Genomic DNA, 288,358 nt, shown 5'->3' on the forward strand with positions numbered 1-288,358 from the left:
ATTCCAAGGGCCTAAAATTTGAGTACAGGCTCACTTTCAACTGGACTCCTATCAACTCCTGTACTTTAGGATCTAGTCTAGGGCTGTGCTGTTTGATGCTACTGAACGCCTGAAATGTGGCTAGTGTGACTGAGGACTGATTTTTTAAAAAAAATTGTATTTAGTTTTAATTAGTTTAAGTTTAAATTTAAAAATTAAACTGGATACAATTTTCTATATTGATTACATATTGAAATAATATTTCTATATATTGAGTTAAATAACCTACTTTATTAAAATTCATTTCACCTGTTTCTTTTTAATGTAGTAACTAAAAATTTTGTAATGATATATGTAGCTTGCATTATATTTCTATGGGACAGTGCTGTTCCAGGGACAATGAAAACCTTGCTTTTCTTGATATTGATACTTCTACTTCAAATAAAACATGTCTTGTCCTGCATAATTTTCTTCCTGATGTAAAAGACTTTTGTAGTTGTGAGTGACAGGATTTTTTGGCTCAGCAAATGAAAAGAACAGAGATAAGAGTTTAGGTGTAGTTGGAGTCAGGGACTAGGTTGATGTCATCAGAACTTGGTCTTACAGTTAGCCAATCCCAGCAAAACCAGAATTTAAAATTTCCAGAAATGAGTCTCACTGGATGGCTTGAATCACCTACCCATCTTTGAACCATCACTGTGGCAAAGAAAAAAAATTAAATTTTTTTGCCAGACATTGGTCAGTTGGTCATACCAATTTAGAATGTGAGGAAAATCAGTGCCTCCCGTCACATGGGCTGATATTGAGGATGGGTTTGTGTCTCAGAGAAAAATCACAAAACTTATTACCAAAAGAAAGAGAATCAATAAAGAATAAGAAAAGATACATATACCCCAAAGCCCTGATTGCCTATGCTACAAGGTTTTGTGTGTGTGTGTGTGTGTGTGTGTGTTTCGTTGTTTTGGTTTTCTGTTTTTGTTTTTTGCTTCTTCAAGAGTCCTATTTCCTGACTCATTCCTCACCACACCCTTCACCATCTTCTGATGCCCTTTCTGGCTTTTTCTAAGTGCGCCTTCACCGCCCCCCTTTTTAGCACCACCCCCACCCACCCAGCTTATGCTTTCCGATTAGCATGGTACAGGCAATTCCATGAATAGGATGCTCTCACTCTCTCTGAATTCTATTCCTTTTCCAGTTCCCTCCTTCTTCCTACCTCTGCCCAGCAGACCCAGCCCTGCTAAATACCCACGAAAGTCCTCCTTATTCTTATCCTTCAAGTCTCAGTTCAACTGTCACTTTCCCTGAACTGCAATCGTGGATTCCCGAAGCCTAGTACATCTTCTATAAGTTTCCACCTTTGTGTTTCCTCTGAAACCATATACCTCCCAGTATATCACTTTCAAAGTAGCATGTATAATTTGATTGCATGACAAGACCAATGTAAAATAAGTTCTGCCTGAAAAAGTGCATCTAATGAGAGGATTATTAAGAGGTATCGAAATGATTCAGTCAGCCAGGTAGGGTAAAGCACCTGTAGGTTAGCAGTGGTAGGAAGCAGATGTCACTTCTAAGCATGAAAGGCAAGGAAGAACCATGTTGCTAGAACTTGACCAGAGGTATAGCCGAGGAAGAGAAGGAACCAGAAAGGGGCCATAGATGTGGGGAGAGTGTTATAGCCACTTCCCAAACTGTGGCCTGACAGGATGAAGGAGATACAAAAACATACTCCAAATCCTTTTCTTTCTATCTCATGCTTATGCATCCATTGGCTAAAGGTAACCAGAAGGAAGAGGGCAAAGGAGCCTCGTAAATGGTGTGTAGAGACCAGCCTCTAGGGCAGCAAAGGGCAAGACCAACAGAATAATCTGCACAGTCCAATGGTTCTTTGTGTAGGCCCAGTCCCTAGTATAACTTCTTACATATAACAGATAATAATTATTGAATGGATGGATGAGTGAATGACTCTCCACAAATCTCCTATAGTCCTGGTTCCTTTCGTTTATTTCTCTTAACGCACAATAAATATAAATGTAAAACGAGATGTGCTTTAATTTGTAAACCTTTTGTAGTGTTTTTAAATAAATCCAAAAACTAGAAGAAACTTTTTGTTCAGTTGTGTTTTTCAAATTAGATTTGGAATTATCAGCATCATACTTATCAGGAACTTAATGTGCTTGGCCGTTTACCTATAATAGCCAATTAATCCTCACAACACCCCAGTGAAGTAGATATTCTTATTCTCTTTTACAGATAAGGAACCTGAGGGTCAAAGGTACTTAAGAATGATCAGAGAGTGCTTCCCTCTTCAATTCTCTAGCTGTACAAAACAAAACAATTATATGCACACTTACATATTAAAGTCATTTCTTTAATAAATTAAAAATAAAATCAGTGAATCAGAAGTACTTCTCCCACCATTGAGCTCTGCAGATAGCAATAGAAACGTGCTACTTCAGTAGTTTTAAAGTGGCCATGAAATAAGTCTTAGGAAAAAAAATGGTGGCTAAAACCATGAATATATATTTTTTTAATTGAAACATTTTTTCAAGGACAAATGCGAAGATTTTTGCTTACTTTTAAGTGGTAAGTGCGTAAGAGCAAAAAAAAGGAAAGAGAAAACAGATTGAGAATCATAATGATAAAAGCAAATGAGGGGCAGCTTGGGTGGCTCAGCAGTTTAGTGCTGCCTTCAGTCCAGGGTGTGATCCTGGAGACCCGGGATCAAGTCCCATGTCAGGCTCCCTGCATGGCCTGCTTCCCCCTCTGCCTGTGTCTCTGCCTCTCTCTCTCTCTCTGTCTGTCTCTCATGAATAAATAAAATCTTTTTTAAAAAAGCAAATGAGAAAAATGAAAAATATGGAAGCTGTGTAATATTTTTCCATTCTACATGACTTTTGAAATTTCTTTGGAAGGGTATTTGGAAAGGTCCAAATGCAAGATATGACAATTACTATGTTATTGCCTTTCTTTATCAAAATATCCTTGCAGAGGAAAACAGTGCCCAATTTTTACTCAAGAGAAAATATTTTCTCATATGAGGTATGTTATTCTTAAATTACTTTAATGCAAAATATGATGTAATGTTAATGCATGCTACAAACTCCTAGCACATGTTTAAATATATATTCCAAATACATACTGCTTTGCATATAGAAATAACTAACATTATATTGACTAACTGCTAATGCTTACAAAAACCCAGTTTATTCCTAATGCTAATGATAACCCTGTAGCACCACTAATGTCTAAATTCAGTCTCAGAAAGCCCTGTCTTACTGAAAGGAAACAAAGCCCTTTAGAGAAAGAGCTAAGTTTAGGTCTGGAATAGGAAATTTACAAAATGAGCCTGAGACATCTTGTGCCAAAACGCAAGGATATTATCAAACAATATTGAGATCATCTCAAAAAGCTACACTATTCAATGACTGTAGCATTAAAAAAAGAACAGTGATTACAATACATTAAAACCTAAGGTAAATTGAACCCTACAGATCGATAAAAAGTTGACCATTATCCAATGAACAAATGTCTGGAGTGAATGAACAGGCAATTTACAAAACAGGAAATACAAAAGGCACAAACATTAAAATATATTCAATTTCCATAGTAATCAGGGAAATACAAATTAAAAAAATTAAGACACCATTCTTTTGCCCATCAGATTGGCAAATCTTTAAACGTTTGATTATGTCAAGTAGTGGCAATAGAGTGGAAAAACAGGAAATGGTGGAAGTTCAAACTGGTAAAGGTTTTTTGACTCGGCAATTTGGTAGTAACAATTAACATTTTAAATGTGTATACCTAAAAAATAAAAATAAAAAATAAATGTGTATACCTTTTGGCCCAGCAATTCTACATCCCTATACTTAAAGACTTCCCCATACTTTTAGGGAGGCATCTATAACACTGTTGATTGACTACACTGCTTTTAATTGTGAAGAAATTACATAAAATTTTTTGATGGGGGTATTAGATGTGTATGAGTCAGTTCCAAAGAATACCTTGGGGATAGCTTCAAGTAAAAAAAGATCACAGTGAAAAAAAAAAGATAAAAAAAGTTCACAGTGAAAAATACACTGTGATGTTATATATATTTAAATGCCCACAAAATTATTTCATTCCATATATCATATGGATATATGAATCTATCTATCTATCCACATATATTCTCCATATTTATATACACACACACACACATATATATATATATACACATATATAGAGAGAGATAGAGAGAGAATCATGCTATAGGGAAATAGTATAAATTTTTACTTTACCTGTATTTTTTATACTACAAACACAACAAAGTATTCTTTATTCTATAATTTTTAAATGTCAAGAAAATGATCTTTCAATAGTCCTCCAAAGTGGTTGTTTGTGGCTCCAGATAAGGATACAGGGCTCAGAAATAATAGCTGACTTGTCCAAGGTTAAACAATGAAAGTTAAAAATTTGGTTGATCTTAGGCCCTCTATGCAGATGCTTTTCTCTAGAGCACAGGTCAAAACGATCTCGTATTTTGTACTGATCAAAATTTTTCAAGAGAGGTATCTAGGTTGGAAACAGAGATGAAAACACAATTAAGTCTCTGTCCATTGATACCATGGAAGTATGCTGAGGACATTGTGAGTAAGAAGAGGAGCAGGCTCAGAATAGAATCCTGAGAAGCAGCAACATTTAATGGATGAACATGGTTAAGGAACCCCGTAAGAAAGTCAAAGAAGAGACTGCTACCCAATCAGAAGGAGAGAGTGAAGAACTCAAGCACAGAGAGCATTTCTACAAGAAGGAAATGGTCACAGTGGCATATACTGCAAAGGAGTCAAGCAAGAGGGCTTTGAAGTATCATTTACATTTGGTAACATAGTCATCGGGTGACTTTGGCAAGAGAATCTTAGTGACTAGAAGCCGCAGAAACCAGAATGCAGAGAGATGAAGCATGAAGAAGACAGGGGAATTTAATGGTATGGGAGGTCCTCAAAAATTGAAACATAGAATCATGATATGCTCCAGGAATAGAGAATATTTCAATCTAGCAATTTCTATTTATCGAGTATATACCCAAAAGAATATAGAAGAAAGCAGAGACTCGAACAGATATTTGTAAACCCATGATCTTAGCAGGATTATTCACAATAGCCGAAAGGTGGAAGCAAACATAAATGTCCATCAAAGAATACAATAGATAAATAAGATGTGGCACATGCACATAATGGAATATTATTCAGCCTTAAAAAGGGAAGAGGATTCTCACAAATGCTGCAACCTGGAAGCACCTGAGTGAAATAAGCCAGCCACAAGGACAAATGCTCTATGATTCTACTTGTAGGAGGTACCTGGAGAAGTCAACTCATGAAGATAGACAGTAGGATGGTGGCTGCCAAGGACTGGGTAGGGAATGGAAGAGAAATGGGAAGCTATTGTTTAATGAGTATAGAGTTTCAGTTTGGGAGGATGAAAATATCTAGAGGTGGGGGTTGGTGAAGGTTGTACCATAACTTGCATATACCTAACATCTCTAGACTATATGTATAAAATGATAAGCTCATTGATTTTATGTATATGCTATCACACACACATATGCTCATGCGCACATGCACGTATGCACATACACATACCAGCTAGGAGGACTTGCAGGACGTTGGTGATGACAACTTTTTCAAATTGGAAAGTGATAGGACAGGTCAGTCAGAGGAGAACTGTCTAAGAGGGAAGACTCTTGAGCATATTCTCCAGTCTGGAAAGGGTCATTACAGAAACAGAGACACACATCCACCCACCAGGTGAAAGGGACACAAATACTGAGCAGGCGCATTAAACCATCCACCGATACCCAGCACTCTGCTTCTGCTGCTGAGCCTGGGTCTTTGGCAGTCAGGTGGACTTAGTGTTTTTATAATAAAAGTCAAATATGATCATACTTAAAATTTCTCAAAACACACAGAATCTAAGCACTGTTGACCACATTCAATAACTCCCTTCAGGGATTTTCGTAGAAGTATCTCGGGCAAGAATTCCACTCTAGTTTTACATTGATGACACTCTGGTGTTTGGCCATTGTTGTGGTAGCTTTCTTAGTATTGTTTGTGCATTTGTTTTTACTTCCTGCAAATTCCCATCGAGTTGGAGTGTAGATGAAATGGAAAAACGTTTCCATTTTTCATTACCCCCTAATTGCTCTTTATTGCCCTTTTGAAAATATGGTTAAGTAAAAAAGCAGAGTGTGATACCCTGGGAACATGATAGTTTCCAAAGTCCAGAAAGGGGTTCTTGCAGCGCGTGGAGGTTTGCATAATTACTGTTATTCTTGCAAAGCACCCTCCCCCTTCCCTTCCCCAACAGCAAGGCAGGGTGGGAGGGCCTGCCACATGCAAATTGCAGCTGTTCATGTGCTTCTACTATTCAGTAACCTGGGAGAAGTATATATATGAGTGTTTCCTTCTGTTTGGGGTTGGAGGTAGTGTTGGCTTTGATCAACTGCTTTTCTGTCCCTTTTCTACCATCGTCCCTACTGTCCCACAACTATTTTCCATCAGGGCTCCGACCTGTTAGAAACTTAACCATTTGTGTTCAGCAGTGCAGGACCTGCACCTGTTTTGCATTCTTGTGGCTGAAGTTGAGAGAGCAGAGCTTATGGATAAGCAACAGTTTCAGTTTTGCAATGCTTTATCTATGTGTAACAGGCAGCTATTCATGAGAAAGGAAGTTTAAGGCTTGTAGGTAAAAAACCACTACTCAGATTCCAGGAAAATGCCCGTTTACTGAAGTTTTTTTTTTTTTTTCTTTTTACAATATGTCTGTAGTCAGATTAGCATTTAGGTCATACTTCAAAGAGTTTAAATTAATTAACCTTATAAAAGCAAGTTTAGTCCTCACGTATGAGCTTGACGGGTTTTGTCTGCAAAGAGCGGTATTTTATTTTCCTATGATTATCTTTTGGCCACAGAGGAGATGTTTCCTTATGTAAATGAGCATTACATAATAATGTATAGATTTCAAGAACTTTCTGAAAACTCGCTTACACATATAAATTTGTGTATATGTTAATTAATTGTATACGCACACAAATTATAGCCTGTCACCATGGTTCCAAACGTAAGGTTTGTGAAGAATTTTTCATCCTGCATAGAATTTATAAAGCAAAATGACTCTGGTGTTTCACAACTTCCTCTTTTGGTAGACCGTCCTTTTGCAGAGAAAAAAAAAAACTGACTAAAGAAAGCTGAGCAGAGTCAGAGCCCTTTGAGATGCTGGTTAACTCAACTATTTAAGCAGCTTAACAAGCAACTGAAAATAAGACACTGAGGTAAGAAGAAAGTTTTGCTATTTTTCATTTTATTATTTGGATCACTGTTCATGCAACAACGATTTCAGTGTGGGCTGAATTACAAAATGGATTAAAGAAATTTCATAATTTTAAAGCGAGTACTCAATATTTTAAATGACAACGTTTAGTACGTTTAGTTTCAACTTCACGCACAACCTTCTAAAAAGCTGGAAAATTTTAAAGTTCTTATTGATCTCCAAATTATTTTAACTGAAGAGTAAAAAAAAATCACTTTTTTTTTTCAAATTTTGTACACAATTTAATGCTGACAGAACTTTTGTATTAATTTAAATTTTGAGACTTTTTTCTTCCCCTAGCTCCAGTAAATTCCTAACATTTGTAAGTTATCCTACCTATATTTGTTTGTTAGTTTTGCATATTACTGGACATTTTCCAGGAAAAAAGATATTCTTGAATTTGTTTCTACCCACTGTGAAAATATATAGTATTAAACTGTGTCATTTCAGTATTATTTTTCATATCATATGATGATGAAATTTAAATACTTTAGAAAAAGCTATTTGTAGTGTAGATAGTCTTTTAAAATGTAAATAAGGTAAGTAACTCAAGTTTTAGAAATTTATGTTTAAGATTGATTTGCAGTTATGATGCCCCAAAATGGGACAAGAACTAAAAGACCATTTGGATTCATAATTGGGAACCAAATCAAGCTGAAACTAATTTCATTAGGCAATTCTAAAGTAATCTAAATCCAGCAGATTTTTTTTTTATTTTTGCCAAGCTAGAATAATGTATATAAATATTAACTATTTAATATAATTGTAATTCTCATATAGTATTTTTGAATCTTTTTTAAAGCAAATAATATATTTGAATGCTTACTTAATTTGGTTTGCTTTAATTAGAATAATCACATGGCTTCCGAAAAAGAAAGCCTGCACTGGTCCATAAATTAATGGATTTAATTGTAATCAATTTGGGTAAACAACGCTATCACATTGGTTCTATTACATTACCTAGAGAATAGGATGTTTTTAAAAAATTATTTTCATGAAATGCACTGTGACAGAAGTTGCTGTCTTTTGATTACAGAGACAATAAAAATAGATTGTCAGTGTTACAAATTTAGGAAATGAACTGTTGACTCAAGTTTAATATTCTTAACTAGATCAAAAATTTTAAATTAAGTAAAATTAAGTTGATAGTTGTGAGAAATCCATTAAAATTGTATGTTCATCTTTATGTATCACACTGATTAAACACAGCTACTTCACCAGAACTCGATTATGGTTCTTTTCAACACCGCTTATAATGCTTCGCTCTTAAAAAAAAAAAAAGTACTTTAAAATTTCCAGAATTTTAAGTATGAGATATTTTGATATCATAAGCTATCAGGTGTTGTGTGTTTGTCATACAGTTTGGTATTACACTGAATAACTGGTAACAACTGAGAAAAAAACATAGCCCAAGGAACTTACAATCTAAATTTGATCAACACTGTAATTCCGAGTGGCAAATGAAGGCCGTAGAAGTAGAGAAAACCCTATCTTGCTGGTAAGGTGGTTGTGTTGCTGTTGTTGTGGTTGTCGTTCTTGTGAACCATTAAAATCTGAATGAACAGCCTAGTTCTAGATTGTGGAAAATAAGTTTAGAATTCGTTCTATGACAAAATCACATTTGCAGAAAAAGAATTAGAGCTACCCGGCTGACCTTCCATGAGACATATGGGATGTTAATGGGGACGATCTTACCATCATTGGGACAATAGCAAGATGCATTGCTTGTGGTTTTATGTCGCATAGTGTAATAAGAAAAAGCGTTTCAGAATCTGCCCCAAATCCCAATTTTTGAAGTGAAATTAGACACAATATTGTAAATAATTTATTTCTGGCATACATAAATTTTTACTTCTGAACTAGAGACGTATATATATATTTTTTACTGTTTCATTAAGACTAACATTCATGGGACACACGAAGACATAAATTTTCACTGAATCTAATAGAAGTTGAAATGGATGACTGCTGTATAGCATCGTAAAATTTTATATCTGTCTTAATAAGACATGGTGGCCTGTGTGATGTGTGCGTGGTCTTGCTGGGTAGCCATCGGACTGTTGAATTCCAGGGTTGATCCAACAAATCTCACAGTTTAGCGGGTGTCTTCCCCCTCCTGCAGTGTGAACTCTCTACAGCTGCCCACCTGTGCAGGAGAAAGACCTGCTGCTTGAGGGCTCTAGTCCACCTTGGCAAATGCTTTACCTCTCAAGTAATAAATTCACCACGAAACCATGATGCTGTTTGCTCTTAGCATAAATACCTGGACTTCCCAAAGAACTTTTGGAACATTGAAACACTTGTTTGTTTGGTTTTTCCCTTCTTTCGGCCATTGTCTCATTGGCAAGAGTAGATCAGAGTTTGTGGCTCGAAAGAAAGATTATGATTTGGTGTAGACTAAGAGGGATGGTGTGTTTTGAATTCAGAAACAAAAATCCTCTCAATCTGGATAATGTGCCTCTTCCAATTTTGCAAACGCAAATTTGTGTCCACTTACAACCATTGATTTTCCGTTCATTTTTAGTGGACGTGACTTTCAAATAAGTGCCATATGTAACATATTCATATTTATTCTATTAATCAAAATATGTGTTACATGGGAAAATTATTGTGTACACAAAAATATGTGCTTTGGAAGCCTAGGTGCTCCGTAAGAGAGAATATGTGTCTCATTCACATACAAGGAATGATTTCTGCAAATATAAAGAATAAAGGCAAGTTCGTTTACATTTATGAATATTTCCATTTAAAAAGATACATTTTGGGGATCCCTGGGTGGCTCAGCGGTTGGCCTAGGGCATGATCCTGGAGTCCCGGGATCGAGCCCCACATTGGGCTCCTGTATGGAGCCTGCTTCTTCCCCTGTGTCTCTGCCCCCACCCCCCCTCTCTCTGTGTCTCTCATGAATAAATAAATTTTTTTAAAAAAGATACATTTTATGCACTGCGATGTACACAACTGCACTCTAGAGAATAAAAACTTTAATTTTTACATCTTTAAAATGTAAATTATTTGGTGTTTGAAAATTAACTTTAATTTTCAAAAACTTTAAAATGTAAATTATTTGGTGTTTGATCGTTTCCAATATTGCTTCCCTAACATCACTGATTTTTTTAATTTTATATGAACTAAAACTAGGCACTTAGATTTGATGTTTTCTAAATACTTTCCAGCTTTGCCTGTTCACCATTTTATACGTGTACAAAAATGGGTCTTAACTTTTCAGTATTACTAAGGAAAATAGCAAATTTGTAGTTTTATGTCCAAATTGAAAGAAAAAGGGCCTGAAAGCCATTAATTTGTATTGGAACTATGGAAGACAAATCAGAAATGAAGTGAGCCTACTGGTTTTACTCCATGAACTAATCAAAAATGTCACAGCTTATTATTATTCTACTTTACAGATATTTCATTGTAACTTCCCAGTTTTTTCAATAGTTAGTGGTTATCACAGTCTCAAAAATCTTTTCACTTTGGAAACAAACACAAATATGATGGTGAAAAAAATCACCACAGTTCTGATTCTGAAAAAAGTAAAATTAGCCGCATTTTTTTTTCCAAAGCATGCCTCAGTTTGATTTATTTTCACTTTGCATAAGAAAAAAATCGAAGCTGAATGCTTTTATGCTTTTCTTGTATTGGTGAACAGATCTGAATTAGAGGAGAGGCAGGGACATTCTCTAGGCAATTAGGCTGCCTTTTGAGTAAAAATCATATCTAATGCCATTGGAGTTTCTTAGATGCTCGCTGGAAATGCTTATTATACTTCAGCTACTTAAAATTTTTTATTAAGAAATAATTTCCAGCTCAAAAGAGTTGTAAAAATAAAAATAGCACAGTGAATACCTATATACCCTTACCCAGATTTGCCTAATCTTAATATTTTACTCCATTTGCTTTATAATTTGCTCTTATTCTTTCTCTCTCTCTCTCTCTCTCTTTCTGTCTCCATTTTCTCTTCTGAACTCTTGAGGGTAAGTTATAAAAAACATGACCCTTGACTTCAGCTGGTAGTTGCTAAAAATAGAGGTAGTCTCTTATGTAATGATTACAATGACCTACTTCACAAATTTGCATCAATGCAATATGTTTATCTAATGTTTAGCCATATTCCAATTTTGCTATTTATCGAATAATACCCTTTATAATACTTTCCCCTCCAGATAAGGATCCAGTTCAGAGTCGTGTGTTACATTTAGTTGCCATGTCTCTTTAGCCTCCCTTAATCTGGAACATTTTCACATCATTTCTTTGTTATAAAATGGAAAACCTTAAAGTCTATCCACCAACTCTTCTTCTTCTCTTTTTTTTTTTTTATTGAGTGTTCCTCATTTTTATATTTGTCTGACATTTCCTCATGATTAGATTGTGGTTGTGCATGTTTTGCTAGAATACTGCATAGGCTGGGTCTCCTCCCATGCTGTCATACCGAGAGCCACAGGACGCTCATCTATGCCCCAGGAGCAATGTTACTTTTGGTCGCCACGCCAAAGTGTCGCCTCATTTCTCCATTTTATAATGACAATTCCTCAGGAAAATTTCCCTTTGGGTTTCATACAAATCGATGTTCTCGTCTGATGTAGTCTTCATTGTAAGGCATTAGAGTTACACACTCGTGGTTCTCCACCACCAGTACCCCCTGCACAGTTCAGGGAGTCTCTTGCATCCTCATGTAAGCAAAAGAACTCCCTTCTCTCCTGCTTCAATTACTAATATGTATCTCTGTTACGGATATTAAGTCGTGAATTTCTGTCTTTCCACTGGTTTAGAATTCCTTTCTGCCTTAATTATTATGGTGCTCAGATTGTCCACATTTGACGAAGGAAGCCCCTTTATTCTGGCTTCTATGTCCATATGGCATGCCTCCCTCGTGTTCGGGAACACTCTATGGCATAGAAGATGCTCAAGGCTAAGCTGGTACCTATCCCATCCCAACCCCAGAATCAGTCCATTCTTCTTTCTTCTTTCTTTTTTTCTTTTCTTCTTTCTTTCTTTCTTTCTTTCTTTCTTTCTTTCTTTCTTTCTTTCCTTCTTTCTTCTTCTTCTTCCTTCCTTCCTTCCTTCCTTCCTCTTTCTCTCTTTCTTTCTTTGTTTTTGTTTCTTTTTAATTTTTTTTTTAGATTTATTTAGTTATTTGAGAGAGACAGAGAACAAGGGGAGGGGCAGAGAGAGACGTAGAGAATCTCAAGCAGATTCCCTGCTAAGCACAGAGCCAGATACAGGGATTGATCCCACCACCCCTAAGATCATGACCTGAGTTACAATTAAGAGTCCGCACTTAGCCAACTTAGCCACCCAGGTGCCCCCTTCTTGTTTCTTGTAATGGGGAATGGCAGGAGAGGCCAAGATCCGGGTGAGGTATACTCACAGCTCCTGGAGTGTTTGGGTTTGTTGACCCTTTTGGCAAGAATATAGTAATGCAAAATACACGTATGCAGACACAAACATACAAGTATGCATACCCCAAAGGCATACACATGCATTCATAGAAATGCTGATATCCATACAGGTATATTTTGGACATTATAAGTTCATCTGATATCTCCAGTTCTAACCCATTCCCCAGAAGGGTCTTCCTTGCCTTCACCTGTGCAATGTTTGTGTGCTCCTTCTTCCACAGTGGCGGGCTTGGATCTTAACATCAACATGTTTACTCATTTCTATAAAACACCTAAAATGATTTCTGAATTACTTCACCTGAACACTGCAGTAAACAAACCTACTGACAAAGAATTCGGGTCTGTGTGCACTTCTTCCCCCACACAGCCATAGCCCACCAAATACTGCGTTTGTGGGTTACTAGGATGATTCCTCTCTTCCTTCCTTCCCCCTTCCCTCCATCCCTCCTTCTTCTTTCTTTCCAGGTGGGGTTATCATAGTATTCATTTGAAATACAATTAGGTTCATTTGTTTCTATTTGTTTCCAGGTTGGGAATTTTTTTCCCCCTTTGCATTCTTATCGGTTTAATTTAATGTTTTTAATTGACTGGCTTTTCATTGTTTTCCAAGCTATGGAGATTAAGTGGTTTTTAAAAGTTAAATGTGCATGTTATCACCACATTTATAGAAAAATAGGTAAAGAAAGAAGCAATCATGAATTTGTATAGTCCGTAAGCATTGGGCCAATTCTCACCCTTTTCTATAAGTGATTCTAGAAGGTTCCTGCCCCCAGCACTCCTCCATATTCTACTCCAGTACTCATAATGATGAATGCATCCTGGTATTTGTGGTAGGAAGAGAAAGTGGGTCAGCGTCAAGATTCATTTTCAGTTTCCATTCTGTCACTTACTGACTGTGAATCTTGGATGGTTGCTCCTCTTCCTTCTCCAGATATCTAGCCCTATAACTGTAAGTTTAAAAAAAAAAAAATTGTACCTCCTTAACTCTTTGCCAACTTTTGGACTCCTATCTCAAAGTGATTACTCAATCTCAGATGTTAACCGGCCTCTTGAAGTTAACATGTCCAGAAGAAAGGCCCCCACTGCCCACCCTTCTCTCTGCTCCATGCCCAGTCTTCTTTGATTCTTAAATAATCACTTTACACCCAGTGATCTAGGTCAAAAGCATCACTAATTTCTTTCTTTCCCTCACCTATACCCTACTACGTATCAGCAAGTCTGTCCATTCTGTTTCCAAAATATATCCCAACATTGCCCAAGTTCACCCCTCACACCATCTTGAGCTCAGTGTAAGACTCCATCATCTCTGTTCTGGACATCTCTGTTCCCTATTAAGAAATCTCTCCTTCTCTACTCTTGCATCCCTGCAAGCAGGACCTTTTAAAATAGAAATCAAATCATGTGACTCCCTGCCCACAATTCTTCAATGGCTTCCTATGTTAATTATGAAAAAATCATGGGGGATCCCTGGGTGGCTCAGCGGTTTAGCGCCTGCCTTCAGCCCAGGGCATGGTCTTGGAGTCCTAGATCAAGTCCCACATCGGGCTCCTTGCATAGAGCCTGCTTCTCACTCTGTTTGTGTCTCTGCCTCTCTCTCTCTCTCTCTCTCTCTCTCTCTCTCTGTGTGTGTGTCTCTCACGTATAAATAATTAAAATCTTTTAAAAAAATTATGAAAAAATCCAAATTCCCCTTCTACTGCTTATATGTCTTCTCCTCTACCTAGGTCTCTGCCCTCACATATCCTTCCTCTCATCCCTTCATTCACTATGCTCTGGCTCCACTCCTTATTTTGCCCCTGGGGCATCCTAACTCATTCCTGACTCCAGGACTTTGCAAATGCTCTTCCCTCTCTTTTCCTGGCATGTTCTTCCCACACATTACTGTGGCACAACCCTCCTTTCTTTAGATGTTTGAACGTTCCTCCCAAAGGATGTCTTCCATGACCAACTACACATTATTATTAGTTTCCCCAACCCAGTCCCTCTCCATCCTTTTATCTCATTTTCATTTTCTTGATAACCACTTAATGCTACATAAAATGTTTATCTTTCTTTAATTATTTATTGTTTGTTCCTCCCACTAACATGTAAGCTCCGTGAAGACAGGATCTGGTCTGTTTTGTTCGTGTTACATCCTCAGTATCTAGAAAAATGCAAAGAACATACTAGGTACTCAAATGATGAGTAAGCACAAGGCCTCAACAGTTCTGAGCCTCCTGTACAAATAACACAAACATGACAAAAATAACAGCTATCTCCAAGGTCTTGTGGAGGAGGCCATGGTTATGGTAATGGCCTAAGCTGCTACACAATTGTCAGGTGGGATACTTGTGTTAACACTGAGTGAAAGGAACTGAAACAAAAGAAGTGGTCCCTGGAGACAACAAATAGACCGAGAAGTTCTCTTTTTTGTGTGTATTGGCTCTCTTCCACCACTGAGCTAAAAAGGGATGGGTTCACAGTGGGTGCCCCTAATCTCTTAGAATCCTGGGGGCAGTTGCTCTGCATTGCTGCCCCACTGCCTTTGCACTTGTCCTGCCTTTGCCCTCACCACCAAGAAAAAGCATGTGCCCACCCTTCCTTGCCAGTTAGGGTTCATTGCTTCCCTCAAGCCAGATGGAAGAGCAATCTCCTTCCAGAATTCTTTCCTGATTAACCATCTGCCTGTGCTGGCCTCATGGCTATGCATATAGTTCACATATTGCTTTGTAATTATTTCCTGGTTCTATTTTTCATCTTGAAATAGATCTTAAAGCTATTCCAGGAAAACTGTTTGGAGTTGTTTCATGTGTGTATCCAACATACCAAGTTTAAAGCTATAAATATAGGACTTGGTTCTTGAGATTATTAGGTCTTAAAGGATGGTGATGATGGTGATGATGATGGTGATCGTGATAATAATAATAGATTTACTGTTACATTTTTTAAATTATTATTTATTTATTTGGGAGAGACAGTGAGCGAGCGAGCAAGCGAGCGAGAGAACACGAGTGAGGGGGGAGGCAGAGGGAGAAGCTGACTTCTCCTCTGAGCAGGGAGCTCAACCTGGGGCTTGATCCTGGGACTCCAAAACTATGAATTGAGCCAAAGGCAGATGCGCAATTGAGCCACCCAGGCACCCCTACTATCACATTTTTTTAGTACTGGTTTTTAGCACCATTGCATATCATTTTTAGTACCAGGTTTTAGTGCCAGTTTTAAAATACCATTGTATATATTAGGCGCTTCACATAATTAATGAATTAAACACCTTCACTAACTTTGTGAAATAAGTACCATTATTACGATTTTACAGACTTAAGAAAGAAAAAAAAAGAAAGGTTCAGAGAGAGTTAGTTTGATAATGGTCAAAAAACCAATCCTGGTGTGTCTGTCTCTACAATGGATCTTTATCATTAATATACTTGCCTCTAGTACTTACAATGAGAAGCAAGGTAGGCAAAACTTTGGTGTAGATACTGTTAGACACTTATAGATTATATGGCATGGCCCCTTGGAAATCTCACACTCTAGAAGGGAAAAATCTCAAAAGACGTGGATTTTCAGCCACTATGAAAAATGTAAGGTATCACCTGAGACGTTGAAATACTTGAGAGTTATATTTCTTTTTTTAGAAAATTTTATTTAAATTCGATTTGTAAATGGATTTTATATTAGCTGATATTGGAGAACTGTCACATTTGTTAAGTGTGATAATATTATCTTAAACATGTAAAAATAGTCTTTTTAAAGTAGTGACTATAAATCACTTTTATAAATAGTCCATCTCTTTAAAGAGACTATTTTTTGTTTGTTTGTTTTGGAGTTTTGGGAGGTAGAATTTAATATTTGCAGTAAGTATCTTTTAAAGACTTTCACATCAGAGTAGTAATCAAAGCAAGTTAGGAGAGAAAAGAGGTTTATGAACATAAGTGTCGATCATTAAAATATAGATAATCATAACATAATTCAGTTTTGTAACAATATATGGATCTATAAGCCTGAATTTGTTAAATATTTTATTTAATTTCAATCTGCCAACATATAGTATAACATCTCATCATGTGCCCTCCTTAATGCTGGTCACCCAGTCACCCCATCCCCCCGCCCACCTCCCCTTCTGCAACCCTTTGTTATTTTCCAGAGTTAGGAGTCTCTCATGGTTTGTCTTTCTCTCTAATTTTTCCCCATTCAGTTTCCCCCACTCATATGTGGAATATAAGAAACAGTGAAAGGGACCATAAGAGAAGGAGGATTATGCTTCTTGATGCAGTGATGGCACAAGGCTCCCTGGGGGAGGCGGCATTAGGGTTGAATTATCAAAGTTTTCATCAAGTGGAAACACATTGGGATAATACATTTTCAAAAGATTTCAGAACATTTTCAAAGACCTGGAAAAGCCTTTTAATATTACATGAATTTAACATTGAGTCACTTTTTTTTCCCCCTATCCTACGGATCCTATGGTCCTGCCAGTATTTGGTGACTCTGCCTTTGTGACTCTTCGCAGAAAGTGGGTTATGTGAAGAGAGAGGATTTTAATTCTTGTGAGAAGCTTCTTTCCAGGTTGAAGTACATCTACTCGTATATTCATATATCAAGCAGTGTGCATTAAGCATTCATCTAGGTGCTGGGAAAACAGTGACGAAGACCAAGTTTCTACCCTGAAGGAGCTGCACTTTAGTCTAGTGGGGAAAGGCAGTGAGCAAGCCAATAAACAAGTCAATTTTTAAAAAGAGAATTTCAGATGATGCCAGCAGCAGGAAGACAATTCAGCAAAGAAGAAGGATAGAGAAACAGAGAAGGGCAGCTTCTTTACCTACCTGGCCTCCCGAGGTGGCCTCTCTGAAAGGGAAAGTGTGTGTGTATGTGAATATGTGTGTGTGTTTAAGTATTTATTTATTTATTTATTTATTTAGGATTTTATTTTATTTATTCATGAGAGATACAGAGAAAGAGAGAGAGAAGCAGAGACACAGGCAGAGGGAGAAGCAGGCTCCATGCAGGGAGCCCAATGCGGGACTCGATCCCAGGACCCCGGGATCACGACCTGAGCCAAAGGCAGACGGCCAACCACTGAGCCACCCAGGTGTCCCTGAATGGGAAAAAAAAAATTGAAGCTGAGACATGAACGATGATGACAAGTTTGAGTGTTCCATGCAGAGGGCCCTGGGAAGAGTGGCACAGGGGGAGTGATTTGCAAGTGCAGCAGAGGCAGGAATGAATTTGGCATATCTGAGAAGCAGAAAGGAAAAGTGCAGGTGTCAGAGGGTAGTGGGAGCTGAAGCTAAGGGGCTGAGGTTGACAAAGGGCCAAGACAAGGAGTTGTACACTGTGAACAAATATTTGCAAGGACAGGCACATGTATGTACTGTGGGAACGGGTGCAATGAACGACCCGTGCATTGTGTGTGTCACACAGCCTGGGGAAAAAACTGTTGTTTGAAGGGAAGCAGAAATTACTACATAAGTCAAAAGTTTCCTTAGGTGAAAAATTATTATAGTTAGATAAATTTCAAGTAAACCGAGTTTATCTTCAGAGGTTAACCTAATTTTCTTATCTTTTCATTTTTATTGAAGCTGTGGGCTTGATAAAAATGAAAAGGGCTTAAATATTATTTGATTTAGTCAACTGAAGATTTTTCAACAAAATTGCTGTGGAATAACTGACTTTATCACAACCATTGAAAATCTGTACCCTGATGTCTGGTAATGGGGTCATCAAGCACATTAGTTTCTGTATGGATATGAAGCAGATAAGACTAGAGAAAAGGCTGTTTCCCAGTCTCTGGAGACAACAGATGCTCTCTTGTATATTCTTCTCAAATCCTAGCGCCGGTGATATTAGGGACCCTTACAGCATCAACCTGTTCCTATTATAAGTAACAGTTACTTACACTCCATTTTCAGAATAATTATAAATTTCCTCTGATTTATTTGGATTATCCCAAGAGATCTAAACTATCCAATTATTACCTTTTAAATCCCAGAATTAAATAGATACAACTTTGTTTGGGGCTGGGGGAGTTGGGAGATTGAGTGTGATTTGGGAAGGGAATATAGAGTATCTTATTTTAGGACTTCTTTCTTCTTCTTTCTTCTCCTCCTCCTTCTCCTCCTCCTCCTCCTCCTTCTCCTCCTCCTCCTCCTCCTCCTCCTCCTTCTTCTTATTATTATTATTACTACTACTATTATCATTACTATTTAAACAAACCTAATAGCTATTAAGGACAAGAACAAATTACATCCCATATATTTGAGAAGTTAATGACAACTATTTCTATTTCTGATTTGAGTTGAGAGCTGACCATGGAAAATAAATAAATAAACTCTACCAGTTGCTTTGGACTGGGCGTAGCTAGAAGGATGACCATGGGATCCCTGGGTGGCGCAGTGGTTTGGCGCCTGCCTTTGGCCCAGGGCGCGATCCTGGAGACCCAGGATCGAGTCCCACATCGGGCTCCCGGTGCATGGAGCCTGCTTCTCCCTCTGCCTGTGTCTCTGCCTCTCTCTCTCTCTTTCTCTCTGTCTCTCATGAATAAATAATAAAATAAAATCTTAAAAAAAAAAACAAAAGAAGAAGGATGACCATGAGTGGGTGGGGAGGAACACAATCGTAATTTCTCCAAGGCTAGCAGACACAGTACTGTTGTAGGAGCCACAAGATGACTTTTGAGTGTTCCTTACAACGCCCAAATAGACCATCATTATGTTACTGGTATTTGGGAAGTGTGGAAGGGTAGAGATGACTTATGTGCTATTTAAGTGATAGAGTCCATTGTATCACACAGGTATGTGGGTATGATGACTCACTGTATCACTGGATTAGTGCAAAGTGTAAGCTGGTGTGTGGTTTCCAAGCGCACGCGTGTGTAAATGCATGGGAGTCTGCGATGTGTGAATTTTTAGAGAACGCTCGGGAAACAGGAAGCCACTTCCTGACCTGCTGCTTACTACAGGTGGACAGACTAGCCAAGAAGCAAATATATTAAAGTAGGAGAGCAGCAGGTTTTCTACAGTAAGAATTGCACACATCTGTTGAAGGAACTAGAGTCAGGAGGGGAGCATAGAAAGACCATGTGGGCCTGGGGCATGACTCCAGAATCGGACGTTAACGATGCCTCGTCCAGGGCCCTGCGTCCTCTGCTCCTGCCTTATTTGGCTTTGTTCCCCTGGTTGGTGACCCATCACGTTGGAAAAGAATCTCTTTCAAAAGTGTAAATGTTCCTCTTTCTGCGGGTGATGTCACCATTCCTGTGGCCCAAGCCTCTGTTACTAAATAGTACTTAGCAACACATAATCATTATTTTCTCCACTTAGAGCTCTGAGGGTGTTTGTTCTGATGAAATTGAGAGATACATTTTTCAGGGAGGTAGGAGTAAGAGCTGAAAAAAAGGGAAGCTGTGCCTGGAACAATTTCTTGACTTGTGTTACTTAAAAGAAGCAACTAGACAACTAAATTTTTATCCTGTGGCAACAGCTCTGACTGCAATAAAAAAAAAAATCACATATGGCTCCAAAGGATGTGGTTTCTATGCAACTGTGCATTATACATTCATTTTTAAAGTGATAGATGCCTTTTACTGGGCTTGGTTTGTCCTTCCCATGTTTTTTCTTACAAAATGTCGGTGGGGGGGGATGGGGAATTGGACGAAAGAAAGCCATGCTCTGGTCAATTAAGACTCATGTTTCTAAAGTGCCTGTTGATCATTCCAGGGAATATCTTGGATTCCCTTTGGATTACATCCTACCTGTCCATTCAAAAAACTAAAAAAAAAAAAAAAGAAAAAAAAAAAGAAAAAGAAAAAAAAAGAAAAAAAACTGTAGAAGGATCTTTTATCTTATAAAAAGCTGTAACTTTCTTAAAGTTGCAATTTGATTTTAATTCTCATGTTTTGAAGAGACCTGGAGTTTAACGTGAGCTTGTTTTTTTTTTTTTAATATTCTAATTTTTAAACTCACAATTACCATCTACTTAAAATCATTATAATAGCTGTAATTTGTCAAAGGTCTCACCTAGGTCAGGTTAATTCCTGTGGAATCATTCATGAGCACAATTCTATGAGGCAGATATTTTGCGTTAGCAGGAAACGGAGAGTTGGAGAGATTGTCTAGAAATTTGTGCCTGATTAGGTAACAGACTGCAGACTGTCTTTGTTTGATAGGAGCTGAGGCAGAGGCAGAGCAGCAACCCCCTTATTTGAAGTAACACCCCCTTATTTTGCAACCTGATTCTTCTAAGAGGTCTGGTGCAGACACAAGCCATCGCACCAGTTTGGAGGGGGACAGGTGGCCATGCTGTCTCCAAGAGGCGCCAACGTCATAGGCAGAAGGACAAGGTTGTAGCAGCTCTGACTCTTGCCAGTGGAAGCTGGGCCATGTGTCGCATTTGGCGCGTGTATACCTATTGCCAGTGACCCCCAAAGAGATGGTGTTTTTCCCTTGAGTCACCTGGGAATTTGGTCACAAATAAAATAGGTGTGCTTTCAGCAGGCTTCCTGCATCCCAGGAAGGAGAGTACCCAGAGCTGTACCAGGTATCATCCACACGCTCCTTTTTCTTCGTAGTTAGTTCTGGTTGTCCCACATACATTGGCTATTTGGTGCCAAATATGCCTGTTTCCCCAAGTTCAAGTCTAGCCTAAGAAAGGTAACACCCCCCCCCCAAGGCCCCACATAGAGTTCTGGGTATTTAGGGACCCTGACAAACTATTTACAGTTTCTTCCAAGGCAGACGTTACCAGAAATGTCGTAAGAATAGACAGGCCTCAAAGCCCTCACGAGAGGAAAAACTGTTCTGGTGAAGTCTATAATTTAGTCGATCTTCAGAGAAGAATGACTTCATGAAAAGACAGACCCGGAGTGGCCAGCCCCTTTTAAACAGTTAACTTTTTCTTTATTTAATCGTGAAGACTAAATGACAGGTAGGGAAGTGCTTTTGTGGGAACGTGGGAGTCTCGAAGCTATAGAAGGAAGTTACCCTGCACAGGGGAGTGAGCATGTGGGTAGGAGTTACAGACGACTGCTCTATTGCTCGTCTAGAATAACCTGCATAAACATCTTTACAATGGCACCTGAACAGAATTAATGGACTCCTATTATTAAAGGCACTTGATAGATTATTTTTTAAAAGTACATATCACTTATTATATTCAGGGACAGAAAAAAATAAGAATTTTACATCCAGGAACAAGAAAAGAGCCACTAACTTTGGCAAAACAAAAGATGATCGGATCGGAGTTCCACATGTTGATGTACAAGGGAGTGTTACCCTCTCTGAAAGTACGAGAGAGAAGGTGGCTTCGTCCGGTAGGTGTCATAACCTTAAAACACTAAACCCAGGAAATGAATGAAAGCAAACACCAGCAAGGGGAGTGCGTAGTAGTGATCAGATACAGATTTCCCCAAACCTTGCCCTCGGGGCTGTGTGGTGGACAATCTATCTGCATCTTGACAGAAATAAAGTCGCTGTTTCATGCGACCAGTAACAGAACTCTTGTCTTAAGACTTGAAAGGAATTCCAGCACCGAAGACGTGGAAGCCCTGTGCTGGCTCTCACATGGCTGCAAGTTGGGACATTTGAAAAAAAAAAAAAAGGTCACAAAGATAATGATAACTGTCTATCTTTGGAGTTTGGGTCCCCTGTTCACACTCTTGTTCTCTGTCACTACACATTGCACATTCATACTGTTGACTTCATTGATCGTGATCATTTACTATTTCATGTCTATAGCCGGCCGGACTGTATGTGTCAAGAGCCTCGAGGTCTAGTTTTGCTCATTCTATAGTCTCAGGTTCTAGGAAAGGCTGGCTTTATGCCCGGTGCTCAGTGACTATTTGTGGGACTGGGTGGGAAAGTCGACGGCAAAAAGACAGTGAGAATGCGGCAGTTACTGGTGAGCTGGTGACCTGCAGCCGGGAAAGTTTGAGAAGGGAAAAGAATGTTCAACATTGTCTAAAAATACATTCCGTACTGGGAAGGCTCAATGGGATCAGGTCCTGTCGGCAGTTACTCATTGCTAAGCCTGTGGCAGAAATATGGGGGCTCAGAGCCACCCAGGTGCAGCCACTGGGACCGATGGTGCACTCACGAGGACTGTAAATCAGGACTTCTAACATTACCTGCAAATGAGATTCGAGTAAGAAATGTCCTGTTAATTTATTTGTATTTATGATTTAACCATGCCTCTTTGTTGGATGAATTCATAAAGTGCACAAGAATTTGCAAAAAAAAAAAAAAAAAGAATTTTGCAAGACTTCGTTTCTAAGAAAGTTATGGATACGTACACGCGTGCATACACGTGTGTATACTGGCGCACTTGGATGCAACACGCACACACATCTATTCCATAGTTTGATACGAATAAATCCAAAAGGAAGTGGCCTAGAACACTTTTGATCTCTCAGAGACCCTAATGCCCTCAGGGGGCACTCAGAGTCTCGATTTCTTAGAAAGAGGCAGGAGGATGTGGAATTAGAAGCACACCGCAGCCTGAGAACCTTACAGAATATGTAGGATTAACCTCTGTGTGCACTTGACTGTGTCTAGTTTGTTTTCAAGCCCACAGACCACTGACGCTTACCTGGTATAAAGCCGAACATATTTAGGTTGCCTACGAAGCGCCATGTCCCACCAGGTGCATGACAAAGGTGCCCTACCACCTTAGCTCCAGACTGGTCCTGATGCCCACATTTCCAGGTGTGTATGTGACCAGTTTACCCAAACCGAACTCTATTTGAGACAGCATTTGCAGCATAGAATGATGCTTCTTTTGAGGTGAACAGACCTTACTTGCCAATGGGAGGACGTGGACCAGGTCAGTGGATTGCCGCTGATTCTGGGGAATTTGATTTCCTCAACTCTAGCTCAGTAGGACACCTTGGTGGCACGTTGGAGCCATCTGAGGAACTTTAAAAAAAAAAAAAAAAGAAAAGAAACACCGATGCTTGTGTTGCCATTCCCAGAAATCCTGATTTGATCGGTCTGGATGGCACCCAAAGGGAAGCCAGAGTCAGGAACAACTGCCCTACTCGGGGTCTCCCCATTCCTGGGCTGGGCTCATAAATACCACCTCATCTGCCCCTTGAGAGAGTGCAAAGAGACAGTCCAGGGTTCACCAGGTTCCCTTCTTCCTTTATCTCTTGGGGAGGAAATAGAAAGGGAAAGACATGATGGTGGGCTGGGCGGAGAAGGAGGAGGGGCCCTTCCCGGGGCCCTCCAAGCTCTGCCAGTTAGCGGTTCATTAGGGTTAACCAGCTATCTTTTGTCAAAGTAATCACTTTGGAAGGATTAAGCCTCAGTCTCACCTTAGTGTGAATGACTTTAAGCAGATAATCTCCTATCACCTAGTGGAGGATTTGTCGTTGAAGGCCTGGGGGACTCAAGGGAGGGTTGCAAGGCCAGCCAGGGCTTCACTGAGGGCTTGGCTGGGGGCGAGGTGAGGAAGCCTGCCGTCTGGGAGCTAGGGCACTTGGTAGGCTAATAGCAGCATAAAATACAAGAAAAGCAAACTTTCTCCTCGCATCGCTAGGCCCAGTGATTTGTTAGAAGTGCTCATGTGATCAAGTTGCTCGTCTGCCCCATGGCCCTTTATGACGTTTCTGTCTTTCTTTGTGCCATGAAGCCCTTAACATGTGCCAGGTGATTTTGCCATTTGCCAGCTGCCTGGGAGTCTGTGAGGAGCAAAGCCTGGCGCAGCCCTAGCCTCCCAGCCATCTGCCTGGCACATGGTGAGCGCTCGGGGTTTGTTGAATTGAATTGTTTCATTTGCTACACTTTTTTTTTTCCCCAATAGTGTGAGGTTTTGTTCCACATCTGCCCCCCCAAGCCCTCACCCCACCAGCTAAACTAGACTCTGAGTACCTTGAAGAAATCTTAAAAACCTTAAAAATACCTCCAGTGCCAAGCAGAACTCTAATCAGTGCCCAAGAAATATTTGTTGAATGAATTAAGAAGCAATAGGCAGCATACTGATGCCCACGATATCAGGGTTAATTCATGACTGTGTTCTCAGTTTCCACGCTCCCGGACAAGGCAAAGAGGGGAGAGAGGGGACAAGACGTGTGTATGACTCCCCCACCATTTATTAATGTGACAAAAGTTGTTTTTTTCTCAAAAGTCCCATAGGACACCTGTTGAGAAGGGGCCTGAAGGTAATTTCAGGAAACAAAGGGGGTGCCAGGGAATAAGAGGGGCCGGCAAGGTCCAGAGAGAATCCAGCAGGGGGATGAGAGAAGAGAGGGCCATCGATCATCACTGCTGCGATACTTTCTTCCAAAGAAAGAACCCCAAAACTGAAATGCGTGGATAGATGAAATAGACATTCAGGAAAGTTGAAACATCAACCTTGCTATTGGCAGTTTTCAGAAATCCGTTTGCATTGAGGAACAGAGAAGGCAATGGCCATATTTCCAGATGCCTGGACGGACGGAGTTAATAGGTAGCAATGTTTGCATTATGGCACATAAGATAGTTACGCTATAGCATTTATGCCATCAACCTATTAGATACTATTTTTAAAAGATTACAGGGGATTCTGGGCTAAGCCACAACACGCAATTTTACGAGATGGGAGAAAGCATTTCACAATATTACATGTAATTATATACTATAACCGTAATATGTCCACTTTGGCTTCCTGGCTATCTGTATTTATTTTTGTAACTGTTTTTAGTTATTAAAAGGCCATCCTTGTATATTTTCTTTTCCTTAGTGACAGTTCTTAGGAAAAGACATGCACACACGCCAGGTCGAATTAGTTTAGAAATATGTTGCACATGAGACGCATTAATTCGGGATCTGGGATACAGGTTGTGAAACACTACACTGTGGGGCAGGAGTCTTGACCCCTCATTAGCTGTGAGGTTTTGGTCAAAGGGTCAATTCTCCGGGTCCCATCACCCCGCGTGATACATGACGGTGAAGATGAATGACATGAGAGATGTCATTGGGTTTATAAAAAACTTGCACGTGTAGTACGGTATCAGCTAAGTCAAAGATGTGTTGAGAAAGGCCTGGAAGGACACAAACTGTAGGATCACCAGCGACTATCTCTGGGAACTGCAAATCACTGCTGAGTTGTATAAAAATAGTCCATTTTCGGGAATTTTGAATTCCCTATTCTGTGTTGACTTTAAGAAAGAAGGGAAGCACACACACTCACGCACCATACATCTCACTTCCCGCAAGGCTTGGAGGTGGCACCGTATGGATCCTCCTTCAGCTGTCAGATGTAAGATTCTAAGGTTTGCTGTCTCTCACTGCTTAGGGTTTTTTGCGGGCCTACAGCCATTTGCTGCCCCCTGACCTCCAGAGGGGGGGCACCTCCTGCATTCTCTTCTGGGGTTAGACCACTGGCCTCCCCACTAGCAGTCAAGAGAGTGTTCTCCTGATATCTGTGAAAACCGACTCTGGATCACATGCCATCCTCCCCTCCCCGACCCCAGCCCTAATACAACCAAACCCTTGCATGGTGTCCCACTGACCACAAGTCTCATGACCGCAGGTCTACATTTAGAGTGTGATTCATGTGATTAGGATTCATTGTTCTCCTCACTTGACTGTGAGCTCCTTGAAGTTAGGTGATCTGGTTCTTTTTTGTTCACCATTGGACTTCTAGCCTTCTAGCCTAGGGAAATTGGGAGGCGAGACCATAGACCTACAGTTCCCACTGCTTGGGATGGTCTTTCCACAAGTGTTTTGCCCATCCTTGAGGACTCTGCTGCTCCGGGACCACCTCAGTCCCTGACAGTGCTGCTAAATACACACCCTCCCCCCGCCCTCGTCCCATTAACCTGCTTTCTCTTATGCCACAGCGCTTCCCTCCATCTGAAATCACTTCCTAGGTTCACCTGTTTCTTTATATTTATTCTTTCCTTGTGTAGTGCCTGGATCCCCCTAGCAGCCTGTAGATTCCTTGAGGGAAGTGACTGGGCTGTGCTCATTCCTCAAACCAGAGCACCCAGAGCAACACTTGGCCCAGTGGGTGCTCAACAAACATTCGTGAGATACAGGATAGAGGGATTACGTGAAAAGGATTTTCTGATAGAAGGAAGGAAGAATGGAAAAAGTGGTAGAAAGAAAAGAAGAAATAAAAAAAAAAAGCCAGAAAGAACAAATAGAGGAATAAAGAACAATACCGAAAATCTAGTGTGGCCTTCTTTACATTAAACTTGGGGAACTTTTATTGTCTATATTAGAGCTTCTTGTTACCCCCAGGGTTTTTCAGAAAAACAATGGACATAAATGGCCTGAGAGAGTCAGAAGACACTGATGCCAGTTCTCCTCTGTCACGATGCCAATTTACTTATACAATGTTCTCTGGTCTAACAAAGGAACAGGGCCAGATGGTCTCTAACGCTCCATTCCCAGCTAAAATTCTGTGGTTCTAAACTTTTAATTCTGAAATGTACGTTTTATATTGCCCTATTGCCAGGTGCCAAAAAAGTTATATTGAAGATTCAGATTCCACTGTTAGGTAAAATAACTTAATTGAGATATGTTCAAATCAAATTAATATTTGTAACTCAGTTTTAGTCTCTATAAATATTTTTAGACAAATCTGTTGACTTTTATATATATTTTCACACTTATGTGATTTGTGCATTAAATGGCATATATGTATATGATAAATACGTGTTGTATTACAGAGCATACTATACATTTACATAATATATAATAGAATATAAGTTATTTATATTTAAGTACTGACTATGATTTTAAAAACTTACAAGGTGTGTGAAATATGTAAGGTCCTTGAAGGTAAACTAAAATCATGTGACTCTATCAGGATATTTATTCAGATATCTATAACAAGTTTGAATCCAGGCTCCCTCCTCCCCTCTGAAATGTAATAGGGACCCATTTAATGTATCTGCTTAAAGTGGATTTTCCATACAAAAACATTTCCCACTCTTCCCTGCCTTCCAGAAGCTTCTTCTCGCAACCATATGTATTTAAATGTGGACTAGAAAGCGAAAGAACTGCATCTGGGTCTCAGTTTTGGCAGTATCTTGCAATGGATTATTTTTGTGCCAGTATAATAAAAACAGCATTGCTGTTTTCAAAGTCATATTTCGACTTTCAAAAAGCATACCTTCTTGAGATATTTGCATTGAAGTTTTTGTTTGTTTGTCTTGCCAGGAAAGCCAGCTTACATTTGGGAAGCAGTGACATCTTACTGAGCTATGAATGTGGCTTGTAGGCCAAGGAAGCTACAATTGATACACACACATACACACACACAGGTGCCTTAAAGACTCCCAGCTGAGTGAAAAAGATGAATGCTACCATTTCCTTTATCTGTATTATTGGTAAACCAGGCAATTGATATTATCTCTAAAAACCATCTTCCTTAACTGCACTTCTAGTGGGATTCATTGGTATAATTAAGGCTTGAGTGGTCTGAAATATTTCAGGAACCTGCAGTGAACATTCTTTCCTTTATCTGAAAATGTAGTTTTATTTCATCCAAAATTGTTTTCTATAATTTCCCTCTCCACCCACAAATGACCTTCTTTTTATACTTATGGATCTACTCACTCAGGAGCCAGTGAACTATACGTACACTTCACAGAAGCAAAAGAAACCGTATTGCTCATGCTGTCCCCGGCTCCGAGGGGATATTGGTGGTGTTCTAAATGGGAAACTATTTACTTTTTATTACTAACGATTTTTAAGTAATTTACACCATTTAAAGTGGGGTTAGAATGCCACTGGTAGCTGAAATCTGGCAACATGATTTAATATTTTTAACACATGATCTGGTATTTGTCACGGTGCTTCAATTTCTCACTGTCATTACTCATGTTACAGTATTATCAATAATGGCAAGTTAAGCTAAATCAGTGGCAAGCTAGTTTTATACCACGATTTCTTTTATTTTTGACCCCTAGATTGACCATTATTTTATAGGAGTCTTCTCAACCATCCCTTTTCCTTCTAGCTAATGTAAAATAACATTTTTTCCCTCTTCTTTGTCATTTACGAGGATGTTTATTTTACTGTTTCTAACATTCAAGGGTCTGTCTTGTATTTCTTTGTATTCTGTTCGGTAGAGCAGAAAATCTGTCTCAGTTTCAATTTCTCTTTTGTTTCCAGAACTTCCCCCCTCCTCCAATGGTGCTGAAGTGGAAAAATAATTTCCCCTCTTGCACCATACACAGGTTCAAAATCCTGCTTTACACCATGATGCTCCAAACGGCAATTTTTCTAACCCACAAGAAAAAAAAACAAAACAAAAACAAAAACAAAACAAAACAAAACACCACCCAAGTTCCAACTTGGAAGTCTACAAGGGCCTGAGAACAATTGGAAATAAATTCCTACAACGGGGATTAGCTCGTAGCGGTTCATTGGACATTCTGAGAGGTGCCTGGAAGCCAGCTAGGGCACCAACCTGCCAGCAGACACATAGGTGGCCCAGCTCAGAAGTCAGGGTCCGTTGTCATGGAGAATGAAAGGCAAATTGAAGACATTAAAAGGCAAGTAGCAAACAATCCAGTAGGCTAAGCCAGGGATTTGGGAGCCTCCCAGGGTTCCTCCCTTCCTCATTCCCTGCATGAGTCATTTTTCCAGTCTGTCCACACCCATTCACCCTTCTTCTAGGGGCCGCCACCCCACACTCCCATTCACCCTCAAGCTGCTGCCTCAGGATCTTTCTGAAATACAAGTCCAAACTCTCCCTATTCCCTCGCTGTGTAAACTCTTGCAGTGGAGCATGGTTTTCAGAGCAAAGCTGAGGCTCCTCTGATGAAAGCAAACCTCCTTCGAGCTCATCTCCTGCCACTCCCCTACACTAACTTTCCCTCACTTCTAACAGGAAAACTGGGGGGTGGGGGGGACGTGGTATTTGCCATGTTCTTTTCTTCACTTGACCGGACTCGGCTCCCTTTCCATCTCATTATTTGCTCTACACCTTTTCAGGCACCTGTGGGGTAGCTGGGTGATGGGCACTGAGGAGGGCACTTGATGGGATGAGCACTGGTTGTTAGACTATATGTTGGCAAATGGAACCTCAATTAAAAAAACAAACAAGGGATCCCTGGGTGGCGCAGCGGTTTGGCTCCTGCCTTTGGCCCAGGGCGCGATCCTGGAGACCTAGGATCGAATCCCACATCAGGCTCCTGGTGCGTGGAGCCTGCTTCTCCCTCTGCCTATGTCTCTGCCTCTCTCTCTGACTATCATAAATAAATAAAAATTAAAAAAAAACTATAAAAAAATAAAAAATAAAAAACAAACAAAACAAAACAAAACAAAACAAAACAAAACAAAACCTCCTCCAAGGAAGCCTTCCCTAACCCTCCTCAGGCCGCCCTCTGGCTGGCCTACAACCATTTTAGCATTTATCCCTCAGGCAGAATTAATTGGTTTGTTTCTTCCCTAGTAGCAGAAGTAGTTGTCTTTGAGGGTAGGGATCATGTTTATCCATCCTTGTATTTCTGACGTGGCAGGCATTTGATGTAGTTGTTGAAATGAATGCTGAAGGCGAAAAAAGGAATTCCCCATAGCTGCTGATTGGCAGATAGGGAGTGCCCATTCCTGTCCTCTGAGAAGGTGTCCGTGTCCTTTTAATTTGCTTCAACCGTGTGGCCACTTGGGTACCTTTTAATGATTAACACTGAGAAGTAGGACCATTTAATTAACGCATTTGTTGTGGAAGGGAGCAACCGCACAATAGGAACTGTTTTGCGGATCTAGCCAAGGGTGAGAGCTCAAGTGTGTTGTTAAAGCCTCTGGACGTATTTCTGAACTTTAGCACCTTCCCTGATGTTTTCCCTTTTCCTCCTAGAGCCGGCCCCACCCTCCTTAACACAACTCAACAGTCGTAGGGCGCGAACGCGAACGCGGCACCCTATCTACCACTGCACTCCGAGGTGTGCCCAAATCATGGAGCCAGTGTTTTCAATTAGAACCGTCCTTGCACAAGTTATCAGAAGTCTCTTAGGTTCAAAGGAAATTCTGCCCCCAAATCTCCAAAACATGATCACATCACGTTAGTCCAGAATTCTTTCCATTCAAAGTGAAGCCAAGTTGCATGTTCTAACACCCAGTGAATTACGATTTGGGGCCGCGGTTCCTTCTGCTCCAACAAAAATAGGACTTATTTGCCTTGGACTATTCCTGTATTTCAAAAAAAAAAAAGGCATTTTTTTCTTTTTTCTTTTCTTTCTTTTCTTTCTTTTTTCTTTTCTTTTCTTTTCTCTTCTTTCTCCTTCTCCTTCTCTTCTTCTTCTTCTTTTTTTTTTTTAGAAGAGTCCCTACTTTCCGTAGACCGTGACATGCGGAGTTGGGGAAGCAGGGGGATTTTTACAATATTACTGGCAAGCCAGACTGGAAGGCGGGATGGGAGTCTTCATGCCTGTGTGGCAATCCGTCTTGCTAAGGAACCGCAGGACTTGCGGGCACCCTGTGAACTTGACCCGAGAGGCACCCCGGGGGGCGGGGGTCCTGCGGGCCAGCCGGGCTCAAAAGCCCTGCGGCGCATCTCCAGGCGGCAGCCCCATCAGAGGCTCGGCGTTTTATTTGCAGATCTGACTCTCACCTTCAACCTAACCTTGCCCCATGCACCGGCCTCATGAAAAAAAAAAAAAAAAAAAGGAACCCCCCCCCCCTCCAAAAAAAAAAGGACCAAAAAAGACCTAGCTAGCTAGGTGTGCGCCCGGCTGGCGGGAAGGTGCCCAAGGCGGCAGGGGTGCGCGCCGTCTGCGCTAGGGCCCTGCCGTCCGCCCTTGGGCCCCACGGTCCACGCTAGAGCCCCCCCCGTCCGCACTAGGGCCCCGTCGTCCGCGTTAGAGCCCCTCGGTCTGCGCTAGAGCCCCCCGTTCCGCCCTAGAGCCCCTTCGTCCACCCTAGGGTCTCTCGGTCTGCGCTAGAGCCCCCTGGTACGCGCTAGAGCCCCTCGGTCTGCGCTAGAGCCCCCCCATCTGTGCTAGGGCCCTGCCATCCGCCCTAGAGCCCCTCGGTTCTCGCTAGAGCCCCCCCATCTGTGCTAGGGCCTCTCAGTCTGCGCTAGAGCCCCCCTGTCTGCCCTAGAGCCCCTCGGTCTACGCTAGAGCCCCCCCCGTCCGCCCTAGAGCCCCTCGGTCTGAGCTAGGGCCCCCCAGTCCGCGCCAGGGCCCCGCCGTCCACCCTAGAGCCCCGCCGTCCGCTCTAGGGACCCCCAGGTCTGCGCTAGAGCCCCCTGGTCCTCCCTAGAGCCCCTCGGTCCGCCCTGGAGCCCCCCGGTCCGCGCCAGGGCCCCCCTGTCCGTGCTAGGGTCCCCCGGTCCGTCCTAGAGCCCCTCGGTCCGCCCTAGGCCCCCGGTCCGCCCTGGAGCTCCCCGGTCCGCGCCAGAGCCCCGCCGTCCACGCTAGGGCTTCCCCGTCCGCGCTAGAGCCCCCCCGTCTGTGCTAGAGCCCCTCGGTCTACGCTAGAGCCCCTCGTCCTGCCCTAGACCCCCCTGGTCCGCCCTAGGGTCTCTCCGTCTGCGCTAGAGACCCCCCATCTGTGCTAGGGCCCTGCCGTCCGCCCTAGAGCCCCTTGGCCCGCCCTAGCCCCCCCCCCCCAGTCCGCGCCAGGGCCCTGCCGTCCGTGCTAGGGCCCCCCGGTCCGTCCTAGAGCCCCCCGGTCCGTCCTAGAGCCCCGCGGTCCGTCCTAGAGCCCCCTGGTCCGTCCTAGAGCCCCGCGGTCCGCCCTGGAGCCCCCCGGTCCGCCCTAGAGCCCCCCCTGTCCGTGCTAGGGCCCCCCGGTCCGCCCTGGAGCCCCCTCCCCGGTCCGTCCTAGAGCCCCGCGGTCCGTCCTAGAGCCCCCTGGTCCGTCCTAGAGCCCCGCGGTCCGCCCTGGAGCCCCCCCTGTCCGTGCTAGGGCCCCCCGGTCCGCCCTGGAGCCCCCTCCCCGGTCCGTCCTAGAGCCCCGCGGTCCGTCCTAGAGCCCCCCGGTCCGCCCTAGGCCCCCGGTCCGCCCTGGAGCCCCCCGTCCGCGCCAGGGCCCCGCCGTCCCCGTGCAGAACGTGCAGACGGACGATACCACCGGGGGGCCGCGGGGATGCGCCTGTGCAGCCCGCCTCGCCCGCTCGGCGCAGCGACCACCCCCGCGGCCCGTGCTCGGGGGAGGGGGCGGCCGGGGGCCGGGGGCCGGGAGGGCGGCGGCTGCTGGAGGAGCGGCGGGCTTTTTTCTCTTTTCTCTTTTTTTTCCTTTCCGCCGCCGCCGCCGCCGCCGCGTGCGTCCGGGAGCCGGCGGTCCGCCCCGGGCTTCCTGGTGGGGCTGGGCCGGCGGGGCGGGGGAGGGGCCGCGCAGCAGCGGCGGCGGAAGCCGGGCCCGGCGATAAGAGCTGCTCGGCGACATGCACCAGTCTCTCCACTGCAGCTGAATGAGTCGGGGCGCGCACCATGCTCCCGTGACCTGGGGGCCGGCAAGTTCAATTTTAAGCCGCGGGCCTCTCGGAATCAGGACTCCCACAATGCCTTGGGCACCCGCTCGGCAGTCGGGCTGCCTCTGAAAAAAAAAAAAATGTGAGAGGTAAGTTTGCCGTTTTGCACAGTTTCCTCGGCGCTGCCGCGCGGCTCGGCATTGTTTGGAGTCTTTCGGGGGCCGGAGGAGGAGGTGGGGGGAGGGGGGGCTCGGAGTCCCCCTCCCCCTCCCCGGGGCGGGGGCAGCTGGCGGCGGCGGCGGCGGCGGCGGCGGCGGCGGCGGGTCCCTAACTCTGGGTCCCTAACTCGGGGCGGGCGGGGGCAGCTGCAGCCGGGCCCGGGGCCGCCCTTCCCGGGCTCTGCGGCCGCTGTCAGCGCGCAGCCAGCTTCCAGTTTGGCAGCAGAGGCAGAAAGAAAAGAAAGAAAAGGAAGAAAGAAAGAGAGATGGGCGGTGGGGGGTGGGGGGGGACGGGGGCGGGGGGGTCATTGTGGGGGGGATGGAAGAAACAGGTGCGTGGAAGTGTACTCACAACTTAATGACCTTCGCCAGGGGAGGATGCGAGTCCCTGAGCCGCGAGCCCCGGTGTGCCCCGGCAGACCCCGCATCCCGGTCCCCGGGGGCTGCCATCGGGCCCGGTTCTCATCTGGGCCAAATATGTGCACGCAAAGGTTAATTCTCTGCCTGCTCCCCATAAATTACGCATGACATGTTTAGCTGGGCTGCCTTATATGGAGAGGGCTGTATTTCAGTCCAGTTTGCCTTTTGCCAAGTTTACAGGGCGGAAGACGCCCTGCAGGAGAGGGCTCCTCTCTCTCTCTCTCTTTTTTTTTCTTTTCTTTCTTTTTTTTTTTTTTTTCCCCATCGTTTGCTAGTGCGTCACTCAAAAACTGTAGGAAAAGTAAGTATAGACGCTCTCGGGGTGGAGCCGCAGCCGCTGGATCGAATCGCTTTCACCGGATGGTTCAAAAGAACCACAAGTAGTTAGGGCTCGGGTTCTGCTGTTTTAGACAAAAGCGGGACAAATATGTAGCCCCCCACCCCCCCACCCCCGCACTTTTTTTTTTTTTTTTAAAACGGAGCCGGAATCTGTTATTGGTAGTAATGTGTCATGTGAGAATACTTTGATGCCGGAGCCTGTAACACGAGCAGGTAGACGGCGGAGCTCACGCTTGCCCCTCGCGCGGCGCTTCCCAGCCACAGGGGGGTTGCAAGCGCAGAAGTGCTCTTAGGTGCCCCCCTCCCCGCCTCCACCCTGCGCACCCACCCCCGCGCAGGGGGGCACCTACGGCTGCTGCTGGGATTTGGCGGTGTGTTTCCGTGGAGTGTGCTTCCCTAGGATTAAGACGGAGTTAAGAAGCTGCCAGAAAGGTTACTGCACCCTCCCTCCACCCTGCACCCTGCACCCCGCACCCCCCACCCCTGGCTTTCCTCGGTGTGCCCGCGGGCACAGGCCCTCCTAAGCAAAGGGGTGGTAAAGTGGGCCGCCCTCCACTCGGAGGAGTTTCTTAAACAAATTCATGCACCGAGACAGAGAAGTCCTGCTAATTAATGCCTTTGGATCTGCAGGCCCTGTGCGAGGCGCTTTGAAATCCAACACCAGCGCGCACACGGTGTTCCTCCCTCCTGGGGCTGAACGGGGATTCAGGGCGTAACGCGTCTCTAACCGCGCGAGGGACCCACTCCCTGGGACCTGTGTGGGTCCCCCAGAGCGGTTAGGTGTTTCCTCCCTGCCTTGCTGTCGAGATGAGCTAGTATCACCCAGGCAGGTGAAAATGAAAGTTCAGCGACTGCGTGAGATTGCATCTTAGGAACGTTTAACTTCCAACGTCCTGGGTGTAGACCGAGAGCCAGGGGGCTCTGAATCAAGTTATTTTTGCAGCCCGAGAAGCCACGTTGTTGTCGCTTGTATCTTTGCTTTCTTTAAAGTTGGTGACAACGACAGCTAGCTCCAAACTGTTTTGTTTTTGGGAAAACCCCTGCAGGGTTCTGATTTTCCTTTGCATGGGGGTGGGAGGGTGAATTCTTTTTTTTTTTTTTTTTTTGATTACTGTGTTGGTAGGCCATCTTTCAAAATGTACACATGGTTCTTAGTTTTATTTGTTTAATGGGGTGGGGGGAGTCTCCTCAGTGAGGACTACAAAAGTTGCCTTTTGTGTTTTAGGGAACAGGTTGGGTCAGCAGCAGAAAACCTGTTCATCCATCCGTCTATAATTACAGTGTCACTTAAGACATAATAATCAGGCTTTATTAGTACTGAGAGACTCAGGGAAGCTCACATGTGCCTGGTTTAATTTTTCTTCCCGTGTAACTAAGAACGAATTTGTGTGTCGATGGACATCGAGTGTGGTACTGTGTGCAGCCCTGCCGGTGGAGAATCAATCCAGAGTGTTTTATGGTTTAAAATATTATTGCTTGTGTTTACATTTCCACATTTGAGGCAAACTTAGACTCCAAGTTGAATTCATTAAATTTTGTTTCCAACATTCTGTTCTTCCTCTGGGCACAGAATTCCTATGAAATGAAACATGGAGTCCTGTTCCAGATCAAGAAACAAATATCCCAAAGTTTCTCCTGGGGAGGGGGGGGGAGAGTAAAATCATATTTCTCATTGAATAAGGGTATGTTACTTTATTGTATGCAATATCCTATTTTCATCATAGGGAACAAAAAAAAACTGCCCTTGCATTTATCACCGTCGGGGGTCTTTAGGCCTGTGTTTGACAGATCTATTTATGGAGGCTGGGAGAGAATAGTTGTGCTGTACCTTCTGCTTTTCTGCTTGATGATAAAGGATGCTCAGGTTAGAGAATATCCCAGATCTTGCTTAGAAGAAGCTGAAGAGACTATCTGGTTGATGAGATTTCCTATAGCCTTTAAGGAAAAGTCATTAGGGTGAGCAGTAGGTAGGAGGGTCAGAGGGGTGGAGGATAGGAAGTGAAATGTATTCACTTAAATGTTTGGCTTGGTAGGAAATCCTAGCAGCAGCCCTGATTATAGAGGATGTTACATAGGAAGATTTTGAAGTGGTGGCCTTCTAGGCTAAGAAGCTTCCTTGGAAATCTAGAATGTGCCATCCAGGGCTGTGGCTACTAGCCACACGGGGCTGCTGAGCATTTGAAAGGTGGCTAGTTGGGATTGAGATGGGCTCTAAGTGTAAAAGACATTCTGGATTTGGAAAACTTGGTATGAAGGGAAGCATGTAAAAAATATCAGATTAATAGCTTTTCTGTGGATGATATGTCGCAGTGATAATGTTTTGGATATATTGGTTTCAGTAGAATATACTGTTGGATTAATTTCCCCACGCTTATTTTTACTCTGTACAAATATGACTCCTAGAACACCTAAAATAACAAACGTGGCTTGTGTTACATTTCCATTGGATAGTGCTGTTCTAGAATAAAGCAGGGAAGCAGCATTCTGAGAGAAAGCCAGAAAGAGTTTGCTGGTTAAAATATAATAAAATCGACTTTTATTTTTACAAGCTAAAGACGTTTATTGTACGTAGGCATACCTTGTCTTTCTTATCCATTGTAACCAAAATTTGAGAAAACACACTACCTAACATCTATTTTTATTTCCTCAAAACTACTATTTAGTTTAGAGATTTAATGGTGAGGTAGTTGAAGGCTTGTAATTAGGGGATGAGTCTTAACACCTCTCAAAGGCCAGAATAGAGTATGATTGCTACTTAGGAACATTTTAGAGACACTATAGTTATCATTGTCCTGAAGTTACCAAACATAAACGAGTCACTAAAACTTATTTTAAAATGGAGTTCTCAGTAAATAGCAATTATCCTCAAATGCTTAATATGTATTTTCCTTTCCTATGACTTTCCTTCCTTAGAAAACAAAAAACAAGTAAATCCGAACAAGCTCCCGACCCCACGTTAATCGAAGATTAATAAATTTACACGGACCAGATTTGCACTCGCAGGGTATAAGGCCTTGTTTTGAATGTCACAGAAGGTAAAAATAGGATTCTGTGGTAATAGGGGCTTTGAAAGATTTCTATACACGGAGATATTGTCTTTATAATTTGAACACATTCTTGAGAAAGCATCTGACTAGCAAACAAAGCACAATGGCATAGGTCCTGGAAACATTCCCCTCAGATATTTTCATAACTGAAGTACATTTTGCCTTACACAGTGAGTGTGAAGCTGGAAAAAAAAAAAAAAAGGCAGTTCTTTTCTACCCTTATAAAGCATGCTTACTTTTATTCCCTTGGAGGTTGCCAGAGATATAGGACAGGGTGGATATAGTGAGTTCTTTATTTTGGAGGGGGGGGCAGATTGTATAGAGAACCTCGCAAGAGTTGCCTCCTGCCCTGCCGCCTGAGCCTGTCTCCCACTCTGAGGCATAACTGCCATTAGTGTCAACGCATGTGTGGAGTGTGAGGGGAGCACTGATCCCCATTAACTTTGTGTATCATTTCTGATGAGTCATGGAGCATATTCACTAATGGTTGGAGGATTATTGATTGCAAAGCAGAGAATTCAAGAAGAACTATTGACATATGGCATTAAGTGTCTCTAGACATAGTTTATATTTTTAGAGGAGATAGGGGTATTGATTTTTATTTAGTGTTTTTCATATTATGAAAACATATATTTATGTAAACACTACAGCTATATCCTTGAGAAAACACTTAGCAAATACATGGTTGAAGGTTTTTTCTTTTTTTTTTTTTTTACATATTACTATTAGTTTTTAATGACTCTATAAGTGCATCCCTTACAGATAATTATTCACATTTTTCGAGAGGCATCTTCACATACGTGTCTGACATCCATAAAAATGAGGAATCTTTAAGGCATTTATGTTACAGTATTAGACGTATATCTTTGGCACTTCCCCCCTGTTTTTGAGATCCTACTCAGGTTTCTGTGATTATCCAGTGTTAAAACAGTTCAGGATGTATTAATCTCAGGATGAAATGTAGCCATACTGGATAGGGTGAAGAATTCCCTTTGCACTGAGATCAACTCTTGTAAAAAGGTGAAGATGTTTCTGAAATAACTGTTATGCTTCCAGTAGTGGATATGCTCCAGAGGAAAAACTGTCATCTCTTTGGACATTGTTTTCAGAAATTGAGAGTTATATTTTTTTATATACCCAAAGAGGTGAATAAGACTTGATAAGATAATACTCTCATGAAATGGGGACACGATTTTTATGTGAGTGTTTGTTGTGAAGGCCGCATGCTCCCAAGACAATGCTAATTTATTCAAATAATCTGGATGTTGAATAACATCGAATTGTTAAAAAGAATTGTGCTAAGTGTCATGTAATCTAGAGGCTAATGTCTGTGCAAATAGCAGCTCCATTCCAGTTCCTCTTAAGCTGATACTTCTACTCGCAAAGGATTTTTAAAAGAAACTTGTGTTTAACACTGGGTTTTCTTTACATTTTTCATTTTTAAAACTGTTTGGGAGCTATTAACTTAAGAATGAACTCATTAAAAAAAAAAAAAAAAAAAGAATGAACTTGTTTTAAAGAGCTAACAAGATCCGGAGATCATGGGAACAAGTTTAATCGTATGAAATAAACATCATATTGCTGATCTGAGATATTTTATTTTGTAATGTTGATTTATAAGTGAATACATATTGGAGCAAAAATAGCAAGCGAGGCTGAGTGAGATCTACCAAAAGTAATCAATAGATACCTTATCCTCAAAGAAACAGCACTCTGAGAGAGGAAGTAAGAGCTTTAAAATAACTGTAAAGTAGAAAGTGATGTCTCATAAACAGTGGCTTGGTAACATGGCTTGAAAGTTCAGATGAGGAAAGATAAGTCTTTTTCTTTTTTTTTTTTAAGGAAAGATAAGTCTTAACGTAGCTCCGGCCAGTACTGTAATAAAGAGGACAGTCAATGCATAAATAATGGGAAACGAGCTATTCTTTATTTTTCAACCATGCAAAAATAGTATTTTGTTAAGCCAGCATTAATTCGATCTCTTCAGTGATATTTCCTTATTTTTCATACATTTATATTTAACATCCAGACACAGGAGTTTTGTATGCGTTCTATTTCAATATATAAATTTCCAAATGTGCTGTACTAGACTATCCATAGCTTTTTCATTAATTTTCCTGTTGAATACCATAAAATACCACCTTTTGAAGTCACCAGGTAGTTACAGATGTGTTAGAAGACGGGAGTGGGTAATGAGGTTGAACGGCAGATGGGGAGAATTTGCCAAAGGCTGGATTGAAAGTAAGCTGACAATTACAATGAGGTCGTTCGCTAAAAGTCTAGATATTAAAGTTAAGAAGTGGACATAATGCTAAAATACATTTAAAAAGCAGCGATTTCACTTTGGGAAAAGAAATGTATCCTATATAATGAACAGCGATGAGAGAAATAGGTATTAGCCAGAAGACTTTTAATGAGAAACAGCCAGAGTAGCCCATTTAACATGACAATGAATACAAGGAAAGTGGAGAAATAAAGACAGAAGGTATAGACACCGGTGGAAGTGTCCCAGTTGTGAATACAGTTTTGTGGGGTTTCAAAAATAATAAATTCTTTAAGTACCTCGTTGGTGGAAGACGTAACGTCGTCTATACCTTCTGTGTTTAAGTGTCTAGCCTACTGACATCTGTCTATAGTGACTGCGACTGAGTAAATGCTTCCAGAAAATGCCAAAAAAGTATGGTAACAATAATATATGCAGTGGGAGTGTGAGGAAATATAAACAGTGAGACTTTACAGTTTAATAGTCAAAACACATCATAAGCATGTTAAATAGCAGGGATGCCAAAATAAGGCATTGCACAGTTCGTATTCATATTTAGAACATCATTAAAGACGTTCTCGGAACCTGATTTAGTATTAGAATTTACAGACCACTCAGGGCTCATTGTATCCACAATTTGTAATCATATAGGGAACAGTCTTAATGCATAAATAATGGGAAACAAGCCATTGTTGCTACAAATCTCGCAGTGGGTTTACCAGCACTGTTGGGGATCATAGTGATGACACATTCACATTTTATTTGTGTCTGTCTTGTCTGATTGCAAGAAAAGAGTTACCTTCAAGATGACCTTATACCACTCCATGTGGACGGATAGCTCTTATCCTAGCAGAAAGATAGTCCGGCTCAGGGTGGTGGTAGTCAAGTTGGGTGACAGATAGAAAGAAAGGAAGGCAGAGGGCCAGCTGTGGGAGAGTGTGTGTGTTTTTTGGCTGGGGGGCGGGGGGGAGTTGGTGGGAAAAGCTCTGAGTCATTGGCTGGACTTGCAATTCAGTATTCCCAAGCCAAAGGCCCCATCATTGATGTTTTTATTTACTAAGTTTTGATTTCAAAGAAGCCTCATTATGAAAAGATGCATCCCTTCCTCTAGGTTTGTTTGGAAAGCCCAGCGTTTGTTGCAGTGCAAGTAGAACAACAAAAACAGACCTCATGGGGTGGGGGTGGGGATGGGTAGTTTTTGAAAAGTGGAAGGCTTTGCAAATGGGAGAGGTGATAACAATTTTATTATTGCCATGTTACACTTACTGTGTGTGTAATATATTTATTGCACTTTTGTCTGTGTCTTGAAAGGAAAGACTTTGTTGGGAAGTTAGCACAGACAAGCCTCACAGGGTGTAGACGTGCTTTCATCTTACCAGATCCGACTGGGCATGTGGCCTGGGGACAGCCATTTACTCTTTCCAATCCCTGAGTTCTCTGTGAAATAGTAAACATATACATACATACTTAGTAGTAATGGAAGTTCAAGGAGGCGCCTGGGTGGCACAGTTGGTTAAGCATCTGACTCGTGGTTTCCGGCTCAGGTCATGATCTCAGGATCTTGGGATCGAGCCCCGTGTGGGGCTCTGCCCTCCACGTGGAGTCTGCTTGAGATTCTTTCCTCCTCTCCCTCTGCTCCTCTTGCTCTTATTCTCTCTAACTCAAATAAATAAATCTTAAAAAAATAATAAAAGTTCTACTTGCTATATATTCCTTTATAAAATATCTCACCTAATCTTTTTTTTTTTTTTTTTTTACAGCTGTAAAATAGGCCTCATGACCTTTATCCTCAAGATTAAGTAGCATGACTAAAAAACTCTCCTTGTCATTTGCAGAATTATGAGGCTCGTTGTGGGCCTTTATTCAAATGTCCATGTTTTTCACCATTTTTTTTTTGGTATGACTTTAGTGATATATAAGGAACAGTAAGGAGGATAAGAACTATGATGATTACTAACATTTTTTTAAAGATTTTATTTATTTATTCATGAGAGATAGAGAGAGAGAGAGAGAGGCAGAGACACAGGCAGAGGGAGAAGCAGGCTCCCTGCAGGGAGCCCGACATTGGACTCGATCCCAGGACTCCAGGATCAGGCCCTGGGCTGAAGGCGGCGCTAAACCGCTGAGCCACCCAGGCTGCCTAATTACTAACACTTTAGACTGCTTTCTGTAGGCCAGGGTAAGGTTTATGACTTAATTCATGGGTTCCTCAGAAGAACCCTGTGTGGTGCATACTGTTAATTGCTCAGCTTCACAGATGGGGAAACTGAGGCACCAACCAGTCAACTGTCTAAAATTACGTAAGTAATAAGTGGCACAACAAGGAGTTGAACCAGGGTAGTCCAGTTCTAGAGCCCATGCTTATACGCAAAAGAATAAAAGATTAAAAAAGAAAATACTTGCATCAGGTGCATATGGGAGATGGAGACCATAAATACGTGTCATTTTCTAGCAGAGTCACGCTTTGACAGCATTTAGAAAGTAAGAGGATAGAGGGGAAAGGCATAGGGGGAGGTGGGCAGCAGGTAGGGTAGGAAGAAGGGAGGAGCCAGGTGGGAGAGGAGATGGGGGGCACTTTGGGGCGCATCGAGGAGCAGATGGTATATGCTAGCACATCCTAGGATATGCAGTGGGCAACAGGAGGCGTTTGGTTAGGCTCGCAACCCTACAGGCACGGATTTTGGTGACAATTTACAGAGGGAGGATAGGGCACGTAAAGAGCTATTGTAGGAGAGAGATGAGGGATTGAATGAGGGAAAAGGGAATGCAAAGGAGGACGTACATGGGGGGAAAAGTGCCAGGGCAGGGTCCATAGGATGTAGCAGGTGACTAGATGTGGGCGGACAGGAAAGGCAATGGGAGCTCTTAAAAACGATTCTTAGCATGTAGTAGGATTTTTTTTTTTTAACTTTTCATCAAAAAGTTCTTCTGTAAGCATTTTCATCTTTCTTGTTAATTCTGTTCCCTACATTGCTACTCGTGTGCTCTCTCAGGATAAAGAACTATATTTTAAACTATCAGTCAGAGAAAATACACACTGTGTCTCATCAGGAGCTACTAGAGCTCAACCAAGTGGGAGGCGCATGCTGAATTCTTGAAACATTTCCTTTCTGTGCGCCGCTCTTTTAAATCAAGCACAGGGTCCGATGAACCGCAGCAGGTCGCCAAATTCTTCATCTCAAATTGGCAGTTGTAAAGTAAGCCTAATTTCTTCTCTAGGGGTCTTTCATTACCGGCTAGGGGATGTTTCAGCGTGGGCCAGGCCGTTCTCATCCCCTATTAAAGGAACACCGGTGTCACCTATCTTGTGCGATAAACCAGGTGGCACCCAGATACACGATAAAACGAGTTTGCAGTGTGTTCTTTGTGACTGACATTTAGGCTTCTCAGACCTTGCTATTTTAGGGAAGGTATCAGTATAACTGTGATACCCTTTTTTTCCTGGAAATAAGACTCCTTAACAATCAGACACTCTCGTAAACAGAATGATGTATGCGCGGGGCTAGATACGCAGTTCTACTGAGTTCCAGTTTCCTGGGGTTGTGAGGATAGTTCTCCTTCGAAGAGAATAGAAAGCTTGGCAGGGATACCCCTGGGCCTTTTTGCTGAAGGTCCTCACGTGCTTTTTTACAAGTAAACGGCTTAACACGGTTTAAGCAGAAAATGTCACAGCAGTGGCAGATTGTGTTGTGTTTAACATGCATTAAAAAAAAAAAAAATTCCCAGGAAATCAAGACAGTTTTGGAGACAATGACTCTATTTATAAATATTTACCACTTATTGTGTATTTCGATGGTCTGTGTCCATGAAAAATAATAAAAATTGTCCCGTCTCTGTCTTTACAGCGTGTTTATAGAGAGCTCGAGAAAATAATGTTAACAGGGCTTTATTTCACCTTTCGTTTACATTAGTATTATAGTATTATGTCAGAGTCACACTTAGTGCATGTCTTTTTTCCATTTTTAGGTTTTTTTTTAAAATTGTATTTATCAGATTTTTGCCCTGTGCTATAAAGATATGGTGAAAATCTCTTCTGTTGTGTCGTGAAGGTGATGTTCAGAAGATGTTCATTTCTTAAGTAACTAAGATTAAACAGTGTTAAAATTAGAAATCCTTCTTTGCTCTCTCTATTCATTGGGCTTAATTTTAACCACACAAATTGACTCCAAATTGTTTCGAGCCGTATTATTTGAATTTGCTCAGACATTTCAGGGAAAGCTGCGTTGTCAACTTAGTGGCATTCGGGTAAGGTATTTGGTTTTAAGTACCCCATCCAGAAGACTCTTAAGAGATTTGGCGAGCATAGCAAAAGTGAACGACAGCGAACACAAAGCAAATCTTTGACTCAGGTGCAGAGTCTCTCTGAGGTATTGCATGACCTTTCCAAAAAAGTAATTCGAAATGTCCAGAGCAATTGATATTATTGAAAAAGTATATCCTTCCAACAGAATTCTGCATAATGCTCTCCGGGGGAACCACATTTACTGAGAATTGCATCTAGGAGGTAACTCAGAGAAATATATTTTTGGGGACTGGCTTTTAAAAGCGAGTGTCGTTGTGGGAGCAATTAATATAGGAAGAAATGACTGTGTCTGTTTCTCAGCAGTGGATTACAGTTTGCTAAATGCTGAGGTTCTTCTCACTTAAAAAGGTATTTTACTATGTTAACAATGAGGCAACATAGGGAAAGCAAATCATCCTTTGTGTTCTGCTGAATGACCAATCCACAAACGCGTTTGGAGCACCTAGTAGAGTTCAGGGGTCATAGTCGGTCAGGAGAGGAGGATCCAAAGGAGAATCATGTAGTTTCTCTTGGTTGGTATGTAACTGAGCCGGAGGGAAAGGTATGTGTAACAGTACAATTGAGGTTTTTTTTTTTTTTTTTTTTTTCTTTTTGAGAGAGTGAGCGAGAGAGCACGTGCATGTGCACAGGCTCGGGAGGTGGTGGGAGGGCCCAGCAGGAGGGAGACAGAGAATCTTAAGCGGGCGGCCCTCCCACCGGGGGGCTCTGGGCCCGATCTCACGACCCTGAGATCATGACCTGAGCTGAGCTGAAGAGTTGGAGGCTTCATGGACTGAGCCACCCCCGGGGTCCTGCAACTAAACACCAAAAGAGGAAATTCGAAGAAAGAAGGGAACCCCAAGAAGGCAAGTGTTTGCGGAACCGAAGAGTCCAGGCCTGCTGGCTGCAGAGAGGGGGAATTGGCCATTCTGTTCAGAACGTGGAGGGAAACCGCGTGGACAGGGGGAAGCAAGGAGCCACCAGCTACCATGTTGGAGTGTCTCCTTCGTGAGACATTGCCGGCTTACATTGTTTTATAAAAGAACCACCTAAAAAAAAAAAAAAGAACCACCTTGCAGTGGTGTTTGTTAGACAGGAGCCACCCTTCTCCGGGTGGCTGTGAGCACTCAGAGACTCAGAGAAGTTCATGTGCTTGCCTCAAGTCACACAGCTGGCGGGCGGGCAACCTGAAGGGAAGCCCAGGCTTTTCTTGAAAACGGCCTTCTTTGCTACCCCAGAATCATAAAGATTCTGCTGGAAACGGGTGTGGCCTAGTTAGGGTGCAGCGATTTTAAAACTTCCCCCGTACCACGCTTGACCCAAGTCAGGAAGGTGTGACTTTAACTTGAGAAAAGGCTGGCAAATATAAAATTTGCTTCTTTTGCTCTCACGTTGGCACATAGTTTGATAAATGCTTATAATCTTTATTTCTTCAGTTTAGGAACCGAACAAAACACACTAGGCCTCCTGTGTCCGGCGGACGGGGTAAGGGCTTGCAGTAGTGTGGCCTGTTACAACATTGCGTTTGGGAGGCCCTCAGAGGAAGCTTTGCAAAAGTTCCAGAAGATAATGTGCTTTCACACCAATCATGTGATGCCATAAAATTTTCACCAAGAAATGATGGGGGTAACCCCAGAGGGCATGCTGCATTCCTTCTTCTTCCTCCTGTGGTTATTTCATGCTCTCATGTTCTAGCCTATTCACACACCGGTCTGTGTCCTCAGCCACTACGTGGCATAGCTGATGATTTTAAGAGATAGACTTTTCACCGAAGATGTGTTCTGTTGGGAGCATGTCACTTTGCTAACACATTCCTCTCTCCGCCGAGCTATTTAGAACACCTACCAAATAAAATTATATAATGTCTAGGGAAGGAGAATGGAAGAAACGTATGCCATTGCTGTTGGCCTCCAAGGAAAACCCTCTTATTTAGCAAATACTGACCGGCTGCAGCGTCCATGTGCCACCTCTCCTGCTTTATCCCATCAGAGGATAAAGAGGTGAGTAAGATATACGCCCTGCTCTCCAAGTGGTTTCCAGCGTAGTGATAGAACTATTCACAAGTAATGTTCGGGCAAAATAAAGTGGGCTCGGGAGCCAAGAATAGGCTGCTTGTGGGCAGAGTGTGGAATTTGCCTAAAACCATCCAGTAGCCGCATTAACTCTTTGCGTGCTCTGCATATTGGAGAGAAGACAAAAATCAGGCCATAATTGAATCTGATGATACGGCTTAATATTTAAACCATTTATTTTCGGTTTCAGTACCTGATAAAACAAGCATGACCCAAACGTAGTGTCATCCTAGAACTAGACAGAAAAGATCACTTTTTTTTTTTTCTCCTGATGTTGGCACTTTGGGAGAAAAGTGAGGGCGTATATAATTCATCCAGAGCTGCTTCATGCTGACCCCTTGATGAGGAGATTAAATCACTCCGTGTTGACAGTTGAGTTTCAAGGCCTGCAACTTTTAAAATGTTAACAGAAAAGGAAGACCTGTAAGAGAGAGGTGTGTTGGGTTGGACTTTAACGACAAAGGGTTTTAGATATGCGCACGATGCTCTTTGTTTTCCTCCAGCTTTTTCTGGGTGTGCAGGAAATAAAGCTGTATTTTGTGGGCCCGCTTCCAAACTTTCGGATGGTAGATGCACAACCGTGCGTATTTGGTAAGACCCCGTTCAGCTGTGAAGTGTTCGCCCCTCGTTTCCAGGACTTAAGCTGCGGGGTCAATTAGAAGACTCAGAATTATTATTATTTTTGATCGCTCACCACGATTCACTTTTAATCGTGAACACTTACTTCATGCCCACTGCGTAAAAACGTCCCGATAAGGTTGTGGCGTGAAATTTTCAAGCAAAATTAAGGATGTAGCTTCTGAAAAGAAAAAAAAAAAAAAAGATGTAGCTTCTGTCTTTCTGAAGCCGATAGCCTAAAGAAGAAGGCCCATTTTTAGTGAAATAGTGAAGACAACCATAGAACCAGATGGTTAGCAATCGTAATAATGGTAAAACTAGTGACTTATTTGGTAGGCACGTATCCTCTTTACATAGGTGACCGTGTGTAGTTCTTGGACAGGGCTTCGAGATTTATGTGTCACTGGCCCTCTCCTGTTGACAGGTGAGGAGAGGAGGAGTGGCTAGGTGAAGGTCAGGTAATTTGCCCCCGGGGTCCTGTAACACCCTACTGGGAGTGCTGGGATCCTAACCTGCCCCCTCTTGCTGTTTGTCTGCTTGTTCTTTTCCATCAGTGGGGTGCGGGTTAAGGACACGAGTACTGACAGCAGCTTAGGTTCAAGACCTAATCCAAGTTCAATGAATCCAAATGAAGAAGGGACGATGTGAAGGATGGGTTTTGAAGCATTGTGGTCCCAAACCAGGAGAGACGATGAAGTGGACTTTGAAGTTTCACTGGCTTGGAAGGAAGAGCTTTCAAATGGTCAAATATGCCTGTGTGGTCTGCATAGTAGTGGTTCTACTCACACCTGATACCCGCTGCCCCAGCACTCACCGAGATCAGCAAAATCTACTTTTAGACTCAAAATCATTACCACCTGTGAAGTTTCTGATGTCACTTCTGAATGACATAGCACTCTGCCAGTTGCTCAGTTGGGTGGCTTCACAGTGGCACATTTTAAGAAGCGTCTGGAGCCCACAAAGAGTATTGCAAATGTTCTTCTAATTTATTCAGCTGCATTATTGGAGGCATTAGAGAATTCATTTCTCTCATAACCAAAATATAGAAATCTGCTGCCAACATTAAAATAATAAAAAATGTCATTGAGAATTTACATCCATGCAGAGATTTCTGATTAAACTTTCTCACTTTCCCTCAAATCCCTAGCAGGGTGGTTAGAGCACGTGCAGGTGTGTGTCCTGTGTGCCTATATGTGGATTGATCCATCCGTCCCGGTGTAGTCCATAAAGGATTATGAAGTAGTACGTAGGTCATAGTTAAAAATAGAATAGGATAACCGTGACGCTAAGCGGTTCATTAGCCAACTAATGTTAGTTTAGGAATTTGCTCTGAAATACTTAATATTATTTTGCGGTTCTCTGTACTGATGACAAGTAGGACTTGTGAAAATATAGACCCTATGTGGAAATAAAACGACAGATCCTCTGGTAGACGTATGTCAGTTTGAATACATTATCACTCCAGTAGTTCTTAAGGCTTGGGATCCAACAGTTGATAGAGACTGTTATTAGGAATCTTCTGTATCTTTAAAAAAAAAAAATCTTCTGTATCTTTAATGAATTGCTCTCCATAGCTCTTTTCTTCCCCTGGAGTTCAACTCTAACCAATTCATACCAGCAATACTTTTCTGTTTATAAATGACCTGATGGTCATGGATTCAGAAAATATTTTCCCTTTGTGGGCCAAGAATTCTCGGGCATATTTTTTAAGAGGAATGTTCCATGCTAATATACTAATTTTTTTTGGCAAGAAAATTAAGCACCTACATTTCAGTCCAAGAGTTCTATGATAAATGAAATATAATTAAATATGCAGATTCTGCAACATTCACTTAAATATTAATTTGGGTTCTTTTATATTCTGGGCACTGTGCTAGGCATTGAATACATAACGGTCGACATAAGCAGATGTAATTTTAAAGGTGCAATTATAAAATTTAGACATCTCTCCAATTTCACGTTGGCCCTTGCAGAAGTAGTGACATATTATTATAGTTCTTACTGCCACAAAATTTAAATACTCCTTTTAGTCGTTAAAAAATATTATTCACGGATGTCAATAAATATTTATTTTAAATCAATGGTAGGTTTACTGTGTATAAAAGGGAAGCAGTTTATTCTCATGTAAAGGAAAGAACCACTGAATGCTCAGAGTACCCCTTCACGATTATGCAAGAGAAAGGGCATCGCAAAGTAACGCAGAGAGAGAAAACTCAATTTTGAGTGGCAGCACAATATTGTGAGTTTAAAAGGTCAGGCTGGTACAGGAGGCTCCGGTTTTGCCACTCAATATCATGCAGAATGCTGTGACAGCCAGGGCTGATACAGCTGAAAATATCTGTAGCCTTGGAAGCCTGGTAAGTTTTAGAAGGTCATTTTGGCATCTGGTAGGAACACTGATTCACATGGAAGGTCAAACTGGACAGCCAGGCCAAAAAAAAAAAAAAGTAGGCCGCTGAACCCAGCAGTTGTAGATTTTTAGGGCAATTGTCAGCTGCGGGGACCAGGTATCCTAATCCAGTGTGACCACCTTTCCTATGTTGAGAGGACTGCGCTTTCCTTGAAGGTGAATTCTAACCTCTCTTTCCTCTTCTGAAACTTTTAAGTGGTGCATCTCCCACCTTACCTGGTGCCAGACGTTGCTTTGCTCCTGGGTAGGTCTGACGTATGCTCCGTCAAAACCGATGGGAGTCGGCTTACACCAGTGAAGTGCACGTGAAATAGGACGGTGGAAAAAGAGACATAACAGATCAATTAGGGGGAAAAGAGTTGAAACAAGGCCTTGAGATGAGATCGAGCCCTCAATTTCTCTCTGAGCTTTCTGACAACCAAAGCAGAAGCTTTCCGAAGTAGAAAAAAATTCCTGACTTTATTAACAAGGGTCTCTTCCTCTCCCAGGTACAGTCTTATTCTTAGCCCTTAGGGTATTTAGTTAAATATTTGGACTCTGTCCTTGGGGAAAAAAGCCTTGGGATGGGTTAATTCCAGTTAATTAAGAAGTGAGGGCCAAATTCTGCAGCCTGGCCTTCAAGGCGCTTACTGATTTGTTCCAGGCTCCCAGGGCAGCCTTCTTTCCTGCCAGTCCCCCAGGGCTCACATTCTGTGCCCCCCAATATCCCCATCTTATCTATCAGGAAACCACCCCTGACCTATCTCCCCTTTAACTCACCAGGCCTTATTGTTATCTCTACTGTGTACTTCTCACTTCCTTTTTCAATGTTCGGTTATTTGTGTGTTTGCTCTATGTTCCCCGTTAAAGCAGTAAGATCCCCACAGCGGGATCCACGTATTCCTTCTCTGTCTAGGTTAGGTATAAAGGGTCATCAAGGAATGGCTTTACCCAATCAAGGCATAGATAATAATTTTATCTGTGTACTGTTTATTTTTCACGACTGTATTTACCCATTTAATCAGGTTATTGTATGTGTTGGGTGTCTCTGGATTTCTTTTAGGAGAACATTTCTTTCTCCAGGATAGCAGAGAAGGAAAAAAAGAGAACTAAATAAATAAATGAATAAAAGTATACATAAGCAATGTTTTAATTGTTTTGACTTTGAGCCTTCATGTTAGAAAGCAACTTAATATTTACCATTTCTCGGTGCCATAAAGAAACTAATATAGTACAGAACTACAGAACAGGCCTGTCACATGTAAAAGGGGGAAAAAAAAGCCATTTATGCCACTTCACACCCTCAGTGCTTTCTCTCTAGTATACTTTTCTATGGTTTTAGCGGCTGTCAAAAGAGCTGTCTGACTCTACATGGCTTAGAAGTGTTTTCGAGTTATTCTATCTCCTTCACTGCTTTTCAAACACTGTTTTAGTGGTTGATACAGATCAGCCTTCCTACATGCAGACTTGCTTAGCACATACTCAGTTTTATACTTTTAGAGAAGCATGTCATTCTACTTACAGGGAAGGTTTCTGCTGATACATTTTAAGTGCCTGTAATGAAAGCTCTGAAGAAGATGTAGGCTCTTCTTGCTCAGAGGGCAAATAAAAATAAGTTCAGAGACCTCTTCCTCAACAGTCAATCTTTAAATCAGTTACTGAGTATTGACAGCCCTGTCATGTATTAGTTACTAGATGAAAATTGATTAACGGTCGTAAGAAGAAGCTGATAGGCGCGTGTGTAATTTTCACACCCCTAAGTGTACATTATTAGTGTCTGGTGCCTGCCCTGTGGACATAGGACAATAGCAACCTGATTTGGGGGCTTGATCCTTCCAATTAATTAGCTTAGGGGGGACTTTGGTGAGTCAGTCAAACTGTACAAGCCTCAATTTATTTGTTCACAAATGGGCAAGATAGGGGCGCCTGAGTGGCTCAGCAGTTGAGCGTCTGCCTTCGGCTCAGGGCATGATCCTGGGGTCCTGGGATCGAGTCCTGCATCGGGCTCCCTGCAGGGAGCCTGCTTCTCTCTTTGCCTATGTTTCTGCCTCTGTGTGTGTGTGTGTCTCATGAATAAATGAATTTAAAAAGTCCTTTTAAAAATGGGCAAGATAATATAACCGTCTCAGTTGTGAGGATCAAATGGCAAGAATCAGATGAAAATAAATTATCTGCCAAAATATAAAATATTATTTGCTGTACTGTACTATCATAGAATGTATGAGTTCTGGGGGGGGATTAATTTTTCTACTTGGGTCTTCCAGTAGAAACTTGCTATTAAAGACTCAGATGAACACATGCAGGTTTTATATATAAATAAAAAAGAAATGTGGCATAAGCCAACTTCTCAAAAGTTCGTCTCTTCAAGGCTATACTACTTAATAAAGGAGCATAGCTTGTAGTTTTATCCAAAATAAAGTGGCTCTTATTGCAAGAAGATTAAGTAATTTCTCTTTCCCTCTATTAACTTTAACACAAAGTTTTTACCTCAATTTAAGTGAAGACCTAGGAAATAAGTCAATCATAAAGACAACATGATTTTACTCATACATGGAATTTAGTCAACAACACAGAGGAGCATAGGGGAAGAAGGGAGGGAAAAATGAGATGAAATCAGAGAGGGAGACGAACCATAAGAGACTCTTCGTCATAGAGAACATACTGAGGGTCGCTGGAGGCGAGAGGCTGGGGGACGGGGTAACGGGGTGACGGGCATTAAGGAGGGCACGTGGTGTGAAGAGCACTGGGTGTTACATACAACTGGTGAATCACTGACCTCTTCCTCTGAAACTAATAATACACTGTATGTTAATTAATTGAATTTAACTAAATGAAGAGCTAGTTGTTATATACAAAGAACATGATTTGACTAATTCCCTCATAAAAGTTTTTCCTTTTTTCTTATTCTTTGGAGATACACGCATGTACACACAAGCATGCATAAATGTCTACACATGCATTCATAAATTAATCCTTATTTCACATTTATCATTACTACTAACAGTTGATCTTATGTTGCTGCGATTGACAGATGCTTGTTTTTTCATCTTTTTACACAACAGCTGTACTATTATAATTCTGTTAGAAATAAGGAATCCAAATAGCATTGTCTTTAGAGAATTTAGTGTGTGTGTGTTTATGCGATGGCTTATTTGACATTTAAATGATAGAACTATATGAAGTTTTAAGATTGCTACATGATTGCTCTTTAAGTTTATCCTATGTATTCCTTCAGATATACAAGGGAAATATATTTTTTATAAGCTAAGTAGCTTTGCATGCTAACTTGGAGTAACTATTGAAAAGGATTAAAATACAAGTGGTTTGAGACATGATGAGTAGTAGGATATGGTGAGGAGTATCTTAGAGTGATGTGAAGGAACATGTATGGATGCCTAAATAGCTTAGGCATTTAAAATTTAAAAAATATTTAAAATTTAAGTATTAAGGGGGCACTTGATGGGATGAGCCTTGGGTGTTATGCTATATGTTGGCAAATTGAACTCCAATAAAAAATTTAAAAAAATAAAATTTAAGTATTATTTTAAATAATAAATGTTTAAAATAATATTTTGAAAAATGAACATAACGGAATTTTGTATAATATTTTGCAGGTGGGTCAACTTTCTAAAGTAGTTGATGGAATATAACCATAAAGCTTGTTACCAAATCTCAAACAATCCCATCTTTTCAGGACAGATACTCTGAGTTTTAGGAAACTATTGGGTAGGTATATAGGAAACATCTTTGGTGGAAGTAGTAGTTTAGCTTCAGTTGATTGTAATTGCCAAGGTTTAATGAGATTAAGAATAACCTGGAGGAGTTGAGTTAAAGTGTAGATTCTTGGGGTGCCTGGGTGGCTCAGTTGGTTGAGCGTCTACCTTTAGCTGGGGTCATGATCCCAGTTGCCCATCGGGCTCCCTGCTCAGTGGAGAGCCTGCTTCTTCCTCTCCCCTGTGCTCATTGTTCTCTCTCTCAAATAAATAAATCTTTAAAAAATATGCAGATTCCTGGTCTTTATCCTCGGTTGACGGTAGGTCTCAGGAATGTATATTTTTAACAGTCATCCCCAGGTGACTGATTCAGAGAGTCCAAGCCTCTTTCTGGAGCATCAGATCCCAGAACACAAAGGGTTGCTGTTAAGAAACTGTTGGCAGTTGTTTCGGTTTATTAGCAGCTATCACTGCATTGTGATTTGCCATGGAAAGCTGGTCATTGCTTTTTAAGTGCATATGATGCTGATGGAAACACGTAGAACTTTAATCACTGTCTCATTAGAAGGGAGTGTGTAGTCGGCTCTTTGGATTTCCACTTGCTTTTGGAATGCACAGAACCTTATGGGCAATTAAAATTAAGAAAGGGATTTGCTTTTTCTGTTTAGCAAAGGAACCAAACCTCAGTGGCTGTATTAGTTTGTTCAGTACATAAACTCTTTTGGAAAGTACTGAATCCTGAGAATAAAATCTTTGATCTCATGTGAGAAGCAAGACGTTATTTACACTTGACAACACGGTAAAAATCACATTGTGAAAAAAGAAAAAAAAAACATTGAAAATGCCCACATTTTGCCAGTGTAGCATCTTATATTGGTATTTCTTTGCTCTGTGAGCTGTTATTTAATAGTGGAGGATGAGTTTGAGGAGGGCAAAGTGAGGGGAGAATGTTTTCTTTTTTTAAAAAACATTTTTAAACAAGATTTGATTTATTTATTTGAGACACACAGAGAGAGAGAGAGAGAGAGATCAAGTGAGTGAGCACAAGCAGGGGGAGTGGCAGGGTCCCCACTGTGCAAGGGTGCCTGATGCGAGGCTCGAACCCAGGACCCTGAGATCATGACCTGAGCCCGAAGGCAGGTGCTTAACCATCTTGAGCTACCCAGGCACCCCAGGATGTTTTATTTTCTAATGGGACATATGTCTATCGGCAAAATCCTACAAGAATACATACTTACCCTGTTTGTTTTAATTGGTTGGGTATGGCGCTTCAGGGGAGCACTCTACTCCAGGGTCAGAAATGACTACATGGGGAGTCCCAACCTTGGGGGAAATGGCCACATGAGAAAATGTATGTAGGGCTACATGAGTTCACAGAGTTCTGTTGTGTCTTAGCTAGTTTGATAATGCTTTGCATTATTTATAGCAGTTGTCAGAAACCATTTCCTTTAGTCAATTCTAGTCTAAAAACGGGGGGAGGAGGGGAGCAGGATATTTTCTGACATTTGTAGAAATAATGTGTAAAAAAAGCATTCCCTTAATCATATGACATCGTGCTGTCAGTGATTTTCCAAATATAACATGCCCTGCAGACTCTGTTAACTACTCATCTTGTTTTTATTAATAAGAAAAGAATAGTAAGCTGTATATTGTCCATTTTGATCCTCTGTCAACCCAAACATTCATTCAGACTCCCAGTCCTTGGTCTTTAGCAAATAATTACAAAATATAAACATTCTAATTTTTATTTTTTTACAGTGAGATGGTTTATTCTGAAACAATGGGAGTTGAAAAAACTGATTCTACAAATGTTTCCATTGATTAGCTGCCATCGGAGGGCTAATGGTAGAAAATATTTTGCAAAATACAAAGACAAGGCTTTAAGGTCTGCTTGTAGGAGGATAGACATTATCATGCCTTTGGCCTAGTCCCACAATAGAAATTTACAGCTTTTTTTTTTTTTTTTAGATATTTGCAATCTAGATATAGAGATTGTTTACCTTAAAGGACTAGAATAGATTTAGCAATGTAGAAAAGCAATGTTCATTGTTGGTCAAAGTATATATTGGTAAATGTTTTCTGGCAGGAAGTTTGTTTTTCACAGTTAATATATGCATCATGTTCTAAGTATGTTATTAAAACCACTCAAAATAGGGGCACCTGGGTGGCTCAGGGGTTGAGCATCTGCCTTTGGCTCAGGTCATGATCCTGGGGTCCTGGGATCGAGTCTCACATCAGGCTCTCCACAGGGAGCCTGCTCCTCTCCCTGCCTTTCCCTCTGCCTTTCTGTGTTTCTCATGAATTAGTAAATAAAATCTTAAAAGACAAAACACTCAAAATGTGAGAGTAGTTTTATACATTGTGGCATTGCTTGTGAAAAATTAGCATTAACCTAGGTGACTGCTCTTAAAGAATTGGACATAAAATGGAATAATACATAGTTGTTGGAAAGTACGTTGACCTATGTATACTGACAAAGAAAGGTTATTATCACATATTGTAGAAATCAAGCCTTAAAACAATATGCTTATAGTATATTTACATCATTTCTGTAAGAATGATAAACTATGTGAATGTGTATGTGTAGATGTGTGTATGTGAATCATAGATAAAGGACTAGATATATCATAATAATAATAGCTGGGGGTACTTTGAGATGATGGGGCTCTGATTTGGCGGTGGAGTGGTATGGATGGGGTGGAGGATTCAGATGAACTTTGTTAAAACCCTTCTGTATGGTTTAAATCTATTGCAAGTGAAAATGCACTCATTTAGCAATGTCTAAAAGTGATGAAAGGAAGAAAAGATGTCAAACTGATGTATGTGATTCACGTAAATTACTTGCTAGAGATTTTTGTTCACCATTTTAACTTATACTTTACTATGCCTTCCATTATTTAGGAGTCTCTACATAGAGACTAACCTTATAATTGATACCATACTTCTCAGGACACCAAAGAAAGCAGAACCATAATTAAGAGTTCAAATCGTTAACTGACTTTGAAATAATTGTTGTAGTCACTGGAAGTGTGGAAGTCTATGTATGGAGGAGGAAAAGAGGCTTAAGATTTAAATAAACAATATTTGGTTTGAATTTTAATGTGCTCCCGGGCCTTTACAGTTCTGAGAATCCTTTATTTTCATAATCCTAATTACTCCACTCGATAGGTTTTTATTTAATTTGACATCTCTTTCTAAATGTGAGTTCCATGAAGACATGACATTTTCACGTACGTCTGCAGAAAAGTTCCTGTGAACCAGTGACTCGGAGATTCTAGATCTGCATTGTTGTTTGGTGGATTTATAATGAGATTTCGGTTCTTAAGTATGTTAGAAAATCAAGGACGCAGAGGGACATAGAGTGTAGTAGACAGTGTCCATGTAGCTTAAAAAGCAGGTATCATGGAGACAAATGATCTTTCCAGCTACTTATGTTTTCAGACTTGTAGATTTCAGTGTGTTTCTCTTTTTTAATAAATTTGTAGATTTATACACATGCACACACGGAGGAATATTTGACATCCATAAAAATGGTAAGACTTTGCCATCTGCAGCAACATGTATGGACCTAGAGGGAGGTTTTTATGCTAAGTGAGATAAGTCAGCCTGAGAATGACAAATACCATATGATTTCACTCATATGTGGAATCTAAAAAAAAACAAATGACTAAACAAACAAAAAGCAGAATCAGACCTATAAGCAGAGAACAAACTAATGGTTGCCGGAGGGGTGGGGATCAGAGGATAGGCAACATGGGAAATAGAGGTTTCCAGTTAAGGAATGAATAATTTCATGGGAATGCAAGGCACAGCCTAGGGATATTATAATGGCATTGTATGGCGACAGATGGGAGCTACACTTTGGTGAGCATACATAGCACAGTCTATAAACTTGTGGTTTCACTAGGCTGCAATTTTGAGACTAATGTAACATCGTGTGTCAACTGGATTTAAATTAAAAAAAAATATTAAGCCTTATGAGAAATACTGAGATAGGCATGAGCAAAATATGCCTCCCAGTTACCCATCTCTTTTAAAGAACTATGGACCAGCTTTTGAAACTCTAGGCCTCTGCAAAATTCCATCTGTAGGTCTGGGTTGTGATATAGCAGTTACAATAATATGAGAGTAATTTGTTGTTGTGCACATCTCAGACCTAGTTAAGTATACGAGTTATGTGGAATCTTCTCCAGAGGATACTTACACTACACTGAAGTGACAATATGCGTTGTCAGTGCATGTCCTTGTTTGGGTGCATATATTCCTTCCTCATTTAAATTAGGGAACAACAACAGGGTCTTGGTCACTGTTAATTAGGCAAAATATAATTCTTATTTATATGTCAGTGTATGTAAATTTTTTTAAAAGCTCAAGTTAAACAGACTCTGATACTTTATCGTTATCAGGAATGAATTCGTTTAACGTTGGTGTATTAGTAAGAGTATGCTTGAGATTATTTGTGAAAAAGGTAATTTTTAAGGTCAAATCTATACATCAGTAGAAATATGCATAGGATGATAATAGTCAACCTTTGTGGCTTGAGTATTTGTAAAGCTTGCAGTAAGAGATGCATTTGTAAAATGATGTAAAATGATTTTTGCTGATGAGATGGAACGGAGATGTTTATATACTGTGTTGTGTCATGAGAAGAAGTCCACTAATTCATTAAATTGGATACATTCATGTAATGTCACACTATATTTATAATTGGTTTTAATCATTATATTCTGAAGAATAATTATTTTACATCTCTTTATCTGACTGTAAGCATACATTTAATAATTTCCTCATAATGATTAGTAATCAAGCAACACATGTTTTGGGCAATCTTCAAGAGAAATAAGTCTGAAATTTCCCAGATTGAGGTCACTGTGTCAGATTTTTCAATCAGCCCTGTCTGGAAATTCAGGATTCATCTGTTAGGATGAAGCTTTTCTTTTCTTTTCTTTTCTTTTCTTTTCTTTTCTTTTCTTTTCTTTTCTTTTCTTTCTTTTTTCTTTTCTTTTCTTTTCTTTTCTTTTCTTTTCTTTTCTTTTCTTTTCTTTTCTTTTCTTTTCTTTTCTTTTCTTTTCTTTTCTTTCTTTTTTTTAAAGATTTTATTTATTCACGAGAGACACACAGAGGCAGAGACATAGGCAGAGGGAGAAGCAGGCTCCCTGCGGGGAACCCGATGTGGGACTCGATCCCGGGACCCTGGGATCACAACCTTAGCCGAAGGCAGACGTGCAACTACTAAGCCACCCAGGTGCCCACGATGAAGCTTTTGTACTCAGCTATACTTGGTAGTATTGATGGTTATTGCCACATTAAGATTTTAGCGATTCTGGAAAGTGTGACAACTATGATTAAATCTGGTTCTGATAGATATACCTTATTTCTGGTGTGCTTTCTCGCTCACATGCACTCTTCATGTTGTGTGTGTGTGTATAGACACATCTATAGTGTTTGTCATTTCTTCTCAGATTGATTTTGTAATTTAACTCAATTAATTGGGCCCGCTCACGAACCAGGCACAGGTTAATTGTAAAGAAGGCCTTAATGACCACCAGTTGGGAGCGTGATTTCTGCCCTGGGAGCAAAGTTGGGGGCGGTGGCATGAAGAGAACACATGCAGCAGATTTCACTGATGCACAGGGCACCATGGGGATATCTCCTCGGCTTTCTCATTAATCACCTTCATAGTTCTTTTTGAGTTGGGCAATAACAACATTAGGGAAGCATAGATGAATTTGCTGACATTTCTGATGCAGTGAAGGTCACATTGAAGCATGTTTTGGGCTGAGGTGCCATCAACTTTGTGAGAAGCTAGGTGATGTTATTCAAAAGATAGAAATGTGAAAAATTTAAAACTAAGATCTTGGCCTCCAGTTACTTTGCCAAAGAAAAATGCAACTCCTTTGAGTGAATGTTAGAATCAAAGTGTATACTTTGGCACTGCATTGGGAATGACAATTCCAGTGTTTTGGCTTCACAGTTCTGTCATGCTGATTTCACATTGGTAGATTCCAGTTGGGTCAACGTACAATTTTCTTCCCTGAAAATTTCCAGGATGGTGAGGTTTGTTTTTTTTTTTTTTTTCTTTTCCCCCTCTACCATTTTAGCTTTTGAGCACATAACATTGCTAATTTTGTTGTGGTTTGTGTTCTGATTTCTCAGCTATTGATTATTTTGAAATATTACATGATACGGACCGATCAGAAATGACTCCCTGAGGTTAACAAGATGACTTCTTTGTGTAAAAATCCCTGAAGCACGATGAAGTGGCATTTGTGCCATTATGCCATTTTACTTTTTTGTAGAATAGACGGGAATGTTAAAAGGCTGCCTGTTTGAATATTATCAGGGAAAAAAATGCAAATTTCCCCTTCTTTTGCCAGAATTGAAGACTGAATCTGTCAGAACTCCACAGATACTTATTTAGCTGTTTTAAATTTGCAAAGCCACATGTACCTGTTTCAGATTATCCTGTGTGGTAAGAACATCTTCCATCAACTTCATAGCTGAGGAGGTATATAAGTACGGTTCTGTGTTAACGTCACTGCCTTATGCTCTCTTTCCAAGGAATTTGATGCTGGTTTTATTCACATATAAAGGTGGCATTGCCCGTGCACCAAACAGGCACTGTAAGTTATGGAAAACCCTTGTAAGCTAGTATGCAGGTATCCTAAGAAATATTTAGTCATGCCACAAACAGATTGCGGGCTTTCTCTGGATCAGACACTGGGTGCTAGTGGTTTAGTGGAGAACTGGCTTGGTAACTGCTTGCTCTCATGGAGCTTACATATTTAATGGCAAAAGTAGACGATATGCAGATAGTAAGATAGGTACCTAATATTGCACCAAATACAAGTGCTTTGAAGAAAAATAAACCAAGATAAAGGTCTGGCAAGTCTGGGCTGATGTCGGGAGGAGGAACAGAAGATTGGATACCTTTTGAGACTGGCTGGAAGTTACCTTGGCAGTGGGGACCAGATGAAGACCTAATTAGGTACAAAGCTAGTGACCCAGTATACCAAAGTGTACAGCCTGCCACCGCGATATTTATTTTCTAATGATCTGAAGACTTTTAATTGTTTTTTTTTTTTTTAGTTTGCCTGAATACAGGAATCAGTTCAAAATTCACTTTTTAATCATTGCATAGAGGCTTCCTGTTTTATTTTGTCTTAAATATAAATACGGAAGGGACCAATAGTCATTTTCTATTGAGCCCAGTTTGGAGAGTTGCTTTTGGAATTCTAATCTTTGGCAGTAGCGGGTCGGCCAGCCAACTCTCCTTCGTTATCCTTCTAGTAAGGGACCACTTGATGATTAGGGAATTGAGCCTAAATTGTAAAGGAATGCTTTGACAGACCGTAGATGACTTATTTGAGTTAGTAAATTTTCCTTTTCTTGGCAGCAGATTGTCACCCGAACACAGTGCTGTGTGTCAGCCTGGCGGGCCACATTGACAATCGGCGTGTGTGGTTGAAAGTTATCTCTTTTTCTCATCAGTGTTCCTAAAACTTCACTTATTTGCATATCTCTTTCATGATTTTGCCAATATTTTTACTTAGGTTTTTTTTTTTATCATATTAATCTTATTTTTCTAAATTACTTTTAGCAAAGGTTAGCTTTTTTTCTCAGGTATGATAGCCATGTGATCACAGGCTTGGTGAGCTACTTTGTGTATTCTGATGCATCTATTAAAATTATATTGTTTCTGCATCACTTAAAATTGTCATGGGTGCTACCAGTAGTGTGCTTACCCTTTGCTGAGAAACACTGATCTCAGCTTTTTGTTATATGGAGTCGAATACTGCTGAAGGCTGCATTAACCCGTTCAGACCACAGTTTTCCCCATGTATAACTAACGGCCTTGTTACTCTATTTAGTACCTTAATGAGTAGGGAAATGGCCGTACAGCTTCCAGAAATGCTTAGCTGGTTTGTATACTGAGATCTCTGTTAATATTTGGGGTGAGCTCAGGGCAAAATTGTACTATGAGTTAATTCACTCAAGTAATGCATTGCTGATGGACTTGTTGGCATCAGTGAGCCTGGGGGAAAAGTTACGGTTTGAGGCAAGGGGCTTCTCGTCACCTTTAAACATTCCGTGGTGAAGTTGGCTTTCTTTTCCAGTTAGATTAAAAAAAGCAACCTCATACAATTACTCTGTTAACTTCCTCAATATGTAAGCTATTTCAAAATCAAAAGCTTGTGAAAAAAGTCCCCAAAATTCCCAGCTAACTGCCCTGGGATGCAGTAGGACCAACCTGCCTTTATTTGGTTCAGAAGACCTGAAATGATTATGACATTTAGATGACGAAGACACTTAACCTTTGCTTTTAGAGGCCATCCAGTTCTCCAAAACAGAATTTCTGCCTCCTACCTTGTAAGCACCTGTTGATCCTCTATTGCAGTATATATGTTACCCTTAAATAGATATTTATACGAAGCCATCCAATGTCAGTTTTGATGCTAATGTGTCTATCAATTGCCGTGAGACTCCGAATTAGTAATTTCCCATGCTGTTTTGCTTTGGTTTTGATTCTTTTCTTAGCTTCCTTTCTTCCAGCTTTATATTTTCTTCTTTTCCTTTTGATTTCCCCCTACATATATTAAGGAAGAAAATATATATGATTTCTGAGATCACTCGAGGGGAAATTGGAGCTTGGTTCTTAGGGCGGAACATGGTTATTGGTAGAACATGTCACATGATGTGAGCTTCTGTAGGTTAGTGTTTGGAATTTGATCAATAGGTACGAGAGGGCTTGTCGTTACATAAGCTTTAGAAAGTCTGATTCCTACTGCAAAAAACTATTAAGTTCTCCAACTTTTTTTTTTTTTTTTTTGGTGCAAGGAGTTTTATTATACTGTGTTGAAATACAGGTTAGAAATTTACTTCGGAAGCAACTTAGCGGTCATTAAATATCTTTATTGTAGAAATAGTCCCTTCGATGATTGCTTATAAACAACACATTTTTAGGGCAACTATGTTTATAAGAATTCTCACGATGTGGACATTACCCACACACTTTTAAGCAACTTCTCTATCTTAATGATAAAAATCTGATATCAGCAATTTAGATATAACTTCAGTTCGTTACTCCCAGGGGCCTATATCAAGGACTGGAGCACACGTTGCCAGGTGCAGCTGCGGGAATAATGTGTTAAGATTTTGTCCATTTTGATTGCTCAGTCCTCTATGCCTAGATAATGAGAAGCATTTTGATTATCATCTCTGCCTATATAATTTACAATTAAACGGTATACCCATAATTTTTTCAGTGAACAGTTTTTGAAGTGAATAGACTATCTTGGCTACAGAAAAATGAAAATGTCCAAAATGCCTATTTGCAAGCATTTCACTCATTGAAGTATATTTTGTGCTTGAGTGAGATTAAGCCTGGAAACATGGCAGAAAGGACGAAGAACCTAGAAATTGATTTTGTGGTTATATTTAGACATAACCACTGACCAATGAAGAGATTTCTAATGGTACCATTTTCCTTTCTCCTGTTGTGTGACCCCCTGTGCCCCCCCCATAGATCTTGATGAACTATTTCCCTGCTGTTGGGGATACATATATATATGCTTATTCCTGGGAGTTTGAATAAAATCCATTCATTTATCAGACATTTTAAAAACATCTGTTATGTTTTAGGAACTGGGATCAAAAAAATGGCGATAGGCCCTGTTGTCAGGGAGTTTATTACCTCGGAGGCAAGAGTTCCAAGAGCTATAAAGTGCTGAGGATATTCTGAGATGGAATAATGTTTAGCACAGTTGGCCCAGGCCTAGAGAGAAGGTGGTATTTGGATAGCGACTTAAACAAGGAGAAGGGATTTACCAAGCTGAAGGGGTGAGGAAGTGTGTCACACCAGGCAGAGGGGTGGCGTGTCACAAGTCCCAGGAGCCTAGGACAACACGGTAGATGCCAAGAATCTTCCCCGCTCTGCGCAGCTCCTCTCTATGAGGGAGGGTACCAGAGGAGCAGCTGTGGGAAGAACCAAAAGGTTAGAATGTGTCAGTTGAAGACAAGAGGAAAGGTTCCAGAAAGAAGGAGCTGTAGCTGCTGTTAGAGGTCAGAGATAAGGATGAGCATAGTCTTTGGATGTGGCTTGAATTGGAGCATCGAGGGCCACGGCTGAGCCGTAAAGTGATGAGTGTGGAGGCCACACTGATACAGATCCACAGCCGAAGAAGCAGAAAACCAGCCCGAGGTATGGATGACCCTTTAGACATTTGGGAACGTCAGATTAAGAGGCTTAGGGAGAGGAGGACGCATAGCCAGGCAGGGTCCCCTTTCTCCCGCCAGGCCACCCCCTCTAGTGCGGAGCCCCCTCAGTCTTGTTGACGCCTAAGAGCAAGAATGTAGGCAAGGCCGGGCTTTCACAGATGCAGGGAGTGTAAGGGAAAGATGTTTCGAGAAGGAGCGAGTGAAGTTGGAAGCTTAACGCGGTGTGCAAGGGAAGGCCGAACTGGAAGACCACAGTGAAAGATGCAGAAGGAGGGTTTAAAGACAGGTGGCTGGACAGTGAGTGAGAGGGACTTCATGACTGAGGGCTTCTCTTCTGACTGTGGAATATTTGTGACAGGTGAGATCGTCGTGTGCTACTAGTGAGGGGAAAATGGGGGGATAGAGGCTCGAAAGTGTTGGAAGCTTTGGAAAGGCGGTTATGTGGCATGTCCGAGGGAGCTGTCCAGGAATCTGGGGTGGGGGAGGACTCCTGGGCAGCGGGAGGGCCCCTGAGTGACCCTGGAATACGGTGATTTATAGAGGCGATGATGGATGCGTGTGTGCGTTCATGTGTTGCACGTGTGTTTGTGTACTTGCGTGCCCTGGGGGTAATTCCAGGCCAGATGTAGTAATCAATCACTTAACTTTAACCAGAGCTAGGGAGCTCCATATATTCTCCATCACTGTGCTAGGCACTGGGGGTCTGAGATGAGCGACGTTATTTCTGTTTGGGGGAGCATATAATTTAGCGGGTCACGCGTATAGGTGAGTAATACACCGGGTAGGGGTGCAAAGATAATTCAGAAAAGACAGTGTCAATAAATGGGTGGGTGGAGGTGGGGAAGGAGACGTCTTGGGGGCTTCCTGGAGGAGGTGACCTCTTAGCCGGCTTCCCAAGGAGGTGAATGGTTGCAGGTGAGGCGCTTGAAGATTGTAGGGAGAAAGACGGAAGAGGTTGTTGGCCACGGATGGGTACGGGCTGAAGGCCTGGAGCAGCTGAGAGGTCCTGAATACAAAGCGGGGATTTATGGTAGGAAGGTGAATGACTCTTCGAGTTCATGACCGACTCGACTTTGTCTTTATATAACCAGGAGTTAGGGCCAGAAAGCTTTTTGAAAACAAACAAACAAACAAACAGATGGTTCTTTTGAACCTTTCTCAAAAGTCATAGTCTTACTGCAGGGTTTCCCCAACCTGGTAACTGCTAGTTAAAAAAATAATAATGATAACAATATTGGGGACACCAGCATGAACCCTAAATTTTTTTTTTTTTATGTATTATAGTCACAGAGAGAGAGAGAGAGGCAGAGACACAGACAGAGGGAGAAGCAGGCTCCATGCACCGGGAGCCCGATGTGGGATTCGATCCCGGGTCTCCAGGATCGCGCCCTGGGCCAAAGGCAGGCGCTAAACTGCTGCGCCACCCAGGGATCCCCAGCATGAACCCTAAAAGAAGTTTGTAGGAACTCTGCTGGACAGCCAGAGATAGGTCTGTTTAGGTTCTGCATTTACGTATTCACATCCTCGGCTATGCTAGCCCGTTTCCCGAGTATGGTTCCACTTGTACCCTATGCCAACTGACCATATTTGGCCTCCGGAGAAGTGGGTGGGCTCGAACACTCTTCTCTCGTGCCGGTGCAAGACCTGGGGAGCCACTGCAGCCCCTTCCCTTGCTGCTGACCCTCAGCACGCAAACAGCTAGACCGTGGGCTTTGGCTTCTGCAGCTGCTAAGCCTCTTGCGAGAGTTTTCCCAATCCTGATCCGAAAGAGAAAGTAAGTGGCGGAAAGCAGACGTGCGCTGGCATCATCAGGTAGTTGGTGCCGAGGTGAGGGGTGGCGCGGGGACAGGGCCCCCCACCACCCCCCCAGCCTCCGGGGCGCTGCCCCCATCGCAGTGCTCACTGGATGTTTAAGGTCTCTGCGATGGGATCACTTTCTCCCTGGAGGTCGACTTCAGATTGGCCCGAGCCGCTGACAACACTGCGCTCCTTATTTTCCCCCCATGACCTCAGCTTCTGCTGAAAAAAATGTGCCAATAAAGGATGCTTTTGTTCGCCTCTCGCCTGCCCGTGATATATTGACAAAGTGTCTGCCGGCTGAATGGAATAGTTTTACAGTAGGAGAGCGGCTGGCAGAGGAGGGGCAGGACCTGGGCTCTGGAAGGAAGTGAATTGGATAGGTCAGGAGAACGTACCATTCGTAAACACCCCTTCCTTTTTTTTCTTTTCACGTGTCAGGCCGGCGGGGGCCGGCGGCGGGGGGCCTGTCCCTGCGCAGAGCCCGAGGCAGAGGCAGCTCGGAAGGCAGCTGCGATCGCCCCCAGGCCTGGCTTTGCAGCGCCCGGGGAAGGACCTGGAAGGCTCGGACCTGCCCTGGAGGCGGTTGGGGGAGCTAACATGGTTTAGTCCACTCACTGCATGTTGGGTAAATTCAAAACCCACATGCTCGTCCTCTTGCAGTGGAATAAGTCACATCTGATGGACATTTTCTGTGCTTATAGCATAGTAATGAACGTCTGACAGGCGCGACCTTTCATAAGACAACCCACACTATTGGCTTTCTGCCCAGAATATTGCTGCAACACTATCTGTGATTGGTTATCTCTCTATCATGCATTGCTTCACAAGGGGAAACGGCCCCTTTTTTTAATAAATCTACGATGGCTGGCTGCAATATGCCTCACTGTAAGTATTGTGTGTGTGTGTGTGTGTGTGTGTGTGTGTGTGTGTAAGAGAGAGACGGAAGGGGAAGGAGTGAGAGACAGAGACAGACAGACAGAAAGCGAGAAGCTGGCTTGAATATTACTTAGGCTGCTAGCACATGGCAAGGTTGTGATACTGTAGGACATCAGTGAAGTGCTACTTAGTAAATCTTAACCTATCTCTTTTTTCTACAGGTTGGTACTAAGAAGTGCCTTTCCTGACGTCTCTGCTGCTTGGACCCGCTTCTAGAGCAGTCTCTGCTTTTGCCTTGCTTGCTGCCAGCTAGACTGTGACGACAGCACATCCACCCTCCACCTCTAGCCCAGACACCCCCATTTCTACTTATAATCAAGACAAAAGCTCTAAGTATCTGGCATTGCCCTAGGCTGCTTTAGTGTTAAAAGAAAAGTTTGCTGAAAAAGTAAGATCTCTTCTGCCAGGAAATCAAGGAGGAAAAAAAAAAAAATCATTTTCTCGATTTGCTCTAAACTGCTGCATCTGTCTATGCCAAACTAATCAATACCGATTGCACCACCAAACTCCATTGCAAATTCAGCTGTGAGGAGATTCCCCTTTCAGACAACTTTGCTGAGAGCAGCTTGGAAATTCGGTGTCAAAGGGTCGGCCACGTTTTCATGCTTGCATTTTGGGCTCCCAATTGGCACTGGGAAGGGGTTACTGAGAGCACAAGGCTGATTCGAGGCCCTACTTTTAAACGTTCATCTACTTACGATTCTGGTATTTCTCTAAAAACCAAAACCTCTTTGAATTAACAGTTTCATGCTGTGAATTTCTAGTGGGAGAGCTTTTCCTTGATATTGACAACACAATTTTCCATGTACTTTTAAAGCAGGGAGTGGGGGAAAAAAAAAGTATTTTGGAGGGGACATTTTCATCATCATTTTACAGTTTTATCAGTTCAGCTTTTTATTTTATTTTTTTTTTTTTGGTTGCTGTTTTTGTTTTTTTTTTTTTTTGTGGGGGGGTTGGGTTGGTTGGTTTCACTGAAAAATTTAACTACCTGTAAAATCTATAAACATGGCTGTTAGTGTCACACCGATTCGGGACACAAAATGGCTAACACTGGAAGTATGTAGAGAGTTCCAAAGGGGGACTTGCTCACGGCCAGACACGGAATGTAAATTTGCACATCCTTCGAAAAGCTGCCAAGTTGAAAATGGACGAGTAATCGCCTGCTTTGATTCATTGAAAGTGAGTAAATATTATATTATTTTAAGGATATGCAATGATTGAATGAAGGGGATTGTGACACAGAGTCCGTGGAGTTTGGGGCTCTGGGTTGCTTTGGGAATAGTTTAGTTACACAGTGTATTCTTACTGCTGGTTTTGGGGTGGGGGACTTTACTGAGAAGCAGTAGAAGCAAGTCTGGCCGAACTTGGTTTGTTATGAATAACTTCATCCGTCCTTTGATGCAATGATTTTTTTTTTTTTTTTCCTGAAACAGAAAGCGTCAGGCCACTTTTTACTTAGCGATAGCAGTGTCAGTGTCTGTCTATAGGAACAGGAGATGTAGATACCTAGGTGTGGGAGCAAATGCCTAGATTATCCAAGGCCATGGCAATAGCTGAATGAAGATGGTATGTTTTTCCTTGCTTGTAAAAGTGCTGCACCGTTGTAAAAGAAGAGATTTCTAGGCAGCTAAACTTGGATAGACTTTTTTTATATCAACATTTTGACACTGTGGCTTTCCTTTTTATTGTGGAAGCATATGCCTTTAAGGCTGGAAGCGATGCTTTTTGTGGAAAATAGAGAAGTAAGGGTCTCCTGCTGCTCCCGTACCCTAAGTGAGGCATTCAACTTGGCTGAATGTTGAGTTTTAGAAAGAAGTAGGAACTTTTAAGTACTATTATTTGGATTTTTTAAAAAAAATTTTTTTTTAGCTTCTAAACTTGTACTGTGAAATAACCTAGTTTATTTTGTTACATACTGATTATTTTGAAATTTGTAACAGTCTCAGCCAGAAGTGTTAAAAGTTAGCTTTTTGGTTGGGCACTACGATACCGAAAGATCCACTTTCATCTGTCTTGACATTCAAAAATGTCACTGGTTTGTATTTCAGGTATCAGGTTTGAAAATGCGCCTTTTAAAGGATAGCATGTGTGTCTTTATTCTGACAGGCGAGGTGAAGGCTAGAAATGTGAAGATTCCCGGGTACTTTCACTTACACAGTTTAATCGAATTGCCTTTGAATACTAATGTGCCACTCTTTGAACCTGTGAGGGGGGGTAGGGTGACTATCATTTCACATCCATAGAGAAGTAAAAGTTTCATAGATCCATCTTGGCTTTTGCAAAACAACAACAACAACAACAACAACAACAACGTGCTTTTATAACAAAAATGCTTTCCTTAATAACATGGGGTGAATTAGCTGAAATAGTCAACTCCTGCGTTAACTCCTAACTCACCCTGATGTGTTAGGAGTTAACATGTGAGTTGACTGTTTCAGTTAATTGCTTCTTGGCTCAGCTTGGGCTGCCTACTTTGCTAAAGTTTTTGCCAAAGACTCAAGGATATTATCTTTAGAGAAGGGTATCCAGGGAGGTGTTCCCAAAAACAAGGCTGTCTTACAGTGTTAGATTATTCTGAACGTCATAGTCCTAAAGATCAATAAGGCAAAAGTTATAAATTACCACCGGGCCTTTCTCTTGCTCTCCTTTGAAAGGCGTCGATGAAGGGCACGGTGGTTGTACCTTTGTGAATGTGTATTCCTAAATGCCTGCTGGCTGAATTTAGGTGTAATTAGAGATGGGGACCCATAAAATGAGGGGCAAGTGGCTAATTACACTTGTCGGTAACCAGCTGTGTCCATAAGTAACCCTGTTTTGACCCAATTACTGGTAAATCTAATTTTTAATCCTACAGACAGTTGATGGTGCCCTCGTAGCTACAAAATGAAGGACATTAAACTTGGCTGTGACATTGAGTGGTTTCACAGAAGACCTGCCTCCACAGCATTTGGAAACATTGTGAAACGTTAAAATTCAGTTGCTATTTTTCCATCTCAAAATATTTTTTTAGTGGCTGCTCACTTGTGGACGCAGAACAGTCTCCCTTTGAGTAAAACAGCAGCATTGCTTAATGACATGCTGTGTGGTTAACAAGATTGAACTGCCACATCAAGGACTTTTTTTTTTTTTAATAACGAGTAATTTCAAGATTTAAATTTACTTATGAAGTGAACTCATTATAGCAGCTAATCAATGCAAACTTTGTCCTTCTTCTTTGTCTTTCTAAGAGAAACTGAAATCTAATTTATGGTGTCTGAAACTTGGTAAAATATTTTGATTGGAATAAGAAGGGGGGGGGAACCAAAACAAAACCCAGACACGAATTTATTTGTGGTGGAGGTTCATACCCAGAACAATAGCTCCTAAAATGTTAGTGAAATAAGTATATTGAGAATTCACGCAACAAACTTGGAATATGTAATTAAGTTCTCATGTCTCAAAAACCACCTTTCCTAGATCCATATTTATAACTAACACGTTGTGTGATTCTTAATACGGCTTTTATAGTTGTCTTCCTGTATTCGGTTTTGTGGCCACAACAGATCAAAAACATATTTTAAAACAGTTAAGGTAACTCTGTGACTCATGCTTGAAGTTCTGAAATTTGGGAGCATTATGAGGTTTCCATGCCAATAACCACCAGATCATTTGTATTGTTTTGGAGAGTAAACGGAAGGAATCTAGAAAACTTGTAATATCCTGACTTCTTGAATTGAATGTGTTGTATGTGTTTCCACAATCCATAGTCCAGCCTTTTGTGAGTTCTTGAGCCGTGAGATGGAGGTGGCCTGTGTAATCTACTATTTTTAGCAAGTTAGGAAAGCAAACCAAATACTCTGTGAGAGGACCCTGTGAAATGGCCGTACCCTTCAGCTGTGCTATTGCAGACTTTGGCCAGGCTCCCAGGTGACTTACGTTCATAGCAGACTTCTACTTCGAAGAGGAGAATTCGTTTCATTAAAAACAGAAGTCGAACAGTTCAAGAAAAGTATCTGCGTAAAAGAAACCAATTGGCCAATGGCTAAAGGTAATAGGAGGAAAATTAGCTGAGAGGTTTTTTCTTTTTTTTTTTTTTCTTTTTTTTTGGTTGCAGGTCCGTGATTTCAAAGTCTTTAAATAATTAACGGAGATTAAATTTACTATGTGAAAACATAGAATTCTGTATCGAGATAGATGTGTTGCTAAGTGCAATGAGAGTACACGATAATCAGGAATCTGTGTATATATTAGGTATGTTGGAGATACAGTGATGCCAGGAAGAGAGAGCAGAAGCTGTGATAACGTGTGTTAGTTTATAAATTAAACACGATTTGCAAACACTTTGTTGTTCTCACCTAATTTTTGCTTTTGTACTTGCAGTCTCAATTTATGCCAGTCTGAGGATTTGTTGAGATTGAGAATTAGACCACTTACACACTATATTTTTCAGGGTTTTAGTTACTTCAGAAACTGTGAACATTTGAAAAGGTAGATAATTTTAGGCTTGAGAGGATTTTTTTTTTTTTTTTATGGCTTGTGAAAGGGATACCAAAGAGAGAGAGAGAGAAAAAAAAAAGTCAACACTGCAAGCTGCCATTAGAGTAGTATATTTAAGATATGATTCAAGTAACAGTTAATTGGCAAGTTACCCATTTTCTTCAGTAATAATCGCTGAACTCAGATCTAGGGAGTTAAAGGAAGCCTTACCAAATGTATTTTCTTGTGATGTCAAGTTATTTAGGCTGTCAGAAAAAGTATACTTTCACCGTATGATCAACACAAAAAGCCTACCGCTTACTGAATTTTTCTTTTTCGAGTGTCCATTCATTTATCAGGTGCAGGAGGAAGGGAGATAGATGTATAACCTTTATATTTACTATTTTCCAAAAATCTAGCGAAATTCTTTTACTTTGAAAACTTCAGTCGCTTGTTTTCCTAGCAAAGTAGGCAGTTATGTTTAAGATGATTAAGGGGTCATTTCACTATTCCACACGTTTGTGTGTATTTATAGCCCAGCCAACCAGATTTGTCATGGACACATCAGAGATCAGATTCCGCCGCAGAGAGGCAGAGGGGATCAAGGGCCCTGAGTGAACACATTTAAGGTGCCTCTGAAGACCTGGCAGATTAAATGAACTCAGCTATTAGAAGATCTACAAATATGTAAACATCCGGGCAAATTAACAGCTGGAGAACGTAAAGCCAATAAGGAAACTCAGGGCCCTACTTTGTCACACAGGGACAGGGTGACATTCTAAAGCGGTCCCGAGGGTCTTCATAGTTAGATTGTCAGAGGTTCTCCGTTGTTAGCAGAGGGTATTTTCAGCGTGGCAGGCGCCTGTGTTGCTGGCATAGTCTTTTCATCCTGTCTTTCCAGCCAGTTTTGCTGGTAACCCTGACAAAGTGGTATTTGCAAATTTTACCCCGAACACCCAGTTTTGAACCTTTGATCTTGTAGGGCTCCGAATGCGAATAAACGTTCCCAAGGGTTTTATTGTTACTGTTTATTGTTTTGCTGACGCCCTCTCCCATGTGATGTTAAAACTTGGGCAGATGGGAAGACGTACATGTAAGTCTACAGGTACACATTCGGGGTGGCTCTCGGGGACGGGTTGGCACAGGACTATCTTGTTTCCCCCTAATGACTTAGGAGACGAACTAACTAGAAGGCATAACTTGTGAGACAACGTGTATCATCTTGAAGAGTTCACATTCTAGTTCCTGCACAGAACCCTCCTGACTTTTGTAAAGAATCCCCTGTGAGCGGGCCAGGATGCCATCAACTGTGATATGAACCTTTTTTTTTTCCATGAAATTCTCAATGGCTGCAGCTGCTTTTCTAGTACTTATTGGTTTGTTTTTTGTTTTGTTTTGTTTTTTCTAAGGATTTTATTTATTTATTCATGAGAGACAGAGAGAGAGAGAGAGAGAGAGAGAGGCAGAGACATAGTTGGAAGGAGAAACAGGCTCCATGCAGGGAGCCCGATGCAGGACTCGATCCTGGGACCCCAGGATCATGCCCTGGGCTGAAGGCAGGTGCTCAACCACTGAGGCACCCAGACTTCCCCTGCTTCTTCTTTTTTTTTTTTTTTTAAGATTTTATTTATTTATTTGAAAAAGAGAGTAAATAGCCAGTGTACTGAGCTGGGGGGAGGGTGGAGTGGGGGAGAAGCAGGGAGCCCGTGATGCAGCCCAGTCCCGTATTATGGGGATCGTGGCCTGAGCCCAAGGCAGATGCCTAACCAGGAGCCCCAGGACCCACAGTTTTTTATTCACTTACTTTCTTTCTATTCTTCAAATTAGAATTGTTTTTAGAAAAATGGTTTTTAAATGAGTTAAGATCTTAAAACTTGGACAGTTTTCAAGTCATGTTTTAAGTCCTGCTACCCACGGCTCTAGTTCTAGGGCCGGTTGTTAGATTTCCTAAGATTTTGGTAGCCTGCCTCCATTTCTCTCGTTACAGCGTCCTTCAGTTCCTGGGTGTGACAAAGTTCCTGTATGTGACAAACGATGCAAACCTAGAGCAGTGTGGCCCTCGGAGCTCGACCTTTAATTGTGATTCAGACCCCTGAACTCCTGCAGAATCCCGAGCCCACGAATAGCCTCAAAACAGTTCCACGTGGAAGGCTCTTAGATGCGCAGGGTGGGGCACATCTGCTCTCCAGGGCGTGTGTGACACACTCCCAGGTCACGCGAGAGGTGAGAAATGGAATGTTTCTCATTTCCAGCACAGACACCCAGGGACCTGGTTTGGGAAGCTTATGCTGTCATTTTCCTTGCCAAGGATAAGTGGAGGATTCCAGCTATCAGCATCACTAATCTGTTACCTTTCATGCTGAGCAATGTCTCTGCCTTCCCACAGTCTTAGACAAAGCTGCTTATTTTCTTACAAAGAGATACTATTGAGGAAATTCTGAAGTTTTTTGCTTGCTTGCTTGCTTTTTTTTTTTTTTAACTTTAGCAAAAACACATTCCATGCTTCTAGATAAGGGAGCATTTTTCTATGTTAACAGGCCAAAAATTATGACAGTCAGTGGGAAGTGGATTAACTAAATAGATAGTGTTTGATTTAGCACTAATGATAGTTATTAATAAGCAGAAATGTCAGTAAAAGCAACTGGAAAGGCTCGTTGGAATTACTTAGCTGTTTGAAGTATAATCGATTATTAGAACAATGATTTCTTTTTTTTTCTTTTCTTTCTTTTTTTTTTTTTTTTAGAATAGTGATTTCTTTGTGAATTTCACTCAAAACGAGCCATTCTGGTGAGGAGATCTTACATGAATAGTCATTTATGAGACACAACTGCACAGTTTTTATCGAGTACATAGTTCTCATGCAAATAACATCGAGTGCACATCACCTACAGCATTATTCGTCATCATTTGGCACATTTTTGAAAGACTGACTTTGGGGCAAAGTTTGATTTGTTGTCAGAGATAAGGCTTTCTTTTATAGACGTGTGCTTTGAAAATCCTGATAGTTATAAGCCCTCATATATTATAATTTGATTGAAAGGCCGCCTCCTGGATAGCTTTGGGCCGTGGCAGTCTCTGACTTTTAATTCATCTTGTGTTATCTCTGAGTTCTTTCCAGCCTACTAACAGTCCGGCTTCAGAGCTGTTGGTTGGGATCCTTCTTTGTATTTCTCTCTGAGGTTATGCAGACATTCCTTAGACGTTTTGTCTTTAGGGAATTGTGTCCAGCATTGAGTCATGGAGACACCTTCCCCTCCCCAGCATGTGGCATGAACAGACTAACTGTTTATGTGTTGGCCAGTTGTCCCGGCCTGTACGATAGGATGATGCCATAGTCCTCACCCTCAGTCCTGAGGCTTCCAACGGCTTCCAACCCGAGGATGGTTTCAGGATCGCAGGATGGCCCAGTGCAGCACCAGCCCTTGTGTGCTCATTCCAGGAAGCAGGAGGAGGCAGGGGCAAAAGAGGCCACAGCCTTGCCGCCTTGGGCTTCCTAGCCCTGTGGGGTCCACTAAGCTTCACCTGGTGCTTTATCCTTGTCCCTCATTGGCTGATTTTGGCAGCAAACATAGCTGGGAACTGTAGTCTTTTTTATTTTTTTAATATTATTTTGAGTTTTAATTCCAGTATAGCTCACATACAGAGTTATACTAGTTTCAGGTGTATAATATAGCGGTTCAGCAACCCCATATATTATTCAGTGCTCGTCATGATAAGTGTACTACCTTTTTTCACCTGTTTCCCCCCCCCCCCCCACCTCCCCTCTGGTAACCATCAGTCTGCTCTATATAGTTAAGAGTCTGTTTCCTGATTTGCTCCCCCCCGCCTCTATTTCTCTCTCTGTCTCTCTCTCTTTTTTTTCTCCTTTGCTTGTTTGCAGGAACTAGAGTCTTTTAACAGTTGTCCTGGTTAAAATCAGGCCTCTGGGTGGAAAAGGTAGCAGGGGACAATGGATGTTCAGGAGGGCAGCCACGGGGATGAAAGACTTAGATAATTTTTTTTTTTTTCTGGGAAAAAAATCCAGAATCAGGTAACTCTCCCTGAAAAATACCTGGGTATGCAGGGTGCTGAGGGGAGACCAGCCCTGAAGAGAAACTTTTATCTTCTTACCTTGGCAGACATATCATCAGTCTCTTGTTCTGGGTAACCAGACACATTTAAACAACCAAGTCATGATACATTTAGTCAATAAAACCTGGCCTATCAAAATTGCTTCATTTTTAATTTTTCCTTTGCTAGTACATATCTGCATATGGTTATATAATTATGACTGAACTGCAACAGGAATGCACATCATAAGAGCAGGTCTCAAGTGATTTTATTCGACAGAAGAATCTGTAGTTGCTCCGATGTCTGTGTCTGCTTCTTCCACAAATACATTGTATTGAGTCCGTATTTGTTGAAATTTACGATACGCTGGTCAGTATTTTCACTGTTTTTAGTTTTTTCATAGTACTTAGTCCTCACAAAAACTCTTTGACAGAGTTACTGATATTCCCGCCACTTTACAGACGGCCCCGCTAAAGTACAGAGAAGTGACATGCCCAAGGTCACTCAGCCAGTGAAATGTGAACTCCAAGCCCAGTAACCTGATTTCACAGCCTGCACTTTTAACCGTTTTCCTATAAAACTTTGCTTCTTAATTTACATGCCCACATCCTAAGGCTTCAACAAAGGAGTGCCTAAGAGTGAAAAATTTAATGTTTGAGGCAAACTTACAGCACGCAGCCTAAAACAACAAATACTCAAAGATAATTCTCTGTTAGGTCAACAAATGAATCAGTAAGTGAACACGAGATAGCAGCAAGGTAGCGGATGCCACCGACTTTCAGGATTGTGTATTCTAAATGGTCATATGGGACAATGGTTTTAAATTAAGCACCTTAAATAAGCAGTCATCTCTAATAATATAGCCACCCCCCAATCTATTAAAAAAAATAAAAAGCCATATTCCCAGTTTTAGTTGTTTAGAAAGCATCTTCTCCCAGGGGCAATGTGGTTAAGCCATCAGGCCAACCCTGGGAAGTCAAGTACCTCCTACCATGCTGGACTTAAAGTCCAGTACAAATAATACCCGGGAAAACATGGTTATTAATGAAACCCAGGAGGCTGCACAGAAGCATTGTGAGGGCCATCTTATCACCCATCTGAAGTCCTGCTCCTGTCCTAGACCTTAACTGCTTTGGTCAAACTGTTTCGATGGGAATGATAACAGTGCACGTTTCAGTTTAGTGCTCCAGCAACTCACGTGGGCCCTAGCGCAGGAGACATGGTTTCTCCCAAGGTCCTGGGGCACTTTCTGCAGGGCAGCGCAAGAGGTTCCCTGGCTTCGTGCTTGGGCTGCTCCTGCTCCCATGCTGCCTTGCAGCAGGGCACTGGCTCAGAATCAGCAGGGACTCAGGATGGTGTGGGATGAGGGGCTGTAGTCCAAAGCTTACTCAGGTTGGGAAGACTTTTTTTTTGCCAGTGTCTTCCAAGTGACCTTTTCCTTCTCCCCCAATACCCCCCCCCCCAAACAACAACAACAACAACAACAACAACAAAAAAAAAACCTCAACCTGCACGTGCACAGCTTGTTGATCCTGACTCTCTCTGGTCCACTGTGGAACTTCATGTTAGTGATGAGCTTTCTTTCATTTCTGAAATTTTCAAAAGTGTAGCTGTTATTTTGATACGGTTGCTTTTTTAGTTATTAGTAGCACAGATGGATAGTGGAAATATCAAAACTAAAAAAAAAAACAAAAACTATTTTTTTGTTTCCTGGGTGTTTTATCACGAGATAGAGTAAACGGATTATCAGTAAAGACCCAGAGATGAGGAGGAAGATGGTACAGCAGGCCTAGGGGAGGGATGGGCCCCAATTCAAGGAGTGTAAACACTTCCCATGTCAGACTTTGGGAAGGTATGGAAAGACAAGTCTTTAAGGGGCTAACTGCTAACAAGGAGACCAGTACGGTGGGGGGTGGTGGTGATGGAGTTTGGAAGAGTAACTCCTCCACAGCAATTGGAGGGCCCGTGGAAAGGGAACTTCGGGAAGACAGACAGAAATGTCTCTGGTTGTTTATCTTTCCTTTTGTCTCTCCACTCCCTCTCATTCTCAGACCACAAGTGGGAAGAAAAGGCCACTAAAAGGAATCCCCACCGAGAGAGTTCCCATAGGCATGGGCCACCAAAGTAGGGTGGCTTTTCCTGAGTCATCATTGGCCAGTTGGGATCCACCTGTATTTTCCCCCCAGCTCATAACTTTAGGCCCGGAAGGATTCTTCTGAAGCTGTCTCAATTTATTCAGCCGTATTTATATTTTAACTTTCTGTTAATGTTAGGTTGAGACTGATTACTTATTGAGAATCCCACACCGTTTCCTTAAGACCCCATAAGACTCCAGGCCTCTTCAGTTAGCCCTGGTTTCTCTGCGTAAAATTCACCCTCGGTGTGTAAGGCTTCTGGATTTCAGAGTCACTTGTACTTAGGTCCAGGGCATTCTCAAATAAGGCAAGAAGCATCTGCTGTTAATAGTTGACAGTAAATTACACAAAGTAAAACATGGAAAATTAAAGTTAGAAAAGCTGGGGAGCTTTTCTATCATTTTCAATTTTCTGCACAAGCACGGACATAATCAGTGTTTAGGATCTGCTTGTGACGGATAAATTACATCTGTAATTCATTCTTTTCCATGTTACTGCATTCAGACGATAATTTGCTTTCAGATATCTTTGCTCATCTAATATTCTAAAATCGTTCATAGGCTGAAAATAAGTCTAGTTACATCTCCCAGTCCCAGGAAGCTTTTAAAACTAAAGAGTGTTAGCTTACCAAACAGGTCAAATTTAAAAAAAAAAAAAAAAAAAAGAAGAAGAAGAAGAAGAAGAAGAAGGGGAAGGAGTGTTTTGAGAGAAACATAGCGAATTTATCATGCCCAGAATAAGATTCCTCTCTGGGAGAGGACCTTACTTTTCATAAAACAATTCTCCTTTAAGGGAGGCAACCAAGAAATGAACCATGGAAAAAGAAATAACTAAAAAATTCATTATTTATCTAAAGAATCCTATTAAGAAAGATCTGTGTTCTGAATGAACTATCTTTCTTCACATTATCTCATATCTCTTCACGGTTAAGTGGAAACTGATGAAATCTAAATCTAGCCATGAGAAAAGATTATCCTGATTTTATTTATTGAGCTTATTTTTTTTTTTTGCTCTTACGAACTTTTACTGCCAGACATTGCCTTCCATGAATCACAGCAGAGTAATAAATTGAAAACAAATGTCCACATAAGGAAATCCAACATATTTAAAAAAAAAACAAAAAACTCAAGTTGACTTACACTCAGATGAACTAACGAGTTGTGACCTACACCGAAGAGTCATCTACATTGTACATTTTTGCATAGTGGACTCTATTTAGGGAGTTTTGCTCCTACAAAGCCTTTAAGCTAAAATTAACCAATAGTAGCTTCGCATGTAACAGCCATGAAGTGGATTATGTGTACATAGTGAGAAGTGCAGAATTATAATTCTGAAAAACCTCTCCGAGTGAGAAATGCAAAATTACAATTTTAAAAAACCACTCCTAGCTACTCTTGGCTTCTGTGCTTTGCACTGAGGATGAATAATGCCGGAGGAGGGATTTTCACCAGAAACATGTTCTTACACTGAAAGTTTAGGAATTTAAAGACATTGCAGACTAAAGTTTTTACGACTTCTGCATATCAGCCAGAAGAAGACAATCCATCCTTCTTCCCCACTTTCGTCATTTCTAACCTGCTATGTGCCAGACATTATGATGGGCCATCCTGCTGCAATAGTGAGTGACTCACAGGGGCCCTGCCCTTTTGGGTGTTGGTAGAACAGTCGTAACCAAAAGCTTTTGAGCTTCTGAGACATACAGTGAAGCTTACAATGACCAGAGAATAATAAGCCATTCTTTGACCTCTTCTCTAATTTTAAAATTTCCCATTAGAACACCGATTTGCCCATGTAAAAGCAGAAGCAGACACGCAAAACGTCCTCCTGTGGGTCTGTGGAGGTTTGTTATGAAAAACACTGTCAACTGGGACGTGGTCGGTGTAGGAAGAGCAGATGAGTTTCAGCTCTGGTTGTGTGTGTTGCGAGGAAGACCGTGTGTTTGTGTTACTCAGAGTGGTTCACCGCTGATTTATAACCCGGTCAGAGGTTTATGCCAGGCCCATCATCACGTTGCATCATTTAGCAAGATCAACCCGAGTCCGATTGATTTGAGGGGAGCACGCATAGAAATGGTTACTTTTACTTGCCCAATTTGATCATTACTCTATTGATTATATAGCAGATGAGGCCTGAGCGCGATGGCATAACCTGTAGAAGGGGACACGGTCTGCAAGCGTATGAACCTGGGGTTCAGCACAGCCCAACAGTGATAGGCGTGATCACTGTGCAGACGAAACCCGGGGTTCATCCTCGGGGAGTCCACATGGTCGGATGATGGACATACTTGGGCAGGTATTTGTTGCGTCCCTGTAACTTCCTGCATTTAAGACAGCTCGAGTTTTTAAATCATGATCGCTCTCGCACTTTTTATAATTCAGAAAGCCATGCCTGAGCAATCAGGGAGATCCCCTCCCCGCCCCCAGCCAAAATGGGAAATTTATACTAAAGTTTTAGCTAGAAGTCTGATAATGTAGAGAACCTAAGCATTAGATCGGGAAGGATTTTGAAAGTCATGCCAGACTGGAATCAGTTTACCAAATTGGGATAATAGACTGCTGTTTGGGGGGAAAAATGAGAATTTCAGGATTCCAAGACACAGCTTGAAGGGAAGTAAAGCACACCAATAGGGAGGTTTTCCTTCCATAAGTATATATATATATATTTTTTTTTTGCATAAAATAGAATATGTTTTCTTATTCAAAGAAATAGTATAATTTCTATTTTTCTAATGTACCAGACATCATTTTGTGAGAGGCTGAGATTTCATTCTTATTTTATGAGTTTTAACTGGACATTTATGATAATATTGGAAATAAGCCAAAAATTATGCTGAAAAGCCTCTGTCTGTCTTTGTAAGTTAAACCGTAAAAAATTAAAATCTAGAGGAAACCATTCACCTGTCTCTTTTGTAATGGTTTATGTTATATGTCTTTATGTTGTATGTCTCCCTTATGTATTTATAATAACTTTTAGCATCCTAGTTTAAAAATTAGTGAAATTTTGGTAGTTCATTTTAGATCTTCGTATTATTTGTGTAGTACCTATAATATTAATATATCTGAAATATCTAGATCCAGTGAAAGGAGGTGTTTTCACATGAGTACTTTAATTTTAAAATAACTCCCCCTATTCTTCTTAAGACTTTTGCATTCTGTGTAGGCACAAGCATCACTGATTGCATTCTGTTTGTGATATGGCCCAAAGAGCATGTTTGCTCTCAGAAAAATGTGGACTTAGTAATGTGAAATAGCTGAGCTTCCTGGGCATTAGTAACTATTAACTTTAAATTATAATCCTGGACTGTTAAGAGTTGTATCTCAAATATTAGTGTTCATTATATGATTTAAAATGCCCCGTGGGAAATATATATTCTCACAGAGCAGTTGGTTTGGATGAGTGATAGCGTGGAGAAAAGCGAACAGACAACCTTTAACATCAATAGCAAGTGTTACAAGGATCCTTTCTTTGAATGATTAGAAACTCCAAGCCTTTGGGCCATTTTCTTGACTGTATCAGTTTAATCAAACAGCTAGTTAGAAAGATCTTTGACACAACTGTCTTTGATATGAATTCAAACTTGGCGTAAAAGTCGAATTTACTTCGTGTCTAGGACAAAATTGATCACAGGAAAAGATGAACAGTACTTTTTGTTCTTTGACTTTATTTCTCTGGGCATTTTCTTCATGACTTTGCTTTAGTATTGGCTTGATTGATTGATTGTTTTCTGAATGTCTGGAATGGCCTCTGTGTTCTTTTCCTTGGGATGAAGTTCATAATGAATATTACTTTATAGCAAATAAATATGAGTGCCAGGAAGAGTGAGAAAAGGGCCAGTGTTTTTTTTTTCTCACTTAGTCTAAAGGCTATATATATATATATTTTTTTTTTAAATCAGTGTAGGATCTTTAGAATAATTGCAAAAGCTATACACAAAAATGTTCATGGCAAAGAATAAGAGCTGGTTAAGAGCCCAGAGCATGACTTCAATTGGACCTGGGTTTGGTTGCATCCGTTACTTCCTGCTGACTTGGTGTCAGTCACTGTGGCCTCTGAAAGGAGGCTAAGTGCACCTGCTATGAAGGTTCACGTGGAGTCCGCGAGATCAGTTATATAACACAGGTCACTTCACACAGTGTCTCACCCATTGTAAATACTCTGTACATGGTAGTTGCTAGTGCTGTTCTTGTCTCAGTGCTGGATTGGGTCTAAGTTATCTTTCCCCCTACGAGAGGAACTTGACCTAACGTCAGAATGAATATCACATGCAGTTTGCATGTTGTCCCAAAGATATCTACCCATTATTTGATTAAAAAATTAGAAACAGGGATCCCTGGGTGGCGCAGAGGTTTGGCGCCTGCCTTTGGCCCAGGGCGCGATCCTGGAGACCCGGGATCGAATCCCACGTCGGGCTCCCGGTGCATGGAGCCTGCTTTTCCCTCTGCCTGTGTCTCTGCCTCTCTCTCTCTCTCTCTGTGACTATCATAAATAAAAAAATAAATAAATAAAAAAAAAAAAGATCTCTGTTTCCTTTAAAAAAAAAAAAAATTAGAAACACCTTTGATCTGGATGATGCACATAAATGTGCATGATCGCATCCGAGCTTTTTTACTTACCGGTTATCAAGAGAAGATACCCCTTAACCTCTCAACATGTGTACCGCTTGACGTTAAACTCACAGGGGTAGTATTAATGCAATAATTCAGTGTTTATATCGTTGTCTGTGCGTGGAAACCCATCTCGAAGTGCAGTTATCCATGAATGAAAAAGTGGTTGTAGCCATCTGTTCCAAATTTAGTTTCATTTAAAACTAATGCCTCTTTAGCTCTGTGCTGGTCTAAAATAAATAACTCACATTTGATATTTCAAGCACTATATTATTTATATAAATTTCTTCCTAAAAGACTCACCTAAGCCTTTTATTTTTTTTTCAAAAATAAAATTGATGTTTATTCAATAAAGTACCTGCACGGCGTAGAAGGTCAAATATTAAAGTCCCATGTTTTCATGATTTGTACTATCCCTACTTCGTCCTAAGCCTGTATAAACTTACTTACTTGGTAGAAAGTCAACCGCTCACTTCCTCAAAGGCAGCAAGAAGTATCCAAGGCCACAGAATTCTATTTACCACATCCTCGTTCCCCACCCCCACCCCCTTCCTCCTTTACTCCGAATGGATAGGGATCCAGTTCTAGCCCAAATGGTTTCTTTTGCTCCAAGGTATGTAAAGGTGCTGCCTAATTTCACAAGCTTGAGACTTTTGACTTTGGGTAGACATAGGAGAGTATATACTTTTTGCAGCAAGGAGGGGAAAAAAGAAAAAACCCAGCTTCCTGATTCGACTGGTTCTCCAGGAATAGTACGGCCTCGTGGTTTCCCACGGGCAGCTTCGGGTTTTCCTTTGCAGTTGTGTGAATGTTTTGCTACGTTCTAATTCAGAACATGAGCTGTGCTTTTACTGTTGGGTTTACTGAGCCATGCCACCGCCACCTTGTTAAGGATATCGATTATTGCCCCCTTCTATTCTGCTGTGCATCGATTCAGTACGTGGCAGTGAGTTGGCTGTATTACTTGTTGTTGAAAAAGGGTCAAATACATGTTCAGAGGAGATGCTTACAGTCTGTTTAATTGAGTTGGCTATTTAGGCTTTTAACATGTGAAACAATGGGGAGAAAGTAGAGGAGGACCTCTGAGGGCAGGGGAAGTAAAATTTGCCTTCAGGTTTTCAGAAGATGCCAAAAATTGTGCAAGAAGGGTTTCCTGGAATTAAGTGGTCAGTTGATACTCAGTGAACAGACGTGTAAAACCTGGGATTTTTCTCTTAAAAATCAAGGGAGGTAGCACCTTCAGATGCTTGTGTTTTACTGATAAAAATTCACTTCTCTGAGAATGATTTCATGTTGAAACTACATATTACTAGTTGTAAGTACAAATAATGAGCAGGATGTACATGTGTCTGGGGCACTCACATTTTAGGGGGATTGCAGAGTGAGTTAAGCAAAATAAGTAAAAATCCAATGAGTTCTTCATATTTACTGTTGTTTTGTTCCATGTTATGTAGTTTAAAAAGTTTTTTTTTTTCCCCATCTAAATAACAACACGTAAGATAAGGCCGAGATTTAGTTTCTTTAACATGGATTGTTTGACTTTTCTAAACTTTAGACAGTCCACACTTAATGTAAAAAAAAAAAAAAATCAACCCCCAGAATGAGATCATGGTACCATGGTTCTCTGATGAATGTTACCTTTTGTTTTAGCAGCTCAGTTGGCTCTAATCCATGGAAAAGTTTTTATTTCCCATCAGCTCCAAGGTAGGAGCCAAACCAAAGTTAAAGAAACATTTTCCAGCGGACAAGTCTCTACAGCTACTATCAACAGTCGAAGAGCATGCACTTGTGCATTCTCTCTCTCTCCCTCTTTTTCTTTTATGGAAATATTAAGTTGGGAAACAATACTGAGATACCGATAATGAAAGTGACTTTATGTTAATAAAGGCAATCCTTATTAATCCTTCCCAGTCATACTATGACCTCAACGTTTAAGTTTGCTTACTTTTTAAAATATATTTGCTTCAGAGCGATTGGAGGACCACTGCCTCCCTATGTTAATCATACCTTGCAGGCCTTTTTGATCTACAACCTTTGGTCACCTCTGGTTTATTTGGCTAGTGTACGATTTTTGAAGAATGGGGGAACATAGACAATTATAGCCTGGCTTTTTGAAATGCCTTTTAAAATCCTGGCCTCAAAAGACCTCCCGGTTCAGAATTAACCATAGAATTATGAAAAGCTCAGCATCGAACATAGAGAGTCTATAAGAGAAGGTGCCAATTGGACCACTTAGGCTGCAAATATCTGCTAGACCCAAACCTTCCCCTTGCCTAGTGATCCTAAGTAGGATGCACTTAATTCCAAGTGAGTCGACAGCTTACATGGCATGCCCACCGTGTGCCAAACGTCATCTCGGCTACTTCTCCAGGCGTCCGGCACATAGTAGAAAAGACTTGGAAAGGTGTATTCCCCGCCCCCCCCCACTCCTCCCCACCTCCACTTGCCCTACCAGCTAGACTCACTCAGTTGGAATCTCTAAACCAAGAAACACAGCCAGATATATTTTTAAACAGCTATATGCTCCTGGTTAACAATCGCTCTTTTAACATTGCTGAGAGGTTCAGGGAACATAGTATTTTTGTCATGACTTCTCAATCTATATAGAAGATGTATTTTTCTCCTAAGGATAAAACCATCTGGAAATCTTCATAAGCTCCAGACTCTCACACAGAGCTGGCTTTGCTTTCTGAGGAGCACTGTAGATAAGTTTTCAAACAGGATTTAGGAAAACAAAATAACCTCCTTACCTACCTAGTAATCTCTTGTTCAGAGTTAGAAGGTGAAGTCACTTCATTTCAATAGTGTCTTCGTTGGATTTCTGATTCAAAAATAATTTTTCTCTCTAAATGACATTCCCTATGATCTCTGTTACCGTAAAAAAAAAATGCTATTTGATGTGTGTTGATGATAATTAGGTTTCCGTGTGTTGTGTGTCTCTCATTTTGCGATCTCTTTTCTATTAGTGATCGTAGCCTGTTGGTAAAAGGATAAGTGTGACTTTTCAGTTCTATAATGTGTGTCAACAGATGTGGAGTTCCAGTAATGATCTGTTTGATTTCATAACCTTTTTTTGGTACGGAATTCCGTATTTCCTTACCTATCTTATTTCTTAGTTATCTCCGAATAACCCCAAATAATCTCCAAATAACTCTAGTACGTCCTCTTTGAATTTCTAATGGATTCTTGCTTGTGGCACCAAAGTTAGCAGTGATGATAGTCTATTAAAACTTAGAGACCTTCTTCGGTTCACTTGACCCCTTACCTTTTAAGTATAATGGGTTTAAAGGGGGCAGACTTTTCCTGCCTAAGTGGTCGTCTTCAGACATACCAAACACATAGCCTGTGTGGATATGGTTTTATAAACTATCAACACATGAGAGGGGTTCTAAGACTCCAAATGCTTGTTGTTCCTTTAGAACTTCATACATAAATCGCATGTGTTGTTCTAGGAAGTGGAAAATGGATGGTGAGCTTTAGCCTGTAGTATATTTTGACAGCATGAATGAGTCAAGCAAGCAATTTTCCAGACTGCTTAATAGTACAAAGGAAAGGGCTTCTAAGGAAGTCCTTCTTATGACTAGCTGAAAATATTTTTCTGAGTAACTGTTCTAGAGAAAAACAGGTCACTGTTGGAAGAAAAATGAAATCTCAAGTTACAAGCATTCTGAAAGTGACTCGATCACTAAAATGTGTTTATCTTATGACAAAGCTCCTTAAAAGGATAACTGCTTCATGCGTCTCCAGTTATTTCTTGAATATTGTCTTGAAACTCAACAAGAAATTGTGCAACACCATGATGAGTTTTAACTCAACCATTATGGCAGATTGTTGGCCATTCTGTTTCTTGAACTGTGGTTTGTTTGTTTTTTTTTTTAATTCTAGTAGCATAAATAACGCTGCATTATCATAACCTTAAAGGTAAAATGTTTTATGTTCATAAAGTGACCACAAGTCCGTCACGTGGTTGCGAACTGGATTTGAATGAAAATAGGACTTGATCGATGGAAAATCATTTGTGGGTTTACAGATTTTATGCTGGGTGGCTTGAAAAGACACATTATCCTGCCACAGCTCTTCACCCAGGGACAGTGCTCAGTGTGAGCTTGACGGATTCCAACCGTGGGGCTTCTCATGACTGCATACATAGATCTTTGAAAGGAGAGGCTGCAAATCTTGTTTCTAAGCCATGACTAGCTCTTATGTCAATTGAAGAATAGAAATAAAATCAATACACATTAAAAAATAAAAGACACTCAGCAGTCATTCACAGATTGCAGTCAGCTTTTAGATTGTAATATCCTGGCTGGTAAAGTACCCTTGATTCTTATTTTTCAGTATGAGGTTAATATTGAAAATTTGGAATATAACCTACAAGTCTCATTTTTATTTGTACTGTTGGAAGGGTTTCTAGTATTTTTTGAAGTAACTTGAAAGAAAACTGGGATTTTTAGCTGTGATTCCACTTAAGGTTTCTGCCAGAGTAACTGTGTCAAGGCAATCGCTCAGTAGTCAAGATTCCACGACAAGTGAAGCTTTATAAAAATTGTTAAGAATTAAAAACCTCAGGTGCTAGGTTTTTCCATGAAAAAAGGTGTTTTTTTTTTTTTTCCTGTATCACTTTTAATATTGAACTCCAGTGATCCATAGATTCTTGGGATTGCAGTTAGAAGAGTCTTGAGAAACAATGTCCTACAATCCATTTGTTTTACTGCTTAGGAAACCAAGGAGCCGCCAGTGAGGTTAGGGCCCAATTACAGTCCTAAGGATCCTAAGATCATCAGGACTCTTTAAATGTGACTAGTCAATAGGTCCCAGCAAAAACTGGAATATCTTGTCTTCATTTCATGAAAATGGCATTACTGATACACCTGGTTGATGAGAACTGCTATTAAGGTCAAGTCACTGCTGTTCACTGCTATTAAGGTGAATTACTTCCTTGACTCTTTTGATGCCTTGATTACTGGTGGCATTAAAGGTTTATGGTTTAATAGCAGGCTCTCCCCAAAAAAGTATGTGTGCATATACCTGAGTTTGTTATAAGACTAATAAAAGGATATATAGGACACAGTTTAAGATTGTAATAAGATATACAATACCCTATATTTATAGCCTATATTTTAAATTCTCCATACCCAATTGATTCTTACAGATGCTTTTTGTTTGTTTGCTAAACGCTTACATCTTTAGCCAACCTGCAGTTGCAGGTGACAGATGGATTTAGTTCTGTCTCTGTGCTCTTATTCATAAGGTCCTTATTATACAATGACTGTCAGATGAGACATACTCTATGAAATGATGACGTTTTCTTTTTTTTTATGATTACGTTTTCTTGTCTACTTCTCCCGAACATTCTATCACAGAATAAATCACATCTTACGTTCATTTGTTAATGTTTCTTTTTCCCCCCATTAGCGTTTAAGCTCCCTGAGAATGGGAAGCTTACATTAATCACCTCTGTATGTATGGTGTTTTGAATATCTTTGGCATCTATTAAGTGTTTGTTGAATTGAAAGCCAAGTTTTTTCCTGACCATGACTAATAATCATGTGCTTTTTTTAAAAAAAAAATATTTTACAGGGGGAGGAGGGGCAGAGGGAGAGAGAGAATCAGAAACTCAAGCAGACCCCCTGCTGAGCGGGCAGCTGGATGTGGGGCTTGAACTCACAGCCCTGAGATGATGAGCTGAGTCAAAGTCAGAGTCCCAATGCTGAACCGACGTGCTTTTATGAATTCAGTGTTGGAGAATTTTTTCATGGAATGGGACATTTATTGGCTAGCAACATGTAACTATAAACTATTTCTCGAAGGAGTCCCTCATTTATTGTAGGACTCAAGCAGTTAAATTGCTCTGACACTCTAATGGGTTGTTTATGTTCTCTTGGTGTAAATTTCTAGAACGGGCCTTTATTTGCACTTAAGCCATGTTCTGCATGTTATCTTGTACATACGGACCTGGCCAGGCTTCCTGATACATGGGTGTATATACAGCCCATGGCTCTAATGGGGAATGGTCACTAGTGGGTGCAGTGGCACAAAACAGTTATTTTCATAACAATATTAGCTGTTAGTAAAAGTGCTTTGTTAAGAAAATATCAAGCTTATGTAGAATAATACTTACCCTTCAAAAGTTGCATAGGGAGAAGTGATATTACCAGGATAGCAGCATTATTAGTGTTTTGTTTTTTCTTTCTTTCTTCTTCTCCCCCCCCCTTTTTTTTTAATGAACTACTGAGAATATCGAGAAGAACTTTGATCATTGTTGGTATTTATTATGAGAGGAACATTCTGGGAACCAGACTGCAACTATAGCAACTATAATTATTATTTTATTGTAGAAATAATAGTAGCAAAGGTACGTGTTATTTATAGAGAGGTCCATGTCTCTGTGTTGCACTTAAATTTCTCCACACTTTACTTTCAGAAGAAAAAATAATAAAGTTTTGTCTTCCAAGTGTGAAAACGTTCCAGTATTGTAAATCTTCAACCTGAAACAGAAAAGAGAATCTAGGCTTCTGAAAAATGTAAATGCCTAGCCCCTGCCCCTTGTTAACCTGCTCACTGCTTTTTCCCTCTAGTAATTATTTTAGGAGCTATATGATAGAAGCTGTTTTAAAAAAAGAAATAAAAAGTTCGAGAGGGTCAAAAATGATCCAGATTATGTGTGGATACCAGTAGTCCTTGCAATTAAGTATTTGAGAAGAGACCTATATTTATCCACTTTGAAGAGGGTCATCAGGAGGGATTAAAAATTTAGCACTTCAGGCTCATTATGGGTTAGAGTGTAGTAATTATGTAGCTGGTAACAAATGCTACAATCACCACTTGAACATTAAGATATATTACTCCTTGAGACTTATGGGCCCCTCTTCAAGGAGCTTCACAATTCGTAAATGTCACCTGCTTAGAGAATAAGTTCTGCTGATCCATTATTTTAGATTTGGCATGCTTTTTTTCTGCAAACAGAGTGTGTTTTCCGAAAAAGGTAAGGCCTTGATAATGATCTTACGGAGATAGGGGCCGTGTGTGGAGTATCTCCCCTTGGCATGAAGCAGTGCTTAATTGTTCTGAGCAGTGAGCCTTTGCACACAGTGCTCCAAAGAGAGGAGTTTAGAGAAGAGCTCTCTGTACTACATTTATTTTGTTTGCTGATAATTAGGAGGCTAGCCTAATTTTCTAATCTTGCAGGTTTGGAAAATAACTAAAATGTTCAGGAGAGAGCAAATTGAGCCTGGTGTGCCGTTCTTCATCATGAAATTTTTAAGGAGTTTTGTATCAGTGACTCCACATACCTCTATATCCGGCCACGCTTCCTGTTTGTAGAGCATGCAGGGACATGTGAATGTCAAGAGCACGTGTATTCAGATCCACTTTCAGACTAAAGTGGAAGAGAGAGTAATATTTTCTCTTGAGTTTTTTTTTTTTTAAGTCTGGACAGAACAGTTTTAATGGTTCTCTTAATCTCTAACCCCAAAACTATTCACTCTTGTGTTTAGATAGGATTCTAATTAGTTAGGTGATATTAGGTGTTATTACCATTGTATAGAAACATGAAAACACATTACTTGTAAGGTTATTTTCCTGCATGAAAATGCAGTGTCAATAGCCGTGTTAGAACTCTACTATCGTCCTAGGACAGACCATTGTAGTCAGTTTGAATCTCCATGCCCCCTGTCTGGGGGCTTTTTAAAAGCAGAGACTGGGCCTGGATCATCTGTGAATCTCTACTGTCTGCCCATAGGTCTGACACATGGTAACCTTCCAATAAATATTAGTTTGCTTTACAATTATTAAAATAGGACAAACTGTGGAGTGCCGGTTGAAACCTTAGCTCCAGATCCATGCTATAACCATCCTTACCCCACCTCCACACCTTACCAAAAAAAAAAAAAAAAAAAAAATTAAACTAATTATAGGTGTTTCAGTTATAAATGAGACCATACATTTCATTAAAAGTTGACACAGTCACCTCTCTGAAAGGCCTCCTTCATTCAAGGAAATGAAACCAGCATTGTAGGTAGAACACTAGAATTATTTGAGTTGAATTTTCACTTCTCAACTAATTGTGATATCACAAAGATAAAAATATACACCTATAATTTCACCTCAGTCTGATAACTGGGCTGAAAAAAATTGTCAGTTTAGTTAAGTAACAAAATTGGTTCGAGGTATTTTATGTGCTAGGCAACTGTGTTGTTGATTTTTTTTTCATTTTTAATCATTTATTCTGTGAATTTTTCTCCCCTAAGGCGCTAGACTAAAAAAGTGGTATCTTTCTGCTGTTGATAAGCATTATGAGTAAAAATCAATAGTTAAATTGACCCAGTAAAAGATGTCTGGGGCTTACTATTGAGACAAGCACATCAGAAAACATATAGAGACTCTAACAAGGCTCAGAAGCATGTCTTGCATTTGTTTTGCATGTGTGTTAAATAGCATAACGAGGTGCTAATGAATTGCATTTTTTTTCTATGGCATCTCTTTAAGTGAGGATCCTGTTAAATCGTAGATAGGCTGCAGGGTCTTGAGAACCAGATTCAGTTACGGGTCAGCAGCCCGCTGCCCACATGCCCCAAATGCAGACATCTGGTTTGAGGTTGCCAGACCTCTCAGGAAATTTGTATTTAATTTAGCTTTTTTTTTTTTTTTTTGCTTTGCTGATCATCGGTTGCTTCTCTTCAACATTATATTTGCATTCTACGTGAAAAATAGATTTTATGTATTGTTAAAAAATATCTATTTTTAAGAGATGTACTTATCTATTGGACACCATTGTTCAGTGATAAAGGGATTTTGTAAGGAGATAGGATCAATACATACCAGCATTAATAATTTTAACTCCCGGGATCCCTGGGTGGCGCAGCGGTTTGGCGCCTGCCTTTCGCCCGGGGCGCGATCCTGGAGACCCAGGATCGAATCCCACGTCGGGCTCCCAGTGCATGGAGCCTGCTTCTCCCTCTGCCTATGTCTCTGCTTCTCTCTCTCTCTCACTGTGTGCCTATCATAAATAAATAAAATTTAAAAAAAAAATAATTTTAACTCCCTTTTGTCCACACTTAAAATTCATCTGTCTATTCATATGCTTATTCATTCAATACCATTGTTACATGAGTAACCTGAGGGAAATTTTTAAAGCGCTGGTGTAAACACACTAATATTAATCATTTCAACTCTCTTTTGTATACATATATCTGTACATTCTTTAACTATCAATAAGACTCCATGTATATAAATCTAGTTCCATGATTGACTTTTTTCCCCCTCTCCTTATGATCAGTATCACTCAACACTTTATATGGCGGGAAGCTTGTAAAACCCAGGGTATGCAAAAGTAATCTCCCTTTTTTCGGTTGCTATGTCTGTTGAAGACCCAAATCAAATAATTGCCTTCATTTTTCATTTTTAACTTTTTTGTTTTCATTTTTAACTTTTCTAGTTGGAAATAAATCCTCTTATGTGTTACCTGAGGGAGGGGTGGTTTAGTAGGAAGTCACTTAGTAATCACAGTTCATTAATCACATAGAAAAAACACTTTAAAAAAATGTCAGTTCTTCATTCATAGAAAATGTATGTTTCCTTGAGGAATCTCTGTGAATTACTTGTTCATCCTCATTGCCTTTCATACTTTATATTAAACTCCTTAGAAGCTCATTAACTTCAAACATGAATCGGCTGTTACTGTGTACAGAGTCCTGTGGACAGAGCTGGCCATCGGACCTTTTTGTATGCTTGTAATCCTCTTGATCTTATAATCAGCCTGTTAATTTAACTCTTTACTGAATCGGTTGTTGCAGGCCAGTGGTGGGCTGGAGCTGGCTCACCTAAGATGATGTCATGTTTGCAGCTTGAACTTGGCCACGGAGGGAGTCGTTACCTCGTGGAAATTTGACAAATGCTCCAACTCAAGGTCCCTCCCTCTTCCAGACAGCCACTTAGACACTTAGCAGCCTTCACTGTTTATAGTGTCATCTCTTCTGTTTTAAATCCATTGACCATGTAGGATACCCAGGTAGAATTTTATTTCCAGGTATTTTCTTTCCACATTGTTTGAAACATTCAGAACATCGCTTAATACACCACTTGCTAACGGACTGAGCAAGTTACATGGCCCTTCTGTGCCCCGGTGTCCCAATCTGTAAGCCAGGTACGATAAAGGGACCTACCTTGGGCTTGATGTGAGGTTGAATAAGAAATACATTTGTCTCAGGATATTAGCAAAATACCGGGAGCACAGTGAGCCCTCAAATAGTACCTCCATTTGTCTCTTCATACCCTAATTAATAGATGCTTATTGATCTCCTCCTAGGTACTTAGCATTTTGTTGAGTCCAGTGGGTCACACCGATTGAGGCCCAGTGCCTCTAACATGGGGTATTAGTGATACTGCCCTGTTGCAGAAGAGAAAGCTCTTTTGCTCTTCCAGTCTAATGTCTTCTGCCCTTCCTTTGTGCGTAGAACTTTCCTTCCTTCCCTGAAATAATTTTGTAAGCCATTTCATATTTAGATTTACTGTAGATATTACTTCCACTAGGAAGCCTCTCCTTACCCTAGCCCTGGCCATGTTACTATCCTGTCTCTGTATGTCTGTAAATATGCCCCATTCATATCTCTATCACTGTTTTTGGCACATGGATCATCATTATGTATATACCTCCCTCCCTCTCTGGATTTGGGTGCATGACTTGTGACTTACCACCTTTGTGTTCTTACTATTTAGTGGAATACTTGATATGTAGTAGACCCATTAGAAATGTATGGTGAACAGTTGTTGGTCGAAAGAATATGACACAGACTTTGCTCATTAAAGACCTTATTACTTGATTGAAGAGGTAACACAGATACATGTGACATGAAGGTGAACAAGAAAGCATTTTAATAATATCTATATTTTTAGATATTTTAAGTTTATATGTATATTATTTCTGTATATGTATATGATTTTTTGAAGTAGGTTAAATCTATCATTTTTCTGTCATAGATATTTACGTTCGGACATAAAGGAATTGAATTAGGTCAGCCAGATCAGAGTATAAGAAGCCAAGTCTAGCTTGTCAACTGGGCTTTGTGACTGTGGGTCAGAAATATAACAGAAACTTTGATTATTCTTCCAGACAGTAACTCATTCTCTTTTGCTTTCTGTTTGTGGTGTTTTTTTTTAAGCTTTTACAAATCATTATGGCAATTTTCAAGCATATACAAAATTAGAGAAAATATAATGATATTTTTGGCATATGTATGAATCAGCATTTTGTATGCCTGTATCCATATATGCATCAGACAACATTTTACCCATCTTGTTTCGTTCATTACCTCCCATATATACCTTTTATTCCTGATGTATTTTAAAAAGGATGCCAGACATCCTATTAGTATATCTATAAATTCTTTAGTATATATCTATAACAGATTAGAACTTGTTTCAAATATAACCCTATTTCCAAATCTATCAAAATTGACAATAATTGTATTATATTACTTAGTTACTCACTTTATGTTCAATTTTTCCCTATTGTCACTGCGAGATCTCTTTTATTGGTGGAGTGACCAGATGAGCATCTAAACAGGATTTACACATTCTATTTGGATGTTACATCTTTTAAGATCCTTTTAGTCTATGATAATTTCTGCTCCTTTTTTTCTCCCCATGCTTTTATTTGTTGAAAAATTCAATCATTGTCATGAAGAAGGTTTGAGGTTCCAAATTTAGCTAGTTGTTTCCCTATAGTGTTGTTTACCTTGTTGTTCCATCACCCTCATTTTCTGTAGACTAGAAATTAAAGCTAGAATTGAGTTCAGTTGTAATTCAATTTATTATTATTTGGTGAGAATACTTCTCGATGGTGCTGTGTACTTTTCGCTTGCATCACACCAAAGGGGCATAATTTCTGTTGTTCCCACTTTTAATGGTGCTGAAATCTATCAGTGAGTTCAGGTCAGCTTAGGCCGGTTCTTCATCAGACTTGGACCAGTGGCTTCCCCTCATTTTTTTTTTTTAAGTATTTTATTTTATTTTTTTTAATTTTTATTTATTTATGATAGTCACACAGAGAGAGAGAGAGGCAGAGACACAGGCAGAGGGAGAAGCAGGCTCCATGCACCAGAAGCCCGACGTGGGATTCCATCCCGGATCTCCAGGATCGCGCCCTGGGCCAAAGGCAGGCGCCAAACCGCTGCGCCACCCAGGGATCCCTTCCCCTCATTTTTGATCAGTTCTTAGATTCATGGTTTTTAAAGAGATTGCCGAATGGTGAGTTTTAATTATTATCATACCTGCTGCATTCACTATGTAATTTTTCTAATAAAGAACTTTTTCTTAATGACTAATTGGTACCTCCACGATATGGTTTATATTAGAGAAAAATGCAGGAGTTTTATTGTATTTATCAATTTCAGATTCAGACATTAACTTTTTTCTTAATATAAGACCTAAATATAGTTACAGATACATTCAAAGTATTCTAACAAATTTTGATACAAATTTCCCTTGGGGATATTCTTTGAATTATTTCTCCTAATCCTCTTTTTGATTAATGCATTTTGAGAATATTATTTCCCACGGTTCGAGGAAGTATCTTGTCTTTCCTTTTTAGTTTACCATAATATGCCCCTATATGGTTGAGTTTATCCACTTAGAAGATATTTATTGAGCGTCATTTTGGGGGGGGGGGGTGATAAACACTGTGCTAGTCCCTGGGGATGTGGCCATGAGCCCTGCCTTTCTTATAGAATATATAGATTGGATTTGTTTTCTACTTCTGATGTGATGTGATTTTCCAAAATAAATGTGTATATGAATCCGGTTTTGGTTACTATAATATTTGATGTCCTATATTATAAATATTAACCAAGAATGTTTTAGCTGGCTTTAGAGTCCCTGGCCCTAGAGTCTGAAATAGAGACAGGAAAGAAGTTTGAAAGTGAGGTTGTTTGTGCTGACCCAAAGAAAAGTGAGATGTGTCCATGTAGAGCATTGTATGTGACAAACAAGGAAGTTTAATTTTTGTTATTTGAAAAAGTAAGAAGAGGCAATAATGGGGATTCCCCGCAAGACTAAAAGTAAATGGTAAGATCTTTTGCTATTTTAACTTAAGCAAATATTGGAACTTCATTTGACTTTTATTTTCAGGAAGTGAGAGTGACATTGTAGGGATGTCTTTATCTCCTATAATTCACATGTGTTTTGTCAGGATTTTTAAAAGTGTTTTTGGATTTTAGAAAATGTACAATTTCTAAAGCCTTGTGAACATCTTCTTGGATGGCTAGCCAGTGTAAATAGGACCAGTAAGAAACTGCCTTCTCAGAGGGATTCTATGACTATGAGATAATATAATATTGAATTTGCCAAAAAAAAAAATGGACTACGTAAATCTGAGGTTGTGATTAACAATTTGTTAGACATACAATATTATATTGTAAATTTTAGATATATTTAAATAGTCATCATAATTCTAAAACTCAGATGTTTTCTCTAGGATTGAAACTCTACTCATGGGGGATCCCCAGGTGGCTCATCAGTTGAGCACCGCCTTCAGCCCAGGGTGTGATCCTGGAGTCCCGGGATCGAGTCCCATGTCGGGCTCCCTGCATGGAGCCTGCTTCTCCCTCTGCCTGTGTCTCTGCCTCTCTCTGTCTCTCTGTGTTCTCATGAATAAATAAATAAAATCTTAAAAAAAAAAAAAAGGAACTCTACTCATGTTCAGATAGTATAGCTCTATAGCTGTTATTGATGATTTAGGGTTAGGGTAGAGGTCAGATCCTTGGCATATAATTAAAATAATTTTTTTGGAAATGAAAATCAGAAAGATGAAGACCTTTACATTCTGCCTATTAAGTCTATGTTCACATGTTTTATGATGTCATGGGGAAATGCTGGAAAGCAAGAGAAATTTTTTTTTTTAATTTTTTAATTTTTTAATTTTTTATTTTTATTTATTTTTTTTAGAAATTTATTTTTTAAAGAAGTGGTGTTATGTTGCTTTGCTAGCACTTATTAGGAACTTTGAAAGGAGACAAAAAGCTAAGCCCTTTTAATTGTGGTGTGTGGTAATAGAGGATTAGACTGAATTTAACTTTGAAGACCGACGCATGGACATTTGTATTATGTCAGTTGAGAGAATAGTTGCATTTTTGGGCTGAAGAGATAGCTTAATCTGAATAGCACAAAAGTCGACAAAAAAGTTTGCTAATAGATAAATATTGACTGTTTTAATCTGTTGAAAACGGAAGGCTAGCATCAAGGATACAGTAGTAAAATTCTAAAAGGAGTTGTTGAAAAGTAAACGTTACGCAACATGAAAAGAATACCAGGGGAAAAACTGACAGAGTAGAATAACAGGAAGATTAGTCATTTCTGGAAGGGAAAAAAAAGGTGGAGAGAGGGGGAAGAAATATTTTAAACAGGAATGTAGAACTGGAAGTGCTAGTGCTAAGAGACAGATACGAGCTAATTTAGGAGTGAAACCAGGCCTAAAATAGGAATAATACTGGTCGCATGTAATTTTACAATATAAAGTTTGTATTAATGACAAAAATAAAAACGGGGGACTTTTCTGTTCGGCCTTAAGAGAACCCTGTAAAAATAAAAGAATGATGTTTACTCTTTAACCTCGTTGACTTGGCTGAGGTCAGCCAGCAGTGTCAAATGTGCGTGAAGAAAATGTATTTCTTTTGAAACAAACTAACATCCTACTATTTTCAGGCATTCTGGATATTTTAAAATATGTATGCTATTTGGTTTGAAATAATTTTCCCTTCGCATTTTCTTATCTGACAACTGAAGGAGTCACAGTCTCCAAATATTTTAAGAATTATTTCTGTAAGTCCTCAAAAATGTTACTTGTAACTCTCTGTGTATCTTAAATGTATATATAACAATCCCTATAACAGAAAAGAAGAAAGTAAACCTCACAAGTGTGTGTGTGTGTCCACACGTATATGTAATCCCATTAGTCCCTAGTTTCTACCCAAGGTTTTAGAGGCATTTGTGGAACAGGTTTTGCTGGAAGCATTTTCCAACCTCTCTGAATGTTCTCCTCTGTCATATGGGAACAGCAATAAGCCTGCCCTCAAGGTTGTGCAATGAGGATGAAGCCATATACCTGACATGGAGGTGGTATTTGTCCTTTTAATTTATAATCTTGTACCCAGACATGAAACAGAGGCTTGTAGGATGCATTTTAACCAACACATGGGAAGATGGATGGTTGCCGTAGAAGCTCTTACTCATACCTTGACAACTTAAACTGTCGTTTGATAAGTTACATACGTATCCCCACTTGACAAATACAAAAGGATTACTTCTCTTGGCCATTGCTTAGTAACTCCAGGAAACAATAAATTCCATAAAATGTATTAAAATCAAGTAGATATCTCTAGTGTTATGTAAGCATGATAGCAGGGCAAAGTCTACGTATTCTTCGATCAAGAAGAAAATGACATTATTATTTAAATGCAGAAAATGGCTTATGTATATTGAAAAAAAGATAACAAACCAATTTAGAGACCCAAGACTGCTATTATTTTATGCAACTGTATGTAATATATCATTCCGTATCATCCAATTAATAGAGAAATGTAATCTGTATAATCAGGTAAGCATTTCCTGTTGATTTGACTGCCAAATTGTAATTCTTTCATGGCTCATGTGCGCAGACTTGCTGAGATAAATTCTAACTCCAGCACAAAATTTGGTGTTACATGAGCACTAAATAGTACTAAAAAAATATATATATATATCTTTCTCTTCCTTTCCCCCCTCTCCTCTTTCTCTCTTTGTCTGTCCTCTCTATCCTTATCCACACAAACACAGGCACTTTCCACACACACACACACACACACACACACACACACACACACACAGTCCCTGGGCTTAACTGCTTAACTACATAGGAAATGTTTATTTTCCAGACTACAGAAAACAAACGTTATCTCGAACACTGAAAGTCCTTCCTTTTCCTGGTTTGGAAACACTAAGTCATACTGAGTTGCTTGTAGATTTTCTTTAGCTAGCATTCAGGTTTATTTAAAGCAAAAGGTTGCGAGGACAAAATGACTCAGGAATTTGTAATGCACAATTACAGCTTTTCACTTTTAGGTCACCAGTTTATAGTTCACTGACTTAGTATTAGTTGAGGATTGGTAAAAATGTGTTGTTTAGTTTCAGGAGAAGGTGGGTAAGCTCACTGCAATGTCACCTGTGTTGATCTAAACATGACCTAGAGTCAGTGCTTATTAATAGGTTTCTTTCTAGATAAAGCCAAGTTCAAGGAATTAAATGAAAGAGAGTATTCCCAGTAGTAAGACTTGATAGATAAGAAGCAGCTCATGTGGTCATCTACAAATATAACTTCTGTTATTTGATGTTGTTTTGAAAGTAAAGTCTTAAAATGACCCACACTTGTGTGTTTTTAATTGCACTGTTAACATCAGCAAGAAATAATGATTGTAGCTGCAGTAGATAACTTGAACAGTCAGAAAATATAAATATAAATATAAATATAAATATAAATATAAATATAAATATAAATATAAATATAAATATAAATAAATATAAATAAAAATATATATACATATATATATCTTGACTTGAATAATTGAGTTCTGACCTCCCTGGTGTATCACTTAGTAGAGCCAAGGTCATAGGAATCATCTGTTATGATCTATCTTATATAAAAGCCTAGGAGATTACTTTGTTTTCCTCACCCAAAAGATGTCAGAATGTGGTGTGTGTTTTTTTTTTTTTTTTTAGAACTTCTGAATAACTTTTGTGTTAATTTAGTGTTAGCATTGAAGACAGATAAATTTAAATCTTGTTGTCAGCCAAAGAGTGAATCAAGCTTATGTGGGTACAATGTATAATGCCACCACTCAAGGAATTCTGGAGAGAAGATAATTGTCTAGAGATTGGGTAAAGAATTGTCTTCCTTCTTTGGGAACTTTTGATTTTAAAAATAATCGAGAGTAAATAGAATGGAATGCAGCACCTCAAGCAGTGCCACATGGGCACCTAAATTTCTTCTTGCTAAATGCCACCAAATGGCTACATTTCTTATAGCTTGTGGCTAAATTCTGACAGAGGGTAGATGCCTTCACCATAACTGTATTTTCTCTCTGAAGTTTTCTGGTTTCTTGTGCTAACTTATATTAGGTTAAAGGCTGAAAAGCTGAAGCTAGCCACACTTAGTCTGGAGAGTTAGGCTCACTGCCCAATTAAAGACGAAGATGGGTTTCAGTATTCTTCATTGGTTTCTTAGTCTCACATTTTTGACCGTAGGTGCTTGACTTGAGCTGTCTGAGCTGACCCAGATGGCTTTGTGTCCTCAAGAGCTAATTCAGAGAAGGTCATTTCAGCTGCTGAATATTCAAGGAGGTGTCTTGGTCCAAGGTTACTTCAGCTCATAACTCAAGGGATGATCCTGAGATTTCTGAAGCTTCCTCTAACCTCACAATTATTGTCTTGGTCCCGCACATAATTAAATGCATAATTAAATGATGGCAGTGAAATAGAAGTACGGCTGCCAGCAATGGTCATCCCCCCAACAGGATGGCCAGTACTTGAGTGATAATGATGTTATTACCGCCCTGTTAGTGCCTCTGAAGATATGATATGCTTGAAAAAAAAAAAAAAAAGGTGAAAACTGAAATTGTGCTTGGCTTCTTTTGAAATCTAAGAACCACACGAAACATTTAATTCCTCAAGTTAGTAAACATCGTTAAGAGAAATGGATGTAGACTTATGTCTCTTGTAAACTGATGTACTTTATGCATATTAAGTTTTTGGAAAGACACAGAAATAGCAGATCCTCTTCCCACCAGAGTTCTGGCCAGGCCTGGCAGTTCTCACTCCCTTTCTTGAAGTGTCAGGCACCATCAGCTTTCAAGACGCAGAGGAGGATAGGTGGAGGCATAAACCACAACCTGAGGAGCTGCCTTCCCTGGGTTCACAGTTTACATTTGCTCCTTCGTAGCTGTATGACTTTTGGCAACTTCCTTAACACTCTATGCCTCTGAGTGCTCCGATGCACTCCACTAAATGGGAGCATATCTCCCTTGTTGGCGGTGTCATGAGCCTTATAACACATGTCAAGAACATATGGAATTTTCGTGGCCCACGATTTGTACCATATGCATGTTAACCATTATTAAATTCCTAATCCTATGGAAACACTTTCCAAAATCTATCTTGTAAAAGCTATACTTGCAAATACACAAAGCAATGAAAACCAAAACTGGTGTGGCAGTTTTAGCAAAAGGTTCAAGAGCTGCAGGTCTGAACTGGACAGCCCGGGTCCTCGGCAGGTGCGAGCTCCGTGACTTTGAGCGTGTGATGGAAACGGAGTATCCTCATTTGCAAAATGAGGCAGTAATAATAGGTGATCTGTAGTTGCTGTGGAGATTGAATGGGATAATGCATTTAAAGCGCTAGGACCAGTGCCTGGCACCTGGTAAGTGGTGAAAAGTATTATTATACAGAAAATATTGTATCCTAAGATTCTGTGTGTGCAGGGTTTCCATTTTGCTAATGAGATTTGGAATTCTCTACTACGGAGGGAGCAAAGTTTCTGTTTTCTGGTATTAATGACTCTTCACAGTTATTCTCTAATAAGTAAATAGCATTTGCGTATTAGGAAAAAAGTCATCTGTTTTACACATATCCTTGGTTGAGCTATTTGAATTATTTCGAGGTATTTAAATTTTTAAAAATCTCATCTGGATAACTTTTTATGTCTGTTAAGATTTCAGCTCTGGAGACATCCGTTAGGTAAATGCCTCGTTAATGAAGTTACCTGGCCGACTCTTTTGTGCAGCGATATTCTAGCCCCTGGTTAAGTTGAACGGCACTGAAAGCAAAAGCAATTCATCAATAACATCAAAATGGAAATAAAATATAGTAGCAAAGAAGTCATTGCTCCTTCTGTAAAATAAAGATCGTATCGTAAGACCTGATATTTCCCCATCTGTTGGGAGTGTTGTAAAGATTATGAAAACATTAGTGTTTGCAAGAAGCGACTCTGTGCCAGGAAGGCAGATAGAACATTAGGAAAGAAGTGGCCAATATTGCACGACGGCGTTTATTTTATATGGTAACATCCTTTCTTTCATTAACAGGGACCTTTAGGGCGATCCACTTGCTTAGTAGGAGTGAGGAGGGCGAATGAATTCTTAAAAGGGCTCATCAGGACCTCCTTGTAATAGAGCGAAACCTTTAAGAACATGTTTTCCATAGATTTAGAGACTAAGAATTTCATAGTGACGGTATATTTATCGCCTTGTTTGGGGAGCAGATTTTAAGCATGATCACAGTAAAAACACCTGTTTTGACACTCTGGGAAAAGGTGCAAACATACGGGCAAACTCTGTCTAGGTGTAGAGTAAACAAGAGTGCTTTGGCTAGCATCCTGCAAGGAGTTGGGTCTAAACGGTCTGCTCCAGCTTCTGCTGCTGCTGCTGCTGCTAATACTGCTGGGAAGGAAGAGTGGCTGACCTGGCATATCCTTTACTCTTGGTGCTGCAGCAGTCACTCAGGAAGTGTTGTTTAAGGGGAACCTTCTGGATCCTTTTCATGGCACCATGGCAAGAAGAAGCTGTGTCTTATCTATTGAAGATAAAGCATGGAGTTGGCTAATGGATGCTGGTGAGTGAATAAGGCAAATGGGAAGCCAGTTCGCAAAGGTATCTTTTGGGAAGGGCTGATCTCTCAAGGACTGACATGGCAACCGTTGGAAAACGGCCTCTCACAATCTGAACATCAGAATGTTGTTTTGGAGGGAAGTCCTAGTTTTCACACTGGTGACCTGTGATCTTTTATATGTTCCCTAAATGAAGTTCATATCCATTCCCAGCTCTCCTACTTGAAGATCCTAATCCTGAAGTTGGTTAGATCCCTCAGTACGTGAAACACATTTTGCAATGTGATTTTTACTCTTGTTTTCCACTTGACCCAGAGTGATCTAAAAACAAAAAAGAAAAGCTTTTTTAGTATATGAAAGCAATTTTTCCTCCTTTCAATTCTCAAGGAGCACCTCCTTTTTTAAACAGCAAAAGATATAGAATTTTCACTTAAGAAGCCATTTAGTACGCATAATGCTTGCCAGGAATATTCTTTTCAATTCAAGATCATTATGTAAGCAAACGAGTACGACAATATTGGGTCTATTAGCCAGATAGTTGCACAGGAGGGGTCTTTGACATCGCTAGTATATATATGTACCAATCCAAGCTGTAGTTCCCTTGAGCAAGTTTCTCTGTCAGTTAAGTGAATAATTTGAATGAGCTTTCTCAATTTTTCTCACTCTAAAATTTTATTTTTCTCATTTTGACAAAGCCTACCACGTGACTTGATTTTTTTTTCCAGCTCCTTAAAGCAAAATTGCCTTAAGGGGTTGGTCTCTTGTACCTGTTGGATATTTAATATTCAGGGGGCTCCCCCAGATGAGTTCCTGAGGGCTCGTGAGTTGTTGAAGAGCTGTGAAGAGTGGCTAACAAGTTAGAAGGGGCTCTCTGGAAAACAGAGTATCATGAAGCCCGGTTTCAGGAGAGTCCTAGTGAGTGGTTTATCTGATGGTGCATTAACACCTAGTACGTTAGTCACATTTTCCTGTCCTTCCTCCTCTTTTCTTCCCTTTTCTTCTGTGTCTTCCCCTTCTAGTTTCTGAACTCTCCTTGTCCACTGGCTTCTTTGTCTTCATATTCTCTCTTCTCTCTCTGAATTCCTCTGGTCTTCCTAATCTGATCAGAATAGAAAGTGATGTATTTGATAAAGCATCCGTTGCTCTTCTTTAAAAAGCAATTTTCATTACTTCTGAGGTCAAAAACCAGCTCAGTTGAATACTTCTGTCGCATTTTCTCCTCCAGTAATGGACGACGTTGCCTTTTAATTTCTGTTGCCTTGTGGATGAGCCCCCCGTGGTTGTAGATATTTGTAAATTGCTCTTTCTTATTAATGTGAATGTTATAATGACAGGACTTAGGAATTTCTGTGTCTCGGGGATTAGACTGTTAAGCTCAACTACAGTCGGCATACTGTAATATGTCTTCCTTACTTTTCTTTCTAGAACTAGAGCTCCATATGCCCCTCAACTGTGTTTTTGGCTCTCTTACGGGATGCTAGAATGGCCTGTCTCCATGTATTCCGTTGCATTTTGCCATTGCTTCTTGTGTTCTGTCGGGGAATTTTGGTGATTCTTTTCAAACGCTACCTTGAGCTCTGTGCTAGTTGTTCCATCCCCCCCCCCACGGTCTCGTGCTGCGTGGTCGTGTCTCCACTTCCTCCGCCCTGTCTGTTGACAGAGCCTGGGTTCCCTGATGGCTGCCTCTGTACCCTTGTGAGGGCGGGAACATTCCTCCCCCTGCTGCTACAATTGAGCCCGTGCTGGGTACCACGTTGCCCTCTACACTTGCTTTCAGTTGTTAAGGCTTCCCAAGCTTTGGCTGTGGCTCAGTGATCCTGCTGTCGAAACCCTGAAGCTTTTCTAGCCTCGACACTCAGTGGTAGCAGCAGGTGTTGGGATTTCTCCAAGCCCCTAAGACCCTGGGAGCAAGAGAATGGCCGTTTGACATAGACCTCAGGACTTTTCAAAGCACCAGGAAACGTCTGCGGAAGATATGTAAAGGTAAGATTCTGATTTCTCTAGGAAGCTGTTCTAGAAGCTAAAAACCTCCAGCCGTGGATTTAATGTAGACTCAGTAGCTAAAGTATGTCCTTGGAGAACTCTGTGCTCGGTGATAAAGCCAACACATGAATCTTAGATTGGGTAACTACTTATTAAAACACCTCTTTTGAGAATTCGGTATGATATTCACATTTCTAATCTGTTTTATTTATATTAAAACTTGGCATTGAATAGATTCTTAAAAATACCTTTTCCATTACTTGAGTTGGAATCTATGAAGCACTTCTTCTCTCCTTCAGAATCTGCATTGTGTATCCAGTAGGAGAAGTCTCGAGAATTAGAACAGTCAGAAGTAAAATAGAAGTTATTTAAGTTCCCAAATGCCTGTATTTTTTTTACCCGTTACTGTTCAAAAGCAGAAACATCACCTTATTATATCCTCCAATTCTTTACATTCAAAGTCCTAAAGCCATAATTAATCCGAAAGGAATAGGAAGAGCCGCTCAGCTCGTGGTAGTGCAAGGGTATGTTACTATCCTTTGTCAAAAATCACTGCTGAGCATTCTAAACGTAGCCGTCTCTTTTCTTGTAGGACTTTATTTTCAGTTTTTTAAAAAGGAATTATTCCCCACCTCTAATTTTTTTGGGCAAAAAAAAAGAGATCACTCCATATGGATATATATATAAAACCTGGACGAGCGGTGGGTGTGTTGGTGGAGGGGAGGGTGTAAGAGACAGATCAACAGCATCGTGGAGTGAACAGCACAGATCATCTCGTGAGCATTATTTGTAACCCTTTATTCTTTACCCTGCCTCCATTCATGAGCATTAGTCTGTGACGTGGTGTTAAGGCAGCTCCTCTAGTGTGTGATCCTCAGTGGCCTTACTCTCCATTCAGGTCTCCTTTTTTCTCCTTTGTGTTCTTTCCCATATGGACTCGATCTGTTAATTGATTCCCTGAGGTTGGAATCCAGGCTATTGGCTGTCACACTGATACTCCCTCATTTCAATAACTAAATATGTAACGGAGGTTTCAAAAATGAAAAAGGAAGAATGTTTACTAATAGCTGTACAAAAGGAAGCATCAGACCTCTCTTTGGTAGCGCTTGCTTAGGATGCCTATTTTTGAAACTAAAAGATGTGCAGCAAAGTATTTTATTTACACTTGAAAATACCCCAATTTTATTTCCTCTAGACCTCAAAAGTACAAGTAAATGGAATGTTTTGAAGTCTTTCTAGTGCGTTAAATTGGGTAATTGATTTCATGTGTAAAAATAGAAAAGGAAAATTGTAATGCTTTAATTCTTAACATTTGTAATGAGTTTACAGTTTTTGAAAATGTAAGGCACGATCTCAAGCCAGGAGTTTGCGTTATTCTCAGGTTGGCTTATGAAGTGCATTTTTCTTTTTCTGTTTGTTTAGAATTCTTACTAGGACAAGAACTGAAACAATAGCTATAATCATCAAATTATATATTATTGCTGCTATAGATTGTTTATTATGTTAATCATATACTTAATGTAATGAAATATTAAGATAGAGTGATAGATTGAAATTAGTGTAGGCGTTTACAGAATTATTTTAAAGCTTTAATATTACTTAAAAATATTTTTAATGGAACAGAATGAGTTAGTGGTATTCAGTGTGTTTAATGGACCAAGTAACTTCCCACAAACTGGACTCAATACAGTAATATTTAGACTTTAGTGATTTCTTTTTTAGGATGTACAGAAAAGATACATGATATAAAATATTGGTGCCGTGAAGCTCTCAGCCACTACCTGAATAGAAAAATCTATGGAATAAATAGTAGAATGACCCTTTTGCAGATAAGGAAACAGAAGACTGGTAATTCACAGTTTTGAAGCCCAGAGCCAAGACCAGAATGCAAATCACTGAATTCTAATCCAGCGTATTTGCCTCTCTGCAATGCTATTTACTGAAATTGAGGTATATTTGGGCGGTCATCCTGCCAGTGTCTGCAGGGCAATAAATAGATTCTAGGAATTAAAGTGAGTTTCTGCAATATCAAGGGTGTCTGATTATAGCTGATAAACATGTGGTCACTGCTGCAGGGTAGCCTGATTGAGGCCTTTAGAATTCCCCTTTTATTTCTGCCTTGTTTAATGTGGCTTTCCTTATATCAGGGTCTGGAAAAGTACAGCGGAAGAATCATTACAATATTTTTGTTTGAGGGGAGTATTGAATTTCTGGCTTGCCATTTACTTTAGTTATGATCCTGTATATTTAACAAGTTTCTGAAAATTTAGATTCTTAATACGGAGAAGAGTAGACCTACGTGTATATATATATGTGGTTGATTTTCTGTTTCTAAGCAAAAAAATTTTAATTGCTTTCCATCGTTTCCAAAGTTGAAAAATTCCTCAGCTTGCATCTTTAAAGATATCTGTTGATTTGTGGTTATCACGAACGCGGAAAGAGTACACATTCTCGGCACTACAATAATTATATACACATGAAATTATTTGATATATTTATTAGTTAAGTGCTTTCTGGTTGCCTGACATAGAATTATTACTTCAAAATCCAAATTCTCCCTGATTTGACTGGATACCTATCATCATTTAATAGGACCGTGTCCAGGCTCCTTAAATGTGATTTTTTTGGGGGAGGTAATCCAGTCCCCTTGAGTACTGCCCAGTGGACTCAAGACCCAATATGAACCTGAGAGAGAAATGTGTGGAAATTGTAATTGCAATCCGGTCCCCTTGAATGGTACCCAAGATGGGCTCAAGCCCCAAAATGGACCTAATTGAAAAATGTGTGGAAAACTAAGAATGTAAACTCTGAACACTCTTTTTAGAAAGTTCAATTTGCAAAATAGTTGGAGTGCTTTTGGAATAGGAATTTGTGACACTTATTTCAGAAAAAAAAAAAAGAAGAAGAAGAAGAAGAAGTACTTGTTCTCCCTGAAAGTCTTAGAAGTCTTAGGCTGGTTCTCAAAATAAGGTTCTTAATCCCAGTCATAATGATCCCTGAGTATTTATTTCTACCATCACTCAACTCCTAAAACTGGTACATCTCATCCCCCCTGTTTACTCTTTTCCATGTACTCCTATCCTTTCTTGGAGAGAATGAGAACTGTCTGGACCGGTGGACAATGAGCAGAGGTCCTAATTAGTGGTAACCCCGGGCTGTGAGTGCTAGTTCCCAAATTAAGTACTAACCTTTTCCTGGCATAGTGCCATCAAGATGCTTCTGCCCGAATTTCCTTCCGGCTCAGTCTGGATTGCTGTTCCCTCACCGGCAATTTGACCTTAGAACAAAAAGCTACCTATTCTCTCAATTGTAATCTCACAACACTCTAAAATATGAGGAGTGAGTGTCGTCTCCTTGTCGGGGTTTTTATGAAGATTGAATACATTTTAATGTAATGAGACAGCGTGTGCCAAGCACTTAGCGCAGTGGCTAGCATGTTAGAAAATAGACAGACCTTGTTGACGTCGTTGCACAATTTTTCCCAAGGTCACGCCACTAGAAAGGGATGGAATCAGAATTCAGGCTCAAGTCTGTGTGTCAGGGAATCCAAACAGAACAGGAACACATGCACATTTTCTATAACAGGAACCAGGAAGCGAGAACTTAGCCACCTCTGAACTCTGACACGGCTTCTCGTGCCTCCCCATCCCCCTCTATGATGCATAAATCGCGATGTCATGCGTGCTGATTGGGAAAGTAGCAGAGGTCAGTGGTTTGGGGAAAACTCTAGACCCAGAGCTTCCAAGGATTGGAATTTCAAGCCCTGCCCCATGCAAGCTGTGTGATTAAGTTACATCCCCCTTTACAGTTCTTTGTCTGTATATGAAACTCACAGTAGCCTCCGTTGCATTGCATTATTGTGGACAGGAAAGATGGAAATTAAAAAGCACCTCCAATTAGTGACTTTCATTCATGATTGATAGAGATATGAATATTTATTTAAAAATAAAGCATGTTCACAGAATGAAACGCATGTTTCGTGAAAATCAGAAATCCCTACAGTGTTAGAGATGGATAGGATCTTGGTGATCGGATGGCTTTCCATTCTCCGAGAATCTGCATGCTGTCCCCATCAAAGACGTTCTAGCTCAGTGGCAGGCCAGTGGAGAAAGGGGGGGAAGGCATCGATGGTCAGAACTGACCCAAATATGGAGTGGTTGTACCTTCCAGAAGGTGGGTGAACTTCTCTCAAGCTGGGTTGGTGTCAAGGACTGGCCTCAGTGTCGCCAGATGATGAGAATAGTCCTGGTTAAGCAGGTGGTAGGTTTGTCGTTCTTGTCTTCTTTCTTCTTTGGAAGCAGAACCCAGACCAGCAGCTGGAGCTCTAGTTCTGGGGCGGAGTGAGCTACCGTGGGCTGAGTGGAATGTCAGGGGTTACCCTTGAATGCTAGTCAGACCAGAGATTTCCTTCCGAGGGTCTCAACTTCTTGAAGTCGGAGATGTTTATTTTACTTGTTTGCAGGACCTTGATGGGTGCTTGCTAAGTAAAAGAAGAACTCGTTTGGGGTGATCATGGCCATCACAGGGGTTGGAGAGCAGGGCCGCAGTGCAGGAAGCCTAGGACACGTGGGGGCTCCCTCAGGGACAGAGGGAAGGGTTAAGGCAGATCCTGGTGGTGGCCCAGGGAGCTGAACGCACATAGTCTTTCTAATGCCTGGCTTAGGGGCCTGGGAGAAAGGAAGCTGCCAGCGTAGCCTGATTAATGAATGTAGTGAATAAAGTATTCCAGGTTTTTAAAACCTTTCAAGAGTTTAGAGAAAAGAATTTTAAAAATTGAAATCCAGGGGCATCTGGGTGGCTCAGCGGTTGAGCATCTGCCTTCGGCTCAGGTCGTGATCCCCGGGGTCCTGGGATCGAGTCCCGCATCTTCTCCCTCTGTCTGTGTCTCTGCCTCTCTCTCTCTCTCTCTCTGTGTGTGTCTTATGAACAAATGAACAAACTCTTAAAAAAACAAAGAATCAGAATCTATTAGAATCCACTTACACTAGTTTTTCATACAGTTAAAAATAGGATTTCTAGTCTTAAAAACTCGATTTTGGTGCCGGAGACTTGAGGAAAAATGTATCTGTCAATACATCATCGATACACATGACCTCATATAAAGAAGTCATCAAAAATACAGTTTTAACCATGTAATATTGTGAGGTCATAATTTGTAATACGTGGACATAAAATGGAAGAGCTTATGCAGACGCTGTGGGAAGCCAGAGCATAATTCTAAAAGCTGAAATATTTATGGGGGACGATCAGTAAAACGGTGAGGCTTTTTAATCACAAATTCTGTTACTCACACGTTCCCCCGAAATAATAAGATGAAAAAGCGTCTTTCCATCAGAGTCTGAATCAGAAACAGACACCAGAAAGAATAAAGAAAATTCACGGTGCGCAGCAGTAAGCCCGGCCAGGTTTGGCGCTCCTCCCGCGGCCACGGAGGTGCCACCACCCGAGCAGGTGTCCCGTCCCTCGCGGAGCGCACGGCCGACACCTGAGCCCTGCGCTCCGGCCCAGGACATCGTGTGCTGGCACCTGAAGGATGGTTGTTTAGGAAACTTCAACTGAGAGTTAAAATACACCAAATGTGTCCGTGAACATTTGTGTCTCCTTAATTTGAAAAAGACCATATGTTACAGCAGAGCTTCTAGAATATTAAGAGAGTGTGGAAGCTTCCCCAGGATCTCCGGCGCACACCCTTAAGCCACGTGCTGAGTGGGTTGCACGCTCAGAACCTTTTGCTTTTTTGCCGAAGCCCCAGCCGATGTGAAGGCACAGGGCGGGGAAAAATTGAGTCCAAAGTGGCAGAGTCATCACTGACCTACATACCTTACTGGGTAGCAGGTGGGGGCTTCCTGTGTTTTTCTTTTCCGGTGTGACCGTGAACTTGCCTCCTCCCTCTCCTCCCGCTCGCTGTGTGTGCACCCAAACGTGTAGACACGGAAACGCACACGCACAGGCTTTTGCTTCTCCCATAAAGGATTTATACCGGAACAGGAATTGCCTGATATTAACTCCCTATAGTCCTTTCTCATCATTTGCTTTTGTGCCCTTGAATTCTGGTGGGCCTACCTGTGTGTGGAGACACCCCAGCGGGGCTTTGCTTTCCTGTTGCTTTCTGATGCCCGGGTTTGGCTTATTTTGGAGATTGATCACGCGAGTTTTAATTAGGTGGGAAGCCAGAGATGAAAGTGAAGCGCTGTGACCTAACTAGCAAGAGTTAAACCCCTCGTAGAGAGCCCTGTACACGCGAAATAGCTGCGATCACGGAGTACCAGGCTTTCTCCTCCCAGACCTTGCCCTGGATGTGTTCTTGGCACTTTTTAATCTGTTGTTTTTTTTTCCCTTAAAACGACAACAACAACAACAACATGAGAGGCAGTGGTACAAATCCAACAGGTGCAGTGTCTCCTCGAGGAGAATTTGGTCATTGGAAATCCAAGGGTCAGTGCGAAGAGGGAAACGTTCTAACTAAAGGGAGCCGTGTTGGGTCATTGTCACCATTCTTGGAAACCTCTCGTGGAACCGGTTGTCACAGTAGTTGTGGTGACACCCCGCCTTAGACCCCACACCAAATACCTAAGTGAAATTACTTTAAGGAAATAAGTAATCCATATTGTATTTTCAGAGACCAAGGACTGAGGGATTGAGCTTATCCTTTCTTTTATGTAATTTTAATTTTGAAGCTATGTTGATGGATCTGCAAACACACATTTGATAAACTCCCATATAACAGAGCAGTCCCTAACTGTACCGTATTAGGATGGTTGCATGGAAATAGCCCTTTAAGCAGGACCCCCTCAACTCCGAGGAGAGTTTGATTGTAGGTCCTTTGGAGAACCAGAATTGGTTTTCAGGTGTCTTTAGTGGGTTGAAAAGTAACAGGTTGAAAGTGAATTCCTTAAAAGATGCTAATTGAATGGACACTTGAGTTTTATTTACAGAACCTCAGACTGAGTTAGAACTCTCCTTTAGTTATTTTGAAGTCATACTTTCCCATTTGAAAGATATTTTAAAGTTAGATTTCACGTTTAAGGCTTCCTGTGGGCCGTTTCCTACCTGTGAGTCAAATCCACCGTTTCTTATGGAATCGGGTCAGATTCTGCTTAAGATTTGTAACGTTTTGGGCACTTTTGATGGGACTTGGGAGCTTTACGACAAAGAAGAGTAGAAGTCATGTAAGAAGGCTGTGGACAAAGCGCTGGACTTTGTTTCGGTCCCTGAGTTTTCTGGGACAGGCCCGCATTTAATCACCCTGTTACTTCGGGTCATGTGTCCTGGAAGCCCACCCATCGTTTTGCCTCCCTGAATGGAATGAAATCTAGTGGAGATAACACACAGCACAGCACCTTTTGTAAACTCTGCTTCATCTTGTTTGTGAAGTAATTCATTTATCTGAAAAGCGCTGTTAAGTCCACGTTTAAAAGTAAACTGTGAAAAGCAAGCCTTTTCTGGAATCCTGCCCACGGATGACACACCTGTGTATCACTCTCGTGAACACTAACATTGAAAGCATGATGATTGTTTCTGTAATAGAATTGGTGGTAGAAATTTTAACCTGTTTGAAAGAATAGTGGTGTTGGGGGTAGGGGAGAGTCCAGACTCTTCTCTTCCTTCAAGATAAGGCATAAATTGTAAACGCCAAGGTCCCGTTTAAAATTTATTCTACACTTGGGAAACCGATTTCTGTTGCCCCAAAGAATTTTCCGAGAGGGAAAATGCATGTAACGGGAAGAAAAAGAAAAAAAAAAAAAAAACCAGTATGGAAAACAAGCACCTTCCCCTAAGGAGAAAATGTATTTTTAACACTAGAGAGTATAGAATTTGCTGTATCAACAGAGTGTATTATTTCATCAAACAGCTGGATAAGCCAATGTGTATTTATTGAAGAAATGAGTGTGTGTTGGTGAAAATCAAAGAGAGAGTGGGTGAATGAATGGATAAGCTTAGTGGTAACACATTCTTCCTATTTATTATTTTTAGGAAAAAATCGTTATTTAAAAATACTACAAAGAATTCATTGGAAGAAATTGGGTTCAATTCCTCATTTTCTCCTGTAGTAACAGCCGGTTGTTACAGTGGGATGAGAACTTTTCTAGGTTATAAGATACTGTTTTTGTAGGTTGAATTACCCTGCATTTATAGAGCTTCGGGGAATCAGGAGATGAGAAAACACAAACCATAAGCAAAAAGGGCAGTTGCTACTAGTCTAAAAATAAACATTGATCCATGTAATCGCATTCTAAATAAAATAAATAGAAATGGATTAGGAAAATTACAGGGGTTTCGAAGAATTTGGTGTGTTTTCCATCCCTATTTTCATTGGGATTTTATGGCAATCGTTATTAAAGGAGCACCACACGCTACATAGTTTTAAACTTTGAGCCACCAGCAGCAACACCCCAAAGTATATTGAAGGTCTTTGCTGTATTTAAAAAAAAAAAAAAAAAGCACTGGGCTTGCCACTATCATGGTAGGTTTTTGACTGCTGGAGAAAAGGTTTGAGGACACGGGTTAGATATTAACATGGAAATGAGGCTTTTTGGAAGTCTTGGGACCTTATGGAGAACGTAGTACTAAGCCTTACCACAGCCTGGGAGCAGAAACAGGGGTTGTAGAAATAAACTGAGGTGGGAATTTGAAGAGAAAGGAAGAGCCTTTGCTGACAGAAAAGCAAGCTCAGATTAGCCCAAGTACTGGCTATCATGCCCTCTCATGGGGCTCATTCCCCTGGAATGTATCCCTTGTGCTAAATAGAGTACTTGTGTAAACACACACTGCAGACATTTGAAAATACTCGAATAACAGTTCTTCAGGGCTTACTATGTAATTATTGCTAGCTGTTGCATTTATTTATCTTGGTACTAATTTATAGAGCTAGTTTTTGACTTATGTTACCTCCAGTGTCTTGTTTCATAGTTTGGAGAAGTCCATAAACAATATTTAAGAAAAATGCAAACATCAGTGGCTTTCTTGAGTGAGCAGAACAACTGGAAACTTGTTTCGCATTATTTTGTAAGTGAATTGCTTAACGTAACATTCTATCTACGGCATGTTAAGAAATGAAAAGATAAAAAAAAATTTTTTTTTGAAAAAAATGGAAAAGAATGGAAACTTGCGCTTCTGAATGAACAGCTTATCAAAACACTAGCTTTTGATTTTATCTGAGCTTTCCCTGTAGAAAGTTTTTTTTTTTTTTTTTACTATTGCTAACAAAGCCTAGAGGCAATTTCTGAACTAGAAAAGCTGAATATCATTTCTGACTAACCTATTAGTCATCCTAATAATAGGAAATTATTTAGTTCCTGCTTCATAGTAGCCCATCTTGAACAATAAAATCATGTAGCCCACTCAGAGGTATTTCAGGAAGATTGATGTGATGCACAGTAAATGTTTTGTACTGTGCTACTGTTTTATCTCTCATTTCTCAGCAGGAGAGCTAGGAAAGGGGGTCGAGAATGACCTTGAGGTTTATAGTTTGGATGATCAAGGATGGGGTTGCTCTTTGCCTGTGTAAGAAATACAGGTGTTAGAATTGACGTGTTCTCTTTCTCTGGGGAGAGGATAAGCAGGGAGTAGATAACTGATTTGGTTGGGTTGTTAATTTATAGAAAAAGCACCTGAAGGCCACTCCCTTGGCACTGATAATGTGCTGTGTCACAGGACAGTGCTGTGTTATCTTTGGGGAGACCATGGATGGTGAGAAAAAAAGGATGTGGTGACAAATGGTATATCTCTAATCAGCAGGTGGGAGAGGAGAAAAGCCAGAGAAAGTGACAGGGAACAAGAGAGGCAAAAGGAAAAAGAAGGAAATTGTTAATGGTGCAGATGCTGCAGATAGGACGAGAAATGAGGAAAGGGCAGTGACCGGCAGTGAGAAGCACAGTGAGCTTGGAGAAGGCACTCTGGGTAGCATTGGAAGGGAAGAGACAGGAGGGGGGGGGGGATCCTCAGCACAAACCAGATTCCAAGAAGATGAGTCACTGGTAAGTTGGAAGATGCCTATGAGGATGCTGCAAGTTTAGACAACTCTAAAGAAATTCAGGAACAGTAAGAAGAGAAGAAGTGGGTGTCAGCTGGAGAATTCGGCGGAGGAGAGAAGATTGTTGTAGAAGACTAGAGGTGCTCCTCCAGTGGAAACACACGTTTTCAACTAAAGGAAGGTACAGAAGTCAGTGGAGAAGGGGAAAAAAAAAAAAAAAGGAAGATTCCAAGATTCCTTGGGAGTAGGAATATCGGAGGGTACCATGCATCAGAGACGTTGAGAAGGGGGGTCAGAAAAAATGGGGAGGGGCTGACTTTTGAAGCAAGATGAGCCAGATGATCCCTGAGAGTCAGATTGAAGAAGGTCCTCCCCTGCATCTTTAGTTCCATCTTGTTTGCTGTGTGGGTAGCTTACTGCCTCCTGTCTCCACGTTTTTTTGTACCTTGCTTTTTAAACTCATTAGTGTGACTTGACTTCTCAGCCTGGCTGTAGGGTTTGTGAGAGTGGGAAACATGTTTTATCCGTGTATACTCATTGCTTACAGTGATCCCTTTCCATGTGATCCCCTAATGTATTTCAGGAACCCCGCAAGCCCGTGCTATCAGGGGACAGGTCTCACAGCCTGGGCTGTCCATCAAAGTACAAGGCTGAAGGCTATAATTAGCTATCTTTGTGAACCTCAAAAACAATTTCTAAAACAAATTCTCAATTTCAAACGGATGGGACAGGTTTTTACATCCGACTTTTTTTTTTTTTTCTTTTCCTGGTTAAGAAAGTGACACCATAACAAAATATAACATAGAGCTCAAAAGTGGATGCTTCCAAAGCCCGATGAAATTTTTAACCAAACTTTATTGTAGAAAGTGGAAACATTGGACAGAAAGACAATCATGAAAAGACAAAAGTTTGCGGAGCAAATGCCGGCTGAAGCGCTGTGGTTTATACCACTGTTTACGTCAACCAAATAAGATTAGGTTTATGTCTTTAACTTCGGTCTCATCCTTACTCTAGGCATAAATCCTTTAATTAGGCTAGTTGAATTATATTTTTTGATTCTTTATGAGCAAAAATAATTCTAACCCAGGCAAAAAAAAAAAAAAAAAGGAAGATTGTCTCTGCCTCCCATTTAGCAAAAATAGAGTAAATATGTTCCTGTTTGTTTATAGTATGTTACTATTTTATGGTTACTACTCATCCACTTTCTTTACCTTTTACATAAATAATAGTGTTCCTTTTTTTTTTTAAGTAGAGCTCCGTAGACACAAAGATTATGAACTGGTTGCCATTCTCATGGTTTTAGACTCAGTATTACACTGAAACTGAAATATCTATTTAAATTTCTAAATTATGTAAAGCTGTAAAGTTTATAATGTAAAGCCACTTGATCGTAATTCCTCCCCAAAATATTTTATTTCTCCTCAAGATAAATGAAGAAGGAAAAATTGAAGGGTGACACAGTGTATCTAAATGAGTAACAGGTGGCTGATGACAGTTTTCACATATTCATCTCTTTGTATTATGATCATTATTACCCAGAATCCTTTAAAGCATTGACTGATCATGACCATCCTGCAGTTGCACAAACATCCTATTGTCTCCTGGAAGCGCCTGGGAAGGCATGAGAAGGTCCTTTAATTAGACTGGAATTTTACTTTATTATTTATAAAGATTTTATTTATTTATTCATGAGAGACGCAGAGAGTGCGAGAGGCAGAGACACAGGCAGAGGGAGAAGCAGGCTCCCTGCAGGGAGCCCGACGTGGGACTCGATCCCAGGATCATGACATGAGCCAAAGGCAGATGCCCAACCGCTGAGCCACCCAGGTGTCCCTAGACTGGAATTTTATTATTATTTTTTATTGTTCTATTTATTTATTCTTTTAGACTGGAATTTTATTTTATTTTTATTATTTATTTATTATTATTATTTTTTTAGACTGGAATTTTAAATTGCAGCACCATTTGCCCTGGCCCACCTCCCTAGAATGACCCCGAAACACCCTTCAGTTTAGCCTCTCCTCTCCAGCCTCCCTGGAGGTTTTTATTTATTTATTTTGAACACATCTCACTGTCTCACCTTTGTGGTCCCTCATCATTCTATCTTCTCATTAAAAAAAAAAAAAAAAAAAAAAAAACTTTGCCACCTTTCTTTTCTTAATTAACTACTACCTGTCCTTCTACACTCTCAATACCAGTGACAGTTCCTTTGGGGAGCCTCCCTTGGTCCTTTTATTCCCATGTGTGAGAGATGTCGCCATAGCATCCCACACTGGAGCCTACTGTCCTTGTTTACTGGTGTGAGTCCTCTGGGGTGTCTCAGGACTGTATCGACCTTGGCTCTGTACCTCCAGTGGCTTGCACCATTGTGTGAATGCTCTTTACTGTTGCTTGTACACGGATCTGTTTATTTTTTTTTATTTTTTTTTTTAATTTTTTAATTTTTTATTTTTATTTATTTATGATAGTCATACAGAGAGAAAGAGAGAGAGGCAGAGACACAGGCAGAGGGAGAAGCAGGCTCCATGCACCGGGAGCCCGACGTGGGATTCGATCCCGGGTCTCCAGGATCGCGCCCTGGGCCAAAGGCAGGCGCCAAACCGCTGTGCCACCCAGGGATCCCCACGGATCTGTTTATATTTGGACATTAAGCTGCATTTTATCCTTATTTACTAGGGAGGTGCACCGACATAAACTTTTTGGATTATGTGGTATGTCACTGAATAAACTAGTTTAAGTCGACTTTGTAATGAATAGTTTTTTTTTTTTTTAAGATTTTATTTATTTATTCATGGGAGACACAGAGGGAGAGGCAGAGACAGAGGGAGAGGCAGGCTCCCTGCGGGGAGCCCAATGTGGGACTTGATCCCAGGACCCCGGGATCACACCCTGAGCCTAAGGCAGACACTCAACCACTGAGCCACCCAGGTACCCCCACCCCCCATAATGAAGAGTTTATAAAAAGATAGAAGCACTTGGAATAAACAACCCCCCTTTTTAATTGATCCCTAAATAGATTTAAACTAATGTGTCTATTTTTTTAATCTTCATTCATTCATATGAGGATAGGCTGGTATTAGGAACAGAGGGCATTTGAGTACAGAATTAAGCTACAGAAATACCGAATAGTCTCCCTCCCTCTCCCCCTATTTTGGTGGCTTATTTCAGCAAAGATTGCTCTTGCTCTTGCTCTTGTAAACTCAGTGGTGCACTCTATCCAGTGACTCCGGGACCTGAGTTTGCTCCCTCTTCCTCCAACTTGTGACTTCCAAGGTAGCGGAAGCTCTGACAGAGAGGTGGGGAGAAAACGGTGGCTTTTACCCATTTCTTCCCAGAGGTTTTACGCCAGCTCAGGGTCCCTGGGCCAGAATTAGTTATGTGGCACCAACGTTATCGCAACAGAAGCTGGTAAAGGAAGCTTCCGTGGTGCTTAACACAGAATAGGGCATGGGAACTGACCAAGCCACTGTGTGTTTTGCTTTGTCTTTTACGTTGCTGTTTTTGGGGAGGCGTGATGGGACAGGTGGATAGGTAAGGGATAGATGCCTCTAGGTGAATTCAAGTGGGAAATATTAATATTAATAAACATTAATTCTATACTCTTGTTTATTGAGTCCTTGTCCTATCTCCTGTGTATTCTGGATAAAGAGTCTGTCTGAAGACATTCTCATCTTTTTAGCTAATGGTTCATCTTGAGAATCTGGTCGGACTTCTGAAATTCAGTGAGTATGAGCACTTAACCCTGAAACCTTTCAGGACTTCCAGGGGTTTATGAGATCTCTGCAGCCCACCACCCATCCTAGCCCTCTCAGTATTAAGAGTACCCGGCCTATGCCACATAGTTAGGAAGTATTGAAGAAGATGAGAAATCAGTGTGAGCATAAATTTTAGCTGCTGTGGGCTGAACACTGGGGATCTTTTCAAATCAAAACTTAGTCCCCCGATTCGAATGAAAGAAGTAATTTGGTTGCTACCTACAAGCCTAGATGTAGATTCATTTAATGAGAGAGATGTAGACAATAGACAAAATTGTTGATAAAAAAAAAAGCATAATTGAGAGGCAGCTGACTGAGGAATACACAATAGCTTTTATTCATAGTATCTTTTGCCAGGCTCTACGATGTGAAGCTTTAATGATAAGTGGATTAAATTTTTCATATTTTAAGTGGTTGCATTGCAGTCATTGCTTTGCTATTAGGGCAGGTACTTCAGGTATACATTCAGGTGGAAGATCCTAGATTAATGAAAGGACTATGCGATATTTCTGTAGCTTAATTCTGTACTCAAATGCCCTCTGTTCTTTATAAAGCAAATCTCCTAAATTGGAGTTTGATAGCCTTAATTACTTCACTGTAATATCACATCTTTTTACGTATGAAAAATAAATGCCCCAAAGCCCATAATTTATAGAGTGAAACTGAGCATATTTATTATGAAAAAGAAGTAAGTATCAAGTTATCAAGTTGATATGGTTTTAGAATTATTTTCTTCAGAATTAACACCTGTTATTATGCCTTTTTTCTTTTTCTTTTTTTCTTTCTTTCTTTTTTTCTTTCTTTCTTTCTTTCTTTCTTTCTTTCTTTCTTTCTTCTTTCTTTCTTTCTTTCTTTTTTTTTCTTTTTTCTTTCCTTTCCTTTCCTTTCCTTTCCTTCCCCTTTCCTTTCCTTTCCTTTCCTTTCCTTTCCTTTCCTTTCCTTTCCTTTCCTTTCCTTTCCTTTCCTTTCCTTTCCTTTCCTTTCTTTCAGTTGAGGGAATTGAGATTCAGAGTTTTTCAATGACTATCCCCAAGCCTTTGCTTCTATAGGAGTTTTTACCTGTCCTTTCAGCAGTTTTGTTAATAGAATTTAATTATTTCATCCAAAGTCCGCTGTCCTCACCAGACTTGGAACATTGTACTGAAAAGCATAACCTGTGTGTTATTCATCATTATTCCTCCAGAGCCTGGCACTTGTTCGGGTGCTCATGTTTAGCAAGTAAAGGAATGAGCAGATAACTAACTGAAAGTACGGACATAAAACAAGACAAAACAAAGAATGACAATCCCTGGCCAAGTGTCTGAGAGACAAAATAGCATCAGGGTTGGTACGAGGGCATCGGAGCCCGGTTTCCTTTGGTTCACTTACTACGTCAAGGAACTGGACAATAGCATTACCTATTTTATAGTGCTGATTTGAGGATTAAATTAGTTTGTATATAGCCACTTTAGTTTTGCTTTGCAGATTTTAAACCCTAAGGATTATGTAACTGGGGCATAAATATTTAAATTTTGATTAAAATAAGAATTACGTAGTGAATATAATTTGACATTGATTGAATAAAAGGAAGCAAAATATTTTAAACTTTGGCTTATTAACATGCATCTGATAATCCTGGAAATTGAGACTAAATTTCCTTTTTAGCTTTAAGCATAAAATATTTGAATGTACATTATTTAAGATATAATGAGGTCTTAAAACACTGAAGTCTTATGAGATGATAGAATTAACTTTTTCTTCCAGATTTTATCTTCTTTCATTGTCCAGTGAGCATCCAGTTAGAAAAATGCAGTCGTTTATTAGTGAGCAGAGGACGCGATAACTGCTAGGCGAACGGTGTTATTAGATTATTGGCCAAATTCAGGCTCATCTGCTGGAAATAAGTATTCCCCTATTGTTTTATTACAGAATATATATTTCAAAACCAATTTAATGTGAAAATTAGCCACTAAATATGACTTTGTTTCCAAGAATTAATCTGTTCCTGGCTGATTGTAATACTCTAGTAAGTCTAATCCAAAGCACAGAGTGGAGAGGCAGCACAAGGCATCATTATTTTTGCCATGTGTTTGGCTTGAGTCATCCCAGAATATGAGGGAGTCACCATGGAGCTTGTCCCTTTAGCACAACACTTGTTGCCAAAGTGAATTGATTAGCAGCAATAGTAGGAGAGGCCGTCATCACTGTGTGGCTCACCTAAGCCCTTTTTATTTTTTTCCTCCCCTACATGTATATAAAATTGCTTCAGGCCTCAATTTCAGGACACTTTGTTTCTCATGGGAAGAAGCACGAATTCCAGAATAGTGTGAAGTGGAAAGACTTTTTGCTTCCATTTGTCAGGCACCCTGTCATCTCGTGCAGCAGAGCGGCCGGGGATGGCCATGATCATAAGGCCAGCGTCTGTTTTCACGGTGTTATGAAAGCTCTTCCTGAGTCATTAAAATGTGTGCTAAGCAAGACAACAATTTCCCTCATTTATGTCTTCTTATGCTCAGATACAATTTTTATAGTCGTAAACTATAATAAACAGGTCTTTCAGCATACTTTTTATATATAAATACTGCCCAAAGAATTATTACTCTGTTTATTTCTGGGATTGACTCATGTCCTTCTCACTGTCCTGCCACTGCAGCGTGACACCATTGTGAGTTCAGCCTGTCGCCCCTTTATAAAATAGCTTGGCCAGTATCTGCTCCTTAAAAAAAATAAACAAAAACATCTGAATCCTAGAATGTGAATGGGGCATGAAAACTACTTAGTAATTTGGGTTTGCCTGACAAAGGATATTTTTATTTTATATTTTATTTTATTTTAATTTTATTTTTTAAAAGATTTTATTTATCCATTCATGAAAGACACACACAGAGAGAGGCAGAGACACAGGCAAAGGGAGAAGCAGGCTCCCTGCAGGGGGACCTAATGCAGGACTGGATCCCAGGACCCCAAGATCATGACCTGAGCCAAAGGCAGATGCTCAACAACTGAGCCACCCAGGCGTCCCCAAAGGATACCTTTAAAAGGTGCCCTAGTTTTAGATATTATACAGATACCTCTCCCCCTTTTTTTTCCCTGTAATTTTAAAGGATCAGAAGTTCAGCTGTTCATGATATCTGCTCTAGGAAAAGTGGAGCTCTCTAGCAGGGCATGTATTTTACAGTCTGTGCTACCTAGAAAATTGAAATTATGTAGAATAGAGTAATGTCACGATTCAGAACATTAACTTTATTAAAGAAATGGTTTTCTTTTTAGTTTTTAAAATTATTAAAAATACAGTATTCTGGGTTGTCTGTCCCAAAACAGGAGTGTGTGTGTCTGTGTGTGTGTGCCTCTGGTTCCCCAAATACAGTTTAACACAAAGTCCTACGTTTCCCCTGTGGTATTACCATGCTTATAGTCCCAAATATAGAGCCCTGTGGTAGGGAGACAGCCAAGGAATGCGAAGACCTGGTTCTAACCCCATAGTCACCATTTACTATTGCTGTGTTTTTGGGGCTTCACTTTCTACATTTTCTAGGCAGGGATCATGCAGTCCCGAATTACAAAGTACACCTTGTCGACCTTTCCAGGCTACTGGGAGAATGTGATTGTCAAGAGCCCAAGATAGTACTTTGCCCAAAGAGGCTTTTAGGAGTAGATTAGTTAGATTATTTAGTATCCTCAGCAGTGACACGGGAAGGAGGCTGGTCAATTCTCAAGTAAGATCATTGCTGTTCATTAAACATATGATCCTTGGCCAGACGTTTCACATCCCAAAGCTGGATTCCTTACCTCTAAAATAAGGTAGTAGCATCTGCTTGGATGACTTCCAGCGGTGGTTGTGAGGATTATAGAAAATCATAGTGTGCTATGTAAACACAAAGAGTGGTAGTTTTCACACACTGTCTTTGGTGCTAGGTTCCCATCCCAGAGAGAGAGTCTGAGAAGGAGCAGAGGACTCCCCATGTATGCATGTGGGAGGAGTCCTTAAAGACTACTTTTGTTTCAGTAATGTGATAATTTGGGTTCTGGGAGGATGTGTGGGGTTTAATTGGGGGGGGGGGTATGGAGCAGGGGAAAGGATATGTAGAAAACCGTGTCAGAGAAAGTGAATCTCAAGCAGTGTCTCTCATTTACCCAACTTATTCTTGCTTCTTTATGTTACTATTCCCATAGGATCATGGTCGTAGACTGACATTTAAATGAGTGATGTGACTGCTCAGGGACTCTAAACCTCACTGAGCTAACATAAAATGATCAAAGCAGTGAGATGCAAAGAGTTAGAAGGAAGATAGGCCCATGTTAGGATATGTATGGATGGTGGCAAAAGACCAAAGAGACTCATATTGGGGTTAGGAATATGGGAATCCACAGGATCCATGAAGCAGAAAACACTTGAGAAGTTAAAAAAAAAATAATATGTTGTCCACATTCAAGTAGTTTTCTTAGAGAGATGTGTTTGTGTGTAAATTAAGGAACAAGTATTTTGGTAGGCCGTATTTTAGGGAAAAAAAAAGAATTTGTTAACTTCGAATATTCAACTCACATCGTTGAGGACAGCTTCTGGCATCTCATGAAGAGTCAAAATGTGTATAAAGTAAGAATTATTAAACTTTAGGGACAGATCCGTGATTCAAGGGGCTTCAAAGTCATATAGGAGTTTATAAATTGATATTGTGATGCACCCAGGGGGTTGTGAGTGATGAATCACTATTAAGTAACTCAAATTTAAATACAAACTTTAAACACATTTAAAAAAGTATGAAGTCATTTACAGGGTAATTCAGGACTGATCACTTACCTCCGTGTCTTTGATGACTGATACATTTGATGAAAGGTACTTTTCATTTATTCACATGTAAACAGATGTGTTGATGAAGATTGTAAGTATAATGCTTAGTCATCGACCTCTTGATCCTTATTGTATTGCCTGGTATGTGGGGAGGGGGAGACAAGTGATTGAGGGGAAAAGTAGAATTGAAAATTACCTTTTGGGATTTAAGTGACTCATTAGAAAGGATAGAAGAGAAATCAGACACATTTGAAAAAAATATGTATCTGATTCACTTTGAAAGATTCACATGCAGTTACTCTTCTTCTTAATAAGTAGGTGTCTTTCCTTTGCTCTTACGAATGAAGAGAATGAATTGAGGTATCCAAGTGATGACATTTTTTTTTCTTTCATGTTTCCTTTTATTCATACCAATAGAACATATTTTACTTCTTTTCTGATTATGAATTGCATAAGACAGCACTAGGTTAGCTGTCCTTTCCATCAAGAGAATGGAGTGATCCATGTGGGTTAGTCTCTGAATTATTAAGGATACCTGGATACCTGGTTTGTTTAACACATACATGTGGTATAGAAAGATAATCAGTTGCTCAAAAGTGAGGGAAAACCATTTGAATCTCAAAAGCTACAGTTAGTACTTAGGAACAAAGGTTGATTATTCCCCCTGGAGATTAAAACCTTATAAAAGTCCCCAGAATAACACAATTTAAACTTGTCCACCTTTTCTATCATTTGATTTCAACTCTATGTATAATAAGCAAAAAATGGTTTTTGCTTCCTTCTTTGTTGACATTAGCAAGACCTATCTGTGTGTAGATACTTTGATCTAGACACTTGAGCAGGACAAATGACAATGTAACTTTCGAATCCTTTGATTTATAAGAGGAGTCCAGACTGATTTGCTTGCTGATAGATTGCTGAGGGTTTTTTTTGTTTTGTTTTTGTTTTTGTTTTGTAATTATTTATCATGAGGTGTGTAGTTGGTTTCTGACCGTCTAGATGGGTTGGATCTAGTGGTATGCTAGTCAGTGTCTAACAACCTGCTCTCTGAGGGGAAAAACAGAACCACCTTGATCTGTCAAGTTTGCTGATTTCTGTAATTCCATGACTAATTTCAAGCCGTCAATACGAGGCCACTGAATGTGGAATTGAGACGCAATGCCCCCAGTCAGCTAATGCCAGCCAGTGCAAACAGGTTCACACCCATCCCTGGAGGGGTCAGCATTACAAAACCCCCAAATATCCATTCTAGGGTTTGGGAGAAGCATGGGGTACAAGACAAACAGAGGCTCTGGGGATCTCTCCCGGTTGGTGAACGTGATTGCTCCAGCCTCCTTCTTCTCTGCAACAGCCAATAGCAGATTCCTCGGTGATCCGTGGTGAAATAAAAAGCCAGAAGAGGGTTCAGACATTAAGTAAAATATCCCTGTTTCACAGTACCTACCTCTGCTTAATTTGCAGTCAGACTGGACTCATGCTATAAAACTCAAGGCAGAGTAATACTCAGAGCCTATTCCCAAGAGAGATTTAGAAAATTATAATCTTATTGCCTCTTGAAAACATTGGCCTTTCTCTTCTTTGTTCAGCTTCTCCCAGGATACCTGCTTGTCAGATTTTCTGTAGCTTCTTTTGGCTTTGTCATGGCAACCTAGTACCTTGGCCCAGGGCCCTAATGATTTCCAAATGTTTAATTATCTCTAGTTTCTGATATGTTTATTTCTGTCATTTTTTATAAGTATCTTCCCCAGAACGCTTCTTGCCTAGGTCCTTGGCCTGTGCTTATAATCAAATTAGTATTCCGTTACTTCTTCAATCCTCCAATAGATCTTCCATATTTATTGGAAGCAGAGACAGCTCCTGTGTTATACCATCACATAACAAAACTCTAAGTAAGCACAAGCCCCACGCCCATATCCCAAACCCGTTGGTTAAGATTAGTGATACCTAAAAATTGTACATACATTCAGTAATTATCTGTGATAACATTAACACACATTTTAACTTTTTTTAAATGAATAGAATGCAATATAAACAGCGTCTTCCCTGCTTGTGCTATTTAGGTCATCCACTTATCCTGGGATCTCCTTCCCTTCTCCTTTCCTTACTCCTGTATGTCCTTCAAGATTCATCCCAGGCATCATCCTTGCTATGACATCTTCCCTAATTGGCCTCCTCTGCTCCCAGAGCTGGGTACAGGCTCCTCTCCATTTTCTCCTTGGGGAATCTCATAGCCCTCTGTTGATCCTTCTGTAAGTACTTCTACATTTAATATAACTGCTGGTATTTTCCTCTCAAAATTTTATTTTGGAAACTTTCAAACCCAGCAAAGTTGCAATATTGGTGTCATAACTATGCATATACCATTCAGGTAGAGTCATGCGTTCATACATATTTTCCCCCCAGATCCAGAAGGAAATAAGTTGCACATTATCCCCTCCTTTTGCTAGTCAGCCTTTACTGAGATCCTCCTGTCCTTGGATTAATGGTACTCAACGACTTTTTAAGGATTCATTTCTTGATTGGTTTGTTCATCAGATGTTTATTAGGTAGGTACTATGCAGCTGAACCTTGAAGGCTTCAGTGAGTAGAAGTCAGGGCTATAGAGTATCTGTATAATTGAGGATGGTTAGAGAAGGATAAGATGTTGCCATTGTAAGTGGAGGAAGGTGGAGGAAGGAGCCCATATACCCAGAATGATGAAAGTACCATCATTCATCCATTAATTGATTGAGTCACCAGTGTTTATAATCTGTTCTGTACCAGCCATTGCCAGGGGCTCTGGGTCTTCACAGATGAGGCCTCCTACCTTTACACAATCAGTCTCACATAGGAGACAGAGCAGATCGTCAGAGAACGTAGTGGAACATGCTCATCGATGGAGGTCCCCAGGATACTATGGAAACAGAGGGGAAGGAAGGCAGGGCAGGCCTCCTGAGCAGTTCCGATGACACTTGGTAGTAAGGATGAAGGTGTAACCCGGGCAGATAAAACACATTGGAGATAAAGCATCAGTGCATTTCAAGTCAAGCATGAAAAAAATATGGAATGTTCCAGGAACTGCTAGCAGTTTGCCATGACTGGAATGACAGTTGCTGAGAGGCAGTTAAGAAAAAAAAGGGAAGGCTCAGGGCTGGACGATAAGGTACAGGTTACCAAGGACTTCGTGAGTTCCAACTGAAGAGTTGAATGTTTATTCTAAGGCTGTGGGAAACCACTGAATGGTTCAGGTTGGGTAGTGGCAGGTACCAGATCTGGGTCTTAGTAGAGTTGGTCTGAAAACCACTGGGAAATGGTTAGATCCTAATCCTAGTTCTTGTAATTTGGGGAGACTCAACATGGTTGTGTAATAGGAGCTAACTCAAAGAGTAAAAGTGATTTAATGGCAAGGTTAGCCAGTAAGCGTGCATGTGATAAATTAACCAAATTATTGGTACCCCAACCAATGCTTCTTACCCAAGGACCAATTTTCTTTTCTTTGAGACCTTTTCTCCTAAGATCACTGCCATGCAAAATTTAAAAACGTAGCTCACAATAAGGAGTTAGTAGTCTCTGCAGCTAATATTGCTCCCTAGAAGAAGTAAGTGCTTGAGAGAAGAGAAAGAGAGTGAGGGGGGAGGGGTTGCTATAATTAGACACCTGGCTTTGCAGCGTACTGGATGTGATTTAAAGCACTTTATGTCTTGCTGCAAAACTCTTTCTGTTGAGTAAATGAGTAGGAATTAATCAATGAAAACATGACAGTGATTTTGGAGATTTTATAATTGATGTAATGTTTTTGTTTATTGGACCAATTAAGCCTGATTGACTTGGAGATTGCAGCCGCTCTGACAAAGCACCCATTGCTCACATTTCAATTTTCTGTCCTCAACTGCAGTGCGGATCCCCTGGCAGGATCAACGGGCTTCAAGATTGTGTCAGAGATGGCATTAATAGGAATCACTTATGCAGATGTTGAAAGTCTATGATATAGATCCAAAAAACTTAGCCATATTACTCTAAAATATCACATTGTGTTTGTCTTAAACGCCTTCAGACAGCATAATGCTTGGTTTAGGGTTAATGCCACCAAAGGGTATATCAGTTTCTGAAGGGCATATTATTAAATTGACTTTGTTGTGGACTAGGGTGTCTCAGACTCTGCACTTCTGACGTTTTGGACCTGATAAATATGTGCTGTAGGGGGCTGTGCTGTGTATTATAGATACTCAGCAGCATCTCTGACCTTACTCACTAGATACCAGTGGCAGTTTCCTCCCAACCTTTAGTTCTTGTAACCAAACTTGTCTCCAGTTATTGTCCAATGTCCCCTGGTGAGCAAAACTGCCTCTGCTTCAGAACCCTAGGTTAGACATTTAATGGTTAAAATAAAACCAAAAAAAGTAGTTCCGTTAATCTTCCCATGGGCTAATTGCATATTCATTTCTCAAAAAAAAAAATCTATATGTCTACATAGAAAGAGAAAGGGTGTAGATATAATGTTCTGATTCTTTGCTGAGTGCTCAAATTTAGAGAATATTTTTACAGAATGAACAAGTACGAAATATCTGTGGAATTGTCTAACTTAATATATGTGAAGTTTCCATATTTTTAGTAGAAAGGAAACTGAATCACAGAAATGCGTATCAAATGAAGTAAAAATGAAGTTCCATGACAGATTCTATATTTTTACATACCAATAGCAGAATTAGGATTAAATTTGTAAGGACAACAATAGAAGTCCTTTTCAGCCATGGTTTATAATACTGGAACTGTACATTTGTTTTAGAATTTCATTTTTGTCTACAAATACTTTTTCACTTTTGAGATATGTTATTACTAGCATCTGAAAATAGCTTCGAGAGGTACAAATTTAGGTTGCCATGGTAATTTATACATACCTTACGCACCAACAGTGCGGTCATTGTTCTAAAATGTTAACTCAACTGCTGATTTTATAGATTGAGCCACAGGATACCAGGATAAAGGGTGTTGTGGTAAGGATTTAGTGGGGATACACTAGTATCATTAAGGTAAAGAGAGCTATTAGATTACTTCCAGCTAAATTCAGGGATCAATAAGTTTCAAAGAGCAGGATAAAGGAATAGCCCAATGAAATTAATCTCTGTTTTAGCCCAGTACTAAACTATTATTTCTACCATTTTTCCCCCCAATAAGCTTTTACCAGACACTGACTATATATATATATATATATGCCAGGCATTGTGGTGCCAGGCTAGGTGCTTACACTTCCATGATTTCACTCATTCTGTAAAACACAGCCCACCGAGGCAGGTGTTGATGGTTCAGTTTTAGAGATGAGAACACTAAGAATTAAGTGCTTGACTGCATGTCATTTAAGTGGTTGATGTCAGCACCAGAGATGAAACCGAAATCCTACCACCCTTTCTTTACTGGGTGTATATTCAACAAGCACCTACAATGCACCCGGTACTTTGCAATGAAGAAAACATAGGTCAGGTGCCGCCCTTTTGTAGATAATAGTCTTCAGCAGATCACCCTCACATTTCATTCTTTTTCATGCTTTCTCTGTGTACCATAATCACGAATGAGATCCGTCAGTCACGCAGCTGATAACCCCAGGGAACATAACCTGTGTTGATGGAGTAGCCGTGTTCCATCAAAACCTTGCCACACAGAGAATATCTGTCAGGTGAATTTTTTTTTTCTTTTTTTGCTCCCACATATATTATAACTTCAGGATGCCCTTATTCTTCGTGCAAAACTTCTGGAATAGCGTTCCTTCTTCCTCTAATTTGATCACTTAAGTTATGTAACTGATAGAGATTATAATACCATCTTTGTTTAGCAGTGCCTGCATCTTTTATATTTAAAATTCCTCAGGACAAGAGACATCTGTGTACAATGTAGCTGCAGTGTGACTTACAATAACTTTGTGTTTTTGTTATCTCAGCAAGAGATCACTTGCAAGGAGACAATGCACCCTTTGTGATTTCTAGTAAAACACTGCATACTTTTACATGTCTAGCATATGTACAGCATGGTGGAGGTCAGGAAGGATAAATTCATTACATGCCTGCCATCCCTCCAGAAATCCACCTCCCATCACAACTGATGTGGAAGTTGAAACCTTGCCTGATCCCAAATGATACAGGAATCAGGGATGGCCCCTGAACTGTAAAACCAAAGCTCTAACTGCACCTTCTGTGTTTATGGCCTAAATTGACCAATTAGTGAACAGATTTCATATGAAAGTAAACATCTAAGTATCTTAAACATTTTATTTGGAACATATGTACGACTTCAGCCTGTTTTCTAAACCCGGGCCCAACAACATGATAATTTAGCTTCACATAAAATATTTCAAAGTACTATCTTCGGGTTTTGAGAAAAAAACCTCTCCAACCTGGAAAAAAAGAAAAGAAAAAGTCAGACACGGTGAGAGATTGCCAGCGAGTAGACAGTAGATCTGTCATTACAAAGGCAAAAATGAATCCAACTTGTTATTTTATGACTTGTCCTGCCTTTTACTTGGCATAACCACTTTTTGAGGTTTTAAGTAAAGATCCAGGGCAGGCGGTGTTAGGAGCTTGGTTGCAAACGTCCCTGTGGCGGCAGCTCCTTGGAAATGGGCTGCTTTGCCTGAATGCTGCACTGTCTCCCCTCACACTGAGTTTAGCCTTTTATAACTGACCTCTCTTTTAGGAAGCTCTCCAGAGGACCGCGGTTCCTAACTCTGTACCACCAGACTTAGGGTAGTTGGAGGTGGCTTATGCAGAAAGCATTTAACTATGCTAGAGATTTGAAAGACACGTGTGTCATGGCATTAGTAAACTTTACACCTATAAAATGTAGGTTGGGATGTATTTTGGGAAGAATAATCCCCAAAGCGTATTAGTTAGCAGCTTGTAAGTTTTGAAAGTGAAAAGGATACGTGGCCTAAACAATTCTCTGATAATTTTTATGATTTTGGAGTCCCTTTTATTACTTGGTGAACTCAGTAGTAAAAAATGATCACATGACCTCACTTTTTAGGTCTCAGCTAAACAGAGAGAGAAAATGCTTGAGTGTTTGCCATTTCCACATTGCTTCACTACGAGGCAAAACAACTCACATATTAATATTGTCTCAGTATTTGTTCTCTGTCTGAAGTCTTAAAGCCTTTCTCAAATTTTGAGACCTCAAATTGGATGGATGTACTTGAGCCTTTAAGCTCAGTTTAGCTTCCCTAATATGGAGATTGCTAAAAAGCTGTATTGGAGGTTAGGTTGCTGATGTCAAGCAGTTAACTTTTGTCTTTGAAATCTAGCCTCTGAAAATGGAATTAAGAAACTACTGCTTAATTTTATTTTGTCTTAATAGCAGTTTGTGAACAACTGATACAGCCTTGAGTTTGGCATAACAAGACTAAATTATTTTAATTATGCAGTTCTGTTAAACATCTTTTACAAGGCTGAAAGTTTATGCGATTTTTTTTTTCCCCTGGAAATTCCAAGATAGTTTCCAGGGACTTTTTCTTTTCAGAGATAGTCTGTTAGCTTAAGAGATGTCTCTATTATGTGTATATATAATATATATAATATATATATATTATATACACACACATATACACACACATAAATCTTTGTATACATATGTATGTATGTGTATGTATATATAGGGGTGGGTAAGGAGAGGGGGAAGTGAATTTTTACACTCAGCTATATAAAGGAATCTTTCAAAAGCACAAACAAGGCAGCCTGTGTCAGGAAAAACACGTAAAAGAACGCTAGATTTGCTGTAATTTAGGAGGAAAGCAAGACTGACGATCCATGAGCCTTCATTTCTTTATCTACTAAATTGGGTGGTTGACTTAGCCCTATTTCTCGATTCTGCTCCAACTCTAAGATTCCATAATTTATTAACTGCAGAATTAAAAGTGAAAAAGAAAAATAGAAGAAGAGTAATCCCAGTGATCACAGTGGAGCTAAAAAGCTATTAACTAGGTTCCTAATCCTAGCCAGAGGGTTTGTTGCTGTTTGAATATTGAGTAACAACTTTGCAAACTTGCATTTCATTACCATCACAAGTGTCTTATTCTGGTCCTAAAGACCAATATATCTCTGATTTGAAGATGGAATTCTTAGAGAAAGTACAAGTCTTTATCACGTGGAATTTTTACCAGTTGATTTTTATAGCACTTAATTTTATTCCATTTCAATCCATTTTTCCTTTTATTTTGCTGTGTGAGTCATCTTACTGAGCTTCACAGAGTATAATGTAATATCCTCAGCACCTAATAAGCTGGCAGATACATTTCCATTTGAATGTAGATGCTATGGAAAATTTAACTGAATTAGGCTATAATGCCTCACTTACTTTTAAGTGGCCCATGTTGGAAGATTAATGAAGAGATCTTACAGCTTATTGTTATATTTTAGAAATGCAGCAATCTGACACTTTGGGAAGGTAGATTAGGACAAGTGCAAGGCTGAAATTTAAATATGTAGGCAGAATGAAAAATATTGCAGCCAACTAGGGAAGTGAGCAGGCTCTTGAACATCATAGCCATTCTTTGTTCGGTTTTAATGTTTGTCATGAAAATGAGGGACATGAAAAATAATTGCTTACTTGTATGTCCGTTTGGATGATGAATTAGGACAGGTCTTCTTTAGGTACCGTCTCATTTGCCCTTAATTAACAGATAAGTTTTAGTTTGCAGAATATTAGACATTAATAGTCGGAGGTAGCAAAGACAGGCTAACATGGGTGGCGTTCCTAATTCTACAGTGAACTTGCGAATGTATCATGTATTTATTTAAAGTAACTAAAGCTTGAATTCTAAGGGGGAAAACACTTGGCTCTTAAGTGATTTGGTTAATTTAGGGGAAGTAGTGACTTAAGGCACACCTCCATGTTTAAGGGTTTCTAAGTAAGTTTTTTTAAATGAGGATTTTCAGACACATTACAGAAGTGGAGAGAATACTGTTAATGTACCATAATCAGGTGTTGACAGTTTTTGATATTTGTTGATCTTGTTGTTTCTATCGTCCTACTCTTTCTTGGGGTGGGGCGTGATGGGCTCAGGTATTTTAAGGCAAATCTTGCATGGCATATCCGGTGTCAGTGCTTTAATATGCCTCTTTTACGTGTAAAAACTTTATTTATAAAGAAAATCGAGGAACTCCTTTATCTTTTTTCCTTCAGAAACATTTAGGTTTAAAGATAGCTATGAGCTAGAAGAGTAGCCCAACTATATATAGAAGGACTTATAAAATCAGTTCTTATAATGAACTGTGTTCCTCCGAATTATTTTTTGAAAAGTATCCGATTTTCAAAAGTCCCACAAAAGACATGTTTAGTTTCTTGTGTTAGTTTGTGGCTGTTGTTTTTAGTTTGGATTTTTTGTTTTGTTTTGTCTGCACGAGGAGGGGGTGGTGGGAAATCCATTTTCATTTTTTTGGGGGGGGCGGTAGCGGTCATGTGCCGTGACCCGATGAAACGAGAGGAGATGCTCTGAGGCATCTTCGCTGGGAGAACATCTGACCCGCTTTCAGTGGCCGGTGACAGCCACCAGCGTCTCCCGGCAGCACTGCCAGCGGTCACGGTCCCTCCCCAGCTCCGGGTAAATCACCGAGTACCCACACTGCAGTGGCTTCAAGCATCGAGCTGATGGACAGGCCCTGACATTTCCCTCGCCTGCCACGACCGTCCAAGCAGGGGTGTCAGCCTGGTGGCCCAGGAAGCCGGCTGAAAATGGGCAGGACGTGATGGCCAAGAAATTTGGTCTTGGTGAAATGTGATGCATTGGCCTGCGGGATCATCTAACTAAAATTTACCCAACAAGAATAAAGTGTTGCATATGAACTGAATATGAAAAGATAATTCAAGAAAAAAAAAAAGTCAGAGGAGGGCTTTAGGGCTTCCAGGGATGCTGGACGTGTTAACAAGACAGATTGCCACCCCCTTATCTCCTGCCCAGCACCCCCGGATCCTTTGCATTCTCACAGGTCAAAAAGGGACCTGTACTTGCTTTTCCCGTAGACAAAGCAGAATTGACTCCATTGTGTTGCTTCTTGAAATGTGTGTTATTCTCATATCTGGGATGTCTTTTAGACGGGTACGTTACAAGGAGTTAAGCCCGTTTGCTCCTTGTTGAGAATAGTTATATGTTGCAGTAAATACAGATGAATTTGCCCAAGAGGAGTTGTTTTTTTTTTCTCCCACAAATAAAGTCTTGGTGTTAAAAGGCTCCTCTTGGCAACCTGTTTATAGCTCTTTTCACAATGAAGTGTAGAGAATTGAAGATTAATTCCATTGAAATCATAAATGCACTGCAGCCTGTAGATTATCAGCTAGTCAAGATAAACACCACTGATTACTGTTGAATCATGCATACAAATATTTACAACATTTTGGGTAATGAATTCATAGAAATAAATAATAATTATAATAATAGAGACCTGGTACTTAAGTTTCTGTGTATTTCTCAAGTCCTGGGAGGAATATTTTCCCACTGGTTAATGCTATTGTATAATTTAACAAGGGTAGGAAGTATTTGCAATGCAATGTTAGTCACATTTATTTCCCTTTAGACTTAAGAAAATCCAAGTTTGGATGCCAACCCTTTGTTTCTTGGAGAAATGTCTCTTGCTACAGGGCACATCAACATATTCATAAATTCATAGTTTTAAGCAAAATACGAAATTACAGTTTACAAAAGAAGTTGGTTTTTTTTTTTCTTAATTTCAGGAACAGTTTTCAAATTTACAACTGAAAATGTAAAATTGAGAACGTTGGCTTTTGTCTTAAGACTGTATACAGATGTTTGACTCCGATGTCTTAGAAAACATTCTCACAGAGGGTCCTCAAGGGCTATAAATTGAGCTGCACTCCAATTGTTTATATCAACTCTTTCAATCTTCGGATGAATACCTCCAGACAGCTCTGCCTTCGTAGCTAAAATCTCTGAAATGAGAGGTTCTTTGAAAGTGCCATTGTTACTCGTGGTTTACACCTGAAATATGAAGCTATTTTAGAAGCAGGATGAAATGTGTATGGCGGCTAAGACTTGCTGACTAATAGTTGTTGGGAGCTTTCCATTTGTCGGATTGTTCATGTAGATGATCATGCATTAGATCTAGCTGAGCAGGAGTCACAGCCCAAGAGTCTAAAATAACACTTTGTGGGGAGATGGCGTGTTTTTCGGAAGAGGAGCTTGCCGTGAAGAGTGCAGAAGGATCCTGCCATCTGTCCCAGCTGCGGGTCTCAGCAGAGGACCTGAGGGGTAGTGTAGGCCACTCTGTCTTCTGGGGAAGCTGTGATTCTGCGGGGCCACCTCAAGCTCTGTCTGAGGTTCACTTCCCCATCTTCTCCTGACTGTGTCTCTCTTTTCCCCACTCTCTCTTTTTCCCTGATCGTCCCTTTTTTCCTCCCTTTGCCTGGACTCAGAAGTAGAGGTCGTGCTTGGCCTCTCACACGTGGCTTCCTGCTGCTTTGCAGGAACCCCACCACCAAGGCCCTGGGGAGAATACGGCACTAAGAGTGAGGCTCTTCCAAGCAGTTGGAAGGGTTTCATCGTAAGAAGCTATTAATAATGGTTCTAGTCATTCCTTCCTTTAGAGGCATCTTCCTTTTTGATAAGATGACATGTACTTTTTTTTTTTTTTTTTTTTTAGTAGAGTCATGCTTGGGTAGGACGCTTTTTCTATTAGATGGACCGAGTCCTTGTTCTTAACATGGACCTTTGAATCTGGGTTCATTTGCAACCACTTGCTGCTCCCCTGCTGCACCATGACCCATGGAGTGTGTAGATGAGGCACTGTAGCTAAGGATGGGAGAGTGGTTATTGCACCCATGTTAAGTTCAAACCCAGGACACCTGAGTGGCTCAGTGGTTGAGCGTCTGCCTTCGGCTCAGGTCCTGGGATCGAGTTCCACACCAGGCTTCCCACAGGAAGCCTGCTTCTGCCTCTGCCTGTGTCTCTGCCTCTCTCTCTGTGTCTCTCATGAATAAGTAAATGAAATCTTAAAAAAAAAAAAAAAAAAAAAAAGTTCAAACCCTGATACTGCCCCTTGCCAGTCACATGGCTGTTAACTAATTTCTTACCTGTTCCGTCATCCTGCATTTGGGGTTGATCATTGTACCTGCTGAAAGGGGATTGTAAAGGTTTAAATGGGGAAAGAAGACCTATGAAGCCCTTAAAACCGTGCTTAGCACACATTATATGACAATAAATGGTAGTTGTCATTGTGTACCCGAAGACACATTATTAATAGAATTAAAACCTATGCTGTGAAACACCTCAGGTATTTATTTGGAGGTCACATTCATGATTCAGAATCTTTGGCAGTTACTTGTTCAGAATTCTCTAACCTCTTCTACAGTACCTTACATTTCTTTTATAATGGAAACCATCACAGATTTTTTTAAAGACTATTTTGTTAATTTGTTGTTCAGTAAAATGCCCAATGATCAAACTGCAGGGCACAAGGACTGAGTATTAAGACTATTTCTTCTGTTCTTACTATTTAAATGACAGGTAGTAGTAGTGTCCTATATTTATACTTGTTCCTATATTTATCAGTTTTAATTATTTTGTGTTATTTGAGCTAAACTCATATTCTATTATTATGAAATAATAATAGTATAATATACATAATTGGTAAAATGTAGCGTAAACACGTTTCTCAGTGCTGTAGCCTCTCTGAACTTGTTTGAATGCTTAATAGGATATTCCTACTTGAGGTTTATACAATAATAATAACTAGACAATTTTTGGAAAACTATTTTTAAATGTGCTTACAAAAGATTTTCTCTTTGCAGATTTGCAAAACGTTTTACAATTCTAATAATACAAAGAATTCATACCCCATGTACTATGTTGCATCATCATTAGAATAGGAGTTTTAAAAATGTCTATTTGTGGTAGACTGAATATGCTACCAACTATATTTTGACTAATAACATGATTGTCTCTCATGTTTAACATACACTGAACAACTTAAAACTAGGTTGGAAACAATGGCAATTAAATATAAAGCCTTGTGTAAGAGGGTGCCACTGACATTTCTCATAATTAACCTTGAGTATTTTTATTGAAGACACTAGGAAACTGACACAGGAATTCCTATACATGTAGACTATGGTTATTTCTGAAAACATTTTATTAGAATGTCCTCTTTGCCAACCAGTGATCGTTAATGTCAAGTAATTACAGCATTTTCTCTTCCACTACAAACCACCTGTGGATGCCCAGTGGCTTTTCTTGGAGGCCTAAATATTCAAATCATTTCAGCTTTTCTTTCAAACTATTGTTCTGATTGTACTTTATATTTTTGGCAAGATGCCTTTTCCTTTCCTGGGACCATTCCAAATTGCTCAGAATTATCTTCATTAGATTTACGGGAACAGATTTTTCTAAATGACATTTTAATAATTGCTGCAAATAAGTGACAAAGAACTAGGAAGTCCTAGTAGGGTTGGTGGGGGCTTTTGTGTGTCTGTTTCTTTATTTTTTTGTTTTTGGCTTGTTTTGAGGCTTTTAGAATTTGTTCTTTTTGGCTTGTTTGTTTGTTTGTTTTGGTCAAAGATTCAGATAAAGATGTTAAAGTACCGTGCCTTGGCTCCATTTGAATTGCTGATGGACTCTAATTTCCTTAAGATAGACTGGAGCTAATGAAATAGGATGCTTACATTATAAGGCAATTAAACGCCCTCTACATAGGTATCATTTCTAAAAGCAAAGAGAGCTTTTAAAAAACCACAGGCTGCCACAAGGTGAGCTGATATTAATTCTAAACAACAAAGAAGTCTTCTTAAAGATTTCTCTGAGGCCTGAGGATTTTTATACCATTGTTCAATAGCACATTTCATGTTGTAGAAACTTGAGAGGAAGGCACCCTTTCCCTATCCAATCACTTACTGTGTTCTCCGTGGTTGAGAACCCTCCCTTTGTTACACACTCGAAGTTTAAAAGATGCGTCATCAAGTATAAAAATAGGAAGTGCCCACAAAATCCAACATTAACAGTTGTAGAACACATTGGTCCTTGGAACGCCTAAAATACAGTGCCTGAAATGATCAGAGGAAAGAGTGGGATAATTTGAGAAGTTGAAACCCTCCTTATCTTCCAGATTGCTCGAATTGGACTCTTTCCTTGCCTCCAAGTTCAAAGTTTATCTTCAGGTCTAACTGGCACTCAGCCTCATAGAAGAAACGGGAGACAGAAGATAAGGGGAATGAACAGAAAAACAAGAGTGTGGATGGAAGAACTTTCAGATTATTAACTGATTACTGTGGATAAGCCCCTAAAGAGGTTTTTGAAAGAATTTTTATAGCTTTTGCCTCCTCATCTTTGCCCCAAAGGCTTGGCTAAATGCATCTGGAGTATTGTGAGCTTGAATAAAGGCTGTTTCTAATACCTCTCTACATTATATTAAGCCCTTCCCATGAGAGTGACTACAGTTTCACATGCTATATATATATTTTTAAATATTTTATTTATTCATGAGAGACACAGAAAGATAGAGAGTGAGGCAGAGACACAGGCAGAGGGAGAAGCAGGCTCCATGCACCCCGGAAGCCCGACGTGTGATTCGATCCCTGGTCTCCAGGGTCAGGCCCTGGGCTAAGGCGGCGCTAAACTGCTGAGCCGCCCGGGCTGCCCCATGCTATATTTTCCTATGGCTTTTATACATTTCTCCTGTATTGAGCTTTTTTTCCAAAAGTCCTCTGTGAGTGTTTACTCACTTCAAACGTGTACAAATTCCAGCGCACATTTCTCTATAAGCATTTACTGTTTTTTTTTTTCCTATTGAATATTGATATATTTTTGCTTGGCATTCCACAGGAAGATTCTTTGAGTTGTCAAAATATTCATAAGCCACTTTCCCCTCCACATATGTATATGTTATAGCAAGTTCTGATGCCATAGCACTTGAGAAGTACCTAGTAAATAAATAAAACAGGGGCGGGGGGGAGATAGAGTAAACTGACTTTGTGTCAGAAAATGTTCCCTTGCCTTTAGACAGATCCAAGTTGCAAAAATCGTACATCTTTTCCCAAACTAAGATTTCATACTAGGTATTTTCATTACAACAAGTTTTACATTTACATTACATTTTACCTAAAAGGCAGCCCTAGACTCTGCCCATATTCAGAATTACTTGTAACAAAGCCTGGATTGAAAGATGAACGCATCTGGGTTTGGAGAAATAAGTACAGATACGGGTATGTGGCAAGGAAGCAGAAGTGTATAGGTTTCCTTGCTAGAACCACATCTAGGTATTTTAGGCAGAGTGGAAAAAAATCCCAGGGCATATTGAATTAGTAGGTATCCTTTCTTGTTAGAAAATAAAAATGAAAAAAAAAAAAAACCCTACCTATACATGCACACTATTATTTTAAGAAAGATTCCTGCTTACAGTTGGGATATTTTAAATTTTGATGAAATATAAAAAGGTGGGCACGTTTCGGCGGGTTACTTCTTGAAACGTTAGAGCCGAACAGGGGACATACAGATGTGCTGTTGACTGGAAAATCACTTATTTGGGGATGATCTAGCATATTCAAGAATTAGCAAAATTTAATTTTTCCATGTTCGCATTTTTATGAAAATTGGTCTTAATGGACAAATAATCTTTTTTTTTTTCTTTTCACACACGTTAGTTTCCACATGTGTCTCTGTAAAGGTATGTTTCCATCCCTTTGAAAAATGTGACCTAGTGTAGCTTTGTAACGTAGTAGAGTGAAAAAAGGCTCAAGTTGATACTTCTCTAAAGTGCTTAACTTCATTTCAAAATGAGCAACCCCCCAAACAAAAAACAAAAAACAAAAAAAAAAAAAAATGAGCAACCCAGTTAGAGTTTGAAGAGTCTAGTTGTTTGGTGTTGAATAATTGACTGACTTAGTGCTTTGTGTTTCGACTGCTCTTTGACACCCTAACCTGCTTGAGTACAGGGATGGTATTTTTTTTTTTTTATTTTTTTTGAGGCCGGGGACATATTAGGCATTTGGTGTATTTGTCAATCGATTTAGAAACAGCCTTAGTGTAACTCAGTAGTCATAACACACTCCTTGGTTACCCAAGGAAGGTATATTTAGACTTGTTTAGTAAGCAGAGGTGGTAATGTTTAATCAAGTAAGCAATCTAAGTATGACATAGTTTGCCTTTAAACCCACTTGGCAGGAAAGGGAGCCAAAAGGAAAACTAGCTGACCATTCTGACGCAGTGGTTCAACCGAGTGCCACTCAAGACAGTGATTTATTAAGGGAAAGGAAACATTTTTCTTTCCTAAAATCGTAACGTACAATCATCAGCCATGACTCTGTGATAGAATCCCTATCCCTTGCCACGTAACATTTTTAAAAAGGGGCAAAAAGCTGGAGAAATCGCACTTTGTGTTAAAGGAACTCGAGAGAGAACGCAAGTTAAGACTTTCCGGCCCCTTCCTTAAAGCTTCCAGCAATTTGACATGTGAAAGAGAAAATAGAACTTTGAAAATCCAGAGTGAATGGGGGGAAAAAAAAGTATGCTGTTCTAGGAGCTCATTTTCATTTTTTTGTACTACTGCTCTCGTCCATGAATGCTGTGGGGTACGCATCCCAGGCAGTTATGCAGGGTGCGTTACAACTTTAATATTTTTTTTTTTTTCATTTGGAAGCCAGTTGTCCTCAGTGGCAGCATTTGGTAGGAGTTGGCTAGGTGCCCTCTTCTGCTAGCTCTCCCTCTTTCATCAGGCACCGTCTATCTCTTTCTTATTTTCCTTGCCTTTTATTTTTATTTTTTTTAAATTTTTTTTTATTTATGATAGTCACAGAGAGAGAGAGAGAGGCAGAGACACAGGCAGAGGGAGAAGCAGGCTCCATGCACCGGGAGCCCGACGTGGGATTCGATCCCGGGTCTCCAGGATCGCGCCCTGGGCCAAAGGCAGGCGCCAAACCGCTGCGCCACCCAGGGCCTTTTAAATTCAGTTTCTGTTATTCTGTTATCCTAACATTTTCTGCAACTTTGTTTTTGTCTTAGCATTCTTAGTTCTAGAATGCTACTTTATTTTGTGTGTCATCATAGACTTCTCAGTGTTGAGTCTCCCAGTAACCTCACCTTCAAGGGGTGGTTCTCACTGGGAGAGAGATGGGGGGCAGGCGCCACCCTTCAGGTCAGACCCAGAAGGGGAGACCTCCCTGATGCCATCTCTGGATGCCAGAAGCCCATGCCACAAGGGCTCTCTTGTAAGCTGGTACCAGTGTTTTGATTCAAGTTCCTACCAAATTTCTCTAAAATCTCTATCATCCACTAAAAGCTTCTCCGTCATCAGACTGCTTGCAAATAATGATTTTGTGCAAACTGACTTGCCTGTGGATGCTGAGACGCGTCCCACCTTCTGTGACAACTACGGCAGGGAGGGTGAGGGTGGCATTCCACCTTAACCTGGGAGGCTCTTTTGAGGTCCACAGAGCTCCTTAAAGGAGTTCCTGATTTCAGTGGGGAAGTTTTGATTTTAAAACTTGAAATCTCAATCTGCAGAGGGAGGACCTCCTTGCTCAAAGCCCCCCCTCCACCCCCAAGGCTTTATTTTAATTCCAGGCCTGCAGCTTTCTGGAGAGTGAGTCCCTAGCACACAGAGGAGTCTGTGACCTTCCACAGCTCAGGAGCTGCCCGTATGCCCTGCACAGAGCCAGCAAGTATCCTGCAAAGAGCAGAGATGTGAAAACTCCTGGTTCTAGAGAAATACTGTCTCATGAATAGAGAATACATTAGATCCAATTAGATGAGCTGGTGTGAAGGATCCATTGTAACAAGATCAACAAAGGTTTGTTATCCCTGTGGAATAGCTGCCACGGGGCTAATTCCCCAGTGACCGCTCTTGAGTTGTTTTTGGAGGAATCCTCTGGGCCGTTCTGCGTTGTATTGATACGGAGGCTGGGGGCTGAATGCTCTTAGTACATAGATGCGTTATGATTCCCTTCAGGGTTCTTTCACCTTGAGAACCGTGTTGCCATCATGTTGGAAGAAATAACGTGAACAAAAGCCGTTTAGAGCGTATCCCTTACAATTTGTGACTAAGAGAAGGAGAGTGTTGCCTTCACGTCCCTCAGACTCCCTTTTTACATGATGGCCATTGGGCAGATGTATGTATCGTGCTCACAGCACCTGAGTAAGTCCATGCCATGGAAGGGAGGTTCAGATTTATTATTTATTAGACTTGATGCCTAGTTAGACAAAATGGGAATTAGACTTTGCAACATGTGTTAGTTATTTGGGTAGCAGAGTGACAAACATTTTCATACTACTTTTCAAAATGTAAAATATAAATAATTTGTATTTGAATTATCATAGACACCATATGCTTAGTAGACAACAGAAGTCTGTGTTTTGTTCTAAGGAAAGTTACACTTGAGAGGGGGCGGTAGATGGAGGTTGGCTATAACGAGTGGAAATGTTCTCCTTTTGGTCCATATATCAGGGTATCTTAAAAGCTTTTAAAAAATACATTTCATATGTAAAATAATCCTTTATCCCCAATGAGTGTTGCTCTCTGTTTTTGTTTCATTTTGTTTTGTTTTGTTTTGTTTTGTTTGGCCTGGCTAGAGAATTTTAGAAAAATAATTGAAGGTAAAATGTATTCATTTTGAAAACAGTACAAACTCAGTCCAAATGATTTTTAGAAGTTGCATTTTTTTAAAAAATTACATTTCATTGTCAGTTTAAAAACCATAAAACCTAATGACTATAATGATGATACTGGAGGATCAACACATCTTAGAAAAAGAAACTAAACAACAAATAGATTATAGCCACAGTGTTTTTGACATCCTTTCGTGTAGCACTGAACCATCCTTTCGGGTGGTTGGTGCTGGTTGTTGGACCCAATCAGACAGGCACCCAAGCAGGTTGTTTGCAACGCTCACTGCCAGGTGCAGAGTTTATATGATGTTTGCTTTCCAACTTTTGATTTTAAAACTTGAAATCTCAATCTGCAGAGGGAGGACCTCCTTGCTCGATAAAACAGACATTCTTTTGTATTTCTTGGGAAATGTCTAATTTGATAAACCCATGCCGTCAGGTGTTTATAATCCTGGACTTTGTGCCGTTAGATAGGCCGTGTCCGGAGTTGGCCAACTGTTTGTCTGAGTATCGCTTACAGATTTGATTCTTTAGTGGGCATGTTCTCATAACGCTTACTTAGATCATTACTATTTACTAGTTAGGTCTGCAAAGAAGACCAAATAATGATTGTGTAGTTTTCAGAATTACTTACACTTTTTAATGTAACGCAAGAGAGGTTATACACATCTCCAGTAGGACTCTCAGAAAGCGACCTCGTACTATGTGGTAGCAATACCTGGTTTCAAGATGTGATTTGCATTTTTGTTATAATTTGAAGAGTAAATAGCTTAATTTTTTAAATGAATTTGTAAGGTATTAAAAAAAACTTTTTTCAAGAATATTTCTTCTTAGGGAGCCTCGGTGGCTCAGTGGTGGAGCATCTGCCTTAGGCTCAGGTCGTGATCCTGGACACCCAGGATCGAGTCCCCCATCAGCCCCCCCCACAGGGAGCCTGCTTCTCCCTCTGCCTGCATCTCTCTCTTCTCTCATGAATAAATAAATAAAATCTTTTGGAAAAAAAAAAGAATATTTCTTCTTAGACTTTTTTTTTAGGTTAAATCAAGAGCCATTGTTGTCTTAAATGAATAAATTACTCTCTAGCCGTCTTTGATGGGAGAGAAAATATCCACAAGGGAAGACAGAGGAGAATTTATGGGACTGGTACTCTCATATACTTTGTAATATTTTATTTCAGGTGATCTTCTATGATTAAAAAAACGAGCCTTCTCTTTCCGAACAACTACTTTCTTTGATCTAAAAATATAGTCAGTTTGGGTGGCTCAGTTGGTTGGGTCCCAGGGCGTTGGGATCGAGCCCATATTTGGCTCCCTGATTGGTGGGGAGCCTGCTTCTCCCTGTCTCTTTGCCTGCCACTCCCCCTGCTTGTGCTCTCTCTCCGTGTGTCAAATAAATAAATACATAAAATCTTTAAAAGAAATCAAATATACTCAGTTAAAAATCTTTCAGTTATAAATAATCATTTCATATTGATTATCATAAATAATCAAAGGTATACAATATTAATATATTAAGTATTCTCTCCGTACCTTTCCCACACGAATGGATAATTCTATTATGCTCGACTGATGAAGGATTAAGTAACTTTTAATTTTCATCAGTCATAGGATGACTTCATTTTATACATAATGAATCATTTCACATCATAATAGATTGAGCCTTTCACAAAACAAATTTTAAAATGTGTCGCTTGCTTTTTTGCAGTGATATTGAAATGAGTACAATCTGGGAACTGCATGATAGAATTTCTACAAAACATTAATATTTATCTTCTGGGTCACCACCTGAAGACTAATAGCACTATGTCCAGAATTCTTGTCATGCACTATGTTAGTAAAACAGTAATAAAAGTGATAGAGTAGTTCACTATTTTATATCCTGTGGCTGGTTATGGTCATCTGGCTAGAGTCTAACCCATATTAATCCCTTGAGTCAACAGTCAGGAACATTCAATGATGTACTTAAAATACTTTTTAACATGTGGTATTTAGAGTGTTTAGAATGTCAAAGGATCCTTTGTAATGATCTTCCCCTTGAGTAATTCAAAAGATATTTTTAAAGTTATTTTTCAAAGAGCACAGTGTTTGAAGACTTTCAGAAAATATAAATCTAGTAGAGGACTTTGGAAAAAGAAAAAAAGCTCAGTTCTAGAAAAAAAAAATCACACCCTACACTAGAGTGATATATTACTCAAATAATCTATAAAAAATTCAAGAAAACAGAGTATGTGTTCATTTTTGGTTGAGAAAAGAACTTTTTTTTTTTTTTTTCGAACAAGAGAATGTGTTTGATGCTCCCTTAGGGAGCTGCACTCCTCTCTATAATTGTGTTTTTCACATTTTATGTTCAAATGTAAATGACTAAAGAGAAAGCATGACATGTTCATATTTTTCATAGAACATATTAAAGCCTGTTTCTATGGCAACAACTTTTAATTGGCAAATCCCATTCTGTTGGTGCTCTCAAGCTTATTTTTCATGGGTATGTTGAATCGTTAGAGATGCTTCACAACGTAAAAGTTGGATTTGGCATTGCTTTTTGGCATGAGGGTGATCAATGGTCGAGGGTTTACTTCATTAAGTAATTTAGCCATATAGCGTGTTTGTGTCGTAGGTGGCTGCAGAGATGATACATCTATCCCAGCAGCCTGTTGTGTATCAGGAAACCTGCAGAGGGTTGGTGCAGACGCTCAGACTTGCACACTCAGAGCGGCGACGTGTGTGATTCCACAGAGGGGACGTAGGCGACGGTCTGACCTGATAGAACAGAGTGGGAAAAAAATTAGAATCTTTTCTGGGCTGTATTTCAGATGTTTAAAACAGTGTATCTGGGGTTCCTTATGGCCCTGACTTTAATAGTATAGAGTTGATTGATTTATGAAAAAGCAGCGTTTGCTGCTTACTTTTCAAAAATTTTATCTCTTGCATCGAGGCGGTACAGAATGTTGAAGCAGGTATTTGGTGAGTTGCTTTCAGCTACTGCAGTGTTATAAAAATAGATTAAGTAAACAGACACAGCAGGCCAGTGCAGCTTGGATTTTGAACTCTTCTGAGACCCAGTATAACTTTAATGGTTTATTGGTCTGGGGAGAAAGAAATATGAATCCCCAATGTAATTTTAATATTATATAATGAAAAAAGAATGATTTTACAGCATGGAATCAGGTGTTGTAACTATTATAATTCTTTCAGAGAGCTTGATCCAAAAGCTTCAGTTTTTAAGCTATTCTGGTCTACTATTCCGGTCTGCTGTGTGTGTGTGTGGTTTTTTTTTTTTTTTCTTTTCTTTCTTTCTTTTCTTTTTTTTTTTTTTTTGCCTTTGCTATTTTTATATCACTGCAGTAGCATAACCCTGCACCAAGCACAAGACAGCATTGCAGTTGGTGTCGAATGTAAAACTGTTATTAAGCGAAAGCTAAGAAGGCAAATCCTTGGAAAGAAGGGAATTGTCTGCATTGAAGACTTGCAATATTAAAATTGAATTTGCCTTCTAAAAATTAAAATATGAAAAGAGTAAATGACAGTGTATGTTTCCTCCTTCAAAAGCCATGATTTCGTATACTCAAGAACTAAAATATGTTTAGTCACCCCCTTTTAATTATTCTCCTCTGTTGCAGATTTTCTGTAAAAGTGTTCCTTTCTTGTATGCGCTCTTTGTCTCATAAACGTGTTCTCATTGCATTTTTCATTAGCAAATGACTTTGCTCCTTTCATTAGAAGTCACAGAAAGCCTTTATGTCTGAATAGTTCAGCCTTCCCTTGTACCCTTCTAATCCATATATGTTTCCTGAGCAAATTCTGACTCTCATAATATTAAAATGAAATATGAATATATAGAAAACCAATTATGCATATTTGCCATCTGTGTGCATAATAGGTATATACATCATTTATCTCCAGTAGCCTAAGAAATGTGATTGAAGGGTACTACTAATTTATTTAAAGAGCTTTACCAGGGTCAGTCCAGAAGTGAGTGAGAAAAGTAAAAAGTAAGAATAGAGGTTAGGTGGCCTGCGCCTCCCTGTACAGTGTTCCTTTCTCTGAGCCACTGGCCCTAATCACTGTTTTTTTAGGCCAACAGGATTTTACTAGACCCTGTACATTCGTGTCGCCTTTGGGTCTTCAGGAACAATCCCAGAGATTCACAACATGTATAACGATTGTGTTAGTGCTTGGGAGGAGTGCTGGGGAGCCCCGCGCTGAGTAGGCCTGATGACTCAGCTAGAGAGGGCACCTAATTGGCCGCCCACCTCAGTCTGTCCTTGCTCACTGTTCATGTAAACAGCAACTCTGATGAAATAGAGCATTTCTAGGTTTGGGCATCTACAAAGCTCCGGGGGACATAAAGCTTTACAATGACAAGGATCTTTTCATACCAGTCCTGTGCAAATAGCATTTGAAAAATGCAGAAAAAAAAATGTAACAGAAATTAGTTACAGTGTTTAGATTTTTGGTTCTTAGAATCCAGGGGGTCCCAGTCTTATGATTGAGTGGAGGAATGTTCTTCTTCAGTCCCCTTTCTACCCTCAATTCCTATACCCAAGAGCATCTGTCTTGGTCACGGGTGTTTCGGATTCGCGATTCAGGGCCTACACCTACCTGCCTATATCTGGCCCCGGGGTTTATGTCTTTGAAGAGGTATGACTAGACACCTGATGAGCAAAAGGTAGGGCTGAAGGGGCATAGGATTTTCTGGGAAGTGGCTAAGGATTCTGGTTCAGAGACCTAGCAGCTAACAATTAGAGCTGGAAATCTGGAAACATTTCAATGACAGTATGGGGCGGGTCTTCTCTAAGCACATCTCGTAGTCCACGGGTATTTTATTTCCGTAGGTAGGTAGGCAAATAAACTCATGGAAGGAAGCGAAGGAAGCGGTATCTTTATTACCTAAGTCGTGCCCTAACATAAGGGCAAAAGAGAAAGGTTAGTTGGTAGTGGAGTAGTTTCTGAGTTACTAGGATATATAAGTAGAAAAAAAAATATATTAATAAGACCAATAATAAACCTTTTGTGGTTTGGAGCCTAACTCACTTTCCTTTATCCTTCCCAGTTCACATGAAATATTTCATAGACCTTGAACTGGGATTAATTTACATATGTGCTCTTTATAGGCATATGTATATTGATCTGTGTATGTCTACGTGCACAGACATCCATCTCGCTCACGCGTGTGCATCTCTCTGTCCGCACACACACGCGCACACACATACACTCAACACACGGAACCATAAGTGGGTAAACATGGGTGACAGTCCGCTGGTGACTTCGTCTGAGATCAGGCTTTCGGAAATAAGTCATCATGCCTTCTTTCCTATAATGAGGAAGCATCCCCGAGTAGCAGGGACACTGGTGCTGGAGACACTTGATTCAGAGAGAGGGCTGGAGAGCACAGGCAAGAATGCCCTCGCCCTGCAGTCTGTGGAGCAGCAGAGCAGGAGCTGTGACCTTGTAGAAAGCCACCTGCCCCCGGCCCCCTCTTACCAGGACAATGAGCTGAGGCCCCCAAGACACACTCAAGGAAGACAGAGACTGGAAAACCTCCAGCTCACAAATCCAGATAAACTCGTCATGTGAGTAATTTATATTCTAGTGGTGTTTTCTAGGGACCAGCTGTTGGCTTTGCACAGATTTGTCCTAAGTCCTCATAAACCACACGGTCAGGTGGAGAGGATAGTTACTCCCATTCTATTGACGAGGAGCCTGAGGCCCAGAGGATTCCGAGTTACTACACACAAGGTCGCGGGGTTGGTAGGTGGCCGAGTGGGATTCGAACCAGATTTAGGCAGGTAGGCCTAAGACCTGAATTGCGAATCTGAAGTACCCATGAATCTTTCTGCTTTTGGAGCACCCACTGGTCAACACGGTTTCCTTGGATCAGTTTTGTAGGAATTCTGCAGCCTGTTACACGCGCAGGAGTCCCTTCTTGGAGAAAGTTAAGACCTTCCCTAGGGTGGATAATGAAGGTCCCAGGTGTGAGATACGAAGCCCTCCCCGCTCGGAGCAGATGTGTTAGGTAACTGGGTAAGCTGCTCCTGGTGGGTTTCTGACATCACCTTCAGGTGCCTGACCTCCTTGCCACATCTTCATTTTTCTTCCTTCCAGATGCACATACCTGTAATCCTCCTTCTGACCTTGTCACTTGCAATTAAAGACTTGGTTCGTGCAACTTTCCTGAGAAATCACACATGAAACAGCAGTGCTCCTTGCGGCTCTAGAAGGCCTTTGAGGAGCTGGCAGTAGGGGGCAGGGGGGGCTCAATTTGGCATGTTTTTCAATTCTCTGAGCATTTGGCTCCTACCTGACATGGTTTGGTTTGTGCAGCGTTTTTGCTAACCCTATACCAGGCATGATCTCAGTGGTATTTTCTATACGAAACACCTTGGTATAATTCAGGATGAAAAATAGGGTATACGGGAGGGAAGAAAATCAAATTTGATCGGCAAAGTGCTGACATCCTAATTGGAAGCAGCGAGAAGTAGCATACAATTGCCGCAGGCCTACCGAATCTGTTTGTCAACCCCCTTCCCACCCCCCAACTCACGGGGAGGCATATTTTTTTTAAATTCTGTTGAATTCTTTCCGATTCTATTTTGAGGGGAATGGCTAGGTTTGCAGGGAACGGGTAATAAAGTATTGACATTCTCTTTGCTTTTATCATCTGAATGGATTGCAAACGGTGTCTAAGAGGCTTTTTTTTTTTTTTTTTTTTTACTGAGCTTGGGTTACAAATAGAGTAACTCCTGTCATTAGGTTAAAAAAAATATATATATATATGTTTACCTGGTAGGGGCAGTTGAGATTTATACATAGCCAGTAGTGGCACATAGACCTCTTTTGTCTTCATATTATGTGATAGAGTAGCAACCAAAGTTCCTTAAAGAGGGGCCTTATTTTTTAATACACAGTCTCAGGCAACCCTGTATCGGTGATAACAAGTAGTTCACTTCTCACTGCTGCCTAATGCTTCTATTAAACGTTTCAGAGCTTCTGAGACAAAAATTAAGAACTAATTGATATGAGATCCATCGCAGTGATGCTAATAGAGGCAGGGTTCAGCTAATTGAGTCTTTTGTACATATTTACATTTCATGTGCTATTTCAAAACTCAAGAAAAAAAATGAATGGAATGCTTTTGGAAAACCAACATACCTCTCCTCCTCCTGCCTCTTTGGATAAACAACCATCCTAGAACTTGTTAAGCAGCAGCGAGACGTAGAAAACATCCAAAGTGGCGTTCTTTAATTTCTGAATAATATGTGTTTGCTTTAACATTTCTTCTTAACCAGCTCCTTTCTATTTTCGGCAAAATTACGTAAGATACACACGACGAAAGAACATATATCACAAAAATAGCCTTTCAGAATATTTCAGTGTGCTGCCAATACTATCATGTTCTTCTGAAAGGTAGCTGTTCCCACGTTTTCGGTAACGTAAGGGAAACGTCGTATGAGATGCAAAAATACTCCTGAGAATGCATCTGGGTCGAAAATCCCAAAGCCCCTTATCGGTTTTTCACAGGAAACATGCGTGTGCAGATGGCCTGTTGAATTTTCCGGCATTTTACTGCGGTAGACAATTTGTGGCCTGAGATCCTGAGTTTCTAGAATGGTGTTATCTTATCTCTTTGAGGTGCCTCCTAAAAGGAGTCCAGAATCCGTTGCCTAGATGCCAGAGGAAGGTGACAGATGTCCTCCACATAAACAAGGCTGTTGTCCTTCCCACCCAGCGCTTACTGCGCTGTGTCCCCGTCCTGTGTCATTCCTCCCTCGGACCCCTCTCCTGGTGTGTCTCTGACATCCTAGGGAGCAGTGCCATCGTATTCCCAATAGAGTAGCTTCAGAAGGGGCTCGTGGGTATCGGTGGCTTGTAGATTTGTGATGCGGGTACAAACACGAATTACTTTGCACGGGGAGCCCATCCTAGAGGATGGTTTGGTATCCACGACCCATCCCAGGTTCCAGGGCACTTTCAAGGCGCATGGTAATTCTAACCCCCACCACAGTGGCATCAAAGAGTGAGGTCTCTAGAACCATGCTGGGCTGCTAGGTCAAGAAAGCCACTGACTTACCTTTACAAGAGAACGAATGGTCCGGGGGGATGTGGATCCTCTTCAGGTCTGAAGGAATTTCCTTTGACCTTTGAGCCCCCAACTTTATCCACTCCTCTTGCTGAGGATGTTTCTCAGGAAGTCAGATGCCATCGATGCCACCTGCATCGGACTCTTGTTTATCGGTGGGAATTGCATTTTGTATTTCTTTTTCTAACCTCCATCACCCAGCATAATGATAAGCTGTTAGGCAGCCAATATATATTGATTAAGAGATTTAAAAAAAAAATAGGAAATCAGCAAAATTGTAGATCTAGGTTCCTTCTTAATACGTATGTGCCGTAGTTGGCACAGTGAATTTGAATGTTACAATCCAACAGTTCTCTGTAGAAACTGTTTTCTCAAAAGAGTCATTTACTTCCCTCGGAATTCTCATAGATACCGCTTTTCGTCAAAAGTATAAGATTATTTTAAATACTTTTTTTCGAAGACCCTCACTGAAAAAAAAAAAAAATGGGGCCTAATTTATAGGACTGTGCTAACAGTTATTGAGCGTAACCCGTTTCATATGAATCTGTTTTTATCACTGACATTCCCTTCATCCCACAGTGGTTCTCTACAGCAGCTTTTAAGATCAAAATTATCAGAGAGATTTTTCTTCCCGATTTCCTCCAAAGTGAGAACTGTGGAGACCTGCTATCATCTTGATAGTGGCAACCCTAATACTTTGGGGCAAAATTGAGGTGTTTTGGGGTTTTTTGTTGTTGTTGTTGTTGTTCAAAGGGTAACGTAGACAACTTTGCTATTGACAAGTCCGTTTATGGGTTTCACACAAACCAACTCTGACATACCCATACACAGCTGATAACACCTGGCAGAGTCAACGCAGGTGACATCCGCAGCGTCACTCAAAGTGTATTGTGGTGACGGTCTGTATCGATGTACAGTGAAAAGAACCCTTAGATTTTGTTTTCTTAGTTGCTGCATTTTGTACACTACTGGCTATTTGAATTTCAACTTGATACCATTTTTGTTCTAAATATAGCCTGCCACATGTGTTTATACGGTGCAGATAAGTCAGGCGGAGGAGTCTCCATTGCTTTAGTTGTTCTGCGACTGTACAAATTCCTTAGTTTCACGGGATCTCGGAGTCCTTGTCAGCAAATGGGGAGAAGAGGTGATCCAATCAGATAAAAGTGATCCCATCAGATAAAAGTGGTCCAATCAGAAAATCATGGGGAGGATAATGGGAGGCCTGTTCTTTCCTTTATTTACCACTGGGGCCCACCACAAGAGACAAGCCAGGGAAATAAGGCTTTGCCCTCATGGATCCTACATCCCTAATGGGATCAGTCAGTCAGTCAGTAGGTAAACCTATAAATCAGCCACCTAACTGCGGGTGTGAGCAGTGCTATGAGGAAAATAAACAGGAGCAGCAGCCTGGTGGAGACTGGTTCTGGGAGGACTTGAGTGGAGCAGGTTATGTCCACTGCTCTGTCTGGAAGAGCAGAGGCAGTGGGGGGGGGGTAGTGTTTTTTTTCCTCCTCCACATCCCCAGTTAATTTTCTTCCTGTTTAACCATCGTGTTCGTGATTGACAAAACAACAACAACAACAAAAATATGGATACCTTTTTATTTTTGTGACAGCTGTTTTTGTTTTATAAATTTAAGATTGCAAAGCAGATATTCGATGGCTTTGAGGGGTGACAGAGTGATTAGGTACATTTTCATTGCTTCACAGGGTGATACAGATTATTGCAGACTCAGATGTCGTATAGTCATCCTGATGATTGTGGAAGTGTGGGGTTTTTTTCTGCTCTCTTGGTATATAATAAATTTCACGGAGGACATTTGTGCACTAGCTCACCTTTAACCCGCTTGAATGGTTTAGTGTGACTGTTTTGTCTTGGATTGTTAGGTACCGTGAAGCCATTACTCTTGCTTTGTTTAATGGGTCTTACTCTATCCTTATGACTTAGGTCCTCTTCACCATGGACTGTCTTCCTGAAATTCAAGTAGTCCTCAGCAAAGCCATTCAATGAGTGGATTATCCTTGCCTACACTCTAGATTTCCTAATCACGCATTTAAGATAATGCCCCGAACTTCACTTTGTCAGCCTTAAAAAAATTAAACAACAGAGGTTATTGAGCCGCAAATTCGTTTATTTGGGAAACAGCAGAGGAACTGCAATTCAGAATACCAAGACTCTGGCAAACCATCAGCAAGTCTGGAGGACGAAGGAGGAGGGCATCCCTTTGTAGAGGAAAGGAGGAGGTTGGGATGTGGTGTTCTGACAAAAGCTCATTGGAGGAAACTGGGAATTCCGAGTGGTGGCAGCTTGTCTTTGGCTGCAGGTGAGGGCAGCTTGCTGTAGCCATGCTGAGAGGAAATCTTTCTTCCTCCTGAACTCTGCAGGCTGGGCCTGGTGACAGTGCTTGAGAGCTCTCCCTTAATGGCTTCCCAACTCCATTTTTTTTTAAAAAAAACTATTTTGTTTATTTATTTGAGAGAGAGCCAGAGCAGGTGCTTGAGCAGGGGCAAGGGCAGAGGGAGAGGGAGAAGCAGAAGGAGAGGAAGAAGCAGGCTCCCCTGCTGGGCAGGGAGCCCCACGTAGGGCTCCATCCCAGGACCCTGAGATCATGACCCGAGCCAAAGGCAGATGCCCAACCGACTGAGCCACCACATGCCACCCGCCCTCCTAAAACTCCATTTGAGTGAGGTTTCCTTTATTCATTTTCACAGCCTTAACTCTCTGAATGTGCCTCCCCTAAGTAAAGCCTTCGTCCCAATCAGGTTGGCTTAAACACTGGCCATTGGATGGCCTGAAATTCCCACCTGTGTGCTATCTTACCTGTTAGGCCCTCTGTCTTTTTGGATTCCTGGGAAGGCAGCTGCATGATGGAGGACACAATCCTCCAACTTGGCATCAGACCTGAATTTGGGACTCAAACTTTATTGGCTACTTTTGTCATCTTGGGCAAGGCATTTAATCTCTGCGAGTCTTTGTCTCCCCATTGGCACAACACGGTTAATATTACTTACTCCTATGGTCATTGTGAAGTTCAGGGAAAATGCTAGACTCCCAGCGTGCTCTCCCCTGCACTTTGTTCACCTTGGTACCACGTCGTGGTATGAAGGACACTTCATGGTACCGACCATCTGTTTTCTGAAATATTCCCTTGTGTGTTAGGCTTTATGATCTGCCCACATCACCTTCTCTTTTCATACTATTTTCACATGACCTTTTTCTTTTCTTTTTTTTTTTAAGATTTTATTTATTTATTCATGAGACACACACACACACACACACACACACACAGAGAGAGAGAGAGAGAGAGAGAGCAGAGACCCAGGCAGAGAGAGAAGCAGGCTCTATGCAGGGAGCCCGATGCTGGACTCGATCCCGGGTCTCTAGGATCAGGCCCTGGGCCGAAAGCAGGTGCCAGACCACTGAGCCACCCAGGGATCCCCTTTCTTTTGGTTTTTTGTTTGTTTGGTTGGTTTGGATTTTGGGGTGTTTTGATAGGCAGATAAAAGAGAGAGAGGTCGGTTAAAATTCTCAAAAAAGAAAGTGTGAGGATTACCTCTTTATTTTAACGAACCATCTGTTCATTTGTGTGAGCGGTGTTTTGTTTACGAAAACCGAGGTAGAAGGAATGGTTTGTGGTGAATGAACAGATGTTTTTGCATAGCGGACCCATAGAAGTGCATTGAAGACAAACATGGGAGGCGGGATGGGGTATATGACCTGCCCTTAAATGTGTCATTGGAAAGACAACAGGAGGGGAAATGACAGGTTCCCCCAACACGCAGTAAGCCGGCAGGGCTGTCCAAAGAGGAGGCCTGTAGGGCGGCCCTGTGAAGCCTGTGTGACAGTAGCGATGGGCTGTTAAAAATGGGTGATCCAACCTGAAAATTTCCTCACCTTTTAAAATCTGGCAGTTAAGGAACATCATCATTTTGAGAGCTGTTTCAATCTCAAATGATCAATGGTATGCTTTAAACGTAAATAACGAAGCTATTGATAATTTGTGAATTTTTACCTGAGTCTTTTTTAAGGTGTTTCTTGATCCTTCCATGGTCCTCTGTTTAATATTTTCCTAAAATAACTGCATTGACTGATACATTATAAATCTCTTGCTGCCGTGCGCTGGCACAGGCTCCACCATGGCATCCACTCACTCGTGGTGGGGGGGAGGGGCACCTGCGCCCTGGTCCCACATAAGCTAGAATATTCCAGCAAAACCCTGGCAGTTTATAATTAGCATACCGATTTGAAGAGGAATTATTTTTTTGTTCATTTGCATAATCAGTCCATCTGATTATCAATGTTGTTTTCTCTTGGAAATCAATATTAAAAAAAATAAATAAACTGCCTTACCAAATGGTTCTTTTCAGAGCACAATGTATGTAAAAAAAAAAAAAAAAATCAAAACAAACCAAAAACAGTTGCCCTAATTCAGCACAAGAGAAATTTATTGTAGATTAGGAACCACAGCTTTTTAAATGAAATTTGAAATTATTTTGACGTACAGGTCCGTGCTAACTATGAAACAAACAATTTCAGAGATACCTAAAAATAGTTACACGTAGAGTACTTAAATGTATTTTGGGTAATGTGAAACTTAATCGCATCATTATGAGTCACTGAAATAGTTTGGAAAAACTGTTTAGGAGGTAGGCATAGATCCTGATTCTTATTTATTTATTTATTTTTTATGTTAGTGCATTTGCTACACCAGTTTAGAACAGTTCCATCTAATTTTAGACAGGCTTTTCATATTTGATTTCATGATCTTGTAGGACTCTCTTAGGGGGGTAATATGACTGTTATGTTCAAATATTAAAGACGAATATGTCACATTCAGATCACAGACCTTAAAATGATCCATATCAGCTACTGGCGGAGTAAAACGAGGCAGACGTGAACTTTGTTTTTCATTGCTTTTGGTGTTTTTTGAAATCAGGAAAAAGAACATAATGTGGTTACTTTATTGGTATGCTGCTTGAGCAGTGCTTCAGAATCTTTGCCGAGTTATCTACTGTATTGATACCTCTGAGTAGCCTTTTCCAATCGGAACAATCCATATTACATTTACTATTTATTCTTCTCAGATGTGACTGTCCTCTGGAGTCCAGTTTTTATCTTGGTATAAGGCAGCAGTGAAATGGAGTAATGGACTAATGATTGAGCCAGAAATTTGCTACTGAGTTGTAAGAAATTATAAGATAATAAAGCTTAATTTGGCAGTTAGTCAATAAGCAATTTTTCAGAATATTACTAGGTGTTCAAAAAGCGCTATTTTAGGTGTTTGGAAGTCAGACATCAGGTTAACGTATGTTCTCTACACGTTCATTGTGTCTATTAAATATGTATTCTATGTATATGATGCAATGTACACTTGGCTTTATAAGATTCGTTTTTTTATAAATTTATTTTTTATTGGTGTTCAATTTGCCAACATATAGAATAACGAATTAACACCTATTATGAGCCTGCCCCTCATCTAGGTCTTCTTGTTTTGGGAATGCAACTGGCAAATAAGCAGTCATGGTTCCACTCTCACTGAGTCTGGTCTAGTAAAGGAAACAGGCAGCTGGCATTTAATTATGATAAAGGGTAAAGAATGCTCTGGAATCAGCCAGAAGAATGTAAAACAATTAAAGGGTAAAGAATGCTCTGGAATCAGCCAGAAGAACGTAAAACAAAGATGAAGCTTAAAAAAAAAAAAAACTTCCTAAAGAAGGTGACATCAACTGGAGACTCTTAAGTCTAACTACAAATTAGCCAGGCCAAAAAAAACCCTGCAAGGGCGGAGTGTTTTGATAGTTGGATCTACATGGTCAAGTGATGTCTTATGAAAGACACTGAACTTAGTTCAGTTTGCTATGGCTGGATGGCTGGGAGAGCGTGTGTGTGTGTGTGTGTGTGTGTGTGTGTGTGTGTGTGTGTGTTTGCACGCATTAGAGTAGGAGTGGGACGGGGAGGGTGTGAAAAAGATGGGTCTGGGAGATGACTTGGAGAATGATCAGATGGAGAATGATCAGATCTGTGTTAGCTCTTGCCCCATCTGTTAAAGTAATTACTTAATTGGTGTCCCCTCCCCAGCTCTCAGCCACTTCAGGAGTCCTCACAGTCCTGCCCCATGAGTTCATGAAGTACAGCTTTGCTGCTGTGCTGACGACATCCCGGGCCCCGGTCTATAGAAGGAACTAGATGATCTGTAGCTCAAGTTTTTAAAACTTGTCCTCACACCGGAGTCAGCCTACGTTTCATACTTCTTTCTCACGTCTCTTATAAATGTATTTATTATTTGTCACTGATGCTTCAGACTGTGCCGTTTCCTCTTCCTGGATATCTTTTCTAACTCTTTATGTTTAAATTATACCTCATCTTCAAAGCCATTAATTTGATTCTTCTAAATGGAAGCATTCTCTTTTTTTTCCTTCGAATTGAGAACTCTTTATCTGAACATCCCGTATAACACTCTTTGCCTTCTATCATTATATTCTAGTTATTTAAGTGCATGCCTCATTTCTCTTCATGGAAAAAACAAAAAAAAAAAAACAAAAAAAAAACCATCTGATTCATTTATTGACTCAATTGCCCCATAGCGCTGAGCACATGAAAGGCCCCATCAAATGGTACAGAAATGTATAAATGAGTTATTCCAGAAGATACTAAGATTTAAGGTGAAGTATATTTAAGGCAACACCTTGAAACATTTGACAACAGTTCTCTTCCATCATTTATCTATCCATCCATCCATCCATCTATCTATTTTGCCTCATCCATTCGTTGCCTATCTTCTAGCTTACTTTTTTACATTGATCTTTGATAAGTTTGATAAGGAGACAATGAATCACTTGTTCTGTTGTGCTTTCTCTTTCATCTATGTCTACATAGGTGTGTCTGTGCATATGTATTTCTTATCTATATATAGATCTTGCTCTTTCATTTTTTAAATTTTTTTAAAGATTTTATTTGTTTATTCATGAGGGACACAGAGAGAGGCAGAGACACAGGCAGAGGGAGAAGCAGGCTCCATGCAGGGAGCCCGACGTGGGACTCAATCCCGGGTCTCCAGGATCACACCCTGGGCTGAAGGCGGTGCTAAACTGCCGAGCCACCAGGCTGCCCAAATCTTGCTCTTTTAGAACAATTTCATAGACTCTGTATGCTCTGGTATTATTGCAAGAAACACAAAAGAAACCTTCTGTTTCGCTTTTGAATAATTTCTGATGCGGGCGGAACATATCAATGTCTAGTTTCTCTGTCTGGATTGAAGTAAAAGCATGTGTTGTATCTGCAAGCAAACAGCAACAACAGATTAAAGTTGCCCTCAGTCCCTAGATTGTCTCGGCCACCTGTATCCTGCCTACCCACTGGTGGGATGTATGGGGACTCTGACATGTCTAGTGCTTCCAACTTCACCACTTCACACGGGTGGGGCCTTACATGGGATATTTAACCTCTGGAAGCTTCTGTTTCCTCATTTGTAATAGGAGGCTAGTGAGAATCACTTCTTGGGATTGCCCTGAGGGTAGATGATAGAGATTATTGTGAGGGTTAATGATAGACATTGTAATTACACCTGAACAGGACACAGAGGAGGTCACCATTAGGGCAAGGATTCTATCCACTGTAATGGTCTTCCAAAGCAAATGCTGTTAGTCCTGTGGAGACCTCATATCTTCTTACTTGAAAATTTATGACATGCCAGTTTACCTTCATAAACGTTTACTGCAGCTATGATAATTTTAACTTGAGCATAGGCAACTTACAATGGAGTCATAAACGCAATACTATCAAGATAACTTAGGAGCCGCCTAAGACCTCTAGCCCCCCAGTGGATGGGAATGGAACTAAATTGTATATGAACTGCTATTACTAATCAAAATGCCACTAATACTTTGATACACTCTTTCTTTGGTGTACCATCAATGTCGAGTATCTAATAAGAATACTTAAGGGCTCTCCTGGGTACATTGATGACATGGATCCTATGCCCCTCTTTTCCCGTGAGCTCTCTTGCTTCCTATGAACAAGGTGTTTAGAAGCATGTGGTGCTGGTCTGAGGCACCGTCCTATGACTGTATGCCCAAGGGAGCAAAAGGCAGTAGCTCTTTTTTGGGTCGTCCTTTGCCCTTGGGTGCCCTTTCCATCACTGTGTAGGGAAGGAGCTATGAAGGAACCAGTTTAGAAACAGGTATGTCGGTGAAGAGACAGTCAGATAACGCTAGCAGTTGCCCTGGAGTCATTGGCAAACACTGGCTGTGCAAGAACTATGGAAAAAGTTGTGATTGATGCATAAATGAGAATGCGGATTGGTATATATAGACTAACCAATGGTCCTCAGAGTAGCAGTCATTAGAATCATCTGAGAGCTTGCCTGGGACCCAGCCAAGATCAATGAAATTAGAATTTCTGGGAGTGGATGCTGGGTATAGAAATTTATTATTTATAATGTGCAGCCGTGGTCAAGGACCAACCGCCTAGGCTTTATCAGTATCATCGCAGTGATGTGATAGCTGGGACGCCAGAGATGCCCTCCTGTCTCTTAAATTGCGTATTCATTCTACAGACATTTATCAGAAATGCTTAGGTTGCTAAGTTAGGTTTAGCCCTGTCTTTAACAAGTTCTTAATCTAGAGCAGCAGACAGACTTGTGGAAATTAGCTGTAATGCAATTTGACAGGTGCTGAGTTCACTACTGTGAGTTTATTCTCTCTGGCAAGAAAATAAAGACGAGGACGGGAGGGACAGTGAGGGAGAAGATGTCCCCCAGAAAGTGACATTTGAAAGTGTCATCTCTCGTAATTAAATGCAACTTAGGAATATGATTCCCTGTTACTATCCACTCAGTTTAAAATCCAGATGCTTCGTTTCCCTCTGGTAAGAGACTTACCTTGGGCACTGGGAAGCTTTCTCACAGCCACCCAGGAGCGACGTTACTCCGATGCAGTTTCACAAATAAAGGCGCTGTTTGGGCCAGGAGTTGAGGACCTGCATAAGGTCCCATGGCCAGTGGGTGAAGAGCTGCAGTGAATCCAGGTCTCCCTGGCTCCTGGATGGGTGTTTTGTTTTGTTTTGTTTGTTTTGTTTTGTTTGTTTTTGTTTGTTTTTGTGTGTGTGCTGGACCATTCGTTGCCATCCTTGGCCACTTAGAGGCTTGGTGTGGGTTCAGTAGAAGAGATTCTAACTTGATAGGGAGCTGAAGGACTCTGGTAGAGGGGGAGCTGAAGGAAGTAGAGAAAGCTTGTCCTTTCAAGCTTGTCCCGAGAAGTGGGACCGAGTAACCGGAAGCAGGTTTCTGAGGTTCCAGGGGTGTAACGGACATGCTAGGAATGTCCATTTACTGAGGACCAGACCATCATAACTGAGGCCCGTGGGTACATTCTTTCCTCTAATACTTACATCCTCCCTAGGATGGTATTCCTATCTTCATTTTTATAGAAGAGGAAGTTGAAATGTAGTGAGGTTGAATAATTAACCCAAAATCTCACTGCTAATAAATGCCGAAGTTGGCATTTGAACAAACAACTCTGTGATTCCAGCTCATGCGATGTTAACCATTGAGCTGGGGCTCAGTTGCTTTTTTTATGTCAAGTCCTGGGACATTTCCTGTGAGAAGCTCTCTAAGGCCTGTATGTGAGGAGCTTACAAGCTAAGGACACAGATAAATCCAACAAGTGGCCATATTTCTTATATGGGAGGTTGGGTGGGGGGAGGCAAAGTACAAAGATGGGGTTGGGTATCTCTGGTAAGAAGTTACCTGAAGAAGGAGCCGATGGGGAGGAGACTAGGGAATAAGGGAAATAGAGTTGACGAAGAAAAAAATAAATGGGACCATAGCATGTGAGTTGAGAGGGGCCCTGGAGGGGACGCAGAAGGAATGCTTGAAAATGTTGTTGGACAGAGCATCTTGTATCCTGAAAGACAGACGGACTCATTCACTTGGCAAATCGTTGTTGGGCTTATTGGGTTGGCCCAGCTGGTGGGCACGAGGTTGAGACACGGCACCGCCTCTGGAAGCAGTGGGCACAGGAAGGAGGTGTACAAACAATGCACAGTGAAGCCACGTGAGTCCGTTAGCAGAGAGGCAGGTCCTAAGTGCCAGCGAAGGCAAAGCAGCTACTGCTCCTGGCGCCCACTTGCGTTAGCCAGAGGCGGAGGCGAAAATCCATGCCTCGGTTGCTTTACTCGCTCCCTGTGCCCAGGCCTGGTGTTTAGCAGATGGGGCCTCCAGCCTAAATGCTGTTGATACCATAGCAAGAGAAAAACATCATGTGACAGCAGCCTGTGCTTTTCCCCCTCTTACGTTCCCAAAATTCCGGCTTATTAAAAAACAGTGTTGCCATGGCTGATGTTCTTGGGAGGCCCACCACCTCCATACTCCTCATCTTAATTAAATAAGCACTTAAAGTGGAATCCGCTCCGCAGCCCCTGATTGCCTTCCAGAACAAGGCAACCTTGTGATGATGCAGCTTTTTCGAGTGCCTGTGTTTAAGTGATGACTTCAGTACCCTTCCGCCTCCACCAGTCTCCTTATAGATGTTGGTGAGAGTTCCAGGGTTCACGCGCACCCAGTCGTACTTGTTTGTTTATTGTGCCCATGCATCTTTCTCAAAAAACGACCGGAGGATACTCGAGCCATGAGCTCTTGCTCAAAATTCTTTCTCAAAATTCCCATTTTCTTCCCACTGATCACTTTTAAGTCCCTTGCGTTGTGTCATCTCTGTAGAGACTTGGGGCCCTGCCTTTAAAAAGCTGGTGGAAGCCTCTGGGGTGGGGGTGGGGTAGGGGTGGGGGGGAGAGGAGGTTACCGGCTCAGATAGCCTTGGTTGTGATACTGCTTTTTTTTTTTTTTCTCCTTCTAGAGTTTTTTTTTTTTCTTCCCCCACCCTCACTGCCTGTGCTGCTGCAGTCAGCATCCAATCGAGATGTGTTCTGGGCTCAGGAGCCAATTGTCTTTCTCCTCACTGCAGCCTGAAGTCTGTGCACAATTTTAGCAAATTGTCATGGGGATGCGGGGGGAGGGGGGGGTGCTTTCCCTGCAGGAACAGAGCCAGTGTCATTGAGCACATTTTGTTCAAGTACAAAGTTGATCTGTCTGAAGGAGACAGTGGTCAGCCGTGGTAAGGACCTTTGTCGCCTCACCTTTTCTTCGTGCTCTGTCATTGTTGTTTATGTGAAGAAGTAGCGTTTAATCACTGGTCTCGAGATCAGACCTGTGGGGCCAGCCAGTGACAACATTTGTGCGCAATGAGGGAATCCCAGAGGTTTTACAGAGGAGTCCGAGTGAAAAATCGGGGGGAAAAAAAGGTGTTTGCTACTTGGCAAAGATGATGATGTGTCTGAAAGATTAGAGAGCAGTGTAGTGTAATAATTTCGGCACATAATTGACAAAATTTTGGACATCCGGTACAGTTGGGAAAATGACCTGAGCACTAATTCAATGCACAGTATACAGTATCCCAACTAGTGGACTTGGATGAAAGATTTACAGTGAAAAGTATTGAAATAGGACTTTGAAAATATTGCATATTATTATTCTTTAAAGTTTATCATAACTGATAATAAATCTTATTTTAGGTATGTAAAAATTTGTAAGTAGGTGTATCTAGAAGGTACAAACATAGCAAATGCCTCATATAAATGCAAGGTAATAGTGTTATTAATCTTGAGCTGACTTCAGAGATGTTTTACCTCTTTGATTTTCTTTGAGTTTTTTATTGCTGAATAAAAGACTTGCCCCTTAAAACCTGCCATCCTCTCTATATCACTAACTTATAGTTTTCATTTTATATACATACATAAAGAATTCATATAGAAAGGATATATATATACACACATTTATGTAAATATGTATTATATATACATATATTTAAATATATACTTATATATTCATATATAAATAATATATGTATTCTTTTTTCTATATAAAGTCACCTTTTCTGCATATCCAGTATCCATTGGCGTGCCCATTTGTATCCATTTGTAATATATCCAAATCACAGAGGCCAGTCAGGGGAATGCACAGATAATCTAAGAACCTCTTGCCTTGCTAGATGTCTTGTTGCAACGGGTGGTGGGAAGCAAAATTTTAACCTGTTTGGTGTTCATTTATTTTCTAACGTTGACCCTATAGCATAAGTCCTGCCAGAGGGGAAAAAAATGAATAGCAGATAAACTGAAACTTATAAGAGAATCTGATGTTATTCATTATACTTTGGAAATACCGTGTGGATTAGGCTTCACCAGAATCACTTGTTTATGTCGTGAAACATCTTCTCCTTTGTAGAACTCAATGGAAATAGAGGCATTCATTTGGTTCTGACCTATTCTGGGTAGAATCATCTATGTTTTAGTGTAATGATTAGAGAAACATACGTACGTATGTACTTGAGTATCTAAAAGTGAACATCAGTGCAAATGCATCTCCAGCGTAGTGGGGAAGAGTGACAACTGTGTAGTTAGACTGCCTTGGCTTGATTATATGCCCTTGGAGAAGCACCCTCCTCCCCACATCCCTACCGTCTCCTCCCCACATACGTTTGGAGAGATATTTAAAGATGGAGAGCTTTTGTGTGGCCAGTGCTAGGACTGGAAAGGACTGCTTAAACAAGTCTTTCAGGAGATCATTAAGGAAAAAATCCTATGCATTTGACTTAGGACATTCACCTTCTTTTTACCCTCCGGAAATCCTTAGAAATATAAGAGATATGGTCGTGTTGTAATCCATCTATAATGATACGATGATGAATTGGGTACTATTTCTAAAACATTTTGTATTTCTCAATTGAAAGGCATGTGCTACAAATAGAGCACTAAATTTTATTACGTAAATGCTAGGGTTTTTAATTATTAGCCAAGACTGAAGAGTGTCTCATTTGGATGCCATAAAACTTCACAAGTGTTCCTTGCTACCAACAGTTTAGAAGTCTGACAGTTGCTCTACCGAAAAAATAATGAAGCAATTGAAAAAAATAATAGAAACATAGTGACCTGGCATTTCCAATTTTATGGTGCCATAAAAAAGCAGCCAAGAAATGTTGGACTGTTTAATGATGCTGGCACCTACCAAATGTCACTGGGCTTTCACAAGGTCATGGAGACTCTGGTTTGACTCAGGGATGTTGGCCAGACCCATGTTGGGAACACAGGAAGACGGTGGAAGACGGACAGACAGTAGGTGCCAGTTAAACCCTTCCCTGCTCTTCACACAGTAGGCTACACGCTTGTGTGGGATTCTGCGGGGTAGAGGCGGGGCCATGGCTATCACAAAAACGTGAGCCTGTTCCTTCATACAGCATCCCACCGCCGACATTTCTTAACATAGGATCCTTGTGGGCCCTCAACCGAAGAGGCCAACTGTCTTCAGGTGACTGTCAGCTACAATTGTGTGCTGATATAGCTGTTGCCATCACCGTTGTACGTATATGGGATGTCTCACAGACAAAAGCTGCTGGAGAAAGAAGGGAATGGTATTTTTGTACCAAGAATGTGCGTGATTTGTTGCCTTTTCTCCTTTCTCCACCTCTTCAGGCTCTCATGCATTACATAATACTTCTCTAGATGTGTAGAGTTTCAGTTATGCCATTTTCAGGATGATTAATGGGAGTTGTGCAATTAAAGCTCCTAAGTTCTCTGGGAAAAAAGTCATAGTATCCCGATGTTTGAGTTAGAGTGCGTTGAGTTTGCGTCAGCATTGAGGATATTTTGGGATATTGTAAATGTCACTATTGGTTTTAATGTCCAAGAATCTTCATCACCGCACTTAGGAATGTTCTATGAAATAGTGCCTAGAACAGCCTTGGAGTACGAGCTAGAAACATCTAACCTAAAATTGCCGGGTTGAGATCATGTTAGACTTTGATGAGAGAACATTTAACCCAAGTGAAACAGACTCCGTTACCTTCTTTCAGGCCATGGCAAGATTACAAATTTGAACTCAGCACATTGTGTGTATGCACCTGGGTTTGTAGTTTTCTTCCTTTTCCTGGCAGTCTCAATCATAGTCAAGCCACAGTGTATGTGTGAACATGAACTTTTTATGGGATCAAGAAATGGAAAAATCTAAATTGGCCTTCTCTTGTGTTTCCTTTGAAAATATTTTGTATCTGGGCTAAAATGATTTTTAAAAATTGAGACTATTTCAGTTAAAATACATTCATAAATTTCTGCTTTTTTCCTCTCACTGATAGGAGAAAAATTTCCCAGCTCTTGGGTTTGACCTGAGCTCCAAGCATTTGGCCTCATGTTGTTTCGATGAACATATAGTAGTCTCCACCTGGAAAGTTAAGCTTTAGATATCGATTAGTGTTACTCTATTTACCTTATGTTAAGTTTAGAAGACTGGAGGTTAAATGCCTAGCAAAATAAAAGGAGAATTGGCTCCTATCTTCATGTTCTTTGAGAATGCATTTGTTCTTGGTGTTACCTGCAAATCCAATGAGGAAAGTAAAACAGGAAAAGTAGTGTTGGGTATAAAGAATATCTTCTTACCTTTCCACATGATAAAACTCTGAAATAGGTACAGTGTGCAAAAACAGCAAGGACAATAGAAATCCCATTTTGTTATGAGTTAAAGGGCTATAATACTTGAGGATTAAAAGGACATAGAAAAATTACTGTTAACATGTGAATATTATAGGGACACCTGGGTGGCTCAGTGGTTGAGCATCTGCCTTTGGGCTCAGGTAGTGACCTTGGGGTCCTGGGATTGAGTTCTGTATCGGGCCCCCCAAAGGGACCTTGCTTCTCTCTCAGCCTTTGTCTCTGCCTCTCTCTTTGAGTCTCTCATGAATAAATAAACTCTTTAAAAAAATATGTGAATATTACATATTTACTACATACAATACTATACAACTTAAATATAGTAAATATATATGGTACTGGCTTATTAAGAATGTAGATACTATGTATCTTTACAATAGAATACAGTACACTGTTTACAACACACAGCAAAACAAAACAATAACTTAAAATCAGTAAAATCTCCACAGAGATTTTCCAAGAAAAGAAATGAAAATACCTGTTCAGCTACATTAGGGATTTATACCAAATGATAGTCCAGTGTTCCTTTGCGTTTTATTCTGTGACTTTCTAAAAGTCCTTATGTGTTTTTCGAAATAAAACATGAAATGTAAATTTTAGGTTTTATATTCTAGGTTTCTTAAATTTGCAACAAGAGCAGAATCTAAGTTTGTAATACATATGCTGCTCTTAGAAATAGGTACATAGTTGGGGTGAATATATATATGTGTGTGTATATATGTGTTTGTTTTTTTAGTAGAAGACTTAGCATTTATTCATTAAAGCATACAGGAAGTCCATGTATTCCAAATAATCCTACAAGTAATAGATTCTCTGTGTCCTGAATCTAACTAGAATTGGTGCAATTTGTCCATCTCCTTGTGGTTCTCTAGATACATCTAAGGATGGTGCTAACTGTTGAGGGAAGCTGGGTGTTCTAGAGTTCTATCCATTTAGACTAACGGCAAAAGCCATCACCCCCCCACAACCAGTAACCTTTAGAGCCCTCGTGTCTACCCTCTTAACCCTATCCTTTAGCTTCTTTGATCATTATCAGCATTTTGTTTTTCACTGTCCACTGACAAAATTTCTTCTTTTCTGATAGTTCTAATTCCAAAGAGAAGGCTTTCGTTTTCCTTATTTATGCTTGGGATTAGGGTTGCATCATCTCCCAACAAAAGTTTACATCTTTAGAGAGCTGCCTCTATTGAAAATAGGCTTTATATTCATCCAGTGAAAACAGAAGATGAACAGACAAGATGAATGTTCTTTTCCCTCCACCTCTTAGCCTACTTCTCATGCAAGGAACGGCCTTAATCCAATTTCAAGTGTGTATACCTACATACATGTGTGTATACATTTGCATATGACTAAACACAAAATTATGCAAGGATCCACCAGCATTTCAGGTGGTGGTCCGAAGTCGTTCGTTATTTTTCTGGGTTCTCTGGCTACTTAATTTACCTTTCTCAGTAGCTTCTGTTTCAAAGTAGGGAGTATACATCTCACATGTAGTTATCCTGAAAGAACCTTTCTGTAGGGAAGTAAGACCAAGAAAATGTTGTGACTCTTAAAGTCAGCATATCCAGTGTTCTAGTTAACGGGTGAATGGAGCTATTATTATTTTTTTGGAACTTATTTACTTTTTTTTTAATATACTACCATCTTTGTTTTAATTTCACATAAGAAATAAACATTGAAACTCACATATTCGGACCTGGAAACTTGTTAGAAGCTACAGCTATTAGAATGCGGCAAAATTAGAAGGAGTAACTAACTGGTCAACCGCCCACCTTCTTTGAGTCAGGTTTTATAGGACAAAACCTATTATCTTAAGTTTGAGGAAATTGTCAGACATTTAAATGTGAGTATGGAAATATTTAAAGTTAATTACAAATAACTTTGGGTTGGCAGTTTTTAGTTGTGTACCCCTTTTATGCACTGAATGTTTGTGTCCCCCCCCCCTAAAATTCTTATGTTGAAGCCCTGTTTTCTGTGTGGCTGTATATGAAGATGGGGCTTCTAAGGAAATAATTCAGGTTAAAGTCTCAAGAGTGAGACCTTAATCTGATAAGATTAATGTCCTTCTAAGAGCCATTAGAACAAACCTTCTCTCCTCGTGCACGCACCAAGAAAGGCTGTATGAGGGGTAGCAAGAGGGTAGCTGTCTGCAAGCCAGAAAGCACTCTTACCAGAAACTGTGAGAAAATAAATTCCTGTTGTTTAAGACACTCAGTCTGTGGTATTTTGTTGTGGCTGCCAAAGCAGGCTAAGAAGCCCCCATTAAATTCCATGAGGTATAAAGCAGTGGTTGACTCCCAACTGGAGATGATTTTGCCTCCCCCTCGCCCCAAATATGGTATTTGGCAATATCTAGAGACAACTTTCACTGTCATAACTGAGGACAGGAGTGCTTCAGGCATCTAGCAAGCCAGGCATGCTGCTAAATATCCTACAGTGCACAGAACAGCTCCACAACAAAACCTGTACGGCCCAAATGTCAATAGTGCCGAGGCTGAGAAAGCTTGAGCTTCCTCTTACAGGGTGCTTCTGTTCTTGTAAGCTGGAGCAAGTCCTTCATGGAAACAAGCAGCCTGTAAAAAAAACATACACTTAAGAGCAACTATATCCTGTGTGTTAGGTGCAATAAACTATTTTCAATATTTGCAAGCCAATAAACTAATTTCTAGAGTTAATCAAACTCATATCCACCTAAACGAAAACAAAATGGGAGTGTATATGCTTGTGCAAGCAGCATGTTTGCGTGCATATAATTTTTTCTAAAAGTTAATCGTGTTTTAAACTGCCTTAAATTTCCTACCACTAGATGCCAGTAATTTTTAAATAAATATTATATACGTAAATTTATTCACCTTGTATCAGAATCGATAATTACAAATTACCATGGTAGAGCCGTAAGAAATATTTTTGGAAATGCATGGAATGATATTTCTTGACTGCCAGTTTTTTTTCCCCCTTTGGCAAAATTTTTCCGAGATACTTGTATCATCTCAGCTTAAAAAAATAAAAAAGAAAAAGTAGTAAGAATTTTCAATAGGAAGCTACCAAATTTCTTTGCCAGAGTTTCTGTCCAATATCTGAGCAATGAATATCTCCAGAAAGTGCTTCAAAAACATTTGTGTATCTCAATTGCCCCACAGGAAATACTGGTTTTATCTTAACAATTGAAATAAATGGGTGCAGTTGAAACAGTTTTTCCTGAAAACCAGTATTTCCAGTGAAAGTCGGAAAAGATTGATGAGTATAAGCTGGTACCCTTATAATTTTTTCATTGCCCTTTTTTCCAGAGTCTACCCAGATGTGACCCAATAATTTTAATTCTATCACATAGTTACTATTTGGCAGCTTAATGTCTTTTTACATTCTTTTTTTAAAAAAGATTTTATTTATTTGAGAGAGAGAGAGAGAGAGAGAGAGAGAGACCGAGCATGAGAAGGGCAAAAGGAGAGGGAGAAGCAGATTCCTCAGCGGAGCTGGGAGCCCCATATCAGGCTTTCTCCCAGGATCATGACCTGAGCTGAAGGCAGCTGCTTAACCTACTGAGCCCCTCAGGTGCCCCAGGTGTCTTTTTACATTCTGATCTCATAAATCACCATATGCCTTTTATTTTAGGGAGATGAATTATAGTTAAAAATGAGAGGTTAGTTTCTCTTAGTTTTCAAACAGAATTTTGATTTTTTATTGAGTTTCACCGATATCTAAGTTGTTTCATTTTTTATTGTTAGCTAGTTCTTAAATATTAAAAATAGCTAAAAGACCATTTTCTCATATCTCTAAATTACCAGGTAGTTCTATTCAGTTTTATCTTTACAATTTATATCCCATTATATACATCATATAGTGTATATACATCATATATACATACTCCTCATTTTTAAATATATATATACACACTCATCATTTTTAAATACGTACCATATATGCTCCTACTATTAATTACTTATAAGTGCAACTTATCAGGACACGTGGGTGCCTCAGTTGCTTAAGTGTCTGCCTTAGGCTCAGGTCTTAATCTCACAGTCCTGGGATCTAGCCTCTCATCGGGCTCCCTGCCCAGTGGGGAGTCTGCTTCTCCCTCTCCCTCTGCCCTTCCCCTCTGCTTGTTCTCTCCTTCTCTCTCAAATAAATAAATAAAATTTAAAAATAAAAATTTAAAAAGTGCTCTTTATTAAACTACAATGTTCAGAAATTAACCAGGTGCTTATTTTGAAGCTCACATAGTTAATCCAAACATACATTCTCCTTTGTTACAATCACAAACTTGTGCCCATTTCAAAAGCTAATGAAAAAAATCCTTAAATTCACAGTTGAATAGTTTATAACTTCAGAAGTTAAAGTCTTGATGAGTTGATCTCTTGAGTGACCGTTATCGGTCTCATACAGGTTTTTAAGACTACCAGGGGAACATTTTGACTTTTTTGGAAAGATTACTTTTAATGTAAAGCTGTAGAAAAATTACTGGAGAAAAATGAACTTAATCTGAATTGATACTTCACTGAACTTCCTCCATTCCCTTAAAATACATAGTATGTATATTACAATGATGTCTTTGAAATCTGTGTTCAAGTTAACCTCTAAACAGCCTCTTTGGCATCAAAGGTATTTATGGTACAGACTCTGGTTAGTTGGGCAGCTCACTGACAGTAAATGTCAGTGCCATCAACAAAAACAAACCAGAGCAACATAACACTATAAGAAATGTGTTAGAATGGCATCTTCTGTAGTGGATGTGGCCAATACAGAATGATGATTAAGGGCCAAGCTTACATTGTTGATGATTGACATGCGTTGTCACTGGGTTTTGCTATTTGCATTATTTTTAGTACTTTTAACAGATACAGCGCTAAACTGGGCAACTGTTGTTTGCTATTAGCTTGAGACCTTAAGGAAAGAAAGAAAAATAACAACATAGATTGACGGCCTGTTCTTTTAGGAACCCTACCCTGTATGAAGTTGGCCCTCTAGCTTGCTCAAGCCGGACACATCACCAATGAGATCAATGGTATTGTTGCTGGTCTACAGAAAGTTACGGCCACTCAGAGAATTTAACTCCCATAGGATCACACAACAAGTAAATAACAAAGCTTCTATTCTGTTCTTTGGACCAAGCTGTGTCGGATAAAATGTACAATTACGTGGCCATAGGTCGAACGGCATGGAGCAATCAAAATGGAACAGAAACTGCTTTATATTTACATTTTAGCATTAATCCTAGCAGCCCAATTTAGTGTATCTTGAAGCGAAATCTCAGGATGATTTAGGATATAGTTCCTCTATATAGATTTGCATATGCGAGCGCTAGATAGTGACCAGATTTCTGTTCTTAGATTTTTAGAATGTGTTGTCACTGGATAGATACTGGGATGCCAAACACATTGAATCTCTACACAAATCTTGTTTCTTCCCTGATGCAACTTCTAAACCTTCTGTTACCTTTTCTCCTTTTATCGGGCGTTCGGTTACTGGCCTCAGAATAAAAGCATCAGTTAGTACGACTCAGAAGCAAAGTTTGGTATTAGAGTTAGTGCTCAATCTATTATTCTCCTTGTGTCCAGAGTAGAGTTAGAGTGGAATTCGTCTTTAAGGATTTATTAGGAGGTGTCCATTGAGTTTGCAAGCGTGTATTGAGGGGTGGTCCTGCCTGGGAACTCAAAGGTGGGATGACCTTCGAGAGATACCAGCGGCGTGTTCACCTTACCTCTTAAAGAAGGTGCATTGCTGGTGATTTGCCCCAGGGTTTTAAGGCAGTCCTCTAGAAGAGGATGTTTATTCTAACTTTTTCTTGACCTTTTTATTTGTCAAACCACAATTATTCAGCAGCATAGTCAGCACTAAACACGTTTTGAACTCCCTGGGAAGCTGAGTTTATCTAACATCAATTGCAGAGGCTACTCTAGTTCCCCCCCCACACACACATAACAATGAAAAATTTACATGTCTTTGCAGAATTGTGTTTTATAGTGTCTTTTTTTTTTTTTTTTTTTTTTTTTTTTTTGCTATTTCAGAATAATCTGGAATACTTTTAAAATGCAGATCTCTGGGCCGCCCAGATCTGTCACCACAGACTGTGTGGAAGAGGCCTGCTCGTCTGCCTACTTTTTTACTAAATATCCTTAGGAACGTAGCTTTTTGAAGGTGCAGTTACAGTGCGATCACATCAAGCCGTGCACAGAAAGGTAGCATATGTAAGAAATGTAGTAGAATGGCATCTTTCCTGAATGAGTGCGGTAAATACCAAACAGAGACCAAAGGTCTGAGCTTCATATTAAAAGGTTTGACAGGATCTGACACAGAATCTATAGAAGGCGCCTGTGATTTGTCTCCATTATTTCAATCTGAGCTGCGTTCACGGGGAGGAGGGCCTGGGTGGTTTGTGTTAAGGGAGGCAGTCGCCTGAATAGCTCAGGAGGATCAGTGTTGGTGTTGGCCAGGCCTAGTTCAGGGCCCGGAGCTGTCTCTGTGCGATTGTTGGAGCTAGAGAAGCTGATCTGGGTGTATTGACAGTACCTGGATTCTCAGGGGGGTAAGCCTTGCTTCTTTTCACTTAAACAGATCCAGTGTTAGTAAGAGATATGATGTGGAGATACTGAGATCCAGAATTTCTCTTAGAGCCAAGTTGCTCTTTGTCCTGAGAAAGGCAGTTTTCTCTAGGACATCTCAACTGGATAGTCCTGAAATCAGACCATGTGGTTATCCTTGAGCTTATTTATGTTGGCCAGCCGCGCTCTGTGGTTTCTCTTGTGACTCCTAGTGTTGTTTTTCTGTAAAAGTTATTTTTCATCCAGACGCTTTCAAGCTAATAACATGCTCATGACCTCCCCAGATAGCAAGCAGGGTTTCATTCGGAGTAAGTCATAGATAGATAAGTGGTACTTTGTGAGCATATCAATAGGCATCACTAAGAGATACTATAAAAGTTCCCCTCATGCCAATACTTTGTTTTTCTTTTGTTGGATATACGATCAAAGTGGTGGTGTGTGTGTGTGTGTGTGGGGGGGGGGGGGGGTTGGCAGTAGCAGCTCCTGACCTTTACCTTGCTCACAGAATGACACTCAGTGCCAGGGGCATGACGTAAACATTATCTTCTCTGATCTTCGTGATAAACATATGGTGTAGCTTACATAGCAATTTTGAAATGGATAAAAGGCCTGAGACTTAAAGTAGTGAGTTTTTTAATGCAGCTCATGATGCTGATGGGAGGCCTAGGCCTCTACCCCAGGCCTTGAAACCTGTCAGTTCCTTGGTATCGGTGACCGTCTTTTGCCACCTTCTGATTTGAAGTATTAGAAGTGATGCTCTATTACATAAAGCTTGCTAAAATGAAAGAAAGGCGCTAGCCTATGACATTATCCCTTTGCAGAAACTTATTCCTAAAAACCTGAAACAAAACAAGCCAGAAATAGATCTTTCAAGTTAGGATTGTGACAAGATTTTTTTTTTTTTTTTTATCACGAACATAAGCATGCTGAGTCAGTTTACAGTATAAGGTCAAATTATGGCAAATGGAGTTTTCTTAGAAAAATCAAAGAAAGCTCAGGAAGGTGGCTGATGGCTTCAATGGAATCTTCCTTTGACCCTCCCAAACAGTTCTGATTAGATGTATTGGGGAAAGAAGTTGTCAAGGTAATAACTGATGAGACCTGTTACTCTACAGACTTGAGAACATAGTGAAATAATATGGAAACAGTGGGATGATGATAGTATTGAAATAATATGAAAGAAATCCCTAATACAATATTTCATATTACAGACTTTAATATATATTTTCGGTGAAAAGAACCATCCCGAAAGGAAGGGTATATTCACATTTCTTATTTTATGCTAACTTACTTTGTTTCTCCATGTTACACTAAAAATCTTTTGGAGGGTAAATATGTCTATTTCCTATTTTATAGCTGTTGGGTCATATCCTCCAAGTTCATTTCCTTGGAACTCCGTATAAGTAAAAATAGGTGCTACAACTTCGTGATTCTCTTGGGTTCAGTAAAGTTAACCAGAAGATTTGGAAGGAGCTAGTATCCTTTATTTCATAGTCTTTATTTTAATATTACCCTGCCTGTTGGTAGATTTTTAAACTTGGCCCTGGGAATATTAGTGCTACTATAAAAACAAGGGAACTTCTTTAAGCTTTTAAGACTTTTTCAAATGTCTTAATACCTCATTTTGATAATGCATTTGGGTGAAATCATTACTTAATTCTAAATGTATTATAAATGGATATGGATAAGGCCGTGCATTAGAAACCCATGGTAGATCCAAGGGGGTAGGTTTGCAGTGCACTTCTTTTTGAGGATTTGCTGGTCTAATCTTTTTTAAATGGTATTTTCTGCTTTGTTTTTTTTTTTTTAGGGTCGTTGCTCCAGGGAGAACTGCAAATATCTTCATCCACCCCCACACTTAAAAACGCAATTGGAGATAAATGGGCGCAATAACTTGATTCAGCAGAAGAACATGGCCATGTTGGCCCAGCAAATGCAACTAGCCAATGCCATGATGCCCGGTGCCCCGTTACAACCCGTGGTAAGCACATGCTCGCTCCTCATTCATTACGTTTGTAATTCCAAGTGCTCAGTTTCAGCGTGAAAGTAATGATTGCACTGGATTAAGTGAACATGGGTAACAGTATCAGGTGTCTAGCATTTTCTAGCAAAATTACCAAGCAAACTCGGAAAGGTTTTCACACTGTGAAGTTACTCATCTTCTTGCTAAATCATGTGGAAATTTACATGAGGGCGTGTGTTCCCCCTAAAATTCTCTTCACATTAAATCCTATGATTTGCAGGCGTTAAAACTCGTCAACAGAGTCCATGTGCATTTTCAGACTCCCTTTAATGGTAATAATAATAATAATTGCAAAATTTGGCATCTTTAATTTTGAGAAAAATTTTCCCTTTCCTCTTTTCTTGAAGAGAATCTGTTTGCATCACTTCCTTTATTGAAAAGGAGCCTTTTTATTCTTTCAAACTCAACCTGAAATTACTGTGCAGTTACAGATGCTAGCAAAATTCTGACAGCGGCGAATCAATAATCATGCCCTTGGACATCTCCTTAAAACAGAACTAACTAATCAGGAGGGGCAAAAACTCTCAGGGTTTTTAAGCAAAGAGCTAAATAATTTAAACCATAGGTGGTCATAGAGACATAATGTGTACCGAGCACTGTGTGTAACTTTTGATTCTGAGCTTGCTTGCTTTTTATTTATTTATTTATTTATTTGGGCTTTAGGGGAATGTGTATGATAAATGACTTCAATAACCTTTACATTTGTTCATAAAATTGAAAGACAGATATCATAAGCAATTTTAGATGACAAAAAGTGTTCCGATGTTAATTGTGATACTATAATTCTGTATTTAAATGCATGTTAAAATTTGCAGTGATCAGAATATATCTGGCAGTTATTTATGTCACTAAGTTATATGCAATATTGTTATGGGTTATGGGAATGGGAAGACCCACAGTTTTCTGATACGCTAATTGTAGCATGTGTGCTAACTGATTTTTTTTTCCTGATACATTTTAACCCCTGAACTCAATGTAATTGTTATTCTCTCTTAGAACTTAATGCACCAATCATTCCAAAAAAGAGGGGGGGATTGCATTTCGAGGTGGGAGGGATCTCCATATCACATCGGCAGTGATACCAATTGTCAGTACTGTACAGTTGAGGTGAGAGAATGTTATAATTCTGTGTCTGTTTTAACCTGATCTATATTTTTTTTAACCGTTATCGGGGGCTCAGTTAAAAATATGATATCTTGCATTTATTTTCGTGGCATCTGCTAATATTATATCTGCATTGGGATAGCGTGAAGATTTCCATTTGGGTAAAAAAAAAAAAAGTTTAGTTTATAATCATTCTCCGTAGCATAAGATCTAGGACACGAGGTCTCTTTTACAGCTGGCCCTGTCACACCGTTTCGGAGATCTGATAAATCTTTGGGGTGGCTACTCTGTTAGCTGGTATAAGATCTCTCCTTGATGTGAGATACTTTGTTCCACTTAAACATTTAAGGCCGGGCTCTATCTCCCTTCTCAGTGACTGGCAGGTGGAATTCCTACGCTGCCAAAAACAGTGCTGGTCACGGCTTTGAGCTCCTCACTGCAAAGTCTCGGCGCATCTCCTGAGCTAGTCCTTGAGCTTTACTCAGGGCCATGCCAGGCTCATCGTATGGGTGACCCTGGGACGGGCTGTCAACAGTGTTTATGCTCATGCCTGTAAAAACACAGTAGCACATATGTGGTGCTTCCGAAGTCATGAAATCACAATTTCTGAAACCATCAGACAAATCACATTTTCTGGTGCTTTTGTGGGAAAATTCGCTGCTTTGACAAAAACATTTATTTTTATTAGTTGTGAGCACATTCAGGCTTTATGCTAATTTCCCCTGGTATGACTAGATTTGAATGCAGAATTACCCTTCTGCTACAGGCATCCTGAGATCATAGTCTAAAAATACCCTCTGTTCAGGGTGACGTTTTTGTAATAAGTATAGAAGTCATTTTAATTATTCAATTTTCAAGCATTTGGGGCTTTAATGACTGTAGAGAAGGCTTTAATCCAGGAAATTTGCCTTCAAAACCCCACCTGAGACTTCTCAGTCCTTTGTGTAGTCAGCCCTGCTGATGAGGGTAATGATACAGAGATTCAGAAATAAATGAGATGGTCATAACCAGCTGCTTACTGGAACTTGAATGCTAGGTCAACGGATAGGGCTTGTAACCGGGCTAGCAGCAGCCAGGTAACTCGTACAGATGTTAGTGTTTGAAGACAGAGTGCACATGTGGATCCAACCCAGGTGGTGGTTCTGGCAAAGGAGACGATGCTGTGAGCGGATCCATCATTCAGTAGTTAGGAGTATCTTGGCAGTTTCAGGGTAGTCAAGGTGGCAAAGCATCTGAGTTCTTCAGGGCTAACCAGCGTGGCCCCTAAACCATAGGTGAAGGAGCACGAAGAGAAGACGTAGCAGAGAAACTCATCAAATCGAGAAGCATCTCCATCATGCCTGGCATATAGCGATATCAAAAATTGCTTGATGAGTGAATGAATGAAGTAAGGAGTTTCCTGAACACGAGGAAGACAGGCAGAGGTTTGTGGTGGTTTACCTGGTCCTGTGATTCCCAAGGAATCATCTGCAGGAATCAGAGTACAAGCCCCAGTGTAGAGACTGCGGCACAGAATGGGGCTACAGTTGGTTCTATATGAGCACGCTCTGAGCAGAGGCAGCCGGGGGCTTGCTGAGGGTCGTGCTGCGACCAGGCAGGAGCTACGATACCACTCAGTTGGGTTTGCATCCTCTCAAAAATTGGGAGAGGCTGGGTCTCTAAAGTTAAGGTCTTTAGAAGATGACACCGTGCCAACTTGGGGAATGCAGGGGTTTATAGGAGAGTTAACTGTTTTCGTGGACTTTATTCTGTTGTTATGAAATACACCAAGCCAGGAACCAGAAAGAGGGCTTCCACTTTGGTGGCAAAGGGCATTTATTGCGCTCTCTACTTTTTGTATCATAAATCCCCACAACCGCCCTATAAAGCTGATGTTATTATCTCACCTTTAGAGATAAAGACAGCAGGGGATCCGAAAGGTTAACTGATTTGCCCAAGGTACATAGCTAGTGCGTAGCAGGTCCTGGATTTTAACCCAGGGGGTTCGGGTTCTGGCATCCGTGCTGCAGAAACACTAATTAGAGACGAGCCACCAACCAGCTCTGGGTCCTTGGTTGATCCATTTAAAATCTCTGACCTTCATTACCATGTAGTGAAAAGTTTCAAGTATATTATCTGCAGGTTCCTAACAATCTCATCATTATTTTCGTTTCATAAGAAAATAAGTAGTTGAAAGGAAGTAATTGAATTTACCAGCGTGTCTGCTCCCTAAAACTTGCAAAATAAATTATTTAAAAAACTGGCATTAGTTCTATCATCATTTCTAAGCCCCTAATAAAAATGTAAAAAGAACATATTTCTCTTTATTATATGATTTTTGAAGAGAAATGGAGGACCTGTAATATTTGATTATCCAAATTTTTTAAATTGAATTTTTGGATTTTTTTTTTCCAAAACACTACTTAAAAAAAAAAAATCATTACATTTTTACGCACTATCTGGTGCAAAGATAATCCAACAAGAAAACTAAACAACCTAACCAAATATAGACCATCTCTTGTGGCTCACAACTTGGAAGCAGCTGGTGTATTTCTTTGAGCCATCCCAGAAAGATGTCTTCAGCAATTCTGTTGATTCCAGGCTTTTGTCTTTGTCCTTGAAGAGCTCTGCATAAGCCTGCGGTTGTGAAGAGCTGTATCTGGGGCTTTGCACTTCCGTGCACTCCTCGCCTTTCCTCGTGCTCCCAAGCCTTAGCTTGGGCCATTTCTGGTGGCAGCTGCCCTCAGGGTCCACACACCTGGCTGCCTCGGGGTGCATGACTCAAGTTGAATTCCTGTGCCTTTCATGGGTTTGAAGTAACCTAGGGACCAAGAAATTCAAAGTTATTGGACTTGGTTGACAAGTCTCGGGGGCTTAAAGCTGTTCGTGTCGCCTCCCCTTTGCAGCATGGTGTCCCCATGTCGTGGGTGTTGGCGGTTGAGCGCTGAAAGCTCTCAAGTCATCATCTGTCGCATTTCCAGGAACACCTAGAATTCTTAAGCTGCTTTTTAGTGCTTTACTCTCCAGTTTTTCCCAAGTAGTGATTGGGATAAGGCCACCTCATGACAAAGCGTTTGTGGTGAAATGTTTCCACGGCCATCATCCTGAGTCCTGCTCCGTCCACCTGCCCTTCTAGGGCCTGCTTCAGGCAAGGAGCCTGCGCATCCTCAAGCAGCTGGAGGACAGGCCCGCATCTTAGGGACCAGACCATATGGGTGGGCTGGGAGTGAATCTTCTCTGTTTGTTTGTCACTCCCTCCCGTTAAACCAGATTGAAGGATAAGGTAAAATTAAAAATAAGTCTAGGTGGTCATTGTGGTTTGCCCAGGCAGCAGGTCAGTCTGGAAGCTGACTTTAAAACAGTATTTCTAAAAAATAAAAAAATAAAAAAAAATAAAACAGTATTTCTTATTTTATTCCAGTTATATGCTTGCCTTCTTGGGGGGGGTAGACATTGTAATATGAATTTGTTGAGGACTCCCATTAGCTTTTGGCTCTTTAATATTCAAAGTCATTGCTTACAGGGACTTTAGTAGCTCTTGTACAGGGTTGTGCGTACCCAGAAACAGGGTTTCATACACTTTGATGATGTGCTGTCAAGTAAAAAAAAAAAAAAAAAAAAAAAGGCAGCTCTATTTTCTACCGCTTACAAGTTCAGCGTTTACACACACACACACACACACACACACACACACACAAGTAACATCTAGAAAAATCTGACCGAATTTATATTCCAGTGATCTCAGCAAATACTAATCAGATATTATTTATGATATGTACTTCATTTCTTAAAAAAAAAATCACAAACATTGTATGCCAGACACTGTTTCACATAAGGTATTAAAATAAGTTAGGGCCCCTCTGATAGTTGCAACACTACAGCATGGTAATGCCACATTACTGAAACCGAGAGAGAGGTCAGTGTAAACAGGGATCCCTGGGTGGCTCAGCGGTTTGGCGTCTGCCTTTGGCCTCAGAGCACGATCCTGGAGTCCCGGGATCGAGTCCCGCGTTGGGCTCCCGGCATGGAGCCTGTGTCTCTGCCTCTCTCTCTCTCTCTCTATCATGAATAAATAAATAAAATCTTAAAAAAAAGAAAAAGAAAAAGAAAGAAAACCGCAAAACAAAAATAAAGGAAATTACAGTTTTCAAACAAGAATACTAGACAAATTAATGATTAAATTTTCAGGCAGAGAGGCCGTAACATTAAATCTCCCTCTCTTTTTTTTAAACTGTTCACATATCTATACTAGAAACTATTTAATGCATTTGCTAGTTGGTTTGTGTGCTGGAGGAAAGCAGCACGTCGGCTAAGGCAGTCAGGAGGCTGCGTAGACGCCTGCAGCAGGTGGGGTGCAGGATGAAGGACGCGCCAGGCCGTGCCTGCCGTCAGGTTTGCGTAGGAGAGGGGGGGTTAAGTGAACACGTGCGGTGATCAACCCCAAATTCGAGCGCTGAGGAGTTCTATCGCAACGGAGGGTAGGAAACACCTCTTCAGAGTTTGGAGATGGGGGCGGATCAGGGGAAACTTTGATGAGCAAGAGTCGTGATTCTTGAAGCGTGGTTAGAAATGCAACAGAGGGCTGGGCGGGAGCAGCCTGCAGTGGAGACGGCGCACAGTGCTCAGAAGAGCCACGAGGGCACGTGTCTCCCTGGGGACCTCACACAGGCCCAGAAGCCTGGCCCTGTTTCTGTGTTTAAGGAGTAAAAGACCACATAATGTAAGGAATTGGAATCACCCAGGAGGTTTCTAAATAGTACTGCCGACCCTGTGATGGGTGGGGAGTGCCAGGGCATTCGGGGGGCTGAAGTTCTCCGGAGGATTCCCACGGCCAGCTGCCCTGAGAACCCCTGGTCTTGGAACCACCTGGAGCCAGACACACCTGTACCCAGATCCTAAGTCTTTCATGCACTCATTTGTGACTATGGACACGGGATCTCAGTGGGCCCTTTTCTTTGTTTGCAAAATGGAAGGGATTAATAAAAACCACCTGACGAGACTGCAATTCATTCATTCACTCATTCATGCATTCGCTTATTCAGTATCTATTTATTGAGTACTTACTATATGCTGGGCATCCTCCAGCTAGATCCCGGGGATTCAGCAGCGCACTATACAGATGATCCACACACACCCCCCAACTCAAAACAGAAACAATGGAGTTTTTGCCTTTGTTTGCCCACAGAGTTTATATTTTCCTGTTCCAAGAACTAAATACCACAGCATAGGTAAAGCGCTTAGCACAATGCCCGGCACACAATAAACAGAAGAAATTCTGGTAATAACCATGGTTGCACGCATTTAACTAGGGTTATCATGTGAAATTGAAGAACATTTTAATTTATAATAGAGCCTGATTGCTTTAACGGAATCAAAATGTCTCATTTAAAACAAACAAGTGGTTAGCCCCTAAATGTGCCAGTGTTAGTAAGATCACGCTGGGTTTTGCTCTGCGGAGGGTGTTCACTGGCAAAAGGCGATCGTAAGCCAACCTGCCTCATGCCTTCCAGGAAGAGAATTATCTGTAAATCGTTCTACAGGGATGTGGTCGGTACCAACTACACCGATGGCATCGTTGTAGGTTATCCTGTAGATACTTCGGAGAAAATAGGATGCACTTGCTAATAGCATTACCGTCCGACCTTGCCGTTCTGCTGAACCTTGGGCAGGATGGCTTTCTGGAATGGACTCAGCAGCCCAGCCGTCCAAGCACCTCGCTAATCCGATTAGGGCACTGATGGGGCCATGCAGTGACCCACCTCCAGGAAGGTGCTCTTTGCAGAAGGAATGTAGCAAACTTCACAGAAACTCAAAATAAAGGAAGGAATGTTGCACTTTTGGGGGGTGGGCAGCTTTTGGAATCAAGTTTCAAAGTTCAGAGCTGTTATGATCACTCAAATAGCTCTACTTCTCTGGAGAGGGAGCAGTTTGAGAGAATGCTTGCTGAAGAGTTGGATGTTTCAGATTTTCAAAGCTGCTAGATTTTACCTGGGGACAGGGCCCTAAAATTCTTCAGATTTAAATTTGCTCTGCTGCCTTAAGTCAGAAAATCAATTCACGCGACAAGCCTACAGAAGCAATCCAGCAGGAAAACTGTTGCCAGTTAGTAAGATCAATATTTTTTATTTAGTAGGAGTCTTCCTTTATCTGTGATATGCAACTGCTACATTATATGCATCATAGATTCCAAGTTGATTTTATTCAATTGAGATTTAACACAGCTGCATTTTATTGGTCACTGGTCTTATTTTCTTAAAATAAATGCTTTTCTTAAAAAGAGAGAGAGAGAGAGAGAGATATCAGCCCTTGTCCTGGCAATGCCTCGGCAGCCAGTCGACAATGGAGCAGCATAAAATCGGCCGCTATTTATATAGCTCAATGGACAGAGACTGCTCTGGGCCTTAGATTTGCACTGATTATTGATCATACCCGGAGCACCCAGGTAGTCTCCGTGTTGTCAGTGTTTTGGGCAGGGATGAGGGGTGAGGGTCCGAGGTCTAGCTTTAGGCCACTTCCTCAGGCAGGAGCCCTCAGCCTGGCAGGACAGCTCACCATGGTATTCAGACCGACACATTTGGAGACATAATTATGACTTGAAACTGCCAGTGGAAGGTATGGTGCATTGTGTCTTCTCCCACGTGAATCAAATTATGTGTGAAATGGTCTATTTTGCATGGTCGTCTTATTCTTAGTAAGAATGTATGCACTAGCTGCAGTGATTTTGTCTTGAAACAATTTGTGAAGTCAGAAGACGAGTGCATCCCTGAAGACAGGGATTTTCAACCTAATCACTATTGACATTTGGGGCTAGGATCATTCTTTGTTGTAAGGGGCTGTCCTGGGTGTTGCAGGCCACTTAGCAGCATCCCTGGCCTCTCTATGCATTAGATGCAACAGCACCCCCAAGCTGTGACAGTCAAAAATGTCTCCAGACACTGCCACAGGTGCCCTACAAGGGAAAATCACTCGTACCTACTTGAGAACAAGAATACTTGAATTCCGTTTTACTCTTCTAAATACAGGACAAGGCCATACTAAATAAGAACGCATTTTATTTTTTTTTAAAGCTATTTCTTTTGAGCTCTTAAGAATTACGGTCACATCTTAATTGCATAAAACTTTATTCCAAAACTCTCTTGAATACTGTGTCAGCTCAGGGTTCGTCCAACTTCTTATTTCTGTAAGAGAGAAGAATCAGCTACAATACTGATGTTCCCTTCGGTCTAAAAACGTTTCTGCGATTCTGTTCCTTATCACAGGGTAATAAAGAAAATTGATTGTTAAAAAGTCCTTTAAAGAACAGGATTCATTTTGCCCAGGACTTTGTGGGTTTTGGAGACAAACACTATTATTGCACAAAATCTTAGGCTTCAAGAATTGAAGCCTGTTGAATGATGGAAGTTAAAAATATACCACCCATAAGGTGGCAGATTGTTGTGCTACGTTATGCTTTTAAAAAAAAATGGGAAAAGCAAATTGCCAAAGTAGCTTTCAGGTAAATAATTTAGTTCTACTCAGGAACAAATACATTTCCCGATACACAAATCTTCGTGTCCCAGGTAGGAACCATCCTCCTATATCCATGAAAGCATTTCTGGCAGAAATTCTATCTTGTGACATTTTTTTTCGGTGCCACCATGTGTATTTCCTTGCAAAAGCATGTAGCATGTGTTTCGAAGTTTTCTGTTCCAGGCTTCACATTCGGGGTGGTTTCTCCCTAGTAAGGTAAATTCTTTGTTAAGTATTTCACGAGGGTGTGATTAGCTGGTGCGATATTGATAGTTTCTTTAGGAAAACATGCAAGTGAATATGCCAAACACTTTACCTTATGTGTTCGAAAGAAATTGTGTCATCATCGTCTTTTCACATATCCCCTGAGATTTATTCACAGTTTATATTGACTGCGAAACTCTGTTACCCACTGGGAGTTCTGCTTTATTTATTCCAGATAATAGGACACTTGCAACCCATTAACAGTTGTAAACAGATCTTTCAAGTTCATCTGACATAGCAATTATAAAATGTATTTCTCAGATAAGTTTCCAGGATTAAATCAGGACAAAAATGGAGATTAGATGACCACAAGCAATGACTGCATTGAATAAGTGATCTGTTATTCAAAAAGAAATTATAAGCATTATAGACACCGGGCTCCAAAATCCCAGCAGAAAATTGAACGAGTAAATCACCTATTATAGTTTAGAAACACATTGACTTGATGAATGCTTATTTAAGAAACATTCTTAGCCTGAGTGAGATTAAATAAACAGAATTAAATGAAAGAAGGGAGGGAGGGACGGAAGAATGGATGGATGGAGGGTAGATATATAATGTGGGATATCAAATACAAACCAAGACTTGTATATTAAACTTCTGCTTTTTATTTTTATTTTTTCCAGCCAATGTTTTCAGTTGCACCAAGCTTAGCCACCAATGCATCAGCAGCCTTTAATCCCTACCTGGGACCTGTGTCCCCAAGCCTGGTTCCAGCAGAGATCTTGCCGACCGCACCAATGTTGGTCACAGGGAATCCCGGGGTCCCTGTACCTGCAGCTGCTGCAGCTGCCGCACAGAAGTTAATGCGGACAGACAGACTTGAGGTAGGAATGATGAGCCGGTTTCTCTATGGACTCCCATTCTGAGTTTCAAAGTGTGCTGTTGGTTCATTTCTTCCACCGCCGTAAAGGCAAAAAAAAAATTTGAAGTAGAGGTTTGGGTTGACTATTTGGAGCCTTTTGCTAGGATCGAGGTATGCTGTATTTGACAAATGGTACTTTGATAAAAGCCACAGCATCCGGATAGTGTAGCAGGGGTTAGGGACCCGGACCTTGGGGCCCAGCTGCCCCTTAACTTGGTTTTATCTTTGGTTCCTCATCCTCAAAATGGACATAATAATGGCCCTTTCCTCAAAGCGTTAGACCGACGTCTGGCACACAGCAAATGCTCCCTGGATGTGCGTTGTTCGTGTTGCTTCTTTTGAGAACAAATTCTGTTCCTCCCCTGACACTTGTTCTCACAACAGTTTGCTCAGTTACTGTGCATCAGGCATTTTAAAATTTATTATTGCAAATTTCCTCACAGGCCTCACAATATTTGGGTTGGAATAGCAAGGCAGCTCCGCTGGTGAAGTGTGCTCCGATGAAAGTTTTTCAGTTGGAAACTGCATCGGGCTCTAGAGTTAAGGATGATCAGATGGATGTGCTTTGCTATGGCAGCATGAAAAAGAAGTGAAAGATCTCATTCTGGTATCAAAGTGGTTGCTCAGAATTTCAGCGTGGCTGTAAATTAATGGATTCGGTAAACTGTAGATTGAAGAAAAACACGGCAACGTTACTGTCCGTGGAGGCTCTAAAACTGGGCATTGGTGTCCAGCTAAGGAGCAAAATGCCTCTTTCTTCTTTCCCCTCGGTTAGGATGAGGCAACAGTTAGGGCTGAGAAGTTTGGAGTGTTGGTAACGACTGAGAATGAGGCAAAATAAGGCTGTTGTGTGATGAACATAATTGACACTAATGATTTATCCGTTGCGCAGGAATTTACTTAGCAAGCACCACTTTCTTGTTTATAGGGCTTCACTACATGCATTGCAGAGGATCCCAGAGTTCAGCGCAACTAGAACTGCCACCACCTTTTCTGATGGCAGTAACAGTCGTTGGTGTTTATTGGGTATTGACTTTCTAGCAAACTCGGCCTCAACCCATCACATGCAGCACATAGTCAGTCTTCAAGACAATCTTCTGAGGAAGACACTATCATTCGCTCCATCTCCCAGGGCAATAGATTTAGGGGCAAAGTTGTGGCAAAACTTACTTGAGGTCGTAGGAAGGATGTTCCAGTCCGGTATGAACTTAGGACTCCGTTTTGAAACCCTATATAACTCATCCCCACACGGGTGACAGTTCAGAGAGGAAGCAAGAATTTCTGGCTTCTGTTAAATTCTTTAGGGTTTCTGTTTGTTTGCTTGTTTAGCTTGAGCTCTTACCTTCCTGAACATTTTGGGAAAAGCTGCTAATGAAGAGAGCACCATGCGGAGAACTCAGACAGGACTTTGAGACCTAGTTGCACGGTCCCCGTGGACCAAGGACTGCTGTGTGCTAGAGACGCACTTTGACTTGTGGGTGGTTTGTCATCGTGCGGTTGCACTTGCTCATTAGCAAGCTAGTGCTGTTTGCAGATAAATTATGAGGAAGTTTAGGAGATTGTAAATATTTAAAAATTGCTGGATGCTTCATATGTGACTCACCTTCCCCCAGCCCCGATCTTTTGGAAGCACACCCTGGGTTCATAATGCATGATTGTTGACTGAAGGGGACCCAACAGGCAACCTGGGATGAACTTTGATGAATTAGTTATTAAACAGGAGACGATATTTAGGAAGCTTACAACTCTCTATTGAAATCTCTTACAAGGCTGAGCTGTGTGGTCAGAACTCTTAGAAACGAAGCTTCCCACAGTTTGAGGTAGTCTGTAATTGGTTATATTTTGTATAATGGTTAGTTAAAATTAGAGTACTTTTGTCATTGGTTTGGGGTTTCTTTTTTCTTTTCTCTTCTCTCTCCCTCTCTCTCTCTTTCTCTCTCTCTTTTTTCTGCGAGGAGCTCCTCTGTGTATTTTGTCCGTCGTCTTCTGCTGTGCTCACAAGTGGCTACTGCTGTATGACTGTCATTTCCTCTTAACCCGAATTCCTCTTATCTAACTGCTTGCTGGTGGGAGGGCAGCTTCCTATCTCACTCTGGCTAACAGGCTCTGCTCTAGTGTCACAGTGAGAATCTGCTAGCATATTGCAGTGGGAAGCTCCGGGGCCTTTCTGCTGGGCCCTGAGATCTTAGACACTCCTATCTTCAGGTTCTTTCCTCTGGTGCTAATCGCACAGCATACTGGGACTTAAATGGTGTGGCAAGAAGTGCACACGCTTATTTGCCGGTTGGTCACATGTCGAGTTATTTGGGTTAAAATCTCTACTTTGTCCTCATGGGACTCAGAAGTACATGTTTGAATTCTGAGTTCCTTTTAAGGTGAAAAAAAGTTTAAATTTGTTTAAATATTGGCCAACTGTTCTTGCCGCCTCTTTCTCTCTTTTTGCTGCACGTTGTTAGGCCATAAGGAAATTAAAAATCCCATAGATTATCAGCCTTCTGGTTCTTCTGTTCGGAAGAACTGATGACTTATTTATAGCACCTGATGTGAGGCTACCAAAAATGTTGAACAACAGGAATCCAAGAATTAGTGTTAGCGTTTTTGCTAATTAGGTGAGTAGCCTTGGGTCAAGTTTCTCATCTCTTCTGAGCTTCATTTTCCACATATATGAAATTAGAGGATTGAACGAGATAATCTGTAAGATTGCCTCCAAATTAGAACATTCTATGGGACATTTAGGTTGTCTCTTTGCTTTTTATGCCAGCTTATAAGTTATTGGAAATTTTATTTAAATAAAACATTTTAAATAAGTATATTTAAATATATTGTATTAATTGTAATATATAAATATACATTTTATTAAATATATAAATGTAAAATACACACATATACTTTGTATCAGTATCCCTATTATCCATTCTTCATTTGATACCTTTTGGGAGACTTTGTAGCTGCATACCTTCTATACTGTAAAATTCAGTCTTTTTTTTTTCTTTAAATTGATTTTTATTTATTTATGATAGTCATCACAGAGAGAGAGAGAGGCAGAGACACAGGCAGAGGGAGAAGCAGGCTCCATGCCCTGGGAGCCCGACGTGGGATTCGATCCCGGGTCTCCAGGATCGCGCCCTGGGCCAAAGGCAGGCGCTAAACCGCTGCGCCACCCAGGGATCCCTAAAATTCAGTCTTTATGGTAGTCTTTAAAAAGGAGCAAACCTCTTACATATTGGTCACTGAAATGAGGCTTTTAAAACTCCATTTCGGGACTTTGGCATACCTTTTCATAATTTCCAAGCAGCAGTTTATTTTCAGGGGTTATTTTAAAAAATTGTTAAAATCTATAGATACTGGAAAGGACTAAGGTTTTTCAGTCATGTCTTTATAACAAAGAGTTGGTGATAGTTACACAATAACCTTTTTTATGGTACAAAAGGACCCATGAATGCATTCATTTTCTCATCCAACAATATCCAAAGGAGACCTCGTGAACATCTTTCAAGTAAAAAATAAAGTGAGGAATATCTTTGAAACCATTTGATTGCTGTCTTACCCATAATGAGAAAAGGTCCGCACAGGATAGTGCCAAGCTCATAAATGATACCCAATAACTTGTTCAATGAACGAACAAGTGAGCCAGTCAACCAGTTAATTAATTAATCACAAAAAAGACACATGCCTTTATTCAGAGTTTAGTGCCATCCAACAGAGAGGATAGAACATGACGAATTTTTAACATTTGTTAACATTCTCCTTGGGAACGTGTTTACATTTTGAGCATTCCAACTACAAAATATAGTGTCTCGTTCATGCCCTTGGTCCTAGGCAGTAGTTTTCAAGTTTTAATGTGATTAGACTCACTTGGGACGATTGCTTAAAAATGCAGGGCCACATCGCCCTAGACTGATGCAGTAGGTTTTCAGTGGGTCTTGGGAGCTTTTCCACAAATCGGCCCGGTGATTCGAAATGCAAATAGTCTATCAAATATTTACTCCACAGGATGCCAGCACCTGCTATTTAAGTCTTGACTTTTCATCATTTACCTTATATATATAGTTATTTGTGACTCAGAATTAAAAACACGTCTCCTCTGATACAACTTTAACATTCAACATTTTGTTAGAACACAGTGCACATTATGAAATATTCCAAGTAAACTCATGGTTATTAAGGTCATTTTATACCGCATAATGGCATTAATCAAGCTAAAAACTAACCAGTGACTGTGCATTTCAGATGCTGATGAAGATATTAGATTGTAGTTTGGTTAACTGCATCATTTTTGTATCATCAGTCTATTTGAGAAAAACATAGGATGTATTTCAGGAAAGGTGGGCACACCACATGGCTTCTGATATTTTTCAGTTGGAGTTGTTTTATTTTTTTTTATTTTTATTTTTTTGGTTTGTTTTAAAATTATTCTTGTGCTGAAAGTTTTATTCTACTGATGTAATCATGACATGAGTACCTAATTTAGGCCATTGGTTGCTGAGTGCTTCCAGTACTTACTGACACAGAAGAGTCTAGTGACTTTTCGTACAGGCATTAGACAATATGATTCCAATTGACTACATACAAAAAAGAGTATTTAAAGCTAAGTGAGGGTTCAAGTAGTAGTGGAAGGCTGCCTTGCTTGGGATTTTTATAGAAGTTTAATGGATTTGTCATGATCTATTGCATATAAAAGACATTTGATTCAAAATAAGATTAGAAAGCAGATGCTTGTAATGAAAGGGATTTATTGATAGGATTATTTTAATTGTGTATTTTTGTAGAGGGTGTTTAGCTACTGCTTGAATGATATTTTAATTTCTTTAGAAAATTACTAAGAAGTATGAGTTTTGCACACACAGGTCTGTGTCGTTTATTTTTTTAATCTGTCATGAGGCTTTAGACTGGCTTCTTATCAGTAGTCATATCCCCTTTAAAACCTCTTGTCTGTCAGTGACTATTCTCTGTGATGAGTCTGAGTTTTGTTTGGGAGAGGAAAGAGTTGTAAGTTGTCGAAAATACAATAATTACTAAGCTTAGCCACCCATTTTTGCTGTTCTCCCACTACTTTCTGCATTCAACTTAAAGCTAAAATTTCTCTAACTTCATTTATCTAGAAAAAGTAATAAAAATAACTGTAGATTTCAGCATTTTGGCCTATTGGTGAGTTCGTTTCAGAGTTGGGTGTGTTCTCCTATCCTGTTGGTTTACACAGTGATTCATAAGAATGAATAAGTGAAGACCTGGATGTAGATTTAATGAAAAGTGTTCTGGGTTTTTTGTTTTTGTTTTTGTTTTTTAGTTGACCATTCCTATATATTCAGATGTCGTTTTTTGTTTGTTTGTTTGTTTGTTTTAATTACATGAGGTGAAGTGATAAATTCTAAGCTATGTCATCTATAGAAATATGCTTGTGTTCTCTGGCCTAATGGTAATGAGCAGTTTTGGCTTTTAGATTTCAAAGACAGCTCCCGTTTGATCTTCCCAGAAATCCTCTGAGGTAGCTGACACGGGTGTCTGAAGTTCAGGTGGACTAAATTCGTACAAGTATTAGGTAACAGATTAAAACTAGATATGACATCATCAGACATCTATCTTGGGAATTTAATTATATAATCAACTAAGATCATTACTAATAATCACCAGAATTTTAAAATGTGGAGATTATAATCCATTTTGAGTTGAAAATACAGATTATTTCTGGGCATTAGCTTGTATACGCATGACTGCTAATGCTGTGAATACCTTGATAAAATCATTGATTTTCCAGTATTCCTTTTTTGAAATTTCATATAGCTCAAGCTTAATGGAAAATACAGTCTTTGGTGCTTATTGTTGAACAACAGGTGCATATCTGGATTTATATACATATATGTCTATATGTATATATAAAAAGCTCATTAAATATTTATTGAATATATAATATCATATATATATAATAAGCTCCTTAATATTTGTCATGAAGGTTTAAAATGACTTCCCAAAATATTCAAATAGTCCCTGTTCTTATTATAATAAGTTGTCTGTTCCTGCTTTTGGAAATTATTCTCCAAAAATTACTGAGTTAGATATGGGGAGCACAAAACATATTACTTCAAAGAGATCTCTCCTTAGCAAACATGCAAATGACTGTCCAGTTTTGAATAAGTTCATACATTGACCTGATGTCTTGAGAATCCCATGCCTTAACTTGCAGAACATTGCTGAATTTAATACTTATAAAACCTATTACTTTGCGACCATTTTGAAATATGCTTGTCACATTCATTAAAAAAAAAAAAAAAAAACCACCCTAGTTGTCAAATAGAAGAACTGTTTATTTTAACCAGATTTTTATTGTGTGTTTTCAGCTATCTATGCGTTATTTTACTCAATATTCATGGTTCCATAGCTGGTAAGTGTAGGAACTAGAAAGAACCCACAATTTCTGATTCTGAATTCTATTATCATTCCAATATACCACTACCATTGAATTAACAAAAAAAGGTTTACATAGAATAATTCACATTTCTTTGGGAAGTTTTTCTAAGTACTTTTTTCATCTAGTTTTTTAAAGTTTATAATTATTGCATAGATGATCCTGGAAATGGAATTTGGCATTTATAAATGTTTTCAATGAGTTTCTTCTTTGAAATGATTTTTTTAAAATATAAAAGCAGCCCCTTATCTACTTTGTATGAAAATTCTAAAACTTACCTGATGTACAAAACAAATCCTGCCTTAATGTTTATAGAGTGAAAGACTCAACAGACATTTTCTTGATTGAAACACATTATGTGTCTAGCTAAATGGAATTATTTTAATCTATTTGAAAACCACTTACTGAACTATAAAAAGTACTTATATTTGTTGACCCACTAATGCCATTTCTGCAGGCTTAACCTTAGAAAATGATTTTTAAATGTCTATAGTCATGAATATATTCTTTGCAATATGAGAATATTGAAAATAATCTAGATGGTCTCTGAATGGATGGAATTTGATGCAGCCATCACAAAATGATCACTCTGGACCCTGTTTAGTAAAACAAAAATATGGTTACACACATCATTGAACAAAACAGGTCACCAGGTAGTAGCTCTACCATAATTACAACTATTTGAAAAATGTGTGCCTGCAGAAGAGTGGATGAGAAGAGAAAAAAGAACCACAATGTTGTTAGGATTTTAAACCTTTTGTGTTTTAAATTATCTTATCCTGATTTGAATTATGAGATTAAATTTGTTGAAGTTTTGTCACCCACTTATATCATTTGCTAATATAATACTACATCTAAGAGATTTCTTTCGAGGCTCAGCATAGTCCACAAAGTTTTCCTGAGTTCATCAAAGAAACCAGGCCAAACCAAAGTCAGTCGTCAAGGAATAGATCCTGTTTTATTGGTGGTCATCATTAGACAAAGATGTGTCTTAAAAGTGTGGGGAATTTGTTCTGTACAGGTAGGTAACAATGATCCAGATGCACATCTGGCGCGTGGCATACTTCTCTAGCCCCTCTGGCATTTAGCTCCCAATGGTACAGGTTTTCATAGGAGATTTCTTTTTTCAAAAGCAGAAATAATGGGAGAATGGCTATTTCAATATACTTACTCTGTTCCATATGTCGTGTTGGGAGAACTTAAAGCTAGGAAAAAATAAGACAGTAAAAAATGTGTCTCATGCCAAAGCAATTGACTAAATCCTTTGAACCTTCAAAAAGGCTGGTTTTAGGACAGTTTCTAAGTGGATTCCTAGTTATTCCCCTTAAATGTATTTAGAATTCTCCTAAGCTGCATCTTGCAAGAGAGGAAAGAGTAGAAAATGATAATATAAATCAATCTTTAACCTATATGAACCACACACTCACATGTATGAAGCAGAGAGGATGAGAAGATAAATTAGAATGACCAGGTGTGTGCAATCTGAACCTCGGTTTATATCCCTGAAAATATAAAGAATGTTAGGACAGAGAAAAAGTCAAAAAGCCCGGCACTCGGGTTGTATTTTAGGAGAATGACGCTCAAATGTCTGGCACCAGACACTTGCAGAATTGTTTTTGGAAAATAACAAATCTTAGGTTTTAATAGTTATTAAAGAGCTCACACACAGGCTGCCTTCAGATCGTTCTTGTCAGTGTGGCAAAGAGTAAGATAAATGGAAAGATAGGGTATCAGTTTATCTGTTGCCAGTTTCTTTGTGAGCATGTTCAAGAAAGCAAGAAGTACCAGAGAACCAACCCCAGGAGTCTGCGTTCACATAGAGTTTCCTATGACGTGACACTGCACCGACACAGCTTGGCTTAAACAGAAAAACAGCCTTTTTGTTCGTACGATAAGAATAAATTTAGCATAAATGTAATACACATACGTGAGAAGTTTTTGTGTTCATTTAAGTGTGTCTCTCTTCCTGGTTGTTTTGTTGAGCCTAATCCAGTGAAGTGTTGGTTAGGGACTGGGGATTTGTGGTGCAGAAAGCTCCACACCTGCTTCCAGCGCTCAACCAGAGTGGAGGACAGTAGTTCAGGGGGTAACAGCTTGTGCTTCTCAGTTTTTTTTAAAGATTTTATTTATCCATGCATGAGAGACACAGAGAAAGAGGCAGAGACACAGGCAGAGGGAGAAGCAGGCTCCCTGCGAGATTCAATCCCAGGACCCTGGGATCACGCCCTGAGCCAAAGGCAGATGCTCGACCCCTGAGCCCCCCCAGGTGCCCTGCTTTTCAAATTATAAACTCCTGGTGACGCTTGTTTTCTTCGGCTTGAGAAGACAGATGCAACGAAGAAAAACAAAGCTTATAGGGTCTTCGGCAACTTCCTAAGTCCTCTTTGTATTCTTAGTATCTCTCAGAGTGTCTGTCCCATAATATTTATTTAGCAAATTTTTTAAAAATTAAAGTGAACGAGGTGGTGAATGAAGTTGGTTCATTGCTGTGCATATACAAAGCTTCCGCCAGCTTGGGGTTTAAAAAAAATAGCACAAGGTGTCATTTATGATGCTGACTTTAAGAGGGAGCGTGATACAGATGATAGCGGTCTTAAAAGGAAGCACTTCGCTCAGTAATGGGATATGGATATAAGGGGGGGAAAGTACCTAGACTCGATTGTGATCATCTCATGTACACAAATCCGAGAAAACCTGTGCTTTTAAAATCAGAACCGGGTCGCCTTTCCTCTTTCCTGCTGTACTCCGAAAGAAAACCCTCGGGGTCTGTATTTTCTCAGTTAGTGCAAGGTAAAGACTGTCTCCTTGGAGCGCGGAGTGGGAGCTTGAAGCTACTAAGGGGACGTTCTGGGGTTTAGACGGCCCTCTTGTGGCAAAAAGGTCAAACTAGCTCCAGCTCAGACCGTGCTGGCAACCTCCTGATGTGAGCAACCATCCTGGCAAACTTTAATAATAAAGAGTCAGAATTGAGCAGACCCATGAGCAACGATCCATTTCACCCTTTCCCCGGGGGCCCCCCATCCAGCATTAACTGATCGCAAACAAATAGTAACGAAAACCCATCTTTTCCCATCTGCTCTGTGTAACCACCAGGGGCGGGGGGGGTGGGGGGGGGGAATCGCTAATGATCAGAAGTGTAGTTCTTTTTTTTTTTTTTTTTTTTTTTGGTTAAAAAGCTATCAGAGGGACACCTGCATGGCTCAGCAGTTGAGCATCTGCCTTCGGCCCAGGGCATGACCCCGGGAGCCCGGGATCGAGTCCCTACAGGGAGCCTGCTTCTCCCACTGCCTGGGTCTCTGCCTCTCTCTCTCTCTGTCTCTCATAAATAAATAAATAAAATCTTAAAAAAGAAAAGCTATCAGACTTAACTTTTTTTTATGCTTTTACTTGTAAGTCGTTTCGGATGAGCACAGAAGTTGCAAGAACAGAACCAGGAGTTCCCTCCTCCCCTTTCCCCAGTTGTCCTAAGAGAGTTGACCCTCTCTCACCACCACGTGGTCACTTGCAAAACAGAATTAAGATGGTTTTCTGCTGTGGGTCAGGCCGCAGACCTCAGGTTTCTCCAGTTGCTCTACCAATATCCTGTCTCCGACCCCGGGGTCGCTGGATCGGTGGTGCTGTCTCATTGTCCCTTGCCTCTCATGACCTTGACACTTGGGGAGGGTACTGATGAGTTATTTCGCAAAAACATTCCCCCCCTTCAGCTTGTCTGATGTTCTCTGGTGAGTGACTTCTGCTCATGCAGCGTCAGCAATAATCCAGCGAAGCGGTGTGCGGGCCCTTCTTTCCGCAGTGCGTCCCACCAGTGGGCACACGATGCCATCCTGTCGTCCTCCTGGCGGACTCATTTTGATCACTTGGTTCAAGTGGTGCCCGCCAGGTGTCCTCACTGTGAAGTCACTGCTCTTCCCTTGGTCGCTTATATCAACAGAATTCAAATTAGATGTCTTACCTAGTTAGTAGCCAAAATGCAGTTGCCTTCTCATGGAAATCCCACCGACATGGGGTTGTAACTTGTGTGCGACATGAGGAACTCAAGTTATATGATGCTTTTTTTTGTTTGTTTTTGTGTTTTTTTTTGTTGTTGTTGTTGTTTTTTTGGTTTTGTTCTGTTCTGTTTTTTTGTTCTGTTTTTTGTTTTTGCAAATGACCTTTTCCCCCCCTTTCACGTGTGGCCCTTCTACCACTGGTTTTGGACTTTGAGTTAAAATCTGCAGGATGATTCTCTTTGCCCGTGTTGACTGAGCCCCGTGCGCTTCATGACCTCACAGGTGTGTCGAGAGTACCAGCGAGGCAATTGCAACAGAGGAGAGAACGATTGTCGGTTTGCTCACCCTGCTGACAGCACAATGATCGACACCAATGACAACACCGTCACCGTGTGTATGGATTACATCAAAGGGAGATGCTCACGGGAAAAGTGCAAATACTTTCATCCTCCCGCACATCTGCAAGCCAAGATCAAGGCTGCCCAATACCAGGTCAACCAGGCTGCGGCAGCCCAGGCTGCAGCCACCGCAGCTGCCATGGTGAGTAGCGGCATCAGGCCTGTCTTTGTTAGCAGTCAGTAAAGCCAAGTGACCCACTCGATCTGACTACAAGCTATTCATTTATTAACCTTTTAAATTTATTTTATTTTTATTTTTAGTTTTTGTTTTTGTTTTTGCTGAAGATATGTTTGTTCAGGTATCCCAGATAATACATCCTGAAGTTACCGTTCACAGGTGTGAGGGTAACTCCTCCAGTGGTTCAGATTGCTCCTACCCTTGGCCTAACTCTTAATACTCTGTCTTATTCTGGATGTAGGGTTTCTGAAACTTCTGCTTTGTAAAGAACCACCTGTCTCCTTTTCAACTTAACGATATCGCCATTTCTCGGTCCTCTTATTTTTCTGTGTGCCATCTAATCAGCCATCGTTCCCCTTCGGTGTGTTCTTTTGCACATCAGGGCTCTTCTCTACGTATATCTCGCTCTTAACAGTAACATAACCTGGAACTATTTAGGAGAATTGCTTAAGCAAAATTGTGGTGAGGATCAGCCACCAGATTTTCAACCGTGTGCTCTCTAGACCGTCTTACATACTATTGTGGCATAAGCATAACTGTCAAACTAGAGAAGCTTGACTATGCCATCAAATAGAAAGGAGAGAGACAGACAGCAGTACCCAAGGAGTTAGACATTGGATCATTCAGAGCAGATACCCATATTCTTAAGGTAAATTTTAATGTGATCTAATAGCTGATTTTAATGAGTCCATTCTTTGTTCTTTGCTTAGCTGTTTTAATGTTGTCCTTTTTTTTTTTTACATAAATATATATGACTTAATCATGAAAATATTCATTTAAAAAAAAAAGACACTGTGTGGTATTCACAGCCCAGCAAAATAATCACGAGAGAGGTCTTTTCTGTGTTTGTTTACGGATACTTGAGCAAAAATACAGAAGGCAGACTCTCTCCTCCTCTCTTCCTCTCACTCTTTTTTTTTTTTTTTCTGTTAGAGTATCTTGTTTGTAATTAACTACAAAGAGGAGTTATCCTCCCAATAACAACTCAGTAGTGCCTTTATTGTGCATGCTTAGTCTTGTTATTCGTTGTATATGGCATTCCGATGATTTGTTTTTTTATTTGTTTTTTCTCACCTACCCAAAAATGCACTGCTGCCCCCATGATGCACCTCTGCTTGCTGTTTATGTTAATGCGCTTGAACCCCACTGGCCCATTGCCATCATGTGCTCGCTGCCTGCTAATTAAGACTCAGTCGGCTGTCAAATCACTGAAGCGACCCCTCGAGGCAACCTTTGACCTGGTACTATGACCTTTCACCTTTTAGCTTGGCATGTAGCTTTATTGTAGATACAAGTTTTTTTTTTTTTAAATCAATTTAAAAATATATATATATATATATTCCTTTTTCTGTTGTAAAAATTGTAAAGTACAATGAAAAACTGAGTGTGGTTTCCTGACAAAAATTAGTGGAAAAGACTATACTGTATGTACCTGGACGGATATCATACAATGAAAGATTCCAAAAAGCCCAGCAGCCCACATTCAGTTTAACTACATTGTAGAATGTTCTAGTGAAATACTTTAAGGACATTAAAAAAAAAAATGTATTTTTTGACTGTATATTTATGTACCTGTTTGGTTAGCATGGCTTTAGTGATAGACTTATTTATTTTTTAATATTTATAGTTCAGTGTTTAAGAAAAAAAAAAACTTGCATGCTCTGGGACATGTGCATGTCTAGGTAGGTCTGGGGGGAGGAGCAGAGTGGGATTAGTTTTTATTTTACCTGTTTCGGTCACTCTGTACAATTAACTATTAACATTGCTTATACTCGTCAATCCTCATGGAGCTCGCAGTGCAGCTTTTCTTCTTTCCCCAAATCAGTGGCTTCTCACAGAAAGCCTGAAGCATTATGGGACTTAAAACACTTTAACACATTATAACATGTGCTCTCGTCCTAGTGGGGTTTATTTTTTTGTTTTGTTTTTGTTTTTTGTTTTTTGTTTTTTTGAACAAAAATAATGCTTCCTTTAAAAGCTTTGGTCTTGCCTTTTTTTTTTTTTTTTCTTTAATTTTTGTTGATTGGATTCCCCCCACCCCCACCCCCCGGGTAGTTCAGTGCTCTGCTGCTTGCTTGCTCATGCTTCCTAACAATTTTAGCCTTCAACTGATTTTTCTTTTTTCTTTTTCTCTTTTTACTGGTATTTGTTTTTTATACTCATTCACTAAACAGGGAATTCCTCAAGCTGTACTTCCCCCATTACCAAAGAGGCCTGCTCTTGAAAAAACCAACGGTGCCACCGCAGTCTTTAACACTGGTATTTTCCAATACCAACAGGCTCTAGCCAACATGCAGTTGCAACAACATACAGCGTTTCTCCCACCAGGTAAGGGGTCTGAGCTTGTTAATGAACGAATCTGATGAGCGGCAGGGAGTTGTGCTGGTTAAGCAGATAAGCCATGCCCCCCAGTTTGCTGTCAGCCATAGATAAGGTGACAGGTAAGGTGGGCAGTGGTGGAAACTTACCTCAGGTAGCACAGGCGGTTTTCCCTAAGAACTGAGAATTTTAACTTAATGAGGAGTGGAATGAATATCAGTGTGATGTTTTATATATTTATTTTTGTTTGTGTAATTTGGAACTGAAATATAGTTCTCTCTCTCTTTTTTTTTTTTCCTCCTTCCTCAACACTGTTATATGTCTGTCAAGCTATTTTATGACACTTTCTTGCTGTAAGACCCCTTTGCCTTCATGATTCCATAGAGTAAATTGGAATTCTATGAAATGACATTTCCAGGTTCGATTTTTATTTTTCAGCCTTTTTGTTTTCAAGGTGGAGAAAAAAAAAAAAAAAAAAACTTGAAAACTTGACTCTGTGTTCCAGAGCTCTTAAAAAGTGCTCTTACTGGTGCCAACCAGCACATTGCTTAAAAATCATGATTTGCTCCTGACCTAATATTCAAATAGTCCTAAGGCCCCAGGGGGTTTTACACCGACCATTGAGTTATACATTTGTGGTTTCAGTTGATTTCAGCTTAGTCACAGAAACATCCTCTAGAGCTATCCACAAGGGTATAAAATTGAGACACATTAGTCACTTAACTACTTGAAAATTTATTATTTTTACTCACTCTTCATACAGAAGAAGAAGCACATATTAAATTTCTGGTAATCTGGAATTCAACCAACTGCAGACTCTAATCCCATTTTCTTCTTTACCTCTTAACCTTTCTAAAATGATTACCATGGGTCCAGAGATTTATTTAATAAGATGATTTTATCTTACTCATTGAATGAATAAATTAATGAATTAATGAGGAGGTGTGTAGGTCAGAAGGTCCAGCATCATTAGTATATTATCCTATATAGACAGTCCTTAGATGCATTGGGTTCATAATGCCGTGAGGGGATGTGATTATTTATTTTTGAATAATGAACAAAAGAATATATTACATTCACCTTAGCTTTTATTGCTGCTAAGCACACCTTTTTACACTTAGTTTTTTACACTTCTAAAGCACAACCTTTTATACAGCTCATCTCTGAAGTCTGGCCATCCATATGTAGAATGTGGTTCAACATTCAATGAACCAGAGTATCTGGAGTATTCCATGAATTAAAACAGCGTATGCCTTAGGCACTATGGGTAAAATATTTGTACTCATGAAATAGTATCTATCAAGATGCTGTTTGTCCATTTGAGACTACAGATTACATCGTTTTGATCTGTAGGGTATTTATTACATTCAGAGGAGAAAATCCCTCTTATATTTTATATATATTCCTCTTATTTTTTTAAAGATCAACACTTTTTTCTCGACATATATAGATTTTTTGGAGATTTCCACAATTTGATCTTTTTGCTTTTTTTTCTTTTTTGCTTTTACATAAATTACTGTGCCCCTAGATTTATGCTGTCTTGAATAAAGTAATCAATTTCTCTATAGTCTGATGGCTAAACAAAGTTTAAAGAGATTGTAGGTAGTAGATCCCGTAATGTCTTTCAAGTAATCAAAGATTATTTTAGTCGGTTTATTCTCATCGAATAAAACATTGCCATTCAAGGTGAATTTCTTTATTTAAAATCTAAACATTAAAAAGATCTAACTTCTTCTATGTGTTTTTAAGGAAATCTAACGTTTTTGGCTTATTAAACGGGTTTTACATTAATTTCTCCAACATTCTAATAACTGAGGACTTTTCTAAATGAACTTAACCACTAATTACATGTTATTTATGACAGTAGTCTCTTCCCTAGCAAGGCTTTTAGTCTGTGGATAAGACAGAGCAAAAGATGCTAGGTAAGGAATCGGGTCAGGGAAAAACAAACACGTTCATAATTCAAAATCATCCTTATCTCTCTGTTCTAGAAACTAAGCATCGTTAATTTTAATAAAACGTGTCACCACATATTGAAATGTCCTGAAACTGTTAAGGTATAACCTGCGTTTGTAGATGAATTTTGCATCAGAGTGATAGGAAATTACGGCAACAGTAATATAAAATTACATTTGTTTGTAACCCAGTTTTAAAGGGCTTAACCTTTATTAGTCATGTCATCAGAAGTAGGTAATACCTTCATCATTCTTTTAAAATATTGTCATTATAGTCATATGTGCTTGTGTACAAAAAAAAAAAAATTGGCTCTGTGACATTAAGAGGTTAAAATGGATGGCCCATCTTTACTTGTGCCAACCCACTTTGTCGGGTAGCCAGAAAGGAAAGAAATATTTGTAATGCAGAGAATGTAAACTAAAAATGCCTTAGAGGTCAGGCAGGAAACATAAACAAATGGAATGAGAAATAAATCAAGCACTGTGGGGTGCAGGAGGCCCTGGGGAGCACAGCCCCAATCTAAAGGGGACAGTGAATGTTTTGACTCAGCCTTTAATGGCCTCAGAGGAATATCTGCCTGGCAGGTTGTACCTGTTGTACACTGCACGTCCTTTGTGGCTCCATTTACATTATAGGGTAATTGTGTCCCTGCCTCCCGCACTTGGTCATGCAAACCTGTATAGTCGAATGTAGTGGCCCCGATGTTCATCTGGTATTGCCAGATCTTGTTTTGTTTTTGTTTTTTTTCCAGACCTTACATTTACCTCATTTGGATGTTCATCTGTGAAATTTCTCAATTTTTAAAATGTTTCCAACTAATTAAATCTCTTAAATGCTCTGAGAACAAGAGGACATCCATCCTGCCACAAATTCCTGTAATCTTACATATATCTAGGAGAAGAGGAAGTTTATTTTCCAAAGACTATGTTATTCTGCAGGCATACAGATGAATTACATGATCAGAGCATCCTAGCTGCCCACAATATAATAATTTTTGCAACTTAGAGTTTTAGAGCTCTGTAGTCTCTTACTTTGTTTATAGCTTCAGGGATGTGTAGGTCTTTTTCATTGAAGTTACAGTGAAGGATAATTGCCTAAACCAATAGAGGAGGTGACTAGGTAGCTGGCAAAAGATCAGAGTTCAGTGGCAAGCCAGGTAGCCAGGTTAAAAAAAATTACTATGTATCATAACTTTTAATAACAAAATTGAATTTAGGTGGTGTCTACCTATCATCCATCCGTGCATGCCCTCCTCCATCCATTTATCCATCTGTCCTTCCAACCATCTATCTCATCTTCCCTCTTAACCTCCTTTCCTCCTCCCTTCTCTCTCATCCTCCTTACCTCCCTTCCTCTTTTTCTTCCTCTATCCTTCCCCATTTTCCATCCATCCGTCTACCCATCCACCCACTCATTGATCCATCCATCCACCTATCCATCCATCCATCCATCCATCCATCCATCCATCCATCCATTGAGTCAACAAACATTGATTGTATGCTACATAGTATGCCAGTACTGACACTAGGGATTACAAACCTATGACCTAGGAGCTAAACACTAGCATCCAAGAATATTTGTCTAAGAACGTTTCAATAAAAGCAAAGTGTAAATCCTTTGGAAGGTCTGCATACTCTCCAGTGCCAAGTCGCACAACTCCCTACTGCTTCGGCCCGGTTGTTTCATACATTTTGTTCAGAAGAGTTACCTCCGTTGAGTGTTTGCTCTGTGCCCTACTACACTGGATACTCTATATACGTTATCTGCTTTTTTTTTCCTCACAACAACCCCAAAAGGTTGACATTATTATTCCCATTTTACCAGTGAGTAATTTGGAGCCTAGAGTGGTCCAGTGATTCACTCCAAGTTGCATGGCTTGCAAGGTTTCGATAGAACTTGAAATCGGGTCAGGTGGGTTTGAGTCAGTGTCTCAATATCTGTGAGCTCTTTACATGAAATCCTAAAAAATGATTTGGCCTAACAGAGGAATACGCCTTATTGATAACCTGACTCTATGACTGCTGTTTTATACCCTCTATCACATTTAAAAATAAACAAAAATATCAGATGAGGCTCACATTCAAGCTTCTTTTTTTTTTTTTTTTTTCAGTTTTAGGTGTATACTACTTTTTAAAAATCTTCACCCTTTAAGACTAAATTGATTATCCCTACAGATTATGCAAATCTAAGGTCTGCTTATGCTGTAGGTATGAATTTCACCCCCAAAATTAGAGTAGGTAAGAAGTATCACTGTTAGGTAACATCAGTTTATTTTCTTGAATTTAAATCATGTCCACCTCTAAACTCTAAGCTCACTGTATTGGATAGAAATATCAGACATTACAAGGATTCTGGGACCCTCTTCTCACATCTCTTCCCTCCCATTCCCACCTTCAAACAGAGGTCTTGTGCAGTCCAGCAGGGTAGCCAGGCTGTGCATCCTCCACCCATTAGCCAGCACTGGTCCCTGCCTGTGTGATCATTGCCCTTGCTTACAGGGTCGCAGCAGGGCAGGCTTTGCAGAGCTCCCGGGGCTGCCTCGGGTACAGGCATGCTTGCCTGAGCTCTGTCGCCCTGTAAGCAGCCCATTTCTTTGACAGCCTGGGCCTACAGGCTGGTTGTGGAAGAACAGGCTGTGTGCCCAACTACTCACAGACCCTGCAGACTCCCCGCCTCTGCATCTTGAGGGCTCCCCCCACCCCTTTCTCCCTTACTGGTTTTGCTTACTTGCTGTCCTCAGAAGCACACCTCTCTTCTCTCCTCCTAGCATCATTGCCCTCAGTGTGGGCTTAGGATTAAAAAAAAAAATCTAAAAAATAAGGGTCCCTTATTGAAGCAACTTCAGCTTTGGCTTATGTTGCAACTTAACAGACATGAAGAAACAGAGGGAGGGCCTTAGAAATTTTCTTTGGCGATGATGTGGAGGTGAGCGGGGAGGTGCAGAAGGATGAAAACAGGGGAAAACAGGAACAAAAAAATTCCCAGCTTGTTACTTTTATTATAATCAATGAAATTCATGCAGACGGTTTACTTGAAACTCAGCATAGCGATCATAAATCAGGCTGGGGAGTTTAAATCCAGCTCCCCCACAAGTTACGATCTCTCTATACCTTGATTTTTTTTCCCCACATATATAAAATGGGGTTCCTAATGGTAATTATTTCATAAGGTTGTGTTTACGTGAGTCTTAAACGTAATTCCATAAAACAGTCTCTTAAAGCACTTTCATAGGCAGGTCTGAGAGTTTAGAATAAAGCCTGGAAGGTAGTAGCACTAGGTTTTATTTCTTTGAATTCAGTAGCGCAGCGTAATAGAATTCAAAACACTGAATAAAAACAGCAAGGAACTGTATGAAGCTCTTGCTGTTTTGTGAACTTTTAGCTCTAAATGACACAAGTTTAAGCCTCCGGGATACACATTTTGGAAGACCTTACATCAGCTTTATACTTCTAATCTTAAATAGGCTTGAATTATCACATCCAAATTCAGACCTCCAACCAAATCTCCCTTAGATTCCCTTTTTCTCTCTTCTACCTCTTTCCCTTCTCCTTGAGGTATTTTTAACTGTGCAGGCATCGCGTTTTTTAAATTACCTTCCCACTTGTTCCTCCTGCATCTTCCAACAGTATTGCAGTCCTCAGAAAACACATCAGTCTGCCATGCAAATATCAGGGGAAATTTGAAATTGGCAAATACGTTCACTTAAAATCTGCCTCGTGTTGAAAATTAAGGGAAAAAATTTCAATTGGCTATTCGCGCATCACTATTAGTAAATCAACCCATTTGATGTAAAGATGGATATTATGGTCATTTCAAAGTGATTTTTGGTTTTGGTAAGTGGGTCCTACAGCATTATGTCTTCATTTTTGTGCGTTATTGCACCTGGCTAGTATTTTCATTGCTGCCTTATGTTTATTTGCTGCCAATCCCTCTCAAAACTGTGTGCACTGGTTATAATGATAACGAGGAAGATAACTCAAACTAAAATTCAAACCATAGCAGCTTCAGACAGAGAGGAGAGTTAACTCACTTTCAGCATGTGCAGGCTACATTATGCATGGGATGAAATATAATAGGCAAATTGCAGCGTCATAATAAATAGTAAATTTAAAACATATAACCTGGACAGTATTTAAACTGGCCTTAAATCCTTGAATACCACAGTATTGTTCTTCATTCATCTTTCCATCCTCTCTCTCCCAGTCCTCTTGCCCCACCTTGAGAGGATAATGATTTCACAAGATCTAGACCCAGGATTAAATTTTGCTTGCTCTACTGTCTCAAATTAACGTCTTTGTTGTTACTGGTCTGTTTCTGTTGTTGTCTTTCACAAGTCTTTGACTCAATAGTAGTAGCAAATGATAGAGATCTTCAAGTGTCTTAAAAAAAAAAAGGAATGCCTGTCAGGATAATATTACTCCACCTGAGAGGATGCCTCCCTAGCTCCTTCCCCGAGTTTAATCACTGATCATTGTGCCCAGGGTCTAATTGTGATAACAGACTAATTGCAGCTGTTACAGGGATGCCAGTTCGGTAATCCGTGTTTCTCAATGGCAGCTTTGTTTTGTAGGGCCATCTCTGACAAGGCTCAATTGGCAGATATTTTTCTAACAAATGTTCATCCCAGATGCTGCTAGTGTTTAAATAGGATGTGCCAAGATCTAGATAGAAATATAAAATCATTTGATATTTTAAAACCTAGAAATCTAAAATAATCTCATAGAAAGAACAGTAGTTCTTTATGTGGGAAGCGCCCTGTACTTGGTAAAAAAAAAAAAAAATTCTATTTCGCAATGTTTATATGTAAAAGAGAGCAGGGACTGTATACATAATATTTTAACATCGTGATTGGAACAATCGAAACATCACAGTTAACCCCCCGTATGCGATGTATATATCTTCATTATGTCCCATTCAGGGTTTTTTAATTGAAGTCCAGTCAATGATTTCTTGCACATGACATTTTCTAGAATATTTGCTATTCCAAGAAGTCCTGAAGGCCTAAACCCACAGTGAAAAACCAGTCTGTCTCCTCAGATACCTATTAAGCAAACCAATTTGAGACCTACAAGTATATCCCCTCTAAATGTTCTTCCTGCATTTAAATTCCAAACAAAAGCGATGTAGAAGTTTCACTTTCTCTTTATGCATAATTTATTGTTTGGTATCCCTCCAAATAAAATTCCTGTACGGATGGATGATCACAACCCCTTCCGTGTCTGTGTGGTTGCTGCTACAGTGAACAGGGAGATGAAACCAAGGGAATGACAATGAGTGTTTTGGTTTTATTACATTGTTAAGCCAGTTTTGTGCATTGGATTACCTAGCATTTTAATAATAAATAATTTCTCTGATTATTGAACACGTGCTCAATATAAAGAAAATGTTCATATAGTCATATGTTGAAGTCAGAAATAGCAAAGCCGCCAGATGGCTAGGAACCAGATTAAAACGAAACAAATTAACAATATTATTTTTAAAAGAATTAAGCAAACTTTTCCCCAAATACTTTTATTTATAGGCAGCAATTAGGAGAAACAAAGTGTACCAGCACACAGTTAAACTGGCTTTTATTCTTCACTTGAGACTAGTTCTAATTGATCACTGTGCTATTGTATGATTTGATTGTGCTGACAGTTACATGCCACTGTTCCCATAATAACAATTTTTCTTCTTTGTTCAAATGAATTTCCTAATTACACGTGTGATGGGATGTTTTAATTCTTTTCCCTTTTCAAATCCACCTTCCTGTTGCAATGCATGATGGGCAGGCTCAATATTGTGCATGACACCCGCTACAAGTGTTGGTAGGTGCCAGCTTTGTTTCTTGATTATCTTAAACCTATGGTGCACCTCACAGCCCCTCAAAATCCACTGCTAAGTTTAACTTATATCTATTGGGCAAGTCCATTTCCCTTTTACTAACACCTGTCAATTAAATGCCATTTTCTATTTAATTGACATGGACTCACATAAATGTTTTCTTTACACACAAGTTTCCTTTAGTCACCTTTAGTGGATTTTGATTGGACTATGAGTTCTGGTGTGTAAAAAAAGAAAAATCTGTATCATAAAAGTAATATATTTGTGTATTTTTATAATAATAAATAAGAAAAATACGTTCAAACAGATAACTGTATAAATGAAGTAGATAACCTGTATTTTGACGTAGATTTTGAATGTCTGACTATGAACACTATATGAAATTCTTGTTTTTGACGTAGCAAATTAAGCCTGTTGTGTCAATTTTCTTGATTTGATGGTAACAAGCTTTTTTTCCCCTTTTTTTTCTCTTTCATCCCCTTTCCCCTTCTCTCCTTGGAATGTTGTCCTGCTTTGCGCTGTGATTGCATGTCACTCGCTGGTGATGATGTCCCGTCACATGGCTTATTGCTGTGATAAATACCATGCCCAATTATCTCCTCCATGTTGCCATGGTTTCCATATTGCTACACTCTTCTGTATGTTTGCTTATATGATTTTCCCTCCGAAAGTTCCCATGGTGCACGGTGCTACGCCAGCCACTGTGTCCGCAGCAACAACATCTGCCACAAGTGTTCCCTTCGCTGCAACAGCCACAGCCAACCAGGTTTGCTAATTTACAGCTTTGTTTCTTAAAAACCAACTCTAATAGGGCTCGATCCAACAGCCCTTACGCACGTGGATTTCCCATTGAGGTCAGTGGGAGTCGTGTGTACGTGAGGGCTGTAGTGGGTGCTTTAATAGCATGGGGTTTCAAAGATACCTCTTGTTGGCCTACACATTCTCTCTATGATGAGCAGCAGAATGCTTTTATGCCATTTATAAGTGCTCCAAAGTTGTCGCGGCTCCATTTCTAAAGCTACTAAAATGATATTTACACAAGCAATTCTCATTTGGTCTCAATCGTGCAGGTGTTTTGACCAACCAAAAATGCAGGTAATTGTAGGTTTTTATTAGAACCATCTGCTATATACAATTTCTTGGTTCTCGCCTAAATTCTTAACATAAAAAGCAAAATGTTTAAACATGTCATATATGCCACAAATGACCAGTCTTGTAAATAGAGTTCGTTATAAACTCATTACAGTTTCATTTGATAAGCAGATTGTATATTCAGAACAAGTTAGGTTGGTGTCCAGGTTTTGATGCTCAATGCTTTCAACAAAACACATACACATGCAAAAAAAGCAAACAAACAAACAAAAAACCCTGTGCACTCTTATTGCTATAATTAGCCAGCATAGGTTTTGGAGAGCTATAAAGGAAAAGAGGTAATATGGTAAATTGAGTCATTCGGTGTTCCATACAAGTTTGTAGAGTAACAGTTTCACAGATTACTCATAAGGAAATTGGGCCGGTTTCAGAAATCTGAATTTCATGATGTACGGGAATGACTGCTCAAAAGAAAATTATTATTAAAATATTTAAAAGTTAAAAACCGACATTGATTCAACGCTCTCTGATCCTATTTTGAGTTGTGCTTTAGAAAATGACAGTTGACTCAAAGTCAAACTTACGTGAAGTCGGCTTTGACTTCAACGTATAGGCACGTTTGTTACGAAAGCAAAGTTCAGTAAGGTTTAGAGCCAAGTCAGATTTCAGATAACCCACAGACTAAGGCTCAATGTAGCCAAATGAGCCCAAAGAACCAGTATCAGATGGGAATCAACACGTGGCCCCTTGGGAAGAGAAGGCCAGTTAAGTGCCATCTGAATCTGTGGTTAACTGCTGCGAGAGGTAGCCACCCTGGTTTCTGCGGTACACCATGTACTGTTGAAGAACTGTAAGCTATTAGTGCAGCCATTAAAAACTTTCAAAAGCAGCGTGCCAAAATGGGTGTATTTTAAAGTTTCAGACAAGCTTTAAACATTTCTTGGCAAAGAATCATTAGTTTTTCTGAAGCTTGTCAAAATAGCCCTGGATTTATGCTAACACATCAGACTCATTTACAAGAATACTAGATTGTGCATATGTGGCATGTTAGTAAGTAATCTATGGCAGAAATTTCTTAATGGATTCAATGCAGTCCATTTGTGGTGCGAATCAATGATGCTGAGCTCTGTGCGTGTACCATGTATGACTACAGAATTGCTGGTGTAAGCAGAACTATAGCAAAGCAAATTTCAACATGCCCTGGGCCACCTGGGTTGTAGGGGACACTTTACTTTTTGCATTGTGCTGTGACCATTTCATGCATAATCTTGGGTCTTCATACTGTTTTACAACCAAAAGAAAGAAAAGGGAAATGGATATATATATACACACATATATTATATCTACATATACATACATATGTATATGCCTACAGTATATTAGCAATGCTGGAAATAGCTGATGCCACAAAATGCAGCCTGCATGCATGCAGAAGTTTATAGCTGGCCCTTCATCTGCATCGATTGGTGTTGAAGGTCCTTGGTATGTTTCGACAGCCCCATCCTTGATGCTTCTACACTGTTGGGTGCAACATCCTGTCCTGCAGCAGCAGGAAAAATGGTATGAGAAGCTTCATTATGCTTGGAGCACATTTTCGTGCCATTTGCCAATGCTGTAAAACTGTGTAAAGATGTCAGCTGAGAAATGGAAATAAAATAGAGACATATTAATTTACACTCCAGACTGCAGATTGTAATATGTTGGATTAGTCTAGGACATCTAAATTGAAACAACAGCAACAAAATGCCTTCATGTATGTGATTTCCCTCTTCGCCCATCAACCTTGCCGAGATGGGATCAGTGCCATTTTATAGATGAAGAAACTGTTAACCATAGAATAATTAAGTGCTTGGCTCAAAGTAACCCGGCCAAGAAGTGGATCCTCTCGTGTTAGAACCCTTTTCACTCCTCTGACGGTCTCACTCTACCGTGCAGCCTTCTCCCAGGTTAGCAGCCATAATTCTGGGTTGGAGGAAAATCTGGCTACAAATTGGAAGTTCATTGCTTTGGGGACCATTGCAATAAGGCACCTCTGTATTGATTTCTTACTATATTTTTTCCTCAAGTTTTTTTTTTTAATTCTCTTGCCCATTTATAATATGATAAAATGTGCAATCCAGATTCAGAAATATGTTTTGAAATGAACCTGTGCTCTTATCTGGTTCCTTTGAAATGCTCCTTTAAAATCTTTACCTTGGTATTTTTAATTTGGAAAAAAAAAGAGAAAAAAGTTAGGGAACCGTAAGTTGAACGAAAATGTTAGAAATTGGTTGCACAAAAATAGGCAAGGCATTTCCTACTTTGATTTCTGGATTACTAAAAAAACCGAAACCACAGGTGTGTGTGTGTGTGTGTAGGCCAACAAAAAGGGCTTCTTTCAATTACTGCTGTGCATGAAATTTTGGTAGTTTTACTTCTCTTACTTCCTAAAAACTGATAACTTTTATAGAATAGTATTTAACACAAAGGTTTTAAACAATGAGTTGCTACTTGGACATTAAGTTTATATTAACTTATTGTTATGTTGGCCAGATAAGGACTGTCACCTCACAGCTGAATTTCACTTTTCTTAAAAAAAAAAAAACTTAATATTAAAATGTTTTCATCTCTTGGTTGTTGGCTTGCTTGCATGGATCATTCATCAAATAATTTTTTATTTGCTAGATACCCATAATATCTGCCGAACATCTGACTAGCCACAAGTATGTTACCCAGATGTAGAATTTTCATCACTAAACAGTAAGTTCATTATGTCATATATAGTGTGTACTTGTAGTGTTCCTTTTTTAAGATAACATTTGTATGATGCACTTGAGAAAATTTTGCAAAACTTCGGAGAAAATATGTATCTTATTTTATTTTTATTATTTTTAAAATTCTGTATCATCAAATATTTATTGAACACCTGCCTAGAGACTGGCTCGGTTCTATAAGTAGAATGTACAAGCGAATTAAACAAAGCTCAGATGAATGAATATGTTTATAACCCAGCATATGTTACAGTACTGAAGGTTCTGAGCAGACTAAGGAAGATCTCCCATTTTTATCTTAAAACGGCTTATAAGGAATTTTATTATACACATTTACAGTAGACATGTTAATATCACTTAAATATACATAATACTTAGGGAAAATAAATTTTGCTTTTAGTTCGTATTAGAAATAAACACAAGTGTGAGAAAAAAAAATGTGATTTAAAACTACATAGGTGGCCTAGATCAGGGGTTGGCAAACTTTTTCTGAAAAGCCCAGATAGTAAATATTTGTGGTCGTGTGGACCATATGGCTTCTGTTTCCACTCTTTCCTGCTGCAGCTCAGCCACTGAGCACGGAGTGGCTGGATGTGGCATATAAATGAAAGGCTGTGGCTGTCACCCAATAAAACTTTATTTATAAAACTAGGCAGCAGGTAGGAGTTTGCTGAGCCCTGGTGTAGGTCATCGTTTCTTTTATTTTTTAATTTTTTTTTCTAAATCCTAAATGAGAACATGTACCTGCTTCCCCCACACACACAGGGTCATCCAGATGTAAAAAGTTGGACTTTAAATAAGTATATACACACACTCACGTATGTGCATGCACATACATCTGTGCATCCAAGTGAGTTTCAGGTACTTCAGGGTAGTCGCCTTAGAGGATTGCATAGTTCTGAAAATGTTGCCATTGCTCAGAGATAATTTGAAAGTCTTATGATTTTCCTTCAAACACTTTGACTTAGGTGGCCATTTTTCATCCTTCCTTAGAGGTGATCTTATATTCAGAATGTGTGCATTCAGGCTATCATATATATATATATACTCTCAGAATATTTCTTATATTTATCTTTTTAAAAGATTTTATTTACTTACTCATGAGAAGACAGAGAGAGAGAGAGAGAGAGAGAGAGGCAGAGACACAGGCAGAGGGAGAAGCAGGCTCCATGAAGGGAGCCTGATGTAGGACTCGATCCCGGGACCCCAGGACCACGCCCTGGGCCGAAAGCAGGAGCTAAACTGCTGAGCCACCTGGGGATCCCCTATTTCTTATATTTAAAAAGAGCCACCACGTTTAAAAACTGAACCTGGCCATAAGATGGGCGATCCTTCTTTGTTGCTTCCTTTCATGTATCTGAACACATTTACCAATGACTTTTTTTTTTTTTTGGTACTGTGTGTTACCATGTGCTCCCATGTCAATGAGATCAAGATGAATAGACAATGAGATAAAAGATGGCCATTTTAGCACACTTTATTAAAATAAGTTTGAACAAATTTCTCTTGGAGCAAAGATGAAGGAGCAACTTTTTTCTTCCAGCAGAGTCAGGAAATAAGTGAATTGGGGACGATGATGGTTGTGATAGAGAGAAGGGCAGAGTGAGGGCCTTTGAGAAGAAGGGACGCTGTGCCAAGTGAGGGCATGGTAGCCGAGAACCAGTTTCTGAGACCCTTGTGGATAATAATCCGCAGCAATAACTGTGCAAAGGTTGAGCCCATGCAGGAGAAGAGGATAGACGATATTTGAGAGCCATTCCAGAAGTAGCTACCAAAGACATGCTGTAATCGTGAATTAAATTACTGAAAATGATTTTTGTCTACTTCATTACTGAGCTTTCTCAGTAATCTGATAATCATCCTGAACAAGAGCCACATTTTTTAATAAGCACATTACTTTGTAGTTATGTGGGTTTGGAAGGAAAGTCCTCCTTTTGACAGGTTTAAAAAAAGATCTACTTCAAGCTTTTGTAGTCAGTTGGGTACGCTTGGTATGTATACATGTAACTGTGTTTATTTCTGAGCAATAATCCAGGTTGAAATAAAAAATGATACCAAATGGCCATTAGTTTATCAATTAGCAAGCAAGTGGATGTGTCTGTATTGATTGAAGCTTAGGCTCTTAATGTTCTTAGACTCTTAATGTTTCTTGGCTTTAGGGGGGAAAAAGATCCCAAACTTTAAATGATCCAAAACAGTTACTTAGAGTATCATTTTTCCCCAAACACACACCGCGCTAAGCACCCAAATATGAGGAGTCGTGTTTAATAGGACTTAAGTTGCATGGATTTTCATTTTGTGGGGCCGAATCATTACTCTTGAAACCTGTTAAACCATAAAAGAGATGAATTAAAGTGAGCTCAAATTCTGGCCCCCACTGACTCTGCCACCACGTTATGCCCCTCGATTTTGCGGATTGTACTTGAGCTCAGTACGGGGTGACATTTGAGCAGAGCCCCCAGCTTGCTTTATTTTATTTTATTTTATTTTATTTTATTTTATTTTATTTTATTTTTTATTTTGTTTTGTTTTGTTTTATTTTTTATTTTATTTTATTTATTTTATTATTTTATATTATTTTATTTTATTTTTTATTTTATTTTATTTTATTTATTTTATTTATTTTATTTTATTTATTTTATTTATTTTATTTTATTTTTTGTTTTGTTTTATTTTATTTTATTATTTTATATTATTTTATTTTATTTTATTTTATTTTATTTATTTATTTATTTATTTTATTTTATTTATTTTATATTTTATTTCTCCCCAGTTTTATTAAGCCTTGCATGTCCTTCCGTTCTCTTAGAGCTGTACATTTAGGTCCACTTGCACTTGTGAAGCCTTTGTTGTTGTTGTTTTTATGGGAAGATACAACGACATAACGTGTACTTTAAATCAAGAAATGCGATTTTCATAGTAAGTATGTCCTGGAGACTGCTTTATTGTCTGTTTTAACAAAGATTATCTCTTTTTTCCCTTGTAGATCATACTAAAGAGGAAAGGACAGTGTGCTTGGTTAGAGTAAAGGACGAGGTCATTAGCCATATTGTATATACCGTCAAGCAACACACACAAAAACCCCTCAGCCACAAGACATCCACATATTGCATGTTACCCAGAAGAAAAGACAACATGGAAATCCACTGCACACTGTTGCCTATACACTTTGTACATTTAATTGATATTTGTGCTGAGGTGATACTCCTGTCTAAAAGAACAACATTGTCTTTCTTTTCTAGCACAGAGTTATGCATTAAAACATGCATACCTAATTCGTTTCCTATCTATTCATGCCATCTGGAAAAGACAGACTATGGTGTAACCATGATTCTATTATGTATTGGTACGTCTGTAGACCAAGATATAATTTTTTAAAAATAAGTTTATTTCTTTCAAGGTTTACAAATAACAAAGGTGCACCTTGTATTTAAAATTGCCATTATAGATGAGAGCGTGCATGCACAGTCATTTTTGTTTAAGAGTAATATTTTTAATGTAATAGATTTTAAGATGTGGTGAGGGAGGGATCTGACAGAGATGAATGTGCCAAGCAAAACCACAACTGTGTATCTTTTAAAGCACATCATGGCTTTAAGTACCATGTTGTTAAGGATTCTCATGAAGTGCCATAGACTGTACATCAAATTAGAGTATTATTTCTTCAGTGTTATTGTTTTCAGAGCCACATTTTGTTGCTTATTTGCTAGTACTAATCAGTCAAAGGGCACCATTCTTTTTTTTCTTTTTCTTTCTTTTTCTTTATCATTTTTTTTTTTTTGGAAACCAAAGCTGTCTCAGAAATGGCCAATTTAACTCTACGGTAACAATAGACAGCACAACACAAACTCTCGATACAGATAAACTCACACATACTGGAGATATATATAATAGATATATATATAAAATTATTTTAATGCATTGTAGTGTAATATTTATGCATACTATACTGTATAACATGTTATTCAAAAGGGATATGCCATTTCTGAGACACGATAACAAAAGAAAAATGTTTGAGGAAATTATTTTGCTTCTATTTATAGCTCTGTCAAAAGTCAAAAGACTATAAATGCTTTGCAAAAATGGTTTCACATTTGCTTAAATGCTTCATCACAGTCACATTTAAAATAGTGACTCTAAACAAAGAAGAAAGCAGCACTGTCATCAGATGCATGATAAACCAAAATATGAAAATGGGAAATGTTTAATTAACCTAGTAATTGGGTGGGTTAAGTACATGGGTGAATTTTATATGTGATTTGTTTTGTTTTGTTTTGTTCAGATTAACTGCTTATAGCCTTAGAAAGCCTTTTACAAAATTAAAAAAAAAATAGATGTGCATTCAGTTTTTAAGAATGGATTCATCCAAAGGAATTCCTTTTTTGTGGTTTGGATGTTGCAGCTAGTAAAGGATATTTTTGCTCTGTTCAGCAGTTCTAAAAATTGCTGAAGTAGGGGCCAGGTCACTGGTAGTTATAGTATGGAATGGGAGAAGCGAAAGTTCAGTTATAGAACTTTCCATACTTCCAAGTTTACTGCAAGTTTTTATGCTTGAGAGAGATGCTTTCTAATATAAGACTGATGTGTTGATTTTACTGATTGTACTGTACATCTATTAAAGCCTTAGATTATTACATTACGGGTTGGAACCCATACCAATGTAATTTCAATCATGTTAAGAGAGTAATGGTGACTTCACATGTTATTGTAGTTAGTTACATTATAGAATATTACTTATTTTTCTTGTTAAAATGTAGTTTTTCATTTCCTACATTTATTAGATTTCATTTTCTATTAACAATTGAATACCATTTCAGTTTATAGACTATTGTTTTATTAGATTTTACCGATGAATTTTTCAAAATACAAAAAAAAAATTAAAGTAGTTTTTCCTTCATAACATACTCAGTTTTAAATTACATGTAGTGTCATACGAATATTCGTATTATTGTTAACTAAATGATTTATATTTTACTGATTTAATATTAAAGTGTAAGAATGTCAGTCATTGTTAGTTCTTGTCTAGTTTTCATTAAAAAGAACAAAGATCTTTTATATGGATATCTTATAAATATATAATCATTGCTAAGTAAGAAGTTAAGTTGTTGCTATCGCAACAATCCTGGCAGACAATTGAGTAATATTTTGATGATTTATTTTGTTTGTAATTAGTTATTATAAGAAGATCTAGATCCTAGATATTAGAATAAAATTTATTTTCTACTGTATCCATTTCAAATGTTAAAGTATTGTTTAATATTTTTGAAATCCCTGAATATCAGGCCTTGTTATAAATAAGCTGCATAATCAATAAATAGAACAAGGGACTTTTTGTTGATAATCCAAATACTCAAAGTTTACGTAATGAGAATTATAGCGCGTGTGCAAACTCTTGAGGGTTGATTATGCTGCAATTTAGCATGTTGGAACGTCTAGAGAGAAGGTTGACTTTTTGCACTTCTGTATATAGTCAAAAGAGAGAAACCTGTATAATAGTAAGATCTTATTTTGAATAAAAACGTCTATAATTACAAGGAGTTTTGTTAAGGCTAATAAAATGACAGACTGAGCAAAATTGCTTGCAAAAGTGGCACAGAGTTAGCACTCCATACCCCTTCAAACATGTTGCTTTGCTTTATTGTGGACAGCTTGTAGTTTGCCAGGATTTTTTCAGCTGGAAAGATATGCCATCCTTCCGAGATCTCATGACTGACAAAAACTCCATTGGGCCAAATCTGCCTGAAGATCATTACCAAAAATAGCAGGTACTTCAACCATTAAGGTGAAATCATGGATCAGATATTCCGTACATTTTTCAAAACTACTGCATGTTTAAAACTTCAACGGAAAAAAAAAAAAAGCAAGAGAGAAAGAACTATACTAAGGACATATATTATACAAATCAGTTTCTGCCAATTTCAGTGGTTTATTGTTCACAAAAAAAAAAAATCTTCAAAACAAGTATTGACTTTCACAAAATTTAAACCATAAACAGGCAAACCAAACAGCACACCGTAGCTATAGTTGTTATGTGATTGTTTTTTAATTGCCGTAGGATCCTGTTCTTTCAGCAGGTGAAAAAATAAAACACAGTTCAAATTTCACGGTTTTAATTTTCAACTCGAGCACTCAAAAAAGCAAATGTGATAATGGGCACTCGTTTAATGAATTAGTGTATCCAGCCTTCACTCCAGCTGGTTATCATGTTGCACTTATCCGCAACCCTACAGCCTTCATCTGCTGAAAGGACAGATGTGCTTGGTTTTACTATTATGTAATCACAACTTACTTTCTGCTTGTAGTTGCTTAAAATTATGTATTTTGTCTTGGGCTGCAATTTGTTTTATGCTTATTTTATTATTACTGCGATAGTTGACTTTGCTGTATGGAAAAATAAAGTGAAATTGCCCTAATAAAACTTCTCTTTCTTAAGTATATTTGTGTATCTGAGACTGGAGAGTAAATTATTTTTTTGCGCGTTTCGAGTATCCGTGCCTGCCTGTCTTTCGGACCGTATTGATAGGAAAATTCATTATCTGGTTTTAACTGATTGTGAGGAAGACATTCGCTATTTTTCTCACTAATTCTCCTTTGGTACTAAGAGTGAGAATCTGGATCGTGTGACGTGTTGCCCGGTATTTTCTGAAAAGTCTTGCCCACCCCTTGCATGATGCTCTTATATGCTCTCCAATATTATTTTGAGCAAAAGGGCGGGGGGGATTCTCTTCTATCAGTTCCAGAGCCACTGTCTTTGTGGCAAAGAGCTGTTTTGCGTTGGACTTCCCCAGGAGGCTAAGCCTGCAAGCCTGGCCATCTAAGGGAACATTTCAGTAATGAAATAATCATTGATTCAGGGGATCAAAGAGGTCACACACACAGCTGAGCCAGGCCGTGCCGTCACTTGTGTGTATGTGTGTGTGTGTGTGTTTGAATTTTTTAAACAATGACTTAAAATTTTGGTTGAAATGAAGGTGTAGGGCCCCATATACCTTTGCATTTTGCCATTTCCACTAAGAGCCAGCGAAAGCCAAAGTTCCCGTATGAGGAAATTGGCTCATTTGTTCATTCAGGGCCATTTTAGGTGATGGCCAGTTCATATTTGGCCAAAGGCTGCAAATGCTCCTTTGTAGATCTTGGGGGGGGGGGGGGGTTGCAAGTTGTTTTGTTTCTCTAAAACTTACTGCGATGAAAGTAAGTATATTATTCATAATTAATACAATTGTGTTACTATTTGAGTTCTAGAGAACGTTTCTGTTATTCTCAGTGGACCCAACTATTCCAGGGCCACTGAACAAAACATAGAGTAGCTGGCCTGGAGAGAAGTATCTACAGCAGGAGTTTGCAATCTTGGGTGACATCCAACTCTCTCCAATAGTCGTAAGTATTTTGGGTATCTTTGAACTGAAAACGGATTATAGTAAACGAACAGCCATTGTCACATTTTAAATTCTTTAAGCGATCCTGTATTCTATTAATCACAACAGAAAAAGGTTGTTTCCTATATTCCTTTTCCAGACAGCACTTACTGTCCCAGGGGAGCTATTAGTGTGGGGACCACCAGGGGTCCTCAGCTCGCAGGAGGGGACCCCACCTGAGACGTCATTAGTTTCTTATCTGGGGAGCAAAATCACCTGCTAGAGCTGTGCTTTCCTTACAGGCCCTTGACACTCACGAGTTCTCACTTGGGAATTCCTGCGGAGGTCAGGGACGTGTGGCCATCTAGGATGTCACTGGGGCACACCCTGAACGGAGCTTCCTTCGCCCAACCTGTGGGACGCTCAGCAGCAGGATTTTGTGACTTTTCTACTCGCTTTCACTCCCTTCTCGAATGAGTCTGGGGCAGCACCCTAATCTCGAGGTGCTCTGTGTTCTGGAGAGTCTAGGGTGCTGTCCTGTTACTCGAGGATTTGGAAACTTTTGAAAGCCTGGAAGGTCTGGGCTTTAAATGTTTAAAGTCTACTGTATTGACATCACCGAGAGGTCCAAAACTGTCAAACAGAGAGATTTAAATGTCAAGCGATGTTTTGAGTTCTCTTGATCTGTCAGGACAACACTGGGCCTCCTTGAAATGGCTTTGAGGCGGCACTGGCCCAGCCACCAGCTCGTCATTCTTGCTGTTGGTCCCAACCATCCCCAGAAGGGGCCTTGGCCCCAGCAGCACTTGGGGCGGGTGGTAAATCTGGAAGCTTCCTTAGCCTGTGGCGGCGTGAGGCCACACTGGGCCACAGCTCTCCCTTTCCCAAGTCCCCAGGACTTGGACAGTAGGTTCTCCCAAAGGTCTGGTGTGCTCTGAACCCCAGAAGAATGAAATCCAGATGTGTGCTGGGCCTGACCTGGGCCTGGGGCTTGGGAGCTCTCCTTGTCCCCAGCACTACTGCCATGCTCCTCAAAGTCACCGGCACCTGCCGGGGAGGCCTGTCACCCTCAGGTGCTCTGTCTTAACCCGGCCCCCGTCAAGCGTCCCAGGCAACCAAGGGCAGGTCCTGCCCTGTGTGCCTTCTGAGGAACCTGACCCCCCTCATTTCAATCCCTTTTTTTTGTTGTTGTTGTAAGGACTTTTTCTTTGTTCATCCAATTTTTTTTTTCTTTTGCCAATTAGATGTTGGGAACTAAAAGGAAACATAGCCTGGTCTTGAATTTACCATTTTAGAAAAAGAAAAAAATAGCAGCAGGTAAGAACACAGATTAAATCTGTTCCCACTACTGATCTGATCAAGGTCTTTCAGAAACGATTTCCTGAAGCCAGAGTGATCAGTCGCTCTCTCCCTAACTGGGCTTCAATAACGACAAAGCATAGACTTACTTTTTCGACAGAAAACCAACCAGGAGCTTTATTCAGGGTGGTTGGAAGCCCCTGGGTTGTTATGTTAGCTCTAAAAGTCCCACTGGCCTCTTGGCGGAGCTGGGGGTGTGGAATCCCTGACCTCAGAGCCTGCGAGAGCTCGGTGGCCGGCTTCGGCTCAGCTTCAGGTGGGCCTGCATGATTCCACCTGCCGGGCACGGTCTGGCTGGAGGGAGCTTGTAGCCCATGCAAACACTTCCTGGGCCTCGGCCGTGTTAGGTCTCCTTGGACCTAAAAAAGCAGCCATGGAAGGAAACATCTCCATAGGAGGGTCCTGCCTCTGTGTGACTCCTCAGGCCCAAGTTTATTAAATCCGTTTTGGCCCTAGATACACAGTTCTGGGGAGGGAGTTAGGTCCTGAGTCCTGCCCCCCACCCCCAAATTGCAACTGAAATGCAGTTGCCTGGACAAGGAGAGCTACAACCAAGATTGCCCATGCAGACAGCATAGGGTCACAGGCCAACATCGAGTTCGTCATAGACTTCGACACCAGCAGCCACGGTGGCTCTGAAGGTCTAGAAATAAGCGAGCATTGGGCAGAAGTACATCCTTGAAATTTGGGGCAATGACGTGCCAGGGAGCCAAAAATTTATAGCCAAGCAGCTCTCCAAAGCCCACTTAGAATGGCCCACAGTCCACTAGTCTGGAAGGAATTACAAGCCTCTTGCCTGAAGTCCTATAGTGAGAAAGTTAAGCAGAAAACCTAGACCCCCCCTCTCCTTCCTCCGTCCCTCCCTCCCTCACCCCCTCCTCCCTGAAGCCCCAGTATCTAGGGTGACTTTCGGTTCAGGACGAAAGAGGAGCTGGAGGCCTGCGGCAGAGGCTGAGCAAAAGAAGCCACAGTAATTGGCATCTAACAAACCAACAGTCAAAAAATCTGGGCCCTGAATGGGGTCTCAGGAACAGAGAGCACCTTAGTGTATGTTCCCTCGGGCCCCCTTTTTGTCGCAAGGCAACCAGTTCCCTGTTGTGAACTTAGGGGGGCGGCCCTAAAGAGCACTGGAAGTAGTGACATCTGGGGTGGGGGGAGGCTAAGGAACCGGGGTCTTTTGCATGGTAAAGACAGGTACCCCCCAGGGAGACCAGTACCACCGATGCCGGTAGGAAACAAACCACGTAGGAAGAGATTAGAACCTCCTATGATGTTTTTTAAGACGTGTGTTGAAAATGTCCTTAAATTCACAGAAATCCAAGCTCCACATTAGAAATGACCATACTACGGTGGTTGAGATCAAGGGCTCTGGGACCAGATCCCCAATTCATCTCTCAAACCCTTCAACCCTTTGCGGTCCCTTCCTTCTCCGTGACTCAGTTTCCACCCTAGTGAGACGGATACCCTAACAGGAATACTCACCTCGCGGGGTCAGGGAGTGGTTCCCAGGCCTTGCTGCGGTTGGGAATTATCTGACGGATTTTTTAAAAAGTGCTGATGCTCGGTCCCTACCCCCCGGGACCTTCTGATCCGGTTGCCGTGGAGGCAACTCTTGGGTGAATCTGCGCAAGGTGCTTGGAGCAGGGCCTGGGAACCACTGGGCACCTGTTACCTGCCACGGCTCTTCTCCCGCCCTTTCGCAGACCCCCTTTGGCCGCCAGCTCGGGGTTTCGGTGACACTTCCCTTTGCAAGGAGCCAGGTGTGCACCCTGTCGATCTGTGCTACCTGCGGTTCCTTCCCTGTTGAGTCGGGAAGCCTCCTCTCCCCCGCTGTGCCTTCCCCTCGGCCCCTGCTCCTTTCTGCACGTGAACGTCCCCAAGACAGAATCAGGTACTTTTTTGACTCAGCTCGAAAACTTGTCTTCCATTTTCCAGCACGACAGGACCCGCAGATCATCATCCCCACGTCAGGTCAGCCCGAAGGTGACAGTTTGGACGTGTCTCGGCTTAAGTATTATTTGAATTTTCCCGCCTCTAAATTGGGCCTGAGAGTACTTGCAGGCCCAAGAAGGGATGCCTTAATCATCACTTAAGAAATGTGCCTTTAGACAACGTGTTCCTAATATGTGTTATGTTTATCAAGAGAATCTTTCCAGATCGTTTTTTTGTCACAGGCTTATTTTAGATGCTGACGTTAGTGTGAACTAAGCTCTAGAAACTGTAGTGAGGCTCGAACTATGTGCCAGGCACTGCGCTAGGCTCGCAGGGACCCATGCAGGGCCTCAGGCTCACAGTGTAATGACTAACGCAGGCGTCTAGGACCCCGAATACAGCCCAGGCCGTTAGTTCCCACCTCCCACAAGTCTCCCAAGCTCTCTAACTGCATCACAAAGTAATTGAGAATAGCATTAAATGAAAACGACGCTCCTTTTGAATATAGTAATACGACTACCCTGCTCATTGCCCAAACCATTTTACCCTTAAGAAGTAATCTGGATATTGAAAAAAAAAATATGTGTGATTACGTTAATGACAGCATATTTTTGTAATGAAGTCTTTGTTTCAATCGTTAGAAAACGACTAAGTAATGTATAATGGAGTGTTATGTATTTAAAAAGCATTTTTTCAAAACCGATTTGATTACATGGGTAAGTAATTTTAGTGGTAGGATTATAGGAGGCTCTTTAAATTTTCTGGGTTTTAAAATCTAATTGTTTTCGTAAACATTTGTTACTTTTGATTTAAATTACTTCCTTTATTTTTCCTTTATTTCTTTCCTTTGAGTCACTTACGTTGCTCCTTAGACCATCCGCCCCTGTAAGTGACTGAGTTTACTCAATCCAGAATATTAACGCGTCCTCTAAAACGTGCACTTTAACTATCACTGTTAGTTGAAAATTCTATAAAATACCTTGCCACGTCAGTAAAATAGGTATGTTGCTTTGGGGAAGAATCGGAAAAGGATTTTGATAAATAAAACTCCTCTCAGTATCATCTTGGGGTCACCATTCTCTAAAACCCTACCTCGTTTCTGGGATGCCATCACTCTCAATTTATGTCCTATTTATAGCACAGTTTTCCATTTTAAATTTTTTAAAGATTTTTTAAATTTATTCATGGGAGACACATGAGAGACACAGACACAAAGAGAGAGACGGATTAATCTATTTGTTTAATAGGTAGGTATCTCCTCACCCTCCTGCCCTCCAAAAGACACCCTGGTTCATCAAAACTGGTGAATCTATACTTTTATTGAAAAAGACGACTAAGTATATCTTAGGCCATATATACTTATGGGAAATCTGCTGGCAGGCCAACTGCATTAACCGGGGAGATGAGGACAAGTCACTGCTCTCCAGGGAGGTGGCATTCGAGCAGACCTGAAAGGAGGGAAGGAGGCCTAGCATTCCTCACCTGGGCCGCACACCTTTTGCAGACTCATCCTTTGGGCTCCATGAAATGCCCCCGCCCCCAGAAGCATTCTTTTCTTCCCTCCTGATGCCACGAAGCAAGCACTCTTTGTTTCTAGCTCTATCTTTGCAGGGCTGATTGCTCTTACCTCCGTCTGCATCCCTATTTTATCCTCCCTGACGGGGCAGGTGGATCATTTTTCATGCATCGGAATCTCCCCGGAGAAGATTCACAATCCTCTCGTCCTCTCTTACCAGGAGGGGAAGAACAAGTTTTAGTCCCCTCCGGCCGGCCCCCGGTGCACCGTACCAAGTTCTGCAAGGAGCAAGCCCTGGGTGAACGTGGGTTTGCTTGGATTTTAATTAAATCGTTCTCCTCGCTGCAGTTGACAGTGCGGCTCTGGAACATTCTATCGGATGCTGCTTTTTCAGGCCCTGAAAACAACTCAACCTCTGAGAATCTAGAAAGATAGAGAGGATCTCAGTGCTTTCGATTTTTTGAGACCCAGTCTGGCGACAAGAAGGGGTGGGTTCTTTCCAATCCCACAGCCCACTCTGACCCTCTCACCGTGCCACCCAGTAGAGGCATTTAGAGTGTGTTTAATGAAACTTCCTTCCTTCTTGAGTAAAAGCTGTGATTACCAAACTCAGTATCTGGGGAGAGGAGGATGTAGGAAGGGGTATTGTGGGATGTGTGCTATACCTTAGGGACAGATCCTTACGAGGAGTCTGTCTGTGGTGAGAGAACCAACCTTTATGGTATTTTTACCTCCTTTCAAAGATTTCTAAGTCTGAGACTGAGAGTCTGTGGCCTTGCATGCAAATGTCTTTCCCTCTCATCTGCTGAACTGTTTTTATTTATATATTCCTTTTCCCAGGCACCTCTAGCCTGTGTTAATTAGCATCAACAGCGGAGCAGAGGAGGCACACAAGCCACTTATTTGTGAACAAATTATAAGAATTGCAGCAGAAATTGATTTCTACAGAAGATACGCCTACAGTCTGAGTGCGTGTTAATATATTTATCTTGTTTCAATTAGTTGGTTTCTTTTTCTTCCTTCCCGTCCCCTTCATATTATTTCACAAGGCTCTGAGCTCTGATCATAATTTTCATCTCCTCAGCTCCCAGCAGAACCCTCCTAAGAAAAGGTATATTGGACGATTATTTCATCTGATGGGACTTGAAAGGGTCTGGGAAACCCGACTCCATCCCCCTACAAACAATTTTCCCACCTGTTCACTGCTCATTAACAGCCCGTGAATAAGAGATAAAATTTTCCATTTTACAGTTAATGAGATCTCAATGCTTTAGGAGGCTTCGTGGGAAAATGACTTCAATTCTTTCTTCTGTCTCTCTCTCCATCCTTCTCTCCCACCCTGTCTTCACCTTTTTTTTTTTTCCCCTGTTCTCTCTTCTGTAAGAATGTAAAGAATGCTAATCTGGGCGGTGCACTGTGGTAGACACTGAGGATGATACATTTAATCTGAATCAGTCTTTGTGCTCCAAGAACACAAAGAAATGTTGGAAAGACGGATGTCAACAAATAACCACAATTCAAACTGATCATTTAAATCCCAGAAGACTATGCAAACTGCAATGGAAAAGATAGAGAACCATCCCTGATTCCTAAGGAGCAATGGGGAAGAAAGAGCCAGAAGATGATGGGTCTACGGAACACAGATCATCCCAACTTTACAGTTTTCCCATGTCATGCAACTTTCTAAAAGCTTTATCACACTTATCCAATAAAGAAAAAATATATATATATATACAAGGAAAGTATTATTTGCCTTCCAGAGTCGCACAATATCCAGTCCTTCAGTGTGTTAAGTCAAAGATGTGATCATCGCCTGAGTTTTTTGGTGCCCCCAAATCTGTTAATCCTGTTTCTTTAACCTGAGTTGATCGATGTGTCAGCAGAATGTGGGCATCTTTTTAAGTTAATCTGACTTGCCAATATCGAGTGCATCCCCACCGTGTACCTGGATAAGTGGTTACAATATTTTGAGACAGACATAAAAAAAAAAAAAAAGATATTAAAATGCTTACTCATTACATTAAAAAAAAAAAAACAACCTCCAAAGGACAGGACTTATTTACTAATCTTATTTCAAGCATGACTATTTAGGGGTGAGTGAGTACACTAGGTCACTACCACGTTTTGACCTCAATTTAATCATTATACCCACATTTTAATTTTTCCTCCAGCCTTGTTATCCATGGAAAATGGACTGATCCTAATTTGATATTACTTTTCTTCTCTGGCTGACCCTGTGGGTGGAGGTTCCCCATGATTGTGAGATGAAAAAACTCTGGGAGGCTGCTGCTTCACCTTATTAATTTCCAAATTGCAAACCACTTGTCGTCCCATAATTGCAAAACCCTTGAACAAACTAATCGATTCTCTTTATTCTGAGAGTTTCGAAAGATGGCAAATTAACGAATCACTAGAGTCTAACACTTTCAGCTGAAGAACAAATATTTATCAAAGGATTGCTCTGGGCTACGTGCGTGCTTACAGAGTTGCACGCCTCTCTCCTGCCCTGGTGGAGGTCATGGTTCAGGTGAGGAAAAAGGTACCAAGGCTTAACATATAGGACCTAGAAGCATGTAGGGGATGAGGTTATTGGTGGGGTCCAGCACTAAATCTAGCTTCAGGTGGTGTGGGAAGCTCTCCTGGAGGGGGTGCCAAGCAGGTAAGCCATAATATCTGGGGAGGGATGAGGGAAGGGCATCCCAGGAGGAAGAGGCCACTGTAACTAAACACAGAGGAAGTGAGTATGAGACATTCATGTCATTATTGCCTAAAATGCAAGGTAAATGGGAAAGCTGGAGAGGCTGGAATGGGATCACGAAGACACGGAGACCTCAAGAGTCTCAGTAAAGACTTTGTGCTTTCAGAGGCCAGATGGAATATTCTGGTTGCCACTGGCAAGAGGATCTGTGAAAGCCAAACTAGAAACAGGAAAACCAGTTCTTGGTTATGAGACATCACTGTCAGGATTAAGATCCTGAGCAGTCTGGGCCAGGATGGATGAAACATGCAAAAAAACATTCTTACTGGGGACAAAGTGGGAGAAAGTGGGAAGGACCATTTGACACTGTGAAGGGAAGAGGGCGAGGAGGAGAGGGTCCAAAGGGCTCAGGCTCCAGCACAGTTCCAGGAGACTTTCAGCCAGGCCACCAGAGACTCCAAGCCCAAGCAGCCTGTTAAAGAAGCCATGAATTTTGCTATTTGGTGTCTGCATTTTGCATGGGAGGGTAAGGGGTAGTGAGGGAGAGAGGGGCTTCATTTTCCTATTTGGTGGGGGTGAGGTTGAGCATGGGGAGCCTGGTCAGAAGGTAGCAGGAGGGCCACCTTCTGGTAGGTAGAGTGATGGGCCCTTGTACTGGGACTGGGCTGTAGAAGGGCTGCCACAAGGCCTGCTGGGAAGGAGAAATGGGCAAGATCACCGCACTCTTCAGAAACGTCAAGGCGCCAATCAAGCCAGGTGAGTCCAGAGAGGCCATCCCCATCCTCAGGGTGGTCTTAAAGCTGGGACGGCCCACACACAGAGTCCATGGAGCTGGTGAAGAAGCACACAGCCCAGGAGCTCGGAGACTGCCATGTGCAAGAAAATGCTGCCTAACCCCCCAGCCCATGGCCAGTCAAGTGTCCTGGAAAGGGTTCCTGGTCCATCCCATGGAGCACTGCAATTGCCCTGGGAGGTGTGGCTCTCTCCGTTGTCATTGCTTCCAGGAATGAATTGCCCAGGTAGCTGCCACTGCCTCCACACTGTGGGCCCTACCCTAGGCTCCCTAACTCCCCGAGGCTCCCTGTCCACTGCCTTCACATACCTAGCCCTCACCTCTGCATCGGGGCAGCAAGGTTTGGGGTTTGTGTGGCCCAGTGAGCAGGAGGGATTGAGGTCCCATAAGAGGAAAGTGAGGCAGATCCAGGACCTCTTGTCCAGCCTGGAGACGGAGTGGTCCCCCATTCCTCCAGACCCAATTCCCATTCCCACCTCCCTAGGCTGGTCTCAGTAGGACTACCGTACAGTGTAGCAATCCTACTTCTGGGTATTTATCTGAGGGAAATGAAAGATATCTGCATCCTCATGTTCATTGAAGCATTTTTACAATGACTAAGACATTAGACATTAGACATCTAGACAACCTAGATGTTCAGAGATGGATGAATGGATAATGAGAGAGAGGAGGATAGAATATTATTCAAGCATGAGACAGAATGAAGTCCTGCCATTTGTGACAATACAGATCATAGATGGGCCTATGGACCTCGAGGACATTATACCAGGTGAAATAAGTCAAACAGAGAAAGAAAAATACCATATGACCTCACTTATATATGGACTCTAAAACCAAAACAAAACAGAACTCATAGATACAGAGAACAGATTGGTAGTTGGGTGGGCAAAATGAGTGAAGGTGGCCGAAAGATATAAACTTCCAGCCATAGAATAAATAAATCTTGGGGATACGATGTACAACACAGTGACTATAGTTAATATAGTTGAGAGTGGATCTTGAAGGTTCTTATAACAAGAAAAAAGATAATTCCGTGTGGTGATGGATGATAACTACACTTACAATGATTATTCTACATTGCATGAAAACATTGAATTGTTGTGCATCTAAAATCAATGTAATGTTGCATGTCAATTAAATCTCAATTAAAAGGACTCATTGATAAAAACGAATGCAAATTAAAAGACTTTTATTTTCCCAGGGCTCTAGAGTGTTAAAAAAAAAAAAAAACTAAAAAGGAGGAGTAGCTCATGGAAAACATAGCCTTGGCATGAATGCAGTGGTGGAACGAGGAGGGAAGTAACAAGCTTTGTCAGTTGATGTTGCTTCCTACACAGTTGGAGATCTGGGAGGTGCATATTCATGGCTGCTACAGGGATGGGAAGGAATATATAAAGTATAGCAGTCTGGCAAAGTGTGATTTGTGATTGATTGAATATGGAAGCCAAAGAGAAAGAGGAAGGACACAGGGTGACTGCGGTTTCTGTGCCACCTGGTACAAAGCAATAATTGATGGAGAAAGAATGGAGGATTTAATAGGAATGGGAGTAAACTCCTTTTTTAAAAAAGTCAGATTGAATATTAGATGTTTTTGGAATATCTATGTGGATAGGGTCAGCTCACAACTAAGAAAACATATCTGAAGACACATGGGTCTCAATGGGCCTTATGCTTATCCTCATCCACAGCTAGATACAGATATATATCCATAAAGATGAAGCTATTTGCTTGCCAGAGCATCAGATCTAAGAAGCATTCGGTCTGAAGTTATTTATAAGATGCAACTTTATAAAATTAACTATATTAAAGTAATTCTGTTCAACAAAGGTTAACATTAGGAAACTGAATAGGCAAGCCAACTAAAGTCAAATACACAGATTTTTTTTTTTTTAAATCTTGAAATTAATAAGAAAAAGACCCATTAAGCAAGGGACTTAGATGGCTACTTCATAAAAAAGGCTATTCGGTGCAAAGATGAAAATAAAATGAGACACTACTACCAACCTTCCCTATTTACTGAAATGAAAAAGTCTGACCGTATCAGGTTTTTAGTAAGGATGTGAAACACTCATATGTGGCTGGCTAGAGTGCAAATTGGTCCAACCACTTCCTGAGATGTTTCGTGAAGTTGAAGCCCGTATAACCTATGGCCCACCAAATCTACCCTTGGGCTTACATCTAACAGAAATGCCTGGAAATGCACCAGAAGATCTGCTGGACAACGTTTGTGGAAGCCTTAGAAACGGAAACAGCGGCCGACCAGAAATGACCCGAATATCTATCCGTGATCGATTGCACGAACAAATGGTGACATAATCATAAAATGGGAAATCACATTGATCACTGAAGATACACAAGTCATAGCCACAGGCAGCAGCATAGACAAAACTTGCGGAATGTTGGCGGAATGAACCAAACATAAAAGAAAACGTGCTATGACCCCACTGATACAAAAATAAAATGCCAGGATCCCTGGGTGGCTCAGCAGTTGAGCATCTGCCTTGGGCCTGGGGTGTGATCCTGGGGTCCCGGGATCGAGTCCCACATCGGGCTCCCTGCCTGGAGCCTGCTTCTCCCTCTGCCTGTGTCTCTGCTTCTCTCTCGCTCTGTCATGAATAAATAAATAAAATCTTAAAAAAATAAAAATAAATAATAAATAAATAAAAATAAAATGCCAGTAACACTATCATATTTAGGGATGTGTACCTGAAGTTAAAATGTAAGGAAAAGCAAGGACGTGGATTGTAATTGAGAAGGGGCAACTGGAGCTTTTATAGGCACGTTGACAATGTTTTATTTCTTGATGTGAGTGATGGTTACATGAGTGCTCATGTTATTAAAATACGTATTATATATTTTATATTAATATAAATATATTATATATTTATATTTATGTATATTAAAATTAGTGTTTTGGATAGGCATACCTCATTATATTGTGTTTCAGATACTCTCCTTTTTCTTTTTTACAGATTGAAAGTTTCTGACTACCCCACGTGGAGAAGATCGATCAATGCCATTTTCCCAAAAGCATGTGCTCACTTTGTATCTTTATGTCACCTTTATAATATTTCAAAAATTTTCACTATTGTTGTAGGTGTTACAGTGATCTATGGTCAGTGATTATGACTCCATTGAAAGCTAGATGATGGTTAGCATTTTTTGGTGATAAAGTATTTTTTAAATTAAGGCATATACATTGCTTTTTTAGACATAATGCTTTTGCATGCTTCGTGACCTATATTATAGTGTAAGCCTAACTTTTATATGCATTGGGAGTGCAAAAAATTCATTGGACTCACTTCATTGTGATATTTGCTTGATTTCAGTGTCCGGAATCAAACTGCAATGTCTCCAAGGTATACCTATACCTTTTCTGTTTACTTGCTGTATTTTACAATAAAGAGATAAAAACCGAGAAGCAAAAAGGGACAAAAGCAATACCTTCTTTCCCTGAAAAGAAAACATACGAGGTAAGTTGAGAAGAAAAGATGAACGTCTTTTAACAGATGATAGGAAACTAGGAGCTGATTTTTACAGTAACAATTTTAAATACACGGGCTTTGGGGATTTGTTTTGAAAAAAATAATTTCCTCTATTCACAGAATTTTTTCTTTTACCAAAAAGTTTCAATAAGTTGGAAAAATGGGCGTAGAAAGAAATATGTTACTTCCGTTTATTACTTAAAATTTATAAATAAACAAGTATATTCTTCTTCAGTTTGACTACTTCTCAGGTACCTAATTGGTATCACGAGGGAGAGAGCAGAAAGAAAACTTAGGAGGATACGTAGGAAAATACAAACCACAGTAGCAAACCACTTGTCAAGCCTCTTCATATCCATGAAAAGTGAAGCCTCAAAATGAGTCAGTGCTTCCTATGATTCAGAACATGAACCCATGCTATTTATGAAATGTGATGTGGTGATTAATTGAATTCCTCAAATGCAGAGATAGGTATCTTATTTGGCTTTTAAAAATATCAAATTTGTTTTGGGGGCCATGCTTATAAAAGAATTAGTCATTCACAATCCTAAAACTATGGCCATGTTTATCACCAGACAATTGTTTGGCAAGATTATATTCTCAATTAAAGGGAATGCCCAAAATTGCTCAAGCTCACATCTTCTTGATATATTAGTTCTTGGTTGGAATTCTGAGGTAGTTTTTAGGTAGTTTCTTATCATCTTGCCTTTTTTGTTTTTTAGTCTTTCCTTTTTATAGCGAAGTGCAGAAGATGTGGCCAGTGTGCACTTCCAGCAGATGTCAGTGTTGGTGCTGGATATAATCTAGAAAGTCCTCCAAACCGGGGGCCTCACCTTGAGGATGAGCAGGGTTCTGTGCAGATCCTCAATTCTTGTGCAGTGTGGGAAGGTAGTCAGAGAATTCTGTTCTTTTGTAGGATGTTTTCTTCAGAAATATATTGCTGTGAGTTAGGAAATAGATACGGCTTCAACATTTTCTTCCATCTCTTTTAGATTTAGCTTGTTCTAGTTGCACATAAATTGTATGAATTTATTCTTCCTCTTGCTCCAAAAAGTATATTCACTATCTATTTCTCTGTCTGAATTTCTTCCCAGAATGATGATTTTTTTTTTTTTTGGCTTCAAGAATTTCAATGTGTTTGTCTCAGAAAAATATATTTAGCACCCACCAGGTACCAACAGAATAGAATATTCTAGCTGCCTTAAAAGGAAGGAAGCCTTGTCATTACAGCAGTAAGTTCTATCACAAGATATAAACAAATTACCAAGAAAGCACAGGAGACAGGGTAACAAATACTGTCTAGGAGGGAGAGGTAGGCTTCATTGGGGAAGGCATGTGGAGCCTTGAAGGATGAATACGAGCTTCCCAGGGAAGGGTTTTCAGAGAAGAAATGACATGCAAAATTCTAACGAATGTTGGTCATGCATATAAATGACTTTAGATCATAGTCCTGGGTTCTTTGGAGAGTACTTGAAGAATATTCAAGTAGTTAAGAATAATTTGGGAGTAAGGGCATCTGGGTGGCTCAGTTGGTGAAGCATCCAACTCTTGATTTCAGCTCAGGTCATGCATGACTCAGGTTTGTGAGATGGAGCCCCTGTGGCAAGCTCTGCTCTGCTCCAGCCTGTTGAGGATTTTCTCTGTCTCTGCCCCTTTCCCCCTCTGAAAAGAAAAGAATAGTTTGGGATCAAGATCAATGGCCATTTAAAAAGTGGTTAAGGACACAGAGTTTAGAGTCTACACAGATTCAAATTCTTGCTTTCCAATTATTAGGTTATGATACAGGAAAAAAATTCAATATTCTTTTGCACCAGTTTCTTCATCTGAAAAGGAGATAAAAATGATATCAAGACTTTCTAGAATTGTTAAGAAGACTAAGTGAAATAAATATAAAGTACTTAGTGTCGTATGTGCCGCATAGGAAGTATTCAAAATGTTAGCTATTATTGGGAGTTATTTTATCTCATTAATAATGAAGAAACGTACAAGAAAGGTGACACTGAGCAGAGGTGTTTAGATTATAGTTGGCAAAATAAGTGAACCATTTTTTTTTAACAAATAGTTCACCAATGTTTCATATTTATGCAGAATTTGCTCTATCTTTTAGGGAAGAAAACATGTCAAAACAGGCATTTTAAGCAGTCATCTGTTCTACATGTCTTGCTGTGTGGTGTTGGATCACATTCACATGCTATCAGTGAAGGGCCAACTCAGATTCGGAAACATACCGAGAAAAAGGCAGGAGACAGGCTGAAAGAACAGAATGTGAGAAATTTCCTCCATGTAACAACAGTGCTCAAGCACTTTCAGGAGAAAATAAGGGTTATTGAGGACTTTGTCAACACGAGCCTGGAAGCCAACATTGAAAGTCTGATCGCCCAGCAGTCTGCTTTCCCTCCTGTCCTGTGAACAAGAGTGACTCCTTTCATAAGTCATAACTGGGAATGGAATGCATTGGTTGAAGGAGAGAATGGGAATCATATCCTCAGCTCCCTGGTTTATTGACTAGAACTCCAACTCTGTGAGGAAGGTGAATGGGGGGGTATTAAATTGGGTTGACCGTGTGGTCCATGTTCATATTTACTTTATGCAAGTGATCAGATTCAGAAAATGAAATTAAATAAAAGAGGGGGAAACAAGACTTAAAGAAGAAAGTCAAGGGAAGCCTGGGTGGCTCAGTCAGTTAAGTGTCTGCCTTTTGGCTCAGGTCCTCATCCCAGGGTCCTGAGATCAAGCCCTGCATTGGGCTTCCTGCTCAGTGGGGTGTGTGGAAGGTCTGGTTCTCCCCCTGCCCCTCTCCCTGCTCATGCTTTCTCTCTCTCTCTCTCTCTGTGTATCTCTCTCCTCTCTCTCGAATAAATAAATAAAATCTTTTTTAAAAAGAAGAAAATCTAGTTATCCAACCATCAGAGTGAACATAATTCCAGTGACTGAGCAGATATATCTTACACTGACTTTCCAGGCAACCAAAGTGAGAAAGTGGAATGAGTTGAATAACTCATCTGAAAAGAGAAACGTATATGGGCAACCTGATTCTAAAGTTTTATGGAGAAACAGACATCCCAGAATAGCCTACACAATATCAAAGGAGAAGAATAAAGTTGGATAATAGTACCCAACTTCAGGACTTACTGTAAAGCTACAGTAACCAAGACAGTGTGGTATTGGCAAAAGAGTGAACAAATAGATCAATGGAAAGGAATAGAGAGCCCAGAAACAGGCTCACATGAATGTAGTCAAGTGGTCTTTGGCAATACAATGGAGCAAAGATAGTCTTGTCAACAAGGTGGTGTTGGAACAACTGGGCATCTACATGCAAAAAAAAAAAAAAGGAATCTAGACACAGAACTTAAACCCTTCACAAAAATTAACTAAACATGAATCATAAAGATAAATAGAACACACAAAACTAACACTCCTGGAAGATAATGTAGGAGAAAACCTAGATGACTTTGGGTAAGGTAATGACTTTTTAGATGCAACACCAGAGATATGATTCATGAAAGAAATCATTGAGAAGCTGGACTTCACTAAAATTAAAAGCTTCTGCTCATTTAGGGACGCCTGGGTGCACACCGTCGGTTAAGTATCTGACTTTTGGTTTCAGCTCAGGTGTGAGCTCAGGGTCCTGAGGTGGAGCCCCACGTCAGGCTCGGCACTCAGCACAGAGTCTGCCTAAGACTCTCTCTCCCTCTCCCTCCATCCCCCCTTTGCCTCTCTCTCTAAAATAAATAAGTAAATCTCACCCTAAAAAACAAAACCTCTGCTCAGTAAAACACAATGCCAAGTGATGGAAGACAAGCCACAGACTGGGAGAAAATATTTGCAAAAGACACATTTGATAAAGGTCTGTGAACCGAAATATATAAGAACTCAAGAGAAGCCAATCTGAAAAGGCTACATACTGTATGATTCCCATACATGACATTATGAAAAGGCAAAATTATGAAGACAGTGAGAAGTTCAGTGGTTGCCAAGGGTGAGCTGTGGGGGAAAGATGAATAAGCAGAGCACAGGGGATGTTTCCAGAACAGTGAAAATACTCTGCAAAACATTTTAATGATAAATACGTGACCCTATACATCTGTCCAAACCCAAAGAATATACAACACCAAGAATGAACCCTCAAATAAGCTATGGACTTTGTTGGCTGTGATGTGTCATTGTGGGTTCCCGCACGGTAGCAAATGTACCCGTCTGGTACATGATGGTGATAATGGGGGAGGCCATGGTTCTTTGGGGCCGGGAATATATAGGAATGCCTTTGTCTGTACTTTTCTCTCAGGGTTGTTGTGAACCTAAAACTGCTTTAAAAAAATTCAAATCCTAAAAAGAGAGAGAAATACGTCAGTCTCTCAAAGAAAGCCAAGTTTTTACCAAAGGGAAATTTTGTCGCACAAGATACTATGTAAGGAGCAGTGAGTTAAAGAATTAAGGGTATTCCCAACAACCATTTCACAGTTTTCCCACCTTTTAGCTTATTCAATGTATATTTGGGTAAGTAAGATAGCTCTACAAAGTTTTAAACACGCCCATGAATTCTTCTTTTCTTAAATTCTAATTACTCATAATGACAGTAATCTATCCTCTTTCCATGTGCTCCTTTTGGCTGGATACCATCTCCTCGCCATATGAACTGGAATGAGTGGCTCACTCCCCATGCACCTTACACCGTCCCTTCACATACAAAATGAGAATGAATATTAACTACTCAGTGCTTCGGATTTTAGGAGTTCAGAAATTTCCCAGGAGGAAACAACCTGTTGACTGCCATGATAAGACTAAAGATCTTATCCCAAATAAATCCCATTGGCCTGAGAAGGATTCCATTGACTCAAGTTGATGAGCAACTATATATTCCTTGGTTTAAAGTTTGAAAATATGAGTTAGTTGTCACTTGACACGTGTCTTATTTGGTAGATGAACTCTTTCAACACGGAGAATATAGGATACGTTACAGGAGTTAGATTATTGGGAGCCTCAGTTCTAAAATTAGTATAATTTGGGGATAGAAAATATGGGATTTACTTCATTTTCCTTCCCTGGAAATTATCTGGCTTCTCTCACCTGGCACTAACCTCCTTCCTGGAATAGCATGTGCACAAAAAATATACCTTTATTTTCCCTGCAAATAAACTTTCCTGATGCAAAATCCCTCCTTAATTAATTTTGTGATTGAGCTGTCACTGTCCGGTCCTCACTGGCCATCTTCTGTGAGGACTGCACTCACAACCAGCCCCCGGCCAGGACAATTCTGCACACATCTGCTGCTACAGGACTCCTAATCTCAGCTGAAGGAACCAACCCCAGGCTTATATTAATCATTTCCCTTCTCGTCCAACTTCTGTACCCTTTCTCTTGGACTTCGAGAAGTCTTGGCTGCTCTCACATAGCCCTCTGTGGGGCTGAGAAGCTACAGTCTGTGTCTCTAACATCCCTCTCAATGTTCTTTTCTCTTTTTTTAATGATTTTATTTATTTTTTTGACAGAGAGAGAATGAGAAAACAAGTAGGGGTAAGGGCAGGCAGAAGGAGAGGGAAAAGCAGGCCAAGGAGCCAGATGTAGGACTTGATCCCAGGATCCTGGGATCATGACCTGAGTGGAAAGCAAATACGTAACTGATTGAGCCACCCAGGTGCACCCCTCGCAGGTTTCTTGAGCCTAGTTTTCACCCCATTTGGTGGGAGGACTGAAGCAAGACTGGCCATCACTAGAATCCAGAAGGACTGGTGATTCACACGTCTTCTCAGTTCTTTTTTTTTTTTTTTTTGTCTTCTCAGTTCTTGAATGGTCCTCAGATCCTTCTGAAGGATTCTCCTGCTGCTCCAAAGCCCACCCAGATACATTGTGGGTGGGGTGAAGGTGGGAAGCAAGACAGAGAACGACCAATGTCGAGACACTCTCAGTTCTCAACCTGAATGTAAAGGAGCTTCATCTGCTCTGGAGCTGGGTGGAAGGAGGAAAAGCTAGTTCTGGCTGAAAACCGGTCACTTCCTAAATGATTCCACCCTAAAGCTTGATGGTAGGTTGAATCAAAAAGCTAAGAAGTTTCCGTCTTCCATCTCTCCTATCTTCACTGAGCAAGATAGCTCAGATCTCTTAGCCCAAAAGAGCATCTCAAACTATTATCTCCCTACAATTTTTTTTTTTTAATTGGCCTAGATAAACTGGTGAAGTGGTAAGAATGATCTCAATCACATTAGTCTGTTAAACATCTGCAGGTGCTTTTGTAAGAAGGAAACTTTCCTAAACTCAATTATATTTGGCATCTACCTTGGGATAAAAGCTTAGCGTTTTATGTAAATAATTAAGTAAATAAATAAGTATTATGTAAAATAAATTCTTCATAAAAATTGCGTTTCTTGCAGTATAAATATTTTCAGAACAGGAAGAAGAGGGATCGTTTTCTTTTTTGGGTGTGCCTGTAACAGTTTTTTTTTTTCTTTTTTCGTATCATATGCACCTGAGCAGGAAAAAAAGAGGGAGAGAGGTTACAGTTAGCGTAAAGGGTCCGCTTGAGACGTGTACAAACCAAACAGACTTAAAAGTCATCTTGCTGCAGAGCCCACGTATTAGTTCAGAAGAATATGTATTTTTAGAAGTGAAGAAAAAGTATCCAGAAAATGCAATTGTACTATAATGAGACTATGTTACTATGCACTAGGTGCCCCTGTAGAAAAGGCACTGGGCTCTGCTTTTTTTCTGCAAATCATTTCATTTACATTCACTCTCACAACTAGCCTGTTGAAGTAAGTATTTTTAATCTCCCTTTGGGAGATGATGAAGCCGAGGCACAGAGAGGACAGGTGCCTTGCCAAATATCACATTATTAATTCACCAAGAATTCAAATGAGGCCTTTGACTCCAGAGACCTTGGGAAAACCTTGGTATTTTCAAGAGAAATGTCACTGGTCTTGATCACTTTCGAATTCGAATTCGCCTAATCTGTTCACAAGCACTTAAATCCATAAAAACATTTAAAGAAATGGTATAGCTGATTTACTTGGTCAGCATTGGTTTGGGCAAAAGGATGTATCAGGATGAATCATCTGTTTTAAAATTAATTTCTCTGTTTTAGGGAGAAAGCAAGTGAAATGTTTAGTTACAAAGATTCATTGATTCATTTGGATTCTTGAGAACATCTTTTTTCTAAGAAACCACTTCGAGTCATTGGAATTGTATCAAATGAGAAAATTACTCACAAAAAAAATTGATGAAAGAGAAAATAGCTACATTATTAATGGCCGGTATCTAATATTGTAAATTCGAGGTAATATTTTTGATTTTTATATCTGACATATGTGGAACTGATGTGTGTAATTTGTTTCCTATATAATCACCTCCTAATATTTCAGCAAATTTGGGTGAGGCAAGGGTCTCTTGATCTTAGCGTTTTGTAGCATTGAGTAGCCTTGTGGAGCTCCTCGGGTAGGCAAAATATTTACTAGCTTCCATGAGAGATAAACAAACTGTTCCTGAAACCATATATCCTAGAAATGGGGAAAAAATAAACCTTGAGATTTATATTTGAATCATCCAAATTATTCGTATTCTAAGACAAAGATCAAGCAGGTACATTTATCACTTGTCCTCCCCAGTAGGAATCTTGCTAGGGATTATTGGGAGGAAGCAGTACAGTGTAGCTTCTAGAACCTTCACTCTCAGCAAATGCTTACAGTGACACCATTACAGGTGAGCATCAGAGACTTCATGTCTACAAACAGACTCAACTCACAGTACCAAGTTGGCACTAAAAATAATTTACCTCCAGTGTCACATGTCCCTAGGGAAAGTGAGGTGTGAATCTATATTTTAGGAATAAACCAATTTTTCTGGGTTTTCTCCCCCTGAGGTCTGTTTTCAATGGGAAAAGAAAAAGAGGGAAAATGAATTTGGATACACTTTCTGTGAGAACTCCACTGTAGGAGTTTTATTATACAAATAATAAAATTTAACTGGAAAGATCTTTAGTGAGCTTCAGTTTCACTTTTCCAAGGGAATATTAGAATTCCTGAGTCTCCTGAGCCTAAGTTTGTGGGGAGTTTCCTCATTTAGCCTCAGGGATGCCAACAAAATCTGCAAAGCACGGGTCAGCCTTCTCCTGCACGGGCTGAGTGTGTGGGGGGTGTGGGTGCTCACACACACACACACACAGGGGCTAGCTTGCTTAGATTTATAATCTCATACAAAGGGGAACAGCTTTTTTTTTTTAATGTCATAAAGAAAAATAAAACTACTAGTTATTTAAAGTTCCAACTTGCAAGCACATCTGCCTTCTAAGAGATGCAGCAAATCCTACCAGGGCGATAGTATTCTCCCCTCTTGTTCCCCTCAGTGATCAAACTTCTAGAATTGCCTGCCACACATACAAAGGTCTTGTGTCAGTGCGGGATTTTTGTTTTTGTTGCTTTTTCAGTCGTGTAGAGGGACTGAATTCTGCATCTTGGTCCATCCCACTGCAGAGATAGTAAACAGCCCCGGGAGGTGAGACGCAGGTCATCTGTATGTTGGCAAATCGAACTATCAAACTCCAATAAAAATATATACAAAAAAAAAAAAAAGAATGGCAACAGAGCAGGAATTATGCGCCGAGGATGACACAGAAACTGAAGTCCTTGTGATGCACAGAGATCCTGCGGGAAGGTTTGCTAAGGAGGCAGCAGGTGTAGGTAGGTGCATTCAAATCTGCGCCGTCTATGCAGGTGTAGCGTTGCATTACAAGTCTGACTTCATTTTTTGATATTTGCCTACTGACAAATAATATAAGCCTCTCTGCTCCCCCCCCCCCACTTTGCATCTGGGCAAGCGCAGAAAAAAGGCTGGTATTCCCTCCTGCCCATGCAGGAGGTTCAAGCCATGCACAATTCTTGCTGCAGCCCCAGCCTGGACGGCACAAGACTCCCCCCACCCCACCTTCCAGCGAGGCTCCCTCTCTCAAATCACTCTGGGACCTACTTGGGAGGCAGCCTGCACTCTCCAAAAATCTCATTACATAACTAACTTTTCTCTGCTCCCTTGATGTGTGTGGCATCAGTAGTCTCAACATTTAAACCAGATGTTGAGTGTAGGGCCCTCACCTGTGGAGTGACCAAAACATATTTGCATGGACATTTGAGTCCGTACAGAATTTAGATTTCAGGTTGGGGTTGATTTAGGTGGAGGACGTTTTCTCAGAACCCCACCATCAGAAAGAAATCTCAAAACTCACGTGGGGGGAAAGAAGAAATCTGAGTAATAGGAATATTTGTCCCACATCTATGTTTAATACACATGTTGAGTATATAGTAAATAGGCAGCTAAGGAGTCATTCTAGAAATTAAGGAGCTTCTGAAAAGAGAGAGAAAAGAGAAAAAAAATCACCATTAATCGCCCAGCACCTAAGTTTTTGTTCTAAAATTTCTCCTAGATGTCAGTGAGATTTTAAAACCCTGCAGTTACAGGGTATAAAGCGGACTCTTAGATGACCGTGGCAGGCACAGATGTGGGTTAACATAACTTCTCATATTCCCATGGCTCTGGTCAGAATCAAATCAAGACTAGAAAGAGACAGATGGGATAAAACCAGATGTGAAGTCTATACTCCAAAAGTGAACTCGGCGCCATGACTGATGGAGTCGCAAGGATTACCCCTGTCAACGCTGGTGCACAGGAGCTAGATTGCTCTGCACAAAATATTATGATCAGATGTGCTGGGTGACATTCAATCACACCATGGTCAAGAGAAGAGTCGTGTGCGTTTTGTGACGTAATAGGTAAGGAATTTCAGGGGAGTCACATTTTAATCCACAGCAGTCAAGAAAGGAACTAGATGTCATTGGCATCAGGGCAGTTTCTTTAGAAAAGATGAAATTTTCAAAGTCTATCCCAAATGGTTTTCTGGATCATTCTACTTCTAGAGAAGTCTTTGAGGTTGAGGTCCTTGGACAGACTATCCAGTGTAAATCTTGGGCTCTCCGAGAAGTAATTGCCCCCTCTAAACTATAATAAAATCCAACCAACTCTCCTGGGAGTTATTAACATTTCATTGCTATATAAATGTTCAGCAGCAGAAGAAGGAAGAACTATATTCAGGGAATAATTCTGACAGATTACAGTATGAGGTCTTGTTAAAAGTTGTTAAGGGTTATGTCCTCCAAGTGATTTATCCATCACAGTAGGAATAGAAATACGACACAGCCTGAATGAGAATTAGAGCTGCCATCTTAATTAGGTGAGCATTGGATCGTTAAAGCCTAAAGACAATAATTACGACATAGGAGGTACTGCAAAGCAGTTTAAAATAATGAAATCTTTGTGTCATTCAAAAATAGTCTGCCTTGAATATCTAACCTATTTATTCTCTGCAGACCCCAAATAGTCTTTCCACCATCTGTAGTGAATGAAGGAAATTGGATAAAATCACTCCAGCTCCTAAGTATGACCTTTTCTTTCTTTTCTTTTTCTTTCTTTCTTTCTTTCTTTCTTTCTTTCTTTCTTTCTTTCTTTCTTTCTTCTTTCTTTCTTTCTTTCTTTCTATTTTCTTTTTTGGAAATTATACTATTCTTGAAGGAAATAAATGCAACTATTCTAGTTGTTCCAAGATAATGACTGTGATTGTGTGAGAGAGACCAAATGGCTTACAATCTACCCACAGGAAGCAACAGAATATGAGCAAACAAGACGTTTCATTGACAACCCTCCTTAAACTAAATCAGGAATCAGGAACAATTCTATTACAAAGGACTCTATAAAACGAACTGCTTCCGAAGAGGTGTTGAGATCCTACAATGATGCCTGTGTCAGTGTTAGATCGCAGAGTAATAATCCATTATTCATACCTACTTTGAAGATAAAACCTATAGGTAATGAGCAGAAACAAAAATCAAGACTGTGGCTAATTGTTTTGAGAGACAGGAGCCGGAGGACAGAAGAGTACTTTTCAGGGAGGTAATTAGGCTTCTGGGTGTCAGAATCAAATCTTGTTAGCAGTGTACGGTTCTTTTTTCTTTCCCTGAATTAATTATTTAAGCCTATTGCAGGAATTTACATGATGAAGAGTCAAGGTACAGAGATTTGGGGGGACATGAAATTGTCCAGCGATGCACTCCAAGTAGGGTTATCTACGTTGGAAAGTTTCCAGTGTATACGTACTTGTTAGAAGTTCTAAAATGGATTATTTTCTTCCAGCTGAAGTCTTGGCAAGAGTCAAGTTGGGTAGTTACTCACAGAAATGATAGATTCTGAGCCATTTGGAGCCATTTGACACACCGTACATCCAAACCAAGTCTTGGAAACTAAGTCCAAAACCATCAGTTGTCTATGGAGCTCCTGTTTCTGTACCCAGCATGCTGTCAGGTCCATTACACATATAATCTCATTTAATCCAAGGAAAATTGGGCTCCTGGGTGGCTCAGTTGGTTAAGTGTCTGCCTTCCCCTCAGGTCATGATCCCAGGGTCCCCGGATCAAGCCCCACTTCAGGCTCCCTGCTCAGCAGGGAGTCTGCTTCTCCCTCTCACTCTCCCCCTATGTTCACTCACTCTCCTCTCTCTCCAGTAAATAAATAAAATCTTTGGGGAAAAAAATCCAAGCAGACCTTCATGGATGCTGTTTTTAAAGTTGAGGGTGTTGTGACTCTGAGAACTTAACTTCCTGTGGTCCCTCAGTGGGTTAAGGGAAGACCGAGGATTGGTGGAAGGTCCGGGACCTTACTCCTGGTCCTCTTTGTCAATTCAACAGATAATGAGGAACATTTCGCTACAATTTCAGCTCCTTTGTCATGTTGAGAGGTAAACTTTATACTATTCTTTGGGTATTTTCCGGTCACAAGGCTAAAGCGAAAAGCTTAGAAATGGGACCAGATGAATCAGATAATTCTCTGACAGCTTCCATGTGACAGGTTGTTTTTATAAGCACATCCTGTATTTGGTGGTTTGTAGAAGTTAAAGTACATGGGGTGTGGGTCTGGTTTTGACTTCAGCAGCACCCAGCTGTAGGACCTTTGGTAATCTACCCTTTTTAAACTTCTCTCCAGTTGCCTCTAAATTAGCAATAAAAAATTGTCCCTACTTCAAAACACTGTTCAAAAGAATTAAGTGAAAAAAAAAAGAATTAAGTGAGATAGTGAATGTAAAGAGTCTAGTCTCTATGCTCAGTTTCTGTTTGGCAACTGGACTTATAAAAAACCGATTTCGGGGATCCCTGAGTGGCTCAGCGGTTTAGCGCCTGCCTTAGGCTCAGGGTGTGATCCTGGAGTCCTGGGATCGAGTCCTGCATCGGGCTCCCTGCATGGAGCCTGCTTCTCCCTCTCCCTGTCTCTGCATCTCTCTCTCTCCCTGTGTCTCTCGTGAATAAATAAATAAAATCTTAAAAAAAAAATGGTTTCTATGAGCAAAAAGTAGGATTACTGAAAATAACATTATAAGGGATTTAAAAAGTTGTCCCCTTGCTTATTGAAAAATTACAAATGCTTCTTTGCTGCTTAGCATCAGAGAGATCTATAAGAAGCTCCTTCCTAAGAACAAAGGGCGTAAAAACCAATCTTCAAAAGACAATATGATAGAAACGTGAAAACATTTAAACCTACTTAGTAATCAAAGAAATGCACAATGACACCAACATGCCACTTACTGTTTATTAATCACCCTCAAAAAGATGCCACTAAATGACTTAAAAAGTACAGTAAAGAAAGCAATTTTATTCGTTGCTGATAAAAGGTGACATTTTGGAAGAGCAATTAAATAATATTTTTCAAAAATATAAAAACTAATTTTAATTTTAAACATCAATTCTACTTCTGAGAATTCCCACCAAGGAAATTATTTTAAAAATGGAAAATCAACATAGATATAATTTTTAGAATAGTATCATTTGAGTAAAAACTGAGGAGAGTCTAATTACCCACCAAAAAATTGTTTGCAATAACCATGGTGCCATCTCTTCTCGGCATATTAAGTCCCAGTTAAAATTAACATCATGAAGACAATATGGCATGATGGTAAGGCTTAGAAAAAAAGAAAAGTGTGGTGTAAATTGTGTAGGCCCATTAAGGCTAAATGAGAAACAGATGCCCAGAAAAAAGCGATTTCAAGAAATTTCAAAATACTCATAGTTGTGTTAGGATGATGGACTTTGGGGCCATTATACTCTTTTAAAAATTTTTAAATAATTTCAATATTAATTGTATAACATTAGAAAAAACTGATTTTACTAAAACTGTAAGATGGTGACTGTTCTCAAGACTAGTCACTCTTATAACTCAATTTTCTGAGTTCAGAACCTGATTTATTAATTACTGGGTTTTTTGTATGAATAAGACCAAAAGGCAAGATCAAATAATAAAATTCATCTCTTCGTACATTTTTGCTCATTATTTTTAGAATTATTTTCCATCAAATAAGTACTTTCTCAAAATGAGTCAAATATGTGATCTAGGACTAAGTATATGCAGGTATCATTGCATTAGTCTTTTCCTACGTTAAAATTTATCCCCAGTGATCAATAGCCTTAATTTCATAAGCCTATGGGCGTTGACAATTTTGTTTTCTCCAGGTCTATACACAATCCCTTGCCTTTGGAAAGGTTCTTTAAGAAGGCTCAGTAACAATAGGAGTACTGCTATTTTCTTGAAAAAATAACCTTTTTAAAAAAGATTTTATTTATTTATTCATGAGAGACATAGAGAGAGAGAGGCTGTGGGACTCGATGTGGGACTCAATCCCAGGACCCCGGGATCACACCCTGAGCTGAAGGCAGATGCTCAACCGCTGAGCTACCCAGGGGTCCCACCAAAAATAACTTTTTCAAGTCCATTTGACACACCACTGACAGAATTAATTAATTAATTTCTCCTTAAAGCTACTGCTATTATTAAACATTTAGAGTCTTTTGTTTTCAACTCAGTTCCTCTCTAACTCACTACAGGATTTTGAATTGAGTAGTGAAGGGTGGAGGTAGAAGAGAGTAGGAAAAAGTACATGGTCAGTGATTAGAGCAGATAGCCAGAAAGGGCTCCACTTATAGGGTTTCTTTCTTTCTTTCTAAAGATTTATTTACTTAAGAGAGAGAGAGACCTCGAGCGGGGAGGGAGGGGCAGAGGGAGAGGGAGAGAATCTTAAGTGGACTCGCCCTGAGCATGAACAGACTCAGGGCTGATCCCAGGACCCTGAGGTCATGACCTGAGCTGAAACCAAGAGTCTGCTGCTGAACCAACTGAGCCACCCAGGCGCCCCTAGATAGAGTCTCTTTCTAATAACAGATAATCGAAGTCAGGACAATATAACATTTACTTCGGGTTATACGCAGCGCTAACCACGGTGGACAGAAGCAAAGATGGTCACATACGGTTCCTGGCAACAAGCATATGCGCTGAGAAGGAGCCAAACACACATGAACCACAAAAACATACACAGGAGTGACTGTATTTCCTTTCTTTTGATTTTGCTGGGCCGAAATTCTACAAAACAACTTATATTCCCTGCAACTTGAGAAAATTTAATGCAGGGCAGCCCGGGTGGCTCAGCAGTTTAGCGCTGCCTTCAGCCCAGGGTGTGATCCTGGGGTCTGGGATCGAGTCCCACATCAGGCTCCCTGCATGGAGCCTGCCTCTCCCTCTGCCTGTGTCTCTGCCTCTCTCTGTGTGTGTCTCTCATGAATAAATGAATAAAATCTTAAAAAAAAAAGACAGAAAATTTAATGATAGATTATTTGTATTATTTTCTCTTCATTCCTAAACACCAAAAACAGAACAACAACAAAAAACTTCAAAACCCAACAACCTAAGAACTCTGAAAATTAGCAACAGCAAATAAATGGAGGATGAAAGGCCAAATCCGAAAAATGACCCTTAAAGGGTAAGTTTCTGGGTTGTTTATCCCTCTTTTATTTTTGTGCCACAATCAAGGGCAGTTTCAGTGTGAAAAGGTGGGGAGTGGTTGGTACAGGGAGCAAATTTCAGAGAGAAACTCTGTCTTTCTAGTCCGAGGAACAGGAAAAGGAGCCTTTGCTCCCAGGGCAGCCCCAACTGTGGATAACTGCAGCGGCGCACGTGGCTAAAACTCCAAGAGCAAAGCAAAACACAAAACGCAGAACCACACACAATCGTATTCAAGCCAGACGACTAGGAAAACAGGATTTCCCTGGACATCTGAGACTATGTGGCAGGTGCCACCTGCAGGGAAGGGGGAGGGGAGGCTCCACTTCTGCACTTGAGCTGACACAGGTCTGCGTCTCTGTGGGACAGACCATGAGCGACAAGGCAAAGGATTGGAATTCTACCCCTGGGTGTTCAGATGGAATTTTAAGTTTCTTTCTTTCTTTTTTTTTCATTAAAGATCTTCTATTTATTTATTTGACAGAGGGGATCTGCAGAGAGGAAGGGCACGGGCAGGAGCAGACTCCCCACTGAGCAGGGAGCCTGTTGGGTGGTTGGGTGGAGGGGCCGATCCCTGGACCCCAGGATCATGACACAAGCTGAAGGCAGACGCTTAACCGACTGAGCCGTCCAGGCTCCTGAAGCTTGACATTTCCCCCTAAGTAGGTAAACTGCTTTGTGACAGCACCGCCACTAGAAGTCAGGACCCTCTAGGGACTGTTAGAGGACTCGGGGTCTCCTGTCTCCTAACATAATATTCACAAGGTACAGGATACATCCAAAAATACTCGACATACAAAGAACCAGGACAACAGGAAAAATCCTCGAGGGAAAATCATCAGCAGATCAACACATGGAAACTCAGAGAGGAACCCCACGTTGGACTCATAAGCAATTACCACCACCCTTCCTTCTTCCCTCCCTCCCTTTCTTCCTTCTTTCCTTCCTCCTGCTTCATCGTGTTCTTCATTTCTTATCTTCCCAAGGCAGACAACATTAGATGTTGGGTCCTAGACTTTTTTTCTTTTTCTTTTGTAATAGAAACATACCAAGGTAACTGTTGGGTTGTTCTTTTTTTTTTTTTTTCTTTTTCCTTTCTCTTTTTCTGTGTCAGCTGAATACCGCAGATTGGATTTTGCTGTTTTTGAGGCCGCTAAGGACCATGGCAACAAGGCCCACGTGAAAAGCATGATGCACCAGGGCACTTTCTGTTGGATGCTATTGTTACACTGCTGCTCCTAGGAGGCCGAACCAGAATGCGGCCCCCTAGACCAAGCAGCCTTAACACAGAGGGCTCCAGGTCCGAGGCCACCAATGAGCGCCTAGAATTGCCTGCCAATATTTATCAATCCGGACAAAGCACTTTTCGCCACCTCCCTTTCCCTCCTTAGCATAGAGGACTAGAGAGGGAACCTGAGTGGGAGATTTCTGTGTTCACAGTCTCCCCTTTGTAACCACTCTTTTGGTGCTGGTCGGCCTCCAGCTGGAGCCCCAGGAAGCCTTGGCACTGCTTTCATGGTTGTGGGGCCCAAGGACCCAACTGCAGTAACGTTTTATGTATCATGTTGTTCAAATGGATTTCTAACTTTTGTGACTTCTTGCTTGACTCCTAGCTTGTGCAGAAGCGACTTGTTTAATTGACTTATCTTTGGGGCTTTTCTAGGTATCATATTGTATTGATTTGTAACTATTCTCTCTCATTTTAAAGAGATGTTATGTATATTTGAAAGAGAGAGAGAGAGTGAGAGAGGGAGGGAGCATGAGCAGGGGCAGAGGGCCAGGGCTGCAGAGGGAGAAGCAGGCTCCTCGCTGAGCAGGGAGCCCAAGAAGGAGTTTGAGCCCAGGACCCCAGAATCAGGACCTGAGCCACCCAGGGGCCCTCATTTGTAACTCTTCTCTTACAGTCAAGAGAACAACTCCTTTAGCCTGAAGAACTTCCTTTAGCACTTTTTTTTTTTTTTTTTTTTTTAGACTTGATCCCCTGGAGCCGAATTTCCTCATGGTAAGTTTATCTGAAAATATCTGTATATCCTTTATTTTTTATTTTATTTTATTTTTTTAAAATATGGAAGGCTTCATGGATTTGCGTGTCATCCCTGTGCAAGGGCCATGCTAATCTTCTCTGTGTCGTTCCAATTTTAGAATGTGTGCTGCTGAAGCGAGCACTATCCTTTATTATTTAAGGATAATTTTTCTGGAAAAAGATTCGTCAGCACTTTGAATATAGTTCTGGACTCCTTTTATTATGATAAAAAAGTTAACTACTAATTATATCATTGTTCTTGTATGTGTTCTGTGTTACTTTTCTCTAAGTACTTTTTAAGATTTTTTTTCTTTATTTTTTTAGTTTTCAGCAGTTTGACTCCAATGTGGTTTTCTTTATATTTATCCTTTGTGTGTAGGTGTCGTATTTGTTCTGATTTGTTGAGATTCTTGGATCTGAAATTTAAGATTGTCTACCAGTTTGTGAAGGGTTGAGCCATCATTTCTTTGGATATTTGTCTATACCTGTCTCTCTCTCCTCTCCTTCTGGAAATTTAATTGCATGTGTGTTAAGCTGCTTGGTATTATCCCAGAAGAGTATTTTCCTATTTACTTATTTTCTATTTATTTTTCTTCAGTACTTTGTCTCATTCTGCTCTTGTGGTTGAGTAATTTCTTGTGATCTTATAAATTTCACCAGTTATTTCTTCTATCACTTTCAATCTGATGCTGATCCCATCGAGTGAATTTTTCATTTCAATGTTTATATTCCAGATTTTCCATTTTTATGTATTTTCATTTGTATTCACTCTTTTAGACCATTTGTTCTTTAACTCTTTAAAAATATTTTTTATTTTTTGAACACATAATAGCTACTCTAATGTATCTGTGTGACAGAGCCATCATCTGGTCAACTGAAGGTCCCACTCGACTTGTGTTGTTTATTTTTTTAAGATTATAGCATATACTTTACTCTTTCTTTACATATATAATAATATTTGGAGAAAACTGAACGTTGTAGATAATACGTTGTAGCAACTCTGGATTCTGTTGTGTTCCTCTGGGGATGTTTTGTAATAGCAGTCTAATTAGCTTTCTTGGATTCAAACTGTAACTTCACTCTTTCTAATGGAATGCAGCAGCTGAAAACCCTGCTTATGCCTCACAGCAACCAGCTGTTGCTTTCTTTCTTTCTTTCTTTCTTTTCTTTTTTTTTCTAGCCTAGTTCCTGAATTTCTTCACTATGAGTCTGCCAGCGTCAGATTCTCTTTTTTGATGTTTCAAATCAGTAAGGCTGATTGGCATGTTAGTCAGAGAAGGCACTCGGTTAAAAAAAGCAGCAAAATCACAAATTTCATTTTTTCAACACTATATTTCTATTGGCCTTTCCCTGCTTTATTTGCCGGTCACCTAGGGCTCTGCTTTACACATTTATAGTTTAGTGGTCAGCCAGGGATTTCTGCAAATGCAAATGTTGAGTGTTGGTACTTCTGCACTTCTCAGATTTGCCTTTTAAATTCTCAACTGCTACTTTAATACTGATCACTTTCCTCTCCATTCCTGAGCTGGTTAGGCTGGAGGTTTCCCTTCTCTACAGATGGTTTTTGGAGCATGCTCCAACATTTCTTTTTTCTTTTTTCTTTTTATTTTTTATTTTATGATAGTCACAGAGAGAGAGAGAGAGAGAGAGAGAGAGAGAGAGAGAGAGGCAGAGACATAGGCAGAGGGAGAAGCAGGCTCCATGCACCGGGAGCCTGACGTGGGATTCAATCCTGGGTCTCCAGGATCGCGCCCTGGGCCAAAGGCAGGCGCCAAACCGCTGCGCCACCCAGGGATCCCAACATTTCTTAATCTTCATAATGACAAGTGTTTGAGAACACAATTGCCCTTGGCTTATGTTTGAGCTTATGTCTAAGCTATATAACTTTTATCCATGGGGTGATTTATATGACATCATTTTACCACCATTATCAGAAACTTGTTCATACCCATCACAGATCATTGGTCTGCACTTCCTTTGTGGGCAGGTTTCCATAGCTGCCTTTGCCTTTCTCTACCATGATGGTATTGAGGCTGGAAGTCTAATCATTTTTAAAGAATTCTACTATCAAATAAATCTTGAACAGACCATCTCACTAGAAGTTAGTAGACATAGTTTCACTTAACTTGGGCAAGCAGCTTGACTGTCTTATGTCATTGCTTTCTCTTCTGTAACTTAAGGAGTTGGATGAGATACATAGTACTCCTGCCAGCAAAATTCTATTTTTTTCCTCCTATGGTCAAGAAGGAAACATGACTGCTACTAATTTATAGACATAGTGATTGTTTAAGCCTTTATCCTTCTGTTTACATTTTCTCAGAAAATAAGTCACTTGTCAACGGAAATGTTCTCTGGAGTTAAATGAAACATTTTATCTATTGTCTCAGTGGCTTTCTAAATCCTGTTTCAACTTCAATACCCAAATAGTCAACAGGCACATTATTCTAAAGGTGACTTTTGCAATATTTTCTAATTTCCCAACCAGAGTATTTGTTTTATTCCCTCCATTTGCTGTCAATTTTCTCTCTTTCTGAGTATATCTGCTACCACTCAATTCTAATTTCCAATTCCTCCTGGGGGCAGGGGGTGTTTCATATTCAGTTGCATTGTTGTCTTGGCCCAGAATGTTTTTACTCTCTGTGCAATTCAAAAGATGGATGCTGAGCTGTATTTTCTCTTCTGAAAGATAAAGTCAACAAAATAAGAAACATGTCGAGAAAATGTCAGATGTTAGCAAGAGACTGAAAATAACAAGGTGGGCAAAATATAGGAAGAATTCTGTTACAAATGGGTTCCTACAAATAATAATTTTTGTTATCTCTTTTTATGTCGTGAATGTAGATATAGTAATATTTATCTTATTAAGCCTAGTGTGCTTATTATTTTCATTAACTTTTAATTTAATTATCTATTTATCAAATACTTTTAAATTATTACCACATGCCATAGAGAGCAAAACAGTTTCCCTGCTCATTGTTGCCACCCAAAGTCATACCATGATGAAAAGCCCTACTTAGAGTTGACAGTGATCATTAGATTCAGAGTCTTGGTAAGCTACAGCACAAGAGGGCAGAGCTAAGTAATTTAGGTGTCAGCATCTTTTGAAGGTGGCAGTACAGGAGATAAGACAGGAAAGCAAAGATCAAAGAATGTCAAATAACTTTTTTTAAAAAATTTTTCCCGCTGAATTAGCCAAATTATTTTTAATTGAATCTGTTACAGACCTATTACATTTCAAAAGAAATACATTCTCACTGTGGCAATTCAAATAAGAATTAAGTCTAAATGACCTTGCATCCTTATATTGAAAAATCAATTGCTTTCATGTTGTGTTACCAGGAAGTCAACACCATAATGCATTCTTTTTATTTATGAAATATACAACTAGAACATATTAATCTGATTAATATAAAATTGTTTCACTAAATCTCTTAAAACTTGCTCACTTGACTTTGTTATAGAAAATGAGATTACTATGTATGAATTTTATAAATACACAATTACATTATGTGTATCTGTGATCAACTTACTGAAAAATGAAGAACATTTATTTAGAAATACTACTATATCTAATAAAATAAAGGATATCTCTAAAATTAGCTTGCTGGAAAAATTTTTAAAGTTGGTTTCCTGTTAGTATTGTTTTATAATACTTTGATTTTTGGGAATGCTATATTTCCAAAGCTAGATTTAAAAACAATAAAAATACTTAAGCTGCACATAAAAAAATCCTATAGAAATGATTTGGATAATCAGATATTACAAGTAGATATTGTACATTGATTTTATATGAAATATGAGAATGTTTGAATTTTTTTCAAGGATGGCTTGCCTATTTAATAGTTATGAGTATCAGGCTGGAAGCTAAGCAGAATCAAAGACTATTTTTCAAAACTCCTTATCATTCAATCCTTTTTTTTTTTTTTTTCCTGGTGGTAGGAATAAAAAGGAGAGATAAAAATGTCAAAATAGCAGAGTAAAGTGGAGAATGAGGAAAAGAGGTGTATTTTTTAGTAAGGAAGTGTAGCCATTTGTTAAGACAGAGCATTGATATGTGGTCTACATTTACATAAATCAGTCAAGTCACCTTTATATCTTAGTCTTTACTATATTGCACCAATAATATGAAATAAGCTAAAGTATATTGCTATTGGTTATGTTGACATTGAATCAATATATGATGTCTATATTATTACAATTTGAAGCTATCACAACTGCTAGATTTACACTACATATTAACTATCTCAGTAAAATGCGTATATGAAAGTGTTTATTTCAAAAATATATACTAGGAATACTTTCATTCTGACATCTTCTGAATAAAGATAAAAATTATTTCTCTTAAAGGTGACAGATCATGGGTGGCTCAGTTAGTTGAGTGTCCAACTCTTGATTTTGGCTTAGATCATATTGTTAGGGTTGTGAGATGGAGCCCAGCATCAGGCTCTGTGCTGGATGTGGTGCCTGCTTGAGATTCTCTCTCTCCTTCTACCCTGTCCCCCACCAACATCTCCCTCTCTTAAATAAATAAATAAATGTGACAGATCAGACGTATGCATTTGCCCTCTTGGCCTGTTAAGATTTTCCTGAAAGAGGGAAGGGAAGAAGGATGTATGAATAAAAATATATTGTAATAGAAAAAAGAATTGTGGAGGTTAGAGTGAAGAGAAGTCATCATTTATGAGAAATTTCACTTTATTTCTGCAAATCGGAAAAGCATCCTTTTCCCATCGGAAATCACAGAGAGAGAAACAAAGTGGACAAATGGAATCCTGAGGTGCACAGTGAGTTTTATTCCTGTGAGGTCTTACTGGGTCATTTGGCCGGGTTGAGTCAGGAAGACCAATGACACAGTAATTCAGTTTTCTGGAACCCCATCCACCCAGAGTTGCCTCATGTGAATTGTCAGAATTTCCACTCCAGGGGGGTCCATGTAACAAAATAGTTTTACTTAAACAAGCCTACTGTACTTATGAATGTTTTTTAGGGAGACAGCTCTTTGGCAAATTTCTTCTATGGTTATTCAATTTAAAAAAAATCTTCCCACTATAGAGATCAGTTTGAATAATTCATATCTTTCTAGAAAATTAATTATTTTATCTATATTTTAAAATTTGTTTTCATGGAGTTTGATCAAGCAGTACATTTTGATTATTTTAATTTTCTCAATATTTGAGGTTATTTCCCCATATTTATTATTTCTATATTTGTCCTTTTTCTCTTCTTCTTTAGAATAGGTAAAAGTTGTAGCTTTTCAATTAAACAGCTATTTAATTTAGTTATTACTTCAAGTCATTTTCATTTTTTAAGTCATTAATTTCTGTCTTTATTATTCTCTTATTTTTCCTTATGTTGAGGTTGGCAGTTTTCCAGTTTCTTGAATTTCTACAAGTTTACTTTTATTCTTTCTTTTTGGTTTATATGTGCCTTTAAAGCTATGAAATTTCCTCTGAGTGCAGCTTTAGACAGTGTAGTGTAGTCATAAATGACATTTTGTGAACAAAAGGTTTGATTAAAAGTTTGATATTTCTGGGGCATCTAGGTGGCTCAGTCAGCTAAGCAGCTGCCTTTGACTGATGGTTATGATCTCAGAGTCCTGGGATTGAGCCCCATGTCAGGCTCCCTGCTCAGTGGGGAACCTGCTTCTCTCTCTCTGTCCCTCCCCTTGCTCATGTTCTCTCTCTCAAATAAATAAATCAATAAAATATTTTTAAAAAGCCTTTGATATTCCAAGAACTTAAGAAATGAAAAAAAGTTTCAATTATTTTTTACTTACTTGATATTTCATAGTTAAAAGAGCTAAATCGAAGCCTTTCTATTTTTGGTTTTTGTATTTATTTTCCTTTTTGATGCCAAATCATTCATTGATCTATGGAAAATAAAATGAGTAACATGTAAAGTATTTTCATATTGTTAAAATAATTATTGCTAATTTAATAATTGTATCCAACATTTATAGCATTATATCAATTCCCTGTATACGGTACTTTTCTAAACCCAATGTATGAATTAATTCAATAATTTTCATTTTACAGATGAGAAGTGAGAAAACAATCTTAGAGAGGTTATATAAATTATGCTGAGCAAATTAGAACATGTAGACTCTAATCTAGTTCTCTGACTCCAGAGCTAAAGTTTGTACCTCGCATTTATGTGTGGGGAAAGAGCACAGAAACTGGAGACAGGCTGTTTCATCTTCTAGACCAGTCTCTGCTACAGTAAGATCTGGTACAGGTTGATCATGCTTTATGGGGCTAAGTTGGGATTGTACTAAATGTGTTCGAGGTCTACTATGTTAGCATTAATGTTATGTAATCCTTGATGTGCTATTCTAGGAGCAAAAATTAATGTATGCACTCCAAATATTGCTGGCGGTCAGTGGCATTACCTGTGATATGGCAAGCTATGGCCAAGGGTACATTCCAGAGTCATAAACTAGAAAAAAGGTATCTGGCCTTATTATATTAATCTCATTAAAACTCTACAGTAACTAATTGCACTAAGTAGTGGTGACCTAAGAGTCCAGTGGGCCCAGAACCAATGCTGGAATTTCAGAAGTCCTAGGAGTCAGCTAATGTCAGAATCCGTATATCGACTACAGTGGACATGAGTTTTGAGTTTAGTTAATACCAACTATGCTGGGTTTGACTGACCCACTGTTGGCCATATAACTTTGGTCATATGTTAAGTACAATTTGGAATATAAAGCTCGTTTTTGATTACTTAGGCAGAAACAAAAGAAAATACAGCCCCTTTCCCTAAAGAATGCAAATATGAAATATATTTATCGAAGTGTACACAACTCCCCCTTTAGCTACAGTTTGTTACCTGTGCCGACAGTGGTCCGGAAGCGGGTGATCCTCCTTCAGAGGCATTGTCACAATACCAATAGGAGCCTTACGCTACTATGTCACAATGCGTTTGTCATTTGCCTCACTTCATCTTATCACATAGGCACTTTATCATCTCACATCATTATGAGGAAAGAAAAAAGAGAACTTTAAAATCTTATCCAGAATTTTGTCCCATAAAGGGCCAAAAACCATAAAGGTGGCTGGCTGGAAATGTGGTCCATCCCATGAGTGCATTGTAGCACACACATAATGGTGGTTCTAAACTAAGGAAGGAGAGAATGAACCCTGTGTACTATACTTAGAAATTCCTTCCCTAATCTGCATAGTGCAGGATTAATTCAGGGCAACTATCACAAACTGAAAGTTTTAAACAACTCAATTTTTAGCAATCAATGGAGTCATTATGTCTAAGATTTCAAAGTTCTCTTTTTCCTTCTTGCCAATCATTTGTACTTTTTTTCTTAATTGGCTGCTATTTTCAATCAAGTACAATTGCCCTAAAGTAAAGTTAGAGTCACATTCCACTGATTAGAGTTGTCTTCTAATGATTAATGAGCCAGTCTGAAATTCACACTGTGCTTATTTAGAACATGATAGCATCATTCGGTAATGAACTTTCAAGAGATTATTTATTTCCCGTTGCCATATTTCTAATCAAGTACTCATATGCATAATGAATGCTTCAAGAGAAATCTTTTTGCTTGTTTACCAGAAGAGTCATCTTAATGGCAAACCACAAGCATGTTGAGATGGATTGTCTAGTGAAATCTGAATATGAATTAAAATATTTCATGGATTCATAAAATAGTAAAACACAATGGTCTCTAAAATTCTAATAAATCATATGAACTCAGATGTGTAAGAGAATTTGAGACTCATTTGGCCAACCCCTAAGTCAAGTCCATGAATATAATCACCAGCAGGTGTTTCTCTAGTGCCTTGTGGACACCCTCTGGATGGTTGGAGGTTGGAAACACCACCTCTGTGTCAGTCCCCTCTAGATGGCAGTCATTGCTAGAACATTCTTTTATTGAGCAAAACTGCAAAATTTGCTTTCTCCACCATCATCTTTTTCTTTTTTTTTTTTTCCTGCCAAGCTAGATGCTTATGTGCTAGGTATATACTTTAGACGAAGTAAGCTGCCAGCAATGTTAACAGCCATATTAGAAAAAAAATTAATTTCAGGATCACCAAAGTGGTGAAAAGATCACTAACCACCCAAATAAGGGAGGGAACCACCCATGCAGATATCTAACTCTCTGCCCAGAGTTCAAGGCGGAGGAAACAAAGTGCAAAAGGCCATTGGGGTAGGACATGAGTTTGGTGGGTGTGTTCAAGAAATAGCAAGACTAGTGTAGCCAGCTCAGAGGGCAGGAGGGGAAATTGGTAAGTGGTTAAAATAGATAGTAAGTGGTGCTGTGAGGGAGATATGACGCCTTTGGAACAAGGAGTGACATAATCTTTCTTAGTTGTAGGAGAATCACTCAGTCTGATGGGTGGAAAGTAGATTACGAGAGACAGAGAGGAAGTGGAGAGACCACTTAGGAGGCTGCTGCAGGAGTCGAGTGGAGAAACTGGCTTATGTCAAGGGAGTAACTGTGTTAGTGCCCTGATTCTACTTACGCTGTGTAGGAAGAGCCTACATGATGGATTGGATGCGCCACAGGGAGTGAAGTATAATGAATCCGATAATTTTAATTTGAGCATCATATGATTTTAATATGCCACGTAGGCATCCGAGTGAGGATATTGAGAATATGTAGACTATATGAGTTGGAATTTAGCTGAAAAGCATTAGTCCAATGTCTTTTAAAGTTGTTGGGTTCGTAGAGTACATCTATATCCTTTCCACCTTCGTGCTGTGAGACCGCTGGGCTTGAGGATGACATATGTTATTTTGAGGTTGCAGCTTTCAGTATTAATGATATCATGGCCATAAAGACCAGTGGTATACTGAAAGATTTTTTTTTTTAAATTGTAGCACCTACTACAGTGTATCCATAACCATCAGGATGGAGGAACCCATTTCTCAACTGCTGGGAGCATTGGGTGGTTAGAGCTCACAGTTGCGCCATACTTGGGGAACTGTTCTTCCTTTGAAGGAGGCCTCCTTGCACATGCCTTCCCCTGTGTGCGGCTCACATCTAGCGGACTGGGCAATGTAGTAGGGTGATTCTCAGCTATCCCTGAGAGCATCCATCATAAACCTGACACCAAGTATCCTTCTCAGAATCCATTCTTCAGGAAGCCCAACCTAAGCCACAAAAGTCTCATAAATAAAAGGTTTTAATTTTTTTAAAAAAAATAGACCCACGGTGACACAAATGAATTTGGTATTATTTACATGATGTATTATAACCATCCAATAATGGGGGTTAAAGGAGAACATTCAATAAGGCTATATCCTCTTTAGAATTTTTTTAGATAAGAATTCATCCAGGTAGAAATAAAGTCTAATGGCAAATGGGGATTTCATTGACTTTATATTCCATTTTAAAGTTGAATTTTAGATAGACCATCACATTTATAGGACATTTTAACAGCAATTATATTTAACAACACAGAAAAAAAAAATGAACCAAATAACACTTCAGATGCAGAGATGCCTCCAAACAACATGGTATGTTCATTATTTTTAAAATTCAAAAACTTCACAAAAGACCAGGATCAAACTCTCAAAGCTTTTTGTGCAGATTCTCATCTGTCAATCAAATGCTCCCTTTATGAACATGTTGCTTTTCATCATTTCAAGAAGTTGACATTTCTGTGATTAAGATCATCCCCTCATTTAAAAATCTCTCCCCCTAACTTCCTGTGTTTTTCAGTATTATTTTTTAAAAACACTAATAAATGGTCTTTTGATGGATTCAGCTTTTCTTGGCTGCTTATAAACCAGTAAACTTGACAAATCAGAAAAAATGTTCCTGCAGAAAAGTTAGTTGAGTAAATTTTTTAGCTTTAATATACGTTTACTAATACTGACTTAAAATCTTTTGAAATACAGAAAGAAAGCATGACCAAAAAATGGGAGATACACTAGAACACTCTTAAGTGCTTTTCAAGAAAAGTATGTCTGAACACAGAAACATCTGCTTCATACCTACCTGACCCTTATCTCTTCTATTGCTTTAGAATTTCAACCTTAAAATTCTTTCCCTTTGTTGACAGAATAACATTATGTCTTTTGAGAGGGGAGGGTGGGGAGGGAAAGAGAGAGAGAGAGAATCTTAAGCAGGATCCATGCCCAGCCTGGAGCCCAATGTGGGGCTCGATCTCACAATCCCAAGATCATCGTGACCTGAGCCTAAATCAAAAGAACTGAATGCTTAACCGGTGGAGCCACCCGGGAGGCCCAGTAAAATGATATCTTAGGAGAAAACATAGGCAATGTTATTTAGATTATTTTAAGGTGAGTTAGAAAAAATAAAGCAAACTACTGTAATTTTAAATCATAAAGTGGAAGAGTGAGATGATTTTTTAATATTTTGGAAATAAATTGCAAGTTTAATCGGGCTGGCTGAAAGTGTGTTGTGGAATTCTCTTCCCCTGTGAGACATCTGACTAAGGAGATTATAACAAATCAAAAATAATTTAGTGCCTCTATTACATCATCTCTCTCTTAATTGTTCTCACAAGTGATTCCTCATTACATAGGCTAAATTATTATTTGTTTCCTTGACTCGACTGGAGAATAGGAGAATTGGCTTCTTTAACTGGTCTATATGGTGGTCCGGAATGGCTCTCGAGGCCCCCTCAAAAACCAGCTAGCAAGTAGGAGCTGAATTAAATTTTTGCTTGCGTGGTTCCAAAAAGGAGAACTGAGAGCCATATGTGAGCATGACAGATGGGCTTATTTCAGCACAGTGGTGGGAAGAGCCTTCAAACAATTACAACCGTGCAGAATTCAAATGAGCAGTGAGTTCCCATCCCCTGCTGGGCTCAGACACCATTCACCGGCCAGAACCTTTGTGGCGGGGACCACAGCACTGGGCAGCAAAGGGGACGGCTCGGTCTCGTCCTGGGGTGGCCCTGGAATGGATGCGATGGCTTGCGTGAATGTACCCCTCCCCTCAACTCAGGACCGTTTTAGACGTATGTCGAAAAATTTGCACGTTGAAGCAGCAAATCCAGTTCGTCCAATCTTATTTCTCCCAGGGCTGTGACATTTGCTCACAGCTAGAGTCCATTGGCAAGTGTTGATTGTTTTTGAACTTGCTATCACTAAGGTTGCTACGAGAAGATTCATCTTTGAGTCACTCGGAGATGAGGCCCCGCCAGGCTCTCTCAGCAGTGACCTTCCTGTCTGCCCCATGGGGAGTGACCATTGCAGTGCTAGTCAAAATATTTCCACCTTGGCCACCTGTGATTAGAATAACAGCCCTCAAAGATGCCAATGTCCTAATCTGTGGAGCCTGTGCTTTATGTCCCCTTCTGTGGTGAAAAGAGACTTTTGCAGGTGTGATGGGCACTGCCTGGCTCTGGGGGGGAGATGATCCAGGTGGGCCCAATCTAATCACGTGTCGTTAAAAGCTGAGAACACTTCTCGACCGTAGTCAGACATGTGAGGACTGAAGAAAGGTTGGAGAGATGCAGTGTGACCATCTTAGAAGCTGGTGGAAGCAGGGGGCCGTGAGCCAAGGTAGGGGGGTTACTTCTAGAAGCTGGACTAGATAAGGAGATGGGTTTCCATCTACAGCTTCCACTGGAGAGAGCAGCTGTGCCAACATCTTGGTCGTAGCTCAGTGAGGCCTGAGGAAAGTCTGTGTCAGGCTTCCAACCGACAAGACTGCTGGTAACTTGGTGTTGTTTTATTTTTTTTATTATTTTATTTTATTTTATTTTATTTATTTTATTTATTTTATTTATTTTATTTATTTTATTTATTTCTTTTATGTCTTTTATGTCTTTTATGTCTTTTATTTCTTTTATTTCTTTTATTTTATTATTTTATATTATTTATTTATTTTATTTATTATTTATTTATTTATTTATTTTTAAAACTTTTATTTATTTATTTATTTATTTATTTATTTATACCACCGTGTTTGTGGTAAGGGGTTGGAGAGGCCATAGAAGAGCAACGCAGCATCCATGAAGCCCCTAGGCTGTGGCCCCGCCAGGAGAGGCCTGTGGCCAAGGCTGTCGGCCTGCAGCAGCCTTGGAGCCGGGAGTAGTTTCTTCTGCAGAAAATGTGCCGCTGGCTTGCTTCACGGTCTTCCTGTTGTGCAGCTTTGAGCATCCCCGAACACCCCCCAGCCTGTGTTAGGAGAATGATTTTATGCATTTTGGGAGGCAGGTTCACAAGCAAGACCCGAAAGGGTTTGAATCCACTTCCAAATAGGATCTCTGGCGTTGTGTTCTGTTCAGTAGGGTGGGGGTGGGGTCACTGTTACATTTTAATGATCTTAAAACTTCGCCTCAAGGCCCAGAGCCCCTGTTAGTAATCTAGCTGCAAAGCCAGATGTGCCTGGGGGGGCCGTGGCTGTGTCTCAGCCCCAAGGGCCTCAGGCGTTTGCAAAGTGAACTGGAACCCCCTGGAGGCCTTCCCGCTGTGTCTTCAGGCTCGCGCCTTGCCCCAGGCCACCCCCAGGCCCCTCACAGGCCTGCCTTTGCAGACACTGGTCACTGCTCCAAACTGCTCCGTTCTTCACGCCCTTTCTTCCTTTCCCTGTGGTCAAAACAGCTGGTGCCTCCAGGTGCTGCTCCCTTGCAGGTGAGGAGCCCTCAGATTCAGGTGAGTCGCTCTCGGCGTGGGGGCTGAGGAGCTGAGGCCCCGGGCCCCAGGCCAGGGACCGTCTTGGAGTCCGAGTGCTTCCAAAGGGCTGTGTGGGCCTTGCAGGCCCAGAGCTCCACTGTGAGCTCCGCACGCACGTTGCATGCCCCCTCCTGTCCACAGGGAAGCTCCGAGGTCAAAGGTCAGAGACCTGGGGGCCACCACCCTGATAGCGGTTGGGCTTTGCCATCTGGTGGCTGAGGCGGGGTGCTCGTTCCCTCAGCTGTGAGATGAGGCCACGGACCGTGACCGCCTCGGGCGTGTCGTGAGCTCTGAGGGAAATCATGTGTGTCAGCGAGTAAAGACTCCACGCACCTCCTCAGTCAGTGACGTTCTAGTTTGGGCCTAGGACGAGGCATTTTGTGGAAGACCCAGGGAAACGCAAAAGGCGCAGCCTTAGACCCAGGAGCTCTCTCGAACCCTCCAGACCTTCTGCTTGTGAAGGGGCCCAGAAACGTAACTGTGCACTTTATGTACTTATTTATTTTTATTTTTATTTTTTTTCTAGCTCAGTATAGCTAGTAGTGTCTCTACTCGGCCTCAGATGGCCAATGTGGTGACTCAGCAGTTCTGCGTTTCTCGGGGCTCAGCACGATGAGTGTGCTCTGAGTCCCCCTCACCTATGTCACCTCCTCCGCCCAGCTCCCCTCTGGGCGCCATGGGTTTGTTCTTTATAGTTTACGGTCTGTGTTTTGGTGATTCTCTCTTTTTATTTTGTTCATTTTTTTTTTAATTTAAATTCCACAGAAGTGTGAAATCCTACGATATTTGTCTTTCTCTGACTTATTTTGCTTAGCGTTATAGTCTAGCTCCGTCCATGTGCTTGCAAATGGCAAGATCTCATTCTTTTTTGTGGCTGAATAACATCCCATTTTGTGTATATACCAGTTTATGTAAGAAAAGTAGTTCGCACATACGCACCTAGAACTTGTCGATTTTTATCATCAACGGTACAACCTATTACCTAAATCCTTGGATATGTACGTGGGTATATACTTCCTGATAATTCTCACAATTCAGTGAGGGGGGCGGAATATAAAGGAGAAAAATGTGCCATGAACTCCCAGATTGTTTTCTCTTTAATTATAATACACTGAGGAATAGAGGTAACTTAGTAGAGATTATCTTCCAAAAAAAAAAAAAAAAAGTCATGGTAGTCCAAAAACAAACAAACAAACAAAAAAAGTGTAAGTCTTAGAACACATCCCTACATCTCTTGCAGAAATTCTGACTCTGTTCAGGATCCTTTCATCCCTGCTCTAAGACAGACATGGTGCTGAGTGAAGCTGAAGACGTTGAGAATAATTTGGTGATGGTTTTAGGCACCGAAAACTATCAGTGGTTTCGTCCTGAAGACTTGAAATACCAAACAAAAGCCAAAACCCTTCAACTTTAATTTTAGAAATAAAAAATAAAAGATGGGCTATAGCTTGAACAATCCCAGAAGAGCCCTCTTAAGACTTCAGAAAAGAAAAAGCGAGATTTCTTTTTTTTTTTTTTTTTTTTTACAAGTTACATTTACAGAAAAGCCTTATTATAATAAAAGCTTTCTCCTTAAGAGGTACTATTCAGAATTGATTACCCTTCTTCACAGGATACAACAATAGATATGATTGACAAGCGTGCCAAAGGCTTCATTCTTCTGATAATCAAATGTTCCTCCTAGGAGCCAATTTAAAGGAGTTGTTATATTTTGAGGTGCTGTCACAGACTCATTGGAAGGAGCTAGAACTAGAAATGTAAGTTTCTTGTGTCTGCGTTCCCAAGGACTCCATGTCAGAATATTATGTCTAATTTAATAACATAATTTTTTGGAAGTTTTTGAAGCTGTCTGGAAAAAATGGAACAGCGTAACCTCAGTTCAATCTTTGTAAGCAGCTTTCGAACATCAAAACGGTGCTTTCTGTATTTACTTCTTGTCGTTGTGACTTGATATTTACTGTACTGCAAACAGTGAATTGAGTAGTTAGCGTTTAAAATTCAAATGCAACACTGTTAATTATAATTATTAATACTACTTTGAGCAGAGGTAGAGTTAGTACCCTCTGTAGCGAGAAGGGATGACCCAATCTCAGAATAATTATTTTCTGCTGAAAGGACGGGTATGAACATCTAACAATTTAATCAATTCTTCCGACGACAAATGACGCTATAAAAATCACAAACTAGGTACGTCTAACCTGCACAGAAAGGTGTTACCTTTCTGGGAGTGACCTGTATCTAGCACCTACCACACGCTCCATAAATCCGAACTACTTTACCAGTTAGGAGTGCCATTTGCCAGCTACAAAGACCTAAAAATAAGTGGCTTAAAAATATATGAACTTTTCTCTCATGTATGATGGAATCCAGAGATAGGCTGTTCAGGCCTGGCATGTTGCCTTTTTTGTATTAATATCTTTAGAATACTTTTATTTCCTGCTTTGCTGTGCTTAGCAGAAGCTTATATCCTCAGAACACCTCATGCTCCCGATGGCTGCCCTATCTCACCTATCACAGGTAGAGAAGGAAAAAGGAATATGCAGAATGGTCAAGGCCAGCTGAATCCTTGCTGTTTTAATGAGACTTTTCCAGAGTCGCGGGGAACAGCTTTTCCCCAAATAACATTGTCCTGAGCAGAGTCACACGCCTTCCCTTTGCTTTAAGGTAAGCTGTAACGTGTTTTGACCGGATGCACTGTCAAGCTTAAAATCAAAACTCTGTAGTTAAGAAAGAAAAAGGAAAATTGGATTTGGAGAGGCAACTGTCTTTCCCAGTGTTATGGTGACGATTATAATTATTGGGAAGTCCACGAATAAATGAATCTTCTTCCAGTAGTTTGCTTCTGGGTGTCTCTGCTGCGCTGTTCCCCTTTCCGCAGCTTCTACTGGCTTAGGAGAGCCACCCGGTAAGCGCTCAAGAATTTCACATGCTGGCAATTAAACACACACACTTAAAAATTAAACAATAGAAATGGAACTGAATAAATTATATTAGAAACAAAAATAAGAGATACTTAGAACATTAGAAGTCCTTAATGATCTTACTATAATTTGCTATTATTTAAGCCCTTGAAGTTACGTACGTCTATTAAGTCTGCACGATGACATTTCTGTCATGGGGTCCTGCTGTACATCTCTTCCCAGTCCTGCATTTAGTGACGTCACATTGGTAGCTTTAAACATGATCATCGAGGGAATATTTATACCACAGAAACTGACATATACTAAAATGTGGGTCCTTTTTTTTTTTTTTTTCAGTAGGTTTTCAACCTTTACCAGCACACTCTGCCTTCTATTAGCTAAAATATTTTTTGATAGTTTGCAATATTCGTGCTGGCCAGCCAAAAAAAAAAAAAGGAAAAGAAAAAAAATCAGGGTAGGGACAAATTCAGAAATTCAGTATGTTTCAGTAACGTTTTAATCACATCCAGAAGGTTAACTAGTGAACACATTAGAAGAGGGAAAGGATTGTTCTTTCCCTGTCCTTGCCTTGCAACAGTTCTCCTGGGACCACCAGTACTACCAGCCAGATATTTCAGCTCTGAGCTAGGGAAATGAAGCTTTTGTGACCAATCTTCTGGAGAGATAAGCAAGGAAAGGAATTGATGCATGTTTCCCCAAGGACTAATGATTTTGTTTAGGTTCTTTGGAGTTTGGGGCCACTCGTCAGAAAAGAAAAAGGCCCTTTAAAAAAAATTCGGCCTCACTGATTGTTGCTCTTTGGTGGGTATGAAAATGAGACATTTTAGGGGGAATAAACATGAGGTTATTAAGCAGAAAATCAGTGAGACATTGTAGTGGGGATCATTTCAAAGGGTGGTTTATAACCCCTTCTCTTCATCTAGTATTTCAAGTAAGCCTGTTAAGGCTAATTTTGCTTTTTCACCTTGGGTGTTTTTCTTTTGCTTTCTTCAATCCTGTGCAAACTTCCTGCCCCACTGTCGGGAGTTGGAGACAGTGCCAGAGAGATCTATACGAGAAAGCATTGGGACACCCTACCTTGGCGGGGTGTAGGGAAGCAAGCACTCTTCACTGCTGGGGGGTGTGAGTTAGTATGACATTTATGAAGGAATCTGACGATATTTATCCAAAATTGTAAATGCATATAACCTTTGACCCAGCAACTTTACTTTGTAAATATATTCTGCAGATATGCTTGCACATATGCTAAATGCTGTAGGTTCAAATTTATTCACTGAAACATTTTTTTACATAAGAGCAAACGGTTAGAATCAACTCAAAGTCCAATAAGGAGTGGCTATAAAAAAAAAAAAAGGAGTGGCAATAAATTAGGCCTAATTTTTATAGTGGAGTGCTATATATCTGTTAAAAAATATTTGTAGGAACTATACAGTGGGGGAAAAATATGTCTGAACAGTATATTTAATATACCTTTTGTGTAAGTAAGTGAAAATAAAAATCTAAATGTTCATCTTCTTGAATATGCATGACTCTGGAAAGATCCATAGAATCCAAGAATAGACATGTATATGTGGAAGGGAGGGAGGTTTCTTTCTGGCTAGATGAGGGACAATGTTGGAAGGCAAGGAGCTTTTTTTTTTTTTTTTTTTTTTACTTTTATAGTTATTCATTTTTCTGAGCCATGTGAACATACTATCTAATCAAAAAATTTTAAAAAATCTTAAACTGTATATACAGCTTATAGTGCTTAAAGAGTAAGAAGCTTGCCCTTTGTCAGTGGACACATTATTTAAGCGGATTTGAGAAGGAATTCTAGCTTTGAGATGGCTCACTCCAAGGTTTAACAGAGGAGAGTTCAGTGAGGGACCATGTACGGAGATGTGCTGATTTTAGGGAATCCGTGTATGAGGATGATGCAGTCCGGGATTAGCGAAAACAGGATACCAGAACCACTGCTAGGTCACGAGAGAAGGATGGGGGGTGGAGTTGTCCTGAAGGCACTGCAGGGACAAGAGCTCTAACAGTACAAAGCAGCTACTGCCAAAAGCAGTGGGGCAAAGAGGAACAAAAAGAATAATATCCCAGTCTTCCTGTTTTTCCAGCATAATCTCCTGATAGTGCCAAACAGAACTCGAGGACCCGGAGGCCTAGGGGAGTGTGTAGTCATCTTCCTGGTGGACAGAAGAGGGCAGAGAAGGGCGGAGAACAAATCTGGGTAACAAATGAAAAATCACCAGTAGGGGATGTTAGGATGACAACTTGCATCTTGGCCGTGTGTGCGTGGGTCCGTCCACGTGTGTTAGATAAATAAGTTGAAGATGGCCCCTGTATACTGGCCCCGACACTGTGTCTTCTTCATGGCAAGCTAGGACCATTAGCTCAAATCCTGGCAGTGTCAAACTCCAATGTTTACATGTCCAGTGGTTTTCAATTTCAGCCCAAGTGGAGGTATTTTTAGCTATTTAGCGACTGCCTGCGTTGTGTACTCCCTGAAACTGCGCCCATCATCTTCCAGCCACAGATAGACAAACCGTGGGGCTGTAGAAAGCTGCCAACCCCTGCTGCCCCTTGCAAATTTCTGACCAAGAGGTTCCCCACTTGGAGGCTGAGCGGCATCACCCAGACCTGTGAGCCCCCTGTTCGATTCCCCTTCTCCCCAGGGGTTTCCTTGCCTCCTTCCCTTGGGGTGATGACCCCACCCTGTTGTCTCTGGGCAGTCCCCTTCCATGAAGGGCTTTCCCTCTCATGCAATCTCTCACACAGCACCCAGTAAAGCTGGTTATATACCACTGCCACCTTGTGGTCATATTTTTCCCCTTGATTAGCCCTGAAATCCTCTTAAGTCATCACCTAGTGCTCACACATGGACAACTACTGAAATTCAGTTCATGTAAGTGAGTAGCTGGTATTCAGATAATTTTTTCATAAGTTATTCCATTGAGTTTCTAAAATAACTTTGTGGGCTAAGACCTGTTCTCCCCACTCGAAGGTTGTTGAATGGCTTGTTCAAGGGCTGAAGGCTGTGGTGAGGCCATAATGCAAACTTGGGGCAACCTTCTGACTTCAAATCCCAATCCTTCCTCAAGACTATACACAAAACTCCTCTTCAATTCTTGACCACCCTCATATTCCCACCCCTCCCTTGTCTGGTGCACAATGTTTATGATCACTTTCTTTCAAGGGGCACAATAACATGATACTCTCAGAGGTTCATCTGATACCCAGGATTCAACAGATTCATGCAAAAAGTAGACCGGAGACTTTCTGAATCTTCTGTTTCTAGACATATAACTGCATTACTTTAAATTTTTTTGCAGCCCAAAATCCCTTACATATGCTTTATAAAATGTAATACGCTTCTTTTTAATTTTTTTTATTATTTATTTATGATAGTCATACAGAGAGAGAGAGAGGCAGAGACATAGGCAGAGGGAGAAGCAGGATCCATGCACCGGGAGCCTGACGTGGGATTCGATCCCAGGTCTCCAGGATCGCGCCCTGGGCCAAAGGCAGGCGCCAAACCGCTGCGCCACCCAGGGATCCCCTAATACGCTTCTTTTTAAATGTAAAGCTCAGCTTATAAAATGGACAAGAACAAATCTAGGGAATAAGAAACAAAGTGAAAGATCCAAACACCTGAAATCATCCCTGTTAAGTTCTTCTGATCTCTATGTGCCCCAAAGCCTTAGCTTTTTGCAGCTACACATAGGACGCCAGATTTGTAAAATGTGCTTATCAGCAAAGAGAAGCAATAACTTATCAGTCTTACTGTGGGTTCTAGGTAGAAGTAATTGGGGGGTTGGGGTTCATTTTTCACTGGCCTACATGGACTATAGGGAACTCCAACCTAGGCAAGTAACTGTTAGGTGGTTCCAGGTTGGTAGTAAAAGCAAATATTCCCTGGAGAGATGCCCAGTTATCAGGGATCTCATTGAATTCCACCTACATAGTGTAGTCATTCAACGTGAGTCCAAATTCAAAATTACAAAACACGTGAGGGATAAGGTCACAATGAGCAAGAGCCAGTGAAACGGGAAAAAAGGTTAAAAAAAAAAGTCCCCTCAAGGCCCTATTCAAATTATTGGATATGGCATTGCACACATGCACACAGTTATTGGATAGAAAATAATACAATGTGTGTAAGATTTCCAGAAGATTTGTGCTGAGCGTGGTGTTCCAATTTTGGATTTGTTGCAGATGGGATAAAGAGAATAATTTTTTATTTACTCTTCTGGTGACTAATTGGAGTGTGCCTTTTTAATGCCACAAATGGAAGTATAAGAATGGAAAACGTTCATAAAACAAATGGAAGTCTTCCTTGAAACTAAAAATTGTCGTGCTACCCTCAGAGATAATTTTAACATAAGAAAGAGCAGACTCCTACCTCGTCTCGTGACTTGTCTGTCCTCTTTTTCCTCTCTGTAAAATGAAAATTATAAAACCATACTGTGGGAAAGGGAGAAAAAGATGTTTTTCCCCCTCTCCTGTTTTCTTTGGCAGCCTTGAAAAAGGAGGAACTGCTCCTTCAAAGAATTCTACTGGTTCTCATGGTGATAAGTTAATAAGTGTCCAAGCAGATAAACCTTGATCTATGGTGCTAATACAGAGCAATCTTCAAGTCACGTTGTTAAGTGGAAAAAACTTAAGATTCAGAACAGTGTGTAAATGCCCAATTGGTGTAAAAGAATATATATAACACATATTTGTGTATGCACAGAAGATTCATGTAGAAATATGCATGATAACTGAGGGAAGAAGCAAGTGACTTTGGGGGAATCTGGAGCTGGAATACAACCTACTAGTCCCAGCTACATGAATGTGTTCTTTCAATTTTATAAACCTGGCTAATTAAAAATTAGATAAATTTCATCATTGGACCATAGATAACACTCTTAATTATTGATTATATGTTATGTATCCCCCGTTTAGACAATATAATATCTAGCAAGTATGGTGTGTTATGTAGCTGGCGTATGTTTTCTTGGGTTTGACTCCTGGCTCGATGGTTTCCTAGCTTTACAAATTCGGGCAAGTTATTTAATCTTTCTACGCCTTGGTTTCCTCTTCTGCTTAATGGCTAAAGTCATAAAGTTGTTTTGAGGATTAAAGAAAATGATCCAGGTGCAAGGCTTCGCATCGTACCTGACACATGGAAAAGACTTGAGTAAATGTTAGCTTCGATTGAGATTTCCAACCTTGCTGCTCAATTTTCAGCTCGTGTATTTCGAACAAATTTATGTACTTGAAGCCCCAAGAGTAATCACCAAGAGGACAGAAAGTTTTAATAAATTACCAGAAGACACTACCGTGTCTTCATCTTATACATTTACTTTCAAAACATTGGCTTCTCAGGAATATTTGGAAGGTAATGCCCAAACCACCCGAAATACCAGAACCAAGAAAATCAGGGGTGCCTGGGTGGCTCAGTCAGTTAAGTATCCAGCTCTTGATTTGGTTAAGGTCATGATCTCAGGGTCTTGAGATCAAGCTCTGTGTGGGGCTCTGTGCCCAGCTTGGAGTCTGCTTAAGATTCTCCCTCTCTCTAAATAAATAATAAAAAACAAAAACAAAAGCAATAATAAAATCTTAAAGAACAAGAAGATCAATACAGTTGCCTTATGGAAGTGTTTGGTCCTCAGGCTAATTATCATCTGATTAAAAACCTGTGTGGAGAAATTATATTTCACAGTTTGCCGAACATCTTATGGGAGTATTGGGAGGTGCTTCCTCTGGACAAGAAAATACGCACTTTGTTGATGAAATCCCAGTGTTACTTCACTGAAAATTACAAGTGAGTGAAATCCTTTGGTAATACCAGCCCGGAGAAGACTTGGCTTCCAGAGAATTTGAATTTATTCTTTTACAATGGGAACTATGACTAATTATCAAATAGGCCAAAATACCAGACTTCACTGATCACCATAATTTCTTCCCAGAGCACTGATTTATATCAAAGCCAAATTCCAACAGAATGTTCAGTTTGCAAAGTACAGCTTTGGAATGAACTCCGTGAGTCGGGTGGCTTGTAGGCCGCATCCCTACCCTGTCAGCGGGTAGAGAAGATGCCCAGACCTAACTAGCTAGTCACCAGCACCAGAGGCCGACAGATCAAGTTTAACTATAGGGTTTTTGTTGTTGTGTCATGTTTTTGTGTTTCGCTGAGTGTTGTTTCTTTGACTCCTGTTAATGATCTTTCCTTTGTCCCAGGTCAGACTCGCTAGTCCCCTCCCGTATCTCCTACCATTACTGAATTTCTAGATGTTTCAATAACCTAGACATTTCTTTAAGAAATCTGCGCTAGTTTACTGTTCCTGCTTAACAAATCCCCACAACCTCAGGGGTTAAACCCACACAGTTCTGTTCAGCAGGAAGCCAGGTATGGCCCAGTAAGGACTTGTGCTCAGATTATCAGTAGGTCGAAAGCCAGGTGTCTGCTAGAGCTGGGGGCTCCTCTGAGGCTTGGGGGGATTGTCCTCGAAGCTCACTGGTTGCTGCAGAACCCAGCTCCTTGGGACCGTAGGACCAGGGCCCTCAGCTCCCACAGACTGCGGACCTTTCCCTGCCATGTGCTGCCTTCCACAAGATGGCAGTTTGTTTCTTCAGGGCCAGCAGGAGAGCAATCTGCTGCTGCTTGGAATAGCTCTCGCCCGTCTGTCACAACACTGTCTTGTATAACTTAATCTAAACAAGGGAGCGACCACTCTTCACATTCATGGGTCCTGCCCACACTCCAAGGGTCAGGATTACACAGAGCTGTGCCCCAGGTAGTGGGAGTGTTGGTGCCATTTGAGGGCTCAGCCTGCCATGCTGGCCACTTATGGGCTATTGTGAGAGTCAGGGGTGCAGAGGGTGATTTGACTTGCACTGACACAGAATCTCTAAATGCTCGCGTATCCAGGTGTTGTCATCCTCAAGGCTCTCCTCCTTCAGTTTGGTTTCTCTGTGGTGGCAAAACTGGACTTTAAACTTGGATTTGTAAGAATCAGAGCTAAGGGGCGCCGTGAAGTTATGTTGGGGATAAAATAATGCCGAAGGGTCCTGGTTTGCTGCTTTTCAAGGAAAAAAAAAATAGTTGTCTACATAAATTCTTTTTATAAGGATTCAGGATAATCAATTATGGTAATTGTCTGTTAAGAAATAACACTAGTCACCATTTGAATACCTATTATATCCGGGGCTCTACACACATTATTTCTTTCAGTCTTTCCCATGAGGAAATCGAAGTTCCTTGAATGCTAATACGAATAAATGTTAGAATGGTAAAAATCAATTAATGTCAATTTATTGCTTTAATATGGCTGGTCTCAAGCTAGGTTTCTTTTTTTTCTTTTCTTTTTTTTTTTTTTTTACAATTTTTTACTTATTTATGATAGGCACACAGTGAGAGAGAGAGGCAGAGACACAGGCACAGGGAGAAGCAGGCTCCATGCACCGGGAGCCTGACGTGGGATCCGATCCTGGGTCTCCAGGATCGTGCCCTGGGCCAAAGGCAGGCGCTAAACCGCTGCGCCACCCAGGGATCCCTCAAACTAGGTTTCAAATCTACTTCCATTTGAGTTCAAAGACTATATTCGGTAAATTGTACACTGTTCTGGAAACTGAGCCTGACCAATTCCCCTTTAGCTTGTCCACCAACATTTATTAGGGCCTACTATGTGCCGGGCCCCACGCTGACCACAGTATAATGGTGAATAAGGCAGATGTGGTCTCTACCCTCCAGAATAGGAGCTCGAGTTTTTGCCCAAGTCTGAGGTCACAAACTTTTCTTACATTATAAAGATCTTATGTTATTAATACTAATTAGTAACATTAGCAATATGGTTCCATATCGAATATAGTAAATGTGTTTTGGAGTGCTTGGTGGCTCAGTGGGTGAAGTGGCTGCCTTCGGCTCAGGTCAGGATCTCAGGGTCCTGGGATCAAGGCCCACGTGGGGCTCCCTTCTCAGCGGGAAGCCTGCTTCTCCCTCTCCCTCTCCCTCTGCGCCTCCCCCCTTTCGTGTTCTCTCTCTCTCAAACCAATAAAATCTTTTGAGAAAACATGTGTTTTGGGATACAGTCATAATGAAATTCAATAAGCTTTTCTAACTATAGTAGAAAACTATGACATTTTTATTTGCAGCTACTATTACAGAAGGAGTAGGAAACTGTGTGTGTCCATGCACGTGCTTTGGTTTGAGAAAACGAATAACCTATTTGGTTAAAGACTCCTATTAACCATTGAAGAATTAAAAACTAGTAAGCTGGGCAGCCTGGGTGGCTCAGTGGTTGAGTGTCTGCCTTCAGCCCAGGGCCTGATCCTGGAGTCCTGGAATCGAGTCCCACGTCGGGCTCCCTGCATGGAGCCTGCTTCTCCCTCTGCCTGTGTCTCTGCCTCTCTCTCTCTCTCTCTCATGAACAAATAAATAAAATCTTTAAAAAAAACTAGTAAGCCTTGAATTATAAACTCGAATTGTCCTTACATACTGTCTTTAGGTTGGAGCAGGGTCACCCAGGTGTCAGGATATGTGGTGAAGAGGGAACACTAAAGACACAGAGTAATAAATAGGAGAGATTGGGATTGATTTTACCAGATCTTACCAGAATTTTGAAAACAGAAGAATCTAGGAAAAAAGTTTTAATATCTATGTTCATACAAGTTTGATTTAACTGTTTTTATGTTATTTTCTTTAAGGGAAGAAAACCAAGTATGCCAGAATGTTTTCAGTGATTTAGGGCTTCTAAAAACCCGAATCCATTCGATCTTACTTTGAATCCATTCTTTAACACCTTTGTTTCTCTTTTTGCAAGCTGCCATTAAAGCAGGATGACTTTTTTTTTTTTTATTTTTTTTTATTTTTTTAATTTATGATAGTCACAGAGAGAGAGAGAGAGGCAGAGACACAGGCGGAGGGAGAAGCAGGCTCCATGCACCGGGAGCCTGATGTGGGATTCGATCCCGGGTCTCCAGGATCGCGCCCTGGGCCAAAGGCAGGCGCCAAACCGCTGCGCCACCCAGGGATCCCCAGGATGACTTTTGAAGTGAATTGACGCATGCCCTTTCCACACTACAGAGGAAGTGTTAAAAGTAAACAAATGCTTTTGTGAATTATGGAGAAACAACTATTGCCATCTAATGGTGGCAACGCAAACTGCATGGGCTGCGTGATACCCTGCAGCCCGTCAGACTATATAAAAATGGTATCAGTTTAATATGTGAATTGCATTAAAAAATTTGGCAGTGATAAAAACATCTATTAATATCAGTAACACATTATAATATAATTATAAGACTTGGTAAAATTTTACACCTCATATTAATAACAGTTCTGATGAACTTTTGCATGATGCTTCTTCTGTTATGATAAAAGCATAATTTAACATGGAAAATTATTTTTACGGCTCCAGCCAGGTTTTAAAATTACATTGGAAAAGTCTAAATACGCAAGGTTAGTTGATTTAAGTTTACCATGAATTAAACATCTAAATATTTAATAGCAGCTCTGTAATTTTTGTGTTTCATGAATTTAATTTTCTCTTAGGAAATATATTTAAAATGTTTAGCCAGTACTACTGTTTATTATATGACCTAAGAAAAATTACCATAATGTTGGGGTTAGGTAATCCGTATAATTATTTAATTAGAATGTGATAATCATTAATATAAGGGATATGCCCCTAAAGAGACAGCATGGATAGTTGCTTACCTAGTGGGATTTGTAGGTCGCTCAAATTATTGCATTGTCTAAGGCCAAATTCTACTGTGTCAGAATGTCAAGTCCTTGTTTCCTAGTTAAAGTGAAATTTATTCTTGAAGATGGCGGACTTTGTTATGCTTTTGTTCATGCACTTGTGTGTGTGTTGTCTTGCTGGCATCAGTGCTCTTTGCAAGAGGAATGGGACAGAAAATTTTGATGAGTAGTCGGAGAAGATAGCTATCCCTGATGGTGGGGCACCAGACCACTAGGGGCAGCCAGGCAAAAGAGAAAAATGTAAGGGCATCCTTAAGGTCACAGTGAGATCACTTCCCTACTATGCAATGTTGACAGTAGAAGACGAGGAGTTCTCTCTCTCTCTCTCTCTCTCTCTGTGTGTGTGTCTCTCATAAATAAATAAATTAAAAAAAAAAAAAGATGAGTTGGACTCAACACATCTCCATGTGTTGGTTCTATAATCCTAACTGGGTTATTGATTGGTCTTAGAAGCCTTCGTTTCTAAAGTGGATACAAAAATACTGTCTAAAGGATGCACAACTGATAACTCACAGAATAGGCAAGGCCTCCCCTTAGTTGCTGAGAGTTAGCTTATAAGACTAAATGTCTTAGCTAATTATATCCCACTCCGTAGGTGGGATGATAACTAGAGAATTAAGTGGTTGGAGAGAAAGGTTTTAATATTTTTTTTAGCTTTTAATTTAACTTACTTAAAGGTAGAAATTTGATGGAAGCTTGAGTATGTGTAACTGTTGAGAAGGCTGCTCATAAGAGGAAGATACTGCCATTTACCCCACGTAAGTCAATGCTGACTTCGGAGGACAGCTTGTCTGATATATAGTGAGCTGGGAAGGCACTCAAAGTTATAGTTTGTTTTATTGAATCATTAACTTATTATTTTTATTTTAGAGTTTATTAAACCAAGAGTTGATGTGTAGGAGATTGCATTAGTGTTCACCAAAGAAACATCCATTAGCTCTTCATCATCTTTCAGTTGGGGGGAAGCCATAGGACTATACTTATATTTTATGTAGTTTATATATTTTATATCATTTATAATCCTATCCCACATAGATAATTTACACAATAATACAATAGCCTTAGTAAGGAGAAAGACTACCTGATTCATATTGGACTGTGACTGTGACATGAAAGAGAAATAAATCTTGAAGTCCTTGAGATGTTGAATTGTTTGTTTTGGCAGTTAGTGCTAATTACTCTGACCAGTGCAATATTTAAGAGTCAGAACAAAAAATCTGGCAAATAATTCACAGGTTATCTGTTCCCTGATGAACAGAAGATGTATTTTAGAAATGGAATAGAGAACTTTTATTAGAATAAATGATAGGAGATCTCGTCCTTGATTAGTGAAAATAAAAACCTAATGATGGCAGTGATCCATGTAATGGGCTTTCTGTGCCTGAAAAAAAGACATCCAGGCTTCAGAACTTACTTTTAAAAAAAGTTAATAGTTTTCTTCCTCTCCGGGCCTGAAGGGAAACATTTTGGCAAGTGTAAGGATGGGCTGGTGGACTGGCCATCCACAATTCTGTCAACTGCTCTGGGTTGGGTTAACAATAACAAGTGTCTGAGTTACTTAGGAAAATGGATACAGAAAAGTTTTTGATGGAAAAAAACTTTGAGTTCTCTGGAATCTGTGGTCAGAATCTTTCACTTCATTTCTGACTTGATTCTCAACTAAATCATCTTACTCTGCCCAGGTTGCTAGAGTAAACTATCGTAGACTTGATGCCTTAAACAACACATATTTCTCACAGTTATGGAGGCCGGGAAGTCCAACCTCAAGCTACTGGCAGATTAGTCTCTGGGTAAGGGCCCTCTTCCTGGTTTCCAGGTTGCTTTTTTCACCGTATCTGCACTTGGCCAAGAAAGAAAGACTAGGTCTCTGGCTGCGTCCGACAAGGGCACTAAGTCCCATCATGGGGTTCTAGCCTCCTGGCCCACCTCCTGACACCAAATTATTGGAAATTGGGATTTCAGCATATGTATTTGGAAGTGGGGGATACAAACATTTATTTAGCCCATAATGCGGGTTAAATTGGATTTGTTCCTGTGCTAATGCTCTTACTGCCAGGCTCACAACACCCATTTAGATCTAGTGACATCATGGTAATCTTTGGTAATTTTTATTCTCTATGCTGGTGTTATTAATTGTTTGGGCACCTGGACAATTTCCATTTCAGATTGAGAGCAGCTTGCTTTTCTGTTGGGAGTTGTGTGCATTTGAGAAAGTGATGGATACGTGCATTTCTCTCTGTATATACAATTACATTCATGCAAATACATGTATGTTCCCCTGAATATATGCATCAGAGATCCCTCTATCTCCATATCCTATATTTAACAGCCGTCTCCAAAAACACATTGAATATTGCCAATTTTCATTATTTTTATCTTTAATTTTATCTAGAACGTTATAGTAATAGGTTTCTTAGAAATGGAATCATCTTTGCACTCAGATTTTATTTATGGAATGTGTATCATTTTAAAATTACATTATCACATGGCACTTGCTTTATCATTTTTAATTCATTATTTGCTATCTTTGATTTAGTATTCGCGATTGGTCTGTCCTTTTCCACTTTTAGTACTATTTTTGTTATTTGAAATAAATGTTCCACTAGTTTTTAGTAAAGCCTCTAAAAATTTTCATTCCTTTTCTGTGGCTGGAGACAGTTTTAATCATGTTGAAGTCATAACTAAATAAATCTCATTCTTTCCTGATATAGATTGGTATCATTTAAGGCTATGAATTTACCTCTTAGCATTGTTTTAGCCTTTTCTCGTAGATTCTAATATTTTTATTTATGTTTTTAAACTCTGAAATTATTTCTGCATTTAAACTTTGTGTTTAAATGTTAAAATTATTTCTCTGTTTTTCTCTATATAGTTCTCTGCCCCATGCAGATTGATGATAGATAGGTAGAGAGAGAGGTGACAAATATGTTAAAAGGGATTCCTACATTTTTAAATGCTATGGAAACTTCCTGGTAACCCTAATCACACATTTGTCTACATATTAGTATAAGCAGAAAGTTGTTTCTGGGGGAAAAAAAACTGTTTTATTAAAGAGTGTGTCCTGATTAATTATTTTCTTTTTATTGATTGAACAAACAGCATCGAAGTGTGAGTTCTATCTCATAGCCTTTAAAATTTTTATAGTTAGAACTTTGAAGGTCTTCTGTTCAAATATAACAGACTCCATTATGAGAACAATGGATGTATTCTTTAAATCTTTATTTTGACTCAGATCACATTCACACATGTACCACGTTAACATCACACAAAGAGAATCAAAGTTACAACTCAGAGATATCTGTAAAGAAGTTTTTGACTATAAAGTTTACCATTTCACATGGCACTTGCTTTATGATGACCTACAGAAAATTTTCTTCCAGGTATTAGTAACTAGAGGACCTGCATTTTTTTTCCCCGAGCAATAATATGTATTTATATTATACTCATTAATACATATTTAAAATAATCCTGATTTCCTCTTTACTCCAGCACCAAGAAACATTAGAGCTAAATTTTGGAACATCTTCAGGAATTGTGCATGGCATCAGAGTATTAATCTTGTATAGGCATCTTCTTTATATTTCTTTTGTTTTCTTTTTACCCTATTTTAGTTTATAAGTGAGAGGCATCTCATTTGGTTCCATGTGACATATATTTCACTCAAACAAATCAAGGAGCAGAATTTATAAGATAACTATTTGTCTGTTTATTTGTCTAGTGGAACTCAAAAGAACAGAATCCCATTGGCTCTCAGGAATTACTAGAACACTATCAGGATTTTGTCTCCATTTGTCTCTTTGTGTAACTACTTCACATTTCTTTTCGCTTAGAGTATTGACTCTAAGCAATTATGGTATGTGGTCAATAAAAGTAATGGGAAAAGAATGAGATCAGAATGAAAGCAATCAGAAGTCCTTATTCAGTAGATGTGTGGAATTATTAATTTAGAGCTTGTCAAATATGCATATTTTTAAAGTATGCATATTTTTTAAAACTTAAAAAATGGAATTAAGGACACATTAATAGAGTCAAGGAAAAAAGGAAAAATGATTAGGAAAGGAATATGATAGGAATACACACACCCCAAGATAGTAATACATCTACCATAAGGAACTGTAAAAAAAAAAAAAAATAGAGAAATCACAAGGTAAAAGACAGAAATTCTCAGTTTTAGACTATAAAATTCAGCTTTCCTTGTTGTTAAGAGAGACACTAATTACAGTGTTCTAGAAAGATGATTATCAACCAAAATGATCTCAAGTTAAATACATTATTATGAAAAAGTGCATTACATGATAAGAGTAAGTTATGATTTTGATAATGACTTTAAAAGCATGAATATGCATTGAGAAAAAATTATGAATTTATAGATATGTAATTATAAAGATTTATAATTTTACTTAATATAATTTTTTAAAAAACTAGTTGCTCAAGCAAACAAAATTTAGTGTCAATATAGAGGGAAGGAACAATATAATTTGTAAAATTGAACATACATGGGCCATCAAGAAACTCAACAAAATTAGAGCTAAGTAGTGATAAAATTAGAAATCAATAGCAAGGGGCACCTGGGTGGCTCAGTCCATTAAGCATCTGACTTCTGCTCAGGTTATGATCCCAGGGTCCTGGGATCAAGGCCCACTTTAGGCTCCTTACTCAGCTGGGAACCTGCTTCTCCCTCTCCCTCTGCCCCTCCTCCCCACATGTATGCTCTCTCTCTCTCTCTCTCTCTCTCTCACAAATAAATAAAATCCTAAAAAAAAAAAAAGAGCCTAAGCAGTTGGAAATTTAAAAATGCATATTGATATAATTTGTTGGTTAAAAAATAAGTATTCATGTATTAAAAATGCATATTAATATAATTTGTTAAAAATAATCAAGTGTTCATGTATCAAAATAATAGTATGATACATGCCAAACAAACAAACAAACAAAAAAAAAACCCTTGCCAATTCATACAATAATAACATCTACGTAAGTTTAAACATACAAAACAACATGACTATATAAAAATACTTAGGCACTGTCCACCATGACATGCATGGGAACGATGTAAAGCATTTTCAAGGTAGTGGACACTTCTCAGAAATTAGGAAGGGAAAGAACTAAATTAGAGTTATAGCTGGATCTGTAATACCTAAGTTCTTTAACAAAAAAATCTGGAGCAAACACATGAAGTGTTCACTCTCTTAAATGTGGTTGTTGGATGTCAAGCTGTTTCTATTCTTTTTTAAGTACATAAGCTATGTTGTAAATAAAAGAATGTCTTTAAAAAATAACGAAAATAAATATCCTTGTAGTCTTCAGGAACTCTTTCCATTTTGGCTCTTCTATCTGGGAGAGGGTGGGGTTTTGGATACATTAATTTCATTGGGCCCCTCTGAGAATCACATAAGGATCATATATATTGTTCACCTAATTCAGAACTACTGTATACGGTAGATGCACAACGTATATTTATTCCCACATTTGTTGAATAAATGGATGAGTAGAGGAGCCATCCTGACCTTGAGTCCTAGAATCATAATGAATGAGCCGCGCACACCATTCCTCAATCTAGAATCCAGGAACATGTCTGATGGAGTCAACAAGAGAGAATCCGCTCTGTATCTGCCAAGACGTGTGCAGTGAGTCCTGTCTCCCTCTGACCCTTATCTTTGAGCTGCAGCAAATAAAACATTTCTTGCTGCCACATGAGAAATCTATCTGCACCTTTGGTCACCAGTTTTATTATTGTCCTGATTTCAAGGTCTTTTTCGGTCCATAGCTCAAAAAGTGATTCTTGGGCAAACTCCTCATCAACATCTATTTCCTTTAGAAATAAAACATCACCCAGATTTTGGATACGATTTTACTTGTGAAAATGCTGAACATGTATTATCCGGCAATATTTAACTTGGCAGCCGTTAAAAGCAACCCTCCTTGATACCACCCTCACCTTCCCTGTCCCCTCCAAAAGGCACATCTCCGTGAACTACTGTACCTCCCCTTATCCAAGGAAAATATGTTCTAAGACACCCCCAGTGGATAGACTTTTTTTTTTCCTCTACACACATACCTAGATGAAGTTTAATTTATAAATTGGGCACAAGAAGGGATTAACAATGATAACTAATAAAATAGGACAATTGTGCTGTCATACAAGTTATGTGACTGTGGTCTCTCTCTCAAAATATCGTGTTATGCTCATTCTTTTGGTGATGTGAGATGATAAAATGCCTACGTGATGAGACGAAGTGAGGTGAGTGACATAGGCAGTGTAACATAGTGTTTGGCTACTATTGACCTTCTGACAATATTTCAGAAAGAAGACCATGGATAACCAGAACTGTAGGAAATGAAACTGTGGGTAAGGGGGTGAGAGGGGTGGTGCTGCTATGACTCTGTGCTAAATATTGAAGTCCCTCCATGGAGCCTGAAGCTTCTGAACTACCTATTGCCAAAATAACCAGTTGAAAGATGAATAATTCAGTCAAGATGATTCTGTGGAATTCTTTAAAAGAAAATGTTCAGTTAAAAAAAAAAATTAGCCATTTCCCCGAACTCAGCCTCTTTTTCAAATGAACTTATCAAAACCATCTGTATGTCTAGACGTGGCCCAAGATAAAGTATTCCCAACAGTCTATTAAGTAATGAAAATGAACAAGTTAGCAAATGAATCGTTCTTTAGGGAATATTAGTAATTCTGGTAAAAGAATTTAAAGGCTAATTTAAGTTTGAAATCTGCTTAAAAGCCAACATGCTAGGTATTCCATGGTGAGTAATCTATTAAAATATTAATTTTTGTCTTGGACCATAAATAGACCCATAAATACAGAGAACAAACTGGTGATTGCCAGAGGGGAGGGAGGATGGGTAAACAGGAGTGAAGGAACGTAGGAGGTACAAGCTCCCGGTTAGGAGTTGAATAGGTCACTAAAGCGAAAGGAACAGCGTAGCCAACGGGCGGTGTTGTCATAGTGTTGTACGGTGACAGGCGGTGGCTGCACAGAGAACCACTACCGAGTTGCTGGATCACCATGTTGTATACCTGGAACCAGTGTAACATTGTGTATTAGTTGTTTCTTCAATAAAAAGATTCCAAAAACCACTTCCTTACCATTTGGAGGCCCTGTTCTGCAAGGTATAGCTTGTCTACTACCTAGGACCTGCCTAATGCAGCTCTAAGAAATAAAGAAATAAATTGCCATATTTTTCTCGGAGGAACTCATAGGTAGGAGTACTGATTTGTAAAACTTGACTCATGTTAGTATGCGTGTTTTCGCATATATTTGCTGTAAATCTTAAAGAATCGTTGACAGTCACCAGGTAAGTCCTTTTGGTTTGTATAGTAAATAGGCTAGATGCTTAGGCTTTCCTTCCAGGCCAAGTAACATTCTGAGTGAGAACTCTTATAATTTTTCTCAAGATTTAGAGAAAAAAATCCCCTACTAAAGTTGATTAGAAAAGCAACTATTCTCTTTCCTCTTTCATTGTTGCTCTCTCACTGTAGATAGTGGGAAAGTGGCAGGATCGATGAGGAAGGTGAGGCCATGACTTGACACTAAAAAAAAAAAAAAAAAAAAAAATGTTCTGAGATCCCATATGTAATATGCCACAGCTTCTAGTTCCTTCTACTTTTAAAAAGTTTTCTCTTTTTTTTTCATTTTTAAGACTTCTATGGAGATACAATTCATTTTCTGTTTTGTAGATTGCCTTTTCACTTTCCTGATGCTGTCATTTCAAACACAATTTTAATTTTGATGACCTCCAACTTATTTTTCCTTTTGTTACCCAGGCTTATGCTTTCGGTGGCATATCTAAGAGTGCTTTGCCTATCGAGGTTATGAAAATGACTCCGGTTTTTTTTTTTTGTCTGTGCATTTTATGGAATTAGCTCTTGCCATTTGTATGTCTTCTAGAAATTATGTTTTGTGTGTGGTATAAGGAAAGGGTAGAGCTTAACTCTGGATGTGGATATGCAGTGTCCCAGCACCCGATGTAGAAGACTACTCTTCATTAAATTATCTTGGCACTCTTGTCAAAAATCAATTGATCATAAAAGTTAGGATGTACTTTTGGACTCTCAGTTCCATTCCATTGATCTCTAGGTCTATCCTCATACCAGTACCACATTCTTTTGATCATTGTATTAAGTCTTAAAACTGGGAAGTGGGAATCCTAAACCTTTGTTCTTCAAGAATGTTTTGAGTATAGAAGAGGTGGGGTGGACATCCTCGTCTTGTTTCTGATCTTGGGAAAGCATTTGGGTTTTCACCATTAAGTGTGATGTTAGCTGTGAGTTTTTTCATAGAAACTGTCTTTCAGATTAATGCAGTTCCGTTCTATTCATATTCCTATTCTGTTTTTACTTTATCGTGAAATGCTTTTTCTGCCTCTGAGATAGTCATATAGTTTTCATCCGTTAGTCTATTGATAAGGTGTATTACTTTAAATTATTTTTGTATGTTAAACTTTGCCATCTTGAAATAAATGCCACTTGGTCATATAAGTATGTAGTCCCTTTTACACATTGCTGGTTTCAATATCTCAAGATCTTCTCTTGAAGATCTTTGTATCTAAATTCGTAAGAGGTAACGGTCTGGGTCTGTACTCTTTTTGTAATGTCTTTGTCTTGTTTTCGTATGTGGTTAACACTGGCTTCATAAAAATAAGTTAAGAACTATTCTATTTTTTGTAAGAGTCTGTGGATAATTGGTATTTATTTTTCTTTAAAACATTTCTAGAATTTACCAGTGAAGCCATCTGAACCTGGGTTCTTTCTTTGTGGGGAGTCTTTAATTAACTCAAAATTTTTATTTGTTGCAGGTCTATTCACATCTCTTTCTTCTTTTGTCAGTTTTGGTAGTTTACTTCTTTCTAGGAATTCATTTCATCTAAATTATCAAACTTGTTCATATGCAATTGCTTATATTATTACCTTAAAATCCTTTTAATTTCCATAAGGTCAGTGGTTATGTTCACTCTTTCTTTATTCACTTAAAATCTTTTCTCTGATTCTCAAGTAGCTAAAGGTTTGTCCATTTAGTTAATCACTTCACTCTCTTGTTCTATTGGCTTTTTTTTCTGTATTGTTTTTCTATCCTTTATTTCATTAATCTCCATTCTAATTTTTATTATTCTCTTTTTTCTGTTTGCTTTACGAGTAGTGTGCTCTTTTTCCAGTGTTTTAGGGTGAAAGTTCTTTATCTAAAGTATTATTTGTACTATAAACTTCTCTCTAAGCACTGTTCTAGCTGCATCCCATTTTGCTGTGTTCTCTGAAGCTCTGTTTATTTTTTCTTTTTTTCTGTGTATTCAGATTACGTGTTGTACATCAATCATCTTCATGTTTATCAATTCTCTCTTTGGTTGGCTATAATATGTTGAGTTTCTCTAGTAAATTTTTTATTTTTTATTTTACTTTTTAACCCTAGAATTGCTTTTTGTTTTCTTTTGTGGCTTGCATCTAGTGTTTTACATTCTCTACTTGCTGAGACATTGTCTTAATACCTGATTTACTTCTTTATGAATGGTTCCCTTCAGTTTGTCAAATATATTTATAACAGCTACTTTAAAATCTTTGTCTGCAAAGTTTGATCATTGAGCCCTCTCAAAGGCAATTTCTATGCCTGCATTTTTTTTCTGTATGTAGGTCACAACACTTTCCTGTTTCTTTATGTCTCATAATTTTAGTGAAATCTATTTCCTCACAGCATGTGTCCTCTGGTGTGGTTCCTCACAGGGCTAGGTCTTGGGTATACATACAGTCACTGAGGATAAGTTTTTTTTTTGAAGTCTTTTTCTTTAAATCAGAGACCTCTTTTTCTCTTTTCCTGAACTCTCTGTTAAGTTTTTTCCCCCCTCTGTCATTATGTGCCCCTCTCTAACCTCCACTAATTGCTAGCTGATTGCTCTATTGTTTTCAGCAATACCCTGGGACGTAAATTGTTCTGCAGTTTAATTCGATTAAATTCAGGCCCTTGGATATTGAATTTGATTCAATTAAACTGTGGCTTGCTCTGATCCCAAGAGGCCTCTTCTTAGCTTTTTCTTCCTGATTCTATCTGTTGAACTTCTAGCTGGTCCAGGGTTTTGCTTATTGCTCTCAAGGAACTACCAGTCTCCTTTTAATTGCTGATCACCAAAATCTCCATTGTTCAACAGTGCCCAAAACCTTAAATTTCCCCAGATGTGTTCCAAATAAAATCATTTCTCTTGGGGAGAGCTGTGGAACTCTCTGTTCTTATGACCTGCTTCAGGTCTCATAAGCTGTTGACCTGTTTGCAAGACCTCTGTGCTACTATTAGGGAATTGGAGGTTGGGATAACTGGCCAGCTACTCTCTGAGTGACAACCCCGCCATGCAAGTGAAATGCTGGGTGAGGTTGGTACTCTCTGGTCTTCTATTCTTGATTGTTCCAGCATGAAACCTGCACTTTAGGAGCAAGCTGGGGTAAGAGTGATTGGGCCCCAGTATTCCTGGCCTGCTAGGGCAGACGTAGTGTTTCCACCCTACATGTGAGAGATGGGTAGAAGAAGGGAGCCCCACATCCCTCAATCACCCTTTTCTGAAATAGAGTTTCTACTACTAGGAACCAGGAGGATGAGTATTGCTAGCACCTGCTCCACCTGGACCGATACCATTGCCACAGCAGACTGGGGGTCAGGTTGAGAGGGAGCCCTGTGTTCCTGATCGCACCCATCAGAAGTAGTTTCCATGATGCAGAACTGAGGGGGTGGTGAGGGGAAGTGGACTGTGGCTCAATTATTGCTACCAACTCTGGATGTTCTTGAAAAGATGCAGTATATTTCCTTAAATAAACATTTCACCACTTTCTCTATTAGAACAGTTTCCTGAGACTTCAAGTATTGCTTTTCAAATAATTTTAATTGGTCATGATTGTTCTGTTGGGAAGTGGGTCCTCACGCCACCATTCTGTAAGTCCTATCTAGGGTTCTATTTTAATCCAGACACATACAACCAGTTCATTAATGTAACAGGTTGAGTTAAGAGCTGTTGACACTAATTTCAGCTCTTGAAATTTGTTATTGAATGACATCAGACTTATTATGGCAAATAACGGTCTCAAACTCCCCATTTACACATTAACTAATAAAACCTAAGAGTCAGTGTCCATTTCCCTTATTCACACTTTGTGAAATTTAGTAGGCCACCGAATTAGATCTGGTTGAGTGAGCAAGATGCTGCATGTGTAACAAGTTGTTACTCCCTCAAATCATCAATGTCATGCTTCATATTGGAACCATAATTTCTAAGTAGAGCACTAATGGCTTAAAGAAAAATTATTCCATCTATCTGGCACACAGTGAACAAACTAGCTATGCTCTAATTTTAAACTATTAGCTATGTTCTAATTCTAACCCACTGAAATTTTTCCAAGAACCACAGAATCATTAAGGAATGTGTGTGTATAAAAATGAGAGTGTTAAACTACCCCCACAGCCCCCAAATAAAACAAAAGCAAAACTATATATAGCTGTTTAAAAACAAATGTGATTGAAGAGATAGTATGAAGGATTGATATTTCTGCAGTCATATGGAACACTTATAAAGTTATTAATGCTTGTACCATTTTCATTGGTAATTTTTTGAGTAACATAAAATATCCTCTCATACTGTAACTTTAATCATTTTGCTTTACATTGTTAAAACAATTTTATAAGCTATGGATTCATAGACACACACTTTCTCAGGTATAGCAAGTAAGAATTAGATTAAAGCATAAGCAGTAACTTTAAAACAACCAGGTGTAGATCAGAAACTTCTAAAGCAATGCTTGTTTTAAAATTGAACGTTCTTCTGTCAAGGAAACTAAAAGTGCCATTCAATTTTTAATATTTCCCTTGTTGAATTTCTATTACGTTATTTGAATATAAAACTTACTTTCATTCTCATATTTTAAAATTTCCAAAAAAAAAGTTTAGGAAAAGTGATTTAATGTTAAAATATTTTTTTTCATTCAATCCTCCATATTTTTTCCTAAATGGAAAACCAGGCTCTAAATTTATGAAAATGTTCTCCTTGGTTTATGTAGTGGAGAAATTTTCCTTCTAAATAAGATGGGTAAAATGATAGGTATACAGAGAAATCTTCGTGGCTCTTACAGAGTTATACAAGAAGTCATAAAACTGGCTGGGGATATTAACTCAGATGCTCTATAGAGTCAAATCTATTTTCAAGTCCTTTCTCATTTTTCTTGTAAGAAAAGCGCTTAAGATGGGTCATGTTGTCTATAATGATCCTTTGGTCTGATAGTTCCTCAATTTCAAATCTAATGATTTTACTCCATTTTATTAAAGCAATCACACATCAAGGTACTCTTTGGGGATGATTTTTGTTGGAATCTTTTCTTCTTTAATATTGTGAACTCTTGAAATTATGCTGAGTGTAGTCTGCATCCACACATGCACAAAGGAGAGCGAGAACTACATTCTTATTCTATCTTAAAGCTATGGAGTGTTGCTGCCTCAGTCATTTCTCTCTTCTTTAGTCTTTGCTCTCTACCTTTCTGTTTTCCTTTTTTAAAATCTCCAAATACTTTCAATTTTGCTAGCTTGATAGCAAAGAAAATCAAAATATACTACTTCAACCTTCGAGTTTTATCTGCAAGGAATATTCCCTTCTAATTCCTTCCCTTTATGATCTGGCTTCTCAAAAGATCTGTATATTACAAAAGTTTACATTTCATTATAAAACAGTGAAGATCTAGTAGGGACAAATACCAGTTGTCAGGAAAGCATTCTCAGATACTCTTTGATTTTTAATCACTCCTGCTCCCATGGTAATATCCATTCTGTAGCTACCAATAGTATCCAGCTGCCATCCCATACATAAGTGACAGATCTCTTGAAGTCAAATTCATTCCAAATCACAACAGAATTTTTCATGGAAATTAATAGGCTGATTTTGAAACCTAAAGAGCAAAAGATCAAGAAGGTTTAAGACATTTCCAAATAAGCAAACTGCTCTAACAGATAACAAAATATTTGTAAAGCTATAGCAATTAAGACATTGTGGTATTGGGATGCCTGGGTGGCTCAGTGGTTGAGTGTCTGCCTCTGGCTTAGGTCACAATCCCAGGGTCCTGGGATCGAGTCCCACATTGGGCTCCCTGCAGGGAGCCTGCTTCTCTCTCTGCCTGTGTCTCTGCTCTCTGCTCTCTCTGTGTCTCTCAATGAATGAATGAATGAATGAATGAATGAATGAATAAAATCTTTAAGAAGAAGACATTGTGGTATTTATAGAGATATATATAAATAAAACCACAGAATGTAGAGAATTTTAAAACAAATCATTGAAAAATTCAGCTTATGTGCTACAGCGCACTTGCCTGCTCATGATAGCTTGTACTGTTTCCTTGGTGTTTTCGGGGTAATAGCACACTCTAGAAAGAGGAACAGACCTATATTTCAAGGATGTTCTTTATGGGCTGACAATTTCATCATGGTCCATCAGTTGGAATGAGAACTCATAGATGCCTGGTAATAAATGGAACATGGTCTCAAGTCCATTTCACTGGAGGTTCAGTGGGTCTGTGGACTCAACTTGTGGTTATTTCCCCAGTTGCAAAATACTTAGAACTTAGCTATCCAACCTCACATTCATTTCATTGTCTCTTAGGAAAAGGCCTGTAATAGGAGGGATGGCCAGACTTAATCAGATCGTGGACCAATTACAGCTGGTCTGCCAGATGTGGTGTCTTTGCTGAAGCAAAGGTCACCACAGCCTCTGGCTTCTGTTGGAAAATGAACCATCCCTTGAGTAGGGAAGCACGCAAGAGAATTCACTTCGAGCATGGTGGCATATATTCACCATTTTGTTTCAGGGTTCTGAATCGAACTGAAGGCTAACTCTCTTTGTCATAATATAGTCTGGATGAATCTTTATTGTCCTGACTTTTCCTAGAGTATCCTATAGGTCTGCCATTTTGATACTTTTATGCTATCTGGATTTTGTGAGCAGGATGTAGCAATTATCCTAGATACCCTAGTCACATACATATATAGGCACTTAAATGTTAACCTTTTTATTTTATTTTATTTTTTTGTGAACCAGTGATTTGAGACATGCCACGAAATTCCCCTCTAAGGTAAATAGCACAGTTTTGCATTTTGGAACTCTGTTAAGACAGAGGCGTAGTATTTGGTTGGTTGGGCCTATTTGATTTTTTGAGTCAGCTTATGCCATGCTTGAGAATACTGCCTCCAATCCACTTATCAGATTACAGGAGGACATTACAATTTTGTTTAGGGCTCAGGTTGAAGAGGACTCTGTAGCCAATCCAAGCTGTGGTACCACCTTCCCTGCCCCTTGGCCATGAAATCCTGCAGATTTGATGGTGCTAGAGGTGTAGATGGTAGATATTTGGAGCCTCTGGCAAGTCCCAGGGGTAAAGTAGCAGGGTAGACAGACCTGTAGGTTTCTAGAACTAATTCTGCTTGAAAAATGGCTCCTTGGGGATCCCTGGGTGGCGCAGCGGTTTAGTGCCTGCCTTTGGCCCAGGGCGCGATCCTGGAGACCCAGGATCGAATCCCACGTCGGGCTCCCGGTGGATGGAGCCTGCTTCTCCCTCTGCCTATGTCTCTGCCTCTCTCTCTCTCTCTGTGTGACTATCATAAATAAATAAAAATTAAAAAAAAAAGAAAGAAAAATGGCTCCTTGGAAGCTAATGGACCTTTAGAGAGATTAAGAGTCTGATACTAGGGGTAAAAAGTGATTATGAAAGTTGAGTTGCTTATCCTAAATTGAATATTATCAAATCTGAGGAGTCATCAGGTGACACAGGATATCACCAATCTATTGTATAATAGAAATAGATTTGCAAAGTATAAACAGAAGTCACAAGCAGATCATATAAACAGGTGACCCAGACAGCAGCTGCCACAGCAGTGAAGGAAAATTGTCACAGTGGTCGGAGCTATAGCACTACACAATACACTTGGTCAACTGGTATGGAGGAAAAGATAACCAGATATAGGGAAATGCAGAGAAGTTTTTGAGATGCTGGAAATGTTCTATATCAATAGCCACATGTGCCTCTTGGGCGCTTGAAATGTGACTGGTGCAACTTTTAATTTTAGTGAATTTTTAATTTTAATTAATTTAAATAGCCATGCTGCCGGGTACCTGGGTGGCTCAGCCAGTTGAGCATCTGACTCTTGATTTTGGCTCAGGTCACAATTTCAGGGTGGTGAGGTCGAGCCCAGGTCAGCCTCCACACCCAGCAGAGAGTCTGCTTGAGATTCGCTCTCCCTCTCCTTCTGTCTCCCTCTGCTTGCACATGCTCTCTCGTTCTCTCTGTCTCATAAATAAAATCTTTAAGCAGCTATCTTGTTTTCTTTTTAATCTTTATTTATGATAGTCACAGAGAGAGAGAGAGAGAGAGGCAGAGACACAGGCAGAGCGAGAAGCAGGCTCCATGCACGGGAGCCCGATGTGGGATTCGATCCCGGGTCTCCAGGATCACGCCCTGGGCCAAAGGCAGGCACCAAACCGCTGTGCCACCCAGGGATCCCACCTTTTTTTTTTTTTTTTTTAATAAGCAGCTATCTTGGACTAGTGCCTGCTGTACTGGGACAGCACAGGTCTAAATTATATATATTTTAATAATGTATAACCATTGATATGAGTTATAGCAAATGTCGTTGATACAATTATTCTAATAATTACTCTGACGTGGCTCTGGCCAGGTAAACCATACTTCCCTCTCAACTATGTTTTAACTGTGTCTCTTCCAGGGACTTCTTCATTGAATAGTCACTCCTTCATTTATAGTCATTAGTTATTGAGAATCCTGCCAGCCATCTACGTTCACTTGCTACCCTTCCTCTCAAACGGTTTTCCTCACTGCACTCCTGGCCTCTCAGTGACTCTTGTTATGAACCACGGTGATACCTACCATCCTGCTCATATGCTCTTTATACACCAGGCCCTCATGCTAGGAACACCTGACCCAGAGGATGAGCGACACAGGGGAGGGTGTGGAGGCCTAAGGATAAGGGATGAGTTGGGCTAGATTTGTTTCTTCTTGACTGTCAGAGCCAGTGGCTGGCCAGACCCAGTTTGAGAGTGTACAAAGGCAAGGGCATGGTGGATTTCAGTCTATTTAGTCTCTATTTCCTTTCCAATAAAGGAAAAAGAGAAAGTACAAAAAAGTGGACCAGGATGGACAAGATGTCAGTGCCATCTTGAGGCTCAGTTGACTGGCAAGTGGCAGATTGAGAAGGCCTGGAGGGGATGGGCAGTTGCTTGAGGCTCCTCTGACCAGGGACCAGTCGTGAGGGTGGGTCAGAAGGGACTAGGTATGGGGCTCACTTGCTGGAGAATCTCTTCTTCTGATGTAAACCAGGGTCTTCAGGACACACATACCTACAGACCTCCCCTGATCTATAGCAATGTATGTTCTCCCCAGGAATTAGATTGTTCAATACAGCAGAGCCCCCAAACCCACCTGAAGGAAAATTAACAGTCTATGGGGGAATATATCCCCTCCAATCGTCAGTTCGTGTCCTTGGCTGCTGGCTGCCTTCCTGGCTAAGATCTGGGCTGGAGGCACATATGTTGCCCCTTGGGCAGTGAAGTTGAAAGAATAGGTTTTCCTCCAATTTAGCTATGCCACCCTCCCCACACCAACTTTGGACATGAGCAACAGAAGGTTTGTATCTGGCCACTCCCCTCACCTCAGCTTCAGTACCCAAAGGAGGGGAGGGAAATGCCTTGATTGGCAATGGGCACACTGGAATTTTGATTGATAGATGGATCTATTTACACTGGTTTTCTATTCCATCATGTTTAGACTATTATCAGCCAGTACAGAAATACTGCAGTATTTTAACAGCCCATAAATTTGCTAAACTTGCTATTCCCTTTAGTGTCAATCCTAAAGGCACGTGATGGCTTTTTCTCATGGTTATTTTCCCACAGCTTTGCCTTTGACACAATTTCTTTTCCAGGAACTATAAGATGTTTTTTTACATCTTCTTTGTTTGCTTCGGGTCGATTATATTCAAACAAGAATAATAGTATTTGTCTACTGGCTACAGCTTGATCGCCGAATGATTAATATTAGAGTGACTTGCTGTTACTATCCAGGTAGGTTTTCCTCAAAAAGAAAAGCCAGGCTGCAGAGAAGTGAGTTGACTCAGGGCTCCATGAGGGTTGGCCCTCCAGGCTTGGGACAGGGCCCTAATGGGGACAAGACTCAAAAGAGGGTTGTGTTTACCTTCAGAAGGGAAAGGTTAACGCTCATCATCAGGAAAATTAGAAGTCTCCCTCTAGGCAGCCAAAGAAGGTGATTCGACTGATTGGCTGATTGACTGAAGTTAATTTACTGAAGAACTTACAGAAAATCACTGACCCCAAGCTCCAGAGGGAGACCCGTTAGCATCATTTAATGAGGTTTGGATGACAACTTCCCACGCATGGGCCCCTGGGATCTGGTAATAAGCCCAGTCAGCAATAGTGATTGGGTCCACTTGGCCTGGAATCCTTGTGCAGCAGATTCCTGCCCTGTGGCCTGATGACTTTCTGGACATTCTGGACCGGGATGCAGCTTCTTGGTCTCTACGCCCTCAGGACTGTTTACACAGAGCCCTCAGCTTTCCCATCTGTAAACACTCAAAGTTCACTTCAAGTGCAGTCTACAGAGTCCTCTGCTCCCTGCCAGTGGGCCTGGCTAAATGCCACGGGCATCTGCTTTTTATTTTTTTTTTATTATTTTTTTATTTTATTATTTTTTTCATCATCCTTCACCCCAGGAATGGCATTGCTTTCCTCTGCCATCTGCAGTTCTCCTGAGGCTGAGCATTCACTGGGGCCTGGCCTGGAACTCAGCTCTGTCTGGGTTCGGATCTGCCCCGGGGGCCTATTCCACCTGCTGGGCACCCGGACAGGAAGTGGCACCCAGTGACCCCTAATATCGGTAGGGGTGTTGGCCAAGATCTGGCTTGAAGCACCTCCTTCCCCATTAGAGGGAGGCCCTGGCATCTTGCTGCACAATCCCACATTCCTTGGGCGTCAACAGCCCAGCCATGTTACTACTACGAGTCCAGGGAGTAATAACTCACTGAAATTTGTATTTGGATTCCCAGTGATAGACGGAATGTGTTTGTTATAACTGGTGAGTTATTTGACTCAACTAGCATGGCCTTTAATCAGATACCTGAAAGCAAAGCTATTGTGCTGCCTGGTGTTTTGAGATTTTTAACCTCTGCTCCCTGCCTCCACATTTCGTCTCCTTTCTCTTTTCAAGTAGGAATTTTTGAATCTGCTCCCATGATCCCACAAGAGGTCTATGTGAGGGGAAAAGCTGGTGCTACTCCAGGAAAGGGCATTACCTGGTTTGGGATTTTAAAAATCCCAAAGTCTGAGTTGCCTAGTCATAGGAAGATGGGTTTTTAAAAAGTGCAGAGAGAAGAATCTCTTGCAGACTAGCAGACCCTGACCACTGGTAGGGAGGAGGGAAGCAGGAGAGACTATGGCAGGTCCCTGTGTTGGGCCTGGGGAGGGGTAAAGGTGCATGATGGGGCTGGGCCAGGGCTCTCAAACACCTGCCGTGGCAAAGGCAGGTCAACTGAAGAGTGGCAAAGGGCCTGGTGTGAAAAACAATAACAAGGGATTCTTACAAATATTGTAAAAACATCAACTGGCACCTGCTGGAGAGATAATTGAGGTTGGATGGGTTTATGGCAAATCGGAGAGCTAAAAACATGGCCCCTTCTCAGCTTTGGTGATTGTTGGCCACAAGGATAGGTGGCCCATTATTACTAGATTTTCTGATTGTTCCCGAGAAGCCAGACATTTGTATTTTTCAGTGAACTCTCCTGACTTTTAAAAGTTGGCTAACATGTTTTTAAAGCCTAGTGTTGGCCAAACAAAGCACATCTGCAGGCCAGATGTAGCCTCCATGTCACTGGTTTGCAACCTGTAGTGCATCAGGCCTGCAGGCCAGGCGGTCTCAGTGATTCCCACGTCTTGGGGTGGCACTGAAACAGTAGAGGACTGTCGGCTTGAAAGTGTCATGCAGATGGGGGCCCCGGGAAGTACCCAGACCGATGGCCCAGGACCAGAAGACACTTCAGCTACCAATGCTTTGACTCCATGGCCTGACTCAACAGCATGAGCAGTAAGTGGGAATTCCAATTAGCCATGAGGATAATGTTTCACCAGCCAGTCAAGATGAAGGTTGAAAGGAGAAATTTATTTGGGTTCTAAAGAAAAGGAGATGTGATCATTCTTACCCACAAGAATTCGTGGGGTGAGAGTTATACTTGCTATGCCCCAGAACCTGCCAGGTATTGCAAAAAATTCCTGGATGAGCATCCTACCCATTAGATATTCCCCACATTCCCTTAATCATCAGACTATCTGAGCTGGGGCTATGCTGTGAACTCTGTTTTAGGGGATGAGATCCTGTTCCACAGGGAATCTAGACAGATCACTGCCATGCTCTTTTTATTTTTTAGCAGCTTTATTAAGGTATGATTTATATGACATAAAATTTCCCTGCTATAATTAATTTATCTACTGTAATGATTCTGGTAGATTTAGTGTTGTGTCACACCAAAATCTGGTTTTAAAACATTTCTGTCCCTGTATAAAGTTACCTTGTGCCCCCTTTACAATCAGACCTCACCCCGTACTCCCAGCCTTGGGCAACTGCTGACCTGCTTTTTGTCTACGGTTCTTCCTTGTTTGGACATTTGACTTGAAAGGCATCGTACAATATGTGGTCCCTGATTATGCGCCATTCAGCATGTTTTTCAGGTTCATCCACGTTGTGGCATGGATCAGTAGTTTTTTTTTTTTTCTTTTTATTACTGAGTAGTATTTCACTATATGGATATACAATGTTTTAAAAAATGTAAATTTGCCAGTTGATGGATATTTGGGTTGTTTTCCAGTTTGGGGATTGTATGAATAATGTCTTTGTGTGACACTGCCCATGCTTTTGAGAGGAAAAGTTTCAACATCAGCTATTTATAATTTAGGAAAGGTACCAATTCCAACCAATTCCATAGCAGTGATGTAGAAACTAAGGTTTGCTCAGGGAACCAGGCAGAGGAGCCTCACAGGTGCTTCCAAGCATCTGCTCTGCATGGAAATCTGTTTTCCATGCAGCTTCCTTTCATGTCCTGATCAGGAACATTGGGCTGGGGGGTCAGAGAATAGAGGAGGGGATACGTGTGGGCCTTAATGTAAGCCAACACAAACTGGTGGCCACCTCCAAAGGAGGATGTGGGCTCTCAAGATTGGGGGGTGTGATGTCATTAAACCAAAGCCCAAATTAGAAGCAGCCCTTCAGAGGCTTTCATGACTCAAAGAGAACTGTGGCCAAGTAGACTTCAGGGTATGGATCCATGCTGGAAGAGGAGAGATCTGAGCTGAAGATTCACTTTTTGGCACTTCCCTGAAATGCTTTTTGGGTGACATATTTTGGAACACTGGTATAATTTATAGATAGGCATAGATTACATTCCTGTCACTGCACATTTGCAGAAATTCCTTAAGGATTTGGTTTCAAGCAATAAGGCCTTTGCTAATGTATTTCTCTCATATAAGTCCTTGAAGTGTAGCACATATATTATTGATAAAAGTTTACAAAAATAGAATTAAGTTTTTTAATCTAAAGTCATCTCTAGTCTTTATTACACAATAAAATGTGTGTGTATGCATATATGGTAAAAAAAAAAAAAAAAGGTAAATGACACCCAATTCAGCCACTGTGAGATTCATTACAAAACATACCTTCCCAGAAAAAATACTCATGCACACATGGTTTTGTAGATCCTAACATCCCTAAGTTTTCTGACTTCTTGAAATCACTGTTTTCTTTAACTATCTAAGTGTCTGTTTCTTTAGTCTGGTATGTCTTGGCATTCCTGGGGAGTGCATGCCCTCTCCTGGTTGCTGGCCATCACTCCACTTGAAAGAGCTCCTCTAGGTTCTGTTAACATGTTGACCGTATGTAAACGTGGGGAATTGGAAAACATTAAAAACTCATTCACGAGAAACCAGACCCCCTACTCACAAACTCTGTTTTTCAGACAGAGTCCTGGCCCTCACCTTCCCTCCTTGCTGTAGCCATCTGGTCCCACAAACTCCAGCAGAGTGTTGAGTCTGGGTAGATGATATCATGGAATGACTAATGAGTGGTTGTAAGTTTATGACCGCTCAAAGGACAGGATAGAGAAAGCTCTTTTATCACTAGATGTGAAAACGGGACAAAGATGTTTGCGTTCCATAATTTGTGACTCTCAAACTATGAGTGTCAGTGGACTTCTTTCTGTAAATCAGAACACTGTTAGGGCTTCTATCTGAAATAGACATATGAAGACTGGTCCCAAGTTGTTGTTCCTCAGATTGCTTACCACTCTGCTGACTTTGCCACTAGACTAAAATGCCTTGCACCGCCAGGAGCACTATACCATCTGGACATGTCCACCCCGCCTAGCAGGACCTCCCACTGATGTCTGTCATTGCCCTTCACTGAGCGTCCTATGAGTAATGCCAAAACCCAGGTTCAGCCACTGTCAGTCAAAAAGGCAATACTCAAGAGATGAGCTTTGATTGGAAAGGAATATGAGCTTTATTCAGGTGGCCAGCCACGTGGGGGGGAAGGCAAGCTTTTGTCCAAAGGCCAACTCAAGGTTTCTGCTTGGCCCATGGGTTCTTAGGAGTTTAGGGCAGTTAATCAGTAAAGGAGTACAGTCGTCCTTGGCATTTCTTGATTATGTGCAGACTTGATGGTAACAGCTACAGACATTATCTCAGTGCTCAGAGGTCGCCCAAGGGGGTCTGGTTCCTTAGTACCTGGGGTTTGTGTAAGGGGGTCTGGTTTCTGTTTCATGATGTGCAGAGGTGCTCTGTTCTTTCTAGGAAAGAATGTGTGATCTATAGATACACAAAGAAAGGTTAATTAATCAATCACATGGGCTAAGGATGCTTACTAAAGCTTAAAGACTACTAGTTTGGCCAGAGGGGCCAACGCAGCTTCGGGAGGGGTACTAA

The 288,358-nt window shown here is 40.1% G+C and overlaps 1 protein-coding gene and 1 non-coding gene across 23 annotated transcripts; one reads left to right on the plus strand and one right to left on the minus strand.

Moving 5' to 3' along the window:
• Positions 1-7,159: 7,159 nt before the first annotated feature.
• On the plus strand, positions 7,160-211,511 carry MBNL1 (muscleblind like splicing regulator 1). 22 transcript variants are annotated; one of them, XM_041733878.1, is made up of 12 exons: positions 33,028-33,196; positions 100,119-100,238; positions 101,659-102,216; positions 170,235-170,405; positions 179,930-180,130; positions 190,843-191,100; positions 192,324-192,377; positions 193,311-193,464; positions 201,183-201,218; positions 201,906-202,000; positions 204,991-205,065; positions 208,063-211,511. In XM_041733878.1, exons 4-11 carry the CDS (start codon positions 170,337-170,339, stop codon positions 205,045-205,047), a joined length of 924 nt encoding a protein of 307 aa, XP_041589812.1. In that variant the 5' UTR covers positions 33,028-33,196; positions 100,119-100,238; positions 101,659-102,216; positions 170,235-170,336; the 3' UTR covers positions 205,048-205,065; positions 208,063-211,511. The 22 variants fall into 22 exon arrangements, with proteins under 22 accessions (XP_041589796.1, XP_041589814.1, XP_041589812.1 ...); XM_041733862.1 differs by lacking the exons at positions 33,028-33,196; positions 100,119-100,238; positions 101,659-102,216 and adding exons at positions 7,160-7,285; positions 65,524-66,541; XM_041733875.1 differs by lacking the exon at positions 101,659-102,216.
• A 29,612-nt stretch (positions 211,512-241,123) lies between these two features.
• LOC121479179 lies at positions 241,124-241,230 on the minus strand. Its single transcript, XR_005984681.1, has one exon. It is a non-coding gene; the product is annotated as a U6 spliceosomal RNA (small nuclear RNA).
• Positions 241,231-288,358: the final 47,128 nt, after the last annotated feature.

The sequence above is a fragment of the Vulpes lagopus genome, chromosome 19, assembly GCF_018345385.1.
Source record: "Vulpes lagopus strain Blue_001 chromosome 19, ASM1834538v1, whole genome shotgun sequence".
Classification (NCBI taxonomy): Eukaryota; Metazoa; Chordata; class Mammalia; order Carnivora; family Canidae; genus Vulpes; species Vulpes lagopus.

What these genes read in the sequence shown, in the direction of transcription:
- MBNL1 (XM_041733862.1), top strand. Translation starts at nt 66,368, where the DNA reads ATGGCTGTTAGTGTCACACCGATTCGGGACACAAAATGGCTAACACTG. An exon ending in CAGCCACCGCAGCTGCCATG is followed by an intron (nt 191,101 to 192,323) that starts GTGAGTAGCGGC and finishes CTGCTAATTAAG; the next exon opens with ACTCAGTCGGCTGTCAAATC. An exon ending in GACACCCGCTACAAGTGTTG is followed by an intron (nt 201,219 to 201,905) that starts GTAGGTGCCAGC and finishes TCCCTCCGAAAG; the next exon opens with TTCCCATGGTGCACGGTGCT.